Source organism: Polyodon spathula, chromosome 5 (assembly GCF_017654505.1).
Source record: "Polyodon spathula isolate WHYD16114869_AA chromosome 5, ASM1765450v1, whole genome shotgun sequence".
Lineage (NCBI taxonomy): Eukaryota > Metazoa > Chordata > Actinopteri > Acipenseriformes > Polyodontidae > Polyodon > Polyodon spathula.
The window spans coordinates 55758575-56038015 of record NC_054538.1 but is presented as its reverse complement, the minus strand read 5'-3'; the positions used below and the strand labels follow the sequence as shown (position 1 = coordinate 56038015).

Here is a 279441-nt window from a genome sequence, read left to right as displayed (position 1 = left end):
AAAGCTTTTCATAATCATACAGTAGCCCCTCGCTAAACGAGACATGTTTGTCCGACATAAGGAGGAGTCAAGTTTAAAAACAATAACAATAAAATCGCACACACATACATTTACAGTTCTCGATGTATTTTAAATATAAATCATTGTGCTGAAATAACACTAATGTGTTTTGGGTAGGCTACACATTACATTATGTAAAAATATAAGGCCTGATCTTCAAAAGGTTTGCGCAGAGGGGTCGCAAATGCCCGTTGTACCAAAATTGTGCCAAGTTGCCATATTCGAAATGTCCTTTTGCGTGACACAATCCATTCTGCGCTGTGCAGAAATAAAATGTATGCATCGCGCAATATGGGGGGAGTGGCCGACAATATGCGTGATCCTGGTATATTCGAAGGTATGCGCCAAGCACAAAACCAGGTTTTTGACACGATTGTAAAAGGACTGCGTTAACTCCATGCACACTACCATTCCAGCACTGACTACAAACAGACAACAATGGAAAACGTGGGTAGCATGCAGCGTGTCCGTCGACATGTGGATGTGAATGATGCAAGGCACACCCAGCAACAGCAACCCCGACATAGGCGAAGATATGCTGAAAGGGTGTACCGGCCTCGGCACACATATGAGGAGCTCAGCAATGAGCAAGTCGTGTCCAGGTATCGTCTCGACCGAGACATGCTGACTCATCTATGTCACATGCTGCATGATGACCTGGCCAGAACAAACCTGCGCAGTCATGCCTTGTCTGAGCAATTGGTAGTGTCTGTCTGTATGTGTATCCTGGCTACCGGGACCTTCCAGAAGGTAGCAGGTGATACAGTGGGGATCACCCAGTCAGCCATGTCCCGCCACCTCGACAGGTTCATAACCACATTGCTGCGACGTGCTGAGGAACATATGAGGAGATAATAGGGTTTTTATGAGGTTGCTGATCTGCCGCGCGTGGTAGGTGCAATTGACTGCACCCATATTGCTATCCGGGTACCTGTTCCAGTTGTCCTGTTCTATCAGGATTCCAGTTGTATTCGGAATAGTGGGAAATTTGAATAGCTATTCCATGCCATGTAAACAGGGTATTCTGAATGAATCCGTCCGTATTCTGGATACCAGTATTCCGAAAACGTGATACCGAATACCCACTTAGTATTAGGATACTATCAGAATACTAGCCCTTCTAGACACCTTATTCAGAAAAACAGTTTTTTTCTAGACACACAAGTCGTCGTTTTATAATCTATAATCTATAAGACGACAGCTTGTGTGCCCAACAAAGCCTTTGCAAAAACTGTGCACAAATATATTAGTACATGTATGCCCCAAACTGGTTGCCGACTATGCAATATCTTCCTTTTTTTTTTTTTTTTAAAGTTGTATAGTAGATCAACAGTCAACCAATTTATTTATTTATTATCCTTTATTTAACTAGGTAGTCACATTGAGATTAAAACCTCTTTTACGAGTGAGATTTAGCCAAGCCGGTAGCAGAAAGTCAATCAGACAACAAGAACAATACACAATAAAATACAATTAAGACACAGGCAAATCACATTTAAAACAATAATCAAAATACACAAAAGTAGTCAGCTATTTAAAACAATTACTCTCAGTCACGAAATCATGCAGTTTACTCTTAAATTGCAATAAAGATATCTGGGTCTGCAGCTTTAGTTTGGGCTGGAACGCATTCCAGGACCATGGGGCATAATAAACAAAGGATCCTTTACTAGCCTCAGTACGCATATTTGGGATTTTAAAATGCAAAAAAGAATGAGATCTCAGGCTATGGTTACTATGGGAAGCTATAAGGTATTCATTTAAATAAGAGGGTAATTTACATTGAATAGCCTTATATACCAGAATATACCAGTGCTTCAACCTGTGTAAAGCCAAAGAAGTCCAGCCTACCAAATCGTATAATATACAATGATGAGTACTAAATCATCTATTTGTATTGTACCTCAATGCTGTATGATATAGCGAGTCCAGTTTACCTAAAGTTGCACACCATAGTCAATTTGCGGCAAAAACATACAAGCAATAATCCTCTTTTTTTTGTTTCCATAATAACATATAAAACATGTTCATATCATAGTGATGTTTATAGCGCGTTCCCATGCCGAACAGACGAGTGTGGAAACATGCACTCACCTCTGTCCAGCACACTGCCTTCCTTGTTGTGCAAATGCCTGTTCTGGTCATGGTCCTATTAGCATATGGTAATGCATCGGTAATTAGAAACATGTGATGCAAATGTATTCTAGGTGGACATTCATAGCGCAATCAAATTTGAATTGGGTGAAAGCCCTAATTTGTCTGAATATACCAATATCTGCGCGATAACTGCGTACCGCTGGCTCAAATAGTGTAAGTATGGAAATGAAGATTGAGAGAAGGATGAAAAGGGAAGGGGTTCCGGCCTGTTATCTTTGCTGGGGATTGCCACACATCTGTAAATGTATTGTATAAATAGGTCATACACCCATCTTGTGGCCCATTGCTTTAATTATCTATTCCATAGGTTGCTGTGCATTACGGGTGTAGGGGTGGGCAGCTGCAGTTCGGAGAGCCCAACACCGACATGGGCATGCTAACATTTTCCTAAAGCATCCAACCAATCAAAGACCTGTATTTTCTTGGCAGCAGTCCAATCATAAGTTGACTGAGGCGGGACAAACAGTTCTTTTAATTTCTGGCCGTTTTTATGCAGCTGTCCAGTCTGTTGAATGTCAGTGTTGTTAATTGTATAGAGACTGTTCATTTATTGAGAAATTATAGTAGGCTACAATTAACATTTTAGGAGCGTATTTAGAATTAATTATTATTCTTACAAAAAAAATGTCATAACGAAAAAAATCCATTCCAGCGACACTCAAAACCTTAAAAACTGGGCTTAATCATGATGTTCAAATGGGTGAGTAGAATGAATAACAACGCATTTCTGTGTATTGTGTATATAAAAATGCTTGATGTGTACTTTGCAGGTGAATGACCTTGTTACATTTACAAATCAGAGTGTGCTACCACAGTAGACTTTGTCACGGCACGACTTATATAAAAAAAAAAATCATTCAGAAAAAAAAACAGATAGTATCCAAAGCCTTTTTTATTTTACTTCAAAAACATACAGCTATGTTGGATCAGCTGGCCTTTAAAGAAACCTATATAGTATTTCCTTGTGATACAATACTGTCCGTATTCAAAAACAGTGCCGTTATCAGTTCATTAATTTGAAAACTTGGCGCCTAGCTATGGAGCCAATTGTGTATTTGAATGGTCCGTATGTATGTGTGCATGATATATTGTGTGGTCTCATCTGCTGTCATATCGGTACATACTGTGTCAACACCAATGATAGCAGCTTGTCAGGGTAATGCCATTACTAATGGTGACTGTCCGTCATTCTGCATTCTCACTTGGCTGTTGTGTGCAGTTGCTATATTGGTAGTGAATGCGCAGATGGTTTTACGAGGCACAAACAAGATTTGCGAATTGAGCAGAAAACTGCTATATTCCAATGTCTCACAACTGCTTTGTGCCATTTTGGAATATCTCTCATTTTGTGCCAAAACACAATTTTTTTGCGAGGCACAAATTTAGCGAGGGGATTGCGCGAAGATCGAAGATCAGGCCCATAAATCTGTACAGTAGGCCTATACAGTATACAGTACAGTAGTAAAATCAAATGAATACCTAGCACACTTTTTAAATATTTTTTGCCTACTGGTAACACAAAATAAATAACGCTGCTGCATTGTACACATTGGTGTACAATGCGAGTAAAAGATTATTTTAAATTGAAACTAAATGATTTTAGAGTCTTTTTATTTTAATTATTATTATTATTTATAACTTGGTCTGCTTAGTAGTCTAGACAATTAACACACAATAGATTATGGTCCTACAGTGGCTCTCAAACGTATCCACCCCCCTTGGACATTTTTGCCACTGATCAACACAAAAAAAAGTCCATAATGTCAAAGTGAAAAATAAAATCTACAAATTGTTCTAAATTAATTACAAATACAAAACAGAAAATAACTGATTGCATAAGTATTCACCCCCTTGAGTCAATATTTGGTAGAGGCACATTTGGCAGCAATTACAGCCATTTGGATTTGGATCTCTACCAGCTTTGCACATCTGGACACTGCAATTTTTGCCCATTCTTCTTTGCAAAATTGCTCAAGCTCCATCAAGTTGGATTGGGACCTTTGGTGAACAGCAATGTTCAACATTTTCCACATATTCTCAATTGGATTGAGGTCCGAGCTTTGACTGGGCCACTGCAGGACATTGACCTTTTTGTTTTTAAGCCACTCAGCAGGTTTTCCTCCAGATTTCTCTGTGCTTTGCTGCATCCGTTTTGCCCTCTATCTTCAAGAGCTTTCCAGGCACTGATGCAGAGAGGCATCCCCATAGCATGATGCTGCCACCACAATGCTTCACGGTAGGAATGGTGTTCTCAGGAAGATGTGCGGTGTTAGGCTTGTGCCAAACATAGCGCTTAACGTTGAGGCCAAAAAGTTCTATTTTGGTCTCATCAAACCACAGAATCTTCTTCCACTTGGTCTCAGAGTCTCCCACATGCCTTCTGGCAAACTCTAGCTGAGATTTGATGTGAGTTTTTTTCAACAATGGCTTTCTTTTTGCCACTCTCACCAAAAGGTCAGTTTTATGAAGCACCCGGGCTATTGTTGCCGTATGCACAGTGTCTCCCAGCTCAGCCGTGGAAGACTGTAATTCCTTTAGAGTTGCCATAAGCCTCTTGGTGGCCTCCCTGACTAGTGCCCTTCTCGCCCGGATACTCAGTTTTTGAGGACGGCCTGTTCTAGACAGATTCACAGTTGTGCCATATTCTCTCCATTTCTTAACAATGGACTTTACTGTGCTCCGGGGGATATTCAATGCCTTGGAAATGTTCTTATATCCTACCCCTAATTGGTGCTTTTGAAGAACCTTATTCTGGATTTACTTTGAATGTTCCTTCGTCTTTCTGGTGTAGTTTTTGTTAGGAAATGTAATAAGCAACTGTGGGACCTCCCAGAGACAGGTGTATTTAACCTGAAATCATGTGAAACACCTTAATTGCACGGAGGTGGACTCCATTCAACTAATTATGTGACTTCTAAAGACAATTGGTTGCACCAAAGCTTATTTAGGTTAGTCATAACAAAGGGGTGAATACTTATGCAATCACTTATTTTGTGTTTTATATTTGTAATTAATTTAGAACAATTTGTAGATTTTATTTTTCACTTTGACATTATGGACTTTTTTGTGTTGATCATTGGCAAAAACTCCTAATTAAATCCATTCTGATTCCATGCTGTAACACAATAAAATGTGGAAAAGTCCAAGGGGGGACTTTTGAGAGCCATTGTATACAGCAGCAGAGCTGGAGGGGTTAGTGGCACATTTGTGCAGTTTATTGCTCCCAACGCACTGGGAAAAGCAGAAATGTCATAGAAATTTGTTATCAAGGCTTGTAAGTACACCCTCAAATACACTGAGCACAACACACAAGAAAAAGAGGAGTGGCAAATGCCAGCAACAATTGTGACTGTTTTTAAAACATGCTTTCAAAAGTTCTTAACAAATTGGTGCAATTTTAAGTGTCACAATTGAGCGCAGATTTAGTACATCTCATTATGATATTTTTGATCCCTCGTTTGCACTCTCATCTCCACCCTGTTTTTGCAAATTTCTGCAGGAACTCCCAGAATTACATATTCATTTAAGGCTAAAGCGTAAATAAGAACTGCGGCTGCAAAGCATTCGTTAAAATGATGCTAACAGCGTTGCGTTTGTTTAGAACATTTCACGCTACACTTCCTTCTGGTTTGCATGTGGTTTGCAACGATTATGACAGACGCAACACTTTAGTACATCTGCCCCTTATTGTTTTTTTTTCCACTGTTGTAATTTAAAGAGACACCCACACTTTTGACTGGTGTCTTACAAAGTTATTACATTATCTTAAAATAAATTATGAAGGATTATCTGGGACAGGAGCAAATGGAATTTCTTAAGCAGAGGGAAGCCCCCAACAGGAAAGTCAGAGTCTGTTAAATAGAATGTTACCTCACATGGGAAGGTGCACAGTCAGTCTGAGCTTGGGAGAGTCCATGCCAAAGCAGTTAGAACATCTAGAGTAGAATACCATTTAAATGGATATAAGTGGATTACATATTTCATGGGCATTATCAAAAGTTGGAACAAGAAAGGCAATATACAGTCAAGCATGAGAGATGCTGTATAGCTTTTCAATTTCAGGAGAAGACTTTCAGTTGAGTCCTATTGTTGTTAGCAAGTTTGAATAGACTGTTCCAAAGTTCTGCACATTTCTTGGTTCAAGATATGTTTAACCAGGCACGTTGAGAATATATATTACAATTAATTTACATTTGCAAATATTTGAACTGAATATATGTGCCAGTCATTGGATTTATATATCTAATAAAGCATAGTATTTCATGGGAACCCACAATATACCCCTCGATGAAGTCTCTACCATGTGGTAGTTGACCGCAACTGGAGTTATACGTTCTGAGCCAAAGGCGAGGGTACTAACAAAATTCAAGGTCAACTACCATAAGGTAGATCCTTTATGGAGCTCTATTGCTGTTAGAACAATCTTTTCTCATTATTTTCTTTAAAACAACACTTTAAAACCTAGAGCTTGTAATAATTCACCAGGTGCCCTTCTGCTGAGAGAGGTTTTAGGCCCTGAAAATATTCATAAAGGACCACATACATAATCAGAGAAAAAACAACTTTATTAAACAAATAACTTTTTACTTGGCAGAGTTGGGAATGGTGCAATATTGCTGAACTGTGCATGTCTAGGTTTGCTTTGTTGAAAGATGCTGAGCTCCAATTGAGCTGACAGACTGTGATTTGCTGATTCAGCAGTTGGGGCACAGGATTGATTTTAAATTTATTTCACAGTTGATGCTGTGACTTAGCAGTGAGCATCTATCATTTGATAGAAGCCCACTAGCGCAGAAAGCTGATTGGTTGATGGTACTGAATCATTCTGTAATACAATCTAAGATTGCTGAATTTGTGAACTCAGTCTAGTATGTGTGTGCATTCCACCGTGACAGCTTAATAAGACTGAATTAAAATGTGGCATACAAAGGGCACTTCACAGATGCTTATTTATACAAATTTCCATTAGCTTTTTCTGGCAATGCATGCCAAGGGTTGATGAGCATTTTGACTTTAAATGTTTCACCCTAATTGGCCAGCTGTGATATATCCTTCATGGGCAAGATCCCATTCTCACACTTCACAGTATGGCACCAGTGTTCATTACATCAAGAAAAGGTGCATACAGGACATCGAGTAGTGGATGTTTTGAAAGCAAATTTAAAACCATCTGTTCAAAGCTACTTAAGACACAGATACCACTTGAGAAGGAAATGCTATTATCTGAGCAAGGGACATTATGTCATTTTAATCACTGTTCAAAATCCAAGTTGCAATTAATTGAAAAGAGAGGAAAACCAGCCAAACCAAAGAGCAACAGAAATCTCCCTGCTGAAGAGACATTGTTCAACAGCCAGACGCTCTTCCACTCCCCAAAATGTAATACTTGAATTACTGTAGGGAAATGGCCATTTGTGAATTGCAGTAGCTTCCAGCAGAACATTTGGACTGATTTAAGATGACTGATGATTTTTACTTTATATCATTTGGTCTCAAATATGATTTCCTGTACTCATCATTCAGTATTAAAACACTATGTATTTCGCCAATATTTTCTACTACTGTAGGATGTGTTTGTTAAGGTGAAAAAAATATTTACTTGAGGATTTTATCCAGTTATAAAATAAAAGAAACAATACAAAACATCTCCTGTTGTATGTTACTGGGGTTCTCAAAATGTAACAGACCACCATGGACATTAAGCATCTTGGCTGAGGATTCTATGAATCCATTGAAATGTTATATTTTAATACATACTGTTAAAGTAGGTCTAGAAAGTGAAGATTATAAATGTTGTGGTAGGAAAATTACATCTCATGCAATTCTGTACTAACCTCTGAGCTGTTTGTTCATGTGTTTGCTTAGCCTGTGTGACTTAAAAAGGGATCATACCAATGCAATAAGAAGTTTGAAGTTTATTTTTTATAATGTTTAGAATTAAAAATTAAACTTTTATAGTCTAGATGTTTCTCTTCCTCTTTCAGCCTTCATCACACATCCTGTTATTGCTAAGTGAAGAGGGTTTAAGGTAGACTGAAAATGCCCATATATAGTCATGCTTTAAAGTAACTGCAAGAAAGCCTACGTGACAAGACAGAGATTGTCATGGTGCCAGGAGGAACAAGACATAAAGCCATAAGAAGTAAATTATAAGTAGTTATGATATTAGTTATATGATGTGTTGTTATTGTATAATTTGAAAGGCCACTTTAATGTTGCTACTGCTATGATTGTTTAGGGTTTCCCTGCTCAGGTTTAAATGCTATTACAGGTTATAAGATTTAGGTCTAATATAATAACGTGTTATTATCGATAGTTGTTTGTGAACATACTTCCTCTTTCTTGCTGAAGGACAGGTGGCCCTTATAAGGGATGGAAAGGTACTGACTACTAGCTAGAAAGAGGAAGTTCTATTTCTTTAACAACCATAAGATGCTTCCGTGGCACTTCACAGAAATGTCACCGACTTACTTGTATTTTAGGGTGCTTGCAATTTAAATAGGTTGTTATGACTGGTCTCATCTTAATCTTCCAAGTTGTTGTTATCCGCTAATATTGAGTTAAGCTTCTGTGATTGGCTCGCAATAACTGTAGGTTACAAGGTATATATTATGCTTACTGGCAATGCGAGTCAGAACATTGCTCGGTTTCCTAACACCTGCGTGTGTTAAGAGTGTTCTCAGGTTTGCAAACCTTGAGTAATAAAGTTTGTTTGATTTGACCTTGTTTGTCTCATTGAGTCTCTTTCAGAAGTTGAGTGAAAAACTTCCGTCACAATGTACAATATCAATACGGTGCATGTTATATTTAAAATGCAGTAAACGTAACTAACTTTCATGTGAAAAAATCAATTGCCCGGCCTAAGGAGAGTTGTTTAGGTCAATTGTGGGAGAATATTTCTGCACTGTATTTGCTCAAGCTTCCGTGAAATCATTTCATTATCTCCTCGGACCCCAATTTGGGAACCACTGGTGTAGTCAAAAGTGCTCTGTGCACTATGGGAGTGGTTCAGTTGTAACTAATCTATGAAGCCATGAAAGCAGTGCAGTCATTGCAATTAAAATGTCTTTTGTTAATCTTTCTAAAGCTTTTCGCGTGACACATCGTGCATTACTGATTTAAAGATTGGTATGTAAATTTCCTGGCTAATTTTAAAACTACAAAACGAACAGAACACAGAGTATTACAATTGGTGAGTATAAGAGAGTTCATACAGGCCAACAAAAAAAAGGGCTATATTTGAGACCAAATGACTGTTGTTATAAAGTAAAAATTACCAGTCATCTTAAATCAGTCCAAATGTTCTGCTGGAAGCTACTGCAATTCACAAATGGCCATTTCCCTACAGTAATTCAAGTATTACATTTTAGGGAGTGGAAGAGCGTCTGGCTGTTGAACAATGTCTCTTCAGCAGGGAGATTTCTGTTGCTCTTTGGTTTGGCTGGTTTTCCTCTCTTTTCAATTAATTGCAGATTTGGATTCTGAACAGTGATTAAAATGACATTCAGTTCACAACTTACTTGTACAATATTGGTTTGTATATGTTACAGTTCTATTTGTGGCTCCTCTGGATATTATCAGTAAAACAGCAAGATGCATTTAATTCTAGCCAACATAATCTGACTAATTTAAAGCTTGTACTAAATTCAGATAAACAAAATCAGTGGTATTTATCAAAAATTACAGAACATTTACAGTTATTTGCACTTGTTGGAAACATTTATTGCAGCAAAAATGGACTTTGAAGGCCATTAGCGAAAATAAATTGCCACAAAATAATCCTGTTTCACAGTATTAAAGATTAACCCCAATTAGCTTAGGAACTGTGAATGGACATATGTTGAATACGCAGAGAAGAGAAGAAGGGGCACTTGTCAGGATAGAAGGGAAAATGAATGGAGCAAAGTACAGAGAAGTCCTTGAGGAAAACCTGCTGCCCTCTACAAGAAAGCTGAAACTAGGGTGGAAGTTCACCTTTCAGCATGAAAACGACCCAAAGCACACAGCCAAAGCTACACTGGAGTGGCTAAGGAACAAAAAGGTAAATGTCCTTGAGTGGCCCAGTCAGAGCCTCGACCTAAATCCAATCGAGAATTTGTGGCATGACTTGGAGATTGCTGTCCATCAGCACTCCCCAAGGAACTTGACAGAGCTTGAAGAGTTTTGTAAAGAAGAATGGTCAAATAGTGCCAAATCTAGGTGTTCAAAGTTGGTAGTGACCAATCCCAACAGACTCATAGCTGTAATTGCTGCCAAAGGTGCTTCCACCAAGTATTAACTCAGGGGTATGGAGACTTATCCAATTATGATCTTTCAGTTTTGTGTTTTTAATGTATAATTTTTTTCTCAATAAAAACTTTTTTCCCCTTAGCAGTGTGGAGTATGGTGTGTAGATATGTGGGGAAAAAATCCTCTTTTAAATGTATGAAACTCTGAGGCACTGACATAACAAAATGTGAAAAAAGTTCAAGGGGGTGTAGACTTTCTATAGGCACTAATATATACAGTAATTATATATATAATGTGACCAATTCTCTCATATTAATGAATTACAAATGGTACATTGAAATTTTGTTCTGTTTGCTATTTTATTTTAAAACACTTAAACTCAATTATTGTAAGGTGACACTGGTTTTATGTTGGGAAATATTTTTAAGAAAAATAAAAACTGAAATATCTTGCTTGCATAAGTATTCAACCCCTGTGCTGTGGAAGCTCATTTTGCACCGATGAAAGAAATTGCCCGAACGAGGACACAGTTACCTTACCATTGGCCTCCACCTGTGAACCATTAAAGTGCCTTTTACATTTTCTGGATAAAAACCCCACTGCTGAAGGATCATTGGTAAGGCTGTGAATCTGAAGGAAAATGAAGACCAAAGAGCATTCTACAGAAGTTAGATAAAGTAATACAAATGCATAGATTAGGAAAAGGGTACAAAATAATATCCAAGTGTTTGGATATCCCAGTGAGCACAGCTGGATCAATAATCAGGAAGTGGAAGCTGCATCATACCACCCAGGCACTGCCAAGAAAAGGCCGTCCCTCAAAACTCAGCGCTCAAACAAGAAGGAGACTTGTGAGAGAAGCCACAGAGAGGCCAACAATCACTTTGAAGGAGCTACAGAGTTCAATGGCTGGGAGTGGAGTAATGGTGCACCAGTCAACCATATCAAGAGCTCTGCATAACACTGGCCTGTATGGGAGGGTGGCAAGAAAGAAGCCGTTACTCAAAAAGTACCATCTGAAAGCACGTCTGGAGTTTGCCAGAAAGCATGAGAGTGACCCAGCTGCGATGTGTGAAAAGGTTTTGTGGTCAGATGAGACCAAGATAGAGCTTTTTAGCCAAAACTCAAAGCGCTGTGTGTGGCGCAAACCTAACACTACCCATGCCTCAAGACACACCATCCCTACAGTGAAGTATGGTGGTGGCAGCATCATGCTGTGGGGATGCTTCTCATGAGCAGGGACTGGGCATCTTGTTACAATTGAAGGAAGAATGGATGGAGCAAAATACAGGAAAATACTGTAAGAGAATCTGCTTCAGTCCGCTAAAAAACTGAAGATTGGGAGGAAATTCACCTTTCAACAGGACAATGATCCCAAGCAAAGGCCAAAGCAACACTGGAGTGACTCAAGAACAAAAAGGTGAATGTCATACAGTGCCCAGTCAAAGTCCTGATCTCACTCCCATTGAGAATCTGTGGCACTATTTGAAAATTGAGGTCCACAAGCGTCGTCCAACCAACCTGAACAACCTGGAGCAAATCTGCCAAGAAGAATGGGCCAAAATCACTCCGACACTGTGTGCAAAGCTGGTACATACTTACCCCAAAAGACTTAAAGCTGTTATTGCAGCGAAAGGTGGCTCTATCAAATATTAATGTGTGGGGGTTGAATACTTATGCAAGCAAGATAATTCAGTTTTTTATTTTTCTTAAAAATATGTTCCAACATAAAACCAATGTCACCTTACAATAATTGAGTTTGAGTTTAAAAATTAAATATATATAAAATAAAATATCAAACAGAACGACATTTCAATATATCATTTGTAATTCAGTAATATGAGAGAATTGGTCAGGGGTCTGAATACTTTTGCAAGGCACCTTATATATATATATATATATATATATATATATATATATATATATATATATATATATATATAGACTTAAACACATCAGGGATCTTCAGCCATAACCTTATCAGTGAAGAAGGTTTGACTAAGTATCTCAGGGAAACAGAATATCCAAGTGTCCAGCTTGCTAAATTACACAGCACAAATACAACTGTGACAACTTCACATATGAACTAACTCCTCGTGATTTCAAAACAATAAAGCAGGTTATTCTAGCGAAACATTTGGTTGACCAAAACTTTGTTTCTTTAAGTATTGTTGAACTAAAATTCTCTCTGTGTTGGTATGTGGCTTTCTTATTGTCTAGATATTGCTTTCTCCTCCTCTGTTGAGATGCGACCCATAATGCATAATGTGCATTAATATGTTGCTAAGGGAAAGCTGGATGCTGTGTATACCTTCATGCACCCTCCTCAAAGAAAGACACATCATACAATTAATCTAAAAAAAAATGTCTCGACCGTGGTGTAAAAGAGTAACCTCTGTACATCACCCTATATTAAACATACTGTATAATACATCATCATTAGCATCCTTAGCTGTAAATGTAAATCTTGTATCATTTGCAGTGCAATGCATTTTAAGTGTTACCAGTTTCAGCTAATTTTCCAATCTGTTAGTTTGCAAGTTGAAGTTATTTATTATTTTGGAAATCAGTGGAAAATGTATGTCACAGACATACCTGTTTATTTCTTCTTTTTTAACCCTTCAGTCCTGAAATTTAATGTTGCATCTAAGCTTATTCCCAGCACATTTTAATCACTTAAGAAAATGAATCAGATTTTCCTGAGGCAATTTAAAGATCTTTGCAGATGCAGAAGGGAATCCAACAACAACAAAAAAAAAAAGTGCATAATTAAACCAGACCATTTACTATAATTAAAGCATTAACATGCAGATGAGTCTGTCCCTAATTTGATTTTAACAGAGTAAATTAACAGTAAGAACATTACTCTAATTTGAACAGTATACTGAAAATGATTAACTAGGTATTGTGCCCTCTCTTAAAAGGGTAATATTAAAGTGGTGATTTGAAATAAAACAACACTGAATTTAATGCTTTTTATTGTATATGCGTTGAATCAGCAACAACAATTCTTGAAATACTATTTTTTCAGTTCCAGTGTTGGCAACCACAGTTCCCCACGCTTTTTGGCATCTCAATATTTATTTTGGATGGATTTCCCTTTTTGGGGTTGTGGCGAGGTGACCCGCCCCTGTGTGTAGATTGTATTTTATGTGTGTTATTGTTGTGTATATATATATATATATATATATATATATATATATATATATATATATATATATATATATATATATTGGTGCATGGGATATAATGGGGCTGTGGAGCACGAATTATTTTAAATATATAGTTGTATTTAGGCACAAGGATTGCACAATCACTTCACGTGCAAATACAATAGGTGTACTAATATGTGAGCATGAGGAATGCACAGATTAGTTCATGTGCTGGGATTCAAGTGAATAATTAATTAGTAATTGAATCCCGTCACAATTGTATATATAGATGCACAAAGCACTCACTCTGGGTTGTGTGTTTGGAAGTGGAGAACGGGTGTGCAGAGGAGGTATTTTAATAAAAGAAAGATAAAAATTGCTATGTGTGCTGGTTTTGCAACCAGCATACTACTTATTACTGTTTATTGCTTATTTGTTTGGCCGCCATGCCCTGTTGTTTGGTGTCAGTGTTTTGTTCAACTCTTATTTTGCAATAAACTGGCCCAACAGCGGAATTCACATTTCACCTCACAATGCTATGTGTTCTTTTGGGTCTGACGTCACCACTACAGCCAGCCTGTGCACAGGGTTAAATGGATTATTTTCAATGTGTATTCTGTTCTGGGGATTAATTTATTCTGATATATCCTATAGGCTACATTTTGCATCAGGAAATGAGCTGCCCGAGACGTCTCATTTTATTATACAGGTAAAAGCTGTTATATACCACCCTTGGTTAAGGGTGAATTTAATCTTCTCTATTAGATAGGGTTCCACAACAGGTTTAATGTAATACAATGTACTGAATTTGTTCTGGAGGCAACAGGTCTTTCAAATTACAGGGTGGTCTTGAAATAGTTTTAAATTGCATTTTCGTGTGATGCTTACCAAGATGTAATCATTATCATATTGTGTAAATAAAAAATGGTTAAATGTGTACTTTAGAGATGTATTTTATAAAACGAACTAGAATCACTATTGACAGTGACAGTCGCATTAGGAAACAGAAATGCTGGTCTCCTAAAGAAGTGTTGATCAGCAGTTTCCAAAATTTGGGTCCCAAGGTGGGTCTCTGAACAGGGTATAATTAACGTATAAAAATATACAGTATTTGTACATCAGTGTAAAGGAGAATATTAAAATTATAATTTTTTTCAGTGTTAATTCAAATAAAAAAACAAAACGATCACTAGATTTTATAAATAATTTGTTTAACAATCCCCCACTCCCCTTCTGTACTGAACTCAACCACTAATACGATGTGTCATATATCAGGAAGCCTAACAGATACATCACAAAACAATCTTACTACTTTTGTAAAGTAAAAAAAAAAAGCAAAAGCAAAGGTCCCGTTTGTACAGCTCAGGACTGCTGCAACAAGGCCATAACAAGCTCCAGGATCAAGATCATTATCCGGACAAGGACAAAAACATCTTGCTTAAGTCCTCCGATCGCTGTGATTGTGAACCGGGATTGGAGCTCAAAGAAGCTGAAACCAACGACTGCTGTTTGTGTAACCAGGGTCAGGGCTTGTTTACTAATCAAGGAGTCGTTTCGAGATTGTAGGTCCCACACCAGTATAGCGAGGTGCTCCCGTGGCTGCCTTTTATTTGCAGTGTTTTTGTACATTTTAATATACGTCCTCTGTACGTTACTCGTTTTTGGAAGTGTATGAATATAAATAATATAATATACTGTTTACTGTTTGCTTTTTGCACACTTGTAACCCATAAGGTTTTATATTTTGGTCTTATTCGAGCATAATACCAGTAATTGTACATTTAAATCCCTAGTTCAAGCCATGCTACTGTTTGTTTTTTTTTTTTTTACAACTATTTAGAATGCCCAGTTATGTTCCCTAATCATAGCAACTTCCTACTGCCAGCATAGCAGCGAATACAGACACACATCTCTACCCTGTCACAGTCTCCTTCTGGAAACAGCGCATTGAATTTCCAGCAAAGAAACCCAAGTGAGTTTTGGATGCTTCATTATAGCAAGGGATGAGGATCTGAACCACAACTAGGCAAGGTCTTTAGAAACTATATGGATTTCTCCTAACTTAATAAGGCACCAGAGGGCATGTGTTGTGCTGGGTATTGTCACTTTTTGGTTGGTTGCAGGCAATCGGCTGTGTCTGGTGTCACACCGAGAAGTGACAGTATCCACTACAACTGATGCCCTTTTGTTCTATATTGCTTAAGCAAATGTAGCTCGCTACAATACTACTGCATTTGATTGATACAGTGAGTATGTTTATTTGTGTGGTTGAACTTCGACTTTAAGGCAGTGGTATTAGAAAATTAGAAAAAGACAACTAAAAAATGTAGCAATCACTGAAAAAGCAGTTTCAGTAGCTCTGATTTTTTATCGTTTTTCCACCAAGTCCATCTTACCCAAGAGTATTAATTATTATTCACTTTTAAGCTAAGTAAACTGTAGCTTTACTTATGCATACTACATATGCCTTTAGTTGGTAAACCTAGTTACAGAACTATTAATAGATGAATTAACACACATCTGTGAGCGAGATACTGTGCAAGAAGCACTTTAACTTATGGGAAATACAGTGAATAAGAAAGGAATTAAGGGATACTAGACATGCCTGAACTTTATTTTATTAGACTCAGGTCAGGCAGATAACTAATAACGGCAGCACAGGAAGTGGAGGCAGAAAGGAGTGTTCACAAATAAACTTGTGTTGTGCCAGGAAAAATGAACATCAGCCAAGAGACATCTTCAGAAAAATGGCTGGAGATATATATATATATATATTTTTATAGTAGTGGCCATAACACAATATCTTACTATAGTATAAAACAGTACATATACTAAAGTAAACTAACGTTTTGGAGAATAAACACTATAGAATGTTATTATATCGGAATGAGAGTTATAGCTCTTTAATTCATTCTTGGAAATAATATGTATCACATTGTTTCTCTCTCACGGAAACTTTTCATGGTACAGTGACTATTATCTAAATAGTTCAAGGCATGTACGTGAACAGTAAGTGCCACGTTTGGTTCATATCTCCCAGTGTGTTTACAGCAAAAATAAATCAGCATAATTTTAGTATCCTGAAGGAGACAACAATTCCTCTCTGGATTTAAAATGAATCTTCCTTTTTTAAGGGAAAGAGGCATGCAATAAAAAAACCTTGGTCAATGGGGTATGCTTTCTTTTTGTTTCAATAGATAATTAAAAAAAAATAATCTGCTAGTATTGATTGTTAGATTGCTTGATGTAACATCATTATCCATGTGCCATGAATTTTGATGTTTTCTTAGACCTATGTACAGTCTTGCATACAGAAAGACTTGCCAACTAAGCTGCTACATGTAAAATTCATTAAAACATTTCACTACGTAACAGTTCCATGTACAGTATAGTAAGCCATAAAGATTGTGACAAAAATACAATGAATCTTGGTTGTAAATCTCCCCCCAGACCTGTGAGGACAGAGTTCTTTGGACTGGCTGGCCTGACAGTTCTTTCCCCAGGTCAGGAAGTAGGTCAGTCTGGAAGAAGGCGAGACTACATTGCAAGAACGTATTGACCCGGAAGGGAAACCATGTAGCAGCTGCAGATTGTAGAGACAGCTGCATTAGTTTGTTTGTTTTTTTACCCCCGTCCAGTTATGTTCCCTCACCATAGCAACTTCCTACAGTAGCTTAGGCCCGCCTATACCACAGCCAGGTCAATCAGTTGTTTACACTCAGGAGCTCGGCAACAGATGTCGACAAGCTATCGGTCCCTGGAGGACAAGTGCAAGTGTCCGGTTCAGCTTTCCAGTTCCAGGCCAATAGAGTCTGCTGTGGCATGGTTGAGTGATTCACAAATTTGCCTCCCTTCTCAGCTGGAGCATCTGAGCCAATGGATCTCTCTCAGTAGAATCCTGAGTGAAGTAGTCTACATCAATTCGGACAGCCAGGCTGCTCCCCTGCACTCCCCTGAATAAATGGTTTGACCCACACACCAAGTGGTTGTTCCTTTACCATGTGAGTCACTCTGGGACCTCTGGTTAGATTTAATGAGTGTACTGACTGATGCTCTGGTTTCAATTTCATGGGATAAAGGTGCTAAAGGTGCCCAATATCAAACCACTTTCAATGTCTAAAATCATCAGTTATCTATATTGCCGTTGCTGTTTGTTTTGTTATTTGCCACTTTTTAAATCCCCCTAAATGAGAATATCATCCTCTGTATAATAAAGGGTCCTTACCCTGTACATGCCATATCCCAATTCACTTACAAGATGAAGTACTGTCAATTACAGGTAGAAAAAAAGCAAAAAGGAATTGAAAGCTTTAGACCTCAAAACTAAAACAATGTTCACAAAAGAATATGCATGCAAATATTCCTGGGATTCCACTGGCTTGAAATGTAGACATTGAATAACCTAATGTGAGATTAAAGAAAATACGTAAACAAAGCCTGCACTATCAGCTTTAACTAGGTAAGACATAAAATGGTGGTTCTTATGGGAACAATGTGCAATGATTGCCATTACATTTATTGACACATAGCTGAGGGGAGACTCAAAAGATCTCTTCATTTTTAAATTCATTAATACAACTAGTAATAATTGGCGGCATTATGTCACATGCATATCAGATGGCATTCCCAAAGGCACTATGTGTGCCATGATGCTTTTTATTTAAAGTGTTCAAGACAGTAACATATGCCAGTTTTCTCATAACAGCCTTTTAATAGCTTGCCATAATCCAGGTACAGGCTAGCAGTGCTCTTGCTATTAACAAGGTAAGTGCTTTGAAATGGAGTAGAACAATATTTGTATTCTTCACTTGAGCCAGTATTGGTGTCATGGCCTCTATTTCGGCTAGACGGCTAAACCAAAGTTAGAAAAAAACCATTGACCTCCAAAGCTGAGACTTAACTACAAAGAAATATATCACAAAGTATGGCCATATGAAGACTGGCAAAGTAATGTGTGTACTTAAATGGACATAGATACAGAAAAACCTCTCATACTATATTAATTTGTGAGTGGGGTATGCTGATAGCTATCCACAATAACCATAAAAACTCTATTTTGTCCAAACATTTTCTAAAAAGAAAAGCAGTATACAGCGTGCAAGAAACTAAGAAGAATAATTTAAGGCTCATCCTGAAACTAAGCTTCTTCTTGTTTCATATGTTTACAATCACACTGCTCCTCTCGAAAAAAGTACCTCTGTCATTAAAAATAGGGCCATAACTGTGCAATATTTATCAACGGTGTCAGCTAGAGTATAAAATACCTTGTCAAGTCTATTCTATTTTTTCAAACTGATAATAAGTGTAACATTGACTAACTTTATGTATTCTTGTGCTATTCTGGCAGATTTCTTTAGAAAGTTATTTGTCTTGGGCATAAATCCCCCATCTGTTCAAAAATATTTCACAGGCCCTTCACAGGCCTACATGCAAGTATAGTATTTTCAGCACTTTGGCAGAGATCCATGACATCAGAGCAAGACTGGAACTGAGTCACAAGATGCCTGCTAAGGATTCCATATAATTACAGTTTTTCCCAATTGTTTATACACGTTTGCTGGATCTTTGGCTCATTTTCCCAAAACTCTAAACACAAAACACAAAACCACAAACACAAAATGCAAAACTCTACAAATCTCTAGCAAAAACAAACACTGCATTCAAAACTGTTTTATCTCTTTCCAAAATGTTTTTTTGCGTCAAAATGACACACACACATGTCATATGAATAGATCTGTCTACCAACCAACAACACACTGATGTGCTCAACACAAAACACTACTATGAATATCCCATCAGTAGGTTTATGCCTTTTGCATTTTCAGTGTTACACTGTAGCAGGTTGTAAAAAATTGTCACAGTAATGTATACCTACTCAAATATATATAAATAAACACACACAAATGCAATACAGTAACAAAAACATTGTCATTTATTTCCAAAATGCAGTATTTTTGAACACTTGTGTTTTGTATGTAACACTTTCCATACCCAACAGGAGAAAACCAGGAAAAACATTCAGTAAGATAAAGGGTTTTCTGCACAAAAATAAAAAATGAAAGTGGCTCATTCTTTCAGAACTCTAAACACAAAAAGACAAAAACACATGCAAAATGTAAGACAGAAGAAATTAGGCTGCATCCCGCCTCCTATTTTGGTCTGGCCGCAGCACCTCATCTACACCACAAGCGATGTTGTCCCTGGCTAAACAGCGAGAAAAGAATCTTCTGGAGTGAAGGATCCAGCTGCTGAAAGCCCCCACATCAACTTCACCACATGCATCCTCCATTGCCTGGAGAAGAGGCATGCATGGGAGGGGATGGTGGTCATACACCTTCCATCGCCATGCAGAAAAAAACTCTTCAGTTGGGTTTAGGAATGGGGAATATGGTGGGAGGTATAGAACAATAAATTGTGGGTGGTCGATGAACCAGTTGCGGACCAGAGCAGCCCGGTGGAAACTCACGTTGTCCCAGATGACAACATACCTGGGCTGCTCTGGTCCACCCCTCTGCTCGGCTGGAATGAGGATGCCATGTAGTGTGTCCAGGAATGTGATGAGAAGGGCGGTGTTGTAGGGACCAAGGTTGGCATGGTGATGGAGGACGCCTTGCTGGCTAACGGCTGCGCACATGGTGCTATTCCCTCCACGCTGTCCAGGGACATTCACAATGGCATGGTGGCCAATAATGTTCCGTCCCTGTCCCCTTCTTTTGGCTAGGTTGAAGCGAGCTTCATCAATGTAAATATAAACGTGCTGAATTGCAGCTGCATCCAGCTCCAAGACTCTCTGAAACAGACAACAAGACAGTATGTGAAATAGACCTAGAGCAGTCAATATGGTGAGGCACAATACACTGGATTACAGTACTGTAATGTGTCTATACAGTGCTGATATGATAGTAAATTCACAGTATAGTACTTACTTGCACATATTCATAGCGCTGTTCTTTAACCCTCTCTGAGTTTCGCTCAAATGGCACCCTGTAGACCTGTTTCATCTGGATTCGGTTGCTCTGTAATACACGGTCCAATGTAGACAAGCCCACCTGGTGAATGTTATTGAATATTGTGTTGTCTGCAATTATGTGGTTCTGGATTTTTCGTAGTCTAATGGTATTGTTTGCCACCACCATGTTCACAATAGCGGTCTCCTGTTCTGGTGTGAACAGCCGATGTCTTCCACCATGGCCTGGCTGGCTCTCAGTTCTGCAGAAGATCCACAAATATGATATGATTGGTTACAGTAAGCTAAAATAATCTATTTTCTTTCAATATGAAATGATATTACTGTAACATTGACCAACAATCACTGAGTAACATAGGCCTACTGATATGTCGGACTGCAGTATACTACAATATACATACATAAAGAGCATAGTGTAGATGGTAGGTAATTTACTGGTTCTCATTTCTGAATGTACGGATGATAGATGCAACCGTGTAGCGGCTCAGGTTGGGCTGAACTCTCTGCCCAGCCTCCCTCATACTCAATCCATGGATGAGCACATGGTCAACCAATGTGGCCCTGATCTCATCTGAGACAACTGTCCTTCTTTGTCCTCGCCCTCCTCTTCCTCCTCTTACTCTCACTCTTTGACCTCTAGCTCTTGCTTTACCACTGACTTCCATTTTCCTCCAAAACAGGAGAGCTCATCTGTGGCCTTTTCTAGTGTTAAAACTTTGATTTCTAAGTGAACAATTCAGCAACTAGTGTTTACACCTGTGAGGAGTGGGTGTTGCCAATTGGTGTATAGAGCTTGGCATTGTGATTGGCGTTGCTTTCCAAAGGGACTACAGAGACTTTAATTTTGAATGTTGTGCCTAATGTAGAGAACTGTGTGTAGTGTTTTGCAAAAAGTGTGATATAGAATTGGAAACTGAGTGTAAAGCAGGAATTGTGCTTGCAATTTTGCAGACTTGGTTTAGGGATTTGGTACATGAGTTTCAGGTTTCAGTGATTGCGTTTCAAGTTCCAATTTTAGTGTGTAAACAATTGGGAAAAACTGTAATAACTCTTATGACTAGTTGTATGATAGGGAAAGCACCAAATAGTCGACTAGTTGAATAGAAAAGTGACAGGTAAGGTCAGAAATTGGTAGTCAACTAATTGTGATTGTGAAGTTATTGTGAAGTTTACGGTTTCAGATGGTCAGAAGTGCAGTTGCAATCCATTAACATATAAATGCCATTTTAAATTATTAATATTAGTAGTCATTTTACTCCTAATATATGAATCCCAACATGAGGCTGTTTCATAAAATGGGAATAAAAACCGAACCAAACTGAGGTCTCAGTGAAGGCAGTATATCATCTAGCAGGAAGAGACATAAACAACAACTGTGAGGCAACTAAACCACAGTTGGGAATTAGTCATATTGATACACTGCATGTAGTCAAATTCTCAGTGAAACAACTTTAGGATCTTTGCTTGCATTATTCACCCTAAGTGGATCTCAAGATTATGCTAGCCCTCTGGCTTAATTGTTTTAAGACAAATAAAAGCTAATTTGGCCCAATTTTACAAATGACGCCAGCGACAATCATGACTGGATTCTTGGTCAACGTTAGTTGAAACTTAGCAGACAACTCAAGCTAGTAGAGCCAACAGCACAAGTACCCATGTGGCATACCATGTGCATAAAAAATAAAATATGAATTAAATATAGTAACAGTAAAACATGTGTACCTTGTTGAATTGTAATACTTCATACTTTCTAGATTTTGTCATATTTCTTCTAAAGGTATGGCAGAAACCAAAACCTTTACATGCCAATTTTGTTACTTAGGGAAACATATTTTTTATAGATCAATATTCATAAATAATGAAGAATGAATGAATTCAATACTCTATATAAAATACAAGTTGTAATGATCCTGCTGTAGCAGGAATGTGGCTCCTTTAAGAGTCTTTTTGTATTTCAGCTCCCACCTCCCACCCTTATGGGTGTAGCGTAATAGGTGAGCTTTGGAAATGGGAACCTTTTCCGATGTATGAAAGAATTAACAATTGATTAATATAAGGAATAATGTTCACTCAACTGGGCATAATAAGGCTGTAATTCTATCAAGGATTTCTGGAGACATATAAATCATGAGAGCGCTAGCTTGACCAATGTCCCCAGAAATATAGAATTTCAGCCCTATATGTACATTTTTGGTTATATTATTTGTTATAATACAGACAGAAATTGTAGAACTAGCAATGTTTATTTTAATCAGTTGAAGTGTTTAGAAAAACAGAATAAAACAATTAATTTTAAACTTCAGTATTTTTTAATGTATTTATTTAGGCTGCTGGAAGAGGGGTGGGGGTGGGGGGATATGTATTATTAAAAATACACCCAGATTGGTCCTTGGAGTGTTAACTAAGGCATGTGATATGTATTTGTAATGATTCAAGTACGAATAATACACAAGAGAGTCTGTTTTTTGTTACATGTGCTCATTAGTTTTGTATCTGAAAAATGTATTAAATAAGACATTTTCAATTGGAAAGTGATTATTGTCTGAATACTAGGGATAGCAAGCCAATACATAAAAGAAGGTGGAGGGACTAGTATTTCACTAATAGAAAATGTGTACTTCAAATAATTAAGATATACATCAATATAAATTAACAGAATCAATCAGTATTCCATTTTGGCTAATACAACTGTCTTAACTAAGGAAAATGTTCTAAATGTCTAATGTTCTGTCTACACCCCTGCCTTCTGCTAGTTCTAATTGGCTCACATCATGGGAGCAGCTTCCTGGGGTGACCATTAGTATACAAAGCCCCTCTGGGCCCACTTAGGTCAGTGCTTTGACATGAAAGGAGACAGGGTTTCACTAGGGTTACTAGATTCAGGTCTTCTTAACCTGGTGTAATTGATTGTGGTGGTAACAAACTTCATGCAAGGAACAGTAGGATAGATCTAATCACAGCAACCTATGGGTCAAGGCAGTGACCCATACATTTTACAGTATGCTTTCACATCTTAGCAGTTAAGACCCTCCAGAAAAGAGTGAGATAAGATTGAAGAGGAAGGATGTTTTTTTAATTATAAAATACTATTGGAGCTTGAAACACATATCATGGCAAACATGTTTTGTTTTAAAAAAAAATGTAAAAGCATAACATTTGCTAACTGAAACCTGCTTCACCCTGTAAGCACTAATAAAAGAAAGCTGCTACAGCTGTGCCTCTGGCTGGTGTTACTCATCCACTAACCGTCCTATCTAGCTTACTATCTGCCCTGCTGTCTTCAAGGACTTTTCCTTTCCAAGTTTTCATTTATTATTTAAAAAAACACCCAGATTGGTCCTTAAGGTGTTCACTAAGGCATGTGATTAAAGTAACATTTTGGAGCATGAATCTATTTCTTGTTACGTGTGCTCATTAGTGTTGCAAACAAGCTCCTGTTAGTTGTCGTTTATAATGTAATTTAAAATCAGAAAAATTGCTTAATATAATTTATTTATTGTTTCTTAAAACCCACAAGATGGCAACGAACCCTACAAAAACCAGCCAAGAAGTGATAAATTGCCTATGAAAAGACTAAAACCCGACTCTGACTCAAAATGACGCCAGTGAACTACTTAAAGAGAGCTCAAGCATAATGTATGAGTTGACCATCATTAAAGAGATGCTCAAAAATGTTCTGCACAGTCAGTTGAAATTTCAAGAATGGTTTGTTGCTGTCAAAAAATGTACTGCTGAAGCGGAGACGTGCATTTCATGTCTAGAAGTTACCATGTTAAAAATGGAAAAAGAAGTTCACATTCTACATACACAGCTACAGAGAACAAATAAAAAACTACAGGACCAGGAAAACAGAAATAGAAGGAAAAATTTAAGGATTGTCAGAGTTCCTGAAGAAGCTAAGGGGGATAACTGTTTGGAATTTGTGAAGAACTTCTTATTTGAATTATATGGAGAGGGAAAAGTAGAGGATAAAAGTACTCTGGAAATTGAAAAAGCACACAGAGCACTCGTGCCAAAACCTAGAGATGGAGATAAACCACACTCAGTTGTTGTTAAGCTGCTGCGTTTTCCTGACAAACACAAATACTGAATTTAGCAAGGGCTAAACAGGTGTTACCTATAAAAGGACACAGGATTTCCATTTTCCCTGAGTAATCAGCTGAGCTTCAAATGAAACTCACATCAGCAAGGAGGATCCTTAAAGAAAAAGGGGTTTGTTATGGTCTGTTATACCCATCAGTGGTAAAGATGATTTACAAGAACAATACTGTTCGAAGAGGTGATAGATTATCTTCGTGTTCCTTTTAACTTCATTGCTTGTTGAAAATTTTATGTTCTATAAAGTGTTTCTAAATCTTCAAGAAAGGAATGAAAAGAAAAATAACAATCACTTTACCTTTATTATTATTATTATTATTATTATTATTATTATTATTATTATTATTATTATTAGGCTTATTAGTTTGCCATTTTCTATATTTGCAGTTTTATTTTCTGGTATTTATTAGATTCTACTTTTGTCTTACTGTCTTTTACGGCCCTGTGGGATTAATTTTGAAAAGGATGTCACGACCAGTTAAAGATGTCATAATGCTTTATCTATGTATTATTCCTTTATATATTAATTTATCACGGTATTGTCTGTCTTTGTCTTATTTTTCATATTTAACAGATTTTTTGTCTCCCACTCACAAAACTGATATAAAGTAAAAAAATTGTAAGATTTGATTTCCAGTCTCCTATGACCTTATACAGATTGCAGCATCTAACCCTCACCATATGTTCAGTATTTTGTAATGAGTAATTCATCCTGAGCTCACGGAATGTAAAGGGCATTAATAACCCATAAAACAGTATAAAATCCTAAATTATCTTTCATGACTGAAGGTAGATTCCTAGCCATTCGTGCAGAATTGGGAGGTAGAGAGGTAGTCATTGCCAATGTATATGCCCCTAATATAACAGAGACTCGTTTTTTTTTTTTTTTTTTTTGTCATTAATTCATTAAGTGATTGGATTCATCTTCCTTGATATTAGGGGTTGACTAATGCAGCAATGGATAACTACTGATCGGACTACAAAAAACCCACAGAACTTAGGTAAATCATCTCAAATCTTAAATAATTTAGTTGAAGTCAATTTACTTGATATTTGGAAAATGTTAAATCCAGCTGGTAAATAATTTACATTTTTCTCTGCCATGCATAAATCTTTTGCTAGAACTGATTATCTCTTTGTTACTCGTTCTCTTTCACAACATATGTTGAAACTATTGAAATATCAGCTCATGTCCTAGTCACATTATCAATTTATCTAACCGATGACCCAATTAAAAAAAAAAAATAGTATATGTTTTAATAACTTCAATTTTGTAAAGGAATAGATAATAATATCAGTGAATTATTTGAATTAAATAACACTGATGAGATTTCACAAGGAATCTAGTAAATGTTATATTAGAGGTAAAATTATTGCCTTCGCATCAGCTAAAAAGAAAGAGCAAATGGCAGAAATCAAACTGTAGGAAGAATTAAATAGGCAGAAGTATTAGTTCCGCACAATATTCTAACCTCACAAAATTAAATATCCAGTTAAACAATCTTTTTGCTGATAAAGAAGTCTTCATTTTAAAGAAAATTAAAAGTAAATTTTCATGTCCATGGTGAAAAATCTGGCAAAATACTTGAGTATTCATTAAAAATGGGTGAAGGATGGCAGATCATCCCTTCATTCAAACTTCCTACAGGCCAAATTACTACTGACCCAAAGATAATTAATAACATAACAGAAAATTACTACAAGCAACTATATACCTCAGAATCCACAAAAGATGCTAAAAGTATACAAAAATTCTTATAAAAAATATGTTTGATTTGCCAATTAACTTATCAGAAATAATTTCAGCCATTGACTCCCTTCCTTCCAGCAAACCCCCAGCAAAAAGATGGATACACATCTGAGTATCTTTAAACTTTAAAAAAATCATGAGCACCTGCTCTTCTCAACAATCATATCATTACTTATTAAACCTAATTAAGATCCACAGGAATGTCAAAACTACAGACCAATTTCTTTACTGCAAACAGATTGTAAAATCCTAGCAAAGGCCCTTAATAATCAATTTTTTTTTTCTTTTTTAAATAGATTTGCTGTTGATAATATTAGACAACTAATATCAGTATTAGATAATCATAAAGATGCACTGATCCCAGCAATGGTTCTTTGTTAGATGCAGAAAAAGCCTTGAAGAGTTTAATGGAATTTCCTTTTTGAGACGATGGCAAAAATTGGCTTTGGTTATAATTTTCTTAATTGTATTAAAATTGTATATTCTAATCCAGAAGCTTCTGTATACACTAGGAATGCCATATCTTCACCCTTTAAAATGAAACGTGGCACAAGACAGGGTAGCTCTCTCTCCCCATTACTATTTAATATTGCAATTAAACCACTGGCCTGCTTAATTCATTAGTCTGATGATGTTCAAGGAGTTGGGCAAGGGAGACAGTCATGAAAAATTATGTTCTATGCAGATAACATATTGATAACACGTTAATCCCACTGAATCCCTTCCACATCTTATGAAAATCATCGATGAGTAAAGCATAAGATTAACTGGGCAAAATCTGAAGCTCTTTGATTTTCCAAAACTTGTTTTAACTCTGATTTTAGTAAATAGCCCGTTAAATAGCTCAAAACAGGTTTTAAATATTTAGGAGTTAGTATCCATAATAACGTGATCAATGCTAACCTCAGTTCAAAAGATTTAAATTAAACTAAATAGTTGGAATAACTTTCCCCTTTTGCTATAGGGCAGATTTAAAGTAATTAAAATGATGATAGTTTCCCAATTGATATATATGCTGGCTATGCTTCCTTTACCAATATCTATATCCATCTTCAAACACATAAATTCAATATTTTCAAAATTTATATGGGCACACAAAAGCAAAAGATCAAATTAAAAAAATGATTTCATCAACATGCTATGGGTGGCCTAAAAGCACCCAATTTATATAGGTACTTATCAGCTTTCACCTCTTAAAAGAAGCAGTTTAGTTTCTGATCCCAAATCCCTATTATGGTTTGAGATATTATAGCAAGCTGCTAAACCCTTTCATCTTAAAGCCATTTTCCTTCATGGCCCCCCTCCATCTCTAAAGAAATATATCTCTTTTAGATTTCCAAATTATATTTTGAAGGAAGCAATGTTTGAATTTAATGATACAAGAATAATTTATTTGTATTCAAGTATATGGAATCTATAAGAAAATGTCTTAATAGCAACTCCTGGATCAATGCTGGTATAAATACAATTAAAGATTTTTACTGATAAATATTTTCCCTCTTTAAGGACAGTCAAAGTAAAATATAACAAGTGACTCCTCTATATATAATCATATTAAATGCACACTTTCAAAATTATATAATGGACCTCCTTATTGTCCACAGAATACCAAATTAGAGAAGTTTTTGTCTGACTTTAAAAACTTAGTTTTGTGTCAAAATTATACAGACTATTTCGTGATAGTCAAATGCCCTTTGATGACCCTTTAAAATCATATTGGGGAAGAGCATTTAAAATTAAAATGAGAAAATGATATCTAGAAATTGATCAATAAAAATGTCTGTTTATCCTCAAAAAATGCAAAACCGATATAAAATACTACAGCATGTTTACTTTACCCCTTATAAAGTATATAATTGTAAATGAATAAATAATTATTTATGTTGGAGATATAACAAAGAAAATTCTGACTTAACGAATTTAATTTGTTATAGCACTGATGTTTTCTTTCACGTAAATCAAATACGTAATACTCCTATAAATATATACTTCTGATCTCTATCGTTCTCATCCAGAACATAGACTATTTCTTAATCTTGTAATTATTGCTAAAAAAAAACCCCAAAAAACGCTATTCTTTGTATGTGGAAGGATACTTAACCTACATCATTACTTTTGTGGAGAAATCTGGCTTTAGAGGCATTAACACTTGAAAAAATACACTTCTTTTATTTATATAAATGTTCACAATGTTCTAGTCTTTAGCATACTGAAATTTACAATCTCAAAACTAGAAATCACTAACATATTATGGTATTTATTTAGACGGTGCAGTTATGGAATTACATAGCTCTATTTAATGTGATTTATTTATGTATGTATTTTATTTATGCATTGTTGTGGGAGATGAATGTCTTGTTAATGCTATTGAAAAGTCAATAAAATATAATTATGAAAAAAGTATGTAAAAAATGATTTAAATAAGTCGCGATTGGGAAGTGACTATTGTCTCAATTCTAGGGATAGAGAGCCAATCCGTAAATGAAGGCGGAGGGACTAGTACTTTACTAATAGACTGCACAATAAAGAAGAAAAAACACACATTGGGTCTTCACAATCACTTATGCTTTAAACCCTGTCCCCTTCCAGTTATTCCATTTTAACACCATAACGCAAGTCTGCTTCACATTCACACACTACAAGAGATACACCCCGTGAATACGCAATTATGCACCCACATAATTTTACATAATATCACCTAACAGAGAAGGACAGGGAAAATGTAGGATCACACTGAGGGTCAAGGGAGCATTGATCGATTTTGTCAGAAAATGCCACGACAAAGGTCCCATGTTACAAATATATAAGCAAAAAACAGAGAAAAAGATTTTCTTGGACAGGTATTTGAAGACATCGACTTGTTTTGGTCATCGACAGCTGACCATTTTCCTACATAAATGCAGTAAGAAATATAGCTGATGCTGAGCGCAGCAACTCGTTGTATAATCTTGTCATGTCCGATCGGAGGCCTTCTCTTTCGGAAGACAAATTGAAAGAGCTGGTGTTCCTTTATTTCAATCTTGGAATTTAGAGACTTTATGTTTTTTATGTTTTTAAAAAAATCCATTTGTTTCTACTTAATGATTGGCTTTTTTTTTAAACTTATTTGCTAGTGTTTTCATATCTAGTAGGAGAGAAGAACCCAATACAACTGCACAATACTTTTGTTATTTGCACATACTTACAGAGATACCGCATAATTTTTTTCTGTGCATAATTCCCTGGGGTGTAAAGAGAGCACACTAAGAGCCATATTCACAAAACATTTACCAAAACGCTAACACCAGTCTTTCCTTAAAGAAAACAAAACATTTATTTAAAAAAACTTTAAATAAATAACTTGGCAACTTAATTGAAGAGCTCCTACATCTTCATTGTTTCCTGCTAGTTCTGCAACAGTAGAAGTTTGACTTCCATTGCAAACTTAGCATGGTGGTAAATGCTTTATGCATATGGTCCTTATTTCCTTACCAAACCAACACAGAATACATTTAAAATGTGTACAAGTTCTAAATGTCTAATGTTCTTTACACAGCCTTTCTCCGGTTCTAATTGGCTCACATAATGGGAGCAGCTTCCTGGTGTGACCATTGGCATAAAAAGCCTCTCTGGGTCCACTTAGGTCAGTGCTTTGACATGAAAGGAGATAGAGTTTCACTAAGGTTACTAGATTCAAGTCCTCCTGTTCCTATCATGGTGTAATTGATTGTGGAGGTAATGAACTTCATGCAAGGCACAGTAGGATAGCTCTAATCACAAAAACCTGTGCTTCTCTTTGTGTCAAGGCAGTGACCCATACATTTTATAATATGTTTCACACCTTAGTAGTTAAAACCCTCCGGCAAAGAGTAACAAAAGATTGAAGAGGAAGGATTTTTATTTATTTATTTTTTTTATAAAATGTTATGGAGTTTGAAAGACACATATCATGGCAAACATGTTTTCTAAAGTGTAATATTTGAAAGCAAACAAAAGTAGCTTTAAACTGCATCTTAAATGGTCTTTTTTTTAAAAAAAACAGGCCCCACGATAAAGTGACAAGCAGTTTATTAAAAAAAAATACCATATCATCAGTATTGCTTTCCAGCAAATGTTCAATTGTACTTTGTGCTTATGCAATCCCTGCTTTCTAGATTAATGAACATCAGTTTTAAGTGCTACCAATTCAGCATCTTATTCTACCAGAATTAAAAATAACTCACTTATGTTCGTTATCTTCTAAAGAAAGATCAGTTTTTCTAAATTGAACAGCACAGTTAAGAAGCACACAGATGCAAACTGACCAGTCCAGTCGGCTTGTGTGTGGTCTAGCTATATATATATATATATATATATATATATATATATATATATATATATATATATATATATATATATATATATATATATATACCCGTCACAGGGTCCTATGGACCCAGACCACTTTTATAATGCCCACTGCTCTTCTGATACGCACAGCCACTCACTGTGCTTTCTAGTAGTTTCATTTGAAGTCAACACCAGTTGTATGGTGGCGTTCTTGCTGGGCTGGCTACTTTGAGTTTCTACACAGGTGGATATTTGGGTCCAGGGGACCCGTGGATAGTACTTGGTTGACATTTCTTAATCAATCATGTGATTTAGAATTAATCATTTTTGGAGTTAGTAAGACTTACTGTAGTTCTTGAGTGGTATGAAGTTGATATGTTGCAAAAGGAACGAACAAAGAATTTCCAATTTTTTCAGTTACATTTTTCATAAGAAACGATTCTTTACATATTTTTTTTTACTTACAGTACATTGGATGCATTTCCAGATTATCACTGAAACTATTTAATTATACAAACATATAGCATATAGGGTGGTACACACCCTATATGCAAAGTGCTGTTATTGTACCTTATTCAACTGATGCTAATGTAATATACAACTCTTCTTTCCCAAATGCAAAAGAAAACTCTCGCCCGGTTCAGCAGAGAGGACTAAGACATCGTCTTGGCAGAGGTAATGGAGAGATGGTGGAGAGTGTGGGGAGCCTTTCTCTCGCTCGAGGTGCCAAGGCCCGTATGTGGCAAGACAAAGCAAGATGGGTCTCAGCATCCTCGAGTGGTATAAGAGATGGCGAGGACGTCTGCAAAAAATGTACTAAACATCAAACATAGATACCATTTAAAAAGATACCATTTAATTGTCCTCATAATCACATACCTTGACCCCCCCACCCCCCTCAAAAAAAATCCCAGGTATGACCAACAAAGAAAAAAAGCCGACATAACGTGCTCAGAGAAGATCCAATTCAATTTGAAGAAGCTTATTGCTTGGTACTGAAAAAATGTGTACATTTCAAACTTTGTATATGATTCGTATCAAATTAGCTTTATACAGGTCTTATCTATATCAGAATGTATTTATTTCACGCATCCACCCGCTGCTTTAATTGCATTTGGATCATTCCAGACACCACCTGATACGTGAGCACAAGAAACTCAGCAATGCATTATCCACCGCTGGTAAAAAAAAAAATAAATACAAATGAAACAGACACATTTGTTATATAAAGTAGGCTATGTTAGATAGATGACGGATTTCGAATATTGTGAAGGTGGCTCTTTTGATAAAAAAATAAATGAATAAGTAATAGTAATAGTTGCCTACTTATTTTGAATATTAACTTTGAAATATTTAGCCAGGCTGTTTTGAGAATAGGCCTATACAGTGTATATCTCAGTGGTAATATATTTGTTTTAATTAGTCATGTCAGTATGCTCTCATTTGGCCCTGAGAAAAATATTCTTAATAACGCCGTGACCTGCAATGCCTGGATTGTTTTTATGAATGAAATCCGCCCATTGAGGAATAACATTGTGCAACTGTCTGTAACACAAACCAGCAGAATCAGCACCACAATGAGCCACAGGCTAGACCACAACAGCAGCAGGAAAAACGTCATTGGGACCAACAGCTAAACAAACAAACTCAGCAACAGGAAAATTACATGCCATTTATACACAAACACCCAGATCTTCAGGAAACACTGAGCAAACTGCCCCCACCAAAACAAGCCTTACCAGATGATTTGGAACTCCATATCCTGGTATGCAGTGCACCAACAAAGTCCAAAACTGTTTGAGAAGACATTGTGAATGTCAATAATGTGTACAATGCTTTAAAGAAATTGAAGGAACTCAATCCTTTCTAAAAAGACATCATCTTGCCACAAAATTCTGTCAATTTGCTTACTAATCACAACTTGAACGCATTTCAATGTCATTCTGACAATGAAGAAGATAATGATGAAATCACTGTGGAGGAAACAACCAAAGAACAATCTCACCCCAAAGAACCTTTGCTACGTAAAGTTCAACCGGATGAAGAGGCTGTCATTTACCACAATTACACAATACATCCCTGTGACAGAGATAGCTTTGTGGTGACATCAGGCCAGAAAGCAGGAAGAAATACACAAGTCTAGTACTGCAGGGCAAAAGATGCTGCGGCGCCATTTATTTTGAACACAAAAAAATAAATAAAATATTTGAACAAAAACAATGCTCACAGAGCAAAATAAATATTCAAACAAAAACAAATTACAAACACGAATCAATGCGATCAGGCTGGGCAGTAGCCTTCACTGATCATACTAATTTGTATCTTTATTTTTACCCTCCTCTTTCGCTCTCATTCTCTCCTCCGAACACACCCACCCAGAGTGCAGAGAGCTGCAGGATTTTATTTTGTGGCTGAGGGTCTTGGAATGCTGCACTTCCACATACTTCTTTGGGTGGAAGATGCACCACTTATTGGAATTTGCCCCAACTCACAAATTGCAAAGTACAATAATCAACATGTCATCTGTACCATGAGTGCATGTTTCCACACTCGTCTGTTGGGCATGGAAATACGCTATAAATGTCACTATGATATGAACATGTTATTTTATTATGGAAACAAAAAGAGGCTTATTGATTGTATGTTTTTGCCACAAATTGACTATGGTGATGCAGTATATAGGTTTGCATCACCATCAGCTTTAGGTAAACTGGACTCACTATATCATGCAGCATTGAGGAACAATACAAATACAAGATTTAATACTCATCATTGTATATTATACGATTTGGTAGGCTGGACTTCTTTGGCTTTACGCAGGTTGAAGCACTGGTATATTCTGGTATGTAAGGCTATTCAATGTAAATTATCCTCTTATTTAAATGAATACCTTATTGCTTCCCATAGTAACCATAGCCTCAGATCTAATTATTTTTTGCATTTTAAAGTCCCAAATGTGCGTACTGAGGCTAGTAAAGGATCCTTTGCTTATTATGCCCCATGGTCCTGGAATGAGTTCCAGTCCAAACTAAAGCTGCAGACCCAGATATCTTTATTGCAATTTAAGAGTAAACTGCATGATTTCGTGACTGACAGTTGTAATTGTTTTAAATAGTTGACTACTTTTTGTGTATTTTGATTATTGTTTTAAATGTGATTTGCCTGTGTCTTAATTGTATTTTATTGTGTATTTGTTCTTGTTGTCAGATTGTCTTGCTGCTACCTGCTTGACTAGGTCTCATTCGTAAAAGAGGTTTTAATTTCAATGTGACTACCTAGTTAAATAAAATATATTATATATATATATATATATATATATATATATATATATATATATATATATATATATATATATATATATATATATATATATATATATATATATTATATATATATAATATATGATATATTAATAATATATATATATTATACTATATTAAGTATAATATATATATATAATATAGGACCAACTAGACAACTGACAACGAGATGATTTTTTGATAAGCCTTAGTGACCATAGTATCCAGAATACGGACGGATTCATTCAGAATACCATGTTTACATGGCATGGAATGGCTATTCAAATTTCCCACTATTCCGAATACACCTGGAATCCTGATAGAACAGGACAACTGGAACAGGTGCCCAGATAGCAATATGGGTGCAATCAATTGCACCTACCACAGATGAGTCAGCATGTCTCAGTCGAGACGATACCTGGACACGACTTGCTCATTGCTGAGCTCCTCATATGTGTGCTGAGGTCAGTACACCCTTTCAGCATATCTTCGCCTATGTCAGGGTTGCTGTTGCTGGGTGTGCCTTGCATCATTCACATCCACACGTCGATGGACATGCTGCATGCTACCCACGTTTCCCATTGTTGCCTGTTTGTAGTCAGTGCTGGAATGGTAGTGTGTGCAGAGTTAATGCAGTCCTTTTACAATCCTTATTCTGCGGGTCACAAACCTGGTTTTGTGCTTGGCACATACCTTCGAATATACCAGGATCACGCATATTGTCGGCCACTCTCCCCATATTGCACGATGCATACATTTTATTTCTGCACAGTGCAGAATGGATTGTGACACGCAAAAGGAATTTTCGAGTATTGCAACTTGGCACAATTTCAGCACAACAGCTATTTGCGACGAGCATACCCCTCTGCGCGGTGCGCAAACCTTTCGAAGATTGGGCCCATATTGTTTTCACCACTGATGGATGTACATTTGCAACTAAAAGAATACAATGTTTACACTTTCAATAGAGTCCAAAAGTCCATTCTACCATTATTTTACTTTACAATCCTTTCTCATTTCTATTATATTAATTTACTTATTACTCTCTTGTCTTGTCTGTCTGTTTATTTACCATACACATGCTCTAATATCTTTCCCTCGCTTTATTCATTATTTGATGAATTAAAAAAGAAATGATAGCTATAACAAAAACATTGGAGATGTAAACAAAACAAAAATACAACAGCAGTTTGAAGTGGTGATATCAAACACAAAAGCCCAAGTTAGGAGAAGCAATTGGGGCAACCTTGTCAAGCATCAAGCAAATAGACCCAATTGGAAAAGTGCTGGGGCCCAACATTCACACAATTGTTACTTCTATCTTGGCTTCTTTTTTTGATAGTACTTTATAGTAATACTATAGTACATCATAGTAGTGCTATAATATAGAACTTTTTATAGTAGTAGCATAGTATATTTTAGCATGGTATAGTATACCACATAATAGTATTTTGTAATAGTACTTTAAGACACCATATCTTTCCTAAAAGCTAGTGATAAAGCAAAACACATTTTTTGATAAGATGTACAGACAAATAATCTGTTATTTCAGTGAAAGTCCACTGGGGTGTTACTCATAAGGGTTCTGATATACCCTCCCCCGTCCATCTTCCCTCCTCCACAAGCTGATCTCTGCAATATGGTTCGACCTAAAACCCCCTGAATAGGCAGTAAGATTGCATGTGGCGATTCAAATGCAATACATACAGAGAGCTGGCGCCATTGACAGTAAGGTTATAATTGCAGGTATGTTACTTAAACAGCTGTAACAACATGCGGGGACTGAATTTTTATAACCCTTATATAGCTCTTTTAATTGGGTCTTTTTCATGATGGTTAGGAAACAGAGAAACATATGTTTTGTGTTCTCTCTGTACTTTAATGCACTTCTTGTTTTAACTACAAACACCTCTGCACCTTCTTCTACCTCATATAAAAATCAATTACACAAACATCTCTCCACCTTCTACCTCATATAACAATCCTTCACACAAACACCTCTGCACCTTCTTCTACCTCATATAAAAATCAATTACACAAACACCTCTCCACCTTCTACCTCATATAACAATCCTTCACACAAACACCTCTGCACCTTCTTCTACCTCATATAAAAATCAATTACACAAACACCTCTCCACCTTCTGCTACCTCATATAACAATCCTTCACACAAACACCTCTGCACCTTCTTCTACCTCATGTAAAAAATCCATTTATTGTTTAAAATAGTCAATATATATATGATATATATATATATATATATATATATATATATATATATATATATATTAAAACAGTAGGAAATATTTGTAATACTGTTATAGAAAGTAGGCATATGTTGTAATTGTAATAGCATAGACATGAATCATTTTAATGTGGACGGTTTCTATAATATTTGTATACAACAAATGCATGTTGTATCTTGTTTTTAATATTGCAGACTTACCAGCTTTCCTAAATAAAGTGACAAAGAACATGACTACAGTACAACAAGAAGGCCAACCTAAAAAAAATCTCACAAATGCCACAGCAGATTCTCGCAATTGTCCTTTCAGAGGATGCAGTGACAGAAGAGGTAAGGCTAACCAAACCCTTTAAATAGCAACATGTCAAATCTTAAAATAACAATTAGAGCATATATATATATATATATATATAAAAGGTTTTTAAAAAATGTACACACAGACTAAAAATTTTATTTTTATAGTGTTCTATATCACATTTTATTTGAAATGCAGGGTTTAGCTTTAGGGATGCTCTTGTCCGGAAAGCCACAATTTCCACAAAACACACACATTACCTCACTACGATCATCACTAAAGCTAAATCCTGCATTTCAAATGTAAATAGAAAAAATGTGTTGTATAATAACAATATACAACACACAGATGGAAGAATCCCTGTGGTCCACACCACCCTACCAACAGAAAGATACAGACAATTGTGCAAAGAAACTTTACAATTTTACAACAAGATTCATTTACAGCACCTATTTTCAAGACTCCCCCCTTGATGTCATATAAAAGAGACAAGAATATAAGAGAATATGTGGTACACAGTGCTGTTCGTCCTTCTGGGGAATCTTTGGAAGGTACATATCCATGTAATAGACCACGATGTAAAACCTGTAAATATATTCATTCTGGAAAAGCGGTTAGAGGCATTAAATCTTCATTCAACATTCATGAACATTTTGCTTGTACATCTAAAGGAACAGTCTACTGCATTATCTGCAAGAAATACATCAAATTGTATATTGGGGAAACTAAAAGGCATTTAGCAGATCGGTTTGTAGAACACTTAAGAAGCATTCGCATTAACACCATTGCATTTCCAGTAGCCCGTCACTTCAACAGTGATGATCACAGTGCTGAAGACATCACAGTCTGTGTGATCAATCAATGCTATGGAACAAATGTTGCTCGGAAACAAAAGGAACGAGAATTTATCTTCAAACTGGGAACTGTGGTAGATGCAATTACAAGTAAGTACAACCAGGTTGTATTTTAAAATAAATATAGCAAACAAAACGTTTGTAAACACAAAAAAAAAAACACTAAACAACCACGTGACAATACAAAAGATTGAAAAGCATAGGTGAATAAAACAAACACAATGACCTGCCACTGTATATCCTACTTCAGGGAAAGCAAAACTTGTTAGGCATATTTAATAGCCCTATTAGAATGTTTAGAAAAGAAATCCACTAGCAAGAAGTATTTTTTAACAGACAGCTGCACACACAGTAATTATTGTTGTAAGTTGTACTTTTGTGTGAAAGTACTTTTTTTTCAGGATACACATGCAAACATTTTGCATGCAAGGCAATGAAGAGAAACTGCTTGCAAGAAGGGGTGCCACATTACTAATAAATTAATAAATAAAAATTTCTGCATGCAATTTTTGTTTTCCGTTACTTAAAAGAAAAAATGTCTTTCCAAGAATTCTTTTGGTTTGTTTTATCTCTACTAACGCATTACGGTAAGCAATACTGCACTGTGTGCTATACAGTACAATAGTAATGTAATTTTAGTACAATAATAGTATTGTAGTACATTAGGCTACACATATTTTACCATACAAAAGGTACTATAGTATTACCATAAAAACACTATAGTACTGTAATATGGTATATTTTGAATACTATAGTAATAAAGTACTATAAAAAATACTATAGTACTTTATTACTATAGTATTCTCATTTTACTATAGTACAGTACTATAATATTTTTTATAGTAATACTATAGTACTTTTTTGTAAGGGTGTGCTCTCTTCTCTAATGCCAGGAGGCTTTGAATAAACTTTATGAGCCCACTGTAAACAAGCTTCTGAACAAGCAGCACAATCACATACCAGGTGGTTTTTTTCTTTTAGGACCCAGTGGTAACTCAAATACTAAAATATGCACAATACATGAATGTGCACTAAAATCCACCGCTGGGATACTGAAGTCTGAAGGCTACCAGACAATCCATGGAAAATTCCAGAGCAAACTACTTTACTCAATGAATACTGAGGAAAATGTTTGTATTCAATAGCAACAAAAAACGTGCGCTGCATAAAATCTCAAAAAAGAGAAACTTTAAATTTGATATTTTGTTTATCAGTATGTGATTTTTTTTTGCCTTTTCTATGGTATTGTATTGAAAAATACTGGTGTGAAAGGATAGCTTTGCAGGGGTGACAGACCAGGGCCCTGTTCCTCGTAGCTGGTTTAACTAATTCAGGCTAATCAGAGGTTAGCCAGATTTGATTAACCCGATAATTGAAGTCAGGCTGTCTTCGTTCCTCGACGGTGAATACAGGCTAAAAGTGTCCCGTTAACTCAATTCCGACTTAAGAAATCCGGATAATTGCTCATGCTTGTGCTCCTCAAAGGGAGAATCTCAGAGCACTGAAACAATGATCTTCATGAAAGATGACGTTGAAAGAGAGAGCAACTTTTTTCAGCCTGATTGAGCAAGAGCTTATCATGGAATGTTTTGAGGAATATAAAAGCATTATCACAACTAAATGCAACACTGCTGCTGCTGCCAAGTCCAGAGAGGAAGCATGAAAAAAAATTTGCAGATAAGCTAAATGTGTAAGTTGTTTTTTTTTTTTTTAATTTGTGGAGCACCGCACATGCGACAATGATGTCGCAGGATCTGTCACAGATCATCTGAGAATAATTGAGGTCAAGTCATGGATGATGTATAGTATTATCCAAAGTCTGGCACCTACTGTCTAGCACTGGCATTGTATAATTGTCATTAAAATGCTGAGATCATTTGCATCAGTTGCTGAATTATAGCTCAATTTTAATTTCATGTAAGTGATAACGTCATAAGTACCTGTATATTAATGCTATGAAAGGATTTCCTGTTCGCAAAATCTGCCTCATTTGGTCCTGAGGGTGCCTTGATGGGGATCTGACTGCAGTCCACAGCACCAATGACTTTGGGGAACTCTGCATAATAATGTAGCCTACTTAATAAACGATAATGATGGGATTATCTATTCATTAAATTGCATATAACCTAGTAAATTGCCTGCGACTGCATAGAAGCCCTCTTTGATGATGTTTTCCCGTGTATGTCCCGGAAATGTGATGAACACATGAAGAAATATCTTTATGGAGAGATAGACCCTTCGGACTGCACGGTATGCAGCGGCTTTGCCGATATTTTCAGCATCGCCAACTGAGTATAGGAATGTGCCACTAGCAAAGGAGCGCAGCCCTATGCATATAGACTGTGTTACTGTCAACGCACGGCTGCTCCGGGTGGTATGGGCAATGGCTCATGTAGATTTATTAGGTAAATGATACCTTGCTGAGCAACTCTATAGCACTCAAATACAAAACCTCTGAATGATGCAAAGGAGCCTGGCGATCTCGCAATACTCTTACCCTACGAAAAGCTAATCTAATTAAAATTGCTCCTTGATCTATGGGATCTCTAAGTAAGGGCGCTGCCATTTTAGAGGGGTGTGTCAAGTGAAAGCTAACTTTAATTTAGCCTGTGCTGGAGCAGGTTTAAGATTAAGGATGTGTTGCTATGGTAACTTAGTTGGCTAGACTTTAAGCCTGCTTTGAGGAACGGAAAAAGCCGGACTTCTGTCAAGTTATTCTGAGAGTTATCCGGCTAACTCAATTAGCCAGCTATGAGGAACTGGGCCCAGGAAACACAAACCAACAAAACAAAACACAAAAAGTAAACGGCTTGAGGGCCAAAATAAACACAAACAAACCACGGATATGAGTATGTCCTGGACAGTTCACAATAGTAGCCATTTTGGTTCATTTAGAGTTTACATGTCACCCGACTCTCTCCAACTCAGCACCCCACACTCGAGAGCGAGATCTTATATAGCAGGTAGTCAGGAGCTAATGAGACAATTGTCATTTATCTCCTGACTACCTGGATTCCACACGTGATGACAGTGAGAGGAAGTTAACCCTCTCCCTGCTGAATCAACACAGTATTAAATAGCGGACGGTTTTTGTCCGGCCGCATATATTTAAACAAAAGGGCTTTTCGTCATTCCATTTACATAAATCATAATCATACTAATAAGTCATAACAAAATATACAAAGGGGCGGGACTCTCCGCCACAACCAATTAAAGTTATTTTTGGTTCTATGCTCTTACAATGAACATGTTATGTCAGACTCATCAAATTCCAACTTTATCCTTTAGAAGAGACAGTCCCCCACAGTTATGCTTATGCCACAGGATAAAACAGAAAATACCTCCTTAAAAAGACAGCAGATAGCTATGTTTTCTATCTTTGCTGTCATAAAGGTCTTTGTAACAGGGCTAGGAGCCCTGTACAGGAGAAGGGTCAGGGCAAAGCCCCGGTCCTATAAAGTATATTTGTTTTGTATTATGATTTATTATATATTTAAATGACGGCGAAAGCTGTGTTATTGTTTATTTGTACTTATTTTAAAAAGTCTGGGATGGCGTAGCGTTATGTTTGTTTCATTTTTGTATTGTTTTGCAGCATGGATGGGAAGCCCCATCCACATTAAAAACCTGTGCAGAATGTGACCGAGGGATTATCAGATAATTGCTAGCTAGTTAATCCCTTGGTCACTAATATAAAAGGTTGTAGTTCTCCTTGCTCGGGGTGGGTGTTCAGAGGAGAGAACAGAATGAGCGCAGTTTAAAAACTAAACTAAATACCAGGTCAGTGAAAGCGATTGCCCTGCCTGACCTGTGTTTTTGTTCGAGATTTGTTTTTGTTTAATATTTATTTTGCTTGGTGAGTCTGTGTGTTTCTTTTGTTAAAATATTTTATTTCTGTTTGTATTTAAAAATAAAAACGGCGCACGCCGCGTCTTTTTGCCCTGCAGTACCTTGTCTGTTATTCTTCCTGCTTCTGGCTTGACGTCACCACTCAGCCATTCCTGTCACATTCTTCAATAGGTGTTTCCTTATTATTGCATGTTCAATTACTGAGCGAACATGATTACCATAAAATGGATGACTTAATTGCCAATTTAACGTTGCCACATGTATAAAAGAACAGGGCTGACTTAAATGAGTCATTTCAGGGAGAAACTTGCTGGGAGAGGACAAAAGCTGGTGTCCTTTCAGGGTGCTGCTACAAAGCACTTACCTGACTGTATGTTAACTTTTTGATTTGCATCTTTGTTTTTTTTAAATAAAAGTGTGCAACTTAAAATGCAGTTATGACCCCTGCTTACCTGTCTGACCATCTACAACCCTGTCACACCATGTTTTATTCTTATTTATTTCACTTTTAGTATATTCTAAACAAAAATAATACTATATATATATATATAATATATATATATATATATATATATATATATATATATATATATATATATTTATATATAGATATATCTGTGATAATAATAGAAATGTTTATGTAGGTGTTTGTATAAACATTATATAATAATATATATATATATATATTATATAAATATATATATTATATTATATATATATATATAGATAATATATAATATATATATTATGTGTAATTCAATAAGTTATTCCCAGGATAATCCCTGTAATTAGATACAAGTTGAACAAGACAAAATTAACTTCTTGTTTAATGTCAACCTTAGCTTACAGGTCTTGGATGTCCATGATGCCCATACTATAATTTAAACGATAAAAATTAAAACTATGGGTATGATGCGCTGGTGCATACATTTAATTATAAAATAAAAAGTTTAAACAAAGCTTTTGAACCCACTAATTCTATTCAGCCAAATCGATCACATTCTGCATGAGTTTAGCATGGATGGGGAATTTTAACCCCATCTGTGCTGTAAAATAATTAACAACAAAACAACTTTCACACACAAGACAGTACCTTTAAAGAATAATACAACAAATACAAATACAAAATAAGACAAAACATAAACTGTGCACAGGGGCGAGGAGTACCCTGTTACACCCCTTCAGTAGGCTTTTTCCTTTTTGTTGGTGTCACATGAATAGAAAATCCTAAGCAATTACAGAAACCAATCCAGATGTCTAGACACGGTGCTCTACCAGGATTTTCAGAAATTATTGAATTTGGTGGAATGAAGCAAGAAAGCAGTTGAAATGGGCAGCAACAGTATGAGATGAAATTCATCTTGCAGCTAAGTTTTGATATCCATAAATGCATGTTAAGAATTGAATTACAGAAAATACTGTATGAGCCATTTATAATGTTAGACATGTGCAAACGTGACAGTGGTACACCACAATAATTAATAGAAAATTAGATTCGGGTGCCACCTGGACCTATTTAATTTGTCTGGCGATGATCTAAGGCCTGCATTCTTCTTCCTTCCTATTTGGCAAAGTGTATGAGGTTGCTGCTAACAAGGCAACATTTGTGCTGTTACTTAGATACTGGAGATGATTAGCAAGCTGTTCCCGGACAGTGGAGTTCAGAGTCTGGGTAAGCCTGTTTTTTTGAATGTAGTAGACAAAGAAACATGTTTTCTTTCAGCTGTGCTGCAACCCTGACATTTTATTTTTCATTTAGCCGTTGTTTAACCAGGAAGTCCCATTGAAATTCAAATGTCTTTACAAGCCGGGCAAAGTTAGTAAAAAAGTGGTCATAGATATCATCACAAAAAAAGAAAAAGTCCACTTTTCCATATTAAGTTATGTTAGAAACACCCCTTCATTTAATATTGGCTACATTTACAATGAAAATAGAGGTAGCATGTTTTTATTGCTGCTCTATTATTCATGAAAAAAACCCCTGACCCTGTCCTTTTTTATTTTGACAAGGGTTTACAACAAACTTCTAACTGCGGTCCCAGTGGGTGTAATTTGTAATTATTAAGGAGGGGTTACGTTAATATTTAATAGCTCATACATCATAAGAACACACCAACCATTGAATGCTTATTGCATTTACAACAACTTTATTAGATTTCAGCATGATATTACAGAAACCTTCTAATTTCACTATTTTACTAAGCGGCCACCCATGTTTACAGCAGCTGTAACTGGAGTGTTCTACTGGTCATTTCTGTTTTATATCTACAGGGGTGGTTAAATGTAATTATTTGTTAAATATTTCTATTAAGATTCCCTCATCAGCACAAAAGGGATTCCTGTGCTGTGCTAAAGTTGTGCCAACATGCTTCTGCTAATACTGATTAAATTAAGTTTGTTTTTTTCTAAACTATGTAAATAAACATGTGCTTTGTTTTTTGGTTACGCAGTATTGTGACGATCAGAATCACTACAATGCAAAATGGACTTCATAAAAATATGATTGGTAAAAGATACATCTTAATTTCAAATCAATTCATTTTCAAGGAAAAAACTATATTAATAATTACAGAGAAGTGTTTTGTTTCACAAAATTTTTCAACAGTGGGGTTCAAGGCTATTCTCTTAAAGACTGTAAGCTAAGGGTTTATTGATTGATCTAACCCAAGAGCTCTACTCAATATTTCAGTGATTTATCAGCCAGTGTGGAGGTATATCAACTTGTATATTGCGTTTATAATACATATGTATAAAAATGTAGTATAAGCATATTGAGATTATTCAGAGAAGTCTGTTCTGAAATTACCAGCAATGTACTTTTGACAATGTACCTTGAGTTGTTTGTTCTGAAATTACAACGGGATTATGGGAGATAACAAAGTGTATGTCTGTCTCAATTAAGATGACGATTCTTTAATTTGTTCCTTGAATGTGATGCATTTTGATCCACGGAACAATGTTAATTATACCAAACAGGTACTGGCCTACCCCCAACAAGTGTTCCAGGCATGGAATGCGCCTTTCCAAAATCTGGAAAACTATAGTACAATGACCATATGATGATATCAAAATCCTTGAAAAAGAACGTTCCATTCTGGGTGCCATAAGTTGTTGTAAACATACCCATTGAGTATGGTCTATTTAGGGCTCTCTTTGTATTAGTGCTCGCTCTACTGAGATTTACCTGTGCTGGTCCTGCGAGCACAAAGTGAATAAACTTAAGTAAAGTAACTATAATGGGGGTTGCAAGAAGATATATCCCAGTTTAAGGTACATGTAGTATGAAATAAATATAATTATAAAGCAAAAATATTGCCTATCTGAAAATGTGTCAGTCAATAGTGGACTTAGTTGGTTGGTTAAGAACAGAAAATAAGCCATGCAAGGAAAACCACAAACATGCAAAACAGTATAAAAACAAGGCCCACAAACTGAGATTTCTTTAAGCTATTGTAGTATCAGATATCATGTTTTAAAATTTAAATAAATGCTTGCTAAAACATACTGTAGCACACATTTAATGGTGTAGAAATTATATGGGATTATGTTGTTAGCTTCAATTTAATATGACATTGAAGTAATTTCAGAAAGTGTGATTATAACATTGTTTATCACCCAACCAACCAAAGGCATGCCTTAAAAGCACAGTGGAAAAGTCAGTGGCCAAATGACTAGAATGTCTTTTATTTAATTCTTTATGCAGCTCGGGGACTGTAAAGTGAGACCTATGATTGTAAATATTGTCATAAACATCATAAACTATAATATTCATTGCTGATTACAGATAGGAATCCATACTCTTATAAGGGAGATGCAGGAGCACTTTCATTTGCAACCCTAAAGGGAATTAAGTGGAGCAGTGGTTGTAGCAGATGTAAATCTTAGCTGGCCTACATTTCATTGACGTAGGTGGACATATGTTTTTTTTAGTTACTGTTTTTTAGTTGTTTTTATTTTAATATCTGACAACATACTAGGTGTAAACAGCTCTCTGTTTACATGCCTTACTTTCAGGTAGTCTGTAACGCTCAAAGCATCTGTCATTTTACCTGGAAATTATCTAACTGTCGCCAATGTTTAACAGGACATGTGCTTTTATTGTATTTAGTTATAATTAGGGGGTCAATAAATCACCATAATAAAAACACCAGTGGGATTTATTTAAAATGTATTCCATAGACTTTTGGAAGTGTGTTACACTATTATAGACACTGGATTGTTAGTCTTCAGTTTTGGTTCCATGTTGTAATAAAAACTTGCTTGTGAGATATAATGATCTTGTGGCATGTTTATTTTTAGAGCTCAGATGGTAGACATTCCCAAAAGATGAATGCTTCACTGTAGGGAGTAATTTCTTCTTGCTGTGTTTTTTTAAATGCCTCCAAAAATGGTTTCTGACATGATTTCGTCATTTCAAGTCTATGCCCGGCATGGAAAGGGCTAGTACCAAAGAAACAAATAGTAGGCCCTGTATAAGTTAATAGCAACTGGAACAGAACTAGGTTATTATAGGAAACACCAAAAGGTATTCTTACTGATAGTTCATTATACCTATCATAAACTTGTGGTGAGAAATCCACAGCAACAGTGATTTGAGCAAATTCATTTTTTTCAGGTTAGTGTAAAAAAAAATGGTTACAGTATTTGTTTTTACCGCATGCACATATAATTAATTGAATGCATTCACATTTCCAACCGTGAAAAACATACTGGGGCAAGACCTAACAAACTGTTTATGCACTTCTACCTCAAGTTCATTTGGACAGTAATATTAAAGCTGGGTGCAGGTTGGTTCATTTGTTTTTTCATTTTGAAATCGTATGCAGGGTCTCACATAATGGTACTGACAGAAAAGGATAAAACTCCAAACTGAAAATTGAAAATGCCTGGGGTCCGTGAGTAAACTCTAGGTGGACCGCAAAGAACCATCAAATTTTGGTTAAGTAGTTTTTGTATAAACCCGTTTCTACACAATAACACGTTGTGCAACTACAATATGTTTTGCTAAGCAACACAACAAACTGCTTTAATTACATTATCTATCATTATAAGTAGGGGCAGTGGAGGAGGGGTGTTGACTCAAGACAGGGGCGAAATAACAAGCAATATTATTGTAATATGTTTAACATTAGCTACATAGATTACGTTTCGAATTAGGTATGTTTAAAATTCAAAAAGCAAAGCACACAGTTACGTTAAGAACGAAGAAATGCAGTTAACATTTATTAAATGATGAAATACAAACAGTTTGCCTGAAAAAAAAGTGCTGCGTAAGTCCAATGTAATGTCATTCTACATTTAGAATTAGGCATGTTTAAAATTCAAAACGTAACTCTACAAACACACAACGTTGTCACAACCTAAGTACAATTTAAATTAATCTGCATGTGTGAAAGGTCCATTCTTGACTTTTCCTAAATACATGTATTAATTAACACCCTGATGGTGTTTGAAAGGCAGGATCACAAAAATAAAAACAGTTATAATGCCCTCTACCTTTGATTGCCTTTTATAATACATGTTTTTATCTTCAATATAACCTGCAATACTCTATTTTATTTTTATATGCAAACATGTTGTTATCTCTACTGGACCTGGCAGCCATCAATTCCTTCGTTTTGTACTAGGAATGCACTGGGGAAAATATCAGTAGGAGAGATTTCATCCTGAAGTTAGCCACAGATCTTCGGCAGAAACATTTCAACCAGAAACTGCAAAGCAGCAGGCTTCAGCAGCTCAACCTTAATTCTAACGATATTATTATTATTATTATTATTATTATTATTATTATTATTATTATTATTATTATTATTATTATTATTATTTTAAGTTGTTATCAGTTTCTAATTTTACCCAATTATGTCTCATTACATGAATTGGAGTTGACATGTTCCTGCTCAATCAGTTGAACGTGATTGGCTTGACTTTCAGTAACAGCATTCTGTTGCTGTGCTTGTGGAAAGCCTGTGCAGTTCCTGCATGAAACAAGTACAGGTGTAGAAAGCACACCAAGCACTAGCAGTGTTCCCCGGGATTCACCAGGTAAGATTCATCGCTGTGTAGAAAGCATACCAAGCACTAGCAGTGTTCCCCAGGATTCACCAGGTAAGATTCATTGCTGTTCCAGTGTAGTTTAACATGGAATCTAGAAACTCTTCATGTGTTTTGTTTGTTTTTATTTTAGTATTCACTTTTAAACAATGTTTGTGTGAAGCCAGAAATAGAAAATTAAATATTTCTCCAGCAAGATATAAATTATTTTAAATGGAAAAGAAGTAGGCGAGATTTCATCTTGAAGCTAGCCACAGCGCTTCTGCAGAAAAAAATGTGATCAGAAAACTGCAAAGCTGCAGGCTGCAGCAGCTCAGCCTGGATTATGTGCTGCTAGTGAAACACAAGCAAGAGAAATCATGTTACTTTCATTTTAGATTAAAAACTTTTTTTCTACAGTTTTGTATGTACATCAACCTGTTTACACCTTACACACTAGTTTCTTTTGAGATGTATATTTTATCATGGTTTTTCATTTTTTGAATTGTGCTTTATATGCGATAAATTAGAAAACAAACCCTTGCATGTTTAATTGTTCATTTAAATACAATGTTTTGGCTGTGCAGATGTTTGATATGATGTACAAAAAATAAAAATTTTGAGCTGTATCGGATAGTTTGTCTTTCATTTTAATACTGATGATGTTTAAAATGTATTATCATAATGACTGCTATCAGTGAGTATAACGGCTGCGTTTCTAGTGTTAAAGTAGTCCATAAATTATCATTTTGTGTGTGTGTGTGTGTGTGTGTGTGTGTGTGTGGGGGGGGGGGGGGGGGGGGGGGGGTGTGGGGGGGGGGGTCTGTGTTTTGTACAGCCTTTCTGCTGGGGATTACGTGAGATTAAATCAGAAGAACGCTATTTTTATCGTGAGAAAGTAATTGACCCTACCGTTAAAGTCGCGCCGCCAAAAGGACGTCCTTTTGCTGTTTCACGATGAACAATGCGTGACAACATCACACAGCCGTGACTGTAGAGTCAATTTTCACGTGCATGTGGACCAAGCCATTGTGGCGCCTCTCACGACTCTCTTCTGCGAAACACTTTCTCTTTGGTATCCCAACTACAGGATGATCCAGGTAATTTATTTCCTTTCTTAAAACATTAAATGTTTAATTATTACATACATGTTTAGATTTAATTGTATTGCATCATGATTTGTTTTATTTTTATGATGATATTATTGACTGTTATTCCATTATTAATAGGGTAACAAACAAAGTGTAACGAAATTAATAAATACAAAAGGGAAAACAATACACTGTCACAAAACAAAGCTAATGAAATAAATTTGACCAAGAGTAGTAGAGCGCTACCTCCAGTTAAAGCAGGGTCCCGCTCCAGGAACCAACACACCCTTGCACATTGTTGCAGGATTAAATCCCCCTAATTTACCCTATGCTAAACACTAGGATCCTGGACTACACTCGGTGATCACTAGTTGTTTGTTGTTTTGGTTGATCACCCTGGTTCCACACACAGTCATGAGGGTTCGCCACCTACTCACAGCCCATCACCTCTGGCTTGTAGAAAACAAAAAAGAATAAAAGACTGGCTTTTCCAGACCCTTTTTAAAGCATGCAGACAGGGTTAATTGATATTCAATTAGTCAATGTGGCAAAGTGGCTAGTGGAGGGGAACAGGTATAGTGGTGATGCGATGCAGGAGTGACAGGCAGACAACAGTTTCCAGTGAAAAGGTGCTTTTATTTATAATCCAGGTCTGGTGACCGTTAAATAATAAATCCCCGGCTATACACAACAACGTGTAAAGCACGGGGATAGCAACAATAGGGCACAGTCCCGAACAAAACGAACACACGGTCACCAGTCCTGGGTGAGTGCAGACGTGCTTGTGGTGGGTGAAGACACTGTATTTTGTGACGGTTCCGTGCAGTGGTGATCCGGATTGTGCTGACCCTGGTCGACAGCTCCGGATTGGTGAGTTAACTGTCTGGAGGTGCAAAACGCAGACAATTACAAAACAAACACAACACGCAATTCCTCTTTACAACGAGAGCTCCTCTCTCGATCCTTCTCTCTCCAAGCGTTTAACCCAAACGAAGGAGAAGACCAGCGTTACCCTGGCCCCTATATGTAATCCCGCATGATATCGAGATAAACGGTTGCAGCTGCCTTATTACTTGCAGCTGCCTCTCGTTTACCTCTCAAATCAATACGGTCTTACAACAGAGTCGCGCTTCCCTCCAGGCTGACCCGCTTCCCTGACCCGGAAACGAACGGTCAGGCCAGCCCTTCCAGATACTTCTCCTCTCGTTCTTTAGCGCCCTCACAGGTTGGGAGGAAGATTCATCACCAGAACTCATCTTTCCGTCACAGTCAAATAACACCAGGCCACATTTCACACTTGTTCTAGGGATTTCCAATCCTAGCCCTGCTATATATAGCACATACTTAACTTTAAGCAATATTTATTTATAAATACTCAAACAAGAAACAAAACACACAGGGCTCTATGTACTAATGTTGCTTACCTGTTCGTAAATACTGCAAATCCATAGTTTCTGTGCTTTGTAGATTTTTGCTTGCGATGTACTAAACAGCTCTTTTTCATGAACAACTGCTGTAATACCGCAAGTTTACAAACAGCATGAATTACGCTTATCAGGAGAAATTGGAATTTGCATCTTATTATGAATAGATTTGCAATGCCGAAAGTCAAAGATAAATGAATGGTATAGTGAATAGAAAGAAGTAGTAGACAAATATAATATAGGATCGAGCTGTGGCTTCTGCAGACTCTGACCTTGATGCAACTATGGCACCGGTGAAAAAGAAAAGGAAAACAAATTTCTACAAAGACAAAACTGACCTGTTAGTTAGTGAAATGGAAAAAAAAATCAAGAAATATTATTTAATACTTTGCAGGGCCAAAAACATTAAGAAAAGAAACATGGAAAGAAATAACAATTCACTGGGACATTGGAAAAAAATCAATTCACTAGAACACTGTAAGCGACTGTAGGCAACCTTGGAACCAGGCTGTACCTCAATAGACAACACATCCTCACCTCCTTCCTCCATCTCAGTGGAGAAGGAGCCTTCACCCCAGGAGGCCGCTATGGATATGGCGTCCTCCTCTGCCATCAGTTGGTGTTTCCCACTCACCCTGAACTCCCATGGGGAAGACAGGGGTTGGTACTGGGGGTGGCGACAAGAGCTGTAGGACCTGGGCCATCTGTGCCTTGAGGTCCATTATGTCCCTAGCCTGCTTTGAAAGCTTAATCTGTGGGACTCTGGGACAATCAGATGAGCTGGGGGACTGGCCCCCAAGGGCCATAGGGGACAGAGCATGTGGAATTAGTCAACCTATTGCAAAGCACCCTGAGCTTAAAAGCCAAGCAGATGTCGCAAAAGGTCTCTGGTGGACACCCAGGCACTGTGCCATAGAGTGTGACCATCCTCCTGGGGCAAGTTTGCCCTACAGAACGTGCAAGCATGAAACCAGGACATGCTCGTCGTCACTCCTTTAAGAGACTCAGGCGCCACGTAATGCGCCTGCATGAAGTGCAAGGCACGGGAGCGCTTAAGCACCGCGTGCACTGGGGTACCGAAGCACCAGGCTATGCATGCACCATAATACTATGTCTCACGTGCAACAGCTATCACTCTGATGCTTAGTGCAGTGAACACCATGCACGCGGGGTACCCCAAGCACTGTGCGCACGAGCAACGCATGCACTGAGGTTCTACGTGCACCAAGGTGCCGAAGTACCATGCACACCATGTGCATTGAGCACCATCGGCACCAGGCACCCCATGCACTGAGCACCATGCTCACTGACGCACTGAAGTCGCCACAGCCGGCGACGTCTACCAGTCTACGTCTGCTACCAGACTAACCGAGGAGTTTAAGTGCGCCAAAGTCAGACTGGAAATGACATTAGTAGATTCATGCAACAAATGCATAAGGGAGGTAGCACCTGTGTTGAAAACTGGAAGAAAATGGGCAGCAAAGAAAGCCGTGGAAAATGCTAAGGCTGCCCTCAAATCAGTGATATTATGGGGCAAGTTCAGCATGGAAGAGGGGGTCTTGGTCTCAGTTCAGCTCTTCCTACATGGCACAAGGCAACCCCGACTCAACGGAGGAAGCTGGTAGTCAACAGTTGCAAAAGCAGGAGGAGAGGATGAGGTGTTTTAAAGCCGTTTCCTAGGCCAAGCAGGGAGAATGGATGAGATGGGAGAGCGTGGAACAACGCAAGATCGGCTGGCAAGACCTGTGGACAATGGAACAGAGCAGGATCAGTTTCCTCATCAGATCAGCATATGATGTTCTCCAATCACCACAATCGCCCAGGACAACTGGAAGCTGCTAAAGACTGGAAAATGCTGGCAGATGTTGGTCAACAGCTTATTTTACCACCTGAGATTGCCACCACTAACCTTTGCCAGACATTGTCTTGCAGTCTGCATCAGCATGCCTTGTTCATCTGGTAGAGATAACAGTGTTATGGAAGGATGCTGTGGATGAGGCATATGAGAGGAATTAACTTTGGTATGCTCAACTAGCTGCTGAAGCAGAACAGCGAGAATAGGAGAGTCTGGGTTTACCCGGTGGAGGTCGGTTATCGAGGATTTGTGACACACTCTACAACCCGGTTTCTCAAAGATGTCGGGTTCAATGGCCAAGAGTTGCATCGCATAGTGAAGAACTTATCTAAAGCAGCAGAAAGGAGAAGGCTGTGGTTGAGACAGATATATTCTGGCTAGGGATCTCAAGCACATAGAAAGAAAACAACGTTGATGTACAGGTAAGCTGGGCTGAGTTGATTGGGGGACAGAGGTGGACTGTCGAGTCCTCTTGAGGTGTTGTGGGCTAGTCGACGAAACACTGAGGATGGAAGGTGCCCACTTGAAGACCCCAGAGATGTACCCTACGTAGCTCAATCCAGATGGTTGTCATGCTGATGTGCTGGGGAGACCGCACTATGGTTGATCCCCGGAGCCAGCATCGCAGCCGTTGTATGTGCTGATGTGCTGGGGAGGCAAAATAAGCCGATTCCTGGAGCCAGCATTACACTTCAGCCATCAACACCAGGCAGAAGGATATCTACATCATCAGATGAAAAGAAACACAAATGGATGGAGATGCAGATGGATCACATTAGTTTACTGTAAAGCTACGTCTTAGTTGGTGCTTATCTTCATGAGAGTCAAGTTCAAATCAGCATGAAGTTTTAACATCTGCTCTCATGTAATGGAAATCATCTTTCAGCGGTCCAATGTTTGAAGCTTTTACTTTCATTGAAATCTCTGCCCACTTCTTTTTGTTTGATTCGTTACTTTTTTTTTTAGTTTACAGAATAATATATCCTTGTTTATTTCTACTTCATTAGTTAATATTTCTACCTCATTTAGTGTAAATACATTTAGTTTTTCACTTTTTTTGATTTACAAGAAAACTATCATTTATATATCGGCTACTCCATAAATTAGTTTCAGATGTGTTTCCCAACAAAGCACTGAAGAAGCTCTTCAAAGCCTAATGCTGCACGTGAACATCACAAACAAGCTGAATTTTCACGAGGGGTTTTGGGAAATGCACGTCAAGACACTAGAAGCAGCCGCACGCTCATTGTGATTTATATACTGTATATATGTAAATAATGTATATAGAGTGCATCTAGAATTGTCTGTAACTGGGGATGTACAGAGCTGACATTGAATTTGTAGTTAATATCTACTTCCGAGATCTATCGAAAGCAATGTACATTTCTGGTTTCAAAATAATCTAAAACAAGGCTAAACAGGTTTTTCTCCAATACAATTTGAATAAATCCATATTTATTAGGATTTTATTATTATTACCATATTTATAAAGTTTATTAACCAGTCCCGTACAGTACTGTATCCCTTTGAGAATCAATGTCCTTGTTTTTTTTTAGAGCACATAGTTTCAAAGTTTGTTTGAACCTTTCTGAACTCTGTTGACAGTTTATAACGCTCATCAGAACATTTTCTATTGCATCTGTGCCTAAGAGATATGCTGCTGCTGTGTGTGACGAAGATCCCCAGAGAAGTCTGAAGAAAGTATAACTCATATACTAATTAAGCCGTCCTTTCTCCCTGGAGCAATGATATTACTGTTGTATATCTTATTATTGTTATCTGAAAGCTTTTATAATTGCAAAGCAGTTCATGTGAGACATAATCATGCCTTTAGTAAATTTCTACTTTATGAAATAATTTATGTATTAAGTTTAGTTCATTAATATAGGTTAAAACAGTAAACACTCTTCTTTATTAAATATCCTACACCAATGTCCTAAATTTATACATGTTATTTTATGTTTTTATTTTGTAACCACATTGTTTAATTAAAATGCACTCTTTCCCTATTGTCTTGTAATACAATTTTACAAAGCTGTAGGAAAAATGCAACAATTAGCGGTAAAAGGCTTGTTTGACAATGTAAGTATTGTGCATACAATATACTGTATTACAGAGTAAAATATGTAGGGCCACATATATTCCAGAATTACTTGGAATATATCATTTAGCAGTTTAACTTCTTAAAATAATGGACTAAATAGGTCCATTATGGATGCCCTCTATCTTCATGAGTTTTCCAGGCCCTGACAAAAACCTGCTGAATTCTGCAAGAGACCTGGGACCTGGGAGAAGATTCATCTTCCAGCAGGACAATGACCCCAAACATACAGCCAAAGCCACAATGAAGTGGCTTAAAAACAAAAAGATCAATGTCCTGGAGTGGCCCAGTCAAACCCTGGACCTCAATCCAATTGAGAATATGTGGAAAGAGTTGAAAATTGCTGTTCACCAAAGGTCCCCATCCAACTTGACAGAGCTTGAACAATTTTGCAAAGAATGGGCAAAAATTGCAGTGTCCAGATGTGCAAAGCTGGTAAAGACTTATCCAAATAGACTCATGGCTGTAATTGCTGCCAAAGGTGCCTCTACCAAATATTGACTCAAGGGGGTGAATACTTATTCAATCAATTATTTTCTGTTTTGTATTTGTAATTAATTTAGAACAATTTATTTTTCACTTTGACATTATGGACTTTTTTGTGTTGATCAGTGACAAAAAAACTCCTAATTAAATCCATTTTGATTCCATGTTGTAACACAATAAAATGTGGAAAAGTTCAAGGGGGGGTGAATACTTTTGAGAGCTGCTGTAAATCCAATGTTACCTGTAGGAGACAATTTAGTCATCTAGACCAGCATGTGATTTAGATGCTTAAACCGCATCATTAAACATGGAGTCATTAATGAAAATTGGGGCTTTACCAGCCCTGACTACACCTGCTTGAAAAAGTTTTTTTTTTTAATTGTCACTTTCGTCAATTTAGTCACCTACGAAAATAGGGCCCACAGAGCAGAGACATAGGCACAAACACGACACACACTCACAGTAAATCATAGCTAGTAGCATTTCAAATACTTCTAATAAGATCGACACCCTTAGACAAAATTAAGTTGTAAATATGTATTTCAGTAGTAAGTAGTTTCTTTATGATACAAGAGTGTCTTTGCACACTTTTGTTTGTACAACTGCACGTCCAATAACAATTGTATTTATCACAAGAATGTTAATTAAGTGATAATGGCAGGGCACATGGGAGTGTATATGGAGATCCCAGGCTTCTGAGTGGATAACTGTGGTAGAGTGACAGGTGTCTATCGTAGTCTGGAGGCAGAAAGAAGACTCAGAACTGAAGAGTTGGACGTTTATTTTCATAAATCAAAATTAACAACAAAAAATGCAGCTCATCGAGTTAAAATAAAAGATTAAACAAAAACAAATCGTGCAAACAAAATGAAACAGAAAATCCCTCACTCAAGTCTTTCACTACCACAGTGAGGTTTTAAATTAAATCAATCAATCAGTCAATCAATCTCCCTCTCTCTCTCTCTTTATAGGATGTGGCTGTTCCCAATTAACCCCATCCTTGCCAACCACCGGATGTTATACTAGCAAGGAAGACTGTTGTCGTCAAGTAATAACTATGTAAGTTGTTACAAGGTGACCTTGTCCACTTACCATGTAATCAGTTATACATATTTGAAATAAACTATTGATCATACGAAGCCCATCTAAGAGGCTTATGAATACAAGTTATTTTTTGGGTTAGATTTTTCTTTGAGTCTGCCTCATAGTTACTCTCTTGCTACTGTATGTTTCAGTATAGCACAAAGCAATAACTCAAGTCTGCATTGCAAATAACCCTGGGTAAGGGTGTCTGCTAATAAGAAAAATAATAATAAAATAGCTTGAGGTACCCCTGGCTTAGGGCTTTGTATTTAGGTCAGAAGGCTTGTTTTCCACGCATTTGTAATAATTTTTGGAGGATGTAGAATGACCACATTTAATGGATTGTGATTTAATAATACAGTATATGGGTAAACAAATGATACATTTCCCAACTTGTTTTCTTCGAATTCTCTGTGTATTTCTTCTATTTTCTGTGTATTTCTTCTATTCATGCAGTGGTCATGCAGTGTTGCAGAGAGAGAGGTTTCACTCTGGTATACCAGCTGAATACAGAGAGCCATTCCAAGACAGAATCGTTTTGAAATACAATACGATATGCAAAGTGAATATAAACAAGATAAATGTGATATTTCAGACATGTACCAGATTGCTCCTAAATGTATAACAGCACATTTTAAAGTTACATTGTTTTAACAAGGTAAACCAGAGGGCATATGTGCTGGTTCTTAAGAATAAATGAGAGCAAATTTACTTCATAAAACAAGTGAAGTGTATTTTGTACCTGTGTAGTCTTTAGAGGACACCTTAAGGTAAGTGGATATTATATAAAAAAAATATCAGTACATGATGACTGAGGTTAGAATTGAGGGCTTTATAATAAAAGGAAAGTCAAAATAAATGACTTCTATTTTAACAGTCGTTGTTACTGATAAGAATGCTGGGTGTTATCCGTTTGGTCCTGCAGTCTGACTCCCCTTACTTTTCTGTTCCTTGACACGATTTCCAGAAAAAAGACATCTCGACTGGTTTTTCCTTTTTTATTTTTTACCCCTTTGGGCGTCTATTTTCTTTTTTCTTTGCATTTGCACATTGACAGTCTGTCAGTATTAACTCCATACGGGATCCTGGCTGCCACTGATTTGAGAGTGAAAAGTGTTTCCCCTGAAGAAACAGTCAAAATAGACTGTGTGCTGCAAAGTTGAAATAAAGTGAAGGTGGAGGGTGACGTGACATAAAGGGAAGGTGAGCGTGGAGATAGCCCAGAAGGGAAAGAGTGGCAGGTAGTAGTATGGAAAAGAGACTGAAATGTTGTGAGGTGTTGACCGTAGGGATTGACATTTTCCTGTTAGGTTTTGATTCAATCTACAAGACACTTTGTTCTTAGAATGCTGTTTACTCTAGGGCTTGTCACTGAAGAAGGTCATTAATAGTTGCCTCTTTAAATCTATTTAAAGAGTACCACAAGTGCTTTGGCATTGAAGGATCCCACATGAAAAATCTGTACTAAGTAACAATGAAACAGGCTCTACAATGTAATCACAGTATTCAATGTATTCTCATATCTTGTAAAGCGCTTTGTGAAGGTGGTCCACTATGAAAAGCGCTACATAAAAATAAAGAATATATTATATATTCTGATAGTAATCTTAAAGATAAACTTAGACATGAATTATCGGGTATACATTTGTTTTTTTTATTGAGATTTGCTTTGTATATTATTTTCTGTTTCAGTCATCACATGCTGGTGACTTGCTAAAACTCATAAGTTTAAAGCATGCCCGGGACCTCAAAAGGGCTCTCAAAAGAAGTACATCACTAAGATATACCACAAAACAAATGTGGTACTCCATACATCCACTGGGAGCAGAGTGCTACAAGGACTGGTTCATGGAAACAATCTAGTGAAGCAGCTAAACTTTGAAAAAAGACATTTTTTAGAGGGCATGAGGCCATACAGATGCTTTAAGAAGTCACAAGGAAATCCGGCAGGCTGGTTGCCAGTGGATCCCTCCTGTGCTGTTTGTTGGGTCCTGCCAGCCTCGCTCTGGTCCAACCTGAGCGCCCATTGTCGGTTGGCCTGTGAGCTGGCTCACAACAGTTACATATAAAGAACAATGCAATTCAATGCCAAAGGGTTAATCTGTAATGTTATTTGTCCTGCATGTTTTTCATGTCTGCATTTACGTAGTATAATGCTGTTTCTATTATCTTTGAACCTATGGTTTTTGTAAGATGTTGAGAAGATAGAATTTAAATATTTTTCAACCAAGTTATTTGCACATGTTACGGGTCTTGGGCAGAGAGCCCATCAACAGAAGATAAAGTGTTTAATCTGTTAAAATAGGAAAAGTAAAGACAGGACTAAATCAATTGTTGCTTGCAGTCTCTCGGTTTTACTACTGAAAGTTTTAAAACATCAAACAATCCATCACTTCATTGAAGAAGTGCAGAGAAGAACAATAATAATCATGACAATAAAATAATAGCAATAGAACATAACCAATAACAAGCCTTTTGTTCATATTGGTATTCAACCGCTATCTCAGCGGTAGTATATTAAAATAAAACATGACAATCACAACAAAGAAGCATTCCACAATGGATAGTCTGTGTCATTTCTATAGTTATGCATTCTCCATATACATGTTATATAACAAGCATCACTATTTTAACACGTTCAGACTACTTCCATGGCACTGTTGCACTATTATTAATCATCAGTTCAACTACAAATATCATTCAAGTCTAAGCATCCTGAACGCAGTGTTAATAATGGTACATACAACTCACAATAAGGTATAGGTTTTAGTAATTCAAAACATGCATTTACATCACGTTATACCATGCCTAAATTCTACCTTTTATTAATTAGCAAAATGAAACACAGAATAACAAGCATCACAGAAATATCAGTTTACACTGATTATTGGCATCAGGATAGTATGGGCTTAAATTTATTATCAGAACACCTTCAACCGTAATATTTCACAAGCATTTTATATATCTTTTAAACCAGTTTGTTTCACTTTGAAAACATAATCACCATCTTGTCTTCACTGACTAACACTATCTGTATTATTATCCCCACGTGGTGATCTCCACTATAATGGCCAATTCTAAATGTGCACTTATATATATTAAAAATACATATATAAACCACCAAAATAATGCACCAAACCCACAGAATAATAATCTACGGCATTTATCCTTGTGATTTATGGCGTTTCAATGCTATATTGACTCTTACTAACCTGTTAAAATAGGAAAAGTAAAGACAGGACTAAATCAATTGTTGCTTGCAGTCTCTCGGTTTTACTACTGAAAGAAAGCACGATATCACCACTAACTGATAGTGCTGTCCTGCATTTAGGCTGCTCCACCTAGTGGCTGTATCAAATAGTGCAGTTTACTAGGCTTTTCCTTTAAGTTCAAGGAGGACTTGACGTGTTCCTATTTTAAAGGTACAGGTAAGTAAAAAAAATAAAGTGTCCATACTTTTTCATGTATGAATTCTCACTTTTCGTGTGCGTCACACACTCCCTGACAAAAATAAATGGCTCCTGACATTACTGAATAATTTCAACTTATTTACAAATCTTATAGTGAAAAAAGAGAAACTGAAAATTGCTGATGCTTTTAGCTTACTTTAGTATACACTAATAGGAAATGGAACTGATACCAGTGTATTGTAGTAGCGTGTTTGGTATGGTACAGTTCCCCAAACAGGTAGAGGTGGAACAGTGTAGTAAGCTAGACCCATGGCATTAACCATGGTTTGTGGCTGAAATGATGGCTGTCCCAATCGATTGTATGTGAAGACTTGTCTAGGTCTTTCTTTCCCTAGTGGATCTTCTTACTTGATCAGTTGGACAATTTCCTTGTGGACACAATGGCACTGGTCCGCTTTGACTGTCTTCTGGGGACGTGGGTCTTCCCTCATTATCATGGTCACTTCCTGCATTTAACAGTTCAAATTGAGCTGGAAAGTTCTCTCCATCAGACTATCCTTCCTGTTCGGGTTCTGACTGTTTCATCTCTGCATTGTACCTTTCTTGTAATGACGCTCTCCTCACCAGGTTTTCTCTGGACATGATGCTTCCATGTTCATTCATATTCTGAGTCCTATTACCTTGCGGTGCTTGATCTCTTCGAAACCTCAGCCAGTACTGAGTGTTCGTGTCTCCCTCATCATCCGATGTGTCAGTACTCGGTGTCAGTTTTCTCGCTTGATTTCCTCTATCTCTTATTTTCCTTCTCCGTTGTTCAGTTAGTGGTTTCTGTGTTTGCTGTGATGGTAACTCTACAGGAAGATCATTCACTAGTAATAACAGGTTCCGATGTAAAATCTGGATCTGGGGTTCACCAGACTCTGGCTGGATTTTATACACTGGGCTGTCATTGATCTGTTCTTTTACTTTGTAAATAGTTTTCTCCCAATAGGATCTTAATTTTCCTGGGCCACCTCTCTCACTCAGATTTAACACAAGCACTCTGTCTCCAGGCTTAAGAACTACTCCCCTCACCTGGCTGTCATGGTATTTCTTGCCCTTTGCATTTGAGTGTCTGCTATTTTCAGAAGCGATCTGATATGCCTCTGTCATCCTTTTAGCCCACTTTTCTGCATAACCTTGTGCCGAATCCTGTTCTTCTCTTGTCCCTAATCCGAACAGCAGATCAATTGGTAGACGGGGGTGTCGACCATACAACAAGTAAAATGGGGAATAACCAGTTGCCTCATGTCTGGTACAGTTATAGGCATGGACAACCTGTGGGAGATGGTCTTTCCACCGGTCCTTCTCTTTCTCCTCAAGTGTCCTCAGCATCTGTAGCAGCGTTCGGTTGAATCTTTCAGCCGGATTGCCTTGTGGGTGATATGGTGTTGTTCTTGAATGTCCCACACCGGAGAGCTGACGTAAAGTTCGGAATAGTTCATTTTCAGGATTCAAATTTAGATGGATATCCAAAGCGTGGAATAAGGTCACTGAAAATTCTCTCTGCTGCAGTTTTGCCTGACTTATTTTTAGTAGGATAAGCCTGTGCAAATCGCATAAAGTGATCCACAACTACCAAAATGTATTCAAACCCTCCTTTACTAGGTTCTAAGTGGAGGTAATCAATCGAAACGAGCTCGAAAGGTGAAGTGGTGGTGATACTTCTCATTGGTGCTTTCGCGTGGGTGGTAGGTTTTTTCTGTTTAATACAGGAACATCTTCTTGTCACATACTCTTCAATGTCATTCTTCATGTATGGCCAATAGAACCTGTCCCTGGCCAGACTTATGACCCGTTCTGTCCCGACATGACCCATGTCATTATGAAGATGCTTCAAGACCATCTGTTTGAACCTTCCTGGCAAGACTAGTTGTTTTCTCAGGTTGGTCTTTCGATATAAAAGTCCGTCTTCAATGTGGAGCTTGCCCCACTCATGCAAGGGTTTCTTAGTAGTGCTGCTCACCCCACGTCTTGCTTCACCCGTCAGAGTCCTGCTCGTCTCTTTGAGCCGGAGTACTTCTCCAATAGCAGTATCTTCTCTATGGGCAGTTCTCAGTTCACCTGGATCGATGGCTGACAGTGATCCACTGATACAGGGTCCTTCAGGTTGACTTGGGGATGTCATATTAATAATTGCAACCCAGGGGACTTCCTTCCCTTGTGCCATGTGATGCCCTTGCCATGCTGCATGGATGACTTCAGGTGATAGCTCCTCTGTACATCCAGCCACATACCTGTTTATATCAAGAGGACACCGGGACAGTGTGTCCGCATCCACATTGACTTTTTCAGGGCAATATTTTATGTCAAATCTAAAATCAGCTAACTCCCCTACCCAGCGGTGACCAACGGCATTGAGCTTTGCTGTGCTTAGGATGTAGGTTAAGGGGTTATTATCGGTAAAGATTGTGAAGTGGGGAGCATAAAACAAGTAGTCCCTGAATTTCTCACAGACCGCCCACTTCAAAGCTAGGAACTCAAATTTTCCTGAGTGGAGGTGGTAGTTTTTTTCGGCTGATGTTAGCGTCCGAGACCCATAGGCGATGACCCTCAACTTCCCGTTTTTCCGTTGGTATAGCACGGCTCCCAGACTGTCTTTTGATGCATCGGTGTGCAATACGAAAGGCAAGCTGAAGTCTGGATATGCCAAAATAGGAGAGTCGACCAACATATCTACCAGTCTGTCCACCACACTCTGATGTTCTTCGACCCATCCTACAAGGGCCCTTGATGAGAGTTGGCTTCCTTTCTTCTTTCCTTGGAGAGAGTCTCTTACTGGAGTTTCAGGCTTGGTTGTTTTCACTTGAAGTAGTTCATACAGTGGTTTTGCAATTTTGGAGAAGTCTTGAATATAGGTACGGTAGTAACTCAGAAACCCAAGGAGCTGGCGGACTTCACCTACTGTGCTGGGCCTCTTGTCTTTCAAACTAAGAACCGCTTCCAGGTCTTTAGGGTCTATCCGTACTACCTCCGCTGAGACTAACCGTCCTACATATCAAATTTCTCGCTTGAACAGCTCACATTTTGTTGGCCTCAGCTTGACACCATGGCTCATCAGTGATTTCAGCACCCGATGAACTCCAGCCACGTGATCTTCAAAACTTTTAGCATAACACAGGACATCATCCAGGTAGGGTAAGCAACACTCATCCCATAAAGTGCTGAGCATCTCCTCCATGCCCCTCTGAAATGCCACTGGAGCATTAGTCAATCCGAAGGGGATCCTTATCCACTCATACAGCTCCCAAGGAGTGATGAATGCGGTCAGGTGTCGAGAGCCCTCCACCATGAATCCCTGGTGGTAGGCTTTGCCCTGGTCTAAGATAGAAAAACAGCTGTAACCGCCTAAGGTATCTGTAAGGTCCTGAATCCGAGGCAGTGGATGGTGATCTGGCACCGTCTTCTGATTTAGCTGCCTGTAATCAATACATAGCCTCAACGTTCCGTCCTTCTTATGTACGCAGACAACTGGAGATGAATAAGAAGATTTGGACTTGACTATCCACCCTCTTGCCAACAGACCCTGTATGTAATCTTTCACTTCTTTATAAAGGGGTTTTGGTATGGATGCATACGTTCGCTGTACAGGGATGTCATCCTTCAAGTTGATCTCCATCTGTAAGCTTGGTATACATCCAATGTCATCTTCATCACGTGCAAAGGCTGTAGATTCCTCATACAGCATTTGGCGGACCATTTCTTTCTGTTCTTCGTCGAGGTGACTTAGATCTACAGGAGGGTTCCATAGAGCCGTTGCTGAAACAGTGTCATCATCCCCAAAATGTGCTTTTGAGTCCATACCAATGGTATTTACATCAGCTTTGCAATCGTTAACCTGGGCACCGGTCTGAGACAACTTAGAGATAGGCTGGATACTCCCAATTACTGTTCGGCGAGGCAATGTTATATCGTGTCTAGTATAGTTGCCAATTGGCACCTCAATATAGGGGGCCTCTACATTGTGGATTTCAACAAGAGCATCAACAATGTCTAATTGTTCTAGATGCACACCCTCGTCTTTAGGCTCAAACAACACGGCAGTCTTGTCGGTCTCTGGCTTAAACGGCACTCTGCATTTAACATAGACAACTTGGCCCTGTGGAATCACAACATTCTGTCTCCCTATCTTTACCAAAGCGCACTCCTCCTGTACAGTGCACCTGTTCTGTACAACATTTACTATAACACTCGCTTCTTCTTGAATTCCCATAGCTCTGCTCAGGAGGTTGGCTAGCATTGTCATGGTTTTCTGTGTTCCCCCTGCATGTCTTCTAATCACTTCCTCAACTACATTGAATCCTAACAGTGGTCTTTCTAGCACCATGCGACTCACTAGAAAAGGTACCCGAATTGACGGATTGGAGTGGCCATCTCCTTGCAGGTCCACTTGCACCTCGATTCAACCATCAAACAGTATTGCTTCCCCGTTCACAGCAACTACATCAAGGCCTCTCTCAGCTCCCATCAGTTCCACCAACGGTCTTACTTTATGGTTAGGCAGGTATCTCTCCCTCCACGCATGATCCAGAATGCTAACTTGGGCCCCTGTATCAAGTAATATACTTACAGCATAGCCATTCATGTAGCATTTTAGCAGACATTTGCCACCAACAAGTTGAGCTATACGGTCGGGACACATCTGTGCTTCTCCTGGGAAGACTTCAGCTACAGTATTACCACAGACTTGGTCGTGTGTCCAAGCATAAGCACGTTCACACTGGAAAGAGCAATAAAGCAAAACCTTACACCTGGGGCACACCTTCAGCCTTGGTTGGGACTGACAGAAAACACACTGCTGGGACTTCTCAACTATTCCGGTCACTGTCTGTCCCGCCGCAGTGACCGGCTCCTGTTTCCCGATTTGCTTGGTGATTTGAGGCAACCAACCGCTCTGTGTCCCTCTTCTCCACAGGCGAAACAGTGGTTACAATTAGTGGTGCCTTGTTTCACACAATTTGAACAAACTCCACGGCTCTCCTTCTTCAGGATTTGTAAAGTACTGGCATTACACTGACATGTGTCCCGATTGTTGTGAATTTTTCAAGGTGTCTATCATGCTTGACAAGGCTGCGACCTGAGCACTCAATTCTTCAATAGTTCTACAGGTTCTTTTGGATTCTACAGCTTCCTTCCCTACCTTCTCAGCATTACCCTCTAATTGAGCACTATGTGCACATGCCATCTTGTTGCGAGGGACTTGGCCAAGCCTCCGCTGCCTTTCACTTTCCTCACTTGTAATCTTAATTACATGCCTCAATAGTGCTTCATCAGAAACGGCAACATCAGACAGAAGAGGTTTTAAATCTCTTCGTATATCATTATGTTTTGTACCCAGCCCCTGGTAGACAGTGTGCAAAAACACGCCCTGGACTATGGTGTTATCATACCTAATGTCTGTGTCAGCTTGCCTGGAAGCGAAAATTATCTTTTGTTTCAACCCAATCATTCTGTACAGAAATTGTTGGGGAGTTTCATGGTCATACTGCTTAGCGCACATTAGCTCCTGGAAAAGCTCAGTGCTATTCTTTTCTCTTAAGTGTGATAGGAGAAAGCTTTTCAGTTCAGTAAGTGTCATGTCATCTTTGTTTATCAGCATGTCTTTAAAGTTTCCTGGTTTGATAATACGAAAGACACTCCTAATGATCTCACTCTCACTGTAATGCTCTTTAACGCCCTCTCCTATTTGTTTACATAAGTTGCTGAAACTAATATCAGAGGTAGTGTCACCTATTTGACCCCCGTGTATCTTAAATTCCCTACGCTGCAGGAATGGGACCTCTTTTTTATACACAGTATTTTCATTCCTAGTATGTTGGTAATGTTCATTGCTGGGACTACTATCCATACTAGTGTGCTCCCTTGTAGTAGGGCAAACTGTTGTGAGTGTTGCTGTAGTAGTTTTGTATTGCTCCAATTTTCTACCTAGTTGTTTGTAACTAGCCAACATTTGTTGGAGCTCAACACCATGAGATATTTCAGTGGCATCGCCAGCTAGATCAATTGATAAGGATGGCATTTGCTGGTTTTCGTTCAGCCCCTCAATCTCTTTAGTAGGTTGGATAATTTCTGAGCTTTTCTCACGGTTTGCGATCAAATCATGTATCTAATCTTTCAGAAAAAGCAATTGTGCCACTCCTTGATCCTCTTGGTCTAGTAATGCTTTGCTACATACATGAACATACACATATTCCAAACAACTTTCCTCATTGTTTTTATCTAGCTCATACAGGTTTCTGTCTGGTACCTGACCAATGTTTTCTGCAAGCTGATAGAGTTCATTGGCAGTTAGTCTGTGTAAGTCCTTCTGGATTGTCCACACCAACTCTTTTCTTTCAGGATTGGCCATGTTGCGGTTCTTCAGCAGCTTGGGTCTAGTAGCAGCGCTGCGTCTCTGGAGCCAGGGTCCCCCTTTCACCTCGACGTTCTGTCAGTCAGGTCCTGATTGGTCCCTCTTTCACCGTCTGGATGCACACTGCTGCCACCCGCGTTGGTCTCGCTGTCTTGGTTTCTTCAAATCACTGAATCAGTTCCACCAGGCGTTGGAGACTGATCCCGGACGAGCCCCCATGATTCTGTTACGGGTCTCGGGCAGAGAGCCCATCAACAGAAGATAAAGTGTTTAATCTGTTAAAATAGGAAAAGTAAAGACAGGACTAAATCAATTGTTGCTTGCAGTCTCTCGGTTTTACTACTGAAAGTTTTAAAACATCAAACAATCCATCACTTCATTGAAGTGCAGAGAAGAACAATAATAATCATGACAATAAAATAATAGCAATAGAACATAACCAATAACAAGCCTTTTGAGATAGTCTTCATATTGGTATTCAACCGCTATCTCAGCTGTAGTATATTAGAATAAAACATGACAATCACAACAAAGAAGCATTCCACAATGGATAGTCTGTGTCATTTCTATAGTTATGCATTCTCCATATACATGTTATATAACTAGCATCACTATTTTAACACGTTCAGACTACTTCCATGGCACTGTTGCACTATTATTAATCATCAGTTCAACTACAAATATCATTCAAGTCTAAGCATCCTGAACGCAGTGTTAATAATGGTACATACAACTCACAATAAGGTATAGGTTTTAGTAATTCAAAACATGCATTTACATCACGTTATACCATGCCTAAATTCTACCTTTTATTAATTAGCAAAATGAAACACAGAATAACAAGCATCACAGAAATATCAGTTTACACTGATTATTGGCATCAGGATAGTATGGGCTTAAATTTATTATCAGAACACCTTCAACCGTAATATTTCACAAGCATTTTATATATCTTTTAAACCAGTTTGTTTCACTTTGAAAACATAATCACCATCTTGTCTTCACTGACTAACACTATCTGTATTATTATCCCCACGTGGTGATCTCCACTATAATGGCTGATTCTAAATGTGCACTTATATATATTAAAAATACATATTTAAACCACAAAAATAATGCACCAAACCCACAGAATAATAATCTACGGCATTTATCCTTGTGATTTATGGCGTTTCAATGCTATATTGAATCTTACTAACCTGTTAAAATAGGAAAAGTATATACAGGACTAAATCAATTGTTGCTTGCAGTCTCTCGGTTTTACTACTGAAAGAAAGCACGATATCATCACTAACTGATAGTGCTGTCCTGCATTTAGGCTGCTCCACCTAGTGGCTGTATCAAATAGTGCAGTTTACTAGGCTTTTCCTTTAGGTTCAAGGAGGACTTGACGTGTTCCTATTTTAAAGGTACAGGTAAGTAAAAAAAAATAAAGTGTCCATACTTTTTCATGTATGAATTCTCACTTTTCGTGTGCGTCACACACATTTATATAATGTGATGGAAAACTGTTGCCTGTGTAAAATCTTTTGGCTGTAGACATGGATTGTACTGAATCCATACATACAGATATACTTTAGTTTTCCATGTTTTTGCTCTTATTCTGGCCAACTTAATGTTAACTTAATTGGGGTGTATGAAACCAGCTGTAAGTGAAACACTTGAATATTTTAAATATAGCATGGATGAATACTTACCAATCTCTTCTTTAGTTTTTCATCATGTAATTATCTTTCAAATTCTTGGCGTGCCTCTATTGTATCCATTTTTTGCCATCAGGCAGGGCCATTTCAATGCTCTTCAGTGTGTCATCATCATCAACTGTTATTTTTTTAAGTATTCTTTTATTTTACTGATTTCTCCAGCTTTTTTTTTTTCAAATGAATTATAGATGTTTGTATAGTACCCATGTATAGAACTGAACAAGTGCAAGCACGTGGAATATTGAATTACTGCATTAGTTATTATACATCCTATATTCACATTATTTTTTACATGCATTAGATGCAGTGCAATGCAAGAAGTTGTATTCTTTGATGATTATACTGTTTTTTATTGAATATTATTTTTTAATAATCATTTTAAAAGACTACATTTACCTGAAGCACAAAGGGACATGTAAGCCCAATATCTTTATGAAGCATACTGAAACAATCCTCAAACACTGAAGAACTATCAACACTTATGAGATCTTTGTGACACATGGAATATATAGGAAAAAAAACCCCATAAACATTCTAGATACAATAGACTTTTCAGTCTATTCATTGTAATTATATCAAATGATGTAGTTACAGCTTCCGGACACTAGAGTGCACAGTACATGATATATTGACGTACACTCACCGTAGTCTAAAGCTGCATCCACACTGGATGTGAACGAGCAAGCAAAGTCATCGAATGTCAATCCACACCAGACGCGACTTGGAAACAATCCAAAAGACTGGAAATAAATACATGACCCCGCCCGTGTATTCTTATTGGACATGCTAGAGATGGGCTGTCCCATTACAAAACAGGTCTTGTTTGGATAAAGGTTATCATCCTGACCTCCAGCAACTCCGTTGTAAAATAAAGGTTGGACGTGTAAAATCTGTGATCAGTTATTGAACATCCCTATATATCCAACATTTTTTCTTCATGGTACCAATAGTCGTAGTCTGATTTGAAGCCCGATAGATCTCCAGATGTCAGCAGACAGCTGGATAATAGTTGTATAGTTGAACTGATATTTTCAACAATTATTGTATTGTTATACATTTATATATACAACTTACTGCAATCTTAATTGTGTTTCTTTACAAATTCCTTCATTGATGATTTTTATTAACTTCTTTAAGTATTTTACAGTGCAACATTATTATTATTATTATTATTATTATTATTATTATTATTATTATTTCTCCATTATGCGCAAGTCACCACTACCTTGTATTACTACCAATGCCGGTCGGAACATCTATTTTTCTACTTTAGCCGTAAAGACTATTGAAGATGAAATAACTTTGTGATAACTATGACACTACGAGTATATATATATATTATATATATATATATATATAATATATATAGTATTAATAATTGTATAAAACAATTTAGTATCATCTTATAACAGCAGTGTTACAATGTATTCAAGTTCTATGAGTGTGTGTGTGTGTGTGTGTATATAATATTATATTATATATATATATATAATACATACATACATATATAATATATATATATGTATACATTGATATATACATATGTATATACACATACATATATATATATATATGTATACACATCATACATATATATATATATGTATACACACATACATACACACACATACACACACACACAAATCAGTTCAAATAAAATTGTAGAAATGAAAAAATATTCATAAGTTTTTCAGCACAACTTGATTTACATATTTTCAATGAGCTGCTATGTAGAGATGTAATCAAATGTAATCATGTCGTTATTGCAAGGGGATAAGTGACGTCTCTCCCATAAAAGGAATCGTTAATATCTTGGAAAGGATTGTGGCACAAATGATTGTCACACAAACGAATGACACAAGTTTGGTTCAATTCCATTATTGTAGGGGGGCTGAGTGAAGTCACCCCCCAAAAAAAGAATCATTAATATCTTAAACCACAGCGGGACAAATGTTTGTTTCAATGGCACAAACGAATCTATATGACTCAATGTTTATATGACTCAATATAAACATTGACTCGATATATGATTCAAAATTTGTGCTGTTTGTAGGAGGGACAACTTCACAGAGCTCATTACAGTGCATACTTTGACAACTTTTTAACTAAAAGAGGTCAAGTCAAAACAGTTATCAAAAGAATTTAATCTTTTTTTTCAGCATTGATGCATATGTTCAGTGCTTTTAAAAAAAATGTATATGGCACAATATTCCTCTGATTTGTCACAACTAAAGTGGGCTTAATTATTATTATTATTTTTTTTGCATGTTAAGGGAAAGTAAAAGGTCAGACCTTTTAATTGCATTTGACTACAACTCATTTGGTTGGTCACTAAATTTGAAAGTAAAAAAGGCATATCATTCTTACCAGTTCATCAATATACATACATTCCTAAAGGATACTGTATGTTGCCGAATTGATTTTCTAAATTTTAGTAATTAATTTGTATGTATTACTGTAGTGTAGGGGAGGGTGTTCAGCCTGTCACAGCACTGGAACAAGAATGACCACTTGAACCTATTCATTTCACTATTATTTCCCTGGTGGGATTACCTGCTTTATTTCAGCCTTCACAAAAGGGGTGGTAATGGCACCAATTGTCCTTTTCACTATGGTGGCTGTGCCTGCTTTCTCCTCTCTCTCCCTATTTGACAGCTCCAGCTGTATCTGTAATACTTCATCCCAACCCAATCACCACCTCAATCCCATGCTGTGCCTAAAGTGACAATAACAGAGCATAAACAAGGACTCATTTAGCAATGCACTACCAGGCCGGTTCTTGTATTTTTGTACCTAGTCCCTGGTTAAGAATTAGCTACTTTCTCACTGCCATACAAATAACTGTAAACATTATAAGGGGTACCCCCTTGACTATATGGGGTACCACCCTTGACACTCTACACTAGTGATAAGTTGGTGTTGGTATTTAATCCTTTTAGCTAAGTTGGTACATTTTGATAAAATAGCACTATATGAAATGCAGTTAAACACAGGATATTTTGTAATGTATAAAGAAACCAGACACATTTTTATGGCCACAACTTTTGAAGGGCATGTCAAATATAGTTTGAAATTCAAGAAAGGGAGCTGTGGTTGAATATTAATATTTGTGACTTAAACATAAAACTGGTATCACGTTGAATGTTTGTGTAAAATGAAGATAAAAAGTAATGGCTGTGGGACATGCAATTGTAAATATTTACTCCGGAAAATGGTGATACAATACAAATTTATAATGTGAAAAAAAACTGTATTTATATAAGCAGCCCAGCTGGCACCTGTTTATGTTATAAATTTTGCTTGCAGAAAATGCAAACACTTGAACCATTGTTCCCTTGATAAGTAACCTAATTGACCCAGTTAACTGAAAAAAGCACCAGTAAAGCACAAAACATACATGCACGTAAGCAGTACTAAAGAATGATTATAAAAGTACCGAATTTGCCACTGAAGCAAAATTAGCACCAAGCCAGACAAAATAAATCAAAACCGCCATAACTTCGAGGAGATGGCAATTAAATAACCCCCCCCCCCCACCCCCAACTCCACTGTGCAAACAAAATGTAAGCTACTTAATAAAGAGATGGTAAAAGGAAAGGGAAGCGACTCTAAATATCAGCCCCATGGTAACCCCCAACGAGTGGCTTTGAAATGTAAGAAACTATGACAAGAAACAAATGTGTAGAAGATCATGCCAAAATCTGTCAGCTTGTTATCAAACACCAGCAATTTCAAGTGTTTGTAAAACACAAAAATAAATGTAGATTTCAGAGGCAGGGGGTCTGGGGGAAATACTGGAAAAACCAACATGCTTCAAAGGCAATACATCGTGTATATCTTTTTCATGTCCACAAGTTATTTTATTTCCCATGTAACAGGTGAAAAGTAAAAGCGATCACAATGATTACCACAGGATTACCTTGATTTAATTCTGTTGTGACGATCTACTGTAGTAAACAGACTTTAAAGATATTCAAGCTAACCAGTGTTTGGTCAGAATGAAGCAAACACAACGATTACTGTATAATTAAGACTGGAATAGGACACACGACATTACAAGTAGTGATAAGAATTAAGTTTGCATCCACACAACTAAAGATTTAGAAGTCAAAAAACTTGAAGACGTTTATGTTTGCATTTATACAACTATTGAGATATCTGCTGATTATAGTCCACTGTGATGTCATACTGTTGAGAAAATAATATTTTCTCAATAATGTTACATGACATCACACTGACTGAATCTTTTTTCTCCAACCAAGCTGAGAAGTGAAAAGTTCAGATTTTTACATCAGCCATTTTAACTGTAGTTCAGGACAGTAACACTAGAAGGTTGCTTGACACTGAAATCAGCTTTGTTAGGCTTCATCAGTAGAAGGGAATGTAGTGGAACCTTCAGAAAATTCATAACTTCTGCTAGAATACTATGGAATGTTAGTGTTTTGCTCTTTGAAGTTATGTGCAGTCACACCATTTAACAGAAAGCAGCAAATCCCCAGGGAGTGTGACATTTCCTGCAGCAGGAAAGAAGCAATCCTTAACACAGCTGTGACAGTGCAATGAACCCTCTAAAAACTCCATATGCGTGTGTAGCACCCCTAGCAAGAATAAGGTTACACAATTAATTTTCTCTGCGTCTTTGCTCATGTCATGCTTTACAGCATTGCATGCAAAGGCTTAATCAGTTTAAACAGCCAGTGCATTCAGGGCAGGCTGCCCCCCAAGAGGAACACTAGATCAGCGCTCATCAGCTGATTGTACCTAAAGGAACAGCATGTGCTTATTATGCCTGTTTGCCAGTAACCTGACTTTTTATCCAAAATCTTTTCTAGGATAATACCTAACCAATTAACACTGTTTGAGCAATTTACACTCAGTTCTGTCAAACTCAATTGCTTGTGGTTCTGTAAAGGAAGTGTGAGTGATATGAAGTCAAAACATCAGAGACCAGGGCGATTATAAAAGCTACGGTTAATGTTTCTGTATGCTTCAGTGCTGACAGGCATTTTTCTATCTGTGATCATTTTATAATCCACAGTCTGTATTTATGAAAGGGGAATGGTTGATCTGTCTTGTATGTTGAAAGACTTGCATACAATTGATTAGCAAAAATGCTGAACAGATCAGTTTGATTAATTACAGAATGAAACAGCTGCGTGCTGCTGGCATTTCAACTCCTAGCTCTGTAAAGCTTCAAGGATACATTGATATATGCCAAACCTCAATAATTACTAAGAAGATTATACATGATGACCATGGTCCCATACTATTGTGCGATCTCAGTCTACCAGACCTCCCACAATATATTGTTTTGGAAAAGGAAAACAGTGCTATAAAACTTGTAACAAAGAACAGCCTTTAGTTATTAAATTAACATTGTGTACTCCAGACACTTAGGTTTGCAGTTGTCTGCATCTGGCAGTCTGACACAAGTAGCCCTGCTGCAGATTTCTTTCTTTTTTTAAAATCATGCAGGTAATACAGCAGGGTTGTGTGAGGTGCAAGCTTCAGAATGTTAGCGAGCTCATACTCTGTGCTTTAGTTCCTGCTGCGCAGTCATTTGGCCAAAATACAATGATTCTTGGTTGTAAATCTTCCTCCTCACCCATGAGGGTGCTAAGCAGCGAGAACAGAGTTCCTTGGACTGACTGGCCTGACAATTATTTCCCAGGGTTCAAGGGAAGTCAACCAGTTAGGAAGGGGGCGAGATTCCATTACAATAATTATCCTTAAACTTGAAGAGCTATTAAAGATTTTAGTTGTTAGTTTATTTAAAAGGTACAGCGTTCCTATCTCGACTTAAGACACTTAATTTAAAGCAAAGCCCTATGCAGCATAACCTAATTTAAACTCTAATCATAAAATAGTTTGGAATTACCTATTATAATTTATAATCCAAAATAAATTGCAATTTTTAAAAGAGGAAAAGAGTAGCTGTAGATGTTAACAGCATAGAAAGAGTTACTGCAGTACCTGTTAAAGTTAAATCATTAAGTAGTGTCACAGATGGTTCTGGCACGTTCCTTTTGTGCTATAAGTCATTAGATCCTTTTGCATGGACTGCCTTGTTGCAAGGGTGTGCGGTTCTTTGATGGAGCTAGATTCAGTTAAAATGTGTTTGCCTACTGACGATGGGAATGAGAATGTAGAGATGGGAGCCCAGTTAACAAGATTTAAGTTTTTACAGGTATCAGGCTTTTAATACTAGAACCACCAGATTTTCGATCTACCTAGAACCCCAAACTGGTCATTTTGACCCATACATTCTTAAACTGCTTTGTTATGAAAATGAAAGACATAATATCAAATACAACTGAAAAGGTTTATTCATGAACATCATATCTAACATTTGCATCGCAGAAACACCTATTTAAATGGAAAATTAAACATAAAATGCTTTATTTTTATAATGAGCGTATATACAGCAGAACGACAAACAGTTAAAACATATAATAAAATATACATTTCAAAAGAAACGTGTGTGTACATATACCCGTGTACAGATGTAAATGGGTACATGTACACACAAAACTATAAACCCGAAATCATTGTTTCTAATACTACATAAAAAGAAAATATAACACTACTTCCAGTATGATGGCTGCATTGTACTCTATGGAGGAGTGTGCGCGTCTGCCAGTTGACTGTGCCTGCAACCAGGAGCTGTGTTGTAAACACAGACGCAGTTCTATTGAACACTATTGTGTAAACTGGTACATACAAACCTGTAAAACCGAATTTTTTTTTTTCTAAAAGTAATATAAAAAAATAAATATATAAAATACGTTTCATATGTGGCAGATAAGTTGTTATCCTACCTGTCATTTTAATTTGCTGTATGCATCTGTGTCCAGTTTGCTATATTCAATTCAAAATGACTACTTTCAGGATTAAATATTTCCTTCTGATATATTTCCAGTTGCATTTGTGGAACAAAACAAAGCATTGTTGTCTCCCAGGTACATTGAAAAATAAGCAACTAAGCTTTCACGGAGTTGGCATCTTGACAAATCCACTATCATAGCAATCTCTGTCTCAAAGTCAGCATACAAACAAAGGCTTGAAATAAATTAAAATAAAAAAAACACTTTTACTAGGAGCAGTGGGCGTGTCTTGTTTGCTGCATTTATAAAAATAGAATATCTTGCGTTATATTAAAAAAAGACATGAATTGTAATGCATGGGTCACATTGACCCATGTGGCGGTTCTAGGTAGAACTGTTTATAACTTTATCATTTTTGCGATTCTGTCTATCAAACGCCGTCTCAAATTTAAATCATATATTTAGGAAAAGTAAAAAAACAGACACACATACGACTTAAAGGAAGAGTAATTAACATTTTAAGTGCAAAATGAGTCACAATGACCTGCATGGCAGTTCTACTGTTAAAGACTCACCCACACCTGTGAGCAGAAACTGACTCACCGAGAGCAGAAACTGACCCAAGACTGTCACAGCTACTGAAAGAAGGCTGATCTTTGGGATACAAATTGAACATTTGCATAACTGCGACAAATATTGTAATGACTGTAATGTGTTTTAAAGAATAAAAAAACAGTAGAAAATATTATTAGCAGGCTATGTAAGGCCTGTGAGAAGGAGTTCATTGCATTGAAGGACAGACTGGCCTGCTTAAAGTTCCAAACCTCCCTTATCAGGCAAAAGCATGTTTAATTAGACTCAGAGCCTCAAAACATTCTGATCCTGCGAGAGCAGAATGGCAGAATCTATGGAGCACAGTTAATAAGCCAGAAGCAATCGAACTAGGTTTGATTATAGTAAGAAAAAACTAAAGTGTTTAAATAAAAAACCTAATATAATAACATTAAGTAAATGTATGAACAGTCCTAAGTTTAAATATTAAATTAATATTAATGTTAATTAAATTAGCTTCTTGCCTTCTGTGAAGTAAAATAGAATTGCAGTTTATAAGAGATAGCTATATTGACACACATGAATTGGAACTACATGTTATAAAATCACTTAAAGTATAAACTGTAACTTTACATATGCAGTGAAACAATTTGTAACCTCATCCTTACCTGCCTGTAGTAAAAGCAGTGTTTAAAATTACTCACTGGTTTTGGCCAATGTAGCTGGAATGTTTTGATGGTCAGCGATTTAAAAGCCAAGATCCTCTCTATAATGAGCGATTTCGTTAATATTAACGAACAGACATACCTTTCGGATAACAAAAGATACAAGTTTATCTTACAATAATCATTTATATATATATATATATATATATATATATATATATATATATATATATATATATATATATATATATAAATTAATTAGAACCTGGCAGGAAGAGAATGGAAAGAGTAGGACGTGTTAATACATTTAGTTAGATATTGGTTTGAAATAATGAATATTGGAAAATGCTTACAATAGAGTTTCATATTAATCAACCCTAAAACTGGTAAAAAGCAGAGGTTGTCTTTAACTGGATTTTGTATGAACAGTGAAGGTCAGACTTTGTTCAGTCATTATAACATTCTAATATATTAATGATAGCCTGTATTTAGATATAAATAACTGGACCTTCCATTAAAAGCTTAAAAGATTTTATCAATGGAGTAAAATAATATCACAATTTCGAGGGGTATCTGCTGTACTGAAGTAACTTAATTAGAATACATCTTATAACACCATTTAAAGATAAACTGTTGAAAGAACATAGTAAAAGTTTATTATAACAGAAGCATGGTGTTGACAATATTGGAAATATATTGTAAAGACACATTTGAAATAATGTTAATTTAATCAATTTAACAATTAGTTCAGTTTCTCCAACTAAACAAAAAGTCATTTTAGACATTACAATATCAATTAAACCAAAGAATATACATGTTTAGTTTATATAAAGATTTTACTGCAGTAATAAAGAGGTACTTATTTGCAGGAAAAAAAAAAAACTTTTGAAAGTGAAATAAATTTTAAACGCTACAGTTTTTCTGCAGATGTTTGTCTCAGACACACAGTATAATTCTGGCAGGGCATTAGACCTTCAAAAGATAATGCTTGGTCTTTGGCACCTCAAAGCAGGATTCGGTGTTGGCTCTTAAAAGAGGGATTTGCCAACCTTGAATGAAAACCAACAGAAGGTGCTTTAAGAAAGACAGGAGAATGTATCTCATTATAAGAAAATAATGAGAGCTAAGTTATAAAAATTAGGACGTACACTTTTTTGTATTATCTGAAAAGATAACGGTCCAGGCATCTCTTGAATCGACCAAAAAATGACTTCATGCAGTGAATTTAGAAAAGTGCTTACAGGGGAGTTTCATATTAATTAAAACACTAGCCTTGGCAAGTAAACAAGGTGTGTGAAAACCTGCTGGTGCAGGTGAATTTCAGAAATAGAGAGAGGTCAGTTTTAGTCCAAGCATGATACAAGTTAATATAAGGCTATTATATTTAACATGTTTCATTATAGATTCAATTTAAATGGAAACAACTGATACTTCTAGAATATATCATTAACTTAAAGATAAGAACTGTTAAGGCAGATTGATGATCAGATTTAGTTGGGACTCCTGATATATTCAATGGAGGGAAAAGCCTATAAAAACCAGACTTGCCAACTACAAGCTGTGTGGTCCATGCTCTGAAGATCTTTGAAAAAACTGATTGCTGTTTGGTCGAACTCGAGTCTCTGCCTTTTGAAGACAGTTCTTATTTTTCAATATATCCTACACTACACTTCAATATATTGGAAGGTAAGCATATATTGGAATTGAATATTTCTTATATTGATGCATTGCTATAAGGTATAGAAATTATGTTTTTGTCTTAAGAGAGTGATATATTGAATGTTCTAGAACGTAGCGGTAGGCGCATTATCTTTTTGCATTTTATAGCCTGAAGGCTAAGCACATGATAACCATTTGTATTACTGGATTGAAATACTAATGCTTTTAAACCAGTAAAGGCACTGGAAACGCCCAGGCTGCCTATTAGCAGGGATCCAAAATCCACTTTATCAATTTGTAAAGCATTTAATAAACCGAAAAGAACACTACTACTGCTCTGATTTGTTAAAACTTCAAATTAAATGTGTGTGTGATTCTTGAATATTAAATTGTCTAGAAATATAGCACGCCCTGTACACGAACAAAACCACTATAAGAGTTTAAAATATCTGTCCTCCTTAAACGTCTCCCCTGGATTTAAGCCTTTGCAGTTCATTTATTTATCATTTGTCAGGCTCGTCGGGTCAAATTTATTTTCACACGACACTGTTTATTTTACAAGTGCTGTTTAAAATATTTTCTTTCAGGTTTAAAAGGCAGTGCATGGCAAAAGGACATCAGTACTGCATCTCCAGCCAACCCCTTGTTGGCTGTATTTTTCACATACCTCTTTATAGTCGTGCATACTGAAATCCTCTCCTGATCACTCGTTTTATCACCTAACTCCTCAATAATGCGAACCAAGTCATTATTTTATTACTATAACATCTCAAAGCTCTGCAAATGTCTGATATTCTTTGAGCGCTGGATGAGGAAGCAGCTGTCTCCTGTTTGTGTCAGTATTATCTCTGTGGTGCATAGGGTTATCAGATACAACTTTTTTTCGGCTTCATTCGGCTCCTATTGGTCTCACTCGGCCATTGAAAAGCTCAGCTTTTTCCAGAGAAAAAATGATTACAGACCTGTGCTTTCCATCTTTTTGATGTTGGACAGGGTCCGACATTGGACTGGAAAGGGAAAATTGTAATGTCGGACCTGGTCCGACATAGGACCGCAAAGGGTTAAGAGAGTGTGCTCAGAGCATATATATCAAAAGTGTGCGGTGTGTGTGTATTAGAGGTCGGCATGGGTACCCATCAGGTTTTAAAATGACCCAACCCAGGTCTCTTTTTACAACCCGGGTATTAATTATTAATTTGAGAATTGAAAGAAAACGTAGAATATATGACAATGCGATGTAATAAAGACAACATTAAGACAAGCTTTGCATTAAGCATTTTCTTAACTGACATAAAGGTTTTTAAGAAAACAGTAACATACAGCAGCAAGTACATCTCAATAACTGTGTCGACTATTCTTTACAGGAACTAAATCGGAAAGAAAATAACATAACATCCTGTTGGGCTTATGTCAGTGATAACCATTAATAATAACCATGTGGCTTTCAATATGGAATACTTTATCTACAGTTATTGGGCAGATCATTTTAAATGGTCTGACTGTGGCAGTTGTATGTGTGCCCTATGAAATCAGTTTTATTATTTTGAATTTTCAGGTTTATTTTTCCCTGATTTTGAATTTTTCGGTTTTAAAAATCTGTAACTTGCTAGTTTTTTTTTTTTTTAATAACCACAAGTGTTTGATACATTGACAGCAATGATGAAGCTGGAAAATCATGAAAAAATGGTTTTAATCAAAGTGCTTTCAGAAAAACAGGTACAAATTGGCACAATGTAATAGAAATAAACTTGCAACATTGTAATTTAACAAAAAAAAAAATCTAAATGTAGGTTTCTTAGAAGTTTTTTCTTTTCAACACAAGCTGAACTATAACATATCAAAATAGATTTCATGTTTTCATTAATAATTAATGACAATGTAAATAAAACCCTAAATATTTTGATTTATTCTAATTTAATTAAAGAAAAGGCACTTAGTAATATCTCCCTGAGAACTTTGGAGAAAAAATGCAGCAACTAGACCCTACATTCTGCAATAGTCAGTACAGTACTATCTGCTCAGAATAACTTATTGGTAGTCGTTTTCCAACAAACACAGTGTTTGATTTGTGCTGCAGCTTGCCGGGGCCTAGCTCTGGAAGCTATGGGCATGCCGAGTGAAAGCGTCGGAACCTCTAGTCGGTAAAAAATCTAATAGAATGCTTTCTTTTTAAACTGTCAGCAGAGTTGTATTACGGTTGTAAGTTGTTGCGCGTGCGCTAAAGAGACAGTCTGCTGTCACGTTTTGTAGCCTACTTTAAATTAGTTTATGATGAGCTTGAATGTCTTTAAACAAAACACAAAGTACAAAAAGGTTTAAAACAAGCTCACAAAGCCTTCCTGCGTATGTTAAAAACAGACCAAGAGAGAAGAAGTGCAGACGGCAGCGGACTGCATAGAGTGGATCTACAGGAACCCCACACAGGCAGCTTAGCCCCCCTACTGTGAATGGGGCCTGAATTTCAAAACAGAGAGGATTAAGTTAAATCACAACAAGAAACTACACTGACAAATAACTACACCTCTATTTACCCAAGAGTAAATGATGAATATGCTTACTTTCTTAACACAGATGCCACAAGCTCTGCTTCAGCCCGTCCTTGCCATTCCTTTCTCTCAACCAGATTGCAATCTCCTGCGTTTCCTCAACCACCATTAAATAGCGGAGAAATAACAAGCAGATTAACACCATGAATGACAATAAACAAGGAATTAACAATACAGTAAAATGAACACAGCGGTACAGCGTAAGAATTGACTAAAAACAAACCAATATAGCAATTAATAAAATAGTGCACCTGGTTAAGATCAATAGGAGCTAATTAATCAGGCAGTTTACTGTAGCCACTGATTACCCCCATTAAATGGAATGTACTTGATTTCAGAAATATACAATTAAAGTGCTTCACATAGTGACATTCTAACAACCCAATACTAAAGTAGTAATATAGGTTTTGCTTAAAGCCCCTGCAACAAATTAAATAAAATTAGCATCTGCTTGTAAATGTATTTCAATTAAAATGTTCCATTGACTCAAGTTTCTTTTTCTTTACAGCAAATCTCTCTCTCTCTCTCTCTCTCTCTCTCTCTCTCTCTCTCTCTCTCTCTCTATATATATATATATATATATATATATATATATATATATATATATATAAAAAAAACCACAAAAGAACAGTTTATTAGATTTTTCCATTGTAATGCTAAGTTCAGGACCAGAACTGAGCTTCAATGCACTTTCCGTTTGTACTGCTTTTTGGATCGAGACATAAAAATATATAATGTACAGAACATCACATTATGAAACACACATTTAAGCCAATTATAGGAAAATATTACAATAAAAAAGATGATATTTCAAAAAGCAAAACCCTGGCTCTTTATGTGCTTACTGTGATAATGGTTTCAGCAGCACATTCTAGTCTCAAATGAAGATGGAAATAAAATTCACAAACTCACAGTAACACTGAAAAATAATGCAGACTAAAAACACAATAATAGATATAAAACCAGTAATCTATTATGTTTTATTCATTGGTTGCATCCCAGATGGCACCTATTGCCAGCAGGAGTTTGTATTGCTGGTGTCATTGGGGAAAAACATCATTAGCTGTAAAACACCCATACGCTGTAAAGTCATTCCTCTGTCTAATTTAACGCAGGAGAAGTCTCGAGTGAGAACAAGTTCATCCACTGCCTTTACCGGTGTGTACCACGCTGGTGCCAAACCACAAAGAATGAAGACACTAATTCTGGGACAGGGGCAAGAATGTAAACACTGCAACAGTGCTTCTGGATAGTTGGAGTTGCCCTAAGCTGTTCCTGAAAAAATGTGAGATTTGGCTCTTTAATTTTACTTGTTTACTTGGGTTTCTATTTACTGTCAGGCCAAGCAATCCACTGTTTTGGAGAGATATGGACAAACAAATTCAGTGGAATGACCCTGCAGTAAGTAAACCACCCTCCTTTACAACTATTAATTACAACTGTTTCCTGTATCTTGTACTTGATTTTACTCTTATAGGTATCCGCATTCACGTTTTTTGTAATTGCTGTTATTTGAAATTGTTCTCATCCATTTATCGTACTTACTATGTGTTCTTAATGGACTTTACTCGTATAAGCAAATATTTCTACTATAAGTTAGCTGCTCTTGGTCGACCTGGATAAGGGCATCTGCTAAGAAATAAATAACAACAACTATTACTGGTGCATGACTGGAAAACAGAACAGACGAGGGGCAGCAGTGCCCTGCTCACATGCTGAACCTCCCAGCTCTCGACTTGTCAGTTCATTGCTGCTTGCTCCAGAGATAATTTGCCTGCAATTTGTAAATTAAACACTGGTCTTTGGAGAATGCCTCTATTTGGCAGTCAGAATGACACAGTGCCCATGTTTCTGTGCAATACAAATCTATTTCAGTCATAGTTGATAAAACAGGACACAAAAGGGCTTCAGGGGTACAGAAGGATGTTTTTATTTTATTGTGTTACATCTTCCCATGTTTTGCTTCAACTGTTTATGTAAGGTGTGTGTATTGTTATTTATTTATTTATTTTTTAACATTTTGACCACCTTTTAAAACTTTTCATTTGCATTCCCTGTCTCAAGGTGGCTTCACATGTAACCGCATGGACCGCTCAGAACTACATTTCCCATCATCCTCCTGCTGACATATGTAACAGATGGATTTACCAGTGAGCAGGTAGATGATCGGAAATGTTTTTCTGGGTCAATGTTTAAACACTCTAGAGACTTGCAAAAATGTTCTCTTTTAGTTTTGTCACCCCCCCAATACATTGTGCCAGTTTGTATCCACTCTGGCAACCTCTTCCATGTGTTTTTCTTGGATATTTTTGGTTTCTTGTTTGTCAGACGCGTTTTCTAGTTGATACAGCCACTGTGTCATACAATGAAGACCTGTTCCTGTTCTTGTTCTAGTTCCTTAAGTAAGATAGCTTGCCAATGTTATTAATTCTGTATAAATCTCCCCGTCCAGGTTTCTAAAGTAAACAGCTTCTTCATTTCTTTAAATCCACTGTTTATGCTTCTAAAATAAAATAAATAAACCCCAGACCCTGATCCAACAGTAATTCTTTCCCTGGTGAATCACAGAAATGTAGTGGAATTCCCCTTTGTGAAGTCTCACTTAGCCTTGTTACTGTTCATTTAGAAGATATAACGTTTTATTGAAACATAATCAGACATTTGTGGTCACATAGAGTACGTAATCATGTGGCCGTTGTTAATACCGCAGTCGTTTTGGCTGACTGGTTGTAAATTAACTTTTTTCTTCCAAACAAAATTTTTACATGAATAAAACTCTTTGTCTGCTCAAGTTACTTTTTGATACTACCGCAGTTTGAAGCCAACGAGCACTGAGGTGTACAGGAAATACAGCTGTAGACTGAAGAGATCTTACACTGTAAATAAGAATGCTTAGGAGCCAGAACATTATTATTAAATGCAATAAATAAAGCAGCTCATTCTATAACCACAACAATATCACTTATAAGAGTAGCTGTTTAAACAACTCACTGACTATAAATGCAATAAATAAAACTGCTCATTCTATAACCCTAATAATGTCACTTATCAGAGTAGCTGTTTAAACAACTCACTGACTACTCCTACTCTGATGTATGATGAGCCTCCAAGATTAGCCCTGAAGCTATATTTGTTTTCTAACAACAAATAACATTGTTCTACCTGGTCCCTGATTTCCAAGCATTCTGATACAATAATACAGACAGTTTTATCTCTTTAACTGAGGGCAAGCTAAGTCTCATGAGTTATTTTCACTGGTGATAATACATGTTTAATTCCAATGAAACACATTATGTGTACATCTTCTTTCAGTATACAGTATAGCATTATTATTACAGCATACAGGTTACCATGCAAGAAGGGTATTGCTATCTCCAAAAGAACATGAAAGTGTGCCTGTTCCCGTGCTAAACAACCAGTATTATTGCCCACATAACCCTGACATATAGGGTATGGATATGGCCAATTTAGTACATTAGGTAGGGGGTGATGCCCTGTGCACTGTGTAGTTTGTTCACAAGTCGCATTCACTGATTGGGCTGTTGTGCACATTGAGTGAAGTGATGCATTTCCCACCTATATGTGTTACCTAGCTGAGTATAGCTATTAAAGAGTAAGCCATTTTTATGTATTTTTTTTTTTTACAGTTCACAATAAAACCAATTGGTTTTCTATTTGTAAATACAGATATGGTTTCCTCCAGTGGAACTTATTAGAAACATGTGGACAAGTATTGTAACTGGCAGACCACCATACCCAAACGTCTACAGACTCCCAAGAGGGACTTACAACAACAGCTGAAATTATAACTCAATCCCTGATTTCAATTCACACTGACCAGGGCTTGTTGTTGAAACTTAATAAAATATGGCTTGTTGTTAACATCTACAAGGGAGTTCTTCATTCAACTGGGAATAAGGGACATCCCTCAAAATTAAATTTCCCTTTTCTCAGGATATGATCCAGTCTAAATTGATATAAGATGCTTATAAAGATGTTCATTGTCATCTGTTCATTAGAATGGATTGCTATTTGAAATGTTGTTGGAGCGTGCATGGCTGTCAAGTTACAGTTCTAATACAGTTGCAGTTCTGTATTCTCTATTCAGTTACTGATTTTATGTTTCAATCCAGCATTCTCTAAGATTGCAGAATCCTGATTTGCTGGTAGTTCCAAAAAGTCAGTTAAAATCTGCTTGGGCAGAGGGTTTTATGGCTCAGAAATGGAATTCCATGGAATCCATTGATTTTAGGAAAGTCATCACATTTGAATATTTAGTCTGTTCCATTTAACAGTTTGTACAATCCCTTACCTTTTTCTGATATTTGCTATGGTTCTTAGTAGTTAAGAACATAACATAAGAAAGTTTACAAATGAGGAAGCCATTTGGCCCATCTTGCTCGTTTGGTTGTTAGGAGTTTATTGATCCCAGAATCTCATCAAGCAGCTTCTTGGAGGGTCCCAGGGTGTCAGATTCAACAACATTACTGGGGAGTTGGTTCCAGACCCTCACAATTCTTTGTGTAAAAAAGTGCCTCCTATTTTCTGTTCTGAATGCCTCTTTATCTGATCTCCATTTGTGACCCCTGGTCCTTGTTTCTTTTTTCAGCTCAAAGCAGTCCCTTGGGTTGACATTGTCAATACCTTTTAGAATTTTGAATGCATATATAAGATCACCTCATAGTCTTCTTTGTTTAAGACTTAACAGATACAGTTATTTTAGCCTGTCTGCATATTACATGCCTTTAGTTTTAAACCCGGGATCATTCTGGTCGCTCTTCTTTGCACTCTTTCTAGAGCAGTAATATCCTTTTTGTAGTGAGGTGACAATATTCTAGATAAGGTCTTAATAATGCATTGTAAAGTTTTAACATTACTTCCTTTAATTTAAATTCAACACTTTTTACTAAATATCCAAGAATCTTGTTGGCCTTTTTTATAGCTTATCTAGATGAAGACATTTTTGAGTCAACATAAACTCCTTGGTTTTTTTCATAGATTCCTTCTTCAATTTCAGTATCTCCCATACGCTATTTATAATGCACAATTTTATTGCCTGTGTGCAGTACCTTACACTTTTCTCTATTAAATGTAATTTGCCATGTGGCTGCCCAGTTCTGAATGCTGTCTAGATCATTTTGAATTACCTTTGCTGCTGCCACAGTGTTTGCCACTCCTCCTATTTTTGTGTCATCTGCAAATTTAACAAGTTTGCTTACTATACCAGAATCTAAGTCATTAATGTAGAGGACCTAATCTTGATCCCTGTGGTACTTCACTGATTACCTCGCTCCATTATGAGGTTTCTCCTCTAATCAGTACTTTCTGTTTTCTACATGTTAACCACTCCCTAATCCATGTGCATGCATTTCCTTGAATCCCTACTGTGTTCAGTTTGAGAATTAACCTTTTATGCAGGACTTTGTCAAAAGTTTTCTGGAAATCTAAATTAACCATGTCATGCACTTCGCAATTATCCATTGTCGATGTTGCATCCTCAAAAAAGTCAAGCAGGTTAATTAGACACAATTTTCCCTTTCCTAAAACCATGCTGACCGTATCCCAGGATATTGTTCCCATATAGGTAATTTTCTATTTTGGATCTTATTATAGTATCCATAATTTTACATATGAAAGAAGTCAGGCTTATTGGGCTGTAGTTACCTGGTTTGGTTTTGTCTCTCTTTTTGTGGATTGGTATTATATTTGCAATTCTCCAGTCTGTCGGTACAACCTGTGTCAAGAGACTGTTGCATGATCTTGGTTAGCAGTTTGTAAATAACTTCTTTTATTTCTTTGAGTACGTTTGGGAGGATTTCATCTGGCCCAGGGGATTTGTTTATTTTAAGAGCTCCTAGTCCCTGTAACACTTCTTCCTCTGTTTTGCTAAAGTTATTTAAAACTGGATAGGAACAGGTTGACATGTGGGCCATGTTGCCTATATCCTCCTTTGTAAAAACTTGTGAAAAGCAATAATTTAATATATTTGCTATTTTTTTCTCTTCGTCTATGATTTTGCCATTTGTATCTATTAGACATTTTACTTCCTCTTTGAGTGTTGCTGTTATAATATTGGAAAAACGTTTTGGAACTCCACAAATCTGGTCTGTATGGTAGGGTGGCAAGAAGAAAGCCATTACTCAAGAAAGCCCACCTTGAATCCTGTTTGAAGTATGCAAAAAATCACTCTGGAGAGTCTGTAGCCATGTGGCAAAAGTTTTGTGGTCTGACAAAACTAAAATAGAACTTTTTGGCCTAAATGCAAAGTATTATGTTTGGCACAAACCCAACACAGCACATCACACAAAGAACACCATCCCTACTGTGAAGCATGATGGTGGCAGCATCATGTTATGGGGATGTTTCTCATCGGCAGGGACTGGGGCACTGTCACAAAGATGGCTGTAGTGGGTGATGTCAGACCAGAACCAGGAACCAACAAATAAACAACAGAGAGGTGGAGTTTGGTGAAGCTATGCGATTGTTTTCACTTAGCATTTGATAATTGAACAGACAGAAAATAAAAGGTTGTAAAGACAAACAAAATACAAGACACGGCACTGGCAGTAGCCAGTGGGGCGAGTCTCTTCTCTCGCTGTACCACTGGCAGCTTAAATTCTGCCGATGGCGAGGCTGTCAATGGACGTGCTGACAGCTCCCAGACTGACTCCTTCAGCCGGGGCAATTCCAGCAGCAGAAAGGCTGCTGATGAAGGTGGTCTCCTGACCTTTCTCCCCTTCTCAGCCGGCAGCTCTCTCCTGTGGGACTCCAGCAGCGAAATTGCTGCGGGGGGAGGTGGTCTCCTGACTGCTCCCCCCTTCCTCATAGCTGACTCCCTCTGGTGGGGCTCCGGCCACATTGACCCCTGCGGCTGAGCAGAGCAGACGGCGACCCGTGGAGAAGCAGTCCCGGCGACCCCAGGTGAAGGCAGCAGCGGACCCTCAGGAGGTCCAATTCAGGAGGGGAGCCCCTGTCATAGAGGCAGCAGAGGGAGCTCTGCTTCTCCCTCGTACCCTGCAAGTGGTTGCTCCACAGGCAATGCAGAGCAGCAGGCCACCCCAGGCAATGCGGAAGGGCAGGCAATTCCAGGCAATGCGGAGTGGCAGGCAACCCCAGGCGATGCGAAGCGGCAGGCAACCCCAGGCAATGCGGAGCGGCAGGCAACCCCAGGCGATGTGGAGCGGCAGGCAACCCCAGGCAATGTCAGGCAGGCGTCCTTGGGCGAAGCAAGGCAGGCATCCTTGGGCGAAGATATTCTGGGAGTGAGGATAAGCTGTGGGTTTTGGGCCTCTTCTTGGCCATTGTGGCCAGGCGGTTCTTCCCAGTGCTTCCCTCAGCAGCCTATGCACAGGCAATGAATGGAGCTGTAGGAGGAGGAGGAGGAGGAGGAGAAGAAGAAGGGAGAGTATTTTCAGAGCACGGCAAACTTCTTGGGCTCCCTGAATAGGAGGTGCTGGGAAGGTATCGTTTGAGATCAGATATTTTATTAGCTTTGCATGATCAGCTAGAAGCTGATCTCGAGTCAACAACTGCCAGTAATGCTGTGCCTGGTCTAGTGAAACTGCTGTGTTCCTTACATTATTTAGCCTTTGGCTCTTTTCAATGTACAGTGGGTGCAGTTACTATTATTTCCCAGCCCACCTTTTGAAGGTGTTTCCAGCAGGTACTGCATACCCTGCTGAAGCTCACAGGGAATTATATAAAATTTCCCACACAGCGTAAATCATAGTACAGGTCTTCACCATGTGAAAAGGAGCATATTTTCCAGAATATAAAGTATTTTCATTCCCTGAATGTACAACCCTCAAATGAGAATCCTGAATGTGATTGTCGGCTGTCCTTGTAGTGCCCACGTTAAATTTATATTGCGACACAGTGGGCTTTTTAAAGATTTTGAAAGCGGAAAATATGGGGAAGGATGGTTGTTGGGTAATTATTTCTTAGGATATGCAGGCTGTGAGATATTAGCACACGTTTACATGCTCGATCATTGAGGAGACATTTGGTTTGTTAAAAAAAAATGGATTCATAGGGGGTGCCCGAGTGGCTCATCTAGTTAAAGTGCTGCCGCTGAAAGCGCAGGATGAGTCACACAGCTTGGTTGGTGCCAGTTCGTGTTCAGGCTGAGCATAGAGGCTGAACTTTGCTGGGGATCCCAAAGGGGGCATAACATTGGCTCTGATGCTCTCTGGGTGGGGGATGGGAAACCGGCAGGGGGGGCTTCTCCTCATCACACAACAGCGAACCCTACTGGCCAGACACTGAGCACATTCACAGTGGATATGAGGCAGGGCTGATCTCTCTTCTCCAGGATGGGTAGCCCGCCCACCTCTGCTCTGGATTGTTCATCGTAAAAGCGATTCTGGCTTTAGGGTTGTGAGATTGGAGGATGCTCACACACCCTCAGAACGACTGTGCTGTGTGGGGACTCGCTGCAGTGAGGAGAAAAAATAATTGGACATTCCAAATTGGGGGAAAATGAATACAAATAATAATACGACACTGGTAATGGGGAAGTTGTGGGCTCCAAATCGAGAATGAACTGATCATCTACATTTCATCCCACACAAGTGTCTGCTCACCTTCAGCTGTTCACTCTGGTTCAGCTGCTTGCATATTTTGATGTTCCCCTGTAGAGCTAGAGGCACCTGTAAATACACGTTTATTTACCTGTAAGTTTTAATATTATCGTAAGGCGTGATTTCGTGAGACCGAACAGAACTGGACAATCTAATTTAGAAAAACCGCTCTAGAAAATGAATTAATGAAATTCAGAATTTACTTGCATTAAAGTTTTCATATAGAACAGTGAAAATTACCTGTAAATAACAGGTTATATTAAATGAGAATAAAGGTGAATGCATGTTACAATTTTTTTTTTTTTTGTATAGGTCATTATATTGGTACAAATAATAGAGTGGTTAAATAAAAATGCTTTTAATTCTTAAATCAGATTACAGTTCTACCTTAAGATGATGTCTCCTGATCTTTAAAATTAGGTTAAAAATGTTCCTTTTTGATTAGGCTTGTTCTTGATTGCACAACGCTTTTTGAGAACTCTGTTGTGAAAGGCACTATATAAAAAAAAAAAACGTAATGTATGTTACATAATTATGAAATACACATTATACAAGCAATTAAGTGGTGTGTGTCATTTGTACCTGGTTGAGAATCATCTTTAAGTCTCATGGTGACAATGACGCCCTGCACACCTTCCAGTTGTTCTGGGGAGAAGCTGTCGATTTTCTTTTCAAGGCTGGCCAGTTCCACCTGTCCAGATGGTCCTCCTCCTGTGCGTGTTGCCGCAGACCAATTCTGAGCAATTTTCTCTTTTCAGTTCAATCCATTTTTTTAACATGTCGATGGCTCTTTGGCTGTGACCCCGGGCATTGACCTTGTCCATATTGCCTGCCTTCTAGATGCAGGAGTTTTGGAAGAGGCTGGACCAAACATGGTATTTTAATTTAAAAACCTCTTCCACTAGAATTTCTAACTTCTCTGCATGCAGTTTTAGATTGTGTTGCCTCTGCCTGTCCTCTGCGGAGGTCTGCGTTTTGTCACGAGGCTAGTTAAGATCCTTTGCCTGGCTTGATGTTTGAAATATCAACTGTCTGTAATTATGATTGATAAAATGTAGGGAGAACTCAAGGATGTTTTAATACATTACTGGGCCAGTTCTGCTACCAGCCTTGGAAAAGAAGGGATCTGAAGAAATACTTTCACTCTAACTCAATAAACAATGTGGAGTTCTCAGTTAAAAATCACAATTAGAGAGAAGAGCCTGTTTGTTTTCAAAATAACTGTTTTTTATGAGCCTGACCACACACTGATATAAACTAAAAAAGGAACTTCTTGTACTCTCCAACTAACAGTTTTTTTTTTTTTTTTTTTAAATAACAACACCTCAAACTTCTTGTACTTTTCAACTAACATTTTTTTCTGAGAATAACAAATTAACTTTCTGTGAACTGCTAAAATAAGTTTGTGCTTGGCAATTACCATCGAAACAAACTTTCTGTTAACTGTAAAAACATGATGATTGCTTGCAACTGTAGTGTCAATGGATTGATCGTTGTAGGCTGGTGATGTGTTTCTGAAGAATTAGCACAAAATGTATTTTTGCTAAATGTGTTGGTACAGCATCCGTTCAGAATGTTTTAACTAAGAAGCTAGCTTGCTGAAATTAATTACACTGTGTAACACAATTTTTGTTCCTGGGTAGTAAGTGTTATTTCCTTCCTATTATTCCCCACAAACTTTGCTTTTGTGACCAGGACAGGTAAATTTCAAAATATCACTATTTCCAATGAGAAAACGGGCGCTTTTGTGTCTTTTCGTTCACATAAAGTCAGAAAAAAACAACATATGAATCCAAATTAACAAGTATTTATACTAAAGTAATACAAAAATGACTACAAAAGATTTAGAAGTGAGTAGTTTTTTAAGTTTAGTGCTTTCCCCCATTTAATATAGCATACTCACACAGACCTGAACAAGAAAAAAGTCAATTTAACAATGTTATTTAGAGGTAGAGATTGATGTTCAGCAATGATACAGCACACACATTGCTTTGTACTTCAGATATATGTCGGGCTTACCTTTGAAAGTACAAATAAAACTTCAACAAGGAAACACGCTTCCTGTATGGTGCAAAATGAAGTAGTAAACATGGACAGGTGACTTTAAAACAGAATGGTTTGTTAAATTGATTTTTTCCTGTTGCTGCTTAGTTTTAATTATGATTTATAATTGAGTGTTAAAAGTTGTAGATGAGCATACAATAAATACAATACAATCCTAAAAGTAAGTTAGCTTTCATTTCTCTTCAGGGACTGCCTTCAGTTTAACAATACAGTACAGTATTCAGCATGCACATGCGCTACTTACGTACCATTTTGTTTTAGCACTGATCCCTTTTTTTAATGCATATTTCTGATTTTGAAATGCTTTGATATTATGTTGGTTGCAATATTGACTAAACAATTAAACATTACTTAACCACTTTTAGTACTTCTGAAATATATACTGATGCACAAACGAAATGCAACACTCAGGTTTAATAGAATATTTTAAACATAGATATCAAAAGGTCATCCACTTCACAGCCTGTAGAATTTTGGTTTATAAAGTCCAGAGGATGCCTGTGTAGAGCAGTGATCAGAATTTCTGTAGCATTTATTGACCCCATTACCTGAGGCAGCCTGTATCTTTCATACACACTGAGCCTCTGTCACATCTTGCATGGCAATATAGGTGGATATGTGCCTGCGGACAAGAGAATGTCAGAACCTGTGTAAGTAGTGATGGACCCCAAATACATTGCCAACAACTCTGTACCCTGCTGCAGTAATGAGTTTGTAAAGCACAATACCCATTCTGTTCTGCAGTGGCACAGGTGTAACAGTTCAAGAAGGGTCAAGGTATATAGAAGATCAAACATAGCTCTGGCGAAAAGTTTCATCCACTGTTCATTAGAGAAAGATGTATGAAGCACAATCTCTTCCCACCAGACAGAGGGATGATGTTGCACCTACATTTGTCTTTGCTGTCTATGTACAGGCCACAAAAGAACTGTACATGGGGATGAACCGGTTAAGGGTGATGAGCTAGTCTATCTTTTTCTCCCTTCATGCACGTTTGTCTGAGTAAACCAGTAGATGAAGAACGGTTTATATATATATATATATATATATATATATATATATATATATATATATATATAAAAACTTGATATTTAAACTTGCGCTAAAACAATTTACGTCTTATTTAACCAAATATTGACAAAATGTATTTTTTTCTGTGACATGTTTTCCACATAATATCTGCTTGAATAGACTAGTTTGAAACTAAAAATAATCTGCATGGACAATGTTACTGTAAAAACTAAAAACAAAAACTACGTTGACAAAAAACACCATTTGATGATGCAGGGTTAAGAGAAACAATCAAGTGATGTGTGATATTTTAGGAATGTAAGCAGATAGCAATTAGGTTTTTTTCCACTTTATCCTGTTTTCTGCTACCTGTTTTCACTGGTGTGGTAAATTAAGTGCATGACCCCCTCACCCATAACACATTTGCCATGAGTTTCTTTTAAAACCCAGAATCCAAGGTCTACATAGTGGATGCCTATACATTACAGATAATAACAATACAAATTATAAAAAAAAAATGTGATTCACATCATTTACGTGTTTCCAAAATATTCCTCTCAAGGATTAAATAATGTATCTTGCAGTCCCCATAATTATTACAACATTAGATTTGTGTAGGTCAAGCACCTTCTGTATAAAAAGTAGCAAAGCATTTATATTGTTAGGGACAACAATGTATTAATGTATGAAATATTTTGTATTTACAATGAGTACTCCTGTCTGGGAAAACTTCCCCTAGATTGCCCTAAGCATGAGTAGGGATATGATCAAGGGTAAGAGCCTTTCAATGGAGCAGTTCAATAGACAGAACATGCTTCATTCAGAAACAGCTAATTGCTTATGTGAGCTGCTGTCAAACTTAAAGCCTGCAGATGTATTTAGCAAGCAATGTTATCTGCTAAAAATGTACACTGTAACCCACATACAGACTCAGGAGGGCAGAAGATCAGAGGGTGCTAGCAAACCTAAGCAGGAACACAATGGCCACTGAGATCCTGATCACATGACTTGCACGACTGAATAAACAACCTGTTCACAGGGTGGTTAGTTATGGTTCCTGTTCAAGACTGTGTTGGTTCCACCTCAGCCTGAGATAACTTCTATGGTTCTGTGGTGAAAATCTTGATTCCCTGACCCATGTTTACATTGCTTGCCTCTATTCAGACACTTCTTCCCTTAGTCCCTTCAAATTGCAATCCCCACAACTTGATATAAATAGTTTAGTTCTGACTCATGGGGGTTGTGCTCTCTTGGTTGTAATCCAGTCTTAATTTACATATACAAGGTGGCTAGATCTACCCTTAGTGTAAAGGAAAAAATAAAATAAGTGACTCCAGGTAGGGTTGCCAAGACAAAACATGCAGATTCTTAGTATAGTATCTTAAATAATAGTAATCTTAAATTAGTACAACATGCTGTAACCTTGTTTTTAAACAAATTAACATTTAAACTATCACATTTTTATGGAACCCTGAAAGCAGGGGTCTCCAACCCTAGTCCTGGAGAGTCCCTATCCAGCAGGTTTTATAGGTGTCTTTACATCATCACCTAGAACACCTATTAATCTTGACTAATTAAGCCAATAATTGGTTCAATTAAGTAACTGAGAGATTGGTTGAAACAAAAACCAGCAACCACAGTAGCTCTCCAGGTCCAGGGTTGGAGACCCCTGCCCTAAAGAGAGATAGTGTGAATAAAAGAGAAGGTTAGTACCTTGTGAGCACGACTTAATATCTGGTCTGCACTTGTGGTAACCTCATGTGATTTTCTCTTTTATAATTTCTCTCTCAGTCTTTGCAATACTGTCATTTTGGTAGAGCCATCATTTTGCGTTGCTGATGCACCCACTTTCTGAGAACAAAAACAGGATTGGGCTCAATCACAATCAAGTGTCAATTCCAGTAATAACTCACAGATCATAAAGACATGACGGAGGACTTGCACGGGGTAAAATAATGAGTTAGTCTTCAGGAGCTATGAACTGTTGTATGACGTAGCCTACTGTATAATGTAATGTAAAGGGCGTATATGTGCATGATAAATCAAGATAAATAAATAGCAAATTATGAAACATGACTAAAGACACTTTCACAATGACATCTATCCGGGTCAGAACCTACTCAGGTCAGGACCAATGTGTCATGCAAGTTGGCTACGTGATTTCACACTGCTTTTGATAAAGCAGGGTTGACCTGGGTGACCGCAACTATTGGCCCAAATGTTGATTAGCGCAAATGTTTCTTCATCCCTGCTGCAATCTGGCTCATGCTGTGTTTCAAGCAACAAAAATATGGCTAAACAGAATAAACAGAAACGTTCCATGCAGAAGTGAATCCTTCACACAGGCGTGGCTGTTTGTTATTTCATCGGCTTACAAACAGTCGTCATAAAACTCAACCTGGACCAAAGCGTATTGACGCATATCCTGAAGTGCGTCACTGAGACCTAGGTCAACGACCCATGTAATTTAACAGTTGCTCAAGTAGCTATCAAAATTGCCATAGGGCAGGGTCCCTGAAGCTTTATGGGGTGATATTGTAACGTACCCCTTTTAGTCTTTGACTAGAATGTCAATAACCCCAAGGTGGGAGCCAACTGGATTGAAACGACGGTAGCGTGTGTTGCTGCCACCACCTATAGTTAACTGGGAAGGTCCGGTACAATAAGAGGCCTTAAACAAGGGCAGGCAAAGCAAGGCAAAGACCTTAAGGTTAAAATTTACCAGTCAAGGTTTGATTATACAAAAGTTAAAATATAGGCACACAAATCAATCTTTAACTATTCCATGACAGTATAACTAGAACTCTCTAATAAAAGGGACAAACTATACTTCAAAGAGAGAAAGAGAAGTGTAAAAAAGAGAAGGGGTAGGCTTATCTGTAAAAGTCTTATTGGAGAGTCGTTCTCAGGAGGAAGTGTCAGGCATTCCGGCATCTCACACTGCCTGGGGGTCCAGTATAATCCTTGTGTCTGCACACTGCCCAAACACACAACTCCACAGTCATCTTACCCTGGCAGCACTAACACAGGCAACACAAGTCTTGGATCTCTGCAACTACCACAGATTCAACTCCTCACCCCACTCATGTATACACTCTCTTCAATCTATTAGCACCTAGTCGAAACCTCGTGCACATTTAAAACAGAATACAATATTTTGAAAAACTCCCACTGACTTGGTATTGTTCCAGTGGGTACAAATGGAAACACAATTGGCTGTTTATACTGTTATGCTTTCAGAAGTGATACCAGAAATAACTACTTACATTACAGGCTGATATCACAAGTGTCCTAAAAGATGCTCTTTAAAATGGGCACAGAGACAGAGGTGTGTGTTACCATTCCATGGTTTTAAGCTGTAAAGTTCAATGGTTGCTATTGCTTCCCTCACTGCCATCCCTATCATGATATTTATAATGTGTGCAGCTCATGAAGGCAGATTTTATTTTGTTTTTAACTGTTAAGTGGCTTGAATAGCGCTGACTCCTCAGGTTATCTTCACTCTCTGACATGTTATGTTTGCAAGTCTTGTTCACCTGAGTGAAAGTGAAGGGGCTGTAGGGAATCAAAGAAACAAGAAGCCATAGTATATCACCGACTAGCCCAGAGAATCTCACTTCAGGGTACTCCCATTAAGGCAGGCCCTAAACACAGCAAATACAACCTGGAGCTTACATCCCTACACTTTGGAATACATGGTGCAGTAAGCTCTACAGTCCTGCACACGTTTCTCTGCGTTCCATCTTTTACATTAGTATTTTTATTGCCTTCCTTCCCATTTGCCAGTGTCACGTCTGTAGCTACGTTACAATGACCAATCCTAATCCAAACCATGTGTGCAGCCCTTATGACAGACCCAAAGCATCCCGTATTTCAAAAAAAATAAATAGTCATTCAATTTAGCCTGGACCCCTCTCAGAATATTAAAGGCCTGCCTGGGCATTTGCTGAACCAATTACTATGGAAAAAGTGGAAAGAAATTTGCAATTAAAAATGGGCTTGTGAACTTAATTTTCTGACCTCGTTGAAAGAATGTTTTCCAGAAATCTTTTCAAGCTTTAACCAATTGACACCTTGGAGAGCTGCCCTTATTGGCTCTGACACACTTCACTGAATTATTAGTTCAACAGCTGGGACTCTAAACAAAGCATTGTGCTTACCCTTGAAACTAATTTTCAGAGGAGAAACAGAATGATGCTGGATTCTAAACAAAATCCAGAATATTTTATTTATTTATTTATTTTTATTATGTTTAGGGAACCTTTAAATGTTGAGGTAAAATTATAGTAATCTAATTGTCAAGTGGGCTAAATGCCTTCTTTAGTATGACCATAAAGTGCTTTCAGGAAAATGTTTGGGGATGAAACACACTGCCACCATTACCTAAACACCCAATGGTCTAAATGAATCGCAGTGTTTTGTTTGTGTTTCATTTGGTTACATCATTCGAGAGAGCTATGGTGTGTTACGTGTCAGCTCTTGGGTGGTTTAAGAACATGCAGTGCACTGAGAGAGGCGGAACATACTGTAGGCCTCCCATTTCCACATTTTCTAACCTGGTAGATGTTTTCATCTATTTTTAAACCTAGTTGCACAATATAATCTAAATACAGTCAGTGGCCATATTGGGCTACCACAGTGTCCACTGTGTTGCTAACGAGTGTTTACAACAAAGTTGCTTGCTTTCATCAGAAGCAAAGGAAGATACTAGCAATGGTGCAGCAGATAATTAACACGATTTTCTTTTATCTGAAAAAATAACAATTTTCTAAATATATATACATTTTATACATACTGCACCTCAGTACTAAATGATTGTCACTTCTCCCGTTGAAGCAATTGGACCAGAGTATTTTTTCTTAGTTCAAACATCTTAGTTTACTAGTGAAGGAAACAAACAGGACCAATTTCCATTTTCAGTACCTGGCACTTCCATAATATCTAAAAAGCTGGCCCATTAAAAAAAATGAAACATTTATTTTTTAACGATTCACTTAACACGGGATATTTGGACCATAAAGCAACTTTAAACAACAATTTAAAATGAGTTTTGTTTGATGGTAATTCAACAGTTGCCCAGTGTTTCAGCTGTTCAGGTACCTGCCCACCTAGTTTTTGACATCTTCAGCTTGGCTCCAGGCATGGCTGTGCACATCTGTTCTGGATAATGGAATTTAAAAATAGAATGAGCCAATTTAAAAAATGAGAACCAAGTAGATAAGGCTATATATTTTCTTTCCATATAACAAATTAAAACAGATTAGGTCAGCCAGGGTGTTTTCGGCTCACCGTGCTGCAGTAACCCCTGTAGACTGGCCATGTGCCTGCAGGGCTACTTGCAAGCAGCCCAGAGCTGTGTGGTCCTCCGACGCTGTAGCTCTGAGGTGGTGTGAAGTGAAAAGAAGTGGACAGCTGACGGCACACATTTCGGAGGATGCGTGTGTTCGTCTTCATCTCTTCCGAGTCGAGGCATTTTTAACGTTGTGATCAGAGAGTGAAAGAGAGCGAGAGATCTACCTTTCAATTAAAATATAATGTGGTATTTTGCTGTACTAATATAACAAACAATAGGTTATTACTTTATATGAATTATCATTTATGCACAAATGTAAGAATTGGCTTTCTGTGGTGGTGTACTTTTTTCTTTCAAATAGTATATATCTATAATCGTTTGCGCAATATATTTTAATATCAAATATATACACTATTACAGTTTTGTTACAGGATACATTAGTTTATCTCTAATGTAAGCACAGTTTTACATATAGACTGCCCCTGTTTTCATTTACGTCCCACATTCTGGGCCGCTTTGCTTTTCAGATAATGTCCCAAATTCTGGGCCGTTTTGGTTTTTAGATAACGTCCCAAATTCTGGGCTGCTATAGTTTTCAGATAACGTCCCAAATTCCGGGCCGCTCTGATAACGCCCCAAATTCTGGGCCGCTTTGCTCTTTCAAATTCAGCCGAGTTTCTAAGTCATGCATGCACAGTTTACCATAAATTGGATTGTGAATTAATTTACGAGTAACCCTTAGTACATGAATCAAAGTTAATGTATTTTTTACTCTCCCAGGAAACTATTTTTTTTATAAAAAAAAAACAGAAATATAAAGTAAATGTTAAAGAAAACTATTTCTTATTAAAATGAAGAAACTACATTGCAGTGAAATAGATACATGAAAATGAATTAAAGCAGTAATTATTAAGTAAATATTAAAAACACATTTTTGGGAAGGAACAAAAGGAATGAAAAAATTCTTGAACCATGAAAACGGTGACTCCTTGTGCAGGAGCCCCGTGGGGCCCCGCCGCAAAAAAACCCCCAAAAAGTAGTTCCTAACCCCCATAGAACCCGAGATGTCAAAACACCCCATCAAATGCCAAAAACAACCCTTCTCGGGGTCATATCTCCATGACCCCGGTGCCTAGAACCTGGTTGAACTTCCTAGGGGCATGTCTGGGGGGCCTCTTTCACAGGGAGCCACCCATTTTCAAATGCTACATTTTTTCAGCATGATAGCATGTTATGGTTGGATTTCCAATAGCTTTTGAGCTGCAGGGTGGCAAAAAAAAAAGTCTAAACTGGTGTCATTTCCAGCTGGGGACACGTCGCTTGGAGGGATCGACAGGGGCCCCGAGATGGACCCCTGTACCGATTTTCAAGTCTTGGGGACCCCCGGAACCCAAGATATAGCACCCTGAAAAATGTCTATGGGAAATCCATTACGCGGAGTATAAGAGACCACCCCCCTCCCTAAGGCAAATCCAATTAGAAAAACACCATCAGGTTAAGGCTCAGCAAATGGCGGTTGTGGGTCTTACGAACTAGAAGGAATCCATTTTCTTTAGCTAAAACTGTTGTGCAGCTAAAGAGAGTACTACCGAGTTTGTTGGCCCAGGATTTGTGGACTGTGACTGTGGATAGCGAAAGGGAAAGTCTTTGGACAGGCTGCCCTGACAGTTCATTTCCAGGGTCGGGAAGTTGGTCAGCCTGGAAGAAGGCGAGACTCGATTACAGGAACATATTGACCTAGAAGGTAAACGAGGTAGCAGCTGCAAGCAATAAAAGCAGCTGCAATAGTTTACCAAGGGGTCACGCGTGACAGCATAAAGGGGCCGGAGAATCGTAAATCTTTTCCTTTGCTTGGGTTTTGTGACTTTAAACTGGAAGGATTGTGTGAGACGCAGAGAAACGTGTACTTGAAATATTCGTGAGTGTTTTGTTTGTTTGTTCATGTCTGTTTAAGTAACTGTCTGTGTTTGTATATCACTAGACAGATAAGCACGTATCCGGAGCTGTCACCTTGGGCCAGGACTAAACCGGATCAACACTGCACTTCACTCATTGTTAAAATTGTTATCACCCACCACAAATACTACAGCACGCACCTGGACTGGTGACCAGGTATTGTGTTATTGTGGGGCGGATAACGTGAGTTATTATTTTGGTTTGCAAAACCATTTAATTATTTACCTCCGTGCTTTACACATGTGTGTCTATTGCAGGAGTCTTTCTTGTTTAGTTGCAAAATAATACAAAATAAAATTTTCAGGTACCTGTGCCAAAAACAAAGTGTTAGCCAGAATGTTTGTCCACTAAATTTTCGGTGTTTGGGTTAGAGTTATAGACATTTTAAATGTATAAAATCCATTTTAGAAATCATCTGTTTAACACCTTGTACAAAGCTAATTTTCACTTAAACACTGTATCAGAAATCAATGTTTTATTTTGCTAGCTTGTCCTTGTACCTAGTTCTCTAGAAGCTTTCAGTTCTTTCCCCCAATCAATTTTCTGTACATTTAGAATCAGTCCCAAAGGGAGAAGGTGATATATTAATTCTCAAGTGTAAGTATCTCTAATACTGACCGATGATTAATCAGTGCAGTGACTCATTGCTCTGTCTGGCAGGTCTGAAAATTAAGAAGCTGTCTTCCAGCCCGTTTTACTGCAACAGTCATTTTACAGTGACCTTGGCATTTGTGTCTTAAGAATAGCATTACTAGAATACATACAATATGTTTTACAATGGGGCAATGTTAACTAACAGCCAGCTAAAACTACACAACCTATTGAATTTTCATGACGTTCAGTACTGTAGTAAACCATTGCTATTGCAATACAATCATAACATATCAGAATCACTACATGCAGTATCAAATTATCTGGACCAATGCTAAGCTATTGTATTTTTAAACTTATGGTATAAACCAACAACCACAGCAAAATAAATATATTATAATTATAATAATATATAATATCAGTTACTACAAATTTCAATAGTTAAAGAGCAAATAGGTGCAAATTACTTTACTGCCCTCTTTTTATGATATTTGCTATCGCTCTGTGCATGTTTGAGTATCCTTCCTCAAATAATGAGATGTATTGATATTTTTCAATAGCCTGCAAGGTTGTAATTGTTTGCTTGGTTTAAAGTTGTTAGAAGGAACCTAAAGTGTCTGCATGACTGTACTGACAGATGTACCGATATATCCAGGTAATGATATATCTATATATATATATCTATATATATATATATATATTATATATATATAATATATATATATAATATATATATAATTCAATTTGATTTCATGCACTGGTGTCTAAGTATTAGTACTCCCATGGTTGAACATATGTGCAAATGCAAGAAGTATAGTACTCAAATAAATCAAGGGACACAACTGGTTGACATGGAGACAGTCTCATAAGCCTCTTTCCAGAATAGGGGAGCTAAGAAGAGAGACAGCACCCATTTCGAAGGACGCAAGTGATCGTCTTCTGGCTCCCGAGTAAGTTCGGGGGTTGCAGTGGTGAGGCAGGATGAATAATAATTGGACATTCCAAAATTGGGAGGAAATTGGAAAATGAATACAAATAATTGTTAAAAAAAGGTAACAGGACAATAAAACATTGAAATATAATCGGCAGCTACATGCTCTTTAATCTTACTGTATGTTCTGCATATTTGTCTAACAAAGAGTCAGACAATTCAATTGTAAAAATACAGTATGAATAGCCTTTTAATTGAGTGGCTCTCAAACTGTGAATGAGCTTTTCTACTATGACCAGACTGGTCTGATAGGTCTTTCAGATACGGTTACATATGAATACAGTACCTGTTATCCTTCACGTTGGATTTGTGCCTTTTGTAGGACTTTCAGTAGAAGAAAACTCCTCGCTGCTACATCCTGCAACTCTACGTGTTACGGAGAAGACCAACTGTATTTCAAGTTTGTTTTTCAACAACTATCACATCTCCAGGACAAATTATGTTTCAAAGACTCAAGTAAAATATTATGTTTGTGTAGGAAATATCTACATGCAAACCAGAAGTAAAAACATTTAATGCAGCATAACACTTTGTTAGGATTAAGATTATTTAAGATTAAAAAGACAAACAGTGCTACTTTGATGAACAATTAAAGCAAGATAATACTCGTACTAAACTGATGACATTGTGCATATTTGAAAACAGCAACTGAGAACATTGAAACCATTTAAACATTGATTGAGTTTATCTACATGTTTTAACGTAACTAACATTTGAATACTGAATGCAATTGAAAATGCTTCCGAACTGAACTTGTTGAAACATAGTGCAGTGTTCATTTCAACACAACAGACTCTGCTCAACAGCCACTATACACAATGTGCACGAATCCTGCATGCTCATGTATGTAGCCATATTGTAGTGTGCACGGGGGAAGGCAGCAGCAGGGATGGTAGGTGACGTAATCACACACAAAGACATAAGCCCGATATACGCTCCTTGCAAAGGAGCCAGTTTTTTTGTACAGCAGTATCGACACTATGCTTTAGTGTGAGAGGTCCCAGGTTTGTGCCCGACATCCGCCTGTGTGGGGGTTGCCACGCCATGTGTGATGCCCTGCCTGCGTTAACCTATTTCGCTATCATGGTGTGAGGAGTGGGATGCAGGTACACTGATACGCACTTGTCAGACTGTAGCCTGGAGAACAAGTCCGTGCCGGAGTTGAGGCTGGCAGGGGAGAGTTTAGCGTGCACGGGGGAAGGCAGCTACAGGGCTGGTAGGTGACTTAATCACACACAAAGACATAAGCCCAATATATGCTACTTGCAAAGGAGCCGGCTCTTTTGTACAGCGGAATTGGTGCTATGCTTTAGTGCGAGAGGTCCCGGTTTCGCGCCTACCCTCCGACTGTGTTTGGATTGCCTCGCCCTGTGTGATGTGCCTGCTTGCGTTAACCTATTTCGCTACAATATGGAACGCTGTTTGCTTATGAAAATGTTTGTTTAACCCTTAGCGGTCCATTTTATTTCCCAGTTATTTTCACACGTGTTTATTCACATTGTTTATTTTACACGCGCTGTTTAAAAGTTTTATTACTATAACATCTCAAAAAGCTCTGTAAATGTCTGTGATATTCTTTGAGCGCTGCATGCAGATTCAACTATCTCCATTGTTTATGTCTGTGTTATCTCTGTGGTGCATAGGGCTATCAGATACGGCCTTTGTTTTTCGGTCTCACTCGGCCATTGAAAGGTTTCGTCAGCTTTTTCTGGAGAAAAAATGAAACCTGTGCTTTACATCTTTTTGATGACTGGAAAGGGAAAATTGTAATGTCGGACCTGGTCCGACATAGAACTGCAAAGAGTTAAATGTTTTATTCCTGCTTCTACCTATACTTATAATTCTTGTACCATGATTTCTAATTTTTATATTCTTCTTACTTTTGTTCCTTAGTAAACTCATTTGTATATGTCTTAGTTATTTGACTGGTTAACCTCTTGTGATATTGAAACTGAAAAGCATATTTTTATAAATATAATGTTTTGTGTAATCTTCCATTTATCAACATTTGCATATTCATTTGTGAATTTATTACACTATTATGTATATTCTCTATCAATCACTATTTTTGTTCCTGCTCAGATCATTATTTGTCAGGCTTACTGCACTTTTAAAACATTTTTGAAGTGACGTGATTTGAAAAATGACTACTTGGGATGTGCAACTATCATTTCTGTCTCCAGTGAAACTGTGATTTTGTATGGAGATGTTCAATGTACTAAGTAAAGTATTTACAGTACCCTCTGTGGTGATTTCTAAAACCAGTGGTTGAAAAATGTTACCAATGTATTGAACAAAATCATAAGCCCTTGTATGAAAGTACTAAGCATACAGTGGTCAGTTCAGTTATTTCCATTTAAAAGCTATAATGAACATGTTAAGTATAATAGCCTTATTCAACTGTGTCATTCTTGGACCAAGCTTGACCTCTATTTCTGAAATTCACCTGCACAAGCAGATTTTCACACACCTTGTTTACTTGCCAAGGCTAGTGTTTTAATTAATATGAAACGCCACTGTAAGCTCTCAAACATCATCCCAATTAAAGTCGCTACCTGCCTGATAAGAACCGATACCGTAGATAACTTTTCTAATTTAAATTAACTGCTGCCTCAGCTGCCAAGTTTTCATTAATTTCTGTAATATAATGAAAAGAGTTAATTGTGCTCATTATAGAAAGGCCTTGGATTCAGAACTGCTGACGACAAGTCAGTCTCGCTTTGACTGACAAAAAGAACTTTCCAGGTCTCGCACCGCTCTGCTGCAGGCAGGTAAAGACGAGGCTATTTTTCTTCCAGTAAGTCTATTGTATTAAATAGACTTTATTGTCTGATATTCAAACCTAACAGTTCCTGTTCACAATTTGTCTACAACATTGTCAATATCAGGCATTTGTTATAATAAACTTTTAATATGTTCTTTCAACAGTTTAATTTTAAATGACTTTATAAGATATATTTTCTGTTATTTTCATCTAAATTCAAGCCACTATTAACATATTAGAATGTAATAGTTTTACAGTGACTTAACTAAGTCTGACCTTTTTGTCTGTTCATACAAAATCCAGTTAAAGCAGGTTTTAAGACAACCTCTCCTTTTGCCAATTTTAGTGCTGATGAAACATTACTGTAAGCATTTTCTAATACTCATTATTCTAAACGAATCTTTAGCTTAATTCAGTAAAACCGTCCTGTGCTCTATGCCTCCATCTCTTCTGCCAGGTTCCAAACAATTTCTGTGATATATAAAAACAGATTTATTTTAATATAGACTTCTACCTTCTATTATCTGAACGGTATTTCGTTCGTTAATATTAACAAGATCTCTCATTATAGAGAGGATCTTGGCTTTTAAATTGCTGACCAGCAAAAAATCCCTGCTTCTTCGTTCAAAACCAATGAGTCATCTCCAACACTGCTTTTACTACAAGGAGGTAAGAACGAGGTTACAAACTTAATTATTTTCCTTCAATCAGTTCACTGTATATTTAAAATTATTATATTAAGTTTCTTATTTATTAAATACTTTTGTTTTTGCTTACTATAATCAAACCTAGTTCGATTGCTTATTAATTGTGCTCCATACATTCTGCTATTCTGCTCTCGTTGGATCAGCATGTTTTGAGGCGCTGAGCCCAATTAAAAAAATCTGCTTTTGCCTGATAAGGGATGTTTGGAACTTTCAGTAGGTCGGCCTGACCTTTTGATACCAGGAGCTCTCTTTTTCAGATCTTGCACAGACTTATTCAAAAGGATACAAAATACAGGATCCTACAACATTACTACCAGCAATGTATTTCATTTTATAGCATCCAATCCATATCTAACAAGTCAGCTTATTCTCCTCCTGGCTTACAACCACAACAGGCCTTACACATGTCTGCTAATAATATTTTCTACTGGTTTTATATTCTTTAAAACACATTACAGTCATTACAATATTTGTTGCCGTTTCACAAATGTTCAATTTGTATCCTAAAGATCATTCTGCTTCCAGTAGCGGTGACAGTCTTTAAAAGAATAATACCTGCAAAAAAATCCAATCTTGTTAGCTGGGCTCCCATCTACATTCTCATTCCCTTCGTCAGTGGACAAACACATTTTAACTGAATCTGGGTCCATCAAAGAACCACACATCCTTGCAACCGAGGCCTTCCATGCAAAAGGATCTGATGACTTATAGCACAAAAGGGACGTGCCAGAACCACCTGTGACAGTTTGAGAGAAATTAATACAAGATTCATTGGTATAAGCAGGGAACCATTTGTCCTCTTCAAGCTGTGGTCTAGTGAAAGGGAGGTAGAAGAGGTAATGTGATATTCAGGAGGGTCAGAAGGATAGCAATGCACCATCTGTGATGTGACAGAGGGGGAGACAACAGCTTGTTTCACCTGTTGTATTTCACAACACCTCGGAGAGACATCAACCTGATTCATGACATCAGTCATACCATACTGAGTTTTTACCGTGGTTTATTCTCAGTATTAGTACTGTTCACTTCTACTCTGACCAGTCATAAGCACCATGTACATTATCTTTTTGAAACAGTTAAATATTCAGGATTTTCTCTCAGATGTTTTCACTACTGTGATGAAAAATTGGAGATTCTGTATTTAATCCCTGCTTTTCAATTATTTATAGTACCGTATTAGTCATTTAAGCTTTATAGTTATTATACTCTGTGTCTGCTCTTAACTCCCTTTTAACCTCACTAAAGCCCTGGGAGGCTGAAAATCAGTTTATGATGAGAACTGAAAAAATCCATGTTGCATTGTTACTTTTCTCACCTAATGCAATATTTACAGTAATAGCAGTACTGTAATTCCATGTAAAAACATAAAAGAAACCCTCTTAAAAATTATATTTCTGTGCATCAACACCCGCATCACTGAATACCAAAGACTGGTGGTGCCACTGCTTAGGAACAATAATGTTCTATTGTTGAGTTCATGCCATGATATTATTTGATCTTTTCCTACAGTATGCAGCATCTAGGATCCATATACCAAGACATAATAAGTAAGTAGCTTCAGATGTATTATTTCACTGTGCCCATACGTTTTTATCACGGTTGCAATCATTGAGTGGTTCCTATTGCAAATACTCAAATACTGTTTTTTTAAGTCTGTGTTAAGGTTATTGTTTCCTACCATAGATATATGCATATGCTAGATCAGATAGTGTATTTATAAATGTAAAAGCCAACACCATCTAGTGAGGCTTTAGTTTAAATGACAGGTACCACATTGATTTTTTGAAAAGAATGCACAAAACATGGGAGGCAGTTGTGAAGATATTTACAAATTGCTCATTTGTCATCTTTTGTTACTTATCACTTATGTTTGCATTACCCACGTGTGTATTTTCCATTTGTCCAACATCTTTATTTTGTTACTAATCTCCAAAAAAACTTTTCATGCAGGTTTGAGGTAAGTATGCTACTGGCATGCAGTTTGTTTTTCAGAGTAACATCACACGTTTTAAAATGCTTCAGACTGCATCAGCTTTGATATTCATCATCCGTCTTCTGTTGGTTGCACTGGTATGCGCACCACATGTAGGTCTATAGCTTGTAACTTTAGCCTTTTATTTCAATTGCGGTATAACATAGATTTTTATTGTTTTTGCGGAAAACTAGGATCACTGCTGATCGGTTATTCCCAGTTAGACAAAATTGAGTTGTCACCAATGCTTTTTTACCCTGGTTTTCTCTCCAATTTGGAATGCACAATTATTTTTTTATCACAATTCTCCACTGTAACTCCCATGCCGACTTGGGAAATGGCGGTAGACACACACACATCCTCCAAAATGTATCCTGCCAAGCAGTCTTTTTTTTGCACTGCAGGTCTACAGTGAAGTCACCAGACCCATAGTGCCGGAGGACAACACAGATCTGAATGGCTTTTATAGCAGACCTGGAGGTGCACTAATGGCCACAGGAGTTGCTGTTGTGCAGTGAACTGAGGATTACCCTGCTGACCTGAACTCTCCCCACCCAGGTGGTGCTTGGACAATTGTGCTCTGCCCTCTGGAAACCTGGCCACTATCATTGATGGCATAACCTGGACTTGAACCAGCAATCTCCAGGCTATAGGGTGCATCCTACACTCCACGCGGAGTGCTTTTACAGCACATGCCATTTGAGAGCCCCATAAAATGTAACATGATTTATGACTATTGCAATTCTGACTGTTTTTGTAGATTAAACTTGTGCATTTCGCATAGTCTGACAACATATGTAGGCCTGAAAATGGTTACCCCACTCAATGGTACTACAGTAATCCAACACATATCTGCCCTAACCTTATCCGCCATGATTAATCTCAATCAACGCTAGTCTATTATTGAACAGAGAACATTAGCTCAGAGATTGTAGATCCTACCAAAGTTTTCGTACAGTGTTGTATGTATAGTCTATTATTGAACAGAGAACATTAGTGGCAGACAAGGCAGACAGCTACTCTGTAACATGCATTAATATCCTGGGTCTTTCTAAATAAGGGATTTAGGGGAGCTCCCTAATAAAAGCAGAATCTCAAAATAATAATTGAAAATAGTAATTGCGTATAATTGTATTTAAAACAGGATTCATTTATCTGCCTTTTTGGTAAATGTAGATATATCATTGAATACGGTATTTACTCCTGAATATAAATTGCCAATTAACATAATAATCATTAATGTTGAAAAATATATGTACTTCCGTATACACATTTTCCATTAACAAAAAGCACTGATGTCAAGCAAAATATATAGCATTTGTGCATTAAACCACTAAGTAGTAGTTTGATGAAAAATAACATTCTTTTAAATGCAAATTAAATATTTTATGACCTTTTTTTTTAACAGAAAATCAAGCTTTGGTTATAACACAAAATACTAAAACATGCAGTGAATAGATATATTTACTTACTTATTGCAGCAAAACGAGACATTCGGTCATTAGCCAGACATTTTGGTCATTAGCCAGGTTATTCTTGAGATTTACTGGTAGATGTCCAAAGTAAAACGTTTTCATGTTTATTTCGGATATTTACCCCTTGGCTTGGTAAATGTCCACATTTATAAGTAAATCTTAATTTGCCAATATTTAGACTTTTACCGTAACATATATACTGTATATTTACAGTTGCAGTTAATAGAAGTTCATTCAAGAAAACATGTCAAGTACAAGCATTTAGTCAACATTAGCCTCTAATTAATTAATGACAAAGACGAAAAGACACGATTTCTAGTAGATTAACAAGCATTCTTTATAAAACAAACAAAAAGCACTTAAACAATTTCAAATATTTGTTCATGACAAAATTTTTGGCACTTTTACATTAAAAGTTTGTAAAAATGTAATACAACTAATTTAAAAAAAAAAAAACTATATTTATTGATTGAAAGCCATTACACAGTAACCGAGCTGCATTATAAAGTCAAGAGCCAGGAAAAGAGGGAATTATTCCCAGCAGGGGTGAACAGTCCAGGTTTATCCAGTAGAGGTGGGTTGTCAGGGATTTGTCGCACACTTCATGAGCACGCTTCTCAGATGTTGGATTCAGTGGACAGGAATTGCAATGTATAGTGAAGGCTCTATCTGAGGAGGCAGAGGGATGTGGCAACTGGCTCAGGTTGAGGAGGAAAGAGGCCAATTGTGGACCTCAACAGAGAGGTGATGGAAGAAGTTAACATCAATAAAAAGGAATGATTGCTTAGGTTAGTAAACTGGGCTGGGATTGGTTGGGTAGGCTAGCGGATGGAGGGGAGTGATGTTGGGATACCGGCATCACTGTCAAGCCTTCCTTAAGTGTGCTGGGCTAGTCGCCACTTTTGGTTGATCCCTAGAGCCAGTACTGCCACCACTGTGTGTGCCAATACAGCAGGGAGGCCACAAGTAGGCTGATTCCTGGTGCCAGCATTACACTTCAGCCAACACAACTTTACAGTGAAGCTGTGTCTAGGTTGGTTACCACCATTAAAATCTTATTTTATCTTGGCAAAAGCAGAATCCAATATGAGCATTAAGTAAACACCACCTACTCTCAAGAAATGTTTTGGCAACACAGCAGGTGATGGTTAAGACAAAGGAGTTGGATTCACAATTGAGAAATGCACTTGTTGCAAACTACTATGGCTACTGAACAGTATCAAAGAAATATGGAATACCAAAATCAATAATCAGAGCAATAATCAGTAAGTACCGCAAAACAAATTAATCTAAAACGCTTGAAAAAAGTGAACATCCAAAGACAATTACAGTTACAACAGGTTGCAGAATTGTCAGAGCAGCTAATAGTGCATGAAAGAACTGTACGAAGGTAGCAAACTACTTTTCAAGAAAATGTATAAAACAATCAATCTAAAATTAGCATCAAAGCCATTATGTGTGCTGATCCCTGGAGCCAGCGTTACACCTCAGCAATCAACACCAGACAGAAGGGTATCTGCATCATCAAATGGAAAACAACGCCAATGGATGAAGATGCAGATGGATCACATTAGTTTACTTCAAAGCTACGTCTTAGTTGGTGCTTATCTTGGTGAGAGCAGAGTTCAAATCAGCATGAAGTTCAACATCTACTCTCATGTAATGGAAATCCCGAAGATCTGGATACATCCAGTTACTGCTACGAATAGTGCAGCTGGCAACAAGAGAAAGACCTTGTGACAGCTTGGAGAGACAGGTGACAGGAGGAAAGAGACCCCATTGGGGCTGGCAAGGGTTAGCTACCCTGGTCGGCAGTATCCAGCTCTATGTTTTCAAAGGTAAACAGGATGCTGGAGACACCCGCCCAAGGCTTCTAAGAAATTAAAGAGAAAAATACCCCTAGAATCTGCGAGAGCGGGGTTGGAAGATGACTCAACGTTGGATAACACGGTTAACGACTTAGGAACGGAAACGGATCTGAGAATGGAGAGTACTTCACAAAAGACTAGTTCAAGATCTGCAGTTAGCAAAGACATGGAACTCCAGGTTTGTGTCTGCGGCTGGTGCAAGGCAACAACGGTCTGGAGTTTGAAGATTCATCAAGGGCCAAACAAATGCTTGAGGGAGAAGGGACAAGGGACTCGCACTGATCAGTACTTCTTACGAAGTCAGTCAAGTCAGTCGAATGAAATCCAGTGACAGGAAGCAAACCACAGTTCACAGGATATCAGCACCCTTGTCATAGACGTGAGGAGGACTTGCGTGGATGCAACTAGTGATGAACCCAATGATCCTTGCGAACTTGGTCAGACGAACCAGCGTAAGAGAGAAAAGAACCTCAAAGGGCACATGCCTGGAGTTAAATGGCCAAGAGCTTGTGAGAAAACTGCGTGGGATACAGTAAAAACGGATTTCCATTTTACTTTGGAAAGGTTAAATGGAACATTTGAAAAGACGCTGGATAAATTTGGGGACATCATCTCCAGGGCCTAATGGAGTTCCATACAGACTGTACAAGAGTGCTTCTGGAGTTCTACGAATCCTGTGGAAATTGATGAAAGTGGCAAGGGAAAAACAGGTTGTACCAAGAGCATGGCGCCGAGCAGGTGGAGTCTTTATACCAAAAGAAAAGGATTCTACAAGCATCAGCCAGTTTCGTCCTTTTTCCTTATTAAACGTTTTCTTCAGCATTATTGCATAGAGATTGTCAACATACCTATTAAAGAACTGCTTCATTGACACATACAGTACAAAAAGCAGGCATTCCAGGTTTCCCGGGATACTTAGAACACATCAGCGTAACCTGGCAACAAATTCAATCAGCAAAAAAGGAGAGGAAGGAGCTCCATGTGACATTCATGGATTTGGCTAATGCATATGGTTCAGTGCCACATTAACTTCTTTTGGGCAGCATTTGATTTTTTCAGCGTACCGACAACAAACACATTTAGTGAAAGCCTACTTTGGAGATTTGCAATTTAGTTTTTCAACTTCAGAATTAAGCATTACATGGCAATGCCTAGAAGTTGGAATAATGGCAGGATGTTCCATTTCTCCACTGGCTTTTACCATGGCAATGAAAGTAATTATTAGGGCATCTAAATGGGTAGTGGAATGAGAGCGCTTGGCTTCTGGAATGCGACTACCACCAATTCAAGCATACATGGATGACATGACAACAAGGACTACAACAGTAGCTTGCACTAAGCGGTTATTGAGCAACTTAACCAATAACACTGAATGGGCACGAATGCAATTCAAGCCCACTAAATCAAGGAGCATCTCTACAATTAAAGGTAAAATAGTAGATAACAGGTTCTACATTAATGGTGAGGCAATACCAACAGTGTCTGGGAAGCCAGTAAAACGGTACGACAGGGATCTAAAAAAAACAGCTAGGGAGACAGTACGGCAGGGATCTAAAAGGACACAGTTCGTGTGGGTGAAGTTAGATAACAAGCAGTGGAAGGGTTGAAGAGCATATACAACAGTGCTTTACCAGGCAAACTGAAACTCTGGTGCTTTCAGTTTGGTCTACTGCCAAGACTGCTGTGGCCACTGACTGTAATAAGTTTCCTTGAAAACAGTTGAGAAGCTGGAAGCTTTAATTAGTTCATAAGTCAGGAAATGGTTGGGAGTTACACGCTGCCTCAGCAGAGTGGGACTTTATGGTAAAGGAATACTGCAGCTACCAATCTCTGCTCTAACTGAGGAGTTTAAGTGCACCAAAGTCCGACTGGAAATGATATTAGTAGATTTACGCAATAAATGCGTAAGGGAGGCAGCACCTGTCTTGAAAACTGGAAGAAAATGGACAGCAAAGAAAGCTGTGGGAGATGCTAAGGCTGCCCTTCGAATCAGAGATATTATGGGGCAAGTTCAGCATGGAAAAGGAGGTTTTGGTTTCAGTTCAGCTCCTCCTACATGGCAGAAGGCAACTCCAGCTCAACGGTGGAAGCTGGTAGTCAATGAGGTGCAAAAGCGGGAGGAGAGGATCAGGTGTGTAAAGGCCATTTCCCAGGCCAAGCAGGGAGAATGAATGAGATGGGAAAGTGTGGAACAACGCAAGATCGGATGGCAAGACCTATGGACAATGGAACAGAGCAGGATCAGTTTCCTCATCAGGATCAGTTTATGATGTTCTTCCATCACCACAGAACCTAAACCTCTGGGTGGGTGAGGATCCCTCATGTCCTTTGTGTTCATCAACTGCAACATTAAGGCACATTTTGACAGGATGCAAGGTGGGTCTTAGCCAAGGACGGTTTACTTGGCACCATGACCAGGTGCTGCGATGTTTGGCCTTAGCATTGGAAGACAAGTGTAACCTGACCAATAAGTTGCCACTGGTTTCATCAAAGCATTACACACAAAAGACAATATTTCTCTGTCCAGGAGAGCAACCACCAAGAAAAGGTGTTAAAACCAAGCCTCGCCCAGGAAAACTGGAAGCTGCTAGAGACTGGAAGATGCTGGCAGATGTTGGTCAATGGCTTATTTTTCCACCTGAGATTGCCAACACTAACCTTCAACCAGACACTGTCTTGTGATCTGGATCAGCACACCTTGTTCATCTGGTAGAGTTAACAATGCATTGGGAAAATGCTGTGGATGAGGCGTATGAGAGGAAGAAACTTCAGTATGCTCAACTAACTGCTGAAGTGTAAGAGGATGGAGAGCCAGAATCACTGTTGAGCCCTCCTTGAGGTGTTGTGGGCTAGTCAACGAAACACAGAGGATGGAAGGTGCCCACTTGAAGACCCCAGAGATGAACCCTACTTAGCTCAATCCAGACGGCTGTCATGCTGATGCGCTGGGGGAGATCGCGCTGGGTTGATCTCCGGAGCCAGCATCGCAGCTGTTGTGTGTGCTGATGCGCTGGGGAGGCAAAATGAGCTGATCCCTGGAGCCAGCATTACACTTCAGCAATCAACACCAGACAGAAGGATATCTACATCATCAAATGGAAAACAACGCAAATGGATGGAGATGCAGATGGATCACATTAGTTTACTGCAAAGCTATGTCTTAGTTGGTGCTTATCTTGGCGAGAGCCGAGTTCAAATCAGCATGAAGTTCAACATCTACTCTCATGTAATGGAAATCATAATTTTATATAATATATATATATATATATATATATATATATATATATATATATATATATATATATATATAAACACAAAAAGGGGTAGGGTCATTAATGTGAGGTACGTGAGGGCAAGTTTGTTGGCAAAGTATGGAGTAGAAGACAGCATTGTGTTGTGCTGAGAGAGAGAATGTTCGGATTACCCAATTTGCGACCTGACCCTGTTTTGTGTGGATAACCTGCTACATGTACCTGACCGTTGCCTGTTTTCTGACCCGCTTTTGGAACTGTGGAATAATAAACTAGATGCTGCCCTGATTTAAACTGAACTGTGTCGTGTGTGAACATGTTTGCACATGTCTCTCCTGTTTTATATGCACACAAGTTTAGGCCAACCTCTATTTGTCACAATAGATGTATTGCTTCCCAATAAAGTTTCAATGCTAAGGTTTACATTGCTTGCCACTATCGAAAACTGTGGTTATTGATATAGAAAAAGTAAAATGACCACATAAAACAGTATGTGTTTTTATGTCCTACATTTATTTTAAAAAGCAAATTCATGTCCCATCTTAAATGAAACAGTTTACAAAGAAAGACATAGTAAAAGCATACAAACCAACGAACTGTGTACTAGCAGCATCCAAATGTTGGAGTTTCTAGAAATCATCAGTATAGCCCTGACAAGCTACAGAAATGCCAGCTTACAGGAAGCTGTCCTATTCATAGTGCAGATAAACAAACAAAAAACAAATCTTAACAAAATAAACACTTTAAGGTTAAATAAGCTTAAATAGTGTTGTTAAATACAAGACACTTCCTCAGAGTTTCTGTACAAAGATGAACACATTTGGCATTGTAAAAGTGGTTTGTTGGCTCACACCCTAGTTCTTGTACAAGGTATTAGAACTGTTATAGCGTCAATTAAACTATACAAAAAGAAAATGAGTTGGTGGTGAGTAAATTAGTGAGCTGTTAGCAAGGCATGTGTGTAAAAAATGAAAACCAATCCATACACGGTTCATATCAGGCACCATTCGTTCCTGCAAATAAATAATTTCTAACACAACGGCATTTCAACGAGTATTTGATCACATTAGTTCTAACTTTTAAACCCAGTTTTGTAACTATTGACTATAACTTCTTATTGCTATGACACTGACGTGGAAATAAAAACTACTTACAAAAAATATAGCTCCTTTACCATCAAAGTTACTACTTAGCGCTTCTATTTTACAATACTGAAAAGCCAATAGGGTTGGGTAATAGCTTGACTGATAAAACGCTGAATGGTGGATTACGTTACCTTATGGTTTATAACAAAGTAAGAATAGAACGTTTTTGTTGTTTTTAGAATTGTTTGAAATGACACCATGAGATACATTCATTTTTTTTTTGTAGTGAGCACAAACTAAAACACATTCCCATACAGCTCCACTTAATAGATAATATGAATTAGTTCTCTTCAACTACCCCATCACTGCTGGTACTGTCAGCTGAACACGGTCAGACACAGACTATAGCTACTACGACTATTAAGTAATTGTATTTAAACCCTATGTTTATATTAAATCAGTTAGGGCTTTTAGTATAATTTAAGGTTTCTTGTCGATGGTGTAGAAAAACCACTCTGTGAATTTCCTCAGCTGAGCGGCAGCAGTCTGGGACTCCTCCTGAAGTCGCATGTTGTCTTGTCTCAAGTGCTGCACTTCAACCTTTAGGATAGCCTTGTCTTCCTTTTCCTGGTGGGATAATAACAAATTAAGCATTTTAAAGTGCTGACACCTGGAAGACTTAATGGTGAAAAAGGCCAGCGCCACCAAATCACCACAATCAACTACATGCACAATGTTGCCTTGCTCTGATGCCTTCTTAGTTAAGCAGTTCCCATGAGCATATAAAATGCGCAGTAAATCATTTCCACTGAAAATTGCATCCAAACAGTGATAAATCAGTAGTTCAAAATCTTTAACCCTTAGCACCTGCGATGACTTTGCCTATTTTGAGCCTTGTGTGCTTACTTAACCTGCCTTGAGAATGCTTTACTAACAATCTCTAAATGAACCCTCTTGGGAGGGCAAACAGTTCATAATAGAGGAAATATTTACAATTTCAAGTTTAATATCGAATGGAATATATAACTGATCAGATCATTTCAATTATCATGACCACGCTAACTTAGATAAGATAGACTATAGATAATTTAGATCCATCTGTTTATTTGATCTATTTACACAGGCACCTAACATTTAGCAAACATACATTTTTTAGCCATGGCATTTTTACTTCTCTTAAATGAACACAAAAATCACATCTATGTCTTGATTAGTGTTTCCCCTAGATTGATTATTTCTGATGTTTCTAGTCAGTATGACAGATGAAACCATATTCTCACCATAATGGGATGGTAAATGGGATTTTTATGCTACAGCTTTACAATATTAGGCTAAGGCTACAGGCTAAATTATCAAGAGCAAGACATGCATATCTGCACCTAAAGGATGACTAACCGTAAAAAGATTTAAGCTTCAGACATCAACTACAAAAGATGCATTACCTTTCGCAAGTCATATTGCAGCTGGCGGAGAATCAATTCCAGTTGGTTTACCTTCCCAGTAAGAGTAGATGGTGAACTCTCCCTGAATAATACCAAAAAAGAAGGAGAATAAAGGGAATTACAGCCATCACATTACAACTATGGTATAAAAACAAATTCTACATAACCATAATAAAAATAATAATAACAAATTTACTAAAACTTAAGAATCTAAGAATTTTTACACATTTTATGAGTAACTTTTAAAGTTATGGATGACTAGAATTGTCCTCAAAAATATACCACATACAGTAGCAGTTCTTGAATGCCAAACAAGATTTACTTCCCTCAAGTTTCTGGTGCTACCAGGGTTATGGCGAGACTGCTTCCCCACAAAGCTCAGGGGAACTAAAGGTCAGTGAGTGTCCTCCAATCCCAACAAGCCAATCGCTTGGAACACCCAGGAGCTCTGAAGTGGATGTCAGCGAGCTATCAACCCCTGGAACACCTGATTAGTTGGGGCTGTTATCGCATGGTGAATAGAAACTAGGGGTGCAACGATTAATCGATGCATCGATTATTGATCATCTGTCCTTAAATTTCCAGAGCTTCGATTACATACTGGTGAATCGATGCATCAAATTATAACCCAGTTTGAACTCTCCTGTTGTCGGTTTGCATTAAAACCTTGAGTGAGTGAGAGTGCGCTTCTTTTAGTGCTAGTATGGTAGATTATCGTTTTGCTTCGATACAGACTTAAGGCCCTCTACATTTGCATTGGACAAGCCAGATCAAAAGTAGGCATATTGTATTCATGTTTTCTTGAATTAAAAACTGAGGTTAAACTTTTTTTTTTTTTTTTAATCTTTTAAATGTTTCAAAGCACGTTGTGTTTGGATTATATGGCGATATTATATAAAAATAAGCTTAATTTAGTACCAGTCAGGATTTGTGAGATTAATTCAGATGTTTTGCTTTTGGACATAAAATGTTAACAGTAATGAACAGCCATAGTTCAGACAGAAATTATTCTGTTAAAATATAGTATTTTCTATTATTATTACAATGCTAACACTAGAACCGCCTCGGTTATACTCGTTCCTAAAACTGCCGCAGACAGTCGTTACGATGGTTTCATTTTAAACATCAGTATTAAAATGAAAGACAAACTATCGCCTACAATTCAAAAGCTTTATTCAAGCACGTTATATCAAACATCTGCACAAACGAAACACCTTATTTAAATGAACAATTAACCATAATGTTTTATTTTTTTTTTTTTTATTTTAAACTTACCACGATAAACTACTACTTAAAAAATGAAAAACTATAATAAAATAAACATTTCAAAAGAAACTAGTGTGTAAACAGGTATATGTAGCCTGTATGTGTAACTGCTTTGCAGTTTTCTGATCGAAACGTTTCTGCTGAATATATATATTAAATATACCAGCCTGTTGTTATCTCTACAGGACCTGCCAGCCACCAATTCCTTCATTTTGTACAAGGAATGCACCAGGGAAAATATTATTAGGAGCAATTTCTTGAAGCTAGCCATAACGCATCAGCAGAAACATTTCGATCAGAAAACTGCACAGCAGCAGGCCGCAGCAGCTCAACCTGGATTCAGTGCTACACAGTGACGCACGCACAGAAAACATTCATTTTATTTTAAATTACAAAATAAAATAGTTTTTACAGTTTTGTATGTACATATACCTGTTTACACATTAGTTTCTTTTGAAATGTTTATTTTATTATAGTCTTTCAATTTCTGAAGTAGTGCTTTATAGTGGTAAGTAAGAAAATAAACCCTGTGTTTAATTGTTCATTTAAATGCAGTGTTTCGGCTATGCAGATGTTTGATATGACATGCATGAATGAAACTTTTCATTTGTATGCGACAGTCTGTCTTTCATTTTAATATTGTTGTTGTTTGAAAAAGTAACCCTCATAATGCCTGCCTGCAGGGCTGTCAGGTAAGAGTATAACCGCGGTGGTTAAAATGACATCTGATGCAGACGCATGCATTATTATTTCCAGTTGTTAAAAACTCAAGTCCTTCGTGTTTCTCTTTTTTTTTTTTTTTTTTTTTTTATATAATCGGAAGTGTCCTAATTTGAATGCAAGTTGTGCCTTTTTGTTTAACTATTATGCACAACAGTGTTTTAGTTATTGGATCTTCTGTTAAAAACGAATGTTTGTTTTTTATTTTGAAAAATAAAACATCAAACGCATTGATTATCGTTGATAAATGCCTATACGATAATAGAATGCGAAATCAGGGTGTCGATTGCACCTCTAATAGAAACATTCCCTGCCGGTTTTGGCTCCCTAACCAGCAGTACTGCACAGCCAATGCGACGATCCCAGTGGAATCCCAGGCAAAGACGGATCGTACAGCGAGGATGCAGACCTGCGCTCCCTTGACTGTGTGACCCACTCTGTATACCACGTGGTCGTGCCTTTACCAAGTGAGGTCCTTGGGGACCCAATGACATTGCGAGCCAAGGGGTGTTGGGTTTATTGGTATTCAGCATTTTATTTTCGTAGCTCAATCTAGTGAAACTGGTGCAGGTAATGGAATCATTTCTCCACAGTCTTGTATACTGCATATATCATAGTGGCAATTACATTTTGTTATTTGGCCAACAAACAGGGGGAAATTGTAGAACTTCCCCTTTAATTCAGTTCTTAATATAGTGTCCTTGTTTGACACAAGACAAAACATGTAAGTTGTAGTGGACATTTGGTCCTGTAACTGGCCTTACAATCCTCTCTGCAATCATAACATTTATTACTGTAAAGATAAAAGCAGTTGGATTAAAAGGTTAACACTGTAGTCCAAAATCTGGAAAAGCATACCCATTCATTGCCAGAAAAACAATTGGAGTAGCAGGTCAGATATGAAGCTTTTAAAATCTACATGTATTTGAAAAGTGTTACAGATTTGTACTCTCTCTTGTGAAAAGAAAAAAAAAAATAGCAATGGTAACAAGCAACACAGAGCAAAGATATTTGTTACTAATTACATGCAAAACATGTGCATTTTGCACTTTGGCATAAAGACCTTGATCAATCCTACAATGTCAGTAAGTATACCAGTAACATACAGCGGTAGCCACAACAAGCTATTTAAACGTTGCGATACTATCGCAGTGCAACAATGCAAAAATGTCGCAGCTTTGCAATCCTGTTTTTTCTAAATACATTGAATCAGCTGCACTTCATTAGTCCTGCCATCATGTGGAACACAGGAGCAGAAAATGCATTCAAAATCAGCAGGACGCGCTAAGGCCAATTGTGCACATTGGCAGAGCGCTGCTAAAATCAACATGGTTTGGAGTTCTGCTCCTACGTCAACTGTTTGTTCACGCTCATTCAAATGGGAGGAGTTACAGATTAACTAACATCCATATAGGAGGCTCTATAAAAAGTGTTTACAAGTATAAATAATGCACAAAACACTCACCCTTTTTTAAGCGTACAGGAAATGATCAGTCTAGCAAGAATATCAAATGATCTGCAGCGTCCTTATTATAATATTAATATAAATATGTATTTATACTACCTGTACAGTACTTGTACACTTCCAACTATAATGATTCACTAATCTGTACCAAAAGTCCTGCTAATTTTGTATTTGTTAATACTGTATATGCATGAAAGGTGGAAAAATGAAAATGTTTATATAGTCTTAAGATGGCAGTGGCACAGATCTTGCTATGTAATCGGGGTGTGGAAAATCGAAGTCATACTGTATACGTTATGCACATTTGTCATAATTTGTGTTCTATGAAAAAAAGTTCAGTGATTTTTTCTCTTTACTCTGACTTTAGCCAGGACACGTTGACTCTTTCTACAGCCTCTTGGGCAGATCGGGGAGGGGGGGGGGGGGTGGTGGTGAATGCAAGGTACTGGAGGCTATCAAAATTCCAGCATGTAAAAAAGGGAAACTTAACCCCCAAACACAGTGGTTTTAATGTTTTACTTTTTTTTTCTTCGAGTCCGTAGGTAAACTAATGATCATTAAACAGCGATAACTGTAATGTTGGTATTTTTGCAAGGTTTGATTAAACAAAATTCATATTTATTCTATTCATACTATACCGTAGCCCAGGAGTTTTCAAGCAGGGCGACGTGCACCTCTGGGGGTACTTAAGGGTCATAGGGGGTGCAGGACAACTCAAAAATGCACTAATAAAAATGAAAGCAAAAGAAAATAATAATCTTGAATTTCTTTTTTTTATGGTATAATATATTCTCTGTAAACCACTGTGCATATATATTTCATTTTTGTTTAGCAGCTCAATGTGAATCACAGGTAAGGTTAATGTTTTTGATATTGTACACATTTTAAATGTGTACAATACTGTTTTTTGTTACTGTTTTTTATTTCTGTCAAGTTAGCTTTTTTTTGTACACGTAAGGAATATGAAGGATTTTCTTCCTCATCCAATTGCCCAATATGGCAGGCCGAAATAGCTGCCAAATAGACCTTAGCTGTGGAGGGAGATTTCCCTTGTCAGAAACAATGACCCAGTCAGATAACCCGCGGTGACTCAAATGACTCCACTCAGGGGCCAGACCCAGAGCTGCATCACTGCTGACGTGTGGATGTCAGAGTGCCACTCACTAGACTCAGCAGGTCACAATGGAAGGATTAGCAACGGTGGAAAAGCACATAGCAGTCTTGGGCCATCTGTGGGCCAGAACGCCTATGCCCAGTGGGCGACAACTCTCCATTAGTGAATACCCATAGGGACAACTGGTGGACTCTTGGGTTGAGAAGAGATCCGTGCAACTGAACTTCTCCCAGATGAGGTTCAAAATCTCTTGGTGAAGTCACCATTCCGAACTGTGGGGACTGCCTTTCGAGAGCAGGTCGGTCATCCAGTTCCGCACCCATGGCAGGTGAACCGCTCTTACTGAAAGCAGGTGTTCGTGAGCCATAATAAAAGCTTTCTGGGCAACACGATTGAGACCGGGAGACTGGAAGGCACCCCGGTGGTTGATATAAGCCACCAGTGTGGTGGTGTCCATGGGAATCAACACGCGTCTCCCTTGTATCTCCCGGGAAATTGATGCAGGGCCAGATGAACTGCCGGCAGCTCGAAAACATTATGTGGAGACCCTCACATGGGGGTTACAACATGCCATGCACCTCTGGCTGTTCCAGACAGCACCCCAACATAGGTAGGAAGCGTCTGTGGTCACCAACTCTCTGTCGTGACACTGCCCAGAACTATGCCCAAGCACAGATGAGCTGGTAGTTTCCACCACAATAGAGCTTTCAAACACTGATGACACTGTGAGCAAGATCCAAGACAGGGTGAAGGACCCTGTGGTTGAACGAGGCATAGAAACGGTGTAGGAGCCTTAAAGGAAGAACCTGAGATGCTACCGCCATCAGGCCCAGAAGTCTCTGGAAGATCAGTACCATCACTGCTGCATTGGGCTGAAAAAGCTCCAAGCAGACAGTTAGCCTATGGATCCGTCCGAATAGCAAATCTGTTTATGGAATTGAGGCTTATGCCAAGATAGACAAGCCTCTGACAGGGTCTCAGCCAGCTTTTGAATGGTTGGAGGTGGCTTGTGACCAGTCCCGTGTGCAACACTGTCTGTGCTGGTGACTTGGCAGGTAATTGAGCACTAGTCAAAATAGCATCCGTGCATTTTGAGAAAGTGCGAGGAGCTAGAGTGAGGTCGAACGGCATTGCACGGAACTCGTATGTGGCCCCTTCAAAACTGAACCGCAAATATTTCCTGTGGCTGGGTTTTACAGGGATGTGAAAGTAGGCGTCCTTGAGGTCCACCACTGGGAACCAGTCACCAGGCTTGACTGACTACAGCAGCTGTTGTATTCAGCATCCTGAACCTGCATACTTCCAAGTACAGTTTGAGACGTCTGAGGCAGAGGATCGGTCCGAGACCGCCATCCCGTTTTGGCACCAGGAAATACATCATGGGATCAGCTTGGATATAAGTGCTCAGGTAATTCAGGCTATAAGAGATATATCCTATTCAGCAATGGTTACATGTCATACTTGAAAAAGGGAATTGCATATTTTACCAGCAATATCAAAGCTTTGGCACAGGTGTTACTGAAAATACCTATAGGTGAAAAAAAAAAATCACCATCATGAAATTATTCTTTTCTGTACAATTTAACCCATGGGGTTTCTCTTTGACTCAGAGTTCAATTTTTTTTTGTTATGTTGCAATACACTAAGAACGTAAGAGACACCCAAAACATTACTGTAAACACACAGGACATGATGCAAATTTGTTTGCAAGATGGCTAAAACTACATAAAGCTGATCTGATCTTTTCACATTTTTGAGGTGGCTAAAATTAAGGAAATGTACAAAGTGATGATGACATTGCTGTTGTCCCTGAACCTGTCCAAAAGATATGCAGCATTGGTTATATGGACATTCATTTTGGGTAGAATATGTCATAATTGTAGACGGGAGATACATTGGACCCCGAAAAGTATGCAGTCTTTACCCTGGAATGTAAGGTTGGCATTAAAAAAAAAAGAAATGTAGTTATTGATGTTTAAACAAGTAATATAAACTACATCTCCTAGAATGCCATAGCTATCCCACTGGAACGCGAAACAAATAAACATACAGCAACCATCCTGTAAATCCAGCCTTTGTTGTTGACAGCGTTCAGTTATACTGTAAATAAAGCAGCTTCGTCACAATTTGTAATTATGTATGTGTAACATTTTGTTTACATTGTTAATGTGTAATTAAATTACTTTAAGCAAATATGAAATGCTAAACTGAAATCACAAGCCCTTTTCTAAGTGTTACACTTAAAAATAATACATAACATTATTAATTACTGAACTCGCTAATCGGCCTACATTTTAATTCTTACTATACATTGTTGACTTTCACACTTGGGAAATGCGCTGTTGACAAGCCATATTCATTACTTCTCGGTCTAAACATGCACACAGCTGCATGGTAAGTGAAAATAAATGATTAACGTGTATTTACTACTGTAGGTTGCATAAATACACACAAATTAAATACCAGATGAGAGCGGGAGATTTATTTATTTGCTCTGCTTACTGTTTGTGTGCATACACGTTAACATTTAGCCGAATAGCTATGTTAACTTATGTTAAAACGAATAACTTATGTTAAAATTCGAGCTTTAGTCGGAATCATACAGTACAGTAAACATTACTTCAATGTAAGTTTTGCGCTTTTGGCATCAACAAGCTTTAGCACGTAGCATCTGTTGGCGAAACACTGTTTTTCAGTAGTAATCTGTAACAAACCACTTTCTAGTAAGATATCGCCCTCTAGTGGTTAGCAAAACTGCAAATCGCTGGACTTCGTTTTATATCACCATATTTCAAAATTTGTATAGCTGGCTCTGGCTACCACTGTACATACCCCACCACAGCTGCATACCTGGATGACCTATACATTTGCAGAATTTACAAGTAAAAACATACATTTTATATATGTACAGAAAGACATACATTCACATATACATTATTAACGGATTCTGATATTCTCAATAACTTGCGCTAATGGATGTTCTTAACAGTAAAAATATGTGTGGTGCGTATTTCTGTTACAGCCCTGCAGATTTCAGATAAAACTGGTATAGAGGCTTTAAGAATGTAAAATATCATAAGACAATTTAAACTCAGCATGGCATAAATTGGTAGATAAACTGTGTGACTAAATTCTTTCATACCTACTGAAAATAAGTTAAATAACCACCCACTCAAAAAAACAAAAACAAACAAATAAAAAAAATTACGCTAGATATATTACGCTCCGCTGACTGGGATATAGTCAAGCTGTATATACAGTAGTGTCCCTTTATAAGCTGGGATGGTCATGGCTCCCATTTTCCCTATAATGTCATTCCAGTAGCCCTTTCATTCAGAACACAAATAACAAAGTCTCTTAACTATGTATGTATGTCGTAGATCTAAAAGAAATGCTTATCCAACTGTGACAAAACCTGCTTTGTCAAAGGAATCTCTGCTCCCTTATTTTTACATACAACTAGCGATCCACTGATCCAATTCTACAACTTTTACCTGTAGGTACTGTCATACTTAAGGGGGCATACAGTGGATATACGTCATGATGATAACCTTTGGATTTGCAGCCATGGCTGGGTATATTATTATTATTTATTATTATTATTATTATTATTAAGCAATTTCTTAGCAGGGTTTGACATCATTCAGTAGCTATAAGGACAAACAAGACGCATAAAAACCTAATTCTTGTTCTCTAACTTGGAAATACATTGCATGAACATGTAAATATTTCAAACTGAACAGCAGAAGATATTCTCCATTATGCATACTTCTGTTTAAATGAAAAAAAAAAAATGCAAACAGTGAAATCCAAATCAAATCTCTCATAAATCTGTAAAAATAGAATAAATGGTATTCTGTTGCCACACAGTTTTCACTAATGTTGGCAAAAGGCATTCTAGATTTGTGTTTATAATATGTGGGTGCTTGAATCTGCCTTTAGTAGCAGCTGCATCAATTTGGTGTACTAAATTATCCAGGCAGTACCTTTGTCTTAAACTGAGTTCGCATTTTCAATTTTGTGACCCCAAGTCAAACGGATATGTGGTGCCCCAACAAAACTGACCACTTCTATATAATATCATAGAAGTTGGTAATCTATACCAATTTTATAATGAATATAAACTAAAATAGACTGAATTGGCAAGTACCTAAATATAATGTACTGTGAAAATATAATTTAAAGTGAATTAAGAAGTTACCACTGTTCTGGGATATTCATATGACTGATGAAGGTATTAGTCTACATTACATTAAGATTTTGATTCATTTAAAAAAAAAAAAAAAAAAAAAAATACATACCCAGTTTCATCAATGTTCTTCCCCTCTGCTTCTGCAATTTGTCTGGACAAAGCCGCAGATATCTGCAAAGCCTGTGCCTGTTGCATGTCAGTCATGGTGCAAAATGATGCAACTCTCTGGTCTGCAAAGCCCCAAAAGAAAAAGAGAAAAATAACTTTCACTTCAAAGGCTTTTTTCATGGGAATCAGCTTACACATTCATATGGTTAGTCAGTCAGTGTAATCCTGTTAGTGCCACAGGCAGGCCTGGGAATTCAAAATGCATTTAATTTGCTGTCCTTGCCAGAGCTGAAGGGTTTGGCATCATAGCTACAAGGACAAACAACAAGCACGAAAACCTACTAGTGCCAGTGCTTCCCTTGACATCTACATCCAGAGGCAAACCCAGAGCAAGTGCTTGTGCACATGTCAGCAAAGGACAGACCGATTTTTTTCTGGGTAGTTCATGATAATTTGATCAGCAGATTGCTCTTGCTCAGGTCTACGGCAAACCCAAACTTAGATGACGCACATTTGCCCTTAAATATATAGATATATTTATAAAAAATTAAGAAAAACTCTGCCTCATGCAAGCATGCACAAGCGCAGACACAATCTTTTCTATATTGAAAGCCCTTGTGTCATGCCAAATTGTCACCTAGAAAGCCACTGTGATGACAGACAGGACTGGGCTCGTCCGAGTCAAGACCTGGAATTAAATGCAGAGTATTTGCTAAGAACAACAGCTTTAGCAAAGGCAGCAGTTGCACTCCAACAGATGCTTTGAAATGTAATACCTAAACAGAGAGCTGTCAAATTCCAGTCATGCTTGTTTTATTGAGAGAGGCCCTTAGCCCCAAATAAAGCAATACTTCCATAATGCCAGCCAGCATAGGGGATTTAAGAACTGTATGCCTAATTTCTTCCAACACTCAATACGCCAGACACTGGTTAGTACATTTTTTTTTTTTGTTAAAGCGTTTCAGACAACTGTTTACTACACAATCTAGACTGCAACAACAGTCTCCCCACCTCTCAACCTACAGATTGTACAGTACATTAGTCAACTCTAATCTTTTGTCTCACTAAAAGCATTAAATACTATATTTTAACACAGTCACCTGTGCCCATTTTCCAAAATCTTAGCTGTCAAATGAAAAGCCACGTTTGTATGTAGATGTTAAAAAAAAAAATCGACTGATTTCTTTCTGGTCCATGCCAGAAGATTTTCCATCTGGGATTTTCAAATTTGAAATAAACTTATGGGCTGCTTTGTTTTGTTCCTTAGTCCTACTTTACAAGCTATTTGGCCAAAACAAAACACGTGCAAATTAATACTGTGAACAATTCTACTTAAAACATTTTTATTTATTTGCTTCCGTATCTCGAGCTGATACTGAGATACTGTATATAATAATTGTTACATGTAAAACAAGCTAAATCATTCCACAAGCAACTCTCTTCCAAACAAAGCTAGTGTGATACGGTTTTACTTGACAATTTTGTAACTATCAGTTTTTTTTTTTTTAAATTTTGCAGCACATTTCATGCAGTCTTTAGCTGAAAGCAGAGGAATAGTATGACATTTAACAATAATTTTATATTCACAAAAAGACCTGCAATTGCCTGCTTTCTTCCTTGTTTTTATGACCAAAGTGATAAATTGCTTAACCCATCCTTAGAGAATGTATAGGTAAGCCTCTTGTAATGGTCATATCCAGCTTTGCACCGCATTATACAAACACAAAACAAATACTGTATGCATTTCGTAACTTAAATATTAATTTGATATAAACATATTAAAAAACATGCAAGGCAGCGAAGCCGTTTCAGTTTTTGAATAAAAAAATTGATAGGGATTTACTGCATGAAAGCACCTGTTGAGTGAGAGCAGTGCAGCTTTGTTATTTTGCAGATCAGTGGGATAAGGACTTGTGTTTTCAAACACTAATGCATGTATAACACATGCATTTACAAGCATCAAGCTTAAACAGTTTATCAGATGCCCACGTTGTTATAAAATGTGTGGCTGGTGTCTAGCAAGATTAGCACTAGGTAAGCAACTGCAACAATTGTGCCAACTTGGCAGATCATTGTTTCAATTTGCATAGATCCACAGGCAGAGCTGGGAAACTGTTCCAAAAACTTTGCTCATGGTAATCAATAGGATTAATCTTCCAAAGTACATCTAAACTCAAATGCACCTAATGGAGATCTTTAGACACAAGCATCAGATAAGTGAGAATTAACAAACGTAAATTACAGACAAGTGAGAAATGTCTAACTGTATAGGGTGATCCAAAATGTTTCTCTGGTTATTGACTCAGAACTGAAAATCAGTCTTCTTGAACAGCAATGGTGACAGGCAATTTGTATAGCTGATATTAGTGACAGACATGGCACATCAATTAAATACCGAATCAGCTTATTGGGAGCTACATGCCTATTTCAAAAACCTGCTCGTACCCGGGAGCACAGGTATGGTTTCCTTTTTTTTTTTTTTTTTTTTTTTTTTTTTTTTTTTACCCAGCAAACATGTTTTTGTATGATGGATAAATTACAGGTCAAAGTACCTTAACAGACTTAACATCTAAAAACTAAATATCTGAGTAATTACAGTAAGAAATCCTTTGAATTATTGTAAAATAGGGATGGGCATTTTTGTATATCTTAATAAACGAATACAAGTAATTTACTAAATGATTACACGATTATACTTTACATCAACATGCCAAAGGCTGAATTAATACTAAAATTGAATACGTATAAAAAAACAAAACAAAAAAAAAGAACAATTGTGGAACTATTTGACAATGCTTCAATAAGTAGCTCTTTTTATTGACATGAAGTACAATACAAGTACAGGATGCATAAAGCCCAAATATAAAAAATAACTATGTTTACATTAAGTAACATATCATATTACACAGTACACTCCCCTCAGTCCCCCCCCCCCACAGTAAAAAAAAAAAAAAAAAAAGCCTATTTCAGTCTAAAAATTGGTATTGCAAGGTATTTTACAATTGAGCATAATATTTACTAAAAGCAGAAAAAAAAGCAGTCTCAAAAATGGATAATTTTATCTAGATATTATACAATAGATGTTCCTAAATATTTAAACTCCTTGTACTGGACAGAGTGATCTTTAGAAGAAATCTTTCTGATCTTTGGTGCAGCCAGTGTCTTTTTTGTTGAAGACATTTTACAGAAATCGCGCAGCTATGTGCAGTTTGCTCAATTATTAAAATTGAAGCAAACTAAACCGGCTGCCAGGTTTTTAAATGTAGTGGAACAGGTAGAACGTCAATAAGGCAAGCATTTGCTGTATTTATTTTTAAGTAATACAAATATGTATATTTACATTATTCTTTCAAAAATGGGAATTTTCAGAGGGAAGTACATATTACACTGCAATGGAAACATTTAACGGAAATCGTGAAATCCGTGAAAAATAGCCTTACTTATAAATTATGTAACTCAGAGTAGACGTTAAATCATTGTATATCATTAATAAAACTAAGTCAATTTAAAACTACAAATCTTGTTCTTGTATCTATAGCGATTAGGTTTGTTATTCAGTCCTTTATGGCGTGGATTTTGGTAGAACGAGCTGTAATGGTTAGTTATGATTTACTGGTACTTCTGCTGCTTTTGCAAGACATACTCTCAGTCTCACAGTCAACAGAGCCTGAGGCTTGTGGTTTGCCCTCTCTCTAGGTGTATGGTTGTACTGTAGGTGGGTATTATTGTCCATATGTTGTTCATGTAGCAAAGTGTGGATTTTACTGTTTTTTACTTTGTTCTTTTTAAATAATAAATAATACCACGACAGCAGACTCTGACAGCTGTACGACATCTCTTTTTAAAACATAAAATACCTCTATTTTGTTGTCTCTTGTATTAATTCAATGTAAAAATTAAATATAATTTTAATATGTGCAATGATGCATACCAGCCACCACCATTACCCCACAGCTACAGTATTGGTATCAGCCTGCACTTTTAAGAATGCCAGATTTTTTGCATCTGTCTGGAACTTGAGTAATTTAGAGCCATAAAAAGAAACAATTAATTATTTCATATTCATAGTAATATGTCAGGCTGCAGCAGCAGGCTTAACATGCTTAATGGGTCTGTTCAGACCATTTATGTTTGTTGCATTACAAGACAGATTATACAATTATTAATTTTTAAAATTATTATTCAAATAAACGATTACACGTGCCCATCCCTACAGTAAATATCATAAAAAATTTAAGACAGTAAAGGTTTCAAGACCAAACACTATTAATGGAAGTGTGAATATAACTTTCAGTAACAAAATTAAGTTTATTTTAATTTAATCTTTGGAGGGAGGGAGCATAGTAAGTAATATGTTACTACTCAAACTCAATTACATGTGTTGCTCACTGTCATTATGAATCTCTACCCTGTCACATCTGATCATTTTAGTTGATCAGCTTAAAGCTTCAACATTCCAAAGACCTAGTTACTTAAAAATACACATATACACACGCACACACAATTAGAGTTAAAAGACTATCAATGATTTCACACATTAAAAAAACAAGCTATCATATCAACACCCAACAGATGTTACCTTCCAGAAAGAGAGCATATGAAAGTTCTAGAGGAAGAAAAAGAAAGACAGTGATACATTAGCACCACACGAGAAATGTAGAACAAGCAGATTTAAAAGCAGCAAACTGAACTATTTCATTATAAGGTTTTTAGAAGGACTATTCTAGGTTCTATACACTCCCTGCCACCCCCCGCCCACTGACTTACTACAATACAGCACACACTTTTTAATATATTAAATATACAAAAAAAAATGCTCTTCAAATAAGTTTTTGATAATATATGCCTGTATCCATTACATTCTGGTACTTATACATGATGTTGTGTTGAACAAGACCAGTTTTTCACCCCACCTATCAACGTCTATGTTTTACAGCAATTGCCTTAGAAACTGACTGTTACTTATATGCAGCTTCCATAAAATCACCTCCACACCACAGCAGGCCAGCATTGGCTTCTCTAATCTTTACAAACATATTCACTGGATATTCAGCTGTTGGCTGCCTGAATTGAGATGCTTCCAAGAAAACATGTCCCCCCCCAAAGATTACAGTTAATAGTATAAAATCTTAATATTTCTGGAAATCAAAATATCTTTAGAACAATATTTCAAGGTTGATGAAAAAACTTTAACAAGCTCTGAAACCACTGCATGATTTAAAGCAACCAATGACTAGCTTGCAGAGCTTAAACAAATTATTGATCATTAGCTTGCATTATGCTTTATCAATAATAATCTTCATTGTCAATTATACTAACAAAAACTTCCAAGAATCATTAAAATACAAATAAAGACAAACCATAATAAAAATAGTAAAATATGAAAACCACATGGCCTCTACGAAATCATGTTTTCAGAAAACACAGCCCCTACTGTCATGGCCGGAGTCAGCACCCTGGCAGCCAGAGTGGGGCCCACACACATACTTCTGTGCCAGTTATCCTACTCAAGCAGCCTTTAGGGCTAGAAACATTTAGGTTTTCACTAAACTAAAACTAAACTGTATGCATGCAGTGCAGTGAAACTTTTCGGATCTCCTCTTTTTCTCCTTTCCTGCTTGTGTCCTGTTCCCTTAGTCTTGCCTCTTCTCACTCCTTATTGGCTTCGTCCTCCCCAGTTCTTCATAAAGCTGAAAGCTATTGGCTGAACAACATAAAATTAAACAAATGTACCAATTAAAGTAACTCTATAATTGGCACATTTTTTATTCTACTTTCCAACAATGAAGACTTTCATTTGAGAAGCTTTTTCAAGCCTCATGATCATTTTATGATTTTAGACCATCAAAGATGAAGCCTGTAATCAAGATCGTTGATTAAACATTTTTTGCAGCCATGTAGCAGTCAGACGGCGATGACTGAAGCACCTATAGCAACCGAGAACAAAGTGGAAGAACCACCTGATGACACTGAAAATGAACTCCAAACTCAATGCAAAGTTTTTCTGCTTCAATTGATTCTCAGGGTCACGGTCAGACTAAGTCTGTGGCTGCTGAAGCTCTACCTTTCTGAACCACTACCAGAGCTCAGTGAAGATTTCTCTGAGGATGGCCGGACAAACTTGCTCATCACTTGCGATATCAAGCAGTTTTGAGAGAAACAGCATCTGGAAGGGTCAGATATGTTACATGGAGATTTTCCAGTGATCGAATACCTTGACGGCACTAAGAGACGATTCTCTTCTGCTCACTACTAAATCGGAAAGTAGGCAACGGATCAAAGTCAAGAGAGATTAGTTAGTATACTCAAAATCAGCTGATTCTGGTGTTCTGTTTGCTATTTGATCGTGATGAGGATGAGTTTTTCTAGTGTGACAGGATTTCGCGACTGGAAACATCTGCCTGGCACAGACGGGTCCCTTCATGTACATGAAAATGCTGCTTGTCACATTGGCAATTAATGGAAGTGGAAAGAAATGGAGTTAGCTGTTAAATCAAATGTGACAATTGGCAAAGAATTGCTAAAAAAATGAATTGGAGAAAGAAAGGTGGCATCAAGTGTTAAAACGTTTGTCAGAAGTAATTTGATGGCTAGCTAAAAACAATCTCCCCTTTCATCGATCTGACACAGTTTTCACAGAGCACAATGGCATATTTTTGCAGCTACTCAAACTAATTTCCAAATACGGCCCAGTTTTGATGAAGCACTTGTGAGGGGCTAGCAAGAAAACCAATGTACATTATCTCAGCAAGGACATGCAGAATGAGTTCTTAGTCTTTTGGCAAATGCCACGCTGGATAGCATTATTGCAGAAGTCAAGAAAGCAAACTACTTCAGCTTGACAGTGGACTGTATGCCTGACATTTCTAAATAGAAACAACTAAATCGCTAGTGCTCCATTATGTTGAAATTGACGAAACCAACAAAACAGCCGGAATTAGGAAAAAGCTTTCTGGAATTTCTGCATGTCACAGATGCAACTGCACAAGATCTTGCTGATGTGGTGTTAGATTGCCTAACAAAATGTGGATTTTCAATCTCTAATCTTCATGGCCAGTGTTATGACAAAGGTGTTTGTATGATGGGCCAGTACAAAGGTGTACAAGCCATCATTGCCAAAAGAACTCGCTGGCTTTCTTTGTTCCCTGTCCCCCCACAACTGGAACCTTGTCATTGTGCATGCTGCTGAAAGTTCCAATGAGGCAAAGACGTTTTTTGGAATTTTGCAGAGAATATATACATTCTTTGCTGCATCCATGAAATGCTGGGATGTCGTTTCACACCATTTTCCCAATCTCACCATTAAAGGGCTCTCTCAAACATGTTGGAGTGCTCGTCTGGATTCAGTTAGACCAATTCTGTTCCGACTTCCGCAGCTTATTGAATCCTTTCAGCAAATTTTGCACAGCAACACTCTCCATGCTGAAGCTTTTTTTCTGAAGCACAACCTCTGATGGCTCGAGTTTCCACATACAAATTTCTTGTTTCGCTAATGATGGGGTATGAAATCTTGTCAAAATCAACCGAAAAGACAGATATGTCTATTGCGATTTCCTTGGTTCGAACATGATTTCAGCAAGTTGAAACTTATCAAGGGTTATCTCCGGTCGCAGATGGCACAAGAACGATTGAATGCCTTAGCTCTCCTCTCAAATCAAGTGGAAAGAAGCATAATCAGTTAACTTTGATATCATTCTACACAAATTTGACTCTGGAAAAATCAAGAAAAAGTCTTGCCAAATTTTCTATGTAAATTTAAAAATTCTTATTTCTGTAAAGTGTTCTGTTATGTACTAAGTATGCTACAGTAAAAAAGCATTAAAATCATTTAATTTTAATAAAAAATGGTATTTTACTATTTTCGCACTGTGCAGTAATATGTAAAATGCAGCAGCATTATTTATTTTGTGTTACCAGGTAGCACTTCATTTTGCTTCACACGCTGTCCATAATTAAACGAAAACTGATGTACACTGTTATAGGCCTACTGTACAGATTTATTACAATTGTGTTTTTTTGTTTTTGTTTGTGTTTTTTAAATCGGACATGTCTTCAGACATGTTCGATTTAGCAATAGACTACTGATTATGAAAAACGTTTTGATTTGGAAGGTGAAGGTGGGGGGGGGGGGGCACTGGAGGTCCATTGCTCAGAGCCCACAAAAACCTGGCGCCGGGCCTTTCTACTGTAGATATGCTGCATTCGATAAAAGACAACTGTACTTCAATCTGACGCAAACTAATTTTCTGGACAATCAATAGGTGTAAATGAACTTTGAGGAAGCAGTAAATTACAAGATCATAACAAGTGAACAGCATGTATGTTTACATACCTTCAAACGCTCGTGCAGCATCTACAAGGTGAGACCAGTCCAAGTCAGAGACTGTGTCTGGTAGGGGCATTAGGCCAGAGTCGCTAAACTTGGACTTCTCAGCAAGGGACCCATCAGAAAACCAGAATTCATCTGAAAGCCAGCCAAACCAGGTTAATGCACAAAAACACCAAAGATTTATTTGACTGGTTAAACAAAACATGTTTTGACCAGTCAAATAAAGGACCAAGTACTTTACATCATTTGATTATTTCAGGTTACAATGCCCAAATATTACCTATTTTATTTAGCTACATTCAGAGGGAGTCCATTAACTGACACTTGTACACATCTCTTAATACAATGCCTTAGGAAACAGACCCTCATTACACTGCTTAAGAGAACACTTAGTGTCACAAAGTATTTATTTAAATGCACTGCGTCCCAATCGAAGAATGTACATGCTTTCTGTGATCCTACACTTTTAAATTCAGCCAGAAGCGTGATACAAATATCACAACTAAGCACTACAATACTGCTTTAATAGAGCATTTCATACATGAAAGTGTATGCTCAGATAGTTAGTAATCACACACGATAAACAGGCTTCACCCAATTAAAAGTGAAATTAGCTTCAGAAAAATAAATCAATCTAGATAAGAATGGTAAGTTGTTATGTTAATAATGTAGAAGTCTTTTTATTAACCCTTTGCTAAAAAATTTGCCATGGCGACAGTTAGCTGCTCCAAGACAAAGGTGAGGACACTTAAAGACAAGGTCAGTTTACAGGTAATGACTGCTGAGCAGGATATTAATGCTGTTTTTAAAAAAAAAAAAAAAAACCTTTCAAATGTATTTTTAGGTTACATTTTCTTGGATAGTTTAGGGTGCTTGATATTTAAAACATGCTTCAAGATACTAAATAACTATTATCTTTAAGAGGGCATGTACCAGAGGATAATGACCAGCTCTTCTACGATCCTTAATGGCAGAGACAATCCGTTAGTTTAAAACGTTTTCTAATTTACGTGGAATCTTCATGTGGAATGTCAGTTTATGGACTAGAATGGATTAACAGATACAACCAAGTACAACATCATTTACTATACCCAATTAGACTGGTCAGAACAGTTTCCATCAAATAAAATAAAAAAAAATGTAGGTCAGCACTTACTTCTTAGGCTTGATGCACCAGGGTTTAGTGTCATTCTGGGCGGTAGAGTGCTGTGGTACGGTGGCGTAGTGCTGAACAGAATATCGTTTGGCAATACTTGGTCAAGCATTGAACTTCGAGAACTGGCATACGAGGATCCTTTTCTGCTACCACATAAACTCTCATCCGACAGAGTGCGATACAGAGATCTCCTTGAGGACAGGCTGCCAGAAGCAGACATCTGATTTGGGGGAAAAAAAAGATGTATAACACCTTGAAACTTCACCGGTTCTGTATCATTACTGGGGGAATACAGAATCAAACCTGAACCTGGAACCTGTACAGTAGGCTACCCTACACAGGGTAGTCTTATTTATTTATTTTACTTCAGGCAAAAACAAATTAAATAAGATACAACAAATAAACATGCCAGTGTTTAAAACACTCACAGGACATCCACAGAATACATGTGGGAGTGATGAAAGGCAGGCAACCCATAATGTAGGGCTGATGTACGAGGGCTCTTACCTTCTCTTATACCACGTTTCCCTCTAAAATGTGGGATTATATTTCACTGTTGTCATAGTGTGTGCCTTTTTTGTTCAACAACCAATGTATATGCTTCTTTTTATTTGTTTATTTAAAATGTGTCTGTCATGGCAGACTATATACTGAAAAAGTTAATAATATATTAATGAGAAATCAATCAGTGAAATATAGGGTATGCCAACACCTCGTTACTTAACAACTTAAGCAAGACTACTAGTAGATTGTTAAATGATTGGTGTCTAATGCACCTACCCAAGCATGTAAGCTGTACGTTTCTGAAATGTCTAAACAATGCAGCGTTACAATGTATTAATCTTGAAATGTAGTAATCTTCCAGTAACAGGATGTCTGATAAGGTAGTTTTGATAACCCCTAAGCCTTTAAGGTCAAAGACCAGAATTATTACATTAACCCTTGGACTTCAGAGTTCACACAATGCTTGTTTTCACTTCTTGGATAAAGCCTTGTGGAAAAGTAATCAGATTTGCTAGTGATAGAAATCAACTGTGGATGTAATTGGCTGTATAAAACAAATTGGGTTTTACCACACGTCATCTAATATTGTTTATTTAAAAATAAGTAGCGCAACTTACTGAAAAAAAGTAATATTTTCAAAAACAATGCAAAGCCAAAAAAATGTTTTTATTCTCTCTCTCTCTCTCATATATATATAACTAATGTTTGGACAAAATATATATATATATATAGATCTCTATATATATATATATATATATATAAATATATATATATAATATATATATCATATTAAATACACACATTATATATAAAGCCATATAGATATATATATGATATATATATTATAGATATATATCATAATATATATATATATATATATCATGTATGGTCACGATAATTTGTTCAGATTGTGGGGGAAAGTGTTAACCCCATGGAAAAAGGGTACCTTGGAATAAATATGACCTTAATTTAAAAGGTAAGGAATTAAAATGCATTAAAAGGTTTTTGTTTTTTTTTCCCATTTATCTACACATCCTACTCTTCAACTTCCAAGTAAAAAAAAGATTTTAGAAATTTGTGGAAAATTAATTAAAAATAAAAACTGAAATTGCTTGGTTGGATAAGTGTCCACCCCCCATTTTAAAGCAAAAGACTCAACCATGAGCACCAAGGTGCTTTCAAAAGAACTCCGGGACAAAGTTGTTGAAAGGCACAGATCAGTGGATGGGTATAAAAAAAAAAAAATATCTTGGATATCCCTTGGAGCATGGTCAAGACGATTATTAAGAAGTGGAAGGTGTATGGCACCACTAAGACCCTGCCTAGATCAGGCCGTGCCTCCAAACTGGATGACCGAGCAAGAAGGAGACTGATCAGAGGCTAGCAAGAGGGTTAGGGTTAGGGTTAGAGTTTTAGTTTCTATAGCTTAAATTACCTTTGGGAAACATAAACCAACAAGGCAGTCAAAGTGAACCACTAGAGGCTAAATTTAGGAATAAAGAAGGGAACAGTCACCAAGGAAATATATTTTAAGATCTCGGAACACAGCGGCTTTTAAACTACTGTATGCAACACCTGGAGATAAACATTGAAGTCAACTTTTTTTTAAAGCTTTCAAATCATAAATATACTGTAATCAAGATGTGAAAAGCACTTCAGCTTAAGGCTGGTGTAGATTCACAAAAGACTGCATAATTACTTACATCTGGTTTGAGAAACCAAGTTGATTTAACCCAAGAGGTTATACTATTTTGTGAAATACTGTAAGGATCCTGTTTTTATAGGATCACAAGAAGGGAACTCTGTGAAAGGTGGCAATTTCCTGGTGCAGCCATCGTAAAATCTTGCAGTTCAGGAAGCCATCTATAATGACCTGCCAGTTTTAAAGTAAAATCAATTTACATCCAAATCACACTGAGTATTTTTGCTTCACCGTTTTGCTACCTATTCTTGCAAAGTACAGCTCTTTTTTTAATGATCCGAGTTTATCAAAGAGCACAATTCAGTAATTGGTGGAATATTCCATTTTCTCTAAAGCCTGAAATACTAAAACAAAGGTTTCCTAACTCTGAGACAGCATTAGCTCACAGGACAGTGCAAGGTCACAGTGTCTGGCAGCTTCTATTCAGGGACAGTGTATGGCAGGGTTTTGATTTTAATTTCAAATGACTACATTCTAATATCATACCATTCTGCATTGATTAACAGGATGAGATGCACAGCAGTACTTGAATGACAATGAAGTAAATGAATTAAAGAATAACTGTCAGAAGAAAGTACAAAATGCTTTCTGTTGCAAGATATGTTTAAACAAAAGGAACCAAACATAAAAATTCTCTGGTGGTCCAGTTTTAAAAAGAAAAATCCAAAATAAACATTGAATCCACAATACATTTTAAAAAAATGTCTGACCATATCTTCAAAGCAAAAAAACCAAACACACAAAAAAACTGACAAACACTACTCTAAACAATTAAGGCTTTAGGGACATTTCATGGTGTGTGTGCGTGAAGTGTCACAATTAAACTGAACATCTGAAAACTATGTTTATTCAGCCCCCCCCACCCCCTTATTGTGGGAGAGAACAGTGGTATTTTAATTAAAAGCATACTGTGAAAAAGAGAGAACTGCCAAAATGGGATGGTATTAAAGCAAGTTAAAAAAAATAAATTAAAAAAAAGTATTTGAGATAATAGTGATTATTGTGATCATTTTAAGTGATAATAATCAATTGAAAATGGAATAATCATGCAACGTCAAGTCAGATATTTGCATGTCACCGTTACTTGATTATACTTGTTTGGCAAATCTCCAGGCACTCTATATCTGGTTGTGACAAATACGATTGTTGTGACATATTTGCATGCAGAGCCCAGATGAGCGTAATCACTTGTTTGTGTTGTAAATATGCTAACATGTTAGCATGAGCTTAATAGTTAAGGCAGTGAAATCCAGTATTTACATCTAAATCCTGTCAAGGCAAAGAGTAAAACTGTCTACTGAAGTCATTAACTTTACCATATAACATTACATACAGGTTATGTGTGGGGGAGAGTGTGTGCCAACACAGGATATGTGTTGAAAGTTGAGAAAAAATGATAGAGAAATTAAATTAGAAACCAACATTACAATACAATATTTTAACCTTGACGACCATTCCAGTCACAAAATCTCATGCTTTTGTGTATTACTCCAAATGTGTAAACATCTTAGACATATCTTGTATTTACACTTATCTTCAACCATTGGGACTCTTAAGTCTGCATCAGTATGATATATGTATGATTATACTCAGAGAGTATATGGTAGGTCAATATATGAAAAATGTACTGCATTTTAAAAGTAAGTTGTATATCGAAGTATAGGACAGAAGAGGAGGAGGGGTAGGACAGAAGAGGAGGAGGGGTAGCGCTATACATAAGAAACAGTCTTGAAGCCCAGGTGTTAAACCTGGACAAAGAAAATAAAACAGAATCAATATGGGTCAGAATAACAGACAAAAATTCAAAAGGCATAATAATAGGAGCATGCTATAGACCGCCAGATTCAGACGGTGAGCACAATAACCTGTTATACAATGACATTAGAAATGTGTGTAGCAAAGGAGAAGCCATACTAATGGGGGATTTCAACTTCCCCCAAAATAAAATGGGAAAACCTGGTGGGTAGCGCGAAGGATGAAATAGAAATGGTGGAAATGACAAATGACTGCTTCCTAACACAATTTGTGAAGGCACCCACTAGAGGGGAGGCATGCCTTGATTTAGTCTTTTCAAATAACGAAGATAGAATAACTAAAACAGAGGTCAGAGAACCACTGGCAAACTCAGACCACAACATGGTCTCATTTGAAGTGTTTTTTAAATCCCCAAAAGTAAAGACTAAAGCTAAGGTTTACAATTTTAGAAAAGCAAACTATGAAGGTATGAAACAGAGACTAACAGAAGTAGATTGGAGTAAAATAGAGAAAACACCCACAGAAGAAGGATGGTTGTTCTTCAAAAATGTAGTACTAGAGGCGCAAAACAATTATATCCCTAAAGTAGACAAATCTAAATGTAAAACTAAATTGCCAAAATGGTTTAATAGATCAATTAAAAAAAATATTCAGCGAAAAAAGGCACTTTACAGAGCATTAAAAAAGGACCAAAAAGAAAGTACGCAGAAAGAGTACATGGAACTGCAAACGCAAGTCAAAAAGGAAGTTAGAAAGGCCAAGAGAGAAATAGAAATAAACATTGCTAAGGGAGCTAAAACCAATTCCAAAATGTTTTTCCAATATTACAACAGCAAGAGAACATTCAAAGAGGAGATTAAATGTTTAAGAGATACAAATGGCAAAATCGTAGAGGAAGAAAAAAAAAAGCAAATATGTTAAATGATTACTTTTCACAAGTTTTTACAAAGGAAGATACTGACAACATGCCCCACATGTCATCCAGTTCCTATCCAGTTTTAAATAACTTTAGCATAACTGAGGCAGAAGTGTTAAAGGGACTAGGAGCTCTTAAAATAAACAAATCCCCTGGGCCGGATGAGATCCTCCCAGTAGTACTCAAAGAAATGAAAGAAGTAATTTACAAACCGCTAACCAAGATCATGCAGCAGTCTCTTGACACAGGGGTGGTACCGACAGACTGGAAAATTGCAAACGTAATACCGATCCACAAAAAGGGAAACAAAACTGAACCAGGTAACTACAGACCAGTAAGCCTGACTTCTATTATATGCAAACTTATGGAAACTATAATAAGATCCAAAATGGAAAATTACCTATATGGTAACAGGGTACTGGGAGACAGTCAACATGGTTTTAGGAAAGGGAGATCGTGTCTAACTAACTTGCTTGATTTTTTTGAGGATGCAACATTGATAATGGATAATTGCAAAGCATATGACATGGTTTATTTAGATTTCCAGAAAGCTTTTGACAAAGTCCCGCACAAAAGATTAATTCTCAAACTGAACGCAGTTGGGATTCAAGGAAACACATGTACATGGATTAGGGAGTGGTTAACATGTAGAAAACAGAAAGTACTGATTAGAGGAAAAACCTCAGAATGGAGTGTGGTAACCAGCGGTGTACCACAGGGATCAGTATTAGGTCCTCTGCTATTCCTAATCTACATTAATGATTTAGATTCTGGTATAGTAAGCAAACTTGTTAAATTTGCAGACGACACAAAAGTAGGAGGAGTGGCAAACACTGTTGCAGCAGCAAAGGTCATTCAAAATGATCTAGACAAGATTCAGAACTGGGCAGACACATGGCAAATGACATTTAATAGAGAAAAGTGTAAGGTACTGCACGCAGGAAATAAAAATGTACATTATAAATATCATATGGGAGATATTGAAATTGGAGAAGGAATCTATGAAAAAGACCTAGGGGTTTTTGTTGACTCAGAAATGTCTTCATCTAGACAATGTGGGGAAGCTATAAAAAAGGCTAACAAGATGCTCGGATACATTGTGAAAAGTGTTGAATTTAAATCAAGGGAAGTAATGTTAAAACTGTACAATGCACTAGTAAGACCTCATCTTGAATATTGTGTTCAGTTCTGGTCACCTCGCTATAAAAAAGATATTGCTGCTCTAGAAAGAGTGCAAAGAAGAGCGACCAGAATTATTCCGGGCTTAAAAGGCATGTCATATGCAGACAGGCTAAAAGAATTGAATCTGTTCAGTCTTGAACAAAGAAGACTACGTGGCGACCTAATTCAAGCATTCAAAATTCTAAAAGGTATTGACAGTGTCGACCCAAGGGACTTTTTCAGCCTGAAAAAAGAAACAAGGACCAGGGGTCACAAATGGAGTTTAGAAAAAGGGGCATTCAGAACAGAAAATAGGAGACACTTTTTTACACAGAGAATTGTGAGGGTCTGGAATCAACTCCCCAGTAATGTTGTTGAAGCTGACACCCTGGGATCCTTCAAGAAGCTGCTTGATGAGATTTTGGGATCAATAAGCTACTAACAACCAAACGAGCAAGATGGGCCGAATGGCCTCCTCTCGTTTGTAAACTTTCTTATGTTCTTATGTTCTTATGTTCTTATTTACCAATTGATGAGTCTTCTCAGGAGTATTGAATTCCTCATTTTCCACTCCATAACTGTTCAATAATGCGTTCACATTTTCCAGGTTTGCTAGTATTACTACCTGTTCTAGCACACACAAGCTCATTTGGAAGCCAGTCATTACACTGGATTTTTGACATATGAACTCCAGCCCTCTGAGGATGCAGCTGAAGCCAGCGCAAGGCAGCAAAATACACACAGACCATTGTTATAGTACTATCATGCATTCAGCATACCTCCTCTGATTAATTTTCCAAAATGCTGTAATCCTTATGCCTAGCTCATTCTCTGCACACAATAGTACAGTTAGTGCTTCCTCTCTGGACATGTTGTTGGAAAGTGTTTTAAATAGTAAGCAGAATACAGTGTCTAAATATAGCTCCATTGTATGCACTCTTTGCAGCCTTTCCTGGCTGATAATGAATTCCAAGTGTAATTAAATAAATTAGACTTAAAAATGATAATGACTTAGATCAACCTTATGGCCATGGTACTTTCCAGGCTTGCATCTATACAGTGCCTATAGGAAGTATTCATCGCCCTTGGACGTTTTCACAGTTTGTTGTATTACAACCTGAAATCTTGATGCATTTTCCTTTGATTCACACAATGTACTCAACACTTTCAATGTATGAAAAAATGAGGGGGTGGGGTGGGCTGAAAAAACAAATCAATTAAAAATAAAAACCTGAAAAGTCTTCATTAGATAAGTCTTCATTAGATAATCATTCCCCCCCCCCCCCCCCCCCCCTTTGCTATGAAACTCCTAAATAAGCTCAGGTGCAACCGACTGTCTTTAGAATTCATACAATAAGTTAAATGGAGTCCATCTGTGTGCAATAAAAGTGGTTCACATGATTTTAGATTAAATACACCTGTCTCTGTAAGGTCCCACAGTTGGGTAGTGCATTCAAAGCAAAAATACTACGATGAAGACCAAGGAGCTTGCAAAACAACTCCGGGATAGAGTTGTGGAAAGGCACAGATCAGGGGAGGGGTATAAAAATAATTCAAAAGGCATTGAATATCTTTTGGAGCACAGTCAAGTCGATCATTGAGAAGTGGAAGGTATGCGGTACCACCCAGAATCTGCTAGAGCAGGCCATCCTCCCAAACTGAGCAGCCAGGTAAGAAGGGCATTGGTCAGAGAAGCCACCAAGAGGCTAATGACAACTCTGAAAGACCTACAGCGTTCCATGGCTGAGATGGGAGAAACTGTCCATGGGTCAACAATAGCTGAGGTACTCCACAAATCTGGCCTGTATGGAAGTGTGGCAAGAAGAAAGCCATTTCTGAAAAAAACCCATGTAAAATCCTGCCTTGAATTTGCAAAAAGGCAAGTGGGAGACTCTGAAAATATGTGGCAAAAGATTATGTGGTCCGATGAAACAAAAATTGAACTATTTGACCTAAATGCAAAGTGTTGTCTGGTGCAAACGCAACACAGCACATCACCCAGGCATCATCCCTAATATGAGGCATGGTGGTGGCTTTTCATCGGCAGGGACTGGGAAGCTTGTCAGGGTAGAGGGCAAAATGGATGGAGCTAAATACGGGCAAATCCTTGAGGAAAACCTGCTTCAGTCTGTAAAATACCCAAGACTGGGACAGCGATTCACCTTTCAACAGGATACGTGGCAAACAATTCCAAGCACACAGCCAAAGTGACACTGGAGTGGCTTAAAAACAAGAAAGTGAATGTCCTAGAGTGGCCCAGTCAATGCCCGGACTTTAATCCGATTGAGAATCTGTGGCAAGACTTGAAGATTGCTGTCCATCAACGATCTCCATTCAACTTGACAGATTTTGAACAATTTTGCCAAGAATGGGCGAATGTTGCACGATCCAGATGTGCAAACCTGGTATAGACTTGCCCCAAAAGACTCACAGCTGTAATTGCTGCCAAAGGTGGTTCTACCAAGTATTGACTCGGGGGGGGGGGGGGGGGGGGGGGGGGGGGGGGGGGGAAGGAATACTTATCTAACCAAGACATTTCATTTTTTTTTTATTTTTCATTAACTGCTATTTCACATTAAAAATGCTCTTGCCTCTTCAAAGTGTTGAGTAGGTTGTGTGAATCAAAGGAAAAAAATTCCATTTAAATGAATCAAGATTTCAGGTTGTAACACAACCAACTGTGAAAACATCCAAGGGGGGTGAATACTTACTATAGGCACTGTGGCTATATAAAACAGGAAAATCTCTCACCCAATATATACTTTAAAGCATATAAAACACTACAGTGAGTAACTGTCAGGATATGCGTTTAAAAGAAAATTCAGGCTGAGATATGTCCACAGTGCTTACATTTACACTAAATAAGTTCAAATGGGAACTAGAAAAATAAACTAAAATATATCTTGGTTGAAATAAACCACTCTCTGAAGGAGATAACGCAATCAGACTTATTTTATCACTGGAATGCAACTGGGCTGTATGTCCAGTGCTGTTGTAAAATTACATTTTATTCCATTTCATAGTGTGAAGGGAACAAAGCCTTCTTAAAAGGATAGCCCTAACAAGCAATACGATGCTCAAAAATGTGTTTTCATGGTAAATTCATTGGTGTGGTGTTTAATAACGGTAAATTATTAATAATTAACAAAATTACTATAGCTTGTATGCAACCAGAACGTGCATGTATTTTCAGTTAAGCCAAAAGCAGTGGTTCACAGATTTTTAAGGTGACTGTATCCCAGCATTATTCCTTCTTATGCTTTTCTAGCAAGCTTAACGTTTTTGTGGTCTACTGTTTTCGATGATTTTTGAAATACCAATGGGTTGCCTGTGCAAATTGTCTGTGACAGGTGTACAGACTAAAGTCATGACTAACCTTCCTCCTGCTCTCTTCCACAGGGGGGCTGTCTGGTAGCATCATCTTCAGAAAATCCTCCTTGGTAAAGCTTGGCTGGCGCTTAGTCTCTCTTCCGGGAGTCTGGAGCTGACAAGACATTGGCATTTCCGTTGCATCACCATATAGTCTCCTAAGAGAAATACAAGTACATAAATATTGTCATTCAAAAGTAAAAAGAAATGTTTGATTGTTAAGAAAAATTAGCCGGGTTAGCAGCAACTATTTGGAAGAATGTTTAAATATCTTCTTATTCCTGTTTTGATGTCATGAGCAAAGGTCATTAGGTTAATCATCAATTAATGTTAACAGAAAAGCAAAACAGGGTTTGTGCACCGTTTGTAAAACACGTAAAGAATAAAAGTACAGCTAGCTTATTCTTTTTTTATTTGGATTGGAGTGCATGTTCGTGTATTTGTGTTTCAGTATTTAACTTACCGTTGGGTCCGAACATTTAATAGCAAAATAAATCAAATAAAATTTAATTCAAATATCTACTTATCTGCAGTATGTATTAATCCCAATCATGCTGTTTGTTCAGTAACTTGTTCATTTTGTGTTCAAAAAGTTAAAGCCTCCTTCTCCTAGCTTTAGAGAAGAGATGCGACGTGCCTATGATATGCTTAAATAACGTTCCTGAAAGTAAATCAAACTGCAGGAAGTTGTTTGATTTCAACTCACCATTCAAACCAGAGACTAGTCGCTATAGTATTGTAGTTACTGTATTGCTGCTGGACAGCAAACCTTATTCTCGATGTATTTTACTTTATTTGCTATACTACATTTAAATAGAGAGATAGGACAGGGAGGAAGCAGACTAGTCACAGTCACATTCAGAGGGCGTGTACAAGAACAGAGATTCTTTCAAAAAGCAGAAAAAATACACAAATGCTGTATTTAAATATTTTTTGGGTGGAAAGATTTGGAACAGTGATTATACGTGACATTTCAGGTCCTTTATGAGATATTTAAGCCCTTGTATTGACCAATCAGGTTAAAGGAAATCTCTGATACATTTTCTAATTTTTTGTTTGTTTTGTTAAAAGAGAATAGTGGTGTTGGGACATGGGAGGATAAAAAGTGAATTACTGGCACCGGTAGCTACAATGATGTAAATATGAAGGTTCATATGCAAATCTAAATGAGAAGGATATTGTGACTGTTAAATATTTTTTCCCAAACTTGACAGGTTTGGCTGAATGGTGACATCAGGTCAGAATGCAGGAAGAAACACCAAGGCAGTACTGCAGGGCAAAAGAAGCTGTGGCACCGTTTATTTTTTAACACAATATTAACAAAAAACAGTGCTCACAGAGCAAAAATAAAGGTTTTAACAAAAAACAAAAATTATGAACACAATACTACTGTGATCAGACTGGGCAGTAGCCTTCACTGATCATACTTATTATTCTTACACGCCTCTCTTGCTCACTCCTTCAAAACACCCACCCAGAGCAGGGAGAACTGCAGGCTTATATATCGTGGCCAAGGGGTTTAACTAGCTAGTAATTATTCTATTACCCCTCGGCCACAATCTGCACAAGTTTATTAAAGTGGATGGCGCTTCCCATCCATGCGGCAACACAATACAAAAACACATGGCTACACCGTTACATAAATACAATAAATAAATCATAATACAAGGTAAATACAAAATATGTACAGAGGCAGGGAGGATCCCATTCTTCAATAAATACAAACTAAAAACAAAACAATATCGTGGCGGATGGCACCTCACTCATCCTCCACATATAAAAACAAACACATTTCATGTGCAGGGCCCCTGTGCAGTTGCACTGGCTATTCCTCTGCCACTGACTGTACATCATCATGGCAAATCATCTTACGGTTGAAAGAGAAACAAAACGAGTTTTTGCGAATCGGATCTTAGAACCGTCTAGCCTAAGAGCCAGCATGCTGTAGCATGTGACTATCACATGGTAAGGAGAATGCCTGGTGTCATAAGAGTTCAACCATAAAGATTTTGACAGCTTAATCGAGGGATTTAAAGTATGCCTAGTTTAAACCAGATCTGAAGGCTGGAAAACACCTATGCATAGAATTGTGAAACAAAGAACAGCTGGACATGTATCTATGCATGACAAGCTTTTGTCATGTACCTAATATTCCACAATTTGTATTAACTTCTTGGGGTAATTGCACACTGTGTATTGTTAGTCAAATGGAAAGAATGCTATATACCTCAACACATGTTTTTCTCTTTACTCCATATGCTTTCTATGCACACTCATAAAGAAGAATAAATGGGATGAATATTTACATGATTGACAGGTCTATTTTTATAAACATTACAATGTACAGTAATGGCAAATACCAACCTACTGATAATGTAAACTGAATTGCAAACAGCAGTTCTCCAGGCAGGTTTCAGCAGTTGGTAAATCAACCACCAAGGTCACAGTCTAGTCTGGATTTGTCCCTTGAAGCAGTCCATCACTTGACAGGATGACAGTTAAGCACTTGGCATGCGACTGAGAAACTTGCATTTAAAACGTGCTTCGTCTGCTAGGTCAGTGGTTTTAGACTGCAATTTGTATTATTGCTCTTAAATCTCAAAAATGTAAATCACAATTTAAGGCGTTTTTAGCAGTATTTGAAGCAGAGCTAAGCAGACTAGTAATACAAAAAAGACTAGCAAAATACCAAGGTTTATTAAAAGGTGTTAGAACCCATGTTTTTTAAAAAAAAAAAAAAAAAAAAAAAAAAAAAAGTGCAACTCCCTCATTGTTTTCCTGTTGATTTAACACTTTTTTTTTAATTTACTTCTGAGGATCTAAAATATAGCAAAAACTGGAATCCTATTACAGCTACATGCTACAGCAGTGGAAGTTCTTAAACAAGCATGCCTCGATAATGTTAACTGACCTAGTGACCTGCAGGCTCTATTTGAAAAAGGCTCCTGTGCAGACAATACTGGATATGAAAACTGATAGGATGACATATGGCATGGAAAAGACACACTGGAATGTCAATGCCATGCAGGTCACCGATGTACACTTGAATGCCATAATCTCATGGAAAGACATACATAACTAAATAGCCACTTAGTGAAGACCTGAAGCAAACTTATGGGGCCTCAGAAATAAAGATCATCTTTCTGATGTATGGAATACCCCAACTAGCCAAGCCAGCAAAGACATATAAGAAATCTAGTAATTTTAAGAAATTTTCAAAGCAATGAAAGGTCAAGAGCCTACCTCACACACAAGCAAAAACACACACTCACGCCATCACAAACACTATTAAAAGGAGCAGGGTGTTATTACAACCTAGGATCGATTTAAAATGAAGTATGTTTCTAAATATTTCAGAAGCAGCACTGGTTTATTTGTGGTTTTTAAAATAAATTTCAGCTATTTAAAATAAATCAAATTAGCACAAGCACTGGAACTAAATAAACAATCTTGACCAGATGGCGCTTCCACATTTCAAGAAGTGACATAGACAGGGGTTCAATTAACTGGTATGCAGGTAAGCATGCAAACAAATTAAGAAAAATGCGAGCTTCCATATTGTTCTTTAGGACACAAAGGTGTACAGTCAGTACATTTTTTAACAGAAGAGCATTTTTCATAAGGGCATTAAGGGCGCTCACGCTTGCAAGGTAAGCCACACCTGCCTAACCTCTGCGTTTTTCCCAGTGGCTCAGGGTCTCTGGGCTCTGTCAACAATCTCCAGGAGGGTTCCAGTTTAACTACAGTCCCTCCCTGCTTGCGCTATTATTGGCTGTTTCAACTTCATAAAAAAAAAAAAAAATGGAGTGAAAGGTGGAACCACGTTCATAACATCAATCATTTTCTTTAAATGGGCACTTGAAACAACCAATGACAGCAGGGATCTCTATTAAGCCATCCATTCAGAGAAGAGGGATGCAGTTATGCAGCATGGCATTAAGCAAGCTTGCTGACATTTCACTTCACAAACTGACCAGCGGTGAGAAGAGGTGTCGATGCTGAAAGCTATTACATTTAAATGTAAGTTTAATTAAAAAAATACATTTACGTAACCATTTTACTTAAAATACTATATTTTTCACCCTCAGTTATATCCTTATATAAATACTGATGTGCCATCAGGCTAACGTTTCAACAACACTAATAAAGTGACAAAGTGGGTTTTTCTTTTGAATCCCCAAGATGGTGATACGGTGGTAGGATATTGAAATAATGGAGATGATTTGTTAATTGTAATAACCAGAAACCCAAACTCCTACATAAACATTCAGAAACTATTGTTGTGGTCTCTGACACTGCCATCCCAATTCTCTGAACTGTCAGAGGAGGAGGAGATAGAGCTAGAGAGCGACTTGGATGATGACCCCTAATTTTGGTGTGTAGCAAACCATTTCTGCTGGTACTCCCGTGAGAACCTAATGGTAAAAGTTATGTGAACCCCTGAATAGAAATTTATAATGAAGGTCACACACAAGAAGGATCTTATACTGAAATTCTAAAGTTGTGACCCACATTCTAGCATGCCTCTCCATGTGTAGCCTTCGTTAGGACACAGAAAACACGAGCTACAAAGACTAGGACGGCTGGTTACAAAAATAGGCATGCGATACATAGACAAGGTTTATTTTCATTTAATTCATCTATATAGAGTCCATCCTAGATGATAAATTAGCACTAAAATCAACTAATTTAAATTCAGTGGATTTATGACGATGCACGTTGCATGTAACAACTGCCACTTGACATGTGTATCATATTGGTTGTTCCTTTTTATTATTTATTTTTTTACTACTGATAAGATACTAATTTAGATTCCCTTCTGCTTTATTCAGTTTTTACATTACAAAAAGTGTTGTGAAACATTAAATCCATGTTCTTATTTTTAAACAAAATATTTGGAAACCTTGGACAAATTTCTAGAAGAATAAATCAGGCTCAGTGAAAAGTTACAGATTTGAAGTCATATCCATAATAAATTACTGCAGTGGTTCACCATAGCCCATCTGTTCTACATGTATTTTCCATTTCACACCTCACCTCCCACATTCTGTAATGTCAGACTCTTCAGATGGTGGGCTGCCCTGAGTTTTTTTCCACCCTTTCAGGTACTTGCTGACAGCGCCTTGTCGAACTTGCTTATGACCCAGAGACCTGCTGACTGCTATTCTGAGACATTATGAAGACCTTGGAAGTGTCCAAGGAAACACTGTTCTTTGAACTGCGTGTGGAAGGACTTCCTGAGTGGTGCGAACTGCTAAATAGAACAAACAGAAACACACAAAGGAGTTCAACACAAATGCTGAACAGACTAGTACACCCAGCTATGGCTTCAAGCAACACCAATGTTTTAAAGCCCAGCCTGAACCACACGCTCACTGTGCACTACTGTTTCACAGACTTTATTTTTACTTAAATTCTGGGGAAGCCAATGTATCAAGCTGGACGGCAGTACTGTCCTTATTCACATACAGTAGTTTCCTAGGTGCAGCACAGTAGGGTTGGGGATCCAGTACCAGTAGTATCTTTGAGAAGTTATGCTAATGAGGGCTAAGAAAATGATTTAAATCCTTGTAGTTATGCAGCTCAAGAGGAAACAACCACAAAAATCACCCTATAAAAAACAAAACGCACACGGACACAACAGGAGCCTGTACTTACAAACAAAATATTCACAAACGACGGGAGGTTTTGTTTTCAAATAAACTGTGAGAATGAGACTGTAAAGGAATGGTTATGGATTCAGGGCATGTCATAAACAATTTGCTGTGCTTATGGCAGTGCAGTGTGATAGGGCATATAGAGCTGATGATCAAACACTCATCTGATAATATCACTGTCACTTGGTCTTTGGGCTGCTGACCACATTTCCTTTGCAAGGCACAGACAAACATCAGATTAAAAGAATGCTTCAAATGTTTGGATTTTAAACACAATGATGTACAATATGTTTGAAACTGTCAGGTACTTTAGTCTCAGTACACTAGTGTGAATCAGGCTACAATACCCAGGGTTGGTCTATGAGTAAACACCCACTGCCATCATGTGTTCTTGGACCTGTCATATGTCATAGATTGTATTGTATGATAAATTATTTCATCTGCTTATGAATATGTCACGTCATAAAATTAAACTACTGTAGTAAGGCATACCTTTAAAAATCAAGACCAATTGCCACATCTTTAAATTTCAAACTGGAGCATCTATATTCTAATCCAGCATGTGGATCTGACAAAGTGAAGCACAACTCGTCAAAAAAGTAGTACTAGACAGTGCACCACAAAACTATGAGCTCATGCAGAGGTTACAACAGATAATTTACTATAGAAATGTTTTGCACTAAAAGAACAAGAGGGAATAAGATTACTCCTGTCCTTTTTACAGAATCTTGTTAAGAGCATCTAAACCACTTTTAACCACTTTTTAAAAGTAATTATACTTTGTGGTTTAGCGCTGTTTATATACCTTTTTCTTTTATAACAACGGTAACCTGCAGCTATAAATGCAGCTCAATGAAACAGGGTACAGTAGAACCTGTCCTATCCAATTTAATTGGTTCCAGGGGTTCATCAGATACATGAAAATACTGTATCTCTGAGGGAGGAGTTATATTACATTGTAGTTGCTTTATCCATATCGTGGCATTATAGTGCCAGGTACATCAGAGTGTAAAACACCAAAGTACAGTACTGCATATTTATACAAAGAAAATATGCAACAATTATTGCAAAACAAAGCACTGGAACAATGTATAAGGCAATTTACTATACTATATATATATCACTGTTAAGTGCATGTTAAATGGCTTTCAACAAAAAAAAAAAAAAAATCAGTGAAAAAATCATGGTTTCAGCTTTTTAACTGTACAGTAATTAACCCTTTGCTATCTTGTTCTTGTTTTCTTTTATTGAACATGGTTAAACTGGGCAGCTTGTTTTACGTGAAGTGACCGCATGTAAAAAGTGAAACTGAATTCTCAAATACACCATCTTTTTTTTTTTTTTTTTTTTTACCTGCAACTGAATCCATTCTGTCCTGCAAAGAGCTGAATGTACTCTTTTAGACCCATAATATGTGCATGGATCAGTTTCCCTCTGTACCGTTCAGTTGGTTGCAGCATGTGTAAATGACACATGCAAGAGCTCCACTGGTTAATATAGGGTATTGTATCTTACAGGATCGGATAGGTTCTACTGTATTGAACTTCAATAGTTATGTGAATTCACATACCCTTATATCTTATCTGTGCAGAAAACAAAAAATAGACTAATAAATTGTGAACTGTACATTGCATTAGTGTTATTACTAACACTACAGAAACAAAAGAAAACATTCTTATTACACTACCAAAAGAACACCAACATTCAAGCACACCATGTAGTTTTCATAGCGCAATAATTAAAAATCTTATGCAAGAGAGAGCTGTACATAGTAAAATTGACAGGAGGCACAATATATACCTGGAGTGGGATGAGATTTCACTGAGGTCTCCGATAATTCCTTCTGTAACGTGGCTGGCTGCTATAGCTGCTATAGCAGAGGCATAGCTCTGGACATCGAACAGGTTGGCTTGCTCTTCCTCTGGCCCTGCATCTTCTTGATGATCTGCCCACTGTATCATCTGCTCAGCCCGGATGTGTTGGGCTGCCTGGCTGCCTACCAAATGCATGGCTGCCATAGCATTGGGTGGGATGCATGGGGCGGTGTCAATCCCACTGTCGGTTGAAGCCCCTTTAATGTAAGTTAATCCCAGCGTCTCAGGATCCATGAGATCCCCTGAGCCAAAGTGCTTGTCATCACTGTTGCTCGACGCATTGCTTGATAAGGTGTTGCTGCTGGAATGACTGGAATTTTTATCTCCACTCTGCCGGGAAAACAACAAAGCATAATCATTTGTAAACAAAAACATTTTTGGCAAGGATATGGAAATGTAGAAAGGGCACAGTTCTTCACATTTCACAAATGTAATTTCTAAGGAAATTAAGGCCAGATTATTGTGTCCAATTACGAATCAATGATTTCCCACTGACTTTGTACAAAGAAAAAATACATATTTTGGTGACATTTCATGAAAATGTGCAGGGGTATCTACCAAAAAATAAAAACATGTTGGTTTAGGTATGTAATTTGCAACACTAGCTTTTATAACAGAATGTGCCCTCCACTAGTTACAGTCTATAACAAACATTCTTCTTACATAGTTTTTTGTAGTTTGAAGAAAGTACAGATGGAAATTAACCCATTTTGAGACAGCTGTTATCCAAGAGTGGCACACTGGTATTCAAAAATTTCACTGCATGAAGAACTCTGGTATGCTTCCCACTGTGCTGTGATGTTTAAGGTACAGTCACTCATTTTATTCAGTTATGAGCAGTCTTAATTGTCAAGGCACTAAACAAATAAGTATTTTGCAATATATGCCTACTGTGACCATAAAGCTAACATTAGTGGAAATAACCAGAACAAGCAAAGACCATTAACATTGTGTCAATACTGAGAAAATGACGAAGGCAAGTTGGCCAAGAAATGCAATAATTAATGTTTTTCACAGACAAATAGAAAGTTAAATTGCAAGAGTCAAAAACTTAAATTAAGAAGAGTTAGTTATCTGATAAACAAATGCCATCCTGCCAGAGACCACACTGCTCTTGAAAAATATGACACGTTATCATTTCTGACACTGAAATCTCCCAAATTTGATAAGATTATTGTGAGATAAACATGCTTTATTTCAAATAATATTCTTTGAAAATTGTGATATATAATATTTAAATATCTTTAATTTTTAATAAGATGGACTAAACAAATAAATATGTATATATAACACACACACACATATATATATATATATATATATATATATATATATATTATATATAATATATATAGATATATATATATTATATATATATAATACAAACACACACACACACACACACACACAATGCTGAGAAAGTCTGTGAACCCAATAGGATTTTCACACATTTCAAACCTAAAATGTCAATGGACCTTAAACTACAGTGGCTCTCAAAAGTATTCACCCCCCACCTCCCTTGGACTTCTCCACATTTTATTGTGTTACAACATGGAATCAAAATGGATTTAATTAGGAGTTTTTGCCACTAATCAACACAAAAAAAGTCCTTAATGTCAAAGTGAAAAAATAAAATCTACAAATTGTTCTAAATTAATTACAAATACAAAACAGTAAATAATTAATTGCATAAGTATCCACCCCCTTGAGTCAATATTTGGTAGAGGCACCTTTGGCAGCAATTACAGCCAAGAGTCTATTTGGATAAGTCTCTACCAGCTTTGCACATCTGTATACTGCAATTTTTGCCCATTCTTCTTTGCAAAATTGCTCAAGCACCGTCAAGTTGGATGGGAACCTTTTGGTGAACAGCAATATTTATTTATTTTTCACCCTTATTAGTGAATGGTAAATAGAAGGGTTCCCGCGGGCGAGCGCCCTATTAACTTTATCACTTGGAATGTTAAAGGGCTCAACCACCCAGTTAAATGAAATAAAATTACTAAGCCATCTTTTACATCTAAAAGGTGGGCATAGCTTTCCTCCAGGAAACTCATTTTCGTACCACTGATCAATTTCGTATTCGTAGGGGATGGGTGGGGCAGCTGTTCCACTCTAAATTTCATTCCAAATCCAAAGGGGCAGCAATATTAATTCATAAAGATATCCCTTTACTGTTAACCAAGTAATCGCTGATTCTAATGGAAGGCATGTGATCGTGACAGGCAATCTCTGTAATACCCCGGTGATTCTGGCCGACATTTACACTCCCAGCTGGGATGATAGCCAAGTTACTTTCATCTTTGCCAGACATTCACACCCGCCATTTAATCCTTGGAGGTGATTTTTTTTTGTGTCTTGATCGCTCATCTACAAAACCAGCCTCTCTTTCTAAATCGGCCTTAGCCTTACGTTCCTTTCTTGACTAGTATAGGGTATCGGACCCATGGAGATTTATGTGTCCTACCGCTAGGGCCTACTCTTTCTTTTCTCCTGTCCACCACTCTTTCTCCCGCATAGACTATTTCCTGCTGGACAATAGGCTTCTTTCATTGGTTAAAACCTGCTCCTATCACAGCATTGTGATCGCTGACCATGCCCCTGTATCAGTAGAGCTATCCTTCCCTGACTGTTCTTTTTCTCGTAAGACCTGGCGGCTTAACCCCCTCTTGCTTTCCAATGGAGAATTTGTCCGATTTATTTCTTCTGAAATATTTTTTTTTCATTGAAACTAACTCCAGCCCAGAGATCTCCAATTCCACCTTATGGGAAGCCCTCAAAGCCTATCTGCGTGGGCAAATAATTTGTAATACCTCTAGAGTAAAAAAGCAAGAATCTGCCAGACTTCCTGAACTTACTGACCTTATTTTACAACTCGATAAGCATTAGGCTTCTTCCCCTACACCTAACCCATATAAGGGGCGTCTTCAGTTACAGACAGAGTTTGACCTGCTGTCCATTAAATATGCTGAGCAGCTGCTTCTCAAGTTCTGTCACACTGCATATGATTTTGGAGACAAAGCCGGTCAATCCACGAGACATAAATAACACCGTGTAACAATTTATTTTTTTTTTGTTCCTGGGTAGTAAGTACAGTATAATAGTAAATCTCAAAAAACTACTCACTTCTAAATCTTTTGTAGTCATTTTTGTATTACTTTAGTATAAATACATGTTAATTTGGATTCATATGTTGTTTTTTTCTGACTTTATGTGAACGAAAAGACACACATTTGCCCGTTTTCCCATTGGAAATAGTGACATTTTGAAATATCACTGTCCTGGTCACAAAAGCAAAGTTTGTGGGGAATAATAGCCATTTTCTATACTTTTGAGGCATAAGCAATTAGGAAATAACACTTACTACCCAGGAACAAAAATTGTGTTACATAGTGTAATGAATTTGTAAAGTTCAATCCTCCTTTATTTCTCTCTTTCATAACCTTAATATTCCTACTGTCGACCAACAGTCCAAAACTGCTCTGGAGGAACCAGTCTCTCTCCCAGAGATAGAACAAGCCATCAGATCTATGCAAAGTGGCAAATCCCTTGGTCCAGATGGATTTCCTGTGGAATTTTACAAGAAATTCTCTGCTTCTCTTTCCCTGCTGCTTTCTTGTTTTCAGAGATTCACTCTCTTCAGGAATCCTCCCTCTTGCACTTTCTCAAGCTTCTATATTTCTTCTACTGAAGAAAGACAAGGATCCCCTACAATGCAGTTCATATAGGCTCATCTCTCTCAACGCTGATTTTAAAATCCTCTCTAAGGTCCTGGCCCATCATCTTGAACAGGTCCTTCCCTCTTTAATCTCATTAGATCAAACTGGTTTTACACAGGGAAGAAACTCTTTAATTTACACAGACTACTCAATATAATTTACTCCTCCTCATCCAAATTGCCTCCAGAAGTCCTTGTGTCTCTTGATGCTGAAAAAGCATTTGACCGTGTCGAATGGAATGACCTCTTTGCCACACTTGAAAAAATGTGGTTTTGGCCCTAATTTTATTTGGATTAAACTGCTATATGCATCCCCGTCCGCATCTGTTTGTACTAATAATACACAGTAAATTTTAAAGTATAATCAAACACTGTAGCACATGGAAATTACCTGACAAAAACTCTTCCATACATTAAAAATTGTTCTAAAAAAGCCTAATTTGAATATGGTAATTTTTCAACTTAATATATATTAGTACTAAAATAGACTTACATGTGAAAATTTGTTTGGTGAGTCTTTCCCACTTGTTTCCTTCTGCAGGCCTTTATCTTTCAACGAATTTAATATCTTGGTGGATGGTATGTGCCACTTTGCATCTGTAACACAACACATGAAACACTAAACAAATCTCTTTACAATGTGAATTTCAAATTCAAAAAGGAATTTCCTTGAATTCTGAAGTAAACATTAACCACATCCCCACCACACACACATACTACAGCAATTTCCAAACATGCAACTTGAGATGCCAATATTAAACAAGTTACCAGTAGACCTGGTCCTTTCAAAAGTTCCTTCCCTCTCTCGTGGTCCATCGCCATCTGCCAGATTGCCAGATGGCTCGCCTGGGTAATCATGCAGAACAGGGGACTGACACCTTGGGAAAGAAATAGGATCTGTCACAAGATGTTTTTTTTTGTTTATTCTATACAAAGTAATAACAGGGAGGGAATAGTATTTTTTATCAACAAGGAGGCAATGTACCTTAGAAATTGAGCATATTTTGAGGTAAACCCCTCCCCCTCCCTGCTTTATAGAGATCTAATAATTCCTAATTGCAGTCTGTCACAAGCCTTCAACTTAAATACTTCCTGGCAAATGAACAAGAAAGGGCAAATGAATTACAATATATTGACATGCTTTATATTCTGGATATTAATCCTACTTAGAATATATAGTATCACCAAAGAGTATTAAGCCTCTTACCTCAAGTTTTAATACCTAGAATTGTACATATTGCAAAGGAGACAATGCATGTGAATGGCAATACTTCAGTTCTATATCTGCTGGTGCAGCCAAGCTAGACTTTTATGGACAGTGGCCCTCTCTCAAGCTGCTTCCTGCTGTATGGCGTGCCACTGCCTACTGCCTTTTTGCTGAAGTTTACATGTCTGGAACTTGTTATATAAATACCTGGATAGGTTACATGATTGAGGCTAAATTACTTCATGTTGGTCAAATGCGTCAGGTTAAGGATGGTCATTTGAAAATGTGGCAGCAATTCAAATCAGTGAAGTATATGTACTTAGCTTTACTGGAAATTAATTTTACACAATTGAACCAAACTGTAACAAAGATTAAACACGTTCTGGTTAGTTTACAATGTTGTAATACTGTCACCTCTGCCAACTGAGCTCAGACTTTTAGTGTCCTCTGCAGCTGTAAAGGCACAGCTTTCATTGTCTCAGTTAACAAATTCATTTCATCATTACATATATTGCATTTTCTTCGTCAAGGACACTGTTCTCTATATGAACAGAGTTCTAACTCAGTACCGGAGTGGAGACATTAAATGTTAACTTCTTGACACAAGCAAAGGTAACAGTGCCAAGATTTTTGTAAACAAACAGGAACAAAAAGGACATACATTAAAAAGGTGTGCTGCTGTTTAAAGACAAAAACATAATAAAAATAATCCTGGTTCGTCTAAAATGAGTATTCTACTGGTAACCTTTGGCTGGCCTCCAGGAAGACAGACTAAAGAGGCCCAGGTGTAATTGTAACCAGATCTGCGAACATATTGGTTGTACGCCAGACTGTCTAGATCACTGGGCAGCAGCAACCAAGACATAGCAAATGCCAGTGGATTATCTTGTAACAGACTGGTCTGCATGCCCAATGCTTGAAGAAGAAAATAAATCTGTAGTAATAAGTAGTAATTAAATACCCTTCATATCCTGCCTGCTGTGCCCAACTGCTGCTTCCACCAGGCCCAGGGTCGCTGGACGATGACTGGTTGCTTGGAGAACTTCTGTAGTGCTGACCGGCATCGCTTTTAGTGCACCTAGGTATCTGGGGGTTTTCAACATCTTGAGTTGGCCTACAAATAAGACAGAGGACATATTGCTATTTAGTATTTGCATAGGTTGAATATAATCAGTTATTGCATTAATACAGTAGTTTAACAGTCAAAAGCAAACTGTCTTGTGCAATTACACTTTATAAATCAAAGTCAGTTATTCATACAGGGTGGTTCATCGAGACAAACTGGTTCACAGGGATTATCTGTAATCTCACTCATTCTCTTGCAATCATCAAATCTCATCATGTCACAGAAAATAAACAAGGGTCAAAAGTGAGCCACTGGCTCTCCTAATCTACATTTTAGTTCAGTCTTTGAGAAAGAACACAATGTTTCCTTTTTCAAAAGAATGGCATTCTATGCTGAACTGTTTATCAAAACATATGGCAATTGCTTTTTTTTGGGGGGGGGGGTGGGGATTAAGTGAATTTGAAAATTGTTCCTTTTCCTTTGCATATAAAAAGGAAGGCAATATATTTGCTCAAAGCAGATGGCCAAATCCTATTTATAGGAGCCTAACTGTGTGTCTCAGTATCAACCAACAGAAATGTTCCAAATCTCAACGTGAAACATGACACACAGCACTTCAGGCACCAGCATTTGGAATGTGGAGACTTTAAAGCACTGATGGCAAGTGAAATACAAACACATAACCCTTCAAGTTCATTAGGCTAGCATAATAGAGCGACACAATGTTAAGACCTTTTAGAAGGACAGGGCACCGAGAATTTTTTTAGTGATGACATGTGATGTCGATTAACACATTAAATTGATATGTGGTGTGTGTCACAGTGTGAATGTTGGAAGCAACCCCAGAGCACTCACCTCAGAGAAAAACTTGAAAAAGCCACTAATGATCTTTTTTGAGATTGTACTGCAGTTAACGTGTTAAATGGAACAAAGCAACTTCTCCACGTACAAATATAATCAATACAGAAAATACATATGTTTTCTTTATTTTAGTTAGAATCTCCAATTATTTTTACCCTCTATTTTCTCCCAATTTTGAATGCCCAATTACTATTATTATTATGATTTTCCTCCTTCACCACAGCTATTCCCCAAACAGCTCAGGAACCAAAGGCTCTTTCTTCACAAAAGAACTCGACAGGGGATGTCCGCAGGCTATCAGCCTCTGGAGGACAAAGACCAGCCCAGCAAATCTCCACCCTCAAGCTCACTGGTCGGACTCGTGTCTCCGACTCGGGCATAGCATTGTCACAAAGACAGCTGTAGTGGGTGACGTCAGACCAGAAACAGGAATGAGGAAATAAACAGAGAGGTGGAGTTTGGTGAAGCTGAGCGATTGGTTTCGCTCAGCATTTAATAATGAACAGACAGAAAATAAAAGGTTGTAAAGACAAACAAAACAAAGGACATGGCGCTTTCGCCAAAATAAATAGACAAACAAAACGGACTACACAACAAACAAGGTGAGCCGATATTTTAACTATTACTTTGATTATTACCTCCGTCTCCAATCCCATTCTCCACTCACCAAACACACAACCTCGAGTGAGTGAAAACATGTTGCTTTAATGCAGCTGTACCGAGACTCGATTGCTAATCAATCATTCAAATGGAGTCGCAGTACAACTGCACGTGAATTAATAAAAGTACAATTCCTCGTGCTCACATATTATTACATTTTACTTGCACGTGAAGTGCTGTGCAATCCTTGTGCCTAAATACAAATATACATTTTAAACACTCATGTTACACAGACCCATTTATATCCCATGTACCAATGACTATACATCAACATTAACACACAACATACAACACAAAATACACACAGGGGTGGGGCACTTTGCCACAAGCATACATTGAGGCAGCTGAAAAAAAAAAAAAGGACAGAAATATACCTAAAGATTTATTTTTAATAATGTGCCCACATGTTTATTATATTATTATTATTATATTTGCCATTTCTTCATAACATTACTGGGATCTCAGACTGTACATATCTGACAGCTGGGGTATTGAAACTTCCCGCCACACAGACATGTTTGCTTCTCATTGGTCAGTTTCCCTAGCTACACTGCGTGTAGCTCCAGAATTGGATCAAGATTAGGGATCAGTGGAGCCTGATCAAGATCCGCTTAGTATAAGATCTTTATGATCTGGCTCAAGTGAATTCAAGGGTACAGTTGTGTCAACATTGATCATTCTCTAAACCAAATAGTGTCACGAATGAGAAATATATATATATATATAGACACACACAGCTAGGGAAATTAGACTACTCTCAGATCAGTGGAAAAAAAAAAAAATTGTCACCCATGGCCGTTACAAAAAGAGCCAGGGGCAAGAATGCAATTTAACTCTATTTTAGATCAGGGCTTCTCAAACTCAGTCCTGAGGACCCCCTGTGTCTGCTGGTTTTCATTCCAACTGAGCTCTCAATTACTTAACTGTACCCTTAATTTAACTAATAATTTGCTTAATTAGACATTTGTACGTGTTTTCAGCTCTTAAACAGTTGCAGATTTCAAGTTAGCTATAACATTTTATAAGTAACTTGAACTCCCCAACTGTTTAAGCGCTGAAAATAATTTAAAAGGTCTAATTAAGCAAATATTACTTAAATTAAGGGATTAGTTAAGTTATTGAGAGCTCAGTTGAAATGAAAACCAGAAGATAGGGTGGTTTGAGAACCCCTGTTTTAGAGCGTCCATTTGAATGCATCTCATACTGTACTTACAACCTCGAGTTAAGTTTGATACATTTCACCTGCTTTCCTCAAAAAAAAAAAAAAAGTTTTTCTGAACTATAAACCAATGAACAAAAATTACTAAATAAGCACCACATTCCCGTGAATGAAGAAATATGTAGCAAAGTTTTAAATAACATGTTTACACAGATAATTACAAATAGAACTCAAATAAAAGGGGGTAGCGTCTCGCTTTCATCCTGGCAAATTTGTCAACACCAGCCTGTATTTTTAAGTCTAATGCCTTTGCCTGTCAGGTTGGCTTGCAATAACAAAAAGATCGCTCAATCTCTCATCCCCAGTAGCATATATGCAGGTATATTTCGACACTTCATGCACGAAAAGAGCCTTTCACTTGCCTAACTAAGACTAACATTTGCATAGGGCGAAAATATGTTTGGAAAATAAATCCATAGATTTGCATGTATAACCTTAATTTATTTCCATATAAATGCATACTTAAGCAAAGTAAGATTTTAAAACAGTAACTACAACAGTACATTTCAACCATCGAATCTATCTAATACTGTAGTGCAGTGGTTCCCAAACTGCAGCCATTTTATAAGTAACTTGAAATATGCAACTGCTTAAGTGCTGAAAACAAGCCCAGCAGTGACCACACCAGTCTTAACAGTCCCAGCACTGTCAGCGTCAGTCTTACCATTCCCAGCATGGTCAGCACCAGTCTTACCAGCCCCAGCAATGTCAGCACCAGTCTTGCCAGCCCCAGCAGCAGGAGCACCAGTCTTACCAGTCTCAGTAGCAGTGAACCAAACGCATGTCTCTCAATGAAGGTATGAACCCATCTACTTATTCATATTTATAACATCTATTTTTTCTTGTCCTTTTAATATCACATATTTCTGACAATGTGAATAGAATCATTTCAGGTTAATGTGGTTTTTCTGACAGACAATTTGTTTTAAAAATATATGGGTCATAAAATTTCAATCATCATCCAAATTAGGTCACTGGCTAAAGAGTTAGAATTGCTTTGCAGTTTGTAATAATAGTCTCCAGGCTTTATAAGATGGTAACTTTCACCTTTGTAACATATACAGGCTATACAGGGTTTTTTTTTTTTTTTTTTTTTAGACAAAAATTAGATTTTTGCCTCGGTAAAAATCTATTCCTAGCTACGCCCCTGTGACCTTGTGCGACAAGTCAAAATTATGTCATCTATAATCTTGCGACATGCGTCTTTTTTGGAAAGGCATACAGCCTTAAAAAACCATCAAACCTTCCACCTGTCTTTCTAAAATAACTTTCACTGTCACATACCCACATCTCTCGAATTAATGTTTCAAATTCTCGGGTTCTCTGTTGGTTCAGAGGACTGATGTACCAACAACATCTCTTATTTTTTATACATCTCGGTTTATATTTAAAGTATGAACATCAGTCAAAATGGCTACAACACGATGCGTTCCTTTGTACAGCAAATAGTGAAGCTGCACAGCTTTTAGCTGTCTGCGCTGAACGTATCACATTCATCTGCGACAGAAGTATTAACTAGGTTTTAGGAGTTTTCCACGGTTCTGAAATGTTGTAAAGAAAGCCTCTGCAAGGTTCGTAAACTTCTGTTCTCCGATGCATTTGATCTTGTGTCATCCATTTACATGCAATCTCATTTGCTGACCTACATAGCTACACATAAATGCTGCATGCATACGCAACCAAATAATTTATGGACTCGAAGATTTGTATTTTCAGTACATGACATACTGCATTTTTTAAAAGAAAATAAAAGAAAGCGCCTAATCAGATGTGTTTTTACATCCATTTCCAAAATATCACGGACTTCATTCAAATTTACGACTTTCACAATTTCCGTGACCTGCTCATAGCCTTACTCATTACCAAGTAAAATGCAGAAAACTCTGATTACACTTCTCCCAATGAGTTAACAAATATAAAAACAGACTTTTGGATAACTATTACATATGTTGGGCTTTAGAAAAAATTATAAAATATTGAGGTCACTGATGCAACTAGTATAAATCCCATACTGTAAGGTCAATACATTTGAAATGTAAGAGGTGAAGTCAAAATACCTCACACAGACTAGTCATTTTTCCCTGCAAAGTGACCTTTTTATCAAAATCACAGCAGTACCACCACAGCATGCCTCTGTGATAGTGTAATGAACAACAGGCTGTCATTGTAAAGTTAAAAAAAGGACGTCACAAGAAAACTCTGGTTTATAAAAGTACAAACTATGGTGGCGTTGGCTACATTTTGCACATAATTTAAAATAGAAATGTGAAGCTTATTGTATAATGGTACTGTGGCAGAGCAAAGCTCTGCCGTTTAGAAATTGGCAGGGATGGGGTTAATTTCCCCTACCTGCCTGGGTTTATTATGTTCAGGTGGCTGGGGTTGATTAGTTGATTAAATGATTAACTTAATTAATGATCAATCAGCACCCAGCCATCTGACATAAAAGGAGGCCTCTGCTTCCCATTGGGAGAGGGAGCTGAGGAAGCAGGTTGGTGGTTTTTGGTTTGCTTGTACTTTTGAATTTTGTGAATCCAGCGAAGGCATCGCCCAGCCTGGAAACCTTATTTTTGTAAGTTTTGTTTTGTTGTCTTTCTATTTGTGTTTAAAGATCTTTATTTTGCCCTTGTGCACTTTATTTTGTGTTATTTATAATAAAATCGTTATTTTTTTGAACTGCAGTCTGTCTCTGGGCCTCTATCTACTCACCAGCCTGCCACAAGTGAAAACAGTGCAAACAAAAAGAGTGAAACATGTATGCATACTATAAAAAAAAAAAAGCTATCCATTTGAATTATAACGATATCAACCAGAAAATGAAAATCACGTTAGATAAATCAATCCTACATAAAAATGAGTTAACAATTTAAAAAAAAAAAAAAAAAAAAAAAAAAACACAGACACACATTATGGTAACCCCTTGATGTATCATCTTATTGAGGGAGTCTAAATTTATAAATGTTTTCAATTAACAAAAAAAAAACTAACAAATTTATGTTGCACCCACTTTGAGGGGCCTCTACTATGCGACACAATAACTCTTGGCTTTAAGCCTTACAAGCTTGATCACTTCTCTGGAAATGTTTGATTTTTAGCATGATTACAGCATCATTTTCTAAGGGTTTTTCTAGATCACAATAAAATGTACTATGCTACATTGCCCTTTTTTTGAGGGAAAACAATCTGTGTATGTTAAGTCAAAAGTTATTTTCCACTGGATGTCCACAGATAATGACTTGTACTCTGTGATTAACCCGGTCAGTTCAGTTGTAACACAAATAGTCAAGAGTGGCTAAGATAACTTTGCGTCCAACTGCCGCATGTGGAGTGGAAGGAAGTTAATGCAGTACACTACCTCGCACCATCTGGCAGCTTTCTGTCAAAGGAGGTGCTGCGGGGAATGGCTGCTTGGGCCTGCTGAAGAAACTGCTGGCCCTGCAGCCGGTCAGCAGGTCCTTGGATGGGAGAGGCACGCGAAACAGGCAGAACACCAGGAGTGGGGACGCGATGCCAGGTTGTGTTCCTTCTGAAAGGGGTTTTGTACTCACAAGGGGTGCCTTCACTGTCAAGTTTGTACTCCACCATTGGAATCCGGTACAGCTCTGAGCAGCCCCTGACAAAACACAAAATGAAGATTTAAATTTGGCCATTTAGCATAAATAAGCCTGAAGCAAGACATATCTATTACGTGACATCATACTGCAAGTGTACAGTCTTTCCTTCAGCGGATTCAGTATTTTAAGTATTTCATGTACAAACTAACTTCCGACACTAAACATGCACGACACATTGTACTAAAACATGCACTGCCCATTTTGTAGTAGAAGTCCATGAATTTTGACAATTTTGATTTGTTAAATTACAAAATTATATCAAAATAAATAATGGCATGGAATAAATGGATGTGATGGTGTGCTACATTAAACAGACATGATGTTTAACTCGCTGGGTGTTCCTGAACAGAACAGTACTTATGTAACAATTTGATATTATAATGTTACACTGTACAACCAACACAGATGCCTGCCTTTGTTTTGTTGTTCTCCCCAAGGCCACCAAAGCTTGCCTTTCTGAGCTACGGTTTTGTTCATACTGGTTTATTATCCTGTGCTGTAACTATCTTTGCTTGGTTTAGTGTGTGTGTGTGTGTGTGTGTGTGTGTGTGTGTGCGCGTGTGTGTTAAATCTTCTAAAAAGGTTAAATTTTAAATACCCGCTGGCAATTGATTGAATTTTTATTGGAAGTAAACTCTAATCTAAATAAAGTCCATCATTGCATAAAGGCTCTTCAATCATAAATCACTTGTTATCAGTCACACATTTTCCATTTTAGTTATGCATTTTTGGATTTTGACGAAAATATTAATATCTGGCTCACAAGCAGTACAGGCCACCAACAGGTTTGCTAAAAAAGAACCATTACAATCATACTGTAGATCATTTGAGACCCAATGCACTATTAGCTAACTTCGAATTGCTCCCGTAATTTATATACTGTATCTCGTGTAATCTGTAAAGGGTAATGGGATGTGCTTTGTCAAGGCAGCAAGGTCATAGATTTAGAATCTAAGGTCTTAACACAATTATATTTTCTGGCATAGAATTAAGTACTATTAACAATATCCAGCACTGTGCCATTTATGTAGTTTGAATTTTTAAACACCTTGGTGATAGAATACCTATCTGGAAGCTATAATTCTTATGGTTGGTTTCACAGACCCTGCTTAGCAGTAATATTGGACTATCTAATATTAAACTGGGTAAGGTACAGTAGTCCAAGATTAGTTCTAATCAGGGTCCGTAAAACCAGCCCACAGAGAGCCATGTCTATGCCTTGCTTCAGGAAGTCTGCCACCAGCGTGTTACCAACAGTAGCATTTAAAAAACACTGCAACGTCCACGTCCTCATCCATGTCTAATAACTTATGCTAAACAATTCAACAAAACAGTTTATGACATTTTAAATAATGATGCTAACTCAATCATTAAACAAATTAGTTTGTTACCCTGAAGCACTTTTGCTAAGCATCATTAACTTATAATTACAAATATATGAGTTAAATAATGTAAACAATATGCAAAATAAAGTTCTGCTTATACTGTAGAGAGGTCCTTATGGTCACAGCACAAACATGATATTCTGCATGTCATGTTATTCCTTGAAAAATACAAATCCTAGTTGGTCAGTTTACCCAATTCTGTATGAACAGTCATCATTAAAATTAGTATCTGAACTCTAACCTTCAACATGGCAGACCTTTCTAACCCTGAACCAGTGAGTTTCTGTGCTGGTTATTAAATATCATGCAATAGCTTTATCCATTTTCTACTGCCAAGAAAAACACTATAGATCAACCCCAGGCTCATGCCAACAAATCTAGGGGTCATACAGCAACACTGCTTTCTTTGTTCTAGCCTGGTCATTAAGTAAATTATTTCTGTCCTTTTTTTTTTTCCTTCTTCACAGTGCTAAGTGAAACTGTACATAAACCATTTGTCAATCGTTACCAATTAAATAAAAATGGCTTTTGCCCCCAAAATGCATATATCAGTTTCCAGAAACAGGTAGTTTTCTGTCAAGAGACAAAATATTATATTAGTTACTGAAGGAGCCTGTAATGATTTTGGCTTTATTCTGACATGGCTAAGCTCTCATGTACAGTGGCATACACATCTAAAGTGGAAGTCTTGAGGTACTGCAATCCTGAAAAGTTATGAAGCTATAGTAAAATAAATAAATTTTAAAAACAGGCCTGTATTTAAAATACAGATATTGGGACTGGCGTCCGACGCTGTGCAGTCCATTTTCACTGAAAGGGACAGCTAAGGCCTTGCCAAAATGGCCATTTCCATGGATTATTTTTAAACCTTTACCACATTAAATACTGCAGGTCTATTTCAAACTGCTGGGAAATAAATGCTGGCACTGCTTGTGTTTCAGAACCTATTTTCAATTTGGTCTTCAACATATTATATCCAAAACTATTTTGGAGCTAAACCACCTGGTGCTTTGCTTACAACGTTTTGTTGGTTTACTGAATCTGACTGCACTGAATGAATAGGGTCTAAATTTTCCCACAAATTCCTTTAAACTGAGATCATTGTTGACCTGATGAGCTTCCACTTGAGTTATCTGGGAACCCTCAAGACTCCTTACCCAAACACACATACCAGGTTCAATTTAACAGCAAACAAAAGACTAAAAGAAATATAGTCCAGCTTAGCGGCCGATTTTGGTAAAGGCTGAGCTAGCCAACACTGAATTTCCCTGAGTTACATGAGTCATGACACAAACAGGGAAGGACATGAAGTTGCAGACTACTTTAACAACAAAAACAGAGGGCCAGATGCAGCAATAAGAAAACAAGGGAGCACTCCTGCTATCAACTACTGGGAGTGACTACCACATGAGCATACAACCCAAACCAACAGCACTGCCACCACAAACTCAGGAAGCATCACCTTTATCACACTGTTATACACATGAGCCACTGCTGCTCAGATCTATAAGCTCCAACCTTGCTTATGACAGCAAAGAGTGTTGTAGGACATCCAAGTCCTATCGCATCTATTTTTGAGGAAACACGAGCACCCCCTTTCCTTTGGTATATGGTGTATGTATTTTTCAGCCAGACACAGATCTGACTGCTACATTGCACAAACACCTGTCCATGCCACTGAATATCTCCTGAACACAATTAAAACAATTGAAAAGTATTTTATCCTACACAAAAACAATAGCTTTATTGTAGAATGGTGAAATTATGTTTGCTACAACAACCACAACAAAACTTTGTGGTGCCAACTGAAACTGTAATGACATTGCAGTGATAACTTACTTATTGGTTATTATGAAGATTATGGTTGTGGAATCGTTTTGTTTAACAAAATTTAATCTACATTTTTGACTCAAAGTAGCCACCTTTTGCAGATACAACAGTCAAACACACTCGTGGCATTCTTTCTACAATGGAAATCAAATATTGTCCGGAAAGTTCTTACCAACACTATTGCAGAAGTTCCCACAAATGTATTGCACTTGTAGGTTGCTTTGCTTTAACCCTTCTAACCAGTTCATCTCAAACCAGCTCGATGGGGTTTAAGTCTGGAGACTATGCTGGCCATTCCATGATTTGAAGCCTACCGTCTTGTTCTTTTCTTCTAAGGTAGTTCTGACATAGCCTGGAGGTATGTTTTGGGTCATTATCTTGCTGTAGGATGAACCCCTGACCAACTAGGCGTATACCAGAGGGTATTGCATGGCACTGCAAAATGCTGTGGTAGCCGTTTTGGTTCAGGGTGCCACTCACTTTGTGCAAGTCGGCGATTCTGGATCCAGCAAAAGAGCCCCAGACGATCATGCTTCCTCCTCCATGTTTGACAGTTGGTGTCACACCGAGGAACCATCCTTTCGCCCACTCGATGGCGTACAAAAACCCTGCGTGATGAACCAAAGATTTCAAATTTTGATTCATCGGTCCACAAGACCTTCTTCCAGTCTTCAGTAGTCCACTGGCGGTGATTCATGGCCCAGGCAAGCCTCTTTTTCTTATTTTGCCATCTTAGCAATGGCTTTCTTACTGCCACTCGACCTGTCAAACCTGCAGCTCGAAGTCTTCTCTTCACAGTTGAAACTGAGACTTGCTTACTTTTACCAGTATTAAGCTGTGCTTGAAGTTGTTGTCCTGTGAGCCGCCTATCACGCAAGCTGTTGACTCTCAGAAACTTGTCTTCTGATTCTGTTGTGGCTTTGGGTCTGCTAGATCTCTTCCTGTCAGAGTTTCCTCCAGTTTCCAAGTGCCTTTTGATGGTGTAGGAAACTGTACTCACCGACACCTTGGCTTTCTTTACAATTTCTCTAAAAAAGACCTACACTTTTAAGGGTTATAATGGTCTGTCTGTCTTCCTTTGTTAATTGCCTTTTTCTCACCATTATGATAGCAATATACTACTTCCTGCGGTACAATACTGTCCTTTTTGTATAACTCTGAAATGTACATTATTTTTCAGTTTTTGGTAACCTAAACTTTTTTTTAACTTCTGGCAGTTTACCGCATACCTCTGTACCATTTCAGGTTATTCACTGGACTTGCTTAAATTTCAATAAATACTGGAAAAATGGGGGTGTTCTAAAACTTCTGACTGGTAGTGTCAGTCTATCTCTCTCTCTCTCTATGTGTGTGTGTGTGTGTGTGTGTGTGTATATATATATATATATATATATATATATATATATATATATATATATATATATATATATATATATATATATATATATATATAATAATTATATATATATAATAATAATATGATAAAGAATATGATGACTGTAGATGGTCAGACCAACTGTTTACCCACTACTATTACAGCTAGTAAAATTGTATTCTCCTGTTTTTGTTTCAGGTCTTTAGTTAAATACCTGATTTGCACAGTATTGCCTGATAAACAAAATTATGATGAAATGTCTGCTGCACTTCAGCTAATGAGCTTTTATGGCAGCGACGGGCTTTTGCGCTACCATTATTTTATTTTATTTTATTTTAAGACAGACAGGAGGCAGAACCCTATCCTCCCAATCAAAGTCAGTTACACTCATTATCAGCATTGTATGTTTCTCAGGAACAGGGTTTTCCACTGAATTACTTGTTCATTTATGCCAATTTATATTTACTTTAGTTTGCTTTAGGTTGAATGTAACCCATTCAGTGCTGTGGGTTCTTACATTTCTACATATGAATGAGATCAATTAAAATTAATTAGATTAAATTAGATTAAAAATAAATCATGGTAGAGGCTGAACCGCCAGTTGGGTGTGTTATAGGGAAGAACTCATAGTAGATTAGCTATGAACAAAAACTTTTAAAAAATCTAATTTAGCCAAAATGATCAACTGGCGCAACTTTTTGCAACTTGACATTCTCTTAACTACAGTAAAAGCAGAATACATGTAGTCCTTCAGGCAACCACTTTAAAATAAATGCTTTTTTAAAGTTCCATAAATAATGTAGGGATGTATGTATGATACAAGACTCAAAAAAATACAAATGATTAAAGAATAAAAACATGAAGCAGGTGTTTCAAAAGCTTTGGGAATGCATAAGAAATGCTGTGAATGAGAAGAAGCTGTCAAGCCCATCGAGGATCAACACTTGCTAACACATCATTTGTCCCTGGGATGTAGCTAAGCACGCTTTGAATGATCAAAGAGGTTTAGCATCAAATAAAATGGTACTGCTAACAAGCGACAAGTTGTTGATTGTTCATTATTTTTCAAAGGGGTTATTTAATTAACCAATTCAAAACATCTTTACATATTGTAGGTGCAGTTTTAAAAAGAACATGATATAACAATGCATTTCCTTGGTCATTTTATCTGAACATTGGAGTTGTCCACAACCATTCAACACATCTTCCCCTTCATTAACAAACTAGCTGCTTCTTCAAATAACTGATATTTGCAGCCGGTGACATGCTTGACTCTTCTGAGATTGAAAGTGAAACATTAACAGACCACATGCCTGAAAGTAACCTAACATGTTACCAGGTTTTTCTCTTTTTTTTTATTAAAATACTGTTATAATTGAAGTGTGTGACATGAAAATTATACACTTCTTTCATTACTTTAACCCCTTTCCCACTGACACATGATATGACAAAAAGTACAGTATTATCCACAGGGTATAGCCATACTTGGATAGCACACTATACAATGCTGTACTGTAATCTGTTTAAGTCTGAATGAAGCCACAAGCAAAATAAAACCACAAAAAAAAAAAAATTATATTTTATATGTATATATATATATATTTTTTTTTTACCTCCGGGGCGAGCCATCCTCATGTGGTTGAATAATAACCACTTTTACAGCCACGGATGTCCGCAAGAGGTCAATCATCTGCTCATGGGTCAAAGTGGCCACTGCCACTTGGCAGATCTCCACGAGACGACTCCCTTGCCTGAGGCCAGCCTTCCATGCAAATCCAAAGGGCTCAACATCTGCCACTATTCCCTCAAAGTTCACGTGGAACCCGAGCTGGCCTAGTGAGTTCCTCCGGAGGGTCATTTCTGATGTCTCACAGCCCCTGGTTACAATCTAGATTACAAAAACAGGAAGAGAGAAAAGAAAGAAAGCTATTGTTAATCTGTTATCTTCCGAGATACGTTTTCTTAAAAGGCAAAGCAATCATTTTTCACGTAAATTAATCTGGGCCACTGGTGCAATAAAGCAGCAAACATTTTCCTCAAGCAATGAAACAGGTCAAGTATTATGCCACTTTATACAGTAGTTTAGACATTGCCTCTTAATAGGGTACACAGGCCTTCTAGCCAAACCTTGCATTATGTAACAAAAGCTAGGCTAATATTTAAAGGTTTGTTTGCAATTCCCTGTGGTTTAACCAGTTAAATAACTTAATAAATATGGATTTTATTTATGTGCATATCACCAATGCAAACCTGCTTTTAAGTCAAATGTCCTTAGCATGCATTATGTGTAAAACAAATTGAAGTATTTGTAAAATATATATTGAAAGTATATTCTTAAACTACAGTGGGATTTACTGATGCAAGCATGCCATACATAGTAGAAAGTGGGCCACTTTGAATGATTAGTCTGGTCTTTGGTCTCTGAATTGCTTATTACAGACACCTTATTACAGAGTGCAAATGCATTGATTCAAATACATTCTGATTGGCTGCAGAGTACCACAGCTCAATGTCAAATGAATCCCATCTGAACCTGCAAGCGTAGTCTTGTGTGTTAAAAATCCCCAACAGAAGTTCTGTAGGTTCATCGCTCTACCCTAATGTAAGGCTCTGTTAAAGTCATTGTCTAGGAAATAATAATAATAATAAAAAAAAAATCTGAATTGTTTCTTACAAGGACTCAAACACCTAGAAGCAATTCACATATGTACGATGTGTTTCTTCAGCAGGAAGTGCAGCGTGAAGAGTGCAAAAGACACCTGTTTTATTGATTACAAATACTATGAAAAATAAAACAGACATTTAACAATGTATGCATTTTTCATATAGAAAAATGTGAGATCTACAAAGTGATGACAATAGCTGTACCAGATAAGATGTACTGGAATTATTTTGTTAGCTAATATGTACTGTACTTTAGGAGTGTGCAGATATATTTCTCACTTTATGTATCCCACTGTAGCACCTCCAGACTCCAATATCCTGTGCTGTTTAATGACTGTTCATTCGTGCACCTGGCTATGTGTCTGCTTTTCAGAATATCATAATAAAACTGTCAGGGAAAAGAAATGCTATGTGCCATTAATGAACATTGGCAAATAAAGAATCTAAAGTATATCAAGACAAAACTATTAAACACTGACAAAAGGGCACCTTGCCACCACGGACAGCCAAGATGGCACTGATTTGACACGACATGTATGCAAGATGTTTAAATCATTCACAGGGATTCATGACCATTCTTTAACTCTTTCAGTACAAATCTGTCTAAAAGATAAACTTTACTCAAAACTGTCAACCTAATACAAAAATGTATATTTTTGGCTATATACTTTACTACACCATACACTGAAACAGTCAAATGACTATTATTTGTTTACTTAGCAGACATCTTTATCCAAGGCAACTTACAGAGACTAGGGTGTGTGAACTATGCATCAGCTGCAAAGTCACTTACAACAACATCTCAACCGAAAGATGGAGCACAAAGAGGTTAAGTGACTTGCTCAAGGTCACACAGTGAGTCAGTGACTAATAACAATACTGTAAACTAGGGTTGAAGTCGGTTATGATCGGTTCATTTTTTTTTTTTTTTTTTAAATCATATCGTTCATGTAAAACCAACATTTTTAAACCAAAAATAATTAACTGCAGCCAAGGGAACTGGACATACCATTAATAGACTTTGTGTTTTTTTTGCTGGTGACTAGCAGACCCAAGGTAAATTACAAAATTGTGTAATTTGTAATTAACTGCAATTACAATGTAATTGTATCTTGGCTTGTAATTGTAATTATACCCTTATAATTGATAGATTACAGTTCAACTACCCACTTTTGGTGAGCCCGTGTGTTTAAAAAAATAAAAAATAATAAACTTAGGCCTATATAGTATGTTTCTGTATTTGTACTTGTAAACTGCTTGTTCGTTAGAATAAATAAACACGTTATTGTGTGTAGTTGTTTATATCATTATAATTACAACTGCATAATTGTAACAAAATAGCATTGCAATTGTAATTGCAATTTTCAGCAGTGATTGTGACTGTAATTTTAACTGACCCCAGTCTGGTGATCGACAGGCTTTTCCTGTTAATTATCCTGGCTGCAGTCATGAAAAGTTGAATTATGATTTATTTTATTATTAAGTACTACAGACTGTAGTTTAAAGCCCTATTACATGCAGTGGTTGTTGTCCCCCTCACTATACAACCATAATTACTGTACAGTACACAACAGAACACTTCTGAACTAGCCTAGTGTCACTCAACATTCCAGTCAAGTAACTCAAGTGGTGTGTAGTGTGATGAACTGTCAGGCTGGTGTCTCAGGGAATTTATGAAACAATAGTGTATAAAGAAAAAGCTGCTACTAGAGTGGCAAATGGCAATGTGTATACTACAATAGAGAAATGGGTGAATTAAAACCTGCAAAATGAATTACTTAATTTAAATTTGCTGTGACATCTCACCAAACACAAATCAAAAAAGGACAGAAAAAGAGGCAGTGTGTTTTTTTTTTTAAAGAAACTACACTTTTGTTAATTACACACTTACTACATTTATTTTAATCACATACTCTATGACAAGACCATACAACCACATAAAAGAATGCTTGAACACTCGCGAGCTTACCTCTAACCGTAGAACAATTTCTCTGATGTCTTCATCGCAGTTATCCAAGGCAGAGAGCAAGATGCATTCCCCTCTTTCATAAAATATTTTTATAGTCATAACTCCATATGTCCAGCCAATAACATCCCTGCAGGAGCAGTTGAATACCACATTTTTGGATTCTTTTTCTATCAGCATAATGAACTCATTCGAAGTTCCAAGCAGACACTCAATGTCAGAGGATTGCCCAAAGTCTCGAGCGATTACATTCCAGGTAATGGCTCCGATGCTGTACAGATGGGCATCCTTTCGGGGTTTAGTTTTTTCTTTTTTCTTTGTCCCCAGTGTAATGAAACTAAATTTCACTGTGCTGTCAACAGTTGCCGTTGTTACAAAGTTTTCTGCCAAGTCTTTCAAGTATTCCTGTCTTGTCCTTGTAGCCATGGCACGAAATTTCTCAGATTTGTGTGCTGCGTTTTCTGCATTGATCACTTTGGCTAAGAGAAAGTCCCTAAAAACTGCAGATTTGGGGAAAGTCACTCCTTTAGGAATAGGGGGCCCAAATGGAGGCACATCTTTAGACCTTGAAACTGCCACACTGTATAAAGAAATGAAAACAAGGAGGTTAGTTACAATGCTCTTGCACGTAGCCATTAATATGCCTTTTAAAAAATAGGCACATTTTGGCAATCTATAACCTAATAATACCAGACCACCACAAAAAAAGTTTCTTTAAATAATGGAAAATATATATATTTAAAACAAATATATATATATATTTTTTTTACTGTATCCAGGGCCACCTAAATTGAACATCTTCTAGACAGAAGTCAGCATAATTCCTACGCAGTTTAATAAAATCTGGGAAAACATTTGAGATATTGCCTTTATTAGGATAAACAGGGTACAGAAATCATGACGCTCTGCCCTCAACAACTAGTGAAAAAATGAAATCCCATGACAAGTTTAGTCAAACTTGGATTAACGGTTCGCAATATACATGTACAAATGTAATTAATATGTACAGTATGTTCTGATATCACCTCTACAACATTACATCCTGAGATACTCAACCCCCTCAGGTGATAATAAAAAATGATTGACTTATTGATTAATTAAGAAATACTAGCAACATCATTGCTATTGCTCAACCCTAGTCAAAACAAAGGTTTACAGGCTTAGTAAATAATGCAACATTTATAGCCTGCTAATAGCACTTGGGAAACCATTCTTAAGTAAAAACACAAGGTTCACCTATAACCAGGTGGTAAATACTTTTTACAGACCACTGAAATCTCAACAGGACTTCTCTAGGTTGTCCTCAGGTTGTCATGACTTACCAAACTGTTAACCATCAAAAAGTTGTTGACAAGGGTTTGAGAGTTCAGCCTTCTAAGGGAAAGTGTGTTTTACAAAAGTAGGAAATATTAAGGTTCCATCTTTCAACTCTTCACTCACTTCCAAACATCACCGAGATACACAACATGCAAGGCAGTGCATTAACCATCTAACAAAAACATTTCTATGACATACTGAATACTTTTAAAAAAGTTTAAAATTGATCTACCTAATCTTAAACTTACCTGTAGCAAACATTTTCAGTGCAGGGGTTATATACTTTGACTATGACAAACACATGTTGAAAGTGGGAGCGGATGTTTTTTGGGGTAAAGGGAAGGGCCCCGGGCTCTTGAAAAATGATGGTGACAATGTCATTTCCAATGTGCCTTTTCCTTAAGAGCTGGAATGGCAAGAGAAACAACAGTAAAGAGGATTACAACATTCCCAGCTCATGTAAGGGGTTAATGAGAGTGCTTCAGTGTGTATGACAGTAAGTGGCTTCTAAAGCCATGTTACCTTTCCCTTACCTTCTTAATGTTTGACCTTTTAACCTGTTTGTCATTTTTTTGTGGGGAAAACAAAGTTTAAATAAAAAGTGTTTCATTTTAGGATAGGACAACATATTGCCTTTTTCACTCAGGAATTCCATTGAGGTTAACAATGAAATGAGGACTGAGGGATACAGAAGCTGTAATCTAAACACAGAACATGCACAGTGAAAATATAAATCCCTAAACTTTTTTCAAAATGTTTTTAACTGGTTTACTTTTCTCTTAAGGCAGAACACTTTCAACATAAAGTACAATACAAAATACACATAAACCTTACAGTGTCTTTCCTGCCAAGAATCCCCAGGCATTAAAGACCAAAATTACATGTCTGTCAGTAATCGACATTCGGCTCTACGTCAGTAAAATTATCCTCAGCATTTTTTGTGCCATTTTCCTGTGTACTGCAATTGTCTGTAATTATTATGCCTTAACAGTCTGATTTAGAGGTCATTGCTGCCGTACAGCTGGAATTTTACTTCACAGTTGTGTCTGTGCCAAGATTTTCAATTACAATTGATTCAGTCACATTAGTTAGATCACTCAGAACACACTGTTCTCAAATACAGCCCAATTAATACAACTCATTAGGGCAGACTTCTATTCTATTGCTTGGGGAGGTTTTATGAAAAGGTAAGTCAACTCATTTTAGCCACCCTAGCAACACTGTGTCAATATTTTTTGCGTATTATGCTGCAAAAGTTGATAAAAGGATACTTTTTTTTTTTTTTTTTTTTTTTTTTTACAATATTACTATAGAGACTAGATCAGTGGTTCCCAACCTGTGGTCCGTGAGTAAACTCCAGGTGGTCTGCAAACACCTCCCAAAATTTGGTTGAGCTGTTGTTAGCAACACGACAAACAGCTTGTGATCGTGTAATGAGACAGGCATTTCATTTTTTTTTTTAAAAGGGCAAAGACATTTTCTGCAGCACAGAGAAACAAAACATGACACAGTAACTTTACAGGTAAGAAAAAAGGGAAAACACCGTAAATCCGATGTATTTGACTTAGTTATATTATAACATTTATTCTGTCGTGTTAATATATATGTTTTTACAAAATTTATAAATATCAAGAAATGAGTGGATATAATCAGATACTATTTCATGAACTAAATTTGTAAAGTGTGTTTTTTTCCCTTATTACTGATAATAATGGAACGAATTAACTATTATTGTATTTATAAAGACCATGAGAATAAAATGTGTATTGTCATTGCAGTCACTAAGGTGAAACAATGTCTTGTAATTTGCCCAAACATCAGTAATTTTCAAGGTCCTTCAGGTCATACATAATAAAACATACTATTAAAACTGAATTTTTTTTATAGGAAGAGAGCCAACTACAGCCCGATAAAACCTGGTCCTGGGTGAGCATCCCACTGAAAATTGCTTGGTCATTAAAGGGTTAACCACACACACACACACACACACACACACACACACACACACACACACACACATATATATACACACACACACATATATATATATATATATGTACGCAGTCTTCATTTTTTTCTCTCTATCTGTTTTCTTATTACGGGTGAGTTTGTAAATTAATATTACAGTTCCCTTTGATACAATTATTATTTTTTTAGCCAGTATTATTTTAAAAAAATCTACATCTAGCATTAATGTAAAATACACATCTTTCTCATTCATGCTCATTCTACTGCTTGTGTTCAAGGTTCAGGGAAAAATAAATAAAAAAACGGAATCTGGCTGTCTCAGCCCTATCGCTCCTCGTGAAAATAGCATACTGCATTGAATATTCCTAACTTGGAATGACTAAATTAAAACAAACAAACAAAAAAGAACCATTAAAACCACAGTTTTAGTACTTTTCATTTTCAACAATATAAAATAAGTGCTACAGTGTTGCCAGCCATATAGGAATATCCCTATTATTCCCATATAATATTTTTTTGGAGAGGTTAGCTGCATACAGTAACAAAAGTTAATGTGAAATAAAGAGAGGCTACATTTGTTGCTTGACTTGTGAACTGTACCGCAGTATGAATGATCAATTTCAGCTTCATGTTATCATATGGATTTATTCAGCCAGGTTTAATATCTCACAAGACTATATGTCAACCAAAATGCTATAAATCCTACTGCGCGCCACAATCCTGTTTAATTTACACATCAAAAAATTTCAGCAAATTTCTAATTGCTTCCCACCCACCTCGTCTTCCCATTCCGGTGTGTTTTTTACATGTACACTGAGCGAATTTGGCAACTCAGTGAGCGCAATAGGTTGCAATAACAGCACTGGTATTTACATTTACTGGATCTGAGAACAACCCAAGCCCCAGTGCATTATTTGTCAGGAGGTTTTGTCAAACAAAACTCTTAATCCTGCAAAATTTCCCATCCTGCATTTATCTACAAAGCATTCAGAAGGCAATTTCTTTCTTTTTTTTTTTTTTTTTTTTCAAACAAACAGGAACTGTGCCATCAGCAACTTTCAATGTGTAAAACAACAACATTCCTTCCTGAACTGGTAGCGAAGATTCAAGACCAGGAATCTCATTAAGTTAAGTACATTATATAAATACTTTACTTTCTACATGTACTTATACATCTTACACATAAGAGTTTCAAAATGCTGATGTGAAAAAATGCATGGCAAGTTGGTCCGTTGAAAAAATCCAAACACCAAGGTGGTCCCTACATTGAAAAAGGTTGGGAACCACTGGACTAGATGCATAAACATGTTTTTTTGTGACATATTTAAAAAGGATCAGATCAAATATGCATATATTTTATACAGACTTCATTAAAAAGATCACCAAAAAAAAAAAAAAAAAAAAACATGTTCATCACATCTTGTATGTTGACCTGTGTGGCTATTGTAAGTTCATGTACAGGCTATAAATTCTGAAAATCTTTGAATTTAAATTAAACACACTCACACATACATACATACATACATACATCAACAGACATAATGTGGGAAACGAAATTGTACTATAATGTGTGCTAAGCCATTCAATGTTAGAGTTTGGGGAATATCAGCAGAAAGCAAGTCAACATTTGTGATACTTCTAGTTGTAAAACAAAAACACAGATCTGCCAGTGCAACTGTGTTTAGGAATTCTGCATAAGTGCAGGCAAGACATACCACATGTCCAAACAGTGTATAGAAAGAAAACTACTGCGGTTGAAACTGGTCCCCTCCAATTATTTCTTCACAACCCTATAGGTTTCAAAGCACATTTCTGGACAGTGCTCTAAAAATGGCGAAAAAAAAAAAAAAAAGACCAATGCTGGAAAAACAAAAAGAAACGTTCAGCTATAAATCAGAAAAAAAAAAGGACAAAAAACACAAAAGGCATTAAAAAAGTAAGGGAAATACTGAAGGGAAAACCACCAAGTGACATATGAGGTTATTATTATTATTATTATTATTATTATTATTATTATTATTATTATTATTCTTCCAAGCTGGCTTGAGAAGCCTATTGTTATTGTAAAGATGTATTTATTAATTTTTTTGTCATTTTTCCTCCCAAAACTTTAAACTGCTCCAGTTCACACGCAGTGTAAATCGATCAACATTACATTTGACAGGTTAATCCCGTGTAGATTACAGTGCAGATGCAAAAAAAAGCGTTCCTGCATAAACCAAGATGGCGGCCTGGCACATCTTTGGGAAAAACCTTTCAAAATCATCTTCTTAGGAACCGGTGAACCGAATGATCTGAAACTTTGCATATGTCATCAGCAACCAAACCTGCTTCAGGTTTGCAAAACAGAAGTTGCTGCATTAAATGCAAAATGGCTACCACCAAATTCGCCAAAACGCACCCAAACATTAAATTGCTTCTGTTTGCAAACCGTTTAACCAACTACTTCTAACTTGGTAGGTGTCATCCTGGGGATAATGGAATTTAAATATGGCAAAATTGTGTTCTTTCATAAATTTAAAACCGCTTCAATTGAACACTGTTTAGTTGATTAACTCCAAAGTTGACAAGCAATACAATTGACTTTTTCAAAAATGGTGTTTGTGCGTAAAGCAAGATGGCCACTTGACGCATTTCTTTAAAAACCTTTCCAAATCTTCTCCTTAAGCAGCAGTAAACCGACTGATCTGAAACTTTGCATACCTCACCAGCAACCAAACCCACTCAAGTTTGCGAAGTAGAAGTTGCTGCGATAAAATTTACTATCAAAATGGCTGCCACCAAATTTGCCAAAACACGCCGCAAACATCAAACTGTCTCTGTTTGAAAACCATTTAACTAACTACTCTGTACTTGGTAGGCATCATCTTGGGGAAAATGGAATTAAAATATGGCAAAATGGTGGTGTTCTGTAAAACAAGATGGCTGCCAGACCTACATTTTCTTCTAAAATTTAAACCACTTCAGCTGAAAAACGGTCCAAAGTTGACAAGCATCATCCCTGTGTCAATACAATTGACTTCTTAAAAAATGGTGTTTGTGCGTAGACTAATACGGCCACCTGACACATTTCTTTAAAACCCTTTCAAAATCTTCCATCAAATTCAAAACTAGCTTATAAATCCTTGCACAGTGCAGATAGGGTAATGGTTACTATGAAACACATATATGCTACAGCTTGCCAAAATTTCCAACTGGTAGTGAGCTTGGAAGCTGTAAAACTGACTGGCAATTCTAGTTGTTATTATTATTATTATTATTATTATTATTATTATTATTATTATTATTATTATTATTATTATACTATGTAACACAATTTTTGTTCCTGGGTAGTAAGTGTTATTTCCTAATTGCTTATGCCTCAAAAGTATAGAAAATGTCTATTATTCCCCACAAACTTTGCTTTTGTGACCAGGACAGTGATATTTCAAAATATCACTATTTCCAATGGGAAAATGGGCAAATGTGTGTCTTTTCGTTCACATAAAGTCAGAAAAAAACAACATATGAATCCAAATTAACATGTATTTATAGTAAAGTAATACTTCAGTATTTACAGTGTAATTGTAAATCTCGAAAAACTACTCACTTCTAAATCTTTTGTAGTCATCTTTGTATTACTTTAGTATAAATACATGTTAATTTGGATTCATATGTTGTTTTTTTCTGACTTTATGTGAACGAAAAAAGACACACATTTGCCAATTTTCCCATTGGAAATAGTGATATTTTGAAATTTCACCGTCCTGGTCACAAAAGCAAAGTTTGTGGGGAATAATAGCCATTTTCTATACTTTTGAGGCATAAGCAATTAGGAAATAACACTTACTACCCAGGAACAAAAAAAATAAAAAATTTGTTACACAGTGTTATTATTATTAGAGTTGGAGCAACATATGTATAAATTGTAAAATCTACTTTACCTATTCACAAATATTTATTTTATGATTATATGTAAAGCAGCTCTCCTCTTACATCCTACCAGTGTCAATGTATCCACCTGTAAACACCTGACAATTCACAGAGGTGTTTCAAACAAGATTATTAACATTTGTGTCTGACTAACACTGTACAATTCTATTGAGAAAAACTACAGTATATGAGGATTTATTGACACCATTAATATTATGTGAAGAAAATGACTTGACAATACATACCTGCTGTGTGTTACTGGCAGTATATGGAAGTAAAGTCGACACATGGAACATCAATTCATAATCTTTGTAGGTGGTGTATAATGAGTGACTTCCAGTTGAATCACCTAAAAAAAAAACCCACACGTGTTTTTAAATATATATATATATATCTATATATATATATATATAGATATATATATATATATATATATATATATATATATAGCATATATAAATATAAAAACACCTACATGTAACATTTCTATTGTAACAGAGGGTGTATACAGTACATTTCATATAAGATATATATATATATATATATATATATATATATATATATATATATATATATATATATATATATATATAAAACAAAACAAAAAAACTGCTTCTTTGTAATGTCCCTCTTCATTTAACAAAAAAATAATGGTTTAAAATATCAATCTATCAAACAAACACTTCCTCCTGAAAAAACACCCAACGGTAAATTACTTTGCAGGTTGTCATGACAACTCCATTTTTAAAACCTTGAAAAGATCAAAATACATTCTGACACATCATATAACAGTGCACACCTGTTTACTGGAAGCAATATAACCCTAACTGCATGTGAAGCAAGTATTGATTTGCAAGAAAATACTGTACTCCATTACAAAAACTAATTGTTATTATCTAAACTGGCAGGTTTGTTTCAAAGGCATGACAAAAGCTGTTGGAATGTTGCTTTGCAACGGAGATTCTGCTCTCCATATATATATTATATATATATATATATATATATATATATATATATATATATATATATATATATATATATATATATATATATATACACACACACACACACACACACACACACACACTACCAGTCAAAAGTTTGACTGGAAACTAGGTTTATTTCATAATTGACAATGTTTTACGTCATATACGTTTCTTTAAATACTTGAAAATGAAAACACATGTTACAATTTACAAAACATAAGGAGTATCAAAGCAATGTTCAAGAAAACTGAAAATTGTCTCAATCTTGGATTCCTCAAAATAGCCACCCTTTTCCTTAATAACAGCCTCAAAAACACGAGGCATTTGGTTAACAAGTTTCAGCAGGAAATCAACCGACATGTCTTCCAAACTCTTCTGCAGCAATTCCCAGAGATGTAGGGCACTTGTGGGTAGCTTTGCTTTGATCCTTCTGTCTAGTTTGTCCCATACAAGTTCTATGGGATTGAGGTCTGGAGACTGGGCAGGCCAGGTCATTAGATTGAGTTGTCCTTCACTTTCCTTCTTCGCCAGATAATTCTTGCACAACTTTGAGGTGTATTTCGGGTCATTATCTTGCTGAAGAATGAAGGACTGCCCAACTAGCCGTAATCCTGATGGAATGGCACGCCTCTGAAGTATGCTATGATAGCCATGCTGGTTGAGCTGCCATGGACTTGGTAAAGCTCACCAACTCTGTCACCAGCAAAGCAACCCCAGACCATGACTCTGCCTCCTCCATGCTTCACAATGGGAACCACACATGCAAAACTCATGCGCTCACCCTCTCTGCGTCTTACAAATACTCGGCGGATGGACCCAAATATTCCAAATTTTGACTCATCGGTCTTTAAGACCGACTTCCACTCCTCAAATGTGCAGTTTCTGCATTTTTTGGCCCAGACACGTCTCTTCCTCTTATTCTGCACTCTTAATAATGGTTTCTTTTCAGCAATTCTTCCAGTTAGGCCAACTTCACGCAATCTCCTCTGAACAGTTGATGTTGAAACATCTGTACTTCTAGTAGCAATTAGCTGAGCTCGTATTTCAGGGGCAGTTAATCGCATTTCACAGACTTGTGACTCGAATGAACTTGTTCTCTAATTCTGAGGTCACCCTTGGCCTGCCTGACCTTGTTTGGTCCTCATGAGTGCCAGTTTCTTCAAATCGTTTCATGGTCTTGGCCATAGCAGTTACAGACACTTGCAAAGTTCTTGCGATTTGTCTTAAAGATTGACCTTCATTTCTCAAAGTAATTTTTTCTTTGTTTCTTTCGTAGCCATCATTGACACAACCATGAATTCTGAATTGTATCGGAAAATTCTAGAGGTGAATGTCAGGCCATCTGTCCGTGAGCTGAAGCTGAACCGAAAGTGGGTCATGCAGCAAGACAATGATCCTAAACATACAAGAAGATCTACAATGGAATGGCTGCAGAAGAAGAAATTCTGCGTTTTAGAATGGCAGTGTCAAAGTCCGGAGCTAAACCCCATCGAAATGTTGTGGCAGGACCTGAAGCGAGCTGTCCATGCAAGGAAGCCCTCAAATGTCACTGAGTTGAAGCAGTTCCGTAAGGAGGAATGGGCCAAAATTCCTCAAAACCGATGTGAGAGACTGACCAACAGTTACAGGAAACGCTTAGTTGAAGTCATTGCTGCTCAAGGGGGTGCCACCAGTTACTGAATCCAAAGGTTCACATACTATTTCACACATGGATATTGACTGTTGAATCATTTGTGGATAAATAAGTGTTGAAAAAGTATCATGTTTTTGTGTCATTTGTTTAATCAGGTTATCTTTATCTATTATTAGGACTTACAGTGGCTTCCAAAAGTATTCATCCCTCCTTGGACTTTTCCACATTTTATTGTGTTACAACATGGAATCAAAATCGATTTAATTAGGAGATTTTGCCACTGATCAACACAAAAAAAGTCCATAATGTCAAGTGAAAAATAAAATCTAGAAATTGTTCTAAATTAATTACAAATATAAAACAGAAAATAATTGATTGCATAAGTACTCACCCCCTTTGCTACAGTACACAACTAAATAAGCTCTGGTGCAACCAATTGTCTTTAGAAGTCACATAATTAGTTGAATGGATTCCATCTGTGTGCAATTAAGGTGTTTCACATGATTTCAGGTTAAATACACTTGTCTCTGGGAGGTTCCACAGTTGGTTAGTACATTTCCTAACAAAAACTACATAATGAAGACAAAGGAACACTCAAAGCAAATTTGCAATAAGGTTCTTCAAAAGCAACAATTGGATAGGATATAAGAACATTTCCAAGACGGTGACTATCCCCCGGAGCACAGTAAAGTCCATTATTAAGAAATGGAGAGAATATGGCACAACTGTGAATCTGTCTAGAACAGGCCGTCCTCAAAAACTGAGTATCCAGGTGAGAACGACACTAGTCAGGGAGGCCACCAAGACCCCTTTGGCAACTCTAAAGGAGTTACAGTCTTCCCCGGCTGAGCTGGGAGACACTGTGCATACAGCAACAATAGCCCGGATGCTTCACAAAACTGGCTTTTATGGGAGAGTGGCAAAAAGAAAGCCATTGTTGAAAAAAACTCACATCAAATCTCCTAGAGTTTGCCAGAAGGAATGTGGGAGACTGTGAGACAACATGGAAGAAGATTCTATGGTCCGATGAAACCAAAATAGAGCTTTTTCGCCTCAACGCTAAGCGATATATTTGGCGCAAGCCTAACAGCGCACATCATCCTGAGAACACCATGCCTACCGTGAAGCATGTTGGTGGCAGTATCATGCTATGGGGATGCTTCTCTGCGTCATGGCCTTGAAAGCTCATGAAGATAGAGGGCAAAATGGATGCAGCAAAGTACAGAGAAATCCTAGAGGAATACCTGCTGAAGTCTGCAAGAGACCTGGGACTTGGGAGAAGATTCATCTTCCAGCAGGACAATGACACCTAACATACAACCAAAGCCATACTGGAGTGGCTTAAAAACAAAAAGGTCAATGTCCTGGAGTGGCCCAGGTCAAAGCCTGGCCCTCAATCCTATTGAGAATATGTGGAAAGAGTTGAAAATTGGCAAAAGTTTCCCATCCAACTTGACGGTGCTTGAGCAATTTTGCAAAGAAGAGTGGGCGAAAATTGCAGTGTCCAGATGTGCAAAGCTGGTACAGACTTATCCAAATAGACTCATGGCTGTAATTGCTGCCAAAGGTGCCTCTACCAAATATTGACTCAAGGGGGTGAATACTTATGCAATCAATTATTTACTGTTTTGTATTTGTAATTAATTTAGAACAATATGTACATTTTATTTTTCATTTTGACATTAAGGACTTTTTTGTGTTGATTAGTGGCAAAAACTCCTAATTAAATCCATTTTGATTCCATGTTGTAACACAATAAAATGTGCAAAAGTCCAAGGGGGGTGAAAACTTTTGAGAGCCACTGTAGTTTAAGGTCCACTAACATTTTAGGTTTGAAATGTGTGAAAATCCTAATGGGTTCACAAACTTTGTCAGCACTGTGTGTGTGTGTGTGTATATATATATATATATATATATATATATATATATATATATATATATATATATATATATATATATACACACACATTACACACACACACAAATATACGCATATACACTGAGAAACACTAAAATCGCTAAACTAAAAAATTTGACGACTTAAAAAAACTTTTTGAAGATACATTTGCATTTTCCCTAAAACAGGGATTTTGTCTATTTAAGCACACCGTTATATTCAGATATTATACGACTGTAAGACTAAATTCTGATACATACTTTTGTTGTCCAGCTGAGCTCTGTACTTGCTGAACCCCTTCAGCCGCACTTTCTGACCCAGCAAATCCAGGAACTCGTCAAAGGCAGGCCCAGCAGTCTCATTGTTGTACATCTCCTCCTCTGTGCTCTGCCCAGCCTTGCAGTAAAGGATCCCAACTTTGTGCTGAAAACTCAGCTAAAAACAAGAACAAAAATACACCAGTCAGCCACCTTAATCAAGATTTATAATGATGCAGATGCCCTAGGATCTTGCTTGGAAGACAAATGTTATGTCAAAACGCTGTCCTTCTGGACTAAAGATTTAAAACACTAGGTTATTATCATAACACTGGTTCCCTGAAATAGAAATGTAACCATTACCTAATGGGTGTTTACCTCCTAAAAAGACCCCAAACCTGAATATTCTATACCAAAGCTGCTTAGCTGAGCCAGTGATGCAGTCTTGGCCCGCCCCCGAGGGCATAAAATGACAGCACTCACTGACCTCAGAGTAGTTTTTCCTACAAGCCTGCTGCAATCATGGACGCAGCGACCTTGAAGGTTAATGGTTACATTTCTATTTCAGGAAAGCAGGCTTATGATAATAACCCAATGTTCCCTTTCAAGTACAAAATGTAACCATTACCTAATGGGTGAGTATACCAAAGTCGTTGCAAGGGCACAATATTGCAGAATGACTAGAATGCTACAAGGCTAAGCTGTGTTGTAAGGGTCGACTCGGAAGCCGTCCTTAACACTCTAGTTCCAAAAACAGGATTTTGAGGATCCACGATTTGTAGAACCTAGTCAAAAGTATGAGGAGTAGCCCACACTGCTGCATTGCAAAAGTCCTTGACAGATGCACCTTGGAATAAAGCCCATGAAGTTGTCATGCTCCTGGATTAATGGGAAGTGAGCTTTCTGGAGGCGGCCAGCTAAAAGACAGTCCAGACTTTATCTGCTACCTATTGGGACAGCCACTGCTTAGACAGGGCTTGACCATGGGACTCAGTCCCAGAGCAGACAAAAACTCTTATTCAGACTGCCTCCAGCTTTTCATCCTGTCAACGTAGTATGCCAAGTCCCGCACTGGGCAGTGTATGGAGCTGCAGCTCCCTGTCAGACTTGAAAGGATGTGGAAGGAAGCCTCCAATTCCACAGATTGTTTGACATGGAATGTCTTTGGCAAAAGGCAGGACTGGTACAGAGGGTAACCTTTGTCCTGGCCTCTGTAAAAAATGAAGCAGGCTTTCACTATGGAGAATGTCTGCATCTCACTCGCCTGCATTATGAAGGTGACAGCAAGTAAACAGTCACTTGAGTGATAAATATTTCAGCTCAGCTGAATGCATGGGCTCAAATGGAGGCTTCAAGAGTGCACTGAGCACCACGTTCCTCGCTAGAGGTTAAACAATGTCCTTCATAGGTGTACGAAGCGGCTGAACCCCTTTCAAAAATTGCCAGCCTTCCTTGAGAGGAGGTCCACTACCCAGTTTATCACCCCAGGGAGATGTACTGCTTGCATTGAGAGGTTCTCATGTGCCAGAGCAAAAGCTTCCGGGCCACACAACGGAGACTGGGTGACATCAACCCGCCCTGGTGGTTGATGTAAGCCACAACTGTTGTGTTGTCTGTACGGAAAGGAACACGTCTCCCTCGAACCTTCTGCAAAAAATGCTGCAAGGCTAAGTAAACTGCCTGCAGCTTCAAAACATTTATATGGAGACACTGCCAAGGGGGACACTGCCACATATTCCCTGTGCCCCCTTGCTATTCCACACATCACCCCAGCCCAGGCTGGACGCGTCCGTGGTGACGACCTCCCTTTTGGCGACACAGCCCAGCGCTACGCCGAGGTGTAGATGGGCAGGTCCTTTCCACCAAGAGCGTGCCTTCAGACAGTGATGAGACACTCAATAGGCGGTCGCGGTACAGCGCAAGCTGAAAAACCCTGCTGTTGAACCAGGCCTGCAGAGGGCGCATGCACAGGAGACCCAAAGATTCTGCCATCAAGCCCAGAAGTTTCAGAACTTCACTACCGTGAGTGCTCTGTCAAACAAAATTAGCTCTAAACAGGCAGCTATTCTCTGCCATCCGACTGGATCTGGAGTAAAAGCACACTCCTAGATAGGCTGTTTGAGAAGGTGTGAGGTGGCTCTTCACATGATTCACCGTATGGCCCAAACACTGAAGATGGCCAGTGGCACGTTCCGTGTGGGCGTCTGCCTGTGCTGAAGACTGGGCACAAATGAGCCAGTCAGACAAATAATTGAGTACTTCGAGTCAATGGTGCCAGGACAGCTTCCATGCATTACAAAAAGGCACAGGGAGCTAGAGAGAAGCCAAATAGCAAGACCCAGAACTCGTACAGATGACACACGACACAGGAGAGGTGGTAGGCTTGCCATCAAAGATGGACTGCCTTGTCTCACCTGCTGTAGGCCAGGGCACTTTCAAGACTGCAGCGGCCCTCTGATCAGTGGCAGAAGCTCTGCCAACAGGGGGAGCTTAACTGCATGGGCTGTCTGGCTTCACGTCCTCAGACGGGAACTCTAGCTTGTGTTCGCCCACCTTCTCATAGGTTGCGATGGACAACATGTCATCCTGCTGCTAATCAGTGCTCGTAGTTCCCTGGGACCCCAAGGGGACCATTCGATGCCACCTGCCCCGCCTTTCACGCAGTAACTCTGTGAGTACTGTTCCTTGGTGAGAAACGAGTTTTTCCATCTGCTCCGAGTCCGCCAACTGCTTGAAGAGCGACTCCTCCATGAATAAGGCTTCCTACAAGGGCTACTTTCCCTGGAGTGTCGTCCACTCTCCCTTGGCACAGAGCCAATGGGGAGGACACAGCTACCTCTCTAACATAGGGTGATGGGGAAGAGCACTGTGCAGGAGTGAGGGATGCAGATTGCTCTGTGGAGCTGTGGGAGAGATGTTTCTCCAGTGCTTCCTTAGCGTGCTCTGGCCCCAGGCAGGAAGAGCATCTGCCATGCTTTCTCAACAGGCAGACTGGCCTTGCACGTCTCGCAGGAATAAAACCCAGTTATTATGCAAGTAGCAAAGTAGTCTACAGTAAGCCTGTACAAGTGCTACCTCAGTCTGCTTTAAAAGACAGCAACAGGGCTGTTCAAGACCTGAACAAGACCGGCTTGGTACCGAGGACGGTACCGGGTCAGAACAATATGGTACTGGAGCTGTACCGATGCAGCTACCTCAGTCCCGGTTCAGTAACCTTGGCACCGGTACAGTACGGGTCCACTGGTTCGCAGTTACCTCAGGCAGCACTATATAGGGATGCCCACCTATGCAAGCTACTGGCAAAACCATTCATTCAGTCAGTACTCACATGAGACTGAGTGAAGCCTGCTTCACCAAAACGTCATCAAGATGCTGTGGGGGCGATTGCAAGCAACTACAACCAAAGCAGCCTCTTGGTCCGGCGCAGCTACTGAACCTAGCAGCTGCTCTCACTACACGTGTGCCACAGAATGCATTGCAGACAAACCCGCGCTTAGTCTCTGTAATGTAAAATACTTCTCATACAATACAGTAACAACAATGACTTTAATTATACAAAATGTCTCATAATTTTGGCCAAAGCCAAAATGAGAATAAAATAACTCCAGCTGGAGCTATTACAGTCTGGGGAGAGAGCATAAACTGAGCCGACTTGCACTGCTTAATCCCTGGGAAGGGTCGAATTAAGCCGTGTGGGGCACAAGGCTGCAGTGGGACATAACAAACAACAGGCTTGTTATGGAGGTAATATAGCATGTGTTTATGCAGGTCTTTTTTTTAGTATTGTAGCATGTGTTTGCGGTTAAAGGTCAGTGGGTAATAAGGCAAGACTTCATATTTTTATAATGTTAAAAATTGATGCAATTAACCCACATTCTTTAACTACACCTACAAGTGTTTATTTACTTTACTTTTGTTTCTTTATCTTGGTTATTTTAAATACATTTTCAATACAATTTTCATCCAGCCTGATATTCCTGGCCTAGACCTAGTTAGTGGTTGCAGTGGTCTGTCTACATTCCTGGTCACTTGGCAGTTAATGAACCCATGCAAATCATGTGAAAACTCCTCACAAGACCTTTCACCTTAAATACATCAAATTCAATTTTTTTTTTTTTTTTTTTAATGCAAAACACCCCCTGACATTCAGTCCTGAATTTCACTTGTGACCTGATTCAAACCCAGACATTCTAGGAGGTGAAAGCCATAAAACATTAGTAAGTTAGCCTGCTGTGCCATTTAGACCCCTACAAAATGCTATTTTAAACTTGGACCATATGGTCATTGTCACAATAAAAGCAGCTGTTTTGAATGCATGCCACATTATGCAAAGCATTTATGTACTGTAAATAACCACTTGTCAACCAGTCCTCCATTACTTTAAACACTCAATATTAAGATATTTAGTATTAAGATTAAGCTTTGCTACAAGCTATAAATTATCACACGAACCTCGATGCAGATCCTTGCCTAAACTGCAGACAAATACTTTTTTTTTTTTTTTTAAATTGGAAAACTCAAGTGTGAAACTTCACATTTCATTGCCTTTGGTCTTTATATGCCCAGAAATAAATTCCATGCATTTCTTCTATTTTAAAACTGTTATTTCAGTAAAATCAAGATGCTCTGTCACAGTACTTTCATTTCAGAATTATCATGAAACCAATTACAGCCCGGTACTTTACCTCTTGATAAATCATTCTTTAAGAACTTACTTTTAAACAAGGATTGATGCAATACAAGTTTGAAAATAAAGTTAATTTTACATCCAGTTTTAAAATGGTGGTAAAACTCCACAGATAACCAGCACATTTCAAATGTAACCCTGTCTGCAGTTAAATAGAAAATATGTTCACTGAAGTCAGTATGATTAAAAGCATTAGGTATTTGTTACACCAGAGACATTTACCTAAGTACTTAATTGATGGTATGCAACTCTGAAAATGTGAAAGGACAGTTTTTACATCCAAAGTGCACAAACTCCTTTACAGACAGCTGTGAATTATTTGTTAGGCTTTTGAAATTCTCAGAAAAAAAAAGAACTCACTATTGACTGACTCCCACACCCATTAAAATGCATGTTAAGCAAGGAAGGTCGCCATGTATCTTCCAAAGGTTTTATGACAATTATTTCTGTAATGAAATAGCTACTGTAATTACCATAATGCCCCTTTATTTATACCCTTTAAAACAGGTCAACCAGTCAGAGCAAGTACACAATGTTGTTGTCATGGTAACTCCCTTTGTGGTGTAATAAAAAAGTAAGAAAGAAAAAAGATAATCATTTAATTTACCGTTTGGCTTACAGGTCATAAAGAGTTGAAAATGTGTTTTGTATTTGTAAACTGGACCCTCATTATCCCAAGTGTTGTACCACACAACCAAGCTTAACTGGCATAATATATTACAGATGACAATTTGAGTGGATACCATTATAATATGGACTGTAACTGACATTGAGGATATAGATAATAAAGACTATCTATCAACAGCCAGAATACTTTACTTACCAGTACAGTAAGCAATTAAAGCTGATACTCAAGTATATTGACAGATAGATGGTAAACTGCTGTGTAGACTGCAGATTTGGAGTCCATAAATTAGTGATTCAGGTGATTTCTTAATATGAAACAGGTGTATTACACTTTAAAACTGAGAACACAAAAAAAAAAAAATCCCAAACAGTTTTCCAGGTGAGATCTGGTAATTACTAATACTCCCCGTTTAAACACTGACTTGAAAGCCAATTACTGACCCACCCTTTGAACTCAGAACCTTTACCAGTCTCAACTTGGTACTAAATTATAAAATGTCCTCACACAGCTACAGTACAACAGTATTCTCATTCATTGTGACATTACATGCTGTTTGCTCTCAACGCATCCGACTGATGCTATGACTTCTTACATGCTTACTTTACTCCCACGCTTCACTTCTCCAGTGGCAGTTGCATCACAGTTACTGCCTTAGTGCTTTGTTCAATACCACACCCCCTCATTTTACTACATCGTGATACAAATTCCTTACAGCAAATACATATGTTTATCAGCAATATGTAGATTTACCCATAGATAGATAATTACTGTTAGAAAAGGCAGAAATGCCTTCCACTGTTCAACATCAAGCTGTGCACATGACACGTTGCCTTTCCTACAAGAGGGCAACCACTTACTCCATCATCACGGACATCACCAACCCCCCCCCCTGCAGAACCAAATCTAGATCACAGAGCTAGACACAGCAGTGAGCTCAGTATAGGGGGAACTTAAAAAAACAAGCCAAGAACAAGCATATGGCAATCTGATGAGCTGATACAACAAAACTATTAGGTCTGAACTTGAAAGTGAGACATGCTTAAAAATCAGAAAAAAAATGAAGCTGATTGCAATCATAAAAAGGTTCTTTTTTAAAAAAAAAAAAAGAAGAAAAGATAAATCTGTGTTGGGGCATTTTGACTCTGTTGAGGGACTGCTCTTCAGTTCTTGTACACCCTAATCAGGCATCCTTTATATTGAAAACTATTTCAGGTTGAAACTCTATTACTACATATCTGCATATTTTACAGTTATGGATGCAAATCCTTTCTATACAGGGGTACTCCGGGCACCTTCAAAGCTTTTGGGTTTTTCATGTTCGATTATTTTTCATAATGAATACATATTGTGATTCCAAAAACGGTTGTTTGCTTTGTCTAGACAATTTTGAGAAAAACAAACCATAAACACATTTTATTTTCAAACTATCGCTTTCGAGTCCTGATTCATGAGCTGCGTAATCTCTTAAGAAGGTCACAGACTTGTCATCATTATTCTCTTTGAACTTCAAAGCAACAGCATACATTTCATTTGGCAGACCAGGTAAACATCATATCTGCAAGTGTAGAACCCAAACTCAAAGTGTACGGAATTCTATGCTCACCCTTATACATTCGCTCTGCATTAAAAGTATTTCTACCGCTTTCTGTTCAGTAGAGCAATATTTATGAATTATAGCAAAAGGAATGTTGAAGATTAAGTGAAGCATTCATACATTTGTAATTAATATGCACTTTGATTCATTTAATTCATTTTTATATAATAGCAAAAATGTCAACTATCCTTTCACAAAACCCACAGTATTTTCATTTCAATTGCATTTCATATTTGCATAGTGTTTAGTATACAATAACACTACTGGATTGTAACAAACATTTTGAAATACAACACGTACCCTATACACAAGGCTATAAGCACATTTTAAATGATGTACCATGTAGGGAAGGCTAATTTTAAATCAATCAGTTGCATGCTTGTGTTGAAAATAACACAATACCAGAACAAATTTATTTAAAATTGGGAGTTAAAACTTGATTGTTTGTTTCAAACATACCCAATTTTCCAGGCCTTTTACCACTAAACCATAAATGAACAAGCCACAGGAAACAGCTTTAATTAGATTCTGACATGCAGAGCAGCTCCCATCTGCTGCATGTGCTAGCAAAGAGGACTAGACTGGCTCCAGTTAGTAGTGGAAGTATTCCTTTTAATTGGCCTGCCTCACCACCACCACCCCCCCCCCGGAAAAAAAAAGAAAATTTGCACTTGCTTGTTTTTATATGGAGATGATCTCACTAACTGAAGTAGCATGTTAAAAGCTTAGCAGTCCGTGAATCTAGCGACCATCAACCAAACAGATGGCCTGTATATATCAGTTTAGTGCATTAGAAAAAAAGGGCTTAAAATGAGCTTTAGGGTTGACTGGGGATCAGCTAAAGTTAATAAGAAAGCAGGGTCACTAGCTGAAATGAGCAGACTATGGTTTAAAAAAAAAGTTAGTAAAAATGTATTTCAATTTAAACACATTAACTTGTGGAAAGTAACATCACGCTTTATTCATTTAATTTTCTTGTGTAAAATTTGCAGCTTACCCCTTGTTCATCCAATTTAAGAAGCTGTTCTGGGACTTTGGGCGAGTTTAAAGCCAGCCTTAGGCACTGGATGTTTAGCTCTGGTATTGCGTACTCTAGCACCTCTTTGAGAGGCAGTCCCCTTGCTGTGCCATGTCTGGCTGTGGAGGGCACAGCATCTTCCAGTATCGCTCCTCTCAGAGTGGTGAGCTGTGAGGAATAAAGAGAGATCCGATTCATTATTTATACCTGCATACTTCAAAACACTGTCAACTTGAAGGCAGAGGAAATGAAACTCAGTTCACTTTGGAAAAATACAAATATGCAATTGAGTGAGAATGAGATCTATATCTTGTTCATACTGAGTGAATCAAAGCAACATAAGGGGAAAAAAAAATGTTTTCTATTCCTTTTCAGTTTAGACATCAATAGTTGAAAGGAAAGCAAAGAAAACATTGAACTTTTTTCAATTATGGTAAAATAGCTTGTAATGCAGCAGAGACCTTCCAATAAAAGTACCCACTTAGTGTCTAGTTGCAAAGTTTAAGGCAATTCAAATATTTATAGATTTAAAAATTCCCTTCACACCAAATGTGGATGGCTGTACTGCAAATAGGCCAGTGTTTATTGCTTGAAAATGTTTGGGATATTTCTATCAAAGGACATCACATATTTTCACATTGCTGAGCATCAACTAAATTTGACAAACTTTTAACCTAGGTTATCCCAAGTGAAAGGCAACATCTCACCTCTAATGGGATTTGGCTTATTTTACAGCTGGACTGTCTGAAGCACCAGGTAATAATATGATGGACAATGGTCATATACAGTTCAATATAGTACTGACTGGCACTGGAGGTACTTGAACCCTTAGCTATCTGTTTCCTCATATTTGATTTATTTATCAGGATTGCACATACAGCTGTATATATTTATCCACTAAATTGTATTACAAAATCTTACCAGGGTAAAAGGACAATAAATTATTTAAGCACAAATGGATGCAAATAAATCCCATGTGCAGAACTATATATCAGACTTTTTAGAATACAGCTAGATTCCTTAGACTGCAAATACAGTGGCCCACTTAAATATTATTATTAAATTCATCCAGAACACTTGATTCTAATATATTCAGCAATACTAAAACTGGGCCTACAAATTATATATAACATTTGATTAAAAGGTGCTTTAGCCCATAGCTAAATTTACAAATATAAGTATTTTTCATATTTCTGAATATCCTAACGTGGCTAGTCTGTATTGCAGTTTGTAGTGCGCGGTCTTGAAAAACTGTTGCTGAAAATAAACTTACTAAACTAAAATGATGTTTACATTTTTACATTGAAAATGGCTGTAGCTCAACCTATCATGTTATCAAAGTTATTACTGTACTTGAAGTAATTAAGTACAATGTTGTAATAAAATGAGTCCACCCACTTTCCTAAGCAGTCTTTTTTTTCTAAGGCATCACAACTAATTTACCTCACTGGTCCTGAAGGTGATCCGATAGTTATATTGCACTCCATCCTTTTCTTTTCCATCCTCTAGCTTTTCCCTTCGGATGCTTACAGCCACAGGCCCCAGGTTTTCATCTACTCCAAAGTAGTTTTGATGTTCTGTGAAGTGAAGAAAAAAAATGTAAAAGAAGGACATAAATAGAGCATTAGCTAGTGGTCTGCTCATCAAAGCAAGTTAGATATTTTGATGATATGGTTATAGTCCAGCTTTGTACAGTTTTAGATACACAATATGCAATCTGTAAAACTGTCTGCTAGAAAATGAGTTTTACCAACACACCGGTTCCTTCGTTGCAAAAGTACTGTAACTGCTGCATTTTAAAGCAGTTTTATATTAATGGATTTTTCTGCATTAAATTTGTATTGGGCATAAATGTGCTGAACCTATCCACTTCCAGGAAGGTTATGCAGAGGAATACAATATATAAAGGTTAAGAATATACAGTATATGAAGTAGCCATCAAGCTCAACATGATTTTTACTGTCTGTGCCGACCAGGTGAAGTTAACATTTTTCAGTCAGACACTTTGGGGAATCTGAATAAAGGTATAGGATAGTAATCTTTGAATTTAAGACCTGACACTTTGATAGAACACTTGAGTTATTGGATTGGTCTTCGTTCTATCGCAGAAATGCCCGGTCTTCAATTTGTACTTGGGTTACTACAGTATTTTGCATGCGAAAATATCCTGCGTTTTACCAAAACTGTAATCCACGTATACAGTTGAATTCTAATTACATTTTCTATCAATCATGTAAACACAGAAAAGTGATGCTTTCAGTTTTTGGACAATGCTTTGTCACGTAAATGTACAGATTGTCTGGGAGATGTAATAAACAGAGGACTCTTTGCGGATGACCAGGGAAGATTCATTGTTGTTACATGCATGTTAAATTTCCCAATATACAATTCTTTACCAATATGCCTAATAGACAAGTTCTTGCATTACATTGCAGAATCCCATTGTATACATGGCTCTTAAGCGTAATTAAGGTTGTATTAGGCATCTTTATTTGATGTTTTATTTTTTTCTGAAATTTAAGTGTGGTTAATTTGGGCTACATCTTAAATCTGAGGGCATTTTAAATTCTCAGGAATACAGTAGCAACTGTAAATTACTGGTACTGTGCACAGTCTACAGAGTAAATGTACTGTACTATTGCAATTGCCTGACATTTGATCGTAGCTTTTCATATTTCACAAAAACGCTTATCTGCATGGTTTGCATAGTAATTTAGGCTATTGCAATCACACATGGACGAAGATAATTATTACAGTACAGTAAATGGTGGTCTGATATTGTGTTTTGCAAGGTACTGGCACTGTAATTGAGTGTAAATGAATAACTTGAAAGCCCATACATTCAGTGATACGTGCCATATTCAGTTTAGATTACCATACTGTTCTTGAATGTTGACCAAATACTTTTATAATGCTTCCTAACAGCTAGGTATGTTGTATACTGTAAATGTGCAGCAGTAGCCTACTGCTTTAGCGTAAACTTAAAATGTTTTTAAAATGTATTGTGCAAAATGGCCACACCCAGTCATTTTTAAATATAACAGTACATATTACTTTATTTCAGTTACAGTACACTTAAGCCTTCCATCATCTGTAGAGTACATCACCTCAAACACATGATGTACTTTACAGTCATTTACACCACAATATGACAAATGAGTTGGATCCTTTTTGCTGGGCCACCAAGTACTGTTTGAACAGCCCAACCAAGATGAAACAGATCTCTGAACTGGGATTCTCCTTAGGGGCTGTCGAATTATCGATATATTCTGAAAGCGTACACAGCATGCACTGTGGGGAGGTAATATGCTGGATGTCCATTTTCTCATCAGCAGGACACCGCAGCAGAAGTCAACCTGTGGCGCCTTGTGACTTTCCTGGTCTACAACGACTACTGTAAATTTACTTTTTATAGAGCTTGAAATATTCATAGGCCTGCAGCTATCGGGAGATGTTGTTTTTGTGACGGTTTGCGATAATTAACTTTTGGTTGAGAAAAAGGAACCTCTAATGTTCACATCAGGGTTGTCAATTCTGCCTAAAAACTAGCATCACACAATTAAATTAAAATGCAATCTTGTTAAATGGCGAATATGTTTTTATTTGTTACTTTTATTCCCCCGGTTTGTAAAAACATGCACAATTCATTCAAAGTCCAATATAAATCCGCTCTATATCGAGGGCCACGATATAGTGAGAGTCCCGTAGAAAAACAAATAGGCTAATAACAAATACTGTACAACCACGCCCTCGTTATATCGGGGGCGTCAGGGACCAGTATAAATCCTCTACTAAACCTGCTTTTTCTCATTTTTCTTATAAAAAGCAGCACATCGTTTTAATTCGTACAGCGGAGGGCGACTGCTTCTCATCAACTTCAGTCTCCAATTAATTTCATCAAGGAGTCTTCCGCTCCTTTCTCAAATTCAAAAAGCAGTGCATTGAAAGAATCCACTCCCAAAAGAGTTTTAAATGTAAATATTAAAACAAAATAACTAATAAAACAAAAACATTACTAGTGGTTCCTTAGGCAGCCAACACAACAATAGCAGGCAAGATGTATAGTATACTGCATGTATTGTATTCTTTAAAAAAAGTTTACACTGTATCTTCGCATGCATTAACTGAAACAAATAGCACATTACATTTTGTACTGTAGTCATGAACAATATACCTGAATCTAATACTAAGCATCAACCATGACTAGGCTGTCACAAATGTACATCATCCAGGTTAGAGGACTACTGTATGAAATGTACATTAGCTCATAACACACACCAACAAAACCCTATAAACAGCCACCTGCACGCAACCACTCAGGGAACCTGGGGCACTAAACAAAGACATACTGTGCAGCACAAGGTAGGCTATCTCTTAAACACTTACATTATTGGCCAACATGATGACTTTCATTAATTAATACAGTACTATACAAGACAATGCATTAAAAAGTAATTCCTACTGAATCGAACAAAACAGAAAGCCAGGTATAAAAGTTGAATGTATTAAAAAAAAAAAACAAACAAACAAACAAACAAACAAAAACACCAACACAGGAAAAATTGCTGTGACCAGTCTAACATGTCTTATTTACAAATCCTCTGTAAACAGTGTTAAATGTTAAAACGAATTGTGTAGTACTGTATGTTACTGTACCTATGCCATCTTAATTCTACATTAACCATCATACACTGGCCCATTGCTGAGCTTCAGATACTGAACAAATTTCATACATGTGATCTTATTACTTTCAGTGAATTTAGTGCTCATGAAAGAGGAGGGGGACTACAGAAGCTACTGTATAGTACAGTCATTCAAGGTGCTGGCAGGTGCACCTTCCCCCTCAAATCTCTGCAAGTGCACCAAAATCGTGATCTGAACACCTGCCACAACCAACTATCAGCAATTCTGCAATCTGTTGTCCTCAGTATCATACTCTGCCAGTTTTAATGTTCTTAAAAAGTAAAAAGCTTCAATAGAATCAGGCCAAGTTAAAAAAAAAAAAAAAAAAAAAAAGTAGGTTCTGCATAATCTATACTTAATCTGTAATATTGTACATGTTGAGATTGTGTTTAGAATTTGTTGCATACTGCATCCTATCTACTACAGTAGTAAGACATTAGTTTGTGTCACTCAGAATGCTTTCATCCACCTCTTAGATTATGGCATGAAATAGACTGCTTTGGAGGACAACTATAACGGCATCTACTGTATAAAAATACAAGCCTGATGAATCTAGAAAATCCAGTTCCCTTATTGGTGCCAGACCAAGTTAAATCTAAATGTTATAAAAATCATAAAGAGCAACACATGTCGCCATATTGAATGTCTTCACAAAGTGTACCGCAACTGGGTCTATTAAAAACACTGGCTGCCCAAATTCTTTCTTGTCTAGGGTTTAAAATAAAGGGAATCAGCCTTGTAAAGCACTTACAGCAGGAATCAGCCAATTTACTGCCAGAAAAAGAAAAGAAGAATAGTCATTCAACATGACGGACAGTAAATGTGCCTGACAGCAACTGTATTGAGTCTGTCGTCTTGTGGTGAAGCCAATTAAGGTTGTGAAAGAAAATGAGAGGTTACATCAGGAGCAATATTGTTCGAAATGTTAACCGCTTCAGAATCTGAACTGTGGAGGAATAAAAATAAATAAATAAAACACACTGCTGATAAAGTTTCAATTACGCACCCACTGGGTTTAAAGTGTTATGTCCCTGTCCATTTTACTCAAGTGGGACACGGCAGCGACAACCAACTGCCAGAGTGACGACTTAACTTGAACCCTCGCTGGGAGTGCTGTCCCTCAAGTCAGACCTGTGTCAGCCAGCATCCAAATAAAAGTACCATACAACAAAAAAATGTTACTATCGGAATATAGATCCCATTTATCAAGTAACAAATCAAACAATTAGCTATTACATTTTTAGGAGGGTTTTCTTTTCTTTTTATTTTAAAATTACAAAAGACATATAGGAGTTAGACAATTGCTTTGCAGGGGAAACTTCAGGATGGGTTTGGAATGTACTCAAATTATTTCAGCAGTAAGGAAGCTCATGATTTTCTGGTTTGTAACGTACAGTAGGTTATAGGACACACCAAGAGAAAGCAATGCTACAGTAGGATCCCAGTCGCTGCTCATTATCATTATTTAAATATCTGAATCCTTCTGCAAAACATAAGAACATAAGAAAGTTTACAAACGAGAGGAGGCCATTCGGCCCATCTTGCTTGTTTGGTTGTTAGTAGCTTATTGATCCCAAAATCTCATCAAGCAGCTTCTTGAAGGATCCCAGGGTGTCTGCTTCAACAACATTACTGGGGAGTTGATTCCAGACCCTCACAATTCTCTGTGTAAAAAAGTGCCTCCTATCTTCTGTTCTGAATGCCCCTTTGTCTAATCTCCATTTGTGACCCCTGGTCCTTGTTTCTTTTTTCAGGCTGAAAAAGTCCCTTGGGTCAACACTGTCAATACCTTTTAGAATTTTGAATGCTTGAATTAGGTCGCCACGTAGTCTTCTTTGTTCAAGACTGAACAGATTCAATTCTTTTAGCCTGTCTGCATATGACATGCCATTTAAGCCCGGAATAATTCTGGTCGCTCTTCTTTGCACTCTTTCTAGAGCAGCAATATCTTTTTTATAGCGAGGTGACCAAAAATGCACACAATATTCAAGATGAGGTCTTACTAGTGCATTGTACAGTTTTAACATTACTTCCCTTGATTTAAATTCAACACTTTTCACAATGTACCCGAGCATCTTGTTAGCCTTTTTTATAGCTTCCCCACATTGTCTAGATGAAGACATTTCTGAGTCAACAAAAACTCCTAGGTCTTTTTCATAGATTCCTTCTGCAATTTCAGTATCTCCCATATGATATTTATAATGTACATTTTTATTTCCTGCGTGCAGTACCTTACACGTTTCTCTATTAAATGTCATTTGTCATGTGTCTGCCCAGTTCTGAATCTTGTCTAGATCATTTTGAATGACCTTTGCTGCTGTAAGGGTGTTTGCCACTCCTCCTACTTTTGTGTCATCTGCAAATTTAACAAGTTTGCTTACTATACCAGAATCTAAATCATTAATGTAGATTAGGAATAGCAGAGGACCTAATACTGATCCCTGTGGTACACCACTGGTTACCACACTCCATTCTGAGGTTTTAACTCTAATCAGTACTTTCTGTTTTCTACATGTTAGCCACTCCCTAATCCATGTACATGCGTTTCCTTGAATCCCAACTGCGTTCAGTTTGAGAATTAATCTTTTGTGCAGGACTTTGTCAAACGCTTTCTGGAAATCTAAATAAACCATGTCATATGCTTTGCAATTATCCATTATCGATGTTGCATCCTCAAAAAAATCAAGCAAGTTAGTTAGACACGATCTCCCTTTCCTAAAACCATGTTGACTGTCTCCCAGGACCCTGTTATCATATAGGTAATTTTCCATTTTGGATCTTATTATAGTTTCCATAAGTTTGCATATAATAGAAGTCAGGCTTACTGGTCTGTAGTTACCTGGTTCAGTTTTGTTTCCCTTTTTGTGGATCGGTATTACGTTTGCAATTTTCCAGTCTGTCGGTACCACCCCTGTGTCAAGAGACTGCTGCATGATCTTGGTTAGCGGTTTGTAAATTACTTCTTTCATTTCTTTGAGTACAACTGGGAGGATCTCATCCGGCCCAGGGGATTTGTTTATATTAAGAGCTCCTAGTCCCTTTAACACTTCTGCCTCAGTTATGCTAAAGTTATTTAAAACTGGATAGGAACTGTATGACATGTGGGGCATGTTGTCAGTATCTTCCTTTGTAAAAACTTGTGAAAAGTAATCATTTAATATATTTGCTATTTTTTTTTCTTCATCTACAATTTTGCCATTTGTATCTCTTAAACATTTAATCTCCTCTTTGAATGTTCGCTTGCTGTTGTAATATTGGAAAAACATTTTGGAATTGGTTTTAGCTCCCTTAGCAATGTTCATTTCTATTTCTCTCTTGGCCTTTCTAACTTCCTTTTTGACTTGCGTTTGCAGTTCTGTGTACTCTTTCTGCGTACTTTCTTTTTGGTCCTTTTTTAATGCTCTGTAAAGTGCCTTTTTTCGCTGAATATTTTTTTTAATTGATCTATTAAACCATTTTGGCAATTTAGTTTTACATTTAGATTTGTCTACTTTAGGGATGTAATTGTTTTGCGCCTCTAGTACTACATTTTTGAAGAACAACCATCCTTCTTCTGTGGGTGTTTTCTCTATTTTACTCCAATCTACTTCTGTTAGTCTCTGTTTCATACCTTCATAGTTTGCTTTTCTAAAATTGTAAACCTTAGCTTTAGTCATTACTTTTGGGGTTTTAAAAAACACTTCAAATGAGACCATGTTGTGGTCTGAGTTTGCCAGTGGTTCTCTGACCTCTGTTTTAGTTATTCTATCTTCGTTATTTGAAAAGACTAAATCAAGGCATGCCTCCCCTCTAGTCTGTGCCTTGACAAATTGTGTTAGGAAGCAGTCATTTGTCATTTCAACCATTTCTATTTCATCCTTCGTGCTACCAACCGGGTTTTCCCATTTTATTTGGGGGAAGTTGAAATCCCCCATTAGTATGGCATCTCCTTTGCTACACGCATTTCTAATGTCATTGTATAACAGATTATTTTGCTCACCGTCTGAATCTGGCGGTCTATAGCATGCTCCTATTATTATGCCCTTTGAATTTTTGTCCGTTATTCTGACCCATATTGATTTGGTTTTATTTTCTTTGTCCAGGTTTAACACCTGGGCTTCAAGACTGTTTCTTATGTATAGCGCTACCCCTCCTCCTCTTCTGTCCTGCCTGTCTTTCCTATACATTGTATACCCACAAATATTATATTCGTCCCCATCACTCTCAGACAACCACGTTTCTGTAACACCTATCACATCATAGTTACTTGTTAGTGCAGTAGCTTCAAGTTCTAGAAGTTTGTTTCTGATACTTCTAGCATTTAGATAAATACATTTAATGGTTGTCTTACCTGAGTTGTTGTTCTTGTTTTGATGCGGTCTCCCTTCTGTTTTTTTGTTGATTTCTCCCCCCTTCCTTTCTAGTTTAAATGCTTCTGAACCTGCTCAAGGATCTTTTCTCCAAGTAGACTGGTTCCCTTGTTATTTAAGTGCAGTCCATCCCGTCTATACAGATAGTCCTCGTTGTAGAATGTGGTCCAATGATCAAGATAGGTGAAGCCTTCCCGTGTGCACCACATCTTGGTGCACCATTATTTCCAGCTGTCCATATGGTCCTTTGCAAGGTGCCGATAGTATACCAGAAAATACCTGTTTTGGTTTTCTCTTAATTTCCTTCCTAGCTCTCTGAATTTGTTTTGCAGGGATTTTGGTCTGTCTCTTCCAATGTTGTTTGTACCGATGTGGACGACTACTACCGGGTTGTCTCCTGTTCGTTCTAGGAGCCTGTCCACATTCTCAGTGATGTGCTTGACCGAGGCTCCCGGAAGGCAGCACACTGTTGTAGTAAGGGGGTCCAAACTGCGAATTGAACTTGCTGTGTTTCTCAATATGGAGTCCCCAACAATCATGACCTCCCTTCTTTTTGCTGTCTGGTCACCACTGTCAAGGGGTCCTGGATGTTGTTCCTTTCATTCTCTTGTTGTTGGTTCTGCTCATCAAAATTCTGAAGTGACTCAAATTTGTTGGTTGTTTTGATTTCTGGTGGTTGTGTTTGACGAAGTTTCTTTTTTTCCCTGCTTCTGCCTACCTGAACCCAGCTGTTCTGACCTTCTATCTCCCTGGTGGCTTTCAGTCTGTTAGGGGTGATGCAGACTTCCATGAATTGTGGGTGTGCCAGTTCCTCAAGATCCTGTTGCTGTCTCACTTCTTCCAGCTCCATTTCTAGCATACTTACTAATTTATGCAAATCCTGGATCGTGCGGCACTTTACGCACACTTGGTTTAGCTCCGCTGGGTTTTCTCGGATTTTCCACATCAAGCAGGTGTCACAGATTACTGGCTTGAAGACCATGTTGATTTTTTTGAAGTTTAGTTTCTTCTGCAGCCGTCAGCCTGCTTTCAAACTGCTTCTAAACTGCTCTGTACTTTTCCACGCCTGTACTTCTCCCACTCGCTGTCGCTGGGAAGACTGCCTCATTTAACTGCGTTGTTCTGCTGTGTTGTTGGCTCCTCCCCTCGTCCGTGTCTCAGAAGGGCGCTAAATTAGAATCAGCTGCTCCGAGTTTCAGCTTGTTTGTTATCAGAAAAACACACGCGGCTGTTTGACTTTGAGCTGCTACTGTGTTTCCCCAGTGTCCTCTGTTTTCTGATTAAAGCAATTCAAGATGCAATTTGTCCTTACTGCTTCTAAACTGCTCTGTACTTTTCCACGCCTGTACTTCTCCCACTCGCTGTCGCTTCCACTCACTGTCGCTGTAGTTAGCCTCCAAGCCAGACAGGTTACAGTACATTTGTTTTATCGTTTGCAACCAACAACAATGCATGATAAACAACCACTAATTCCAATAACACAATACCATACAGCAAGTGTGCTCCACTAAAACAATGAGTCACCCTGCCTCAGGGTGAAGGGACAGAGGTTGCATGACAGGCACACTGCAATTAATCTAACCAGTGCGCACATCTGTAGAGGCAAGAAAAAAAAAATCTACAGTACATTGACAGCCATCAGATGCAGGATTTACTGGACTATATACAGTATGCGAGAGAAATCTCCAGATCCAAAACAAATTGATTTTACAGTAAGTTCACATAATCATTAAAAAAATAAAATATGTGCGGCTGCATTACACACATTTCTGATTCGTTGCACTAATACAAAAATTTTAAAAAAGCATGATCTCATTACTTTGTTTAGATACTAAAGGCACTGAACAATGTGTAAATAAGCAAATGACTAACAGGTTTACTCACAAACAGCAGAGGCTGACTGCTGCTGGGTTTTTAAATCAATGCATTAGACCAAAGGTGATTTCACAGCAGGGGACAGAGAGACAATTTCACAGTAACCAGGTCCAAGCATCCCTTTTCCAGAACTACTGGGTCAGAATTCTTAGTCTTCCATATTTTATATTAATATATGTCCTGTTATGTCCTCTACCCTCAGTAGTATCTTGACTGTGTGCATATACTGTAAAATGAGTGAAATTCACTCATTAGCAGTAAAATAGTGAAAGAATGTATGGTTGAGGAGTTATCAATTAAAGCTAAATTGGAGGTTTTCTTTATATTACAACCCACAATACATGTGTCCAGTTCATTCTATGCAAGGAGTGCATTACTGAGAAAATGCAAGTAAGACTGTATGCTTTAGACACCACATTGCTGAAAAGCAAGTTTTCAGTTTCGTCAAAACATACCGTACATTACCATTCCTGATTTTAAGCTACTGTACAATATTAAGTTAATTCAGTGAGTAATAAATAATAAACAGTAATAAATAGCTCCAGATAGACATTACATCTTATATCTGTTTATTTGAGAACAGTTTCCCCTACCCCCCCACCCCGAGTTTGGAAAGCCAATGTTGATCCTTAATCTTCATAAAATGATGTTTAAATCACAATCTAAAAATACAGCTTCAGCTCTAGGAAAGGGGTACAAATCACTGCCGGGTCCCACATGAAAAAATATTTTAAAAATCTCTGCGTCTGTATTGCAAGACCACTATTTGCTGTTTACAGAATACTCTAATATCTAGGGCTACAGATTCATATTGGGGAACTAAACATTCCGTTTCACAATGATCCAACTGTAGGATCTCTGGTTCTCATTTGGTAACATTAACATTAAATTAGTATGTTCTTAAAGTCAACCGAACTGTAACTTTTTTAATAGCTTCAGTGTATTATACAGAAGTACATTAAAAAAAAAAAAAAAATACATACATCCATCCATACATAAATAAATAAATAATAATGTTTTACCCAAGACTAGGACTGGTTAACAGAACTGCTATTTGTAGTGGAGTTATTTGAAAGTAAAAACAAATGGTACAGTATATTTATGATTGTTAACCATCATAGAAATAAATAAAGGTTATGTGGCTTAGATATAAGCACTTTCCAGCGAGTGCCACTGAAGTCTGCTGACAGAAGGTTAGGTCATAACTGACATGACATCGAAGAGAATCCAGACGAGTTCAATTTTTACATTCCGAGTTCCTGGTGGCTCAGCTCCTTTCAGATCAATTGTACGAGACAGGTGCCAAAGGAAATATGCATTTTTGCTGTTGGTTTAGGGTGTGTCGTTTGATTATACGGGATAAGACCTTAATTCTGCTTGAAGGTAAATTCCCTTTCCATTATCTACACTAATACCTAAATATCACACACTCCAATTCAGCAAGCTTTCTAACAAAGCTGTGGAGTACACATCAAATACTGTACTGCACAAAAATGACAGATGTAGAGATAGATTCACATTGTGTCATGCATTTAACAAAAGAGTTGCAGAAAAAAGAATTACAGTAGCAAGTTTCCAACCTTCATTGTACACCTAAAATGCATAATGAGTTTAATTATCACATACAGTGCCAAAAGACTGGTGCTGCTATTTAATTTTTTTTTTTTGCTTTACATTTTTACACGACAAAATGTTGAGTACAAAAAATTTCAAAAAAATCATAAACCTTTATTATATTTGTTAAGTAGATGTGAAATATCCCCATGAAGAGTTATGTTTGGTAAAACTTGCCATATGCGCATTCATTTATTTTCTTTTTTAAAGGTCCCTTTAAATTAAGACCACAGGAATCACAACAATCGTCATAAGGTTTTATTACAAGCAGCTCCTCCACACTCAGACCAACAGCTGCAATGAAACATTCTGCAGTACTTGATCCAATGTATCTTTCTGTACACAATGCGGCTAAGAGAAACGATCATTGGTGGCCTTATGAAACAGCAAACAGCCTCTTTAGTACAGTAGCTGGGTAAAGTTAAGCTGGTTTAGCTACTGGCACTACATGAAAGATTTTAATTTCATCCCTTTAGTTTATATTGATGTTTTAGTGAACATCACTGAGCAAAATGTAATTTAACTTGGTAAAAGTGGAATCATCTTTTAATAGGAACTTTGTTTTAAATGATTGGATGCAATCAAAATAAAATAAACCTTACCTCTGCCGTAGAAGTATTTGTGGTAGTAGTATGCGCCAAGATCAATATGTTCTATAATGTAACGTTTCACTTTTTCCCGGTGAATAGGCTGGTTCTCCCTTGGCACCTCAAGCACAGACACACCAGCGTTGGTGCAGTGAGAGCTAAGGGAGGACTCAAAGGAGCAGTTCTCGCCAGCATAGGTAGCCGAATTAGCCCTGGATAATGAAATCCTCCTTTCTCCTTCACCTCCAATCTCATTGCGAAAGTAGGGGCAGCTAAGAACCAAGCTGTTGCTTTTGCCGTCCCCTTCATCTGCATTCAAGTTCTCTTTTGAGTTTAGGTCTTCTCTGCTCCCCAATGGGGACTCACAAAGCCCTGGAGCACCCCCTGCAGCTTGATACTGTGATGCTGCAGAAGCTCCAGTAGTGGTGTTTTTTCTTTTCCCAAGGTTAGCTCGGTTAGCCATAGCTTCACTAATGTTGAATAAAACACTCTGGACGTCGTAGTGTGCAAAACATTTCTGAAAGCTCAGCGGTCGCCCAAGCCTGTCCAGTCTGCAGTCATCTTGTTCAGTCGAGAACCTTAAACTGTCATGCTCACTTTTTATTGTCCGCAGCTTCCGGAACAGAGAGGTCTCCACTGTTTCAGATTTCAATCTCCGCTTAAAGAATTTCTCTCTTTCTCTGCTATACAGCAACGAACTATCCACATAATCATACCCAGCGATCTTGACAAATTCTCCTCTGGAAATCTGTGCTGCAGTTTGAAGACTTGGGGAGAAAGAAGAGTCATAGTGTAGAAGTTCAGGAAATCCCAACGGCAGCATGGTTCGATGTTCATGACTATCAACCTGATATCCCCTCAGCATCGCAAAAAAACTCTCACCAGACAAGCCCTGCCTGTCAATTGAAGACGTGCTTCCATATTCCCGGTGGAGAGAGGCCCCTGTGTTCGGGTTCACAGCATTTTGGTCGAGGATATCTTCTGCATCTATATCACTAATGGTGACATCACTGTTACTTCTTTGCCGGATAGGATGGAGCCCCTTTAGAGGAGATCTGTTGAAAACATCACCTAAAGCATATTGGGTCTCTGCAAAGTCTACATCCATAGATACCTCCTGGCTTCTTTCGCTAACTGAGCCCACATCTTGGTCAATCTGTCCATTGTGGAACCCTAACATTAAACTTTCATAGTTTGGTGGAGGTCTGCCTTCCAAACCATCCTTCCTAGGAGGCCACTCCGAAATCCTTGCTCGTACCCCCATTTTAGGCATAGCTGGCGCTTCAGATTTCCCCTGTGTATTTAAAGACGGAGGTCCCATGTTACCGTTCAAAGCTTTAAACTTTCTAGCAAACAGGTCATCCGCCTGCATATTTATTGAGTCGTCCATGAATCCTCCCGAAACACCAGCTGAATGGGTTAGGTCTGCCAGTCTAAGACTTGGATCACTCATACCCCTTCAAGGGAAAGCAGGCACCTTGTTGAGGAATCACTCTTCATTGCATTGCCATCATTCATTCATTTAGCAGCATTAAGGGAGTGAAGAAGACAGCATTGTTTTGCTACACAGTAAATGTAGCTAAATAAAAGTAGTAACACTACAAGTCCATCATCTTTTTTAAAACAGGCCTGCAGGATAGACAGAAAAGCACTTGATGGTCACAGAAAATAACTTGTATTTAAATGTTGATTTATTCTGGGATTGGACGAACACATTTCATACTCTAAGGCAAGTTCAGAAGAATTGAAGACAGGTATTTCTTTGCAGGCTCTGTAGAGAGAGAGAGAGAAAGAAAGATATTTTAGTTACCAAAATAAAGACTGTTCCCATTTTAAACTAATGCACAAGGTTACAACCTAGTTAAAAAAAAAAAAAAAAATGCAATTTGAATGTCTTCATTTAACCCAATTTACACATCCAACTGTATTCTATATTACATAATAAGTACAATGAGATGTGCACACGTACACTCAGAAGTTCAAATCATAATATATGCATTTGTGAAAATTCTACTTCTTAAAACAGTGAATGGCATATCCATTTTAAATCAGTCTGCTGGATACCTGACTGAAAGCTTTTCAAATAACCATAAAGGAATTTGGAACACGTTTTCAAATGTTAAGATACATTTTTTGCCCGATGATTTTTTTTTTTTAATAAAGCCTCAAGAGACTTCATAGAAACACACAATTAAATCTATTGTATAATTAATAAAATGATTGAAGCTACTGCCACGAAAATAGTTAGAAAACTGAGTTCAGTTACAGTATCAGCATATATATCATCGAGGAAAAAATAATCACCCTCGAAACTATGGGTCATACACTTGAACGCTTTATTTTGCAAAAAAAAACAACAATGCAGCAATATTTTTTTCTAAAATAATGACATAACTTACTCTCCTTTAAAGTTTAAGATACAATTGATTTTTGTTGAGGCGGTGGGTACAGCATTGCTTATTTGCGATAACTCAACCCTGGCCAGAGACAACTTACATACCGTGCTACTTGTTGTAGTCAATGATTTGATAATTTTAATTTATTGAACTGAGTGTTGTTGTCACAGGCAACAAGAATACATGTTAATGTTTTTACAAGTTATTGACAGAGGGAGTAAATACTAAGAAATGGTTTACGGTTATTTTTTAAGCTTGTAATGTATTAAACTGAAATATTGAAATGGCTGGCAACACAAATAAATGCAGTTGAAAAAGAACATTTGCAATCCATGCAATTTGGTCACATTGCAGCCCACAGTCCCACAGTAGCCTTGCTATGCAGCCCTCTGCTCTGTCAACTTTGGTTCTCCGTATTAGAATAAGAAATGGAACTGGAGATGTTTATTAAGTTGGGAGAAGAGACAGTGTGCAGAGAGAAAAATCACGATACAGTAATACCCAGTACTGCACATCTTGTAGTCATCTTCTTGGGAGAAATTGTTTTGCATTGTAATTATTTAAGAACATAAGAAAATTTACAAATGAGGTGCGGCCATTGAGCCTATCTTGCTTGTTTGGTTGTTAGTAGCTTATTGATCCCAGAATCTCATCAAGCAGCTTCTTGAAGGATCCCAGGGTGTCAGCTTCAACAACATTACTGGAGAGTTGGTTCCAGACCCTCACAATTCTCTGTGTAAAAAAGTGCCTCCTATTTTCTGTTTTGAATGTCCCTTTGTCTAATCTCCATTTGTGACCCCTGGTCCTTGTTTCTTTTTTCAGGTCGAAAAAGTCCCTTGGGTTGACACTGTCAATACCTTTTAGAATTTTGAATGCTTGAATCAGGTCGCCGCATAGTCTTCTGTGTTCAAGACTGAATAGATTCAATTATTTTAGCCTGTCTGCATATGACATGCCTTTTAAACCTGGAATAATTCTGGCTGCTCTTCTTTGCACTCTTTGTAGAACAGCAATATCCTTTTTGTAGCGAGGTGACCAGAACTGAACACAATATTCAAGATGAGGTCTTACTAATTAATTAATGCAGTGCACAGTTTTAATATTACTTCCCTTGATTTAAATTCAACACTTTTCACAATATACCCGAGCATCTTGATGGCCTTTTTTATAGCTTCCCCACATTGTCTAGATGAAGACATTTCTAAGTCAACAAAAACTCCTAGGCCTTTTTCCTTCTTCAATTTCAGTATCTCCCATATGATAATGCCCATTTTTCCTTCCTGCATGCAGTACCTTACACTTTTCTTTATTAAATGTCATTTGCCATCTGTCTGCCCAGTTCTGAATCTTGTCTAGATCATTTTGAGTGTTTGCCACTCCTATTTTTGTGTTGTTTCGTAAGACTTTAGGTAAAGTGATAACTGCCAGATTATGATCATATGAACTGTCCTGTATTAGCAATTGGCTGAGGGTTACATTGGTATGGGAAGCATGGTGAGCAGACACGGACTGAGCATTACAAATTGGTGAGAAAATGTCTGTCAGCAGAATATCACTGTACTGTATGTAATTCAGTAGAAGATTGACAAGGATAGTGTACAGGACTTTTACAGCCCCCATGTCTTCTACCAGTAGAAAGTGCTGTGTATTTTGAGCTACATCTCCCAGACTCCAAGAAAAAATGTAGCAGCTGTGTTACAATTTTGTTTTCAGCAATAGACAAACCATTAGAACACCATGCATGCAATATTGGATAAAGGTCAGGGGCCGGAGTCTGTTATTCATAAAAATTGGAAAAAAAAAAAGACGTTTATGTCTTGTTGAGTTAATATTTCACGATTAAAATCTGTTTTACTTCACTTGCATTCAGTTTAAACTACTGTACAGATTGTCCGTTTTCCTCCATGGAAAAAAAAGGCAATGCATTTAAATCCCTGCTCTCTACTGAGTGAATACAGTAGAGCAATGCAATGGTTATTAACTGCAATGGGACACCCACACAAAAATAAAAACTATTTTCCCTTTTAATTTTACAAAGATATACTACATACAGTACATGTATGATTATTGGCGATGCCCTGTACATTAGTTTTCATTTCTTCTTTACCTGTCCTGACAATGTACAGCTTATATGAAACACTGAACCTGCTTCCAGCATAGTGATTGCCTTTAGAAGCCTCCTTCCCTGCAAGTTAAGATATAGCAGACCAGATGACCCTGACCAGCTGCTCTTCTCTACAGTACTGTAGCTATTTACAGTACTTTATTAATAAACTCCCTCTGGAAAAGTTTGACTGCTGTAGATAAGAAGGAGTTCTGTAATTAAGCCATGGTCTATGCAGCAAACCTATTATTATACAGCATATCTGCACGGTTCACTTAAACTCCTGAACCAGGGGACACATGTTGTACAGTAGGTGCAGCTTTGTTTGCCCTATAAGTGACGACTCACACCCTGTTCTGTACTCAACCTTACACCGTTACAGTTTTACTGAGCCTAAATGTCATTCTGTAAAAAAATACATAGCAACAAGATTTGTTTTGTACACAGTAACATTTCAGAACAGCATGTAACACTAAAGATGAAATGCTGGTTTTGGATTTTTCTGTCAACAAGGTAAATAACAGAAGGGTCCACAGTACAGTACCAACACGGCTGTCAGCAAGATGAGAAGTTGACTTTTGAAAGTGCAGTCAGCAAGAACCCTTGTGAACTCAGATACCATGTCTCCTCTCGCAGGTATTTTTTTTGTTGGAGAATCCAATACATTTCAGAATCATCAAAAAAAGTAAGTTGCCAGTTTCCCCTACCAAAAATATAACCCAGAGGCCTAATCATCATTTAAAAAAATCAAGTTCTAGAATCCAACTTCAAGACAGCTGTGAAATAATTGATTCAAATCAGTTTCAGGAGATTTAAACTTTTTTTTTCTTTTTTTGCAATAACCAAATGTATACTATATTGTAATTATTTTCATAGATAGAAGTAGGACCTCAGAAAAAAAAAATCTCTGTGGCTGTCACAAATATGCCCATTATATTAAACAATACATACAATAATAGTTTTTACAACACACTACCTAACACTAAATCTTGAAATATCTAGGATCACAAACCTGACAACACCAGTGAACACCAGTCACCATTCCAAAGCTGGCAGCAATCTTATGCTGATGTCAACAGAATTCTGGTCAAGGCCAGGGGCTAGTCCACACAGTGCAGTGCATTTTCTCCTACTGCTGACTTAACTAAAAACCACAGTAGGTCACAGTGCACTCGACATACCACTATAGACATTCAAGCCTCAAATCCCCTCCCTCGTATGTCTGAATTCCTGATAACAAATACAGACCTCTCGGAGGGAAAGAGACAAGAAGAAAAAAATTAATAAAATCAGCAGTAATCCAGTCAGATTAGTGAAGCATTAATTTTCCTCATTCTGTTTTAGTAGTATTAGCATTTACGTAATTGCTTCCAAGAACTGTTAAATAAAAAATAAGACAAAATGTACTCTTCATGCACTGCAGTTCATTTATATTGGGTTTGCCAAACATTCAAAATGTGCTAGATGCTTTCAAGTCCATGAAAGTGGTACTTGTACAGGTACAAGTGGAGACCATAAAATGTGGGAAATGTACAGTGCTTATGACTGCAAATGTTCTGTTTGATGTAATAAAAAGAAAGATGATTGCAAAAAAAAGAAAGAAAAGCTTCTTGATGAAGTGGATTCCAGGGCATTGTTTCTATTGCTTGGGATTGAGGCAAATAGCATATGCAGAATGAGAGTAGACTGGATTTGACAGTAAATTGTTTTGATCTCTAGGGTCAGGTGACAAGTCAGTGTGCCACATATGTACCTACATATACCGTTTTAAAAATAAATAAATAAAATAGATAAACAACACACTACTGTATTCCATGTGACATGGAATAGTAATATTCAAATGAAATAATTTCAAAAAGACAACTCAATGATTTAGAACTATTGTGTCTTGTAAAAAGGGCATACCCACAACCAGGACCAGTGAACTGATGTGCAGTGTTGAGCGGCGTTATTTTTCCTACACTTCAAAAGCTGTCATTTTGAATGCTGTAGTTATATTATTCCTACCTTTGGAGGTCTGCTTTGTTGAACGTACAAACTCTAAAATACTGTACCAAGGAGAGAAAAAAAAAAAAAAAAAAAAAAACAGGTTGCAATTATTTTAAAACTAATTTAGTGTTTGAAAACTGCATTTTTTTTTGTATTTAGGCTTTATTTAACACATTTTTAAATTGATCAAAGACAATTTGTGTGTTTACGCTTTTAAACACTGCTTAAAATTCCTTATTAAAAAGTTTGGTGGAAAATAAATCTGAAACACCAAAAGGTAACAAAGCTTAGCAGCACATATGAGGCTAGACTGTACAGTAGAAGCTACAGTAACTGCAGGAAAGTCATTCATGGTTTCCATTCTAAATTTAAAAGGGCAATAGTTTTAGAACCATGCTAAGACAACTCAAGGCTACAAAACAGAAGGTTTATTAAATTCCCAATTGTTGAGGTGAGAAGGGTTATAAAATAAAGTGCAACCAGCCAGCTAGTTAAACACTTTTAATTCACCTCTGGGGGACCCAAGTTCTAATTCGAGTTGGATCAGTGAGAAAAAAGAAAGTTCAGGAGTCTGGCCAAGCCATGCCTTAACAGCCACATTATTAAAATCAGTACACAATTCAAAGTTAGCCCTTTATCAACACTGGACCAAACAAGGAGCCAGCCAGGCATGGGAAATGAAGCATATTCTCCACCTACAATACTGAAGACTGGTTTCTCTTGTTCAGCACTGAAGCACTCATGACAACACAAAGAGGGGAATATGCAACACCACACTTCTTAATGTACTGTACAGCATCATAAACCGAGGGCTGTGTTTAGAACTATTTCCCTAATGCATATGAATACTGTACTTTATTATAAATATATGCAGTGTACAGTAAAGTGCATACTGTAAACCTTAAAAGTAACTATTACAAAAAACTAACTGGTAACACAGCTGTAAATTCTACTGTTCATTCAGCAAACTCCAGTATATCAGAAGCATGATCCATAACAATAAAAGCAAAAAACTATTGGAGTAACTGTAATGTCCTAGTGCAATTGGATAAAACAAAATCATTACGTTCCAGAGTCAGGTGTGTAATATCCAAAATAACTAAGAAAGCCCCTTTGTACCCTCCGCAACAGGTCTTCATTGGCTTTGCACAAAACATTTAGTTCAGTTACAAAAACAGTGCAGCTGGGTGCAAAAAACATCCACAAAAGCACTGTAGATATCTGAAGCATTGACAAGGCAGTTTAACATCATTACAATCTTAAGTCCCTTTCATGCTGGCATTCCCACCCAGGTCCCAACACAGGTTCTGGCTGCCTGGGTCACAATCCTGTGTAGTTTGAAACCACATACTTGGGTCGTACCCAGGTTGAACCGGGTCCCAGAGACCCACCTCAGGATGTGGGTCGACGTGCTTTAACCCATGTTAAGCGAGACAAAATCAATGATGGCTGTTCGTAAGCCGACGAAATAAACGGCCACGCCTGTGTTTCACTTCTGCAAGGAACTTTTCTGTTTATTCTGTTTAGCCTTATTTTTGTTGCTTGAGACACACCATGACCAAGATTGCAGCAGGGATGAAGAAACATTTGCTTCAATCAAAATTGTGCACTTGTGTCTGCCACCCAAGTTAACCCTGCTTTATCAAAAGCAGTGTGAAATCACGTAACAGACCCATGACACCAAGTCCTGAACCGGGTAGAGCACGCCAGTGTGAAAGGGGCTTTAGAATCTCCACATGTTCTTCACCACAGTAGCGCATAAATTGACCTTCACCTTTGTTTGGATACACCTTCAACCCAAATAAACAAATCGCCTCGCTCGGACCTCAGCCACTAACCAGACAGATGGGGGGTGGCTTCTCTCCTGGACAGATGATAACAATTGTAACATGACAAGACAATGGGATACTGTCACTTGAACAGTACTTAGTACTGCATGAGAACTGTAGTTTAGAATGTTTATGGAAGTAATCTGAATAGAAACAAGCTGCTCTCACGTTCTGAAAAAAAAGAATATTTCAAAGGGGAAGTGGGCAAGGAAATATGGTATAAACTCAAAGGAAACCAGCAAGAGTTGTCATAACTCAAGGTCAGAGATGCTGTCTACAGCTAGCTTTTTGCAGTTTACAAAACAAATATAACCCCTCCCCTATGGCAAAACGGCACAAACAGGAGGAGTCCCCAATGGCTGCCTCTGCCTTGCTGTAAAGTGGTGTTTGAAGTGAAATTTCTCAGGGGAGCACTGGCCAGAGTTTAATTTGCACATCGTAGCAGCCTGTGCTTGCTCTGAACAGGCAGGGGAGCATGACACATACTGAAGGCAGAGTAAACAGACCTCAGAGAGCTACTGGAAATGACCAGTGGATATTTATTTAGCCAAATAGTGGCTGATACGAATGTAAAAGGATGAAGATACGGTTGGTATTTATTATTTGGAGTAATGCACTCTATTCATGAGGGGACGATAGCATAATATGCCATGTCAAAACAGCATTTGCAAAGGAAGGAATGTGGCACTGACTGTTTCAGTTTACTTATCCCAGCTGTTAAAATAAATCAAGGGGCAAGCAGGGGCAGACTCTAAACTACTGGATCGCTCAGTAAGTTATCTCCCCAGCACAGACCAGAATTAACAAAAATAAAACAGCAGTAAAAAGCAAGAGTAACAATGTTTACCACTCTTACTGCTGACCTTCAAAGATTGTCTTCTGTGCAAACTGGTGATACAGCAGCTTTGACGTACAACATTTTTGGTGGGGGAGGTATACAAGTTTTGAATGTACACACTATATATGAAAGCAAATATTGGTCAATATACAATATAACAGGTTTTTATATAGCACCTTTCATAAGAGTTACCACAAAGCACTGAACTATTACTAAGCCAAATCAAAAATGATGTTTTTTTAACCTTTTTTTATTAGAAAACGCTCTTCCACACATAGAGACAAGGCAGAAAGAAAGAACAGAGTAGACCGGAGTTAGACGAACGAAGAGAACAACCAGGAGTGTACGGCTTCACCAGCTCACAGATGTAATCAGGATAAAGTTACAAACCTACAAGCCTTCTAGGTCAGAAGTAGGACTTTAAATTCGATTCTCTGCTTAACCAGCAGCCAGTGTAAGAATGCCAAGACAGGGCTAATGTGCTGTTTTAGTTTAGTTGGTGTTAGGAGGCAGGCAGCAGAGTTTGAGAAGCTTGAAAATGGTAAAATCAGGAAGGCCTATAAAGACAGAATTAGAATAGTCAAGGGGCTTTAGATATTGGATATTCAGAATAGTAAATCCTGGAAGAAACAAAAGTGTGAATGAGAATCTCTGCATCCTTTTGAGAGAGCATGGATCGAATTCTAGAAATATTCCTAAACTGAAAGTAGGAGGTTTTTGTAATTACACGGATGCGAGTCAAAAGAGAGCTCAGGATCAAAGATAACTAAAAAATTCCTTGCTGCAGATTTACAGTAAGTTAAACTTGATTGTTATCAAAGGACAGTGAAAAAGAAGAGGATTTTCTCAACTGGTACATAAACAAATCTGTATGAAAAATAATAATATTGTATGATTGACCTGGAAAAACCTGATAACCTACATTTCCTTTAGATAACCTGTGTCATGGGGTCCTATTACCAACTGAATACAATTTTATGAAAATTGAAATGTTTGCAGGTTACTGGGTTTCTACCACACCCCTCATTTGACACTTCTGTATCACTGTACTTGAAACTTAGCTTGGCAACCTGACTAATATTGGTTATATAGGAAAATTACTTTGCTTTGAGCAGAGATTTGAAGATTGTTTTCTGTTCTAAAAATCCTTATCGGCACCTGTCCTTTAATAAAATGAAGCTTCTTAAATTTATTTTTGTTGTGAAATCAAATAGTTGAAGAAAAATTAGGCTTTAATGCAAAGTTATTTTGATTTCTCCACTTTTTAACCTTTCTCATAATTTCTACCATATGTTCAGTATTGGATACAATATGTTCCACTGAAATACGCTAAAGAGTGAAAGAGGAGCAGAAGTCCATAGCACACTGATGCCAAAGAAATACAACTGCCTGGACTGCAACATACTTTACTTTATTCATGGCTTTTCTATGTATATTCATGTTATACTTTACCACTGTGGCACAGTTCATAGTGTGGGTTGCCAACTTCTGAATGGGTTCAACCAAGACACTTACTGTAGTTTTATTTCCACCTCTAAAGGCCATGTACGCCACCACATTTTTTAATCACATTTGTTATTAAAATGCCCTTTCCTTTTAAATGACAGCTCTACATTTTAGATTGGTGAAATAGTCTATTAAAATGTATCAGACCTACAATTGCACAAAATAGTCTATTATGTATTAATGTGTTTATGAAACTTAAAGATACTGCTTTCAAGACTGCATGACGAACATTAAAAACATGTTTGTTTTAGTATTAACAGACGTTTCACTCCACTCTGCAAATACTTATCTACATAACACAACAACCACCACCTCTTTTCTGAGCTGTCACATTTTTACAACAAGTTTTGAGATTGACAGGCTGCAGCAATTCCATGAACAGATATCATCCAATTGGCCATCTGGCAACAAAACCTGTGAATACCACAACACAAACATACTTGCACATTCAAAAACAGGAGGATGTGCTTGGAGATCCCAAAACAATACCCTTCTCTGTCTTTCTTTTTGCTTGCTTCTAGCGACATTATGACGATGAAACATCAATCCACAAAGCAGTCAGCCTTGAAGTAACATCCTTAACTGCAAGATAAAATGTATTCGAAAGTAACTCTTGCCAGCTGTCAGCTCTTCTTTTTGAAGAATGCTCCGAGTGTTAATTTGAGTCTAGCTGATGAAGTGCAAAAATTATTCAAGCAGACACAAAACCTGTGATATTCTGTGGCTGCCTTAACATGTATTTAAAAAACAACTGCTGCAGCTTTGACAGGTTAATCCCAACCTCTCCTTCACCAAAAGGCAGAGGTGTTTCTCATCAACTTTCAGGGTCACCAACACAAATTCTCACATCAAGAAATGAAAACTAAACATGGTAACCTGCACATGTTAAAAAATACATACATTTGGAAAGTGAGACATTTTATTTCGGATAAAGTTTGACTAAATTATGTTTGGTTCCTGTGCAAGAACAAGCAATACAGTATGAAGTTGTTTTAAATTACATGTCACAAAATGTATTTTATGTAGAAATATTACAATAAAACATATTAACTCATACTACTGTATAGCTGACAAATGGACACCAACTGAAAAGTACCAGACACCAATGTTCAATGGAATGAATGTTTCTTCTCACAGAATATTCAACTTTTCCTGTATATTTTAACACTGTACCATACAGCACTCATTCACATGACATTTTAGCATTCATAACCAATACAGTACATAACATTAAAATTATGTGGATACCAACACAAAATACTGTATGCTCCAATGAAAATAAACATATACTGTACCTGAAAATCAAGTTTGTCCTAAAATCCATCACGACAGTCGCATTTCAGCTCAGAAAAGGGAGACAAAAGGTCAACTGCAGTCCAAACTGCCATTGAGACTAGTTCACAGTTGTTAATAAGGAAGTTTCTAAATGTATTAATTTTCAGAAAAGGACCATCAACAAATACCAGCACTTCGCCGTTGACTGCTCTGTTTATATATATATATATATATATATATATATATATATATATATATATATATATTATATATAATAAAAAAATAAATAAATAAATAAATAAAAAGTGTGCAAGTCCCACTCCCTTCTAGTAATGAGCGGCTACATTGCAATAGAGGCAACCCTTAAGGAATATCCAAAGTACTATGACCATTTTTAGAGTGTTAGAGAGACAAATCTGGCTGCCATTGGGAGTCAATTAGATGAAATGCATACAGCTGCCCTATAATCCACACTCCTCCTCCAGCTCCTCAAACAAAGTTCCCAACTGCTGAATGTAATCTAATAATTAGCATATGTAAGGGAAAGGGCTAGACTGTGACATTCAGCTAATCTGTTTCATAGAAAATCAATTGTTTTGAAACAAACCCTCAACCCACCGTATGACCTTAAATTCCAAATGAATAAAAGGTTGTATTGGGCAGGAACAGCAGGAGATATAAGAATCGACTTATAAATGCTGCACCTTCAGAACTGTCAGGCTTTTATTTTTCAAACTGAACCCAGTGTCTAAAGATATAAAAGAGAGGAATCTGGTCTTTCAAAACTGAAATAATCTCCTTGAAGACCATATGCCGACCTTGCATAGTATTACACAGTCTCTATATAGAAAAAGTACACCTAATTATTTGTAAAACCACAATGTGCTTGGTTTCCTATGCTGAATTTTGTAGTGCGCTATACAATACTTAACTATTTACAATGGGAGTGCATTTTGTTTAGTTGTTTTTCCAAAATGTACAGAAATATAATTTGTGCATTATGCTTGTTGCTTGTTGTATTATTGCGGTTTGTGTGGCCTGCCTGTTTTGGAGGTGTCACTGTGACAAGTGGCTGTTACATTGTTTAACTTTGCAGTAACTACTGACAACACAAGGGAGAACCTAAAGATGGGGATTTAAAAAAAAAAAAAAAAAAAAAAAAAAACACATTTGCATACAGATATGCAGTACATACAGAAAGAAATTGTATGGACAGGTAGTACATTTCCAAATTCTGAGAATTCTATAGAATGTGTCATTATAACAGTGCATACTGTACTCATTCAGGCTCCTCCACTCTATCCATCATTCCAGGGATATGCAAAACAAGCATATTGTAGGCTTCCTGTACAAGTCAAGTAAGATTAAACCAAGGAAAGCAGTTACAACAAGGGATTTGGATTAAGCACACTAATTTAGTTCATCATTGTAAAACGTAAAATATTACAAAGCAAAATCAAATTCATTTTCTACTGGCAAATCTGTTCAGAAGGGTCTCAAAGCAATTGAAAACCATTCTTAAGCATCCTTGTTAAAGAAAGAGAAAAAAAAAATAGAAACTCGATGCTGACCAGTACAACACTATAAAAGGGCTGCTTCAATTTATACAAATTTGGTTGGCACAGACCTCTTGAAAGCTGTCTAGATTTAAGTGCGTACAGTTTTCCACAAGATTAAACTCTGTTCTTGCAGATCTGTCTTTTGTTCACTAAATTATGCTAGGTTGTTTTTAGGGTTATTTTTAACCAAGGAAAACGACAAAGCTTTATGAGTCACAACAGAAATGATGAGCGCCGATTGGATCAGATGTGCTTTGGAAATCTATTCCAGAATCTTGATTACAGTAAGTTCCTGTCCAAATGTAACCTCAGACACTATGTGGTATGCATGGTTCTGCCAACAAGACTGTAACCCTCACACAAATATTGGTATGGGTGCAGCTGCCGTTTATTGAATAACAAAACATACTCCTGGCAAGTGCAGCAGAAGTCACTACAGTAAACAGCAGACACTTACATCTTTTAAGGAGTGTTGAAGAGAAGATACTGATACTGTTGTTTTGATACTACACTTAGGTGATAGTGCCCGTCAAGGAAGACTCTACCACGTGGTAGTTCACCGTGACTGGAGTGGCGTCCTGAGCCAAACGAGGGCACCAACGAAAGTCAAGGTTAACTACAGTACCACACAGTAGAGCCTTCTTCGAGAGGGTACTTTCATAATTAAAAACAATCTTATTATTTTCTCTACAGAAAAAAAAAAAAAAAAAAAACTTTCAAATCTAGATTTAGCTTGAATCTTATAAATGATCGGTTGGGTATCCTTCTGTTGGAGAAAAGGTTTAGGAAAACAGTCATTGTTCATAACAAAACAAATAAACAAACAAAGTAAGTTTTTACTTATATGAGCTGTTCATAGTTTATCTGGACAGTACCAGATAAATATTACAAAAATTGTCTGTGTCTAAGTTTGTTTCGTTAGAAGATGCTGTGCTCTAGTCGTGTCGGACTGGCTTGTTTTCGGGGATAATAAAATATATGTGGACCAGCTGCGTCTGTTTAGTAATTTGCTGGTCAATAGTAAAAAAAAACGGCACTTGCACAGATTGATTTTATGTTTGATTCACAGTTGATGCGGGAACGTTATAGTGAGCAAACTGTCTGACAGAAGCCTGCTAGAGCTGGAAGCTGATTGGCTGATGGTACTGAATTGCTTTCTAGTGTACTATACTTCAAGCCTAATGAAATTCTTAATTTGTTATAATTTCTCATTTTATTTCACAAATGTTGTTTTCTTTTGTTTTATCCAGTAAAAATGCTGTTATTTAGTTTTATAACAGATACATGTTAATAAAATAACCCAAATTGATGTATATAGATAAAAACAAAGTATACATCATGTTTTAACTATAGATATTTTTATTAAACTTTTTTTTTTGATATACAGACCTAGCACAGAAAAATAATTGTTACCATAATTTCTCATTAGCGACAGTAACATACGTGAAGTCCCCCACTATTTTTAACTGCCTATTTACAGTAAATACTGCCCATGCCCTCTATAAACATACAATAAATGGTAAAATAAAAATAAGTTTATTACTGCACAAAGAAAATCTAAATCAGGATGAAGGATATTAATTCAACAAAACACAAAAAATGGCTAATTTCATAATGTTGTACAATTCAGCATTAACCGAAAGGAAACTCAGGTATTTGATAACTCACATATTGATAAGCACGTATTGATAAGCAGCTTCAGATCTAGCACAAATATTCCAAGTAAGAATTAAAAGCAAGCATGGTTTGTCGTCTGTCACTTACAAATCAATGAATACTTTGAAAAAACAACAGTCAGCGGAAACCACAGGGTACACAAGACAAGAAATCACACTATAGGATCAGTTGCATTCTGTCACCTGAGCCCAAACAGCATGTCAATAATATCTACAGAGCCGTCAACATTATTCTTAGCTGTAACTTTCACACTCACTTAGTTTCATGTACCTCAACACAAAATAATATATTTACACTTCTCTCAGCAGTGTTGTAAGGCTAAATTTTAAAAGAGACGAGTTTTGTACTAGAAATAAAATAAAATGCCCATAGCACTGTTAAAACCAAAAGGTGCAGATCACTATTAACATACTTATAAAGTTTTGTGTTCATTATTCATTCAGAATTGTCTTATCTTAACACTGTATTAAGCTTAATAACAACTTGACGTGCACATACAGGCTTCAACGTCATCCCTCAGTACGGTAGACATTAGGTAATTTTGTGTCGGTACCAAAATTTGGAGGTCTTTGTAGGCTAGTTTTTCTTTTAATATCTATTATTTGTATTTAAAAAGGTAACGGTAAACCACAAAATTGACCAATTTTCTAGGAGCCGTGGACAGTATCAGTCCATAACATGAATCTAGTGTATAGAAAGGTACTGTACTATATGATCCCAGGGTACAGTATGTGATCAACTTTGTATTCCAATGTTAAAGTACTGTTCACATTTATACAAGGTGTGAGAAAGACCATCATTACACTCAACAAATAGATTTCCAGGAGATGAAGCAATGTAGATACTCAGGAAGCCATTACTCTGCTGAATAACAGTCCACCTTACATTGCAGTTTATTTGACATGCTTACTAAGTATGACAATTGATCTTCATGACAGACAGTCCTCAAACCAGAAGCATGCCTGCCATATGACTACATGAGATAGCAAACTGTACCCCCCCCATGCCTACTGGCAGTTTACTGAGCCGACCTCAAATTCCCTGCAAGCAGAGAGGGTCAATACTCTGGGAGCTCTGCAGCTGTGAAGTATTACTGACAAAATACAAACCCTCACCCCTACTTTGGTTGACTCTACCTTTGAATTATCTGAGCCCTGACCCAAAATGCCTTGGAGTGGTATTTATCCTTACATGGTTCACTGCCTGTGCTTTACATGCTCCATTTAAAATCTTTCAAAAGATATCCATGGCTAACAAAAAGCTCTTAAAAAAACAACTTTAAGTAAAAGACAGAGTCTGGTACCATGATTATAAGGTATCAACAATTCAAATTGCTTTCAAAATGGGGCGTATTACGAAATCTGTATTTTGTTAAAAACGTGCAATGTGCACGGTTAATCCCTACCTTTGTTAAAAAGGTTTTATGGGATTGTTTGCCTGTAGGTCAAGCATGCCTTAGACAAGTAGATGAGGTTTCAGGTTCCTCAGATATAACTGGTAGACTATATATTTTTATAACAGGTCAGGACTCATATTATACAAATTATTAAAAAGCAATGTCCCTGTGTTACAGCAGTTAAGATAGGGACCATGGCTTTGTGAAATGAACAATCCCTCCCAATCAATTCTAGCTACGGTACAGTACCTGACTGGGTTGTCTTGCTCTACAGCAGTGTTACATATCGACTGGGAGCAATGGGTCATTTAGTATGATACATACATCTTACTGTACATTGTACAATTGCTACAATGGGATAAATCATGAATGCTCATTTGTATTTGAAAACATTTAGCGCTACATGCACATTAGCTTTGTAGTTATTTATTAAAATAGAACTTAAAATGTTTGCATATAGGGTCAAAGAAGGTGGAATGAATGAGATCGTCAAGAATAGACAGCAAGTTTTAGTTTTAACTTTCATGCGTCTTGGCATGCTCTCCACCAGTCTTTCACATTGATGTTGGGTGACTTTATGCCACTCCTGGCGCAAAAATTCAAGCAGCTCGGCTTTGTTTGATGGCTTGTGACCATCCATCTTCCTCTTGATCACATTTTCAGTCGGGCTCTTCACCTCAACAGCAGCAGCCTAGAGCAGACTGACTGCTTCCCTTTTATATCCTGCACCTGGTTCTAGTTTTCAATATTTTTCAGGTGCAGGTGATAATTACACAACTAAATTAAACAAAAGCAATTACCTTGGCAGGGAGGCTTTAACTCTGTCCCTGCCATACAACAAAACATTTTTATATTGCAGACCCCTTGTCCTGCTACATGCGTTACAATATATATAGTTTTCAAAATAAGCCGGTGAGCAGTGCGATCCATAGCCTAAAATGATATTTGCGCCAGCTACTTTTATAAAAGAAATATTACGATTATGTTCGGGTATTATCGTAAGGCGATACATAGTACAACAAAACAGCTATACATATGTACCACCAAAACAAAGTGTATTCCTTTTGTTATCAGATATTTGGGGAGTTATGTCACGTATAGAGGCTGTCTCCTTTAACAAGAAGAGCATGCTGGAATATCAGTTGAGTCCTTGTCAGCTGACAGCAGAAGACGAATGGGAGAGGGAGGAGGAGGAGGAGGAGGAGGAGGAAGAAGGAGAGTGTGGAGAGACAGCGCACCAAACTTCAAAAATAAGTCTGGGTCAGACAGACTAATACTTTGTATCAATAAGCACTGCAACATTTGTTCAAGTTTATCTTTGTTATAAAAAGTTATTTTATGAGATTAATGTTTTTAAATATTTGGTACATTATACACACCAAAATGAATGCATTACTTTTACTTTAAATAAATTTAAAAATCTTCACAGAAACTGCAAGTCATGAAAAAATTGGTATTTGTAACATGTACCTTCAATTAAAATGTGTAACTGTGCATTGTTGCGCTCTCATTAAATAGAAGTTATACATACTCACCGTTCACGTGAATGTCAGAATATGATGTGTCTGTACCACAGTTTGAGTTTAAAAATGCCCATACTTGTCAATATCATCGTGATCCAGTATTTACAACAATTACCTAATTGTATTATTACTGTTAGTGCTGGGACAAACACAGGATTTTCATGTTCAGGTAAATTGCTCAATTTAAATATTTGTTCATTTTTCAAAAAGCAATAAAAACGTAACCATAACCCTGGTTTCCTGATAAAGTATGACAACCATTACCGAATCCGAAGAGGGACGTCCTTACAGTAGCATATTGCCATTTTCTTTCGAAAACAGGGGTCAGCTGGGGACAAGTTTCTGCTACCGCACCTGGCAAACCACGTCTGAATAGACTGCTACGTTCAACAGCCAGATCCAGAGTTGGAGCTGGGCTGGGCTTGGATGCCATAATAACCCTTCTGCTTGGCTCAGGAGGTCCTTGCACGGTGGGAACTGCAACGGCTGACCCGACTTGTCGGAGAGGCGAGCAAACCAGAGGCACCTTGGCCATCTAGATCTCGACACCTTGAAGGACAGCTCGTCTGGGCTAGGAGGTTTAGGTAGTGGGGATGGGGAATGAGACTGTGGAAGTTGGGGCTGCCCGGTGGTAGGGGGCAGTCTGCCCTGTGATTTTAGTAGGGTCTCTAGCATGGTCTGAGCCCTTACAGTCTCCGCTAGCTCCGCAAAGTGCCGCTTGGCCGAGCTTGGGCGCCTTCGAGGCAACTTCGTCAGGGATCGTCTGCGCCTGCGTGGGGAAAGGGAGCGGTGCTTACGCGGCAACCGCCTGTCCCCTTGTGAGCGTCCCCTCAAGCGGTGACCATCTAGCCTCCCCCGAGAGGTGCCTGCCCCTCTGTACCGGTGGTTGGGAAGGGGAGGGTGACCCAGGCGTGTGGGAGAGCTCTCTGTATTGTAGCAATGAGGGATCCTAGAGGACCTCTGCGGAGGGCCTTGGACCACTGATCTCATTCTCCTTTGGCTTGGGCAGAGAGACTCTGCTGGGGATAGGGCTGCTCTCCAGCGCTTAGTTCGTTTAGAGAACTTTTCTGCAAGGAGAGCAGTCCAGCTCACCTGCCAGTGCTTTGGCCGCATGGTCTGGCCCTAAGCATCTGACGCAAGACCGGTGCTCGTCCTGTCTGGGGAGCTTCACCGCGCACTGGTTGCACTGGTGGAAACCAGCGGAGGACCCAATCGACTGTACTGACGTGGCATCGTAGGCAGGGCTGCTGCGCTCGGTGCCGAGATCTAGTGGTCGGTGCGGAGTCAATCTGCGGATTCAATCAGCGCAGTCGGTGCCGGGCTGTAGATGGCTCCAAAGCTCTTCACCGGTGCAGAATCAGTCAGTGCCAGGATCGGCGTCGAACAGAGCACTGTCGATGCAGAGTCAATCTGCGCCGAGGTCGGTGCCGGGCTGTAGATGGCTCCAAAGAGGTTCACCGGTGCAGAGTCAAATCGGGGCCGGGTAGGCGCTGTTTTTCTCAACCTCAAGGTTGGCAGGAAAAACTGCGGTCTATGCCGGGGCATGCAGCTGATTCAGTCGGCGTGGTCGCCGAGGGCAAGCGCAGTCGCGCTAGGAGAACCCGAGGCTTGAGAGGGGAGCTAGGCCCGAGCTGTTTTGTTTTTATTTCGCTCGCTGAGACCAATTAAATCGGCGTAGACAACTATGCTGCAAGCCTGCGGGGTCTCCTTACAGCACAAGAACAGCTCTCAACACGGTATCTGGAAACTACACAAAGCCTCGTGCAGTGAAAAAGAGACTAATGGCCACTTACCAATCTCCCAAGAGGGGTCGAAACCATCTCTAATCAGTAAACTGATGCGAGAACATGGTAGCAGCACTCTCAAGAACGCTCGGAAGCGTGATTCTACCGCGGAAAAGTCAAATTTGACGGTAAAAAATTCGGGCAAAGAAAGCACAAGGCAATCTGTGACCTGTCTCAGTGAAGTGAGAAAGAAAATGGCGATATGCTACTGTGAGGACGTCTCTCTTCAGCAGGAGGTGGGAGGGACTTTCCCCTCACAGTAGGGCCCTGATAGGGCAGCTTTTTTATATATGCTCAGTGATTGGTGGTCAGAGGGGGCTTTTCCCCTTCAGTAATGGTTGTCATTCAATTGAAAGGGAACTATTACATTGCTCTGAATGCAGGCAGAAACAGCACAGCAGCAGGGGCAGGAGGTGTGGCCATGGCCCCTGTGTGTGCACCTTTATTTTACAGCAATACCTTACAACATGTATTGTTAAAATAGTAAAATATTTCAGGAGTAAAGAATAAGTTGTGCAGGACTCACTTTACCCAACTGAATTAAACTGAACAAAACAAAGGATGCCAAATAGCAGGTCAAGTTAATTGTTGTTTTGATTATTCCCAAAATAAAAATAGTACAGAAGTTGAAAACTCATTTTATTTCATTCCTTGCCTTTGCCGTTTCTTCACAGTAAACAGTGGCCATAGACACGCTTTCATAAAGTAATAACATGAGGTTTACTTGTGCCTTTTTGTAGCTGAACAAGCAAACAAAAACTGAAATTTAAACTAAATAAAATAATTCAAATAAAACAAAAACATGGAAATGGCGTGGAAAAAAACGTAGAAACACTGCACAGAACAGAGTCAGTGTCAGAGTCACAATTTGTTATATATATAATATATATATATATATATATATATATATATATATATATATATATATATATATATATACACATACATACACACACACCCCCACACACACACACACACTCTATAAAAAAATCTCTACACAACATTTGGTACTGTTTAAGAAAAGCATTTCAGAATGACGTGCTTGCCTTTTTCGTGTCCCATGAGATTCTGGCTCGCTCTAAAGCAGCACAACGCATTTTTGTCCGATGGCTTTCCATATAGATCACTATGCACATAATCTGATTTGTTTACTTTTTGCCGTCTACAACTTTTAAATAGAGGCTCAACAGCTGCTGCTGTGTTGAACTTGTGTTTATATCTCTCTGTCTCTCTCTATATATAGATATATAATTAAATCTCACATCACACAGAGTTCTTTTTCTTTTGCCCTTTTTTTTTTTTTTTTTTTTTTTTTTTTTTTTTTTTTTAACTCTCATGCAAATTCTGATGAGGTGGTAAATAAGTGCAAGGTATTTTTGTCATTTGTAGCAAATACGATCTGATCTTTGTATCCGAATATGTCAAAAAATATTAGTTTGAATATTCAGATATTTTTCCCAGCACTAATTATTATTATTACATCTTTGTAGCATTGGCTTCATGCAGGAATCTGTTCAACAGACTACTCCACATTGGTGTCCAACATTTGTGTCGGTAGGTTTGTTACGCCAGGTCAACAAAAAAAAGATTGAAGAGTTTTGTTTTTGTTTTTTTAAGTCTTGTCTTCGTTAAATTCACAAATTGTTATAAACATTGCTTTTGACTTATTACAAAAAACAAGGTACCATTGAAACCAAATCGGTACTGGAGTAGAGATTAGGGTTCTCAACTTTTATTTGATGCAACTCTAACATTTACATTATTAAACTACAGCTGTTTTTTTTTTTTTCTTTTATTATGTTCTTATTGTTTTACTATTAACAGTACACTATAGATTTATTGTTCATAAGCAGCTTCAGCTGCTTGCTCTTTATATAACAGCCTAAACCTTAATTCCTGTGTGTTGCTTAATCTAAAATTACAAATATTATAAGTATGTATTTAGGAGTTATTTGAGACCGAAACAAAATACAATAATAATCAATAATTAATAAGTAGATGGGCTGCGGGGTAACCAAGACACAAATGCAGAGCACGAGTCTGAGCTCGGAGATACCATTGTGTTTTGATACTATGTCGTCAAGTTACCCATTACAGTATGCAACAAGAGAGTAATAATATGCAACTAAATTGAGAAATACCATTTATGAATAGTTTCAGTATCGAAAGAGAATGAATGAAATAGAAAGGATAATCTCTGAAACGACTATATTTAAACTACTGTTGATTGTTTTTTTTTTTTTTTTTTGCACTGTTCCGCAGGTTTTGCACACTACTCTGTATAAATTGTGTGATTTAAAGCAGTCGAGGTATCAGACTATTTCAGCGATTTTCTAAGCAAATATCAGGGTTTATTTATTTATTTATTTTTTTGTATTTCAGGGGCCTTGATGCTTAAACTATGCAAAAATGTGATAGAATGCACCCACTCCCATACTCTACGTACCTCGATGACATGGGTGCCCCTACTACCTTAAGTGTCACATACTGTGTGTATTGCAATGAGGTGACCCTGTGGTGCGGTATATCTTGTAATAAACACAGGCAGGAGACTTCAATTGAAGTACAACACCACTCGTGTTCTTTATTTTGCTCACGGACATTGTAATAAAACAAAATAAACACAAAAAGCCTATCTTCCTTAGAAGGTGCGAGCTATAGTTTGTCACGCGGCCCTAACTAAACACGGGAATGCTAAGCCATTTACCAGTAACAAAAACATTAATATGTTCAAGTTCACACAGAACATAAACAAACAAACAAACGTCACACAGACTACAGATAACTACTTCACAGTTATATCTTAAACAAGTTTGTATCTTTAGATTTTTCCCCCCTTTCTCCAGCCACATGTGCTCTCCTTCCAATGGGTTCACCCTGTCCATTTTTAAAGGGTTCACAAATCACCCTCATTGTAGGCACCTGTCAAAACAGTTAAACAATTAGGCCGTCTAAGCTTGCCTTCTAGGCAATGGAGTTCTCTTCCTGACTCCCCTGTAGTCAGACTGGCCTCTCTACAGGAAGGAAGGTGAAGTACAGGGCATAGGACACTCTGCATTTTCAGGATTACATAGTAGCCCTGACTGACATTATTATGGTCTGTCTGTCTATATACATGCAGTCTGCTCCGCATACAGTAATTGCATGGGCTCGGGACTGGGCAACCACAATTTTGTTCACTATCAGATCAGAACCTGTCTAAATATGAAAAAAAATATGACTTCTACTGCTCCTCTCTCGCTCCCAACGTAGATGGTATTACTGGATTAGATGAGAATGACAGCGACAGTGTTGAGCAATATTCTATATCCCATAAAATTCTGAATCCCTTGCTTATTGTACTATATGCAATCAAGTGGTCTGGCTTTTCATTGGATGGATGGATGGATAGATAGATGGATGGAAACAGTTATTGTAATATGATACTGTGAACAGGATGGCTTTGCAGGGGCGACATCAGACCAGAAGGACGAAGAACAACAAAAGGTAGGGCGTAAATCTGTGACGCTACGGCGTCCAGGGTTTTATTGCAAATAATAAACAAAAAGGTTTAAACAAAACGCACAAAACAGGACACGGCACTTGAAGTCAAAATAAAAAGTTAAACAAAATGGACAACACTAAACAAGACAGTGGATGAACAGGCAAACAAGTACCGTGCTGGCACTTGCAGCATGCTGTAGCAATTGCTCTCAAAACCCAAAAAACTCCTTCTCTCTCCAGTTCTCCACTCACGAACATACAACCCCGAGTAAGTGAAAACATGCAGCTTTTATGCAGATGTACTGAGACTCGATTGCTAATCAATCATTCAATTGGAGTCTCGGTACAACTGCACGTGAATTAATAAAGTGCAATCCCCCGTGCTCACATATTATTTTATTTGCACGTGAAATGCTGTGCAATCCTTGTGCCTAAATACAAAATAAATATTTTAAACACTTGTGCTCAAAACCCATATTTATATCCTGTGTATTTTATACATAAACACCAACATTAAAACACACTACATACAACAGAAAACACTTTAAACATAAAGGGGCGGGACACTCCGCCACAGGTACAGTAAAACATTAGTTAACTACAATGTTGCAAAACAATATTTGGTGGGCGTGTGCATAGTAACCAGTCAATTGCTGGTAAACAACTAAAAATCTGGTCATAAGACTAACAACCGTTTGCCTCCATGAAGGCTCATGTTTTACAGATTCGCTTTGTCATTTTCTATGCGCTCTACGTCACTGCTCCTGCTGAAACATTCAGTTATAGTATGCACACACACACACAGGACTGGTAAAAGATAAAAGGCAATCGTTGGGTGTGTGATTGACAAGATAATCATGTTGTGTCTCCAAGTGACTTAGGTGTGCAATTCTCATTTTAGCCACACCCCTTGTTGTGCTTTAATTCTTGTAGAATGTTCATGCCTAAGCCAATAAATTTGGGCTCAGACTGAGGCTGAGACTGAGATCAAAATGAAATGGAATAGGGTGATGTGTCAAGTGAATCATAACTGATTTTGTGTACAATAGCATTCATTCAACTTTTATTATAAAAACATTTAACAGATTTGCAAGTGGCTGCATGTCAAGAGTCAACAGGTTGCCAAACCCTATGTTGCCTGGGTCACTGTATGCCAAGTGTACAACACCAGACATCCCTGCTATGCATCTGTGCCGTTGCTAGGTAACTGATCTTTAATATGACAGTGACCGGCAGAAGATGTCTCCTGAAAATTAAGCCGCATCTTTACAAGGTTATCTTCCATTTCAAAGTTTGAAAGTACTTTTTTTTTGGTTCTTCCCAAAGAAGAGCAGTAGACATTGAAAAAACATTCAAAATTTGTACACAAAAATAAAACTGCTTGCTTCCCTCAGTGCAGGTGTGCTAGAAATCTCATGGGTGTTATAGCACTTTGTCTATGTTTTATGATGGATTGGTATTTCTTACAGCTCATTAGCCGCCTATAACCAAACCTGTATATACAGTATGTGCATTATTACAAATCAATCTTTCAAGCAGCAAATCACTGCAGTAGTAACAGCCTTTGGGCAATTTGTTTATACACAGTACATGCTTGTGAGGTTCATCAAATATCATCTGTTAAGAAAATTGAACTCAGCAACCACTAATCATAGAGCCAATAATAAAATGACCTTCCCACTGAAAGATGAAAAAAAAAAGTTAATTGTTTTAACCTTTCCCTTCACTGTCTCTGGAAATCAAAATACAATGTGTTTCAACAACCTACCTACATATCACTCATTAGAACAGTACAGTATGTGACAGCACCACATATCACAGACATTGTAGATTCTGATGGTTTTCTTCTTCCATTATGGATGAGCTGTCAAGGCTGCAGCAAGTACTAAGGGAGATGGGAGTACTGTACAAGTAATGTAATTGGGAGCACCTTTTGTAATGCCCTCAACTCAATTACCCACAGACATTTCAACTCAAGGCACATTCCTTCAGCTCTATGATCTGATTAAGAAGGCTAGACACCAGGCGTCTATAGATTTTAAGGTCGCTGCAAACCAGGCACCCAGCTAAAGTTGATCACATCCAGGAGATCAAATATCTGCATTAGCCATAAAAGGGAGAGACAATCCAATTTGTACTACAGGAGTCCTACTGTCATGCACTTAATTTGCTGCTACAGTACGTATCTAGCATGTGCAGTTTAAAAACTATGCTACTACACAGCTATAAAATATAAACCCTATGGTCCTGTAGGGTAAAGAAAACCGTGGTACAGTTGTTTTGGTACAAAAAAAAAAAGCACTAGAAGTGGAACTAAACTACAAGTGTTCCACAACAATATTGAATAATACGCAAACATGTACTCAATTCCATGGAGTACTTTTTTTCTAATACTTCAGGACTTCTTGCACGTTACAAACAACCCCTTGTTAGCTTTCCCATTGGTATACATTCTTAACAAGGTACAGTACACAACTGGGGACCGACATACAAATGAAATACTGCAGGGATGGAATAAGACTCCTATTGTATAGCAGTTGCAACCATTCCAGATTTTTCATACAAGCTTGATTAGCCACAGTGTATAACGAGCTCAGGTTTGCTTTATTACACTTACAGTAAAACCAGGAATGGATCAAACTGCTATGCATTGAGTCTTGTATTTCCACTTTGGTATGGAAGGATTTCATAAAACTGTCAGGCATTAATTATAAGCTTTGGCCGAGTAAGGAAACAGCAGCATTTGTATTTGTCGTACTCTTGGTGTTGGGAAAAAGGGGGGGGGGGGGGGGGGGGGGGGGGGGTGTGGGATCTTGTGGATCTGGTTCACTTCTTAATTACTCTTGACAGGATGGATTAACCCTTTGCGGTCCTATGTCAGACCAGGTCCGACATTACAATTTTCCCTTTCCTGTCCGACATCATCAAAAAGACGCAAAGCACAGGTCTGTAGTCATTTTTTCTCCGGAAAAAGCCGAGAAAACCTTTCAATGGCCGAGTGAGACCGATAGGAACCGAACGAAGCCAGAAAAAAAGGTGCGTATCTGAGCGATACACATAGCCCCTGCATCAGAATAACACGGGCACAAACAAAGAGGATAGCTGCTTCCGCTGACTATGTAGGTTACTATTCAAAGAGCAATCGAGTGCTATACTTTATATTCACCATTGATATAGGCCATCTTGGATTTTAGTGTCATACTTGGATACTAAGAAAAATTCAGGAGGGCTCCTAGCCTACATTGAATATAAGGAACTGAAAGACCCACAAGCAAAATGTGGAGCTTTTATCCACTCAGTAAGGGTAAATCTGCTAAGCCACCTGACTATATTAACCATCTTACAATTTAGGGATAACGATTTCACGGTTTAGAAAAAAATAAAAATAAATTGTTTCACTTATTGGGAACAATTATTTACATTTAATAGTATTTCTGTACCAATTTGCACTTCAGAAAAAAAACACAAACAATGTAAAGTATCATTAAAAAAAAATAAATAAAAATACAAATCAGAAGGCTTCAAACTTCTGAAGCAGATCAAGACTGTGCGTCTAGTTTATGACAAGGGCTTTCCCATATATAAATATATATATATATATATATATATATATATATATATATATATATATATATATATATATATATATATATATATATAAATTCTTAATTATTAATATGCCACTCAGTGTACACAATGCCACTGATATTTCCATTCTCATGTTATGCCCAGACACATTCTAAACTGAAGGTACATTTTCTAAAATGTCCAGAGTCCTTCCTGAAAAACAGAAAATATCCTGTAAACTACATTTCCCACTCCAGGCTGTATAATGAAGGCAGGAAAGACCTATAGTAAACTATTTCTAAAACCAAACTCCACATCCTTCTGTTATTTGCAGGTGTTTTAGAAGCATGCAATGTCTGTTTCCTCCTTTCATACAGAGCAGAGCAATAGCTCTCCTCTCCTCCATGCTCCAACTGATTGGAGGACAGTCTAACAAATCCTCAGCATGTTTGACAAAAGTTTACCATGTAGCCCATCAGGTCACAGATTACAAGTTAAAGTGCTACAGTAATTTCTCCTATACAGTGTACCGGTAACACAACTAAAGCTTTAAATCGAAATATAATAAATCCTTTGTGTAGATGGATGTTTAGCATTTAAACTATCGGAAATTCTCAAAGAAAAAGTAAACCAGATTTAGTATAGTTATCTATTTCACTTGTGTAAATATGTTTGGACATATATTTTTACATACATTATTTAATTGCAGTGGCAATACTAAATTAAACCTAAAATGCCTAAATAAATCCAAAACCACATAACAGAACATTTTTGGCAAACATTTAGTTAAACTCTGCCGTTTAGAATTTTGCTGTGCAAACTTAAAACTCGGAGGATTGTTATTGTATTTAGTGAAGGGTGCTTGCGTAGTATACAGTAATACAATTTACTGTCAACATGGCCTATAAATTAAACTAATCTGTGAATTATATTCTGAACAATTAAACAACGCAATTTCCATTTAAGCTCCATTTACAGTAGATGAACATACTACAAATTCAGCGTTGTACTGTTCATCTGACTCAGTTTATATGCAGCACAATATATTTTTCAATGGGGATCATTGATTAACACTATCGACAGCGTAGCTTAACCCTATACTGAATGACTTTGTTTCTTGTCCTCATTGGATTAAAATATATGTTGCTTATTGGCAACATCATGCATTGAAACTTAAATGTTACAGTGTCATCCACGGGGAGAGACTTTGACAAAGGTATATTTTGTTGCCTTAAGGCAACAGCGTGCATTACAGGGTTAACCATTACTTAAAATATGTCCAATTTACAAAAGAAAGCTATACTTTGACTCTGTTCAATGCTCTGAAAGGCAAAAATGTCAGCGCTTCCTTAAGAACAAAAGCTTGCAATGGGATCTCAGTGCACAGAGCTGTCACTTCTGCAATCCATCTGATATCTACCCACTTTAGCTGTCACTTTGAATACAAAGGAAAAAAGTAACACGGTCTGGACACTCACTGCCTGCACACAAATCCAGGCTCATCTCCAAACAGATCTTAGATCCATGCAAGGTCAGCCCATTGTTGCCCTGAAAACTTCCAGCATTCTCTCTCACATTGTCCACCAACTTACTTCAGGGACCAAAGGGTTAGAAGGGATTGACATTGTACAGTATTCAATGATGCAATAATGTTCGTTTGAAAAGATAAAATACGTGATTGTTTTAAATCAAAGTTTCCCAAAACCTTAACTGCAGTTACCTTTTCACTACCCCTTTAATGCTTAGTTCAATCTTGCGTGAACTTCTCTATAGAGTTGTACCATAAAGATGCTTCCCTATAATGAGCTTTGTGCTGGAAAGTATGACCTCTACTTAGAAAAGTGTGGCATTCACATTTCTCTCAGCAAAGCAAAATCTGAACCAACAAAACTTGCTGCTTTGAAATGTCTTAATTTGAGTAGCAGTGAAAATGTTTGTCCAAAACATACTGCAAAGCACTGCAAGGACAATAAAAAGGGACGCTGTGGAAATAGTTTTCCAGGGAGAAATGTACAGTAAGAACTGAATGTGGATAACATGGATGTACCATTTAATGGGAATTATTATTGCCAAGTACTATTGATCAGACCCTCAGATTTGGTAAACACTGGTTTATCTTATTTTGTTTAAGATTAATTTTCCATACTAGTTGAGAACTCAAGCAAAACATTCTTAACTCGCATGTGAGACAATGACTTGGTTTAAATCAAAAATAAAGATAAGTCTCACCTATTTGTCATGCTATTTTGGTAGTACCTTTTGGGCAATTTGGGTTTACATGAAGTTTTCTTTTAGGGAAGGAAATTCTCCTTCAAAAATCTAGATGACCTATATTAAAATATGAGAGGATATATTTAAATATTTCTGTCAGTGTTCCGATTTAGCCTTGGGTGACCACCAATACCGTGCAGCTTTCTTAAACTGGGTTTACAAGAAGTTTTTAGTTTGTGCTGAAGAACCGCAAATGCAGCGAGCCTGCCTCATTTGGCCACCAAAAAAATGCAATACAAATACAGGAAACAAAACAAAAACCCAGACATAGCCATAAACAAATAGGCTAACTTTTTTTTTTTTTTTTTTTAAATTCCAGAAGAGTGCCTTGTATTATCCATGTATTATTTGCTAAACATTATTTGACTGCATACAGATTTATAATGTACATATTATACACATAGGCCTTTGTAACAGGGAGAGATCTGTGCTGACTCTGCTGGCGTGTTCACGGGCTGCAGGAAGAGGGCGGCAGTCGCCCAACAACCGCCTGTGAGTCATGGCAGTGACACGGGGAGGTGGGAAAGTGTGAGTGTGGACTTTCCCCCTCTCTGAATGGCCGAGAGGCGGGTCTTGGGTGATTGTCGGTCCTATAAAGTAACGCTCTGTTGTTTCCTCAGGTCTGCCCACTTAGACGCGCTAAGGGTGCGGACACTTTGATTCAGGACCGGGAATCAGCGAGACAGAGAGAGAGAGCGGGGAACCCTTGGGCAGACCCCGGCGTATTGTGAAAGAGCAGGCGAGATAGCCGAGAGAGTAGGACGGTGATCCGGGTCGTGCGGGTAGCGGCGACCGGGATAACGCTGCCGAGTGCAGCACCTTTTATTTGTAGTTTTATTACTGTTTTATTTTCCCTTGTTCTTTTCGCCTTCTGTTTTCATTATTATTTCTTTGAGCACCTGCGAGTGCATTTGCAGGTTCGTGTACCAGCTGTGGTATTTCCGTGGTGCTGTCTATCATCGTTGATAGGCAGCCCACGGTCAACAGTGCCCTCTACCGGAAAAAAAAAAAAAATACAAGGAAAGAAAAAGAGCCGGCCTAAAATAAAACTGGGCACCTGTGTGGTGTTTCCCAAATACACCTGTCTGTCTCCTTGTCAGTGAATTACCCACACCCCTTCCACAGCCTTCATGAAAGGTTTCCTACAGAAGGGTAGCTTCAGCAATTCTGATCCTTATGGTAGTCTACAAAACAGAGCTTATACATATATATATATATATATATATATATATATGAGAGAGAGAGAGAGAGAGAGAGAGAGAGAGAGAGAGAGACACACACACACAAACATTGAGTGTACAAAACATTAGGAACACCTTCCTAATATTGAGTTGCACCCCCTCAATTCGTCAGGCCATGGACTCTACAAGGTGTTGACAGCGTTCCACAGGGATGCTGGCCCGTGTTGACTCCAATGCTTCCCACAATTGCGTCAAGTTGGCTGGTAGTGGATCTCTACTCCGAATGGCTCGTTCCATCTCATCCCACAGATGCTCAATTGGACTGAGATCTGGTGACTGGGCAGGCCACTGCAGTAAGCTGAATTCACTGTCATGTTCGTGGAACCATTCCTGGACAATCCTAGCCTTGTGGCATGGGGCATTATCCTGCTGAAAAAATCCATTAACAGATGGATACACTGCTGCCATGAAGGGATGCACCCGATTGGCAATGATGTTCAGATATCCTGTGGCATTCAAACATTGCTCCACTTTTATCAAGGTGCCCAATGTGTGCCATGAAAACACACCCCACACCACCACCACCAGCCAGCAATGTTGACACATGGCATGATGGATGCATGTGCTGATGGGGTTTTCTCCATACCCTAGTCCTCCCATCAGCAGGAACTGGGATTCATCAGAGGGTTAGAAGGGATTGACATTGTACAGTATTCAAGGATACAATAATGTTCGTTTGAAAAGATAAAATACGCGATTGTTTTAAATCAAAGTTTCCCAAAATCTTAACTGCAGTTACCTTTTCACTACCCTCCAATCCTCCAGTGTCCAGTGTTTTCCTTCCTTAGCCCACTGCAACCGCAGTTTCTTGTGCTTTGCTGAAAGAAGTGGAACTCTGTTAGGTCGTCGGCTGCCATACCCCATTAGTGTCAAGGTACGACGAGTTGTGCATTCTTTTATGGGTCTTTCGGCACCAATGTTGTACTGGGCTGTCAGTTGACTAACTGTAGCCCGTCTGCTGCTCTGCACAATACGTGTCAGCCTCCTTTGGCCTCTTTTATCAATGAGCCATTTTCGACCACTGGCCTTCCGTTGGCTGGATGTCCTTTGGGTGGTGGACCATCCTTGATACACACGGGAAACTTGAGCATGAAAAACTCAGCAGCGTTGCAGTTCTTGACACACTCAAACTGGCACGTCTGGCACCTACTACCATACCCTGTTCAAAGGCACTTAATTTTTTTGTCTTGCCCATTTACCCTCTGACTGGCACACATACTCAATCCATGTCTCAATTGTGTCAAGGCTTAAAAATCCTTCTTTAACTCTAAGCCACCTGATCTACAATGATTGACATGGATTGAACAGGTTAGATCAATAAGGGATCATAGCTTTCACCTGGATTCACCTCGTCAGCCTATTTCATGGAAAGAGCAGGTGTTCTTAATGTTTTGTACACTCAGTGAGTGTGTGTGTGTGTGTATATATATATTGTATTTTTTGTTGTTAGTAATCTAGTATACCTGTAGTCAATATGCATTCAAAACATTTTTTAGAACAAATTGTATGTTATGCATCATTATTGTTAGCCGCAACTCTTCACTTGTAATGAAACATAGTGTAAAACATTTTATTTCAAATGATCATAATCAAGGAGTCTTAAGATCTTATGTTCTGGTTATCTATTTGTATGTTTTTTTTTTTTTTAATTTCCTGCGCCTCAAGAACAGATTGAACTGTCAGGACAAGAATGGTCCGTAGGCAACGATCCTTTTTTGGCACCAGGAAATACCTGGAATAAAACCCGGACTCCAGATCGGAGGGGTCTAGTACCTGAAAAGCCCCTTTTTGTAACAGAGTCCTCACCTCTTCAGGACACCACCAGGACATCCTGAGGGTTGGAGACAGAAGTCGTAAGCACTCCTGAAAAAGAGAGGAGGGCCCTGTGTGAACTGGAGCGAGTAGCCGAGCTGTATTGTAGTGAGCACCCAGCTGTCTGTGGTGCTTGATCACCAATAATCCAGGTGGCTCCTTGAATAAGGGCCCTGGACCTGTGGCAGCAACCCCCTAGGGCTGCTGCCGAGCTGCCGACGAGTTCACCATTGCTCTTTGTACAAAAGGTGGTCGGCGGTGTTGGCAGTGTTGCCCCCTTAGTGTCTGTCCACCCTTCTGGTGGGGAGCCCCCTGACCTGCAGGCACTGTAGGCCGGGGAGTCTGCTGGCGCCAAGGCACCATTTGCTTCCTGGCTTGAGGAGCCTTCCTGGGATTCAACGCCTTTTGGGAGCTCAGCAAAAGGTCATCCACTGATGGACCGAACGTATGGCCCGGCGTGACCGGGGAATCCAAAAGAGAGGCCTTGTCCCCATCAGGCACTCATGCCTGGGAGAGCCAAAGCTGTAGTCGAGCAGATACTAGTGCTGTGAGGTCTCATCCAAGAGACTGTCCTTTGTATTTGGACAGCGGCAGCAGATGATCAGTGACCAGGTTTAGCTCCTCCTGCGTCCGCTGGGGGAGCCCTGGGATTCGCTGCAAAGTCCATACAAGTGTCGACCGGTAAGGCACCAGGATGCTTGTGCAGTTACCCAGCCGGGTAGCTACAGCTTGTGCCGCATAGGCCTTTTTTTAACATTGTCTCCGTACCTTGCACTGCTTGTCTGGGCAAGACACATCCTTGGAAGGGACCGCCAGATGCATGCCCTGTACCAGGGAGGCAAGGAAGGAAAATGGCCAAGCCCCAACCCTTCCGTGTCATTTAACCGATGTAACAGGTCAGCAGCCCTGGGGACAGCCGAAACCGTCGCAGGGTGTCCCCAAGATGATTGGACCTCATGCAGAAAATCCGGGTGGACAGGGGGCATCTAGTTCCTCTTAGGGGGAGCGGAGGGCCGGTCAAAAATGGAGCACTTGGGCTCAAACTCCTCAGGCCATGGCACTTCTAGTGCTGTGGTGGCTCTTATCAATAAGGCTATGAGCTCTGCAGAGAAGGGGAGAGCGTTAGCGGCTCGTCCTCCTCTAGCCCCTCCAATTGAGGTTCCTGTAGCTCCTCAGGAGTCCCTGAGGCAGCAAGGGACAAGGAGTCATCCTGCTTGCACCACAGTGGGAGCAGGGGCGGGTTGCGCCGGGCACGCCTCAGTCAGTGCTTTTAACACCTGGCTCTGGTCTCAGATGGCTTCCCATACGCGATCCATTTGGACCTTAATAGCCGGGTCACTCAGGCAGTGGCAGCGGCTAGCCTTGTTATGTCTCGAGGAGGTGAAGGAGGAAGAGAATGAGGTCAATGATGGACCGCAAAGGACTTCTACCTCTGAGCTGTCGTTTCCGGGTTGCCGACGGTGGTGTCGCTCACCGCAGTGAGGAAGACATCTCGAAATCTGCAAAACGTTTGATCCTGCGCTCGACCGATTGTCTGGAAAGCAGTGCACAGAACTCACACATGGAGTGATTGTGTAAAGCCTGCTGAGCATGCACAGCACCAAGACACAGCACACACTCCTTGTGCTTATCTTCTGAAGGGATAGGCTTCTTGCAGGTTGTGCAAGCATGGAATCCAGTCACTGCTACAGCAAGAATGTAGTAATGAGCATGGGTAGTAACAGGCATGGTATAAAAAATAGTACAATGCTATGGTGTGCTACAATGCACGATGTAGTGCAGTACACTAAAAAGCACAGACAAACCTGGTGAGGGAGCACAGTCCAGTATACACACTACTGTACGGTACACAGTACGGTACAGTACGTTGCACAGTATGTTGCACGTACAGTGCGGTACGGTACACAATACTTTGCGTTGTGCAGTATGGTGAGGTACGGTGCATGGTACTCTGCATGGTACGGTGAACAGAGGCAAGGTACGGTACACGGCGGCACAGTGCTGTATGGTACGGTGTACAGGGCACAGTACTTTGCACGATACGGTACAGTGCGGTACACGATACTGTGCTCGGATGCACGGTATGGTGTACGGTTGGTACTGTTACGGCTAAAAGCAAACTGCGCGTGACCAAGGCAGCAATACGGGGATGCAATGCAAGAACCTGAGAGCGCCTGCTTAGTTTTTCTCCCACTGATAAGCCTTCACAAAACAGTGCCAAAGCAGCAGAGCAAAACTGTGTAACTGTTGGGCTACAGCCCATAAGTTAGTCTGTACAGCCTGAGAGCTAACACAGTGCGCACAGTACCTGGAATAAAAGGGGAAAAACACAAATACAGCACATTTCAACCACAATATATTTAAAAACATAGTTGAAAATTACAATATGCTTGTAAAAAACAAGACTAATAAAACTCCAAACACGGGTTAAGATAGAAAAGAGATATTCATTAATCTAAATAAAGTGTTACCGATCTGCGAGTGCAGGGCAAGCAAGCCTGCTGCTGCCGCAAGCCAGAAGGCCGCAAAAACAGACTCACGGTAAAAAACACAAAATAATGATTTAACAATTTTTTTGCTTCAGCAGCTTATCCCAGAGGGACAAAACAAGCAGAAATAAAATAAGACAGGCTTATCCGACTACTTCTGGACAGAGACAGCGATGTTTCACTCTTTCATGCTGAGCTCACTCTGTGTTGTCAGAAAAGGCCGAAAAAGAAATGGCGCATACCGAGTCTGCCCAAGTACTGCTGTGCCTCGCTGGAATCACGATTTCCATTTTAACATTGTTTACACAGCTGCAAAGCAGAGAAAACAGAAGAAAACACACGCAGCAAACTGCAGGGTTAGAAACAGATTACAATCGCCGGGCAATGTAGCTGTTGAAGAAGTTATTTATTTGTTAATTTTTATTTATTTATTTATTTATTTTTTTAACGAAACACAGTTGCGTAGCATTAGCTCAGCCTTCAGTTGCCAAGTTTCTGATTCCAGGGACATGGCAAGCCTACTTCCAGCAATTAATTGCAAGGGAACTCCAGAAAAACTGTACCGCTGGAAGGAGCTCTGAAAGATCAATCACAACTGGAAAAAAAGGTTCGAGTTATACTCACCTTCCCTACCTGTCTGAAAACCAAATGAGACAGACGTCTCCGCGCAACGACTACTTATTACCTCAGTGAGACGAGACCAAGGACGTCACTCCGCGGAGGGGCTTATCGGCAGCTTTGATATAAAATGCTCAGTGAATACCTAACAAGCAGGCATGTCCCAAAAGTATCATTGGCGGTCATCTTCGAATTGAAAGGGAAACACGTGCTCACTGGCAGTGTCACTGATTTTTCCATCTGAGAACCATGCCAACTGAAATGTTTAAAAACACAGAAGGAAGAAGCGGTCTAAAATCAGCAGCGAAGTGTTCTAGGATTGACCTAATGTTGTTCCCCCAAAAAACGGTAGATAACTATTGGTTTTGCTGAAATTCTTACACCAAAAAAAATAAATAAACAAAAATAAAAACAAAAAACTGAGCAAGCAGCTATGACATGGTTTAAATAGCTGCTGTCTGCGTTATGAAATGAGTAGGAGAGATAGTGAAGAAGACACAAATCTTGAGAAGCGCATCGATTTGGGTCATTGCTTCTCCATCTCAGATTTTCCTAGACAAATTCACCTGGGGGTTTTCAGACACAGAGTTCAGAAATGATAGCCATTATTTATTTTATTTTTTTTAAATTTCCCTTTTGACCTGTGACCTTGAAAAGGTCAAACCAAAGTGAGGAAGGGACCTTGACCAGAAAAATCACCCTGGGTGCAATTTAGAGGCTACCATCATGTGTAGCACCTCATTCTACTCGAATTGAATAGAGCTTTTCAGAAAAAAATACTAGGAGCACCCTACTCACTTCTGGCAAATTGCAAGATGAGGGGTAGCAGGCAAATTTTATTCAAACTTCAGCCTAACTCTTTACCCTGTAGGGGATGTGGGTCCTAAAATATAAATATTGCTGTACGAACCTTAGGAACCAGTCTTCCAAATTGTGTGAAAAACATTTGGTTTCAAGATATGTTTGGATAGATGATGATCAGATCTACAAGCATCAAGCAAAATTTATGGTATCCGACGATTTGGGATTTTTGGCAGTCATTCAAGCATTGCTTATGGCCACTTTGGTGAGGCTTAAGTGCCACATAGTTCTATCCAAAATGGCTATTTCTTCAACTTTGCATTCTCGAGGACGAGCTAGAGGAAAAAGTAACAGTAACAGTATGTGCTTTCACTGGCACTAGCATGGAGCGGAGGGGTTATGAACTTGCATGGGACTTGGGAAGACTGTTACAATGACACATTTGAAACTGCAAAAACCTTACTTAATTGGGTTTTAAAAACTAAATTCACGTTTTTTTCTTTAAAAAAAAAAACTTCCCTTGTAGATATCTTTGGGTGATTTTGTGGAGTCCCCCCCACGCAAGTTATTACGGCCTAAACTTGGTACAAATAGCAAAAATTCAGATTTCAAGGGGGTTTAATGGCCATTGGTGGGACTTTAAGTCAAGTTTTCCAAACAATTTGAAAGACTGGTTCCTAAGGAACCCTACCTTTCAGCAATACTTACATTTTAGGATGCACATCGCCTACAGGGTAAAGGGTTAGGCTGAGGTTCGAATAAAACTCAGTTACCCCTCATCTGGCAATTTGCCAGAAGTAAGTAGGGTGCTCCTAGTATTTTTTTCTGAAAAGCCCTATTCAATAGGAGTATGATGGTAGCATCTAAATTGCACCCAAGGTGATTTTTCTGTTCAAGGTTCCTCTCTCACTTTAGGTTGACCCATGCAAGGTCACAGGTCGAAGGGGACATTTAAAAAAAAAATAAAATAATTGCTATCATTTCTGAACTCGGCTTGTCAGAAAACTCCCAGGTGAATTTTTCTAGGAAAACCTGAGACGGAGGGGCAACAAAATGTCCCCTTACTGATTGAGTTGGCGTGGAATGACCCATTTCTGTTTTCATTTATTTTTGTGTAATACCTTCACTACCTTATGCAGTTCTGTTTCAAACTAGTAAAACGTGTGATTTCACAAAATGGGTTAGAATGTGTATGCTTAGAAACAGCAGACCTTTTTTTTTCCCCCCTGAATCAAGTGTCCAGCAACGCACCATAACAAAATTAAATCCTCAACTGTAGATTTCAAGAACTGTGAAACTATATAAAGTCTCTCAAATGTAAACATCTAACATTATGTACACCCAGCTGTTCATTGTGATGCAGAGCACTCACCATTGCCTGACAAAGTTTATATTTCGAATTTTTAATTCTTTCAGTGCCACATTGTTTATACAGGTTTTGTAACAGCAGTTAGCAAATTACAGTTGCGCAGACACTGCACACCGAACAACTCATTTGACCACTATTGTTAGGACCCTTCTTAATTCACGGGCGTGAAACACGTCACGGACAGTGAAATCTGGTCTTTTGTGTACTTTAACCCTGTAATAAAATCCAGTGCAGTTATATGTAATGTTACAGGTTCCTAATGCGATGGTTAGCTTGTTTGAATTTAAAAAAGAAAGCTAATCGTGATTTGGACAGCATTTCTTGATCGACACTTGACAAAAACTGGGCTCTACTCACCGACTGGTAGACAAGGGTATCCTGGCGGATTTAGTATGAACTGCGGATCTCAACTGGTAGTACAGTCTGTAGTACCTACATTTTAAAATGAGTGTCCAAATTAAACCAAAAAGTGCTACAGCAATGACTAGACTAGTAGGACTAGAAAAATACACAGCAGGACCATAAAATAAATAAATAAAAACAGTAAAATCGCTGGTGCACAACTTGTGTTTTCTAAAAAAAAATAATGCAGTGAATGGATGCCTTACATCAGCTGATGCTGAGAGGAAGAGCGGAAGGATTAAAGAGTGGAATGATTAAACTTTGGTCACAACACTAAAAGTGGACTGACTATACTTGCATGTACTTTAGGTAAACCTTGTCTTTCTCTGGAATATATATATAATTTTAAGAAGTACACTTCCAGGATTACTGTAGATGCTTATGATAAAACAATATTACATAGATCCACCACCAAATCTAATGATGCTCCAAAACAGCAAATCTATTAACTGCTACATTGTTCTTAATACTGTATGGTTAACCAGATTCAGATACACTGTGCCATATTTCACTGATTTAAGCCCCTTAATACAGTAACTAATGCCTTAGCATAATCCCATGGGATTTTACCAAAGTATTCCAATGGTTTCTTCAATAACAATCTTACCAACTACTCTTATGAAAAAAAGTATATGTTTTTAATCGTCACATTTGACGTGAGCTTTGCACACAATAAGAGTGCAAGTGCAAGAGTGCATGCCAGGAGGAGACATGACTTCGCAGTGATCACTGACAGCTATTCACAGAATATATGTATATTATGGAAATGGCGACTCAACTCACATTGAATTGACCCCTTTCCCTGTGAAAAATTGTAATAAAATACCTTCATATTTTTTTAAATGTTTATCAGTGCAGATGGGCAATGTCCCTCCTTCCTAACTTGTGTGTATCTCAGTGATTCATTCTGAATACTTTAAACTCACCCCAACTACTGAGTGGCAGCAAATTCCTAAATTTCTATTGGATGATTGTAACACGGTTGCGAGGATTTAAAAATGAGATGTTCTTGCTCGTGAGATTTAAAGCCACGTTACAGCACGTAGTATTTCGACGCGCGTGGAATTTAAAAACAGAATTGCAAATTGTGGCGAAATGTTAAAAAATGCCCAAACACAAAAGGATATGCCTGTGACCATAAGGATTTTGTTCTAGAAGACATCAAAGCAAAGAAGTTACAACTGAAGTGTGCAAGTACCGTCGAGTTACTATACATAAACTGAAAACAATAATTTCATACAGTACATAAAAGCGAAAGTCCCCCAAAAAACGAATTTATAGAAAAACTCAAAAAATAGCTAAAAATAAGCACCAAAAAAATTTAATTAAAAAAGAGAAGCCCTAATTATGATTTACCCAAAACATCTTCACCACCACAGTAGTAAACAATCAGGGGATGAATGCAGCCTTCAAGGACTTTCAAGCAGATGCAGTAAAGCACTGCCAGTTAACACGGATTGTTAAATCCTTTTGGCACATCAGCTTATAAATGATCTCTGTGCTCAGCACCCCCACAGCTCTTCAGCTTCTTGTTGCGTACTATATTTCAAATAAATGAAAAAAGCCTGAGGACATACAGTACAGTGGCTCCTCTTACGGTCTTAGAATTCAAAAGCACTGAAGGAAGTGTCAGTATACACAAGCTGTTGCAAGATTCTCCAACTGAAAAATAAATAAACAGTAGTTGCACAAAAGTATGTCACAATCTGTACGTTACTGCGATACAACCAAAACCACTATTGTACAATTTTTGTTGAACTTCAAGTTGTTCTTCAATAATAAATAAAAGTGAAATATTTTGATATTACTACACCTGTCACCTTACAGGGTTAGAAACTTACAAAATTGTGGTGCTAGTCCTAAGGACTACTACCTTTTGGAACTTAGTAGTCCTTATGTGAAGTTCTTGAGTCAAAGTTGTTGGGGTCCCTAAAATACTGGGCTTCAATTTTATTATCCTAAAAAATTAACACTTATAAGTTTTTAAAATGATACATGGATTGGGTTTCAGCATCTGCCTTCCCCCACCATTCCGAACACCAATATTCAAATTCGGCCAAATTCGAATTTCCCACTCAACGGTGTAGATTATTGTGCAAGTGTTGTGTCAGGAAATGCATTTTTTCATCCTTCGTACTAGGTTTTCATTTGCAATTTTTTTTTTTTTTTTTTACATGGGATCATCCTCAAAGACTACATTCTGAAAGGAAATATATAGTTTCCGAATCTCAGTAGCTAGTTTACTTGATATGTTTCCATTATGCAAACATTTAAAATCAGCTGAAGCTATACAGTGCCTATAGAAAGTCTACACCACCTTTCAAAATGTTCATCTTTTGTTGCCTTATAGCCTGGAATTAAAATGCATTACATTTTTTTTTTTCATTATCTACACATCCTACCCCACAACTTCAAGTAAAAAAAAATTCTAGAAATCTGTACAAAATTAAAAATAAAAACTGAAATAGCTTGGTTGGATAAGCATCCACCTCCCTTGTAATAGCAATCCTAAAATTAGTTCAAATGTAACCAAATCACCTTCAAAATTACACACCAAGTTAAGTGGTCTCCACTGGTGTTAAATTGTGGTGATTCACATGATTTCAGGATAAATTCAGCAGTTCCTGTAGGTTCACTCTGCTGGGTAGTGCATTTCAACACAAAGACTCAACCATGAGCACCAAGGAGCTTTCAAAAGAACTCCGGGACAAAGTTATTGAAAGGCACAGATCAGGGGATGGGTATAAAAAAAAATATCAAAGGCCTTCAATATTCCTTGGAGCACGGTCAAGACGATTATTAAGATGTGGAATGTGTATGGCACCACCAACACCCTGCCTAGATCAGGCCATCCCTCCAAGCTGGATGACCCGAGTAAGAAGACTGATCAGTGACACTACCAAGAGACCAACGGCAACTTTGCAAGAGCTACAGACTTATGGCCAAGACTGGTCAAAGTGTGCATGTGATAACACTATCCCAAGCACTCCACAAATCTGGCCTGTATTTCACTCAAGAAAGCCCACCTTGAGTCCCGTTTGAAGTATGCAAAAAAACTCAGGAGATTCTGTATCCATGTGGCAAAAAGTTTTGTGGTCTGATGAAAATAAAATGCAACTTTCTGGCCTAAATGCAAAGCATTATGTTTAGCGCATCACCCAAAGAACACCATCCCTACTGTGAAGCATGGTGGTGGCGGCATCATGTTATGGGGATGTTTGTCATCGGCAGGGACTGGGGCACTTGTCAGGATAGAAGGGAAAATGAATGGAGCAAAGAACAGAAATGTCCTTGAGGAAAACCTGCTGCCCTGTGCAAGAAAGCTGAAACTGAAGTTCACCTTTCAGCATGACAACGACCCAAAGCACAAAGCCAAAGCTACACTGGAGTGGCTAAGGAACAAAAAGGTAAATGTCCTCAAGTGGCCCAGTCAGATCCCCGACCTAAATCCAATCGAAAATTTGTGGCATGATTTGAAGACTGCTGTCCATCAAAGCTCTCCAAGGAACTTGACAGGTGTGCAAAGTTGGTAGGGACCTATCCCAACAGACTCACAGCTGTAATTGCTGCCAAAGGTGCTTCCACTAAGTATTAATTAAGGCGGGTGGAAACTTATCCAATTATGATCTTTCAGTTTTGTATTTTTAAAATATAATCTCTCAATAAAACCTTTTTTTCTCCTTAATAGTGTGGAGTATGGTGTGTAGATAAGTGCAAAAAAATCCTAAATTTAAAAGCATGAAACTGAGGCACTGACACAACAAAATGTGAAAAAAGTTCAAGGGGGTGTAGACTTTCTATAGGCACTGTGTATAAGACTGGGACGTATATTGAAATAAAACAGTGCTGCTCTAATTGCGAGTAGGTCCCTTCATTAGTTGGAAATGAGAACTCCTCCATCTCGGTTTTCTTTTCCCCGCAACCAGCACAGACCTTTTCTTTCTTTTTTTTTTTTTTTATAATGCAACATTAAATCATAATACATCAAAGCACAACCTGCAAAGGAAACATGTACACTGTGATAACTACACAAAACAAAAGCAAGTCCAAGTTCCTTCCTTATGGAAAATTAGACAGACCATGTTTGTCACACAGACTACCGTGTTTCCACACTGAAATACTATAGCTTATACAACGCTTCATTGGGCATGCGCCGGTACGTTTCAGAGTACATGTGAGGGTACATGAGGTAGTCTTGTTTTTAGGCTCACAAGAGATGCTCGAGAACAGTGATTTTGGACATAGTAGTGTGACATTATGCAGATGTTTTGGCGCATACGGATTATTACACAATGACCAAATACATTCAGAACAGCAAGGTGGGATAGTTAATGTTTTGTCTTTCATGTGGTGCTGATGTACCATTAAAATGAAAATAAGTCAGAAAAAAATATTTTACTAGTTGCTCAATTACAAATGTACTGTTTTATTAGGGTCTTAAAGTGTTTACACAAAGTTGTGTAAAAGTTAAGCCTAACCTTAAACATAGATTTCCAGCCTTCATCCCAAACATGTACTGTACTACAGTGGTTAAAACTGGGTTTCATGTTACTCAGCGAGAGCATTGTGGGAATAAATCCATGACCTCAGGACACTGAGGTGGGATTTCAAACCTGCATTGGCTTTCAAAACAAGCTAAGTGACACACAAGAGCCTCTCGAATGGGATTTGAGCCCCGTTCTTTCTGTCAGAAAAACAAAAGGGATACAGAATGCCTCTCAAGTTGCCTAAGCTAGTGTAAATGGCGCAGCATCTGCAACTCCTACAGTAGCTCTTTCATTCCCTTGTCAAAGAACACCCTAAAGCAGGCCACTCATTCAACCTAATGTGAAAGAAAGAAAATCTACCCTCCCCCCACCTGAAATACTCAACATTATCACTGCAATCAACCTATTCCTATAGCCTGTCCCAAAAAAAGCATGACCTCAGAAGGTTAATGATTTGATTTCAGTTTCCGAATCACACAGACACTGCGTTTGTAGACTAAAAGTTAAGCATTTCAGTGTGACTCATTGTAATCATCAAGAAGAACACTGAAATATCCAGGAATAATGCTGTAAAAAGATGTACTTAACTGATCAAGATGCTAACTTTTGCTGTGTATTACTGCAAGTGTCATTTTAAAACAATAACTGATCATTTGCTGTACCAGACATACTGGAAGACACGTTTATTACATAGTACTTTCCTAAAACTGACAGTAGGAATATGTCCAGTAGTCTACAACACAGTAAACCGATGTACATGTACGGGCGGCCCAGCTAAGTAGCTGTTGCTGCCCAGCTGAGATACCCAGAGCCCCCCTCGTCTTGCAGATGCTATTTTGCCTTTAACAACAAGGACTGACGGTGATGCTAGCAGACTAGATCACTTGTGCACTCTAGGCAGTGTTGCAGTTTTCATATCTGAAAGGGTTGCCAGATCGGCCTCAGAAAGTCGCCATTCTAAAGCAAAAGTTGCCAAACAATCATAGTACAGAGACACACCAACAACTATAATAATGCAGTCCTAAATCTAGAAGCACCGGAACCAGGAGTGAAATTCTGCTGATACTCGCCGGTACTCCGTACCGAGACTTATTTTGATGCCGGTACTGGGTACCGGGTACCGGGACTTATTTAATCTGCTTTTCATCCAAAGCAGATGCATTCCATCCACTCACACAGTCCACTAGTGCAAATAATTCTCAAATACGCTTGCATTCAGCCGAGTTTGTACTGCTTGCATTCTGTTCCCTCATACTGTTACTGTTTCTGTTAGCTGCTATTGGCCACTATTAACGTCAGTATAAAATCACTGGATGTTGATTGGCTGAACTTTCATTCTGATCAGATTAAATTTTGGCATGAATCACAAATCTCTGCCCATTTGTCTTTGTGTCATTGCTCATTCATTGATCAACGAGAGAAGACTTTTCACATTGCAGTGCAATGTGAAAACAGTACTATGGAATAATTATTACCATGAAGTAATAAACACTGCTGCACATGAATTTGAAGGCAAAAATCCATGTCAGCGTTCGCCATAAAAATTACACAGTTGATAAACATTAGAAATAATTATCATAATGCGTTTTGCCTTGCACAGCTTTACCACATTGCTAGAATTTGTGCGACATTTTCTAAAATGTCAAGTGATATGTGGGACAGTAGGGATTAACAATAACAAAAAACAGGATCAAAGTGCTGCTCCAAATTTGGTGAGAGAGTCAGAATCGGGAGCTGGAGGTGTGCTTCATGCTTTTCAAACAGAGGCCCAGCTTGCAAGGTACATGCTAAGCATAGTGATCAACGTTTTGTTGTGATCCTAGTATGGTCTGTTATGAGGACTGTAATAAAAGAAAGCTATAACAGCGAGGCGTTTTCTTTGTACAATGCCCCCTTTTCCAAAACATTTTGAAGAGTTTATTTAAAGTTAAATGTGAATTTTTACTTGCGTGCACATCTTAAAAAAAAAAAAAAAAAAAAAATAATAATTAATGAATTAAACAACACAGTAATGGTGTACATTATACTAAAATGAAACACAGTAATGATATTACTTTATGAAAATGTGTCCTTTGCTACAGTTTCTAGTGCAGAAACCACAATACCAGCAGTAAAATTAAAAATAGTCTACTTTTATAGTGTTTCAACCTGAAACACAGAAAACACAGAAAAACACATAGAACATATTACTGTAAGATAAGTAATAAGTACAAAATAAATAAAAGAAAGAGGGATATATGTTCGAATCCAAGGCTGTTATTGCAGCATGGCCAGGTCCTGTTGTAGGTGAGTACCTAGGGTCTGGAAAGTATGGGGATGATTTCAGAGAATACTATGGGAGATTAAAATTGCATCATTAGTAGTAGTAGTGCCTGTTACATAATAAATTTGAGGGGTATTTTAGCCCCTGTTGTGCATTGTTTGACTTAAACCCTTTTGTACCATGTTTTCATAGCAGCTTTTTTTTTTTTTTTTTAGTAGGAATATATCGATAAAGACTTTCTTGGCCGATACCGATTAATAGAGTGTGCAGGTAAGCTATTGCAAACTACTAGAACAAGACATAGAGCCTATATTTAAACTGCTTTATAATAATTATACTTTAAAAAAATGAACAGATAATAAATACAAAGAATAACGTGGTATTGTATTATGAGCTTGACAGCAATTTACACATTTGTTTTACAACAGTCACATAAAAATAACATTTTGCATTTGTACTAGTAAAAACACTTCTGCAGAAAAATACATGTGACATTAACTTTTAAAGCCACTTGTTATCAAACACTGCGGATTATAACTACCTGTACTGTACAGTCAGTAGAAAAGTGTAGCCTACCTACCCAATGTCAACTACAGCAATTTTTGTTGTAGTTTTAAAATGCAGCACAACTTGAGTTGTTCACTTAATCAAATAATAAATATCATAAAAAAATAATTTCTGGTTACAAAATTCAGTCAAACTTGAATTTGTTAATGTGGCAGGCTGGCGAGTGGATAGAGGCCCAGAGACAGACTGCAGTTCAAAAAAATAACTTTTATTATAAATAAACACAAAAATGAAAGGGCACAAGGGCCAAACTAAGACGGCACAGAAACAGCAATACTATAAATAAACACAAAAATGAAAAGACACAAAAAACAAAATTTACAAAAATAACAATTTCCAGGCTGGGCAATGCCTTCAATCAAACAACCAAAAAAAAAAAACTGCTTCAAAACGCCTGGGCCTGATAATAATCAACTAATTCACCCGCAACCAACGCAGATTAAGCAAGATGAACAAAATTACAAAAAGTCATTTGGAAGAACAGTGTGTAATATTATTATTATTATTAAACCATCAATGTTATTTAGGATTCAACCTACTTCTATATAAAAGCATCAGAATAATAATTATACTCACAGTTCATCATTGTATTTAATGTAGCATCAAGTCTGTTTTGCTGCCCACAACTCAGCTATCCTACAGTTATTCCAAACCGCAGGTTGATTGGACGTTGTTACACAGCACTGCAAAAAAATGAGTGTCGCAGTGTTCTTGTGTCATTAGTAAGTGCGTCTGACCAAACATTACATTCTGTGCTGGAAGAAATTCAAGCACGAATATCAGTGTACATTGCCGGCTAAAAAAAACAAAAACTGACGATAGTAGAGTGCGTTTTTTTTCTTATAAAAAAATCGGCGCCATGCCGAAAGGCTACCGATCAGTGCACCGTAAGACCACATTGACACTTGCAATTTCTCACAGCGAACGCTCCAAAAAAGAAAAAGCACCCAAGTTGTTTCGATGTGGCCCCGGGCCTGCAATCCAGACCAGGGCTGGCCGTTACATACCGTCTATATGAACGCAAACCAGACTTAGGGACGCCTTTTCGTCTCATGTCTAATTTGGTTACGTAGCTCAGTAGACACTCCCATACTCCCCATGAGCGTGGAAGGTGAATGCTCTGCTAGCCAAGACTGCAGTGGATCAATATTGAATGGTAATTATTTCTACATCATACAACTTTAATGATAAAAATATTAAATTTAAAACAAATCTAGCGGGTTAACATTTAGGCCGTTTCACATAATATGAGCTGCAGTCCATTCATAATTACGCTTACTTTTTACTGTTATTTAGTAATAAAGCGATAAATAGAAAAACTGCAGGATTGTGGATCACAATAATGATCAATAATGCCGACGACTTGGCATATTCAGCCACCATTGTTTATTTTGCACGCAACGATATACATAGGTACAGAAGAGTGCGTCTTTACATTAAAATGCAGATCATTTCTTTTAGCTGCTTGCTTACACAAGCAAAAAAATACCGCTCTCATCCACAAATATTAAAATCATTGATGCACCATGTGAGGGAGAGACCTGCATTTTAACATTTCAATGCCTATTATTGTTAATGTTATTCTACTGTGGTTAATGCATCGTGCATGTTGTTGACCAAAGTGTGTTTGATAGTATTTAGAGTGTACAGTGTATTGCTGTATTTAGATTAGGGCGGTTCCCTTAATGATGTTGCTGTAGCTATACATGTGGGACAAGGGTTTTGATATAGCCATATGTGGGTAATCTTCCAAGAGAAAGTGGGGTGCTGACGTTCAGTCTTTACTGTTAATGGTTAGGGACTAGAGAATAATAATGACAATGAGTAAACAATAAATAGTTTAATGATTGTGTTTGTAAACAAAGATGCCAGTTAAACAAATACACATAAATAAGAACATATGTACTGTAAAATATATGTATGCTTACTGCAAATGGGATGAATGTTAAATCGTTAAATCGTAATTTTTGTAGAAAATGATTCCAGGTATAACCCTTTACTGAATAATTATTTAATGCCGCGTCTTTCCTTTGGAGTGAGCAGTAGCATTCGGTGGGCAGTCGTGAGCTTGTCTTGTGAATGTCAGTCACTGTATGTACAACCTGTTAGTCATTTGCAATCCGAGTATCCATTACGAAAATAAATATTTATACCTGTGAACACTAGCAAGCTGCTGTTTCTATGTTCTCAAGAACACAGGTATGTAGAGAACAATGTGATTGTGGGTGGGGGCAAGTCACCTCGTTCTACACCATAACATTAAGTCAAAATAGTCAATATGTTTTTTTGTTTGTTTGTTTTAATATATACCATAACATTGCTACTGTGCTGCATTGAATAAAAACTATATTAAGAAACAACTGCTACTAAATCAAGGATTACTGTATATCCCGGTAGCTCTTCCATTCTGAGTGCTATTCACCACATTTTAGGCCTGCTTTTCAGTCACATATATATGTGAACGCGCAAAGGCACCTTAAACCGCAAATGTGGACGGGGTTGCAGACCTAAACATGCGACAACCCTGGGCCAGCCCGGTAATGTGAATGGGGTCCTAGTTTTAAGGGCCCTCATTATTCAGAGTCATAATCTTTCCAAGAGGACCATTACAGTAGAGGAGACTTTAGAGAAACAAAACAGTTCATTTAAACCTGCCTGGTGACACCAACAGGTGGATTTGTAAAGCCTTCAGCAAAGGTTTCTGCAAGACTCAATCCAGAAAAGCCATACTGTGCATTTTACTGCAAAAACAAAAGTACATGCCCCACTAAGTAATTGATTGGCTGAAAACTGCATTAAATCTAATCTAGCTTTGGAGTTTCTAGTAAACACAGGAGGATTGGGTTAGTTGGGTCCCTGATGGACCTGCCAGCCTAGTGCATGTGCTGACTTGCAAACTTTCTGAACCCTTTGGGGCCTGTTAAAGACATCCACAGAGCATATAGAGTAAAGTGTGTCACCTGATCTCTGCACTGAACTCCATCTGTATCATGCACCACACACAGACACTACATGTCAGCAGAATCAGATCTAGGCCTACAGTATGGAGGGACATATCTGTACATGATGCATCATCTCTAAGGAACACGTTCATAAGGTACACACATTTGCAAGTTTTAACAGTTTTATGAAAAGTGTTTTTCCCCATATACTGCATCTTGGTTTGTACTTCATGGATATCAGTATGCATCAAATACATGTAAAATCCTAAACTGAAAAGCAAAACACAAAAAATACACTACTTCATACACAATGTGTGTCAGCTGAACAGACTCCTTCACAGTGTACCAGTAGTAAACCAAAACGTCTTCTGAAAATCTTTAAAAATGCTTCATACAGGAATCAAGAATTTGTACGGTACAAGTGCTGTATATATGAAGTAACAAAGCCACAAAATCCGTATCTAAATGGAAGCCCTGTTTGGATCAATTGGAACTGCTGAGATCGAATGGTATTTAATTTCATAGCAGGCACAATATCTCTTTCCCCACAAAACATACAGTATCATCTCATGGTAGGGTGTTCAGAAGTGCTCCACCATTTGTATCACTCAGTGCCACATGGAAAATATCCCAACAGTAGCCATCACATATTTAACACATACAGTACATTAGTGGAGCAACGGCAGTTGTATTAAATGCATATTTCCTTTTCAGTTTTTTTTTTTTTTTTTTTTTTTTTTTTTTTTTTTAATTATTTTTTTTATGGAAACTGGTCATGAAATGTTGTGACTCACTAAAAGGAAGAGGTCTTGAAATTAGTCATGTTTTAAAATATCAAGTCTAGTCGGACAACATTTACACAACATGACACAGATTTTAAATTAAGGTACTTTACAAGACTAACTAAAACAATGTTAAATATCAGAAGTAAAACGTCAAAACTAAAGTGGCATCAACTTCCAAGCCATACTCAATTGCAGTGTAATAATTACTTGAAAACCAGACTGATCTGCTCCAGTACATGGAGACATAACTTTGACCTCTAAAGGAATGCTTCAAATTCATGTGTGTAGCCGGATTACGTTACATATAAACTGTAACAAGATAAAACAGTCTAAAACGCCTGGATTACCTATACTGTATGGATCTGATGCTCCCATATGAGACACTGCAAATGAATTAAACCGACAATGCAATTAATTTGCTAGAATAGTTTGGGCCATTCGCTTTTAATCACGCTCATACTGCCAAATTTCCTCTTTAAAATGTCTAGGTCAGTGACCTACCACAAGCCTACTGTAGTGCAGCTGCAGTAAACACTAGTGCTAATTACAGTAACATTACAGCACTCATATCCTTTCAACAACATGCGTGTTTGGAGCCTGTGGAGCACTATTGGGCTGGTTTCCTAGGTCTGCTATTGCAGAGATTTTCCACCACTGCTCAAATAAGCTGCTTAATCCAATCTGTTACAGCCTACTGATAAGAGAGAGCGCCCCACTGGAGCAAAGAACATGCATATCAAGCCTTTCTATGGAACAGGGAGTGAGAGAGAGTGGTCTGTTATGTGATGTATGTCACTGCAATTAGTCTAACAAAAATAAAGTAGGTTCTCCCGACTGGTTTCACCTCTTTAAGCTATCCGTGGCTACACCGACAGATCCAGCCTGAAAGCAATTTTCCTGCCTAGTCCCACACCACAGAGTCACTCGAACATTGTCACAACTAATGATTTCTGCTCTTGCTTTCAAAGAGTGTGAATGGTGCAACAAGGGATGAGTGAAGCCCTGGACTGCACAGTTATGCATGTAAAGCCTTTACCAGGACACTGTTAAGGCAAACCGACTCGCGTCTGCATTCCTCACTGAATCAAGCTGAGCAAAGCCGTCTCTTTCAGCAGCACAGATGGCAAGGCTGACCAAATGCAACTGGACTGTAACAAAATCAAATCTCTCATCCCAACCATGAATTGCCTTCGTTGATATGGGAGATGGAAACATTTGAAGGTGTTGTCTTGGCGACCTAGGAAGTGAAAACCAGGCTTAGATCTGTCCTGCGGATCACCAATTACAGCCTCCTTGCTCTGCATGACACTTAGGATTCTTCAACTGCCTGCAGACTCCACCCAAACACTATTATTCCAGGGAAAATAAACACTCACCTGGAATGAAGAATGAGGCACAAAAATGGTCATTAATATGTATGAAGGATTTATACACTGTTGCAAAACAGGGCTAACTGCCATTTTTAATAAGTGGGCACAACACTCAAAAAGAAACAACTCTGAGTTTTTGGCTTATTTGGGTTTTTTGTTTACCTGGAAACGCATAGGATTTACTGATGATACACTGTGTTTGGACCTACCATATGCTGAAATGCAACACAAAATTCTTGAACATGAGTAGCAAGTCCCTTTTTGAGTTAGGTTTCTTAGGGCAGAGCTGACGGTTTTCTGAAGCAGTGGGGTTTTTATGCACTTCATTGGAAAATTTTGTTTTTGTTTTTTGGACTTACAAATGTAAAGTGTGGGGATGAAAGCTACTTAAGGTAAACACTTTAAGGACGTAGAGTAAGAGAAGGGGACTGTAGCAGGGCGGTAGGAAGAACCTGCTATTTTAAAGTCTGTTTATACATGGAGGACGAGCGTGGTGTCATCCGCCACAATTGTTTTGTTTTTATTTTGTATTTGTTTATTTTAGAACGGAATTTCCCCCGCCCCTGTGTTATATTGTATTTGTTTGTTGTATGATTTATTGTATTTACGGCGGCATTTTATTATTTATTGTATTTATATTGTTCTATATTTGTATGATGTCAAAGCACCATGTGTTTTTGTATGTGTTTGGCAGCGTCGATGTGGGAAGCCGCATCCACATTAAAAACCCAGTGCAGAAAATGGCCATCTCCCAAATTAAGTGATTCATTTGTTGCTAATGGTCACCCGTATAAAAACTCTGCCGTTTTTCCTGCTCGGGGCTGGTGTACCGAGGAGAGTACGAGAGCGAGGTAGTTGAAAACGAAATTAAAAATATAAAAGACTGTGAGCAAGTGTCTTTTTGTTTGTTTGTTTATTAACTACAAAAATAAATATTTTATTTATTTTTTTATTTAATAAACGGTGCACGCTGCGCCTGTGACCTGCAGTACCTGCCTGGCTTGTTATTCTTCCAGCTTCTGGCCTGACGTCACCGCAACGCAATTTCCTGTCACAGGGACTTGGAGAATCATGCATTAAAAGTGATCATTTTCAATAGTATCAGTTTCTATGTTATACAGCACTTACAATGTGCTCATATTAAAGAGATAAATGACAACTGTATAATTGTTTTTCAAATTCAAAGCAGCAGGCATAATGAAATAGGATTAAATATGTATTCCTATTAAATATAGTATACAGGAGGGAGTTTACTTTTTCTACTCCCCTAGATGAAAATCCATACTTTACATGGATGTACCAGACCTCACATTCAGCTTTCAAAATACTGCAAATATTGTGCTGTGCCCTACTGCTGGATTCTTCCCACTAAACTACACAAACCAACTGTTTTATAACAACATTCAAATATGTAATTATGTAATTAGATTATAAACATACATTATTTAATAACTAAAAAACAAAGCTATTACTGTAGCTAAACTGTAAGCTCAAGGTTTACTCTACAATACTTCACTTTATCACAACTTTAATTGTTGAATGGGATTTACACAAAATTTCTGGCTGACTAAAAACAATAACCTTCTTGGAGACAACACAACCATGCCTGCTCTTAAAAGAAGGAAACCATATGGTACCTGCATTTGTTTATGCTCCTGTGAGAACAAGGTGGATAAGGAAACCTAAAGAATGTACAACCACAATAAGAACAAAACCAGTTTGTGTAAACAAAAACAACTGGCACACGGCAACCAACTGAAAAACAACAAGGACAATTTGAAATACAAAGTAACACCCTTTGCTCAGATGAGCCTAAGAAACTGGCAATAATGTTAAACTTCAAAGCAGAACAAAGGCACTCGCTTTAATCATCTATGTCCCATAAAAGGATGTTGCTGAATGTGCCAGAATGTTGCCAGACCCTCTCCTTTATCAGATAATGACCACATTCATTACCAAGACCCCCCCCAACCTCTCACCTCACCCAAAGCATACTGCAGCTGATCTCTGAACATTCCGCAGTGTCTACTGCTACTGTGGCCTTGTCCAGTAGGACACTTTCTACAGAACACGAAATTAAGTTAAAAGTGGTCAGTTTTTTTTTTTTTTTTTAAACTTTGGGCATGATTCTGATGAAACGACTGCAATTGCAGACGCAGTGGTTAAAATCAAACACGTCAACCCTGTAGGACGTGGCTTCTCCAAAGTGCAATTCTGATCAAAATAAAAACCCAGAGCAAGCGCGTTTAGTGGCGCAGTGGCAATCATTTATTATTTATAATAATTATACAAAGTACATTATTTCATGGCATTGACATTACTTCATGCAAAGTGTAAAATACTACCCTCCCTGATCTGTCTACCAGTAGCTGCTGCCAATTCATTTTCTAGTGGGACATGAAGTGCCGCATCATGTTCACTCCGAGTTGGTAATGTACTAGAGTTTTAATATAACCAGGGCTTTGATTCTTATGCAGTATTTTCATTCATTGTGAAAAGAATAAAAGTATAGTTAACTTTGTTTATTTTGCATTTGAGTGCATGTTTGTGCATTTCTGAACATTTCAGTATTTAAGATACCGTTAGGTCCTAACATTTTTTAACAAAATAAATCAAATAAAAAGTTAGTAATTAAAGATAATCTAGTTATCTGCAGTATGTGTTAATCCTGATTATGCTGTTTGTTCAGTTACTTGTTCACAGTGTCTGTTCATAAAGTCAAAGCCTCTTTCTCCTGGTTTTAGAAGAGATGAGAAATGCCTGTGTTGCTACTGTGATCTGCTTAAATAAAGTTGCTGAAACTAAATCAGACTGCGTGCAGTTGTTTGATTTCAACTCATCATTCAAAACAGAGACTAGTTGCTACAGTATTGTGGTTACTGTACTGCCACTGACAGCAAACACTTTTGATTGTTTATTTATTTATTTATATCATTACTTGCTATACTAAATTTAAAAAAAAAAAGATAGGACAGTGATGAAGCAGAATATTTTACATTGACAGACCACATTCAGAGGGTGTGTGTACTACAAGAACGCAGACTTTTTTTTCAGCAAGCAGGCAAAAAAGTAAAAATACAAGAATACTGCCATGTATTTTTAGGTGGATTGATTTGGAACAGTGATTAAACATAGTTTGAAAGATAACATTGAAGGTCCTTCAAAGATTTAAGCCCTTGTATTGACCAATCATGTTAAAAGGAAATCTCTGATCCATTGTCTAATTCGTTATAATGTTTCAAACTAGTTAAGCTCATACATTATCAAGCAGCGAAACCATTATCTTGTTTCAAGTCTGCCGATAGTACTGACTTATTTCAATCACAGAAATGAAACAAACGTTTACATGGCGGTGTAACACACAAATCCCAGCAGCAACCAGGGAAAGGACAGACAAACACACAGAAGTAGTACTCTTGTTATGCTACTCTCCATACTATACGTAAATATTTTCACTTGAAATAATTGCCATGAAAATAAATTGCTACAGTCCTCGTGAAAATAAATTTAGTACTCCATTGTCTGCAAAATAGGATTTTTTTTTATTCATATATTTGTTTATTAATATTGTTAGTTTTTTTACGTTTTTTCATTTTTTTTTGTCTTGGATTCTTTTTTCTTTTCTTTCTTTAATTTCCTTTTTCTTTGTCAGTCCAAGTGCATGCAGTTGCTACTTTGCTTTTTATAGTGTGCTCAATTCTTAAAGTTCTTGATTACGCCACTAAATAAACCTGGTTTCAGCGGGTCTTAACACAGTGCTCAATTGTCTATTTGGGACCCCACTACGCTGTCATCAGAATCGCTAATATATTAATGATACCACAGCCCGAAATTTATGCCAACGTGGCGATGGGGCAAGCACTATATAACAGTGCAGGACATATTTTTATGTCTCCGCTCCATTTTTGCATCACAGAATCGCCGTTTGCGTTGCACTCGCATTTGTGCTGTGATCAGAATACAGCCCTATATGTTCTGTTTGTGTTGTATTCTGGGAGTTTCTTTGAATTTGCTTATTTCCTAGAAAAAGACAGAAACTTCTTGTTAAATAAAATACAGAAATACAATACTCCCTTATGACAATTCCTGGGCTGTCAACAGAAGTATAACTACTACTGGAATTCATTCACTAGGAAATGTTCCAGTTCAACTTCTTTTTTTTTTAATTCAATGATTTACTTGGACAGCAATATTAATTAATTATATTTCAGATGTACTGTAGCATAAAGCACTTAAACAAAAATGACAAATCATCCCACAGATATTTTGTTATGTTGATTCATTTAATGCACATTTACAAATCAAATATCCTGTTTGAAAAGTACAGAATTTTAAATCAAAAAACTGAACAAGAAAATAATACTACTAAATAAGATTCTACATGCAGGAGCACAGGACATATTTTTGTCAAGCTAAAATGGAGTGGCATTATTCTTCAATCCATGTACAGCTTTGAAACGTGCTAGCAAGGTCAGCTGTCAAAATGAAGGTAGCATTTCTAGACAATTAGGCACTTAATGTACTGAACAGGCAGAGATCTGGAATTGTTCTAAATAATTAACATTAGGAGACCTTTCTTTGTTTAATGTCTTTACAACAGATGCTTTTCAAGAACAGTATTCATGGCCAGATCAGAGAATACGAACAGATGAAAGTACATTTGATTTGGCATTTTCTTTTACGCAAGCATGAGCAGCAAAACATCTTTTGTTACACTACTTGACAAATGTTTCAAATATTAGTCTTTCTTTTGGGTTACAACAAGAAATGGCCTTGAACAAAGAGTGACCGTCAAAACATTTGATGCTTTAAGTTTTGTTGCAGTACTACTGAATTGCATATCTTCTTCATTTTAGAACAATACAGATGAGATCCAATATACAGTACCTTTTCTATGAATGATCCCAAACCATTACACCTTATGGCCTCTAAGTGTTGTAAATGTCTAAATACTAAGTTACAGTGCCAAGAAAAAGTTTGTGAAATCCTTAGGATTTTCACATATTCCAAACCTAAAATGTTTTTAGATCTTAAATCCAAGTCCTAATAATAGATAAAGATAACCTGATTAAACAAATGACACAAAACATACATGACTCTCTCAACATTTATTTATCCACAAATGATTCAACATTCAATAACCATGTGTGAAAAAGTATTTGAACCTTTAGGGATTCAGTAACTGGTTGCACTCCCTTGAGCAACAATAACTAAGCATGCAACAACAAAGCATTTCCAGTAACTGTTGGTCAGTCTCTCACATCAGTTTTGAGGAATTTTGACCCATTCCTCCTTATAGAACTGCTTCAACTCAGTGACATTTGAGGGCTTCCTTGCATGGACAGCTCGCTTCAGGTCCTGCCCCAAAATTTCGATGGGATTTAGGTCCGGACTTTGACTAGGCCATTCTAAAAAAAATGTGGAATTTCTTCTTCTGCAACCATTCTTTTGTAGATCTGCTTGTATGTTTAGAATCATTGTCTTGCTGCATGACCCAGTTTTGGTTCCACTTCAGCTCACAGACGGATGGCCTGCCATTCTCCTCTAGAATCTTCTGATACAATGCAGAATTCATGGTTGTGTCAATGATGGCAAGCCATTCAGGTCCTGAGGCAGCAAAGCAGCCCCAAACAATCACACTTGCACCACCATGCCTGACAGTTGGGATGAGGCTCTTGTGTTCGAACGCAGTGTTTGGTTTTCGCCAAACATAACGTTTCTCATGGAGGCCAAAACGTTCTACGTTTGACTCTTCTGTTCAGAGAACATTGTTCCAGAAGTCTTTAGAATCATCTATGTGCTCTTAAGCAAACTTCAGACAGGCAGAAATGTTCTTTTTAGAGAGAAGTAGCTTCCTCCTGGCTATCCTTCCATGAACACCATTCTTGTTCAGTCTTTTTCTGATAGTTGAATCGTGAAACCTCGCATTAGCCAAGGCGAGAGTGGCCTGCAGATCTATGGATGTTACTCTGGGGTTCTTTGCGACCTCCTTGATGATTTTCCGGTTTGTTCTTGGAGAGATTTTAGTAGGACGACCACTCCTGGGTAGAGTGACTGTGGTCTTGAACTTTCTTCATTTGTAAACTATCCTTAGAAATGGTTTTGTAACCCATTCTAGACTGCATTAATAACTTTTTCCTGAGGTCCTCTGAGATTTCTTTTGATTGTGGCATGATGTGTTTCCACACACCTGCATAGTGAAGACCAATCTGATCTGTATATAAGGTTGGGGCCTCCCAAACTCACCCCTGAAGATCTACCTAATTATTTAAACACCTGATTCTAATTAACCCCTTAATTGAGCTGATAAAACCAGGGGTTCACTTACTTCTTCACATACCCTGAATCTTAACTACTCATTGTTTGTCTAATTCATACTTCATTGTATTTCAAAAGACATGGAATTGGTTAATAGAAACCCTACTGGATATTTAAGAAAAAGGTTTGGAATTTCCATAATTATTATTGGGGTTCACAAACTTTTTCTCAGCACTGTACATATCGTGCATATTGTTGGTCACTATTGCTTGCTCACTTCACATTCAGTGTTTGAATAACGTACTGTGCATTCAGACACCACAAATCACCTGGTACATCACAGCTCCTTGGACAACAGTCTGGTCAGCAGTCACCAAAACACAACTTTTTGGTCTTTGAGGAATGTTGTGTTGAAGTTAATACTGCTCTACTGTACTGCATTATCTTTCATTCACATCACTTTAATGCTGAACTTGAATGCACTCGATCTCAGAACTGGGACTCACTTTGACAAAAAAGTCACATATAGGATTTAGAAATTAAGCCATAATTTGGATTAGCACCCTCCATCTAAAGTCGAAAGAGGCCCTAAAATAATTAAGCCTACTCATGTGTACCGACAAATATCCCAGGAAGTCATGGTTCCCAGTTTTTTTGGTAAGAGGCTAACAGACGCAAAAGAACAAATATTTATAGAAATGTTTTAAATGAGCGTACTCTATATGCATTTCCATTACTGTATCGAAAGGCAAAAAAGAAAAACATATTTTTGACTTCTACAGAAGCTTGGTGTTTTAAAAACCAAGATTGGTGAATAAATGATCAAATAAAGCCACCTAGTGGTTTGCAATTAACCACTGGAAAGACGTGACCCATAATACAATTTAAAATGTTAAACGTATTAGAAAGCAATATTACCAATTAATTCTTTAATGTCATATTTTATATATATATATATGGTTTTGTAGCAATCATTTCTATCGTCAACTGCCATCATGAGAAACTATTAATAACGATAAAAAAATAAAAAGTAGACCATTGTTTGTTATCATTACATTAGTAAAATAACAACTTAAAAACAAAACAAAATAAAACAAAACAAAACAAAACAAAAAAAAACAGTTAGATTCCCGTTGTATAATGTTACAGCTACAGCGCGCTAATACAACGTCATTATCTCAGTTTACCAATGTATTGTAATATGTGAGGATACAGGTCACTTTCACTACTTTTCAAAAATATGTGCAATCTACTACATAATTTAATTTGGTGGTCACTTCACGTCGTTAAGAAAGCCTAGATCGGTAAATAAACTAAAGTGTCAATTCACAGCGCTTTGCATGGCTTTTCATAGTAAACAATAATAACCCTACCCATAACAACGCGAAGAAGGCATTGTTTCACAGCACACAAATGTTTCAATCACTGACTCATCGTCCTAGCACCGGCAGAGCAGTTACACTTTCAACACCGGTTTCAACTTGACTTCAATTTATAAAAAGTCGACAGCAAATAGAAATGAACCGCATTCTCACCTGTCAATCCAGCCAATGAGGATCCCATGGTAACACAAGAAATTTCTAATGATGATTATTATCCCTGTGAGGTGGTTCCATATCAAGCTTATCTCTGCACTTTCTCGTTTGGCTCCCTAACAATAACAACTACCCACCTCCCTCTTGGTGAGCCAACAACCAACTGAATACCCCTGCCTCCCTGTACAGGCAGCACGGGCCGTAGCTCCACCCGCTTCTACTGATTTGATATGCAAAATGGCAATCATTCCCCAACCCATTCAACCCAACACACCGAGTCCATATCCTTGGCATTGGACTGTAGGACTGACGTTTCGACCGACTTATTTCAGACTCCGACGCCTAAGGTATGTATTCTGTTAGTTTCATACCTTCAACACAAAATATTTAATATATTGAACATGTCTTTAACTGTAGGAGAGATGTGTGCGCGCTTCAGCTGATATTAAGGAATACTGCATGCTGTGTTTCGCATTGAAAGTTAAACTAGGCATAGTGAATTGGTGTGCTACTGGCACCAACTGGAGGGTTATTGTAACAAAATTACAATGCTACTTTTTTACTTAACATGAAATCAAATATAGACACTTGCCTTGTCAATTTATAACAAAGGCTTTGGCTGGGAATTCAGACAATCAATATCAAGCAATTACAGCATAATGCAGGATCCTGGTTGCTAGCATGTATTTTGATGTCTTTAGAGTTGCCATTAAGATTGTGTGTCTGTGTTAGATGTTCCCAGGATTATCATGCACCTAAACAGTCTATTGGGACAAATGCAGTTTTCTGTGCTGCCAACAAGAATTGTTTCCAGGTTTTGGTTAGGTGCTGTGTGCAATTGGCAACTGGTCCCTGTCACTTGTTGTTGGCATGCTGTACCAACGTGAAGCTGGAAGCATAAGGGTGATGCAAGACCACAGAGTTTACGTTTAACACACAAAGTGACAGGGTACCTGGAAGAAGACAATCCATTTTTTAAACTACAGTGTAACATTTGTAATACCACTAATGTCAACATTTGAAAAAAAAAAAAAAAAAATATAGCCATACAATATAGTCGCAACTATACGGGCCAACTTTGAGTTGAATAATAATAATAATAATAATAATAATAATAATAATAAATAATAATAATTTATTTTATTTCATTTATATAGCACCTTAAGTCATAGACCCCAAGGTGTAATACAGAAAACATAATACACACAGCATAATAAAACAATCATAATAATAATATTACTACTACTACTACTACTAATAATAATAAATAATAATAATAATAATAATAATAATAACATAACATTTATATTTCACATTTCAAAGAAAAATACAATACAGCTTAAAACGAATATGCTGTTTAAAGTACAACCAAATAGTCATGTATATGTGAATGCACTGTACAATAGAGGCATAACATATTACCCATATTACATTTCATGATGTTTCATGTGGGTGTCTCATCAGCTCAAGAAGACTTTCTCCACTTCCAACCGGGATGCTTCCAAAAACCTTGCCTGTCTTTTTTACCTGTTGTTTTAACAAAAGGAGAAGCAATTAACTGCTTGAGTGACCTTGAATAATATAGTTTTATGGTTTAAGTTTTGTAAAGTGAATCCAGGTACTGTAGTAAGCTTTCAATATCTTTAAATATCTAGTCCTATGTTTTAAAATCAAAACTCCATGTTTGAACGATGTGTGTTTCCTTTCAACCCCAGAATGGGAGACCTATACAGAGAATGGCAGGGTACTACAGGTATTTTATTAGCTGTGTCAAATCTTTCCCATATATACATGTTTTTGATTTTCTACAGCCTATTCATTTTTCCCAAATCTGACATTCTGGTTCTTGAGTTTGCAGAATTGACTCTCTGTGCCTATGGCGAGGCTTAAGCTGTTTGGAAACTGTAACACTGCCTGGTTATGACTGAATCCAGATGAAATTCAAATTCAATATTCCGTAAGGGTGTGACTTGGAAAACTAGGCATGCAACGTGTACTGAAATATAAAGACAGATTTAGTTTAGTGTTCATGAGGTGAAAGAAAATGTCTAGGCGCTATGAAAGCTTTTTCTCCCAACCCCTAGTGTTTCCCTCAGTCCAGACCGAAACACCCCTGTCATTCAGTCTTGGGTCTCTGCTCAAAAACTGACTCAAGTCATGCAAAACCATATAATATGGACTAATGTAACAAGGCAGAGACAAGGTGTGACCACATACATTGCAAGCTAACATCTTAATCCTACGCACAAAAAATCAGTTGATCAGTCATGTAGCCTTGGTTATTATTTTTTACCTTGTTTACATACAATTTAATTGTGCTTTTATTGTACTTTTTCAAAATATGTTGTGATTTTACCATGGCATTCACAGTAAACCTTCATAAGGGAAATTACTGATGCAGCTTGCATCTAAAACTACCTTTGGAGAATGTAAGCAAATTGACTGGTAGTGTACAGATGTCGGGATTATAAAATATGTGATAAAAAATGTTACCATGACATACTGCAGTAAACTTTTACTGTCTAAAGGAAATTATTTTTGTTTCACAAAAATTCGTGAATTACTGAGGAATTGTCGCATGTCCCCTTAGAACAATGACAGTACTAGTCACACTGAATCAGCGCCCTACTGATAGTGTTCTGAAAGATGTTGCTATTTTTTTCTCTAGTTTCTTGTGGCCCAGTTCTAAGGTGACCAGATTTTTTAGTCCTTAAACTGGGACAGTATGGAAATATTGTGAATAACTGTCAACACCCAAGCTACAGGGAAGCTCTAGGGTTTGTATTTTCACTTTGGCAACATTTGATCTAATATCATATTAAAAGTCAACGCAAAAACTCATTTGTGAATAAATGATCTTTGTAATTTCATTTCTGCACAACAAGTATTGTTATTACATTACACAGTAGCAATTCAAAAACTGCATCTTCTCTCTTTGACTTCCACTTTCCATCTTGCTCTGTCTCTATCTTTGTGTTATCCTCCAGTGTTTGATCTGCAAACCAGACCCTTCCTGTATGTAAACATGACATAGCTCAATATTTCTATTTTTTAAATGGTTACTTCATAGAATCTTTTTTTTTTTTTCAAAATCTTAAATTGATATGACATGGTATTTGTAGTATATATATATATATATTATATATATAGATATATATAATATATATATATATATATATTATATACACACACACACACACACACACACACATACACACACATATATATATATATATATATATATATATATATATATATATATATATATATATATATATATATATATATATATATATTTTTTTTTTTTTTTTTTTTTTTTGCAGTTTCTGCTTGGACCATTAGTGTGCCGTGATTAATAGATACTAAGATTTTTCTTAAGCCGATTTCTACTATTAAACTATTACTATTAAAGGTGGTGAAATGTGTAAAATATCCTATCTTTTAACTGTGTTCAATAAATGAAGCCTGCTAATCAGCTTTTCTGAATTATGTTTAGAAGTCGCCCTGATTGCAGAAACAGGAATTTCCTTCTGAAGTAGTTATTATGGCAAATAGAAAATTTCTCAGAATAATTGTATTTCCAAACCCCACCCCCTTAACATGCTGTAAACTGATGGCAATCACTTAAAACATTTTTCGATACCAATCAGTGGTTATGAGAAAGCTGATCTTGGCTGGAGTTTATTTTTTTGGCTGAGAAATGGATCAAGGTGTAATAAGATTAAATCATATTCCTTTTCTGATTAAATGAAATGTTGTCACTTCTTTACTTACAAAAGGTATACTATTTAATCTTTCTTAATATAAGCATAAGCATTAGCCTATGTAAAATATGCAGAGAAGTTTTCAGATTGTCAGGAGATACTTTTTCATTATCATTGATTGGTACTGAAAAACTGTAGAGACTAGGCAGGAAATGTCATCATACATTAACACGTTTTTAACAGGTTCCTTTCTGTTTTAAGTGATACCTGTTGGCTTAAAACATGTTAAAAAGGAAATTTGGAAATAAAACTATTTGAAGAAACTTAAAGGGACCCGACCCCAAACCCAGCCCCCCAGTAATTCGATCCCTGACATTCGCCTCTTTTGCTGAAGGAAAAACATGTTTTTATCAATGTGTTGTTTTTCTTCTGTTAATCTAATAGCTGTGATAAAGTAAAATGCCTATAGTTATCACACGTGTGCAACAGATTTTTTCTTAATCTTTGCAAGGTAAAATATACTTCTTCTATAATGCATTTAACACAAAAATAAAAATAAGGAGTCACCAAATTTAAGAGATTTATACGACAGCTTATGTACATATTCAACAAGGACGTGATTGTTTTTTTTTTTTTGTAATTGTTTTAAACTCTCTGTATCATACATGGAGTTTCCATGCGCGTCAATTTACATGTGAAATGGCGATTTGGGTGAATTACTCAGGTAAATCAGGTTTGTGGCCAAAAAAAAAACAGCCAAAGACAGGGATAGGGTAAATCTCATTTACTCGTGTAAATGACGAAACTCACAGGAAAATCCACACCCAGTTTCGCATGGAAACCCATATTTGACATGTAAATATTAATGAGTGTGTTTATCCTTAACAATAAGTATTGCAAGGGAGCAGATCAGTTGTTACTGTGGATTCCAAGATGGTATAAAGTAGTGGCTGATAGGCAATTTTATGGTTAGCAGTGGTGTAGTTCATCTTAATGATAATGCAGGTGGATTTTTTTTTTATTATTGTTTTTTGCTGTGTCTGGCCTGTCATGCTGTATATCTCTTGTGGGTTTACAGTTCTGTATAAAACCACTTACCATGAAGCTGTGTTATACCCTTGTTATAGTATTAAAGCAGCTGTTTGAGAATGTCCTTGCTGTAAAAACTATGTTAATGTTAAACACAAAGAGCAAGTGATCTGTTTAAATGTAACTGAATTAATAATTCCCGTCCTTTTTTTGATCCCAGCTATGTCCAAAGACAATGCGTGTCTGCCCTCCACGTTAGTAAATATAGTTGGTGAACTGGATGTCATGAGCCAGCTCGATCACCCAAAACAGTGCAACAACATCCAACAAGTTGTTGATGCTCTCTCAGAACTGACCAAATAAAATTGCAAATGAACATTTTGATTCTGTTTTATTTGTTTGCATCATTAATAGTTGACACAACAGTAAATCCAACACAACTTAAAAGAAAGGAGAGAATCTCTTACAGCATGAGCTTCCTCAGATCGCTGCTGTCCAATTGAAACTGATAGCTGAGGTAACCTTCACAGTTGCCAAGTCTGCTTATAAAAAGTGGACTTGGGCTTGTTTTTTGAGAATCACTGTTTGTAATTTGCATAGACACCCACTCTAACATGGGTTGCGCTTGTTTTGAGCTTGTTCTGAAAGGCAGTGCCACTTTTTTTTCTTGTGAGACTGTAACCTTCCCCTTCTGTCTCACAGGCAGCCACCAGTTCCTGAACACATCATTTTGTTGTTGACAAGAGTTTGTGCAGGATACAACAGGCAGTGGCAATTTTGGCAACGAATTAATGCACTTCAGTCCGTCTGTCACCTCTCTTTCAAGTGCCCACTACCCGTATTTGCCCAAGCGTAGTGTTGAATGCTTCCTCAGCAGCTGTCAGATGTCTGCATGGGTAGGGTTTCTAAGCCAGGGTAGTGTATGCACCATCACCCGATCCCCTACGTAGGTTTTCAGCCATGCTGATCTGCAATACCTGTTGGTCAGTTTCATTTTATACCTCTGAGTTTATTTTTAATTAATGTGTCGTAAGATACATTACTTGAAACAGTATTCACTACTAACTACATGAAACCCCACTAATGACATTTGAAAAACAATTTTTGGGCAAGAGCAGTAAAACATATTATTAACCAACCAGGCACAAGGTATTTTGCTTTATTTCAGCAGCTTAGATTCACTTGTGTACCAGTTCTCTGTGCACGGAAACCACATTTTCACAAAATTTCATTAGTTATCTTCAAAAACAGCACAAGTACTTTAAGCATAGCTAACTTACATATCAACCCCCACCTTTCCCATTCATTTGCATGACGTCGGGTGAAAAGCCTGGTTTATTCGAGTAAAATAAACTGAGCGAACGGAAACCCAAAAAAGCATTTTACACAAGACATTTTTCTCATATAAATGTCTCGAGTTAAAAAAAAAAACTTGCATGGAAACCCCATGAATGTAGAAGCAACAGATTTTATTTTACATGTAGACTAGCGTCCCCTCGGCTTAACACAGCAGGCGGCATGAAAATACAATATTCTGTTACTGGCACGTTGATGTTCTGGGGGAAAAAAACAGGATGAACAAGAAAGGTTCTGGGGACACTGGGACGGTCCCAGCCAAAATGGGATGTCTGTTCACCTTACCCAGTTCATACTGTACAGCCTGCTATTAAATTACCTAGGTTATCATTCTCCACTTTGACTATCACCAATTTCTGCTAGGAAAACAACCGGTGAACAATTTACAGAAATTCAACTTTGTAAGTCCTTTTAACAGGTCATCTGTCAACATATCAAAAGCAGTTAGCACAAAGCAGGACTCTATATAGGGTCAAATCTATGGATAGTTGAAAAACAAAAGCCATCTAGAGGAAGTTCTAACCTTAGCCTTTGTAGTGGGTGAACTAGTTAACTTTATTGGCTCAGTATTGTTATGAATCAAATGGGCTATCCCTCATTTTTGAATCAATAGGCCCGATTTCCATGATGCTGCTAAGTAGTGGCACTAGCCAAAAGGTCGATTGGGCATGATTTTTGGAGCTCAAAGTTGTGTAAGCTTTTTTTGCGCTGGAGAGTGATTTTGGAGCCATGCTTTGCACCATCTTTTAGGGCTAGCGCCAGTGGTTGGCGTAGCTTTTGAGGCATGATGTCATTAACATTTCGTTGTACAGTGATTTTGACTCTGGGTGCTGCATTTGCATTTTGAAAGAGACATCTCAGACAGGATTATTTGGAATGCAATCATCTGCGCAGGGGGCGTTCTCTAGGGTACTCAGACCACGTCGCCTTTTCTCACCTCTTCGAGCGTATTCCCTGAAGATCGACTAAATGAATACCCGTCAAGGTCGGTCAGTGCAATTATACTCGATTCCGCCGTAGATTTTGAAAGTTGACTCCAGGGACCACTTAACCCGGGTACGAGTGCTCTTGGCTTGACTCTAAAAAGTCCCTCCTAGTTGGGCTCCCATTCCCGTCGGTAGCGAGTCAGACAAACTATAAATAATAATAGAAAGATAATGTAGTTTAAAATCAGAATAAAACAATTTTATATTAGGTAGATAAGATATATTAAAATTTTTTGGGTTTTAAAATGTATAAGAACAGAAACCCCCAACCACCCCGTGTATGTATACCCGACAAAAGTATTGTTTAATTAGATAAAATAAATAAGAGATAATCCATAAAAATACTCACTAGAAGGAAGTGAAATATTGAAAAACATGAGGAGAGGAACGCAAAGACAAAACATTATAGCACAAGCACATTATAGCTGATATCTGCCAGTTACTGCAAGCAGAGCTGGAAAGAAATACAGGAAGATAAAATACATCGGCTGTTGTATTAAAGGTCATGGCTGTAGATGCTGCTGCAGGTATTAGCCAGTCGGCTGTAAGTGGTGAAGTACATGAAGTTACTGCAGCTTTAGTGAAGCATGCAGGGCAATGTATTTGTGGCTTATGGCACCGTTTTGCAACCCAAATACTCCTGCTTAATCTGTCATTGAGTGTACATCGGGAATGTTAAAAATGCATTTCAGATGTTTGGATCGGTGAGGTAGTACACTACAATACACTCCTCAGATTAGCATGTTGTGTTTTTCACAATATTGCCATACAAAGTTATTAGGCTTCCAAGCTGGCTAGGGAAGCCTACTGTTATTGTAAAGATTTCTGATGCATCTTTTGGAAAAACCTTTCAAAATCTTCTTCTTGGGAACCGGTGAACCAATTGATCTAAATTTTACTATCAATATGGCTGTCACCAAATTCACCGAAATGCACCCAAACATCAAACTGCTTCTGTTTGCAAACCATTTAACCAACTAACTCCTAACTTGGTAGGCGTCATCCTGGGGACAATGGAATTCAAATAAGGCAAAATATTGGTGTTCTTTCATAAAACAAGATGGCGGCACGGACTACATTTCGTTCTTAAATTTAAAACCGCTTCAGTTGAAAAATTGTTTTGATTTCCATTACATGAGAGTAGATGTTGAACTTCATGCTGATTTGAACTCGGCTCTCATCAAGATAAGCACCAACTAAGATGTAGCTTTGCAATAAACTAATGTGATCCATCTGCATCTCCATTCATTTGTGTTGTTTTCCATCTGATTATGTAGATATCCTTCTGTTTGGTGTTGATTGCTGAAGTGTAATGCTTGCTCCAGGGATCAGCTCATTTTGCCTCCCCAGCGCATCAGCACACACAACGGCTGCAATGCTGGCTCTGGGTATCAACCCAGTGCGGTCTCCCCAGCACATCAGCATGACAACCATCTGGATTGAGCTAAGTAGGGTACATCTCTGGGGTCTTCAAGTGGGCACCTTCCATCCTCGGTGTTTAGTTGACTAGCCCATTTGATTAGCTCCAAAGTTGATAAACATCATCCCTGTGTCAATACAGTTGACTTTTTCAAAAATTATGTTTGTGTGTAAAGCAAGCTGGCTACCTGACGCATTTCTTTAAAAACATTTTCAAAATCTTCTTCTTGGAATGTGCTGAAATGAGTGATCTGAAACAACCAAACCCATTTCAAGTTGTGAAGCATAAGTTGCAGCAATAAATTTTAATATCAAAATGGCTTCCAGCAAATTTACTGAAATACACCCCAAACATTAAACTGCTTCTGTTTGAAAACCGTTTAACCAACTAACTCTGAACTTGGTAGGCATCATCCTGGGGACAATGGAATTCAAATAGGGGAAATGGTGTTTTTTTGCAAATCAAGATGGCCACCAGACCTACATTTTCTTCTTAAATTTTAAAACCGCTTCAGTTGAACACAGTTTACAATTGACTTTTTCAAAAATTGTGTTTGTGTGTAAACTAATATGGCCACCTGACTCATTTCTTTAAAAACCTTTCAAAATCTTCCGTCAAATGTAAAACTAGCTTATAACTCTTCACAAACTGCAGATAGGTTAATGGCTACTATAGAACACAGATAGGAACCCATATATAACTCCTTACAGTGCACATAGACTTATGGTTACTATACAACTGTGACTGAAATATAATGAGTTCTGGTTGGAAATCTCCCGACCTGTGAGGGTACTAAGTAGTGAAAGGGAAAGTCTTTGGACGGGCTGGCCTGACAGTTCATTTCCAGGGTTGGGAAGTCGGTCAGCCTGGAAGAAGGCAAGACTTGGTTGCAGGAATGTATTGACCTAGAAGGTAAACGAGGTAGCAGCTGCAAGCAATAAAGCAGCTGCAGTCATTTACTAAGGGGTCATGCGTGATAACATAAAGGGGTCGGAGATTCATTAATGTTTTCCTTCGCTTGAGTTTGTTGTTAAAAACTGGAAGGACCATGTGAGACGCAGAGAAAAGCGTACTTGAAATATTCATGAGTGTTTTGTTTGTTTGTTTGTGTGTCTGTTTAAGTAACTGTCTGTGTTTGTATATTACTAGACGGCTAAGCATGTATCCGGAGCTGTCGCCTTGGGCCAGCACTAAACCGGATCAACACTGCACTTCACTCACTGTTTAAAATTGTTATCACCCACCACGAGCATTACAGCACACACCCAGACTGGTGACTGTGTATTGTGTTATTGTGGGGCGGATAACGTGCATTATTATTTTGGTTTGCAAAACCATTTACATTATTTACCTCCGTCCTTTACACATTTATGTGTATTGCAGGGGGCTTTCTTGTTTGGTCGCCAGACCGGGATACAAAATAAAGCACCTTTTCTAAACTGGATTATAATTGTCTGCCTGTGATTATTCCTGCACTGCATCACCTCTGCACCTGTTCACAATCAGCAGCCACTTTGCCACAACAACACATTTAGGAACCCATATATGCTCTGTTCAAAAATTACCTTGATCATAACCTTTGACCTCTCCTTAAAGTTGAATGTAAAATTAGTTTATAATCCCTTATAGTGTGTAAATAGGGTCATGGTTACTATGGTGTTTAAAGTTGTAAAGTATTGTGAGATAATGAACTAATTCAGTATTTTGAATTGAAACTGCTCTATAAAACTGATCTGTTGCTGACACTTGTGCTGCAATGCTACAGCGTGCCAAAATTTCCAACTTGTACTGAGCTTGGAAGCCGTAAAATTGCCTGGCAGTTATTATTATTATTATTATTATTATTATTATTATTATTATTATTATTATTATTATTATTATTATTATTATTCAGTCATTTGGCAGACGCTTTTATCCAAAGCGACTTATAGAGACTATGGGGTGAACTATGCATCACAGCTGCAGCTGCAGAGTCACTTATAATAGGACCTTGGGTTTAGGTCACAGCGAAAGGACAAAACGGATGTCATATTGCGCTTCCAGAGGACGCAAGCTTTTAGGGAACATGAAGCTTTTATGGAACAATGGGTGACTTTGGGCAAGAGAACTCGGTGCTGGCCTGACGTCATTGTCCTTTTGTTGACCTGTAGCCTCATCCTCTCATTGTTCTTCTCTTCTAGGGCTGTTGATATAGGTGTTGGATCTTCCTCCTCCCTCTCTGTTGAATGGGCTACAGATGAAACAGCAAATAAAACAAAGAACAAACATTTTGGCTATTTTTTATTTATTTATTTATTTTTTGGTTACTATATAACTTAATTGCATTCATTATTAATTGTTATTGTTTTTGTGGTTTTGCGATGCCTCATCATATATGCTTTTACTATGCAGTTATTAAACGAAACAGACAACGCCGTTGAGAATGTTTTTTAATGAATTGCATAAGTTTACAATCAATACACAAATACATTTAAAAAAACACATGCCGAATACATATACAATTATTTTAAATATTGAGGGATTGAAATGTATAAGCCTGTTACACTATGTAGCCAGCACCAGTTTTAAGTAGCCTAACAATTCTTATTTATTTGTATTTTTTTACTGGTTGGAAAAATGTTTAAATAACAGACACACACACACACACACACACACACACACACACACACACACACACACACACACACACACACATATAATTACATGAGGGGAAACTAATTAGGCATCTCCTCTGCGGAGGTCAGTGGCTTGCTTGTGGATGGACCCCCATCTATATATACTGCAGCCTGGTGAGCAGATGGTAATTTGTATTTAAAAATAAGCAGTAAAAATAATTTCAAATTGGTGCTAAACCTTTCTTGTGCATAGCTTATGCCATCTTCAAAGTTATTTTGTAATAAGTAGTCACCTTGGGTAAATAATAATAATAATAATAATAATAATAATAATAATAATAATAATAATAATAATGTGCCTGGAACAAAATGTACATCTACGGCATGGATTTTATAAATCTGAAATTTATGCAGCCATATATAAATGAGAAGAATGGAAGGTGCTGCCTCATGTTTAAAAAAGGTTCAAAAGACAGGTCATTGTTAGAAAAAGTAATTCCCTGTTATGTCACCCACCGCACTTTAATATACAGTTTATCTTATTTTACCCACAGAAAAAAAATATTTTAGTAAATTATTTGCATCATTCTCCCAACCAGCTCAGTTAATTAAGCTCCACAGCTCAACTTGGCAAATCTGGAGATATTGCCGTTACTTCCTGAATCTGTGCTGGCTGGTGGTACACCAGGTCAAGTGATTTTTATCTCTCTCTCAGACTGCTTACCCTAGTATCCCTGAACTGTAATTGTCAGCTCTTAAAATATTTGCAAATCATTTTAATGAGCAAACTGTCTGACAAGAGTAGAGGCCCTAAAAACCACACAATAGTTGTCAATACACTTTACCTGCTTACTATACATGTCTTTCAGTTTTTGATTAATGGGTCATTTTTTTTCTTGGATTTGAAATTGTTTCTTCTAATATATTGCTAAGTGATATGTTCTACAACTTATTATTACTTTGTAATTATCAGCAACGATTTTTCAACCTCTCACACCCTGACAAAAATATACCTATCTGTGTAAAACAGTTTTTTTGTTAAGTATAGGGAAAATTATTAAGAAATATGTAATTCAATATGTTAACATAACACTATTAACGTTTCATTCAACTTTATGAAGCAAAATTAGTTTATTCTATCGAGTGATGCAAAACATTTATCCACAGCTGTATGTTGTGTGCGGCGTACCCTGCTGGACATATTTAAAAAACTACAATTCCCATTGTGCTTTGCGATTCGTTTCCGTGTAAACATGCGAAGGGATGTGTTTCCTTGGTGCTTAGCGTGAAGCCTGTTAACGGATTACTTCAAATTCACTTTACTGATTGTGGACCGGTTCGTCAGGGAATATATGCATTTTAGTTATCCTAAACAACGTTGTGTATGTTATAGTTTCGGATGCCTGCCTGGTGATTTTATGCTAACTGTTGCAGAAGCTAAGCCGAACTTGAATTAATCAAATGGCAGACTCAGATTTAACCAAAGAAACGCTGTTTTCTTTGGAAGTGCTGGTGGATTTTATAAAGACTGAGACATCAACAACAGAAAGAAGAGTGTTGGTGCCTGCCGTGGCTGTTCGTTTACTAGATTTCCCAACTTTATTGATCTATCGAGGAGACAAAGAAAACCAGGAAGAGTTTTTTCAGGAGGATTTGGAAAGGGAAAAAGGAAACGTAACGTCAGAACTTTTTAATCAAGTTGGGGGAGGAAATGGCCAGTATTTCTTTCAGAAGGGCAAATCGTGTTTGTTTAAAATTAGCTTGGACTCTCTCCACAGACACCTGTCCAACACTCCTCTTTACGCAATGGTGCTGGACTTAAAAAACGAGACGCCAAAGTTAGTTGGGAGTTGCCTAATTTCTCTGGCGAAACTAACTGAAAAAATAAGTAATGATGTTAAAGAACATGGCATTTCAATGCCTTCTTTCCACGGAGAAAAAGGCGTTTATATAATAAACAATTTGATGGGTGAAAAGGTAGGTTACATTTCTCTGGGATATAAACTTTTAAGTTTAGGAGCAAGTTTGATTCCACATATATCTGAGAATACAGTTCTGAAAGTTGGGTCATGGCAAAGCATGGTTCAGATTAAAGAAAACACAGAAAACGGTGCCCATATTACTGAAGAAAATAAAGAGAGCAAAGGAAAACCTAAGAGTGATATTGAAATTGGGAAATGTTGTAAACCTCAGACAAATGAAAGTAGTGTGCTTCTTCAGCAAATTGATTTGGAAGGGCAAGTGACACAACTTATTGTTTCTGAACCAAATCATAGTGAGATAACTTCAGTTGGGACACAGACGGAACCAGCAAGAAGAAAGCAATACAGGAATATAGAAGCTAAAGACGACGTGGAGTCTGATAATGAAACAGGTGTCTTTTGTCCACCAGCCCTGTTTTACAGATGCCCAGACAATGAGCCAAATGAATATGATCCTGAACAGCACAGATCAATTAATGTAGGGGTAGAGGCTCTGATGGTGGAGGACCTTTGCTCAGTGGAGGAAGAGGATCTGGAAGACAGAGATTCATCTGCAGAGAGGCAGGCCTTGAAATGTTCTCATGATAGATCAGAAGGGTGCACTGCAGCAGCAGTGGCCTTTGAACAAACACAACCTGCCTCTGCAGCCCTTGGGGATGCTGTAAGACAACTGCCTTTGCTAAATGCCCTTCTAGTTGAACTTTCTTTGTTGAACAGTCAGCCTCAGCAGTTGCCTTTATCTGTTCATCCTCATCTTGCCTGGTTGTACAGATCTCTGGATGAGCATTCCCGTAGAGCTACAAAAGTCACCAGATCAAGATCACAAGCTGATGCTGCAGATACATTGCAAGCACCAGCAGTACGAAGGTCGGCCAGTCCAAGAGTTAAACAGCAGAAGTCCCCAGTGAAATCAACTTCTTCATCTGATTTACAAAAGGAAACCAGAAAAGTACAAAGAAAAAACATGAAACAAGAAAAGAATCAAAAGGAGACAGCTTCTAGTTCTCCCAAAAGAAAACTGTTGTATGGGATAACAAATACACTGCGGTTAAGACTGCAGCAAACCAATCCAGATATGTTGATATACCACGAGCGCAGAGAAGTGTACAGGAGAAAACAGATTGAGCTACAGAAAGCTAAGAACTCTAAAGGCTTTCTGTCGAAAAATAAAAAAGTCAGAGAGTCAAACAAAGTATATGATGGAGGTGAGATGTATAGCAGGAGCAATCATTTTGATCAAAATATTCAAACACTGATGAACAGTTTGGAATTGGACTCCCCTCAGATAATAAAGACAAATCCCTCTCTGTTTAACAGTTCAGAAGCAGGTAACAGAAATAAACAAGAGAAAGGCTCACAGCAAGAGGAGACAGGGTGTTATGTGAATGATCAGCAGCAACATGAAAGTGTTCCAGCGCTAAATTTAAAAGATAGAACAAAACCAGGACCCAGGCGTAATGGAAGAGATGTCAGAGTTCATATTCCCAGAGTGTTTAACCAGGATTCTGACCAAAGCTGCAATGAAGTGGAAAACTGTGAAACAAGCTTCCCACATGCCAGTCTAAATAACCCAGGATTTCAAAGTACAAGTTTAGATGGTGAAAATGTGAGCCCTGCTAATAGTGGATTCAGTAGCCCTGCCCAGAAATATTCAGATGATTTCATAGAAAGCCCAGATCTTGTTGGCTATTCTGAAGATGTCACCAGCCCAGAGCCTACAAGCAGATATTCTGTAAATTTTGATAGCAGCCCTGAACCAGTTCCGAGTAGTCCAAGACGTATGTATTCAGATGATGACTCCAGCATTGGTAGCAATTCTGTTAGAAATCAAAGAGCTACTGCACCTCTTCCGGTTCTATCGGATACCTCTCCAGAGCAGTCTCTCAAAAGAACATATCCTGTCATGCATCACGAAAAGCTATTGTCATCCAGTGTATCTTCAGAAGCCAGTGAAATTCAGTTCTCCTCAACAGATACCAAACATAAACAAGAGGAAAGGAAGAAATTGAGTTACATAAAGACTGGAGTCAAGGGAGCGCAGAGGAGTTTGGATTATATAAATAAGCCAAATTCAAGAAAGGGACATGAAGCTGTTGAAGAAAGCCATTCACTTCAAACATCTCAAGTGAGCTCGTATTTACCAACTAATGACTCTGATCTTGATTTCATCAGACACAAGGTCAGTACACCTGACCTACATGAGGAAGTTGAAGAGAGAGATGGACTGGGTACGCTTGAGATGGGTAATAAATACCATCACATCTCCGAGCTAGTAGGAAATAAGCTTCCTGGATATACACTATGAAAGGGTTCTGTTGTAAAGCTTGGAAATATTTCAACCCATTCCTTTAACCCAATGCAAAAAAAAAAAAAAAGAGAAAGAACTGTTCTGGTTGTTTTCATAGTTTCATAGCGCCTGGAGTACTTTTTCTTGTTATTGCAAAATAATATACATTACACAGTAAATTAAACCACAATAAAAATCATCAGTTTGAGTTGGTGTGTATAATAATCTCCTTTTCTGAAATTACTTAAAAAGTATATTACATCACCCGGACAAATATTTATATTCAGTGTTTTAATCTGATGTAAAGAACAAAATAACAAAGATTGTTGTATGAAGCAGTTGGTATTTTATGTGAATATCATTTGATTACAAAAAAAAAAGAAATGCAAGAATAATGTTCATGAATAACCATGTTGAATTACATTCTACATGTGATACAATACTGTGGCAGTTTCTGGCTGTATGTACAAAGTAGTAACACAAAAGTAATATAAAAGAAGCATCTTCTTGTTACAAGTCAATTTTCGTTTTAATGGGCAAAACAGCAGATCTGGTTTGGCAGGTATTTTTGTATGCAAGACTGCACAAATGATTGAACTTTTATGGGAAAACAATTATAATACCTGTCAAGCTTATCAGATTGAATCAGTACCACCGTGGTAGCCCATTGATTTTGTACACACAAAACTCAGAAAATCAGTGGGCTTCCAGAGATGTAACTAAACAATCAACATTGTCAGTAAGGGCTCAATATTGCCCCAGGAATATTGCTGAAAAATATAATCGTAATAATTCCACAACATGAAAAGCAAGTGCGTAAAGTAACATTTTAGGTATTACAATTACATTTTCCACTTGTGTGACAATATGTTTTTGAAAGAGTGCTTTTTTATGAAAAAGAGCGATTTTGGATGAAATTGTGAGGTTTGATACAACATTGACACCTTGAAATACCAAATTAAACTTCTTGTTAATGCATAGCACAATAATCATGGCTGGGGGCAGTCTGGGGTTAAATCGAAGGTGGGGATCAATGTGATCAAAGGCAACACCGTCTAATATTCCTAAAAAAATAAATAAATATATATATATATATAAAATACGTGGATGAAGGCTATATTTGCATCTTGAGCCATTAAAAAAAGACATAATAGCACAGTAGTGACGTCAAAATGTTAATTCCTCTAGAGGGAAATATTCTTTAACTTTGACCCATTCGACTCCTCGAGGCCACTTTCAATTCAAACACAAAATGTCTAGTTTTCAATCACTCGACAACATCCACAGTAGAGAAATGTTCATTAATGAGAATATGTTATAAAAAAAAAAATACAAAATTTGGTGTAAAGCTGGTACATTTGTATCTCAGAGGAACAGGAAATGTAAAGACATTCCTGTCAACGACTTTCACAATTTCAATCACCTGACAAAACACACAATTCGTGTTTTTTAGGCACTTTTAACAAATCTATCTCTAAAGATTAAAAAAAAAAAAAAAAAATAAGCACACCACATTTTCCTTAAAAAGATACATTATTTTTAGCAGTTCATTATCTACCCAGTTTAATTCACAAAAATTAAATTATATTTAAGATTCGTTAATATTGACTTATGTTATTATTATTTATTAAATTAACTTGCAATTTGAACCTTAACACCAATTTATTGTATTTTTAAATACAGATACTAATATCCATGTATTGTAAAAAATGATAGATGGGCTTCAGTGAGTGAAAAGAAAATAATACCATCTCGGTTTTCTGTCACAGTTTCGAAACTACTCGGCCTAACGGTCTCATAGTTTATGACGTCACATAAACCCTAGATGGAATTATTTGACTGTAACTCACTGAAGCCCATCTATTATTCTATATTTAACCTCAAAAGATTTATTTCTGATAAATCCTTACTTATTGAAAAAAATGGAAGTGTAT

The 279441-nt window shown here is 37.6% G+C and overlaps 2 protein-coding genes across 5 annotated transcripts; one reads left to right on the top strand and one right to left on the bottom strand.

Annotated features, from left to right (window-relative positions):
- Nucleotides 1–112102: 112102 nt before the first annotated feature.
- On the bottom strand, nucleotides 112103–262431 carry LOC121316068 (signal-induced proliferation-associated 1-like protein 2). 4 transcript variants are annotated; one of them, XM_041250802.1, is made up of 21 exons: nucleotides 262129–262428; nucleotides 204008–205763; nucleotides 192328–192461; nucleotides 190864–191052; nucleotides 182961–183135; nucleotides 178430–178533; nucleotides 172553–172710; nucleotides 170991–171567; nucleotides 167971–168245; nucleotides 161509–161766; nucleotides 155309–155461; nucleotides 153909–154018; nucleotides 153634–153737; nucleotides 149349–149752; nucleotides 141899–142049; nucleotides 132485–132704; nucleotides 131332–131463; nucleotides 127579–127605; nucleotides 123001–123121; nucleotides 114135–114216; nucleotides 112103–113319 (listed from the first exon to the last, which is right to left on the bottom strand). In XM_041250802.1, exons 2-21 carry the CDS (start codon nucleotides 205443–205445, stop codon nucleotides 113173–113175), a joined length of 4959 nt encoding a protein of 1652 aa, XP_041106736.1. In that variant the 5' UTR covers nucleotides 205446–205763; nucleotides 262129–262428; the 3' UTR covers nucleotides 112103–113172. The 4 variants fall into 4 exon arrangements, with proteins under 4 accessions (XP_041106736.1, XP_041106737.1, XP_041106738.1 ...); XM_041250803.1 differs by lacking the exon at nucleotides 127579–127605 and having other exon boundaries at nucleotides 262129–262427; XM_041250804.1 differs by lacking the exons at nucleotides 112103–113319; nucleotides 114135–114216 and adding an exon at nucleotides 118007–118310 and having other exon boundaries at nucleotides 262129–262431.
- Nucleotides 262432–274490: 12059 nt separating this feature from the next.
- map10 (microtubule associated protein 10) lies at nucleotides 274491–278786 on the top strand. Its single transcript, XM_041250801.1, has one exon. It carries the CDS (start codon nucleotides 274700–274702, stop codon nucleotides 277523–277525), a length of 2826 nt encoding a protein of 941 aa, XP_041106735.1. The 5' UTR covers nucleotides 274491–274699; the 3' UTR covers nucleotides 277526–278786.
- The last annotated feature ends 655 nt before the right edge of the window (nucleotides 278787–279441 follow it).

Bases quoted from the DNA above. Each gene is read 5' to 3' on its own strand.
- LOC121316068 (XM_041250802.1), bottom strand. From the start codon at position 205,445: ATGAGTGATCCAAGTCTTAGACTGGCAGACCTAACCCATTCAGCTGGT. The intron at 192,462-204,007 runs GTAAGGTTTATT...TTCACTTCACAG, and splicing joins CAAATACTTCTACGGCAGAG to AACATCAAAACTACTTTGGA. The intron at 114,217-123,000 runs GTATGTATTTTT...GGTATTATTCAG, and splicing joins AAGAACATTGATGAAACTGG to GGAGAGTTCACCATCTACTC.
- map10 (XM_041250801.1), top strand. From the start codon at position 274,700: ATGGCAGACTCAGATTTAACCAAAGAAACGCTGTTTTCTTTGGAAGTG.